The 288358-nt window shown below is 41.0% G+C and overlaps 4 protein-coding genes across 16 annotated transcripts; 2 read left to right on the top strand and 2 right to left on the bottom strand.

Annotated features, from left to right (window-relative positions):
• The first annotated feature begins 15634 nt into the window (after positions 1 to 15634).
• MRPS9 (mitochondrial ribosomal protein S9) lies at positions 15635 to 51597 on the top strand. Its single transcript, XM_065060333.1, has 11 exons — positions 15635 to 15798; positions 23732 to 23911; positions 32447 to 32509; positions 32600 to 32630; positions 34934 to 35013; positions 41199 to 41281; positions 43754 to 43829; positions 46529 to 46697; positions 48549 to 48657; positions 49530 to 49699; positions 51394 to 51597. The coding sequence occupies exons 1-11, from the start codon at positions 15667 to 15669 to the stop codon at positions 51483 to 51485; spliced, it is 1185 nt and encodes a 394-aa protein (XP_064916405.1). The 5' UTR covers positions 15635 to 15666; the 3' UTR covers positions 51486 to 51597.
• A 30029-nt stretch (positions 51598 to 81626) lies between these two features.
• TGFBRAP1 (transforming growth factor beta receptor associated protein 1) lies at positions 81627 to 121704 on the bottom strand. 2 transcript variants are annotated; one of them, XM_065060240.1, is made up of 12 exons: positions 121510 to 121704; positions 115534 to 116235; positions 108270 to 108464; positions 107152 to 107306; positions 101363 to 101445; positions 95243 to 95584; positions 93844 to 93901; positions 91734 to 91877; positions 90881 to 91027; positions 89189 to 89348; positions 87193 to 87626; positions 81627 to 86292 (listed from the first exon to the last, which is right to left on the bottom strand). In XM_065060240.1, exons 2-12 carry the CDS (start codon positions 116216 to 116218, stop codon positions 86104 to 86106), a joined length of 2592 nt encoding a protein of 863 aa, XP_064916312.1. In that variant the 5' UTR covers positions 116219 to 116235; positions 121510 to 121704; the 3' UTR covers positions 81627 to 86103. The 2 variants fall into 2 exon arrangements, with proteins under 2 accessions (XP_064916312.1, XP_064916302.1); XM_065060230.1 differs by lacking the exon at positions 121510 to 121704 and adding an exon at positions 118937 to 119200.
• A 46-nt stretch (positions 121705 to 121750) lies between these two features.
• On the top strand, positions 121751 to 134334 carry C1H2orf49 (chromosome 1 C2orf49 homolog). Its single transcript, XM_005505847.3, has 4 exons — positions 121751 to 121939; positions 123360 to 123526; positions 128469 to 128841; positions 132755 to 134334. The coding sequence occupies exons 1-4, from the start codon at positions 121811 to 121813 to the stop codon at positions 132809 to 132811; spliced, it is 726 nt and encodes a 241-aa protein (XP_005505904.2). The 5' UTR covers positions 121751 to 121810; the 3' UTR covers positions 132812 to 134334.
• A 1574-nt stretch (positions 134335 to 135908) lies between these two features.
• FHL2 (four and a half LIM domains 2) lies at positions 135909 to 219807 on the bottom strand. 12 transcript variants are annotated; one of them, XM_065060279.1, is made up of 7 exons: positions 179125 to 179276; positions 153894 to 154013; positions 150897 to 151076; positions 142199 to 142373; positions 139557 to 139726; positions 137670 to 137856; positions 135909 to 136779 (listed from the first exon to the last, which is right to left on the bottom strand). In XM_065060279.1, exons 3-7 carry the CDS (start codon positions 151050 to 151052, stop codon positions 136628 to 136630), a joined length of 840 nt encoding a protein of 279 aa, XP_064916351.1. In that variant the 5' UTR covers positions 151053 to 151076; positions 153894 to 154013; positions 179125 to 179276; the 3' UTR covers positions 135909 to 136627. The 12 variants fall into 12 exon arrangements, with proteins under 12 accessions (XP_064916351.1, XP_021147744.1, XP_021147747.1 ...); XM_021292069.2 differs by having other exon boundaries at positions 153915 to 154013; XM_021292072.2 differs by having other exon boundaries at positions 150897 to 151071; positions 153915 to 154013.
• Positions 219808 to 288358: the final 68551 nt, after the last annotated feature.

The following is a 288358-nucleotide window of genomic DNA, read 5'->3' as shown; positions in this document are numbered from 1 at the left end:
TAATTAAGAGAAGTTAATCTAAGCAGTTTGAACTGGATTCAAAGTGTCAGCCTCAGGGATTTTTTTTCTAGTTTACATAGATCAAATAAAATTAATCAATGTAAACTTTTGGAACTTTTCTATTCAGGACAAGATCAAGTGCAATAGAAAATATGAGCACAGACTGCAAAATACAGATGCCAGAGCTAACAGCACCTCTTTTTCTGATGTTTTATAGTTTTATATCATATGACCACCTGCAGCTAAGTGGAGCTGGCCATCCAACAAAGGGGCCAGTGAGGTCACTGAAATATGGAGTTGCCCTTTGCTTATATTTGGATAACTTTGACGGATAAAACATTGTTCAACATTATTCAGGAATGACATCAAACATTTTGCCTCCATACACACACAAAAAAAATGCAGTCTAGACTGAGAGGAGGCTTTCAGCATCATGGTATTCTTCTGAATTTTGCAAAAAAAATCTCTTTGAATTCATTATTAAATGAAGGCATTAAAAAATACTGAGCCAAAGCTGCACTTTAAACTCAAACAAGGATGAAGTGCCTGTGTACAGAGGAGGACATTTTCCTCCTTTTACCGCTGTACCTACAGTTTTTGAAGGCAATTAACTACTGTATGCTCTAACATCAAAAGGATTTTTAAAAGGCATTTTATTGGGAGGATTCCTGATTTAAAGAGGTGCTTCAGGAAGTAATCGGCTGTTTTACTATCCTGTTGAGATAGATACCTCTCTGCCACTGTAATGTCACGTAATATTCATATCAGTATAAGCAATGTTATGGCATACAATCTCAGAATAAACTGTGTGTAAAGTAGCTTCTAACACTATATCATCTACATAGAAAAAAAATATGCCACTAATAGAATATACTTACAAAGACAACAAACAAATATCATGGGTAGGCTGCCTGAGAGAAACAGGCTTTATTACTATGCCATCATCATATTCCTCTAAACCAATATAACTAAAATAACTCTGATGAGTCAGTTAAGAACATGATTTCAGAATAAAAAGTCTTGGGTCTTCTTTTTCAGTGTCAGTCTATGAACATCGGTTCAACAGCCTTAGCCTTTAAATGGCCTCATGTCACACTTGCACTGGCTGAAAGGAGCAGAGGGACTCACGCTAGAAGTCTCTTCTTTAAAAAAGAGGAGTCTGGTAGAGGGTGAATTTCAGAGGAGTTTCCTTGAGTTTGGATTGTATACTGATTGTATACCCTATACCGATTGTATTATCCAGGCTCTTTTTTGTTTGAGTCTGTTCTTATAGTTTTCAGAAGCTAGTTGTTCTACCAGCCCTGAAAACAAGGCTCTGAAAAAGCTGCTTTTCAACTCTAAACTTCATCAAATACATCCAGAACCTAAAAACTCTAGCAAGTCCTCAGTCCAAAGGTCATGAGGAAACCACTCTGACCTGCTTCCTAAGGTGGCTCAGCACCAATCAAAGCACCATCAGTTCCTGAGGAGAAACAGCTTAATTCATCTAACTCTAAATCTATAGCATTGTAGCTAAATATATGAATGGAAGGATCGGAGCCAAGGTGTCTAGCTGAGAAATAACTCAGATCTTGTCTGAATAGGATGAGCTTTGGAAGGGTGTGCTGCCAACAAGTTCCCAGGATCAGGGCAAATGTCACCTCACCTAGTGTTAATCAACTCTGTACCTCAAGGGAGACTCACCCCCTCCTAAGCCCAGGCCACCCAGCCTACAGCATGAGGAGAACATCTTCCAGCAGAGGCGATACCTGTGCAAAGGGACCCCAGTGTCATCATGAAAGGGAATCTTCAAAGTCAGTAGAGGTTTTCTCCTAAATATGCCTGAAGCCATGGTATAGAAGATCACACTCCTTGGCCTTTGTCTACTTCAGCAGAGGGCAGGAGAGAAGCAGGCAGAAAGCAAGGAAGGTGTGGACTGGGATGCAGAAGAAAGGAAAGAAGAGTGCCTGAGAGAACTAGAGAAGGAGGCACCACTCTTTGCCATGCAGACCACAGGATGGTGGGTTTGGTTCTGCCAGTACTCATCCTCTAGCAGAGCAATGGGCAACTTAAACCTCAGTTGCAGCTTGGGGCTGAAGCAATGTCAGGTTACACCATGGCGCCTTGTGACACTGCATGCAGTCCTGACAGAAGGGTTCACCCCAGACCTGCTGTGCCCTTCTGTAAGCTGCTACTGCCTTCAGGGGTGCAAGTGATCCTTGGAACTCCGTTATTGAGCCAGTCTCAGGGGCTATATACTAATCTATATCTAGTAAAACAGCAGGGGAAGTCCATCAGCTATACTGTAAAATTACACTATCAATTTAGTTCCTGGCACAGCTTTGGTCTGTGCCAAAGAGGACTTTGCCAAGCATAGTTCAAGAATTAGTGCAGTCCTGGCACCATTTCCAGCAGGTGGTTTGGATGTGGCTGCCCTTTGCTGAAGGGTAAGATCTTTATTAATAGAGTTGCAAGCCACTTTGTGACAGCTGGTCTCAGAGCCAGAACAGGGCTCCAGGATGTTTTGTCCCCCACCAAACATAGCCTAAGCACCTGCCAGCCAAAGATATACTTGGCCTCTGCAGAAATTCAGGACCAGTTCTGAGATGTTGTTCCCCAAAGGTCTGGAGACACTGAGAGGGTGGATGACGAGCCAGACCACTTCACTCACCCTCATAACTCCAGGGCACACTCTGACACATCTCTGGAGAGCAATACTCCATCCACATGTGCTGCTGTTAGCCTGAGTTACATTCGTTGATGAAAGTGAGAGTAATACTTCTGATGGCTACCAGAAATGGGAATGGAAGCACCACAGAGCATGGGACATTGCCTGTAACATTGCTCTGTTACAGGCAATGTGAAAATGAAAAGAATTATACATCGTCCCACTTAGGTGTTAATTTCCACAGTTGCAATATTCACATAAGAGGGTAGTATGTCCTGCTGCAGTCTTAACTTCCAGTAAACACAGATATGGTTTTTAAGAAAGATATACTGTGGCCCATAGAAAGTACAACAAATCATGTGCCTTACTACTATGCAATAAAACTACTGGATTGCTTTTATTTAATTAATTAATGCATAGGGAGATTTTTATTTTAACATCAAGTCACTCCTTAAATATTGTAGCTCGCTCCCTGGAGAGAAATGTCCCCAGTTATAATAATTATCATATAGTTCAGCTTCTGCAAATTTTATATTATGCATTTAACTTTTGGCATCATAAAGTGTGAAGTACAAAGCACACGATGTGCCTTCTTGCACAATTTAACAGTAGTATTACCTACCCCTTAGATTTGCACACTTTTTTTACTTCTGACATGGAATTATGCAAACACTAGACATCATTCTCTACTGCCAAAATAAGAGAAAGCATTTGTTTCCTTAAAAAAAACTTGCCATAAATAATCCCTTCGTTATGGTAACCATTCAAAACTGGTATACTCAATTTTTAGAAGGCTTCCCAAATAAATCCCTGATACCATCATAACAGGTTGTTTTGTGAACTCTTTTTTCAGGGCTGACATGTATAAAAACTCTTCACACAAAAGTCTTCTGTCCATAGATACATTAATTCAGCTTGTCATTTGTTTTAAAGCAGTAGGAGCTCTCTTTGTTACAATGGCACTGACATTCCAGGACTGCTCTCAGCAATGACAACGTATGAGGTGCTTTCACAGAAAGAATGGTTACTCTGCAGTTTATAAGTGGTAGCCTCTTGGCAGATGAGTTCTTCCAGAAATTAACTTTCTGAATATTCCTATTCTCCTCGGTTTTCTTCTGAAGTTTTTCTAGATATTTACTTGAATGAAGAGCAGAATAGGTCATTGCTGGAAATTTAAAGATAATCTTGCCACTTGAAACACTGGATTCTATTTTCAAAGTAAATATAATTAATCTATATTTTGTACTGTTGATAAAGAACCTAAGCATGTATTTAATAAATTATTTCTGTGTCTTTATGAAGAACAGCTTTTATTCTCAATCTGGTTTATTTAGGTGTTTTGGACACACCCTAGAGCTTCCTGTCAGCCACAGGCTTCTGTCCCACCACCATCTGTTTATTTTTACTCCTAAATGTGTATTTGGAATTCTCACTTAAAAGAAATCCTATTTTAACATCCTTCTCTGTTCTACTTCATTCAGATCTGTTTCTTTTATTTCTGTATCTTCACTATCATTTCTTTAAATATTGACTTAGAAATTCTTTAAATCTCAACTAAGAAAAAAGACAGACACTTTTATTGGTTTGTGTTAGAATTACTCATGATGTACTATATATGCTATTCAAATGGAAGAAATTTAAAAAACAGATTTTGATCTAAATCAAGAAAATCTACCAAAAATAGGACCATAACAGCTTGTTAGCAGAGAGTGAGAATATTGCTGTGGTACAAAGGTTTCTAGATGTTTCCAAAGACAAGTAAAACAATGACATAGTGGTACTAAAAGGAAGAATCTTCAGACATGGAATATGGAGGAGGTTCAAGAACGTGGACTCACTTGGAGCTACCCAAAATATTATCACATTCCAACACTAGTGTTTGTATAGATTAAGATCTTAAGTATAACTGGCAGTCTAAGAAGAAGTTGTTTAGAGAAGACGAACCATCTTCTTATAAATTGGTTTTGATTCTTTGAAAACATTTGGCTTCCATCTGCTCCAAATTATAAAACAAGCACAGAATAGGTACAAAAGAGAGAATATTAATTACTCTTTTTATCCTGTCTTTGCTGTAAGGATATGCTCTTATTTGTGTTAGCATAAACTAACCCTATATATGTTGGTGTAAACAGCATATTTTTAAGTAGAAAGAAGATAATCCCTCACCCACTCCCTATTGTGGTTTCTCTTTTGGTTCAGCTTGTTCAGACATCTTTAGTAGGGTTCAAAGAGGCTTCAAGTTGCATACATGCAACTTCAAAGTGTAAACCAACTATTTGTTGGCCAGCACCCACAAAAGGTAGCTAAGACTTAACATTTAAGCATGAGCGTGCTTGCCACCCTGCCAAGGCACCTGATGCCTCTCTGCTGGCCAGGCAGGCATCAGTGGCAGGGGGAAAGCCTGACCTCCAGGGCTGCTGAGGATGGTCCTTCAGTGGGGCAGAACTGCCATATTCCACCACAAGCTGAAAGGCCCTGGCCTGAAAAAATTCCACAAATTGATCCTGGAAATGCTTAGGACCCAGGTTTGAAATCCCTTCTTGGAGTCAATGGCATTTAATAATGTGCCATTAATGGCAGCAGCTTTGTTCACCAAGTAAGAAGCTCTTTGAATGAATATGGCAGCAGAATCTCAGCCTTGGTTCAGTTCTAAAAAGAATTTCAAGAGAACAGAAAGCCCTCATTTTTGCAAATATATTCAATTACTCTCTGCATTCATTGATGGCATCTGTTTTTCCCAGAGAGGATAACTGTTCTTCAGTTTCTCTTCAGAATTCAGATTCTTCAGGCTAAAAAATTTGCAACGCTATTTATATTCAATTTTGTTCTAATCTTCCACTCTACATTTCTGTTAATTTGTTTCGTTTACCTTAAACCTGACTTCAGAAGATTCCTTAATTTTACTTTTTTCCTGAATACCACATTCCCTACCGCTAACAGCAACGCAATTACTCAGTGATAGTGACAAACCGTTCTATGTATTCTAACAGCTAAAACACATATATTACCATCATCTAGAATTAAGCCTTAACTGAGTGATTTACCAAATATTGCAAAGAGGGTTTGAGAATCTGTGAGAGTCCTCTAGTATTTTAAAAGAGAAGACTCAGGTATGTTGATTCATTTTGCCACATTTGTTCTACTACTGGAGTGAAGAGCAAAATATTTATTATCTGATTTCCAGCATGAAGATGAGAAGAGGAAAATCTGCTTTCTCCTCCAAATTTCAAACAATTCCAATTTTGCACATCAAATATCTCCATTATTCTGAGAAAAAATCTGAAGACCAATGTATGTTTGTGAACATTCTCAAAATAATTAGCAGGTGCTTGACTATCATATGCTGGCAGAGCACAAGAACCTATTTCAATAAATCTGAATAAACAATTTAAAGTAACAATTGAACTATGTGTCATTTGCAGAAAAGTTAAAAAAAAAAAAGGCAAACCAAATTTTGTCTCCCCAAGCCTGGTCCTCATTGCGGGGCCAACTGTTTGCAGGGTCCAATCAGGTGTTTAAAAATTTACCTGAATGCTATCCTGAGTGTACTTTACCAAATAATTCCTCATTTAATTTCATGTTCTTCAGTGTATTGTTTGTTGGATGAAATGGAACTGGGATGAACTCCTCACCAGAAAGGTTTCTTATTTATGAGTAAAGTAGGAATATGTTTTTCTTAAAACACTATCACCTTGAACAAGATATATCATTATCAGGTCAAGATGAAGGAATAGCCTGACACGATGGCAGGGAAAATGTCCATATCAAGACAAGAATAATAGCCCTATTGAGAAAAGTGGTAGGAAAAAGATAGATCCAACATACAAGGAATATCTCTGCCAGCAGTATCTCGCAGTCCTTTAATTACTCAGACGTCAAGAGAAATCACTTCTAATACAGGAACAATAACCAAATACCCAACCATGAAAGAACCTTTTGAATATTATTCTCAAGAGTAGTTACTCATTTGTCTGAGCATTTTCAGAATCAGACCTTTTATGACAAATGCATCAAAAAGCAACATTTTTCCCCTGAAGAGCGACAACACCAGTAGTTTGTCAGGAAAGCACTTTTAAAAAACAAAGTAACCTTTCTTAATTATTCTGCTGTTTAGTCCTCACATACACAATGATATTTGCCTGTAGAGGGATTGAAGTCCTGCTCTTAATAGTTGCTGGTCCCAGAACTACTAAACACAGGATCATCTTTTATTATATTTTTTTAACGGAATGAAAATCCAAGGAAAATGAGCACATAAAAACTATCTGGACAGGATCTGATCTAGCAGACACAAGATCGCTGTCATCCCTTCGTCACAGGCAAATCAGATCAGTGAGGTCAAGTCTGTTCAGGCAGGATCAGTAAAGAATGGAGCTGTCCCTGAAGTGTGTGAAAGACCAAAATACCAAATTATGTCATCCATTGTGGACAAGTAAGTTAGACTTGCCTTCAAGTTCTGGTTCAGTGCTAGATTTATTGGAATGCAGAGGAAAGTGTGCTGATAGAAGAGTCGGAAATATGGAAGAGGCAAAGAGAAAAAATTGATCCCATTGAATTGATCCTATTGATCCCATTGAAGAGTTACAGGTGGGTGACTCCTCACCCCTTTTATTTTGAATGTTTGAAACTGTAGTTTTTTATTTTGAATTGTGTCACATTTTCCCTGACAACTCCACTCTGAAGTTCCTTGCATAAAAAAATGTATATTTCTTCCCATATTTGCTCAGAATCTCTAGATTGCAACAGAAACTCCTAATGAAGCTCCTGTTTGATTTTGGCTTTTTTTTTTTTTAATGTATCCAGAAGAGTGGAAAACTAGCAATCACATCCCAGGGGACAGTGAAGTCCTCTCCCAAGAGATATTTAGCAAGCTTTTCCATTTTGCTTTTCTTTTATTTATGTAAACTGAAATAATTTAATGTGATCTGTTTTAATCACATTGTATATCTAAGTACAGACTGACCTTTCCATGTAACTTTATAAATGACTGGAAAGGCTTGGTCAAAGAGACAAAAAGTCTGGCATCCTTTAAAATAAGCTGGAGCCTACTTACCTCCACAAGGTTCAGGATAATTTGCTTCCAGCCAGCCATGTTGAGCTGGATTGTGGCAGCACTTTATAAATGACACATGACTTGTGTCATCAACAAATAAGTAAATCAGTCAGTTTGTGACTATGTTCACAGAAGTTGGAGATTCCTTCTCTCTCTGCCTCGAAAACCCACAAACTCTCTTTTCCCTGTTTTGCCTCCTATTTTGAAACAGAACTAGCACAATCTGAGAAATACAGTCACTTGCTGCAGATGTTCGGATTTAGGCTGACATGCAGTATTAGATTCTCACATGTAAAGAGGTGATGATTCAGGCTGTTTCTACTGATATTTATAATTATTTTAATTATGCATGCTATTTCATGAGTTAGCTCCAGACTGCATCATTTGCCCTCTTAAGTGCTTTCTTTGATGGTTGAAGACGGCAGAGCAAGAGATGTCAAAACAGAGGCTGCCTTTCTACCTGCAGGTCAGACAGTTGAGAAGAGAAAGCATTCAATAGTGCTTCCTACTTTTTTCCTCACAATTATTTTCTATAGTTGGAACTTGGTCCAAAGGGGTCAATGACTGACAGGTTCTCCAGGCTGGCATAAAATGCCTGGAGGTGAAACTATTGTCCAGGTGCCAGTCCAGCTCTCGGAGAGCAGTGTACTACTTCTTCATTCAGGTTAGCTCTTGCACAGATGTTCAAATGCTAAAGAAGCTTCCCATGTTTACCGCTCCCTCCAAACGTATCCACACAGGATTATTGTGGACTAAGCCTCTTGTGCAGCAGAACGATGGAAGGGATCTTTCCCAGGTGAAGCGTTGACTGGCTCTTCAGGTACTGGCACCCAGAGGGTAGACTGTAGGTAGCACCTCACTGCTGCAAGAAAAGAGAAGACAAAAAGAATGCAGTTCTTTTATCAGAACATCTGGGGAAGACATCTATATTATGCTAGATACTTATTTTTTCTGGACACTTTATAGCCTTGACATCCTAACATAAAATACCTAGAAATTACAGCAGGTACAAAACCATTATATTTTTTTTTCAATTGTTTTAGCACAAAAGAAAGCGAATGCTCCCAAAATATTTTAAATAAATTCAATACAGGCACATGAATGGCTTGTTTCTACAGCAGAAAAATGCAGGTTATTTTCTTTATTAGTTGAATATAATAGTCAGAAAGTAACAGCAATTACTTTTTCTTCTTAATCCAAATAAAATTTATCATACTCTTTCCATGTTATTTCTGTGAAAGATGTACCGTATATATTTCTTCAGACTTTCTGTGGAAGCCCTGATGAATCAGAAGCCTCTGTTGCTATGGCTGTTTTAAAACCTGAAATCTTTAAGTCATACTTTCTTGTGCTTCATTACTTCAGAGACTGGTCCAAAGCCTGTTAAAATAAATTTTCAGCTCTGAACTGGCTGGTATTTTGGTCATGATTTTCATTTTGAAGGGAGAAGAAATTGAATTCTGAATAACCACTTGGTCCTCTTTAGAGCATGTCTAAGAAGCATGGAAAAGTGTTAGGTGCTGGATTTGCCATTCCAGGAGCTGCAGAGACACCAAGAGCACCACTTTTATTCTGTAACTTTTCAGCTCCAATTCGGCTTTCAGCAGGTGAACACAGTCTCCTGCCAGATTAGTCTGTGGCCAAGGTGACCATGTCCTCAACAACCCAGTCTCCTTGGCAGGAGTAACTTAGAGTCTAGGACTGCAGTACTCTATGGGATAACGCATAGTCATTAACCATCATGCACCCTGCATGAATTTTAATCCAGCAGGAAAGATGTGAGACCACAGGAAGGTGCATCCCAGCCTTAAAACCAAAACAGAGCTTGCAGTCTGACGAACATACAGATGGAGTTCACAACCTCCAACAGCATCCATAAACTGTACACCAGCAAATCCCTCAGGTTGTCCCAGGAGGGTACTCTCTGAGATGCATTTTCTGGTTCTCTGGTGAGGTAGACAGGATTTACAGTGAATACTATCTATCTATAAATGAATCTTAGGAAGTATACACAATCTGAAAAACTACTGTTTTCTTGTATTTATTCAGAATATATATACGTTTCCAGTATTCAGAAAAATCAATAATTAAAAGTTTATAAAGCTGAACAGGTTCAGTAATGGGAACTGCAGTAAATTTCCCTCTGTGTGATGAAGAGAAAAAACTACTACTGCTCTGTGTCTATGGATGGGGGACATTATTTGTATTTCTGGTTCTATTTTGGGTTGTTCCAAGCAGCTCTGCTGTACAAGAAAGGTGGCTCTCATCAGCACTAATGTGGCTCAATCAAGGTCACTTTGTCTCTAGGCCACTCCTTAGGCCTCATTTATTTATCAGTACAGGCACAACTTCTGCATCTAATGTCAGTTCTGACTCAAAGTTCCTGCTAGGATCAGTAATGACATTAGTCTAATTGTATAGAGACAAAAAAGTCTGATGCAAACCCTGGTCTAAAGAACAGCTTCAAATGATTCTAGTATTGAAATTCTGAATCAGCAATAGCAACACTGATAAATATGTGGAGGCAAAGTGTATGGTAGACAAATGACAAAGACACGTTACATAGTCTAAAAGCACTTGCCAACTAAAAATAAGCCCTGACATGGCATTTTGATCACTTTGGACTGACTCTGGCATCTATGTGGAATAAAACTATCTTCGAGTGCCTCCAAATTACATCCATACAAGTTCTCTTTCTTTTTGAGAACTGTTTGTAAATTCAATGGGTGCTACTCAAGTACAGAAATTATGGCAGACCTAGAACATAATACTGCAGAAAAAAATGCACCCCAAAATGCCTTGCAGTGCTCAGCGATACCCATAAGCTGTGCAAAAAAGCCCCAACCAACAACCCCTTGGACTGTGAAGACAAAACCAATGTGGGGCTGTGATCTAAAGTGCACTGAAGATTTGGATAACACCTTATTTCATGGAGAAGGAAAGCTGTAGGAAGGAACAAAACAGAAGGCACTGCTTTACAAACAAAGATCTCAGGCTATTTTTGATTCACCTTTACAGATTCTGTGCTCAATCCAAACCAATTTCACTATAAAATGAAATATGATCCCTCTGTATTTGGTGTTGTCATGTAAATTTATTTTATTTTTATATTTGATAAATACTGTTGGAATAATGATTCTTGAAATCTCTCTCACAACAGACTTGATTGACAGCCCCCTAAGTGCTTTGCCTTTTATAGAGTAACAAAATTGACAGCCCTTAGGTAGCTAGTGCATGTAGGCTACGAAGTGGAGCATTCTCATTGCGCATTTGAAGCAAAGTAAATGCAATTAAATAGTTGTTCTTATAATTAGCTTTTTAAAATAAATTTATGTGTTTGCATTTAAGAAAGCATGGCTTCTGGATACATCAGCCTCAAGCCTTTCAAGAGTGATGAAAAAGATCAATGCAAAACAATTTCTATGTCAAAAAGCACACATATACCATAAAATATGTAGAAATTATTTAATTGGAACAGAACTAAAATACTACTGAATTCTCAGTATTTTTAACATGCATTTTGTTTTTTCAAAACACATACTGATCAGCTTCTGGCTTTTGGTCAAGCTATCCTTCTCCAGTGCTCTCCCTAGCCAAACCCTCAAGTCTTTTGTTCAACACTGGACTTGGGCATTCCTAAACTTCCCTGGGTCTAACGAGAATCCAGCAAGTGCCCCTGGTTAGGCTCTGAGGAATATTCTCAATGTGTGGATGTTCTGCCTAGCATCCTCAGGCTCTGCCACCCAAATGCTCAGTCCCTGGATGAGTGCTGGTGATCACTGTCGCTTTTGGCACAGATGCCCCAGAACTTCAGCCACAATACTTACAGCCTAAGGAAGAAAAACACAGGGGAAATAGAACAGAAAATAGTTTATAAGAAGAATAACTTTAATTCAGAATTCAAACCTAAATCTACTATTTCATTTCTGTTTATGGAAAATTCTAAAAAAATTAGGCATCTCTTCAGAAGTGGATTTAGGTTATGGTATCCTGAGAAGTTTTAACTCTCCTACAACTATTTGTTTTGTCTTTTCATTCACGGAGTCTCACTACCTCTCCTGCAGATTAGCTTGTTGTATTGCCTGGCAGCAGGTCCTGCTATATTGTCCATGAAGTCCTGCTCTCTTCTCCTGCATAAGTTGCTTGTATGTCTAAGCCTAAGATACCACCTTCAGCTTACTGCAGGTCAGAAAACTTTATCAGGGACTTATCTCTGAATATTTGCCCTGTCTTTCTACTCTTCTATAAACATCTGCCATTGGCCACTGCTGGAATGAAACCCTCAGACTCAACAGACCTTTGGTCTTACCCAGTGCTGCCATCCTTGCTATCTTTTCATCTGCACCAGGGAGGCCGTGAGCTGGAGATCCATACATCTCCATCACTGCCACTGGGATACCTGTTCTTCCGGCAACCAATTTTCGCACTGTCCATACCAGTAAGCTAGACACATGTTATCTACAAATCCCATCTCTAATTACATAACGACACCCCAAATCTCACTGCAGGACTGCCTGCATGTAGGCTGGTAATGTAAGAAATCAGCAGATTTGGATGGAAGTTCATCCTTAGGTTTGTGCTCAAGAATTTGCATATACTGCAGATGTTCTCCTCAGGCTGTCCCCTGACCCATGCACATGGCAGGCTCAGCTTGGTTTCTCTATTTCGCATTCAAAGATTTTTCATTTAAGAAACCTCAAACCCCACACAAAAGCACTATTTTCTTAATGTCAGGCTGCCCCTGAAAGACAAGACTGCAAAGCTTTCACCATCCCAAATTATATGCTTACCCTCATTACCTAGTCTGAAACCAAAAGCAGGTAGTGCGCTGCAGGCAACAGTGCCCAGTTCTGTGATCACACAGAGCACGATCAGAGAGTGGCATGAGCATGTAGGTAATCAGGTTCACAATTTGAACAAGTTCCCAGAGTTGAACGCTGCCCAGTTGGCCTCAAAAAAGACATTCCTGCCACACAAGAGACTAAAGATCCACAGAGGATTTAGTGAAGCATCAGGGTAGTTTGCACGGATTAGGTAAGCATCTACAGTGTGTCAACTAAATGCAGAGGTCAAAAGAGAAGCCCTTTGGAGTTAATCTTGGGATAAGTACATTAAACATTATTTTCTGGCATTTACCTACACCTCTGTCTTAATAAACTGTTGACAGAGGGATGGGGATGCAGGGGGCTGAGCATGTAAATAACCTCTACTCATTTTTATCTTACTTTGGCTTGTGCTAAAATCTGATTTTGAACTGGCAAACCCAGCATCGTGCCGTTCCAGCAGAAGTGGCAATCCTTCCACTAGCAGGAAACCTTCTGGGGCACATTAGCCATGCCCACCACAGGTACCTTGTCTTCAAAGGATCCCAAGTAATAACTACATGCACTTGCACTTAGCTCTATGATCAGTCTAGAAACTGGCTGCCCAGGCATCTCTGTAGACATGTGTTCCAGGAACAAGCAAGCCCAGGCAAGCTCCTTGGCAGCAGGGTTGGTTGGGAAATATATCTGAATTCAAGGATTTCAAAGAAGTCTGTGAAATATCTTTCACCTTGAAGAGCAGCCATTTCTTCCTAAGGGCTGACCACTCTACAGATCCAAGAGAGACACAGCATGGCCCTTGTCATTAAATGTTGGTCTCCACATACACTGATGTCTGCATTCAGAAATTTTGTAACCTCAGACTTAAACTATGGACCATACATAGGCTTCCATGTCATTGAAAATATCTTCCAGGCTGCAAAAGCATGCAGTTTTATTTCACAGTGTGCACAGGAGTTGATAGACCTAAACAGCTGAGGGAGTTGGATTTACATCAACCAGTTTCCAAGTGGCTGATATTGTACAGGTAGCTCAGCTCCCTGAAATTAATTGATAATTAATTATATGTGGGCAATAAAAACAGTCCACTCCAGTGGGGCTTTGTTTTTGTGTGTCTGATGGGGTTGAGTGATAACAATTGCACAGCATGGTGTGAACTGATGAGCTCCTCTGCCACCAAACAAGCCAAGCTGCCGGGCTGCAGATGGCAGATGAGATTCACCATGGATCTCGAAGAGGCCAAACCACCTCTGGCTTTCTTCACCCCTTCAGCTCTGCTGTCTGCTCCAGGAGGTGAGTCAGTGGGACTGTGCCCCTAACCTAACCCTCTTTTTCTCTTTTGGAGCAACAACTGGTAATCAAATGCCATCCCTATGTACTCTATGAAGGAGAGTGTGGCTGCAGTTCCTAGTGCTTGGCCAGGTGTGCACAGCAGTGAGACACTCCACCACTCTCCTTTGGTGCAGTGTTCATAGCATTCACTCGCATGTACTCATGTCAACAAAACTACTGTTTTCGTTTTCACAGTCATTAACCACCATAATAAATGCACCTTTCCAGAAGGCTTCTCCTATACCTCCCCACATGGGTGACTTCCCCGCCCATGGCCAGTTTCCTTATACCCTCTTTTATATCCCAGGGAGGAAATAATTCTTAGATATGCATGGGGAGAAGCAAGAGTCACCTGCAAAAAGAAAAACAAACCTGGAAAAGCTAAGATTCAATTCCTGAATTTTCTCTCAAATAACAAGTGCTCATAAAGAGAAGGGTCCAGTAAGTCTAAAGTAGAAAGGTTTTTTAATTCAATTTTTAATTAATTTCCACTTCTCCTGTGGTACAAAACACCAATATCCAGTCATCTCTAAGGAGGTATACTATGTAACTTCGTGAAAATTATGAACCCTTTAAAGCCCTCAAGGTTCAACATCCAGGTTAATGTTGCCTTGGGAGGTGACAGTATTGATCCCAGATTCCCCCACAGCAAGACACAGGTATGTTATCTCTGAAAAATGGCATTTTTTTATGTGGATAAAATACAGAATCACAGAATGTTAGGGATTGGAAGGGATCTCAAAAGATCATCTAGTCCAATCCCCCTTCTGGAGCAGGAACACCCAGATGAGGTTACACAGGAATGTGTCCAGGGGGTTTTGAACATCTCCAGAGTAGGAGACTCCACAAGATCCCTGAGCAGCCTGTTCCAGTGCTCTGTTACTCACTGAGAAGTTGTTTCTTCTCATGTTTAAGTGGAACCTCTTATGTTCCAGCTTAAACCCATTACTCCTTGTCCTACCATCGGTTGTCACCGAGAAGAGCCTGGCTCCATCCTCATGACACACACCCTTTGTATATTTGTAAACATTAATAAGGTCACCCCTCAGTCTCCTCTTCTCCAAACTAAAGAAACCCAGCTCCCTCAGCCTTTCCTCATAAGGGAGATGCTCCACTCCCTTCATCATCTTTGTTGCCCTACGCTGGACTCTCTCCAGCAGTTCCCTGTCCTTCTTGAACTGAGGGGCCCAGAACTGGACACAATATTCCAGATGCGGTCTCACCAGGGCAGAGTAGAGGGGAAGGAGAACCTCTCTCGATCTACTAACCACTCCCCTTGTAATACACCCCAGGACGCCATTGGCCTTCCTGGCCACAAGGGCACAGTGCTGGTTCATGCTCATCCTGCTGTCCACCAGGACCACCAGGTCCTTTCTTCCTACGCTGCTCAAAAAACCCAAAAGCTAGGGTGAAATATGTTTGCTAAGAGTCTCCAGAGTAGCAGGGTTTCGCCTGACATGCTGCAATTTACAACGTTATCTGCTTCAGCAGCAGTCTTGATTTTAGCCTTTTCCTCCAGAGGGGGTTCAGGGGAGCAGAGCCTACCTCGGGTGACGGGCACAGCTCCAAAACCCGCGGCTGACCTCGCCCCCAGTGCGACCATAATGCAAGTTACAAACCACTATTTTAAAGATCGGTGTGAATTTTAATAACGCTGATGTGTTTTCTCTTTTCAGACACATTCTTACATCCCACCCGCGGCCCGACCGCCGGCTCCGCTCACACCCACTGCGGAGGGCACACTGCGGGCAGCGCGCAGGCGCGGCCCCACCCCCTACCCCAATCGCCAATCGGTGGCGCCGGAGCCTGTGATGGACGGGCCCCGTGCTTTGGCCTCCCCTTCCCTCTGCGGCCAGGGCACCGTTGCCGCGGGCATGGCGGTGGCCGTTGGGCGCGTGCTGCAGCTGGGCAGCCGTTGGGGTGCGGCGGCGCCGGGTGTCCAGGTGAGTGCTGGGCTGGGCCGGGCCCGGCCCTTTCCCCGCCGCCCGGCCTGTGGAGGCCGCCTGCTCCGTGCTTCGGTGTCCCGGGCCCTGCTTGGCGAGGGGCTCCGTGCTGTGACAGCGGGCGAGCACGAAGGCGGCGGGGTGAGGCTGGGGGGGCTTGGTGTGGGAAGCGGGCGGTAGTGGAGCGGGTTCGTGTCCGCGGCGCGGCTGCGGAGCGGGTGTGTCACTGCCGGGGTGACACCGCGGTCGCTTCGGAGGCCCCGGTTGGACCGGGGGGAGGGGCTGCGGCCTGCCGGGTGTGCAGGGCTGGCGCCGAGAGGAGGCAGCGTTGGGTCAGAGTGCGCGGCCGGCGCCACGGCCAGTTCAGCCCTGCAGTGCGCAGAGTTTATTTTTCTTAATATAAAGGAGAAAAAAAAGTAGTTAACCCCTGAATTTATATATATATATATGTGTATATAACTGGAATTAACAGAGCCACGTGTAGACCAAAGCTATATACAAAAGTGAAGTACTGTAAGATTCATGAATAAGTGGTAATTTTTTATATTGTTCATCTTGAATTATGTTTGGTCAGCAGGTAAGTAGATAAGGTAGTTTCCCAGTTCCTGCAAGGGAGAGAGAGGTGTGCTCCTTAAGTGCGGTAGCTGCTGATTAAACAGAATTACCTGTTTGTTTTGAGAGCTGCCGGTGTTCAGCTGATTGCTGTTTAATTAAAAAGCTTAGCTGCTGTCAGTGTTGAGGACAGGCACTGTGTTTGTGCAGTGGTATTTGATACACCTGTATATATATTTAATGAGTGACCAGCAAGTGAATAGAAAGGCATGCTGGTAACACAAGTTACAAAGTAATTTAGTATAATAAGGGATAAAGAACTGTTCAGTGACTGAACTGTACCATACCACGGGGTTACAGAAGTAAGATGCAGTGAGGAAATGAAAGGTAATACTAGAAGGAGCAATTTGAACTGTTTATATTAGTTACTCCTAGATTAACTTCACCCATTAAGTATAAAGACCTGTTGCCTGTGTGGGTGCTTCTTTATGCAGCGATTAGAAACACGTGCACTTAAATTGTGCAAGAAATGAGAAGGAGAATAAGGCTGAAAATATTCTGATGCTAGATTTTATTCTCAGTTGGAATTGATTGCATTGATTTGGTTATCCTGTGTCAAAGGTGTGATTAAGCCAGTAACTTAGTTTTCCTGGCCAGGCACCCGGTTGAGTTTGAGCCAAAAACTATTTGTGTCATAAATGAGGTAATTATTTCGAAGGAGGAGTCACTGTAGAAGGTAGGGCTGGAAGGGGCTTTGAGACATCATTTGTCTATTCTCCACCCAAGAGATGGAATCAGTACCTAAGCCTGGAGCTATGTACAGGTCATCTTACTGTCTGTGAACCAAAGGACCCAAATGGGAGGCAGGGCCCAGGAAACTTAAATAAACTTTTCCCATTAGGTGTAGTTGAGCTGTGGAACTGTTTGATGAGGGCATTCAGGATGCTAACCATTTATGTGAATACAAAAAACAACTTAAGAAACTCTAAAGAAAATTCCACTGAGGATTGCTAGAAACAATATATCAGCATGCCTTTGAACTGCAGATTGTTGAAAACAGGGGAAGTGTCCTGGGAAAATGATCCCTAGTTGTTCATCCTCTCCTTGTGCTTCTGATACTGGCGGGGTAATATGGTGATGCACTGTTGTTCTAACCTGCTATAACCATTCATTACATCAAGCACTTATCTGTCCTTACTGTTAGGGAACTTTTTTATTATGCCTGTCCTAAAAATCCCTTACTAGAGTTTAGTTCATTACTTCCTGTCTGTCTTAGTGGAGGAAACAGTGTAATTCTCTGGTTTTTAGTATTTGAAAGTATCTTGCACTGAGAGAGGAAATGGGAGAGAAACTTTGTAATTCTGGTTCCCTTGGCTTTGAATAACAGATTTAGTTTCCTGTTCTTCTAATAAGCAAAACACTGAGATTTAGCACAATTTATAAAGAAAAAAAAAAACTAGCTTGATTACTGTGAGTTGCTTCTGATGCAGTTGAATAGCTCAATTCTGAACAGAAGAGTTCAGAGTAGTGTAGGTGCTATTTCATTTGACTGGGTCTGCTATATTATCACCATGGGTAATATATGTACTAATATCAGAAAGAGATAATACTGCTTTGCTGACAGTCATTCAGAACTACACACTTGGAATGGAGTAGCTTTTTCAGCAGTGTTAACTAAGCTAAAGAGCCTGTTAGTATTTGATAACTTGTGCCTCAAAACAACCAGACTGTAATTCTGTTCCTCATAATGCATGCCTGACATTTTTAACATATCTATACATTTAGGGCTATCTTTTATTTCTATAGTATACAGTATAAGCCAAACTTATATGTAGATTGGGTCAAATATGCACAGAAAGTAGATTTTCTGGGTGGGGAGATGCAGTTCTACAATTACTTGTCAGTAGACTTTGTTTTGGGAAGAAATTTCTTCTGCTGAAATACTTTGTGAAATTAGGTATAAAAAGTAATATAAAATCACATATGCATATTTGCTGACACCTTGTGATATTTTCTGATGTGTTCTATAAAATGCTTATTAAAACATCAACCTGATACTGGTTCATCTAATTAGTTTGTGGGCCGACTGAAATCTGAGATTATGTAAATGTTGTTTAAGTAAATCAATTAAAATACATTTTTTAAAAGCAGCACGCTAGAAAGCCAGATCTCTTTAACAAAAATAATTCTTTAGAAACATGGAATGGGTCTGAGCATTTACATTCTGTATGATTGCTAGATAATGTATGTTCTTCTTGGACAAGTGACCCAAGGGCTACTGTTGGTATCTTGTATGTCTGTTGGGTTCAGTAGCACTAACTGTGCCAGTAATGGACACATGGCAGCTTTAGTCCTGCATGCTGATGTAGTTGTACAGCTCCAGCTTCATCTGTTGATGAAATTCTATCCCAACGATAACTTAGTGAGGTGGACTGCGAACTGGCTGAAGGAAAGAAGCCAGAGGCTTGTGGTCAATGGGGCAGAGTCTGGTTGGAGGCCTGTATCTAGTGGAGTGCCCCAAGGACCGGTGCTGGGGCTAGTACTGTTCAACATATTCATCAATGACTTGGATGAGGGACTAGAGTATACTATCAGCAAGTTTGCTGATGACACCAAGCTGGGAGGAGTGGTTGACACACCAGAAGGCTGTGCTGCCATCCGGTGTGACCTAGACAGGCTGGAGAGTTGGGCAGGGAAAAATGTAATGAAATATAACAAGGGCAAATGTAGAGTATTGCATCTGGGCAGGAACAACCCCAGGTTCCAGTATAAGTTGGGGAATGATCCATTAGAGAGCAGTGTAGGGGAGAGGGACCTGGGGATCCTGGTGGACAGCAGGATGACCATGAGCCAGCACTGTGCCCTTGTGGCCAAGAGGGCCAGTGGCATCCTGGAGTATATTAGAAGGAGGGTGCTTAGTAGGTCAAGAGAGGTTCTCCTTCCTCTCTACTCTGCCCTGGTGAGACCACATCTGGAATATTGTGTCCAGTTCTGGGCCCCTCAGTTCCAGAAGGACAGGGAACTGCTGGAGAGAGTGCAGCATAGGGCAACCAAGATGATGAAGGGAGTGGAGCACCTCCCTTATGAGGAAAGGCTGAGGGAGCTGGGTCTCTTTAGTTTGGAGAAGAGGAGACTGAGGGGGGACCTTATTAATGTTTACAAATATACAAAGGGTGTGTGTCATGAGGATGGAGCCAGGCTCTTCTTGGTGACAACCAATGGTAGGACAAGGAGTAATGGGTTTAAGCTGGAACATAAGAGGTTCCACTTAAACATGAGAAGAAACAACTTCTCAGTGAGTAACAGAGCACTGGAACAGGCTGCCCAGGGATGTTGTGGGGTCTCCTTTTCTGGAGACATTAAAAACCCGCCTGGGCACGTTCCTGTGTAGCCTCATCTAGATGTTCCTGCTCCAACAGGGGGATTGGACTAGATGATCTTTTGATGTCCCTTCCTATCCCTAGCATTCTATGATTTTTAGTACAAATTAGTTTGTGCACTTTTGGAAAGAAAATTGGTCAAGTCTGCCAGCTTAGAGCATGAAAGCAGCATGAAAATAGTGCAACTGCATGTGTACCACATCATTTGATATTGTCTTCTGTCTCTGTAACTGTGTCATGTGGTAAAATGGACAAGGTTTTTTCTTGAATACAGGCCTCCTACCTCTGATTCCCCTTTCCTCCTATTCCAAAAGTACAGGAAGCTTGATTCCTCTGCTAGCGATATGTGTTGATTTGATATCCATATAACTTCAGTGAAGCAAAATGAACAGGATGAGTAAACAGACAGGTCCTAGTTACTCTTTTTCTTGAAAAAATTAAGCCAGAGAAGTTGAAGTTGTCTGAAAATGCTGGGTTTTTTTTCTCTAAGGCAAATTTTACATATGCTTTGGCCCTTCTGATTTTCTCCCTGCGTAACTTCACAGCATCCTTGTAGTCTTCCTGAGTTGCCTGCCCCTTCTTCCAAAGGTTATAAATTCTCCTTTTCCTGAGTTCCAGCTGAAGCTCTCTGTTCAGCCAGACTGGTCTTCTTCCCTGCTGTCTTGTCTTTTGGCACCTGGGGGACAGCCTGCTCCTGTGCCTTTAAGATTTTCTTCTTGAAGAGAGACCAGCCTTCCTGGACTCCTTTGCCCTTCAGGACTGCCCCCCAAGGGACTCTGCCAACAAGCCTCCTGAACAGGTCAAAGTCTGCCCTAAGAAAGTGGGATCAAATGCACCCTCAGCAAGTTTGCGGATGACACCAAGCTGAGTCGTGCATTTGACACGCTGGAGGGACAGGGTGCCATCTGGAGAGACCTGAGCAAGCTCAAAGAGTGGGCCCATGTGAATCTCATGAGGTTAAACATGGCCAAGTGCAAGGTCCTGCACCTGGGCAGGGACAATCAACAGTATCAGTACAGGCTGGGGGATGAAGGGATTGAGAACAGCCCTGCAGAGAAGGCCTTGCAGGTACTGGTGGATGAAAAGTTGGACATGAGCCGGCAAGTTGTGCTAGCAGCCCAGAAAGCCTATCATGTCTTGGGCTGCATCAAAAGGAGCATGACCAGCAGGATGAGGGAGGTGATTATGCCCCTTTACTCCACTCTGATGAGACCCCACCTTGAATTCTGTGTCCAGCTGTGGAGCCCTCAGTGCAGGAAAGACATGGACCTGTTGGAGGGGGGCCAGAGGAGTCCACAAAAATGATCAGAGGGCTGGAACACCTCTGCTGTGAGGACAGGCTGAGAGAGTTGGGGTTGTCCAACCTGGAGAAGAGAAGGCCGTATTGTGGCCTTTCAGTACTTAGAAGGGGCCTATAAGAAAGATGGAGACAGACTTTTTGGCAGGGTCTGTTTCAATACGACGTGAGGTAATGGTTTTAAACTAAAGGAGAGGAGACTCGGGCTAGACATGAGGACGAAATTTTTTACAGTGAAGGTGGTGAAACACTGGCCCAGGTTGCCCAGAGAGGTGGGAGATGCCCCATCCCTGGAGGCATTCCAGGCCAGGCTGGATGTGGCTCTGAGCAACCTGACTGAGTTGAAGATGTCCCTGCTCATTGCAGGGCATTGGACCAGATGACCTTCGAAGGTCCCTTCCAACTCAAATCATTCTATGATTCTGTGAATGTAAAGCTCTGTGGTGTCCTCTAGAAAGTAAGGGAGCATGCTTTCTTGTTTGACTGAAGTGCCAGAAGTGTTTAGCTGTGCTTTACAATTCTTCCCTGTACCACCCATGAAATAGTACTCTTATCCCAGAAGAGGTATCCAATACAATAGATATTAATTTGCATAAGAGGCTGTTTTCTAATTATGAACAGTTTGTGTGTTCAGGGACTTTTGATTAGTGATGAATTGAAACTAGGGAAGACTATGAATAGCTTGAGGGAAGGAGGACAAAAATGAGAAAATTACAATAGAAATTGACAGGAATAAGATGAAAGCAATCTTTTTAAAGTATCCTGTTTAAAGCATAGCAGAGAGAAAGCAATTTTGGGCCGAGTAATAAAGAATCATATGTTCATTAACAAGAATTACAAATAATTAGTTACTGTTAAGACAAGAAATACAGAAGATGAATTGAATTCTTTCCCGAGGAGTGACTAGGAAAGAACAACAGGGAATGTGGAGAGATACCTCTTCTTTCTAAGGAAATCACCAGAGCCTTGCCTGTGGAAAATGTGTACATTTAAAATTTTGATTATTTTTCTTTTAATTCTGTATATGCTAATGTAACCTCACAGAAAACATTAATATAAAAAAAATAAAAAAGGCATACCAGGACTAGCATTGCATATGATACATATAAGCTGTGGAGAAAATGAAGCAAAATAGGCTCTTCAGCACCAAATTCTGCCTTGGACCTGTTTTTAAACCTTTTCCGTCAGAGGTTTTGGTTACTTTTCTGAGGTACATACCTTGGGGGGCATATCTTTATGTCAGGTTGTAAAAGTGTAGAGAGTCAGTTATTTCCATCTCATGTGACCTTGTCATTCAAAGATTACCTTCTGTGTCCAATCTTATTGAATTCATAGGACCTATCCTGCAACACAGGTATGTGCTATACATAGGTTTAAGGCAGGGTATTGTAGTCTTTATTCCAAATTGAAATTTTAGGCGGGGTTGTTAGGCTATATATATTGAAGCCTGAGACAGTCATCAGGTACATTGATCATTAATAGTTCTGCATAGATATAGCAAATTGGATGTGTTGGACTGGTCGATTGTTGCTTGGAGGATGTCCAGAATACCAACTGGGCTCTGTTAAAGTATAAGAAAAGCTGTGTTTTGTTTCCTATTCATGTAAGACTTGACCATGCAATACAGAACAGCCAAAGCTTCTAGTCTGTAGCTCCAGGAGCAGTAGAGGGAGTTTGATTTGTTCGAAGAAATGAAGGTAAAGAGGGAACGCCTCTTCTTCTTTCTTGCTCCCAGTTGCTTAGTTCAGCCACCTTCATGTGTCTGCTTTGGCTCTTCTCAGAGGCTTCTCTGAATCGCTTGGACATACCAGCTCAGCAGAGAGCTGCCCACTCATTAGGAGGAAGCAGAAGTTAATGTTCTGCCACTTTTAAGGAGCTGAGCTGGCTTGGAGAAGAGTCTGAGTGTCAGAGCTGGGAGTGGAAGATAGAATGCTGGCAGGGTTGACTGTGTGATGGGCTCACTCTGCCTTGTGAAGCTGCACCATGGCATGTGGAAGGAGCTGGAGAGAACTGTTTCAGGGTCCTATAGGGTGAACAGTACATTTTTCTGATTCAGAAGTGATTCTTTTTCTGTTTTTCTTTTCTGTCCCACATATCATTTTTCTTGTGATTCCCTCCCCCCAGCCACAGAAGACTACACAAATAATCAATTCTCATTCAGTTTGTGGAATAATTAAGCTGCAGAGGACTCTAATGCTAACATGGGCGAGACAAAATAGTGCATAACATAATAAGAAAGGAGCACTCCAGAGCCTTTAGCAGTGTTTGTGGAACCATGCGCTTTTGAAAGCCACTGGAGAGCCACCTCACAAATCCTTTTCATAGGTGAAGATTAAACCTGCTTATTTGCTGGTAGATTTTTTTCTTTTAAGACTACATCAGTTGATCAGTTCTGGGTTTTGCTTTTGCTGGATGTTCGTGACATGTGATGGTATGTTTCTTTCTGTCAGGAAAATCTTCTGAATTAATTGTAGTGTGTGAAAATGTTCAACTTTTAGAATGTGTCTGTTTATGGACATTAAACAATTGGAAGAAAATGGTTTCATGAGTAATATTGCCTTTTCTAACTTATTATAGTAATGTGTTGCATCTTGTTATAGGTATGAATGGCTTGTTATACTGTTCATTTCACTTAGAGCTCACTGTGCCAAAAATATAAAATAAACCTCTCACTTTTCTTTTTGTTCTTTTTTGTTTTTGTTAGACATTAAGGCTGATCTGTACCACTACAGCAAGGCAGAGGAAAAATGTAGGAGCCTCAGGACCTGAAAAGTACACAGAGGCATTTATTAAAAACCAGATTGAAGAGTTCAACCTAGGAAAGAGACATTTAGCCAACATGATGGGAGAAGATCCAGAAACTTTTACCCAAGAGGATATTGATGTAAGTACAGTTGCTCTGTTGGAGAAGTAATTTACTGTAGAGTTTCAGATATTGAAAGCACTTTACTTCAGCATGAACCCTTCAGCTCTCTGTGAATTTTAATCAAACTGTCAGAATAAGAAAGAATACTACTATACATTGCAAACATTGCAACTGTGACTGTGAATAGAGAATTCTACCTGTGCTACCGTGTGAGGTCAGACATCACAGTATAGAGCTCTATACTGTATCTCACTAAAGCACAGTAGGTTCTTTTTAAGAGTCGTAATGGATAATCCCCTTGATCTGAGCATGTAAGAGGCACTGTAAAGGTTTCTGTAGCACTTCGAAACGCTTACCCACAATTTGACCTGCTGTGTATATTTAGGTCATTTTTTTTTTCTATGATGTTGTGGTTGCTGGTAATGCAAATTAAATTGTGTAGGATGTTTTACAACTAACACTCTGGGTTAGCTTAGGGATTTTAATATAGACACGAATTTAAGCTCATATCAGTAGCTCCAAACATACTACTTTACTGCCATTGCCTCTGACAACTGACAGATGGGTGACCTCCTCTTGCTCATTGTCATTTATGCTCATGTATAGATATGCTGCCTTTCACTCAGAAAAATGTTTTGTTGCATGGATTTTTTTTTAATGTCCCACCTGGTCTTTGCTTCTGTCATTTCTGTCTTATTTTATCACACATCAGAAGTAGAGAGGAGAAATGTCATTTGGTGACATTCACTCTTAGGTGAAGCTGCGTGAAGTCTCATGGCTGAAGCTTTCTCTGTGCAGCAGCAACGCTATTACTATAGCCGTGGCAGCACAGTATATCAGCAGGGCCCTTAGGGTAAGCATAGTAATGCGTTATGTGCCAAAAGAGAGGTGTGCGTGGTTTAGTTTTTTAGGGGAGAAGACTGTTGCCTCAGTGGCAAAATTCTGTCAGCATAGCTGTGTCCATGTAAGGGGTCTTGACAGCGTGCTTATGCCAGAAAAGAGAACTACATCTGTAGGTGGCCATACAGGCTGATTTCAAACATGTTTGACAGGCTTCAAAATTAAGTTCTGAAAACTTCTCTGAAAATAGACAGCAAAGTAGAAAAGAGGCACAGAGTCAATGGTCTACTGAGAAAAAGGTTGAAATTAGACTTGATTCTTATCAGGTATCAGAAAATCGATAAGGCAAGCTTAGCTTCAAGTCACAGATCTGTAGGAAATCAAGTTTTATGAGTACGAAATTATGCACTGATACTGCAAGTACTTTCATTCAGAATCATAGATATTGCTTTGCTCTTCTACAGACACAAGTACCAGTGCAGAGATCCTTCCAGTCCCAGTGTAGAGTGGATAAGGTCCTGTCAAAGTATTCATAGAGGCATCTGGGTCAGCAGTAGTAGCAGCTTGTTTCTTTACGTTTGCCTTCTTATTTCTGTGCAGACTATAGAATTTCCTTTTCCTGTATTTTTCAGATTTTTTTCTTATGTTTAGTGACCTTTATTTTTTTTAGTTACTTTCTTGTGAAGTATTCATGCACAGACCTGCCACCAGAATACCTAACATGTTAGTATAGTATGATGATGATGCTAATAGTTCAGTTTGTTTGCCTGAAAGGTTAATGGTAGGACAATGCATTAATCTGCAGTCTGCTTTCCTTCCTTGATTGAGTCTAGGGGCAAGGCTTAGAGACAGTAAGACTGGAAGAAATGGAAGATGACTGTATCCAAGGAGTGGTTTCTTCTTTCTGAATCCACAGCACTATGAGTTTTTACACAAAATTAACTGAGCTCCATCATTAGTAAAAGCAGATTTATTCTGGAAATTAGCTTTTACAAATGCAGTGCAGGTGACAAGTATGGGACTGCTTTGCAGACTGTTTCTGAAAAGGTGGAGAATTGGAGCCAAAAGAGTAGTGCTTTGTTTGGTGATACCAAGTGTCTGTGGTACATGTTTGATATCTTCATATTCCATCAGGTGTTGGAGAATACTTAATGTGTGTAATAGTGTCTGCTATGCATAATTAAATTTCTGTTATAAAATGTAAAAGCTGCTTAAGCACTGGCAGGAGAATTATCAAGCTTTACATTTTGAACAGTAATAATTCTTTCTGATGAGTACTTATATACATCCATGTCTTCTGCTGTTAATCAGTTTGTGTGGTGTATTTCAAAAGTAGACATCACAGGATTCTGTCCTTCACTGGAGTTTTAGGTATAGTTAAATACAAGCTAAACCTTGTGAAGTTTTAAACAGGAAAATAAGTTGACTTATTTGCTAATCCTTCTGGATGTTGTGGAAGCAGAATTGCCTCTTACTGGTGCTTTTATTTAGGAATGAAAAGTTAAGCTGTGCATTACAACTGTATTTCTGGAGGAGAAAGAAAAAAATCCAGCAAATTGATATATAACTCTGCAGAAGTCTACCAATTGCTTTTTAATTGGTATTATAGACCTCACTCTGAAGCTAGGATGTTTTATTCTCCTATGTGTGAATATGTGCTATGAAGTTTCTCTAATTGATTTGCTTTGCCCATTCCATTTGATGTATCATTTTTCACAATATTTCATAATTTGTGCTTATTTCTAATGAACAGAGTCGTTAGGACAGGCATGTCTAACTACAACTGACAGCTAACATTAGGTGCCAGATGCAGTTTATAAAGCTGTGTAGAACTGCAGAGAACAGTTTAAATAAATTAGCACCTGTACATTAGTCTCACTTGCTGGTAATTTATAAGCGAATCAGTAGAGATGACATTTAGGTAAGTCATTGATCAAGTTAACAGCTGCATACCCACTGCCCAGCTGGGATACCTAATTAATAGAGATTGCAGTCCTGACCTAGTGCTTTTCCCCATTTGAGTCTGAAATCCTTTTATTTTGTGATTTAACTTTAACTTACGGTTGTAGTAAACAGCCCACCTTCATTTTCCACTGTCAGTTCTGTGATATTCTACTTTAAAGCCCAGAAATCTAAGTAAGATTAATACCAGAAAAGCGTCTTAATCTTCATGACCTATTTATATGCCAGTATTTTTATTATTCATTTTTATGCAGTCCCTAAATGTTCTCCCAGATATGAGCTCATCATAAAGCAATACTCCTTCCTCATAAGTCAGTGAAACTCAAAAGCTAGAGGTCTATGCTCATTTTCTCTTGTTGTCTGTCTTATGACCTAATAGATTGTTGCCAACCAGATGGAATAATTTGCATCTAAAATATACATTTATCTTCACTAGTATATATAATGGTGAAGAAGTACCAGTAAGGTTGTTAATTATGAAAATGTTAAATGTGGAAAAACTTCATTCCTTATAGGATATAGTTTCTTTAAATGAATTAACACTACTTAAATGAAAAATAGGTTGTATTCAGTTACTTATAAGTGACTCAGCACATCTGATTTCTAAATAACATTCAGATTTCAGCAGTGCGAAGTGTTAGAAATGAGTGAATAATGGCATATGTGAAATGTCAGAAACATTATTCAGAACAAAATGTATTTCTGAACTTTGTTATCTGCAACAAGAGTGTTTTGTCCAGCATTGTTCTTACAAGAAATATTATTTTTTTCTATTATTTTAAAATAGTTGAAGCTAGCATGCTTTTTTCAACCTTTTTTTTTTTTTTCCTGTTCTAGTGGAGCCAAACTCTGCATCAGTGTTTTCTTATTTCTGCATCAAGGTCCATCTGAACTGATGACTGGTGTGTTCTTCTTTACTTTTTTTAATACTGTTCAGTGTTGGAAAAAATTACCTTCTTTCAACAGCTTTTGGTTTGTGGGTTTTTTGTTTGTTTTTCCTGTGTGTTTTGTTTGTTTGTTTTTCCTCTGAAAACCCTGGACAGGACATTATTTTTTGTTTTGAAAATGATCAGTTAGTATAAATATAATGTAGTATTAAAAGATAGCTTCTTTTTTTATATAATGCAAGTGGGCTGGTTGGTTGTGTGGGCTGTGCTTTTGTTGTTATTTTTGGTTTTGTTTCATTTTTTTTTTTTTTTTCCAAGTTATGGTGTTAAAATGATGCATCAGTATTAACTTGAAATTTCTTTCTGCCCAAGCTAGAATTCAGCTTTAGATAAACAGTGACAAATAATTGGGGTGGTTTCAATAAATTTTAGTAGTTAGTTGTTAGAAGAGGATTTTGCTTTACAAGGTAAGCTTGGATGTGTCACTGGTTTTTGTTTTGTTTTTGTTACCCTTTTCTGTCTGGTTAAATGAAAAAGCTATTTCAGAATTAACATTTCAGTTTCCATTTTTGTTTCATTTATTCCTGGTTCTACCCCAAATATTCTGGATTTTGGATGCTGGAAACTTTTAAAGAATACTGCTAATGTGGTTAGAAGGAAAACCAGCAGTTCCAGCAAACATCTCAGTCTGAGAAATGCTGAAGAACAGTGGCTAAATGATGATTCAGGAGGCAAGGTGTAAGAAGGAAAGCAGCTTTCATGTGGTCACGTTGAGGAGAAGAAGCTGAAACAGATATCAGTCATTGAAACATTACAACATAAAGTGTCAGTTCTCACCTCAGTGTTTTGATGAGTAAAGTTTTGTGTGCATTTAAAAAGGAATGAGCTGGATTCTTAAGCCCTCTGCCAAAAAGACTCTTGCTGCAAGGTTGGAGGGGTGGAGGTTTTTTTTTTTTCTTTTTTCTTATTCTTTCCTTGTTTTCTACAGAATAATTTTCCTCACTGCATCTTTGCACATTATTTGAAAAATGAAAATTAGTGGAATGTTTTGTGTTTGAGCTGTGGATTCAACAAAAGTGTGGGAAGACACTTGGTCAAGATCAATTTGCCCTGCCAAACCTCTCCTACTTATGGCGGGTTATTTAAAGACTGAACTGTCTCAGTCTCCTTCCTCTATCCCAGTATGATTCAGTCAAGCCTATTTGAATTAAAGTATGGAATTCTTAATTTCTCAAGACATTGAAGAAAATAACCTTTAGTGACCCAGCTGAACTTGTTTAATTCAGAGTTAGTCTCTGATGTTTGAGAAAGTGAGTGAACAAATTTCTTGGCTTGTAGATTTGTAGGGAAGGGAAGGAGGATCAGAAGTCAGCATGTGCAACATGTACAGTAAAGAGGGAAAACGAGGGTGTGGCAGATATCCTGAATTTGCACAGCATACCACATGCAGTGCTGGACAGATTATTTAATGAATTGGTTTGCATGTTTGAAGCACTGCCAGATACTATATTTTTTTCCCAATTGGCTTGAATTCAAACTTAGAGCTACAAGTGGAAGACATTGTGGTCCTGTGGGCAGTATATTGAATCATCCAGTCCATCAACAAGTGAGGATATAACAGGATTCCTTTTAGTTTGTTATAGGAATGTTAAGTTTACTATTGCAGTTTAAGAAATGTCTGGTGTAAAGCATCGTGTTACTAACATGTATTCATTATGATCTGCTATTTTTAAAGGTGTGACTACTGGGTATTACTAGCTATTTTTTTTTCTGTGTAGATCAACAGTATAGTGTAAAAACAAGCACTTTAAGATCCTGAAAGGAAATAGCTAAAATTCTTTTTAGTGAGTTCTAGCAGAAGCAGGCTGTACCCTTTTCCACTTTTTTTTTTCTTTCTTTTTTTTTTTTTTTTTTTTTGGAAACACTGTTGTGTTACTAGGTACCAGGATTTGTAATTGTGTTTCTGCTGAAAATAATTGCAGGTGTTTCTTTTCTAGAAAGTTGTGTTTCACTTCCAAAGACAATGGTAACAGTGTGATTTAACAAATAGAAATAGCAGCCCAGAACCAGTGGAGGCTACGGTGGGTGAATTAATCTTGTGTAGTTGAAATGATGGCCTGAAGAAAGTAGTTCTTGGTTGTATTCAGCACAACATTTCCTTTCTCATCTAGAGTTCAAGTCAAGTTAAGCGCTTGAAGAAGGATATGGGCCATGATTCTTAAGCTGAAATCCACTCCTGGAATGGAAAACTGCAGCTAAATCTGAATGGTTTCTTGGGAACTTTACTGCTAGCATTTAGACCTTGATTATAACGTTTTAAGAGGGACATTGATCTGCTTTTTGTAAAGCAGAATGCAGAATGTGCTGTTAATTCTCTACAGAATTTTGACTCGAGACATGGAGATTCCTGAAAAGAAGCCTGTGTTCCATATCTGAAGACACTGTCAAAAGATTTCAGAAAAATATTTCATGGTTATTTATGTGCTCCAGCTGCAGTTTGGAGAGGCTAATTCTAATGTAATTCCTAAGGTTCATCCACCATCTTATTCTATGGCTAGTACACATGAGTATTGAGAATCTGAGAGTTTTTCTGAAATACCCCTTTTCTACAGAACCAAAACATTTGCATAGACAAAATTGGGTTCTGTAAATGAAGTTTCCAGGAGGCAGACTAACTTGCTAGGTAGTTGCTGAAAGCACAGCTTGAGGACACAGCTATTTAAAATTAAGAAAAAATTTCTGGATAAAGTTGAACTGCCGCCTGTTGGATCCCAGGGTAGCTCCTAATGGGATGTAAAGACAAATACTCTGTCCTTGATTACATTTCCGTAAAAAGGGAGAAGGCAGGAAGACTGTCTTTCCACTTTGGAACAACAAAAAAGTGAACTTGTAAAGTGAATTCTTATTCTTTGGCTAGTTTTGTATGGGGAGCTGAAAGCAGATGTTAGGATTTCTTAATGCAGAGTTTGTTTATGCTTTAGTGTGAAAGACGTGAATATACACTCAAGCAGTATCAAATAAACTTTCTAGAAGTAGGAAGTCTTAGATGCCAGTCACTCTCTTCATTATAAATGTTAAATTGTTATAGTTGGCATTTATTAAGGTGTCATAGGTACAGTAACTGTTTTGTTTGAGATTCTGGAAATGCTTGTATAAAGACTACGTCTTAAGTACACACACAGAATCCTGTAATAAATTCTTTTAATATATTATATAAGGTGTTTGTTTAACATCATTTGGCTCACAGCAGAGTTCTCTATTGTCATCATAATTAATCCCCATTTGTTCATAAATAGGTGTTCACCTACTGTGTGTATGCATAAAATGCCCATTGACTAACAAATGGGAATACAGTAGTCACTAAGAGAAACAAAATTACCATTTTATAACATCAAGTTAAGCCTTTTGTTTGCTTCAGAATTCTCAAAATTTCTGTTCAGAATGCCAGTAGGGGATTAATGGAAGTAATAGGTTAGGTCTTTTTTACACTCCATGCATATTAAATCGGTTGAAGCACTGTCAAACCACTCCATGTCCATGGAAAAAATTATCAGCAAGTAATAGCCTTCAGGTAGCCTAACCAACAAAGAGCCATTCTTCTTAAGAGGAGATTTGAAACTCTGATTTTATTGTAATTCTGCTTTTCCATACTGTCTAATGGAAATACAAATGAGACTGCTGCCAGAGGGGTTTATTCAGTTAGTCCATGTTACTGTACAAACACAAGATTTCTGTCTTGAGCTCCACTGCCTACTGTCTGAAGTTGGCTGCACTTGCCAGACCCCTACTTCTAGGGCTTTTTGGTGGCTAGCTTTTTGTTTTCTTTTTAAAAACAAATGGAAATAAACAACTTTCATAAATGCATCTTTTTGCTTTATTAAATTAAGTTTTAGTTACTTTGAAAAGGGGACAGTAAGATGATGTTGAACAGAAATGCATGTCATTGAGCTTAACCTTGTCAGGTGCTTTGCCTTACGTGTTGCCGGAATGATTCGGAATATCGCTATACCTGTTTTATTTATCAGAGGCAAATAATACCAACTTTATACGTCACATGAATAGTGGTAGATATTGGTGAAGTAAAAGCAAATGATGTACCTTGTACTTAGTGAAAAAAGTGGTAAAAATGAGTATGTAATGAATGTCATATGTTTTTCTAAATTGTTTCAGCAAACCCTAAGGAGAAGAAAGATGGCATTTAAGAATCTTCTCTGAGCAATTAGTTCAAGTTCAGCAAAGACTGTAGTGATTCACAGTTGTTTCCAAATGCAGTGATCAATGCAATGCTTATTTAGGCTATGTAAACTATCTTCTACTGCCACAACAAATGTTGCTTTTAGTCTTGAGGAAACTACATCTGTAGAAACTGGGATTCTAAATGTAGAAAACTTTGCTTTGTCCAGTTGCTTTAAATAAAATTTCTGTGCTTAGTCTGTCAGTAGGCACTGATAACAAGCAGTGATGTTTTCAGAAAGATAAATTAAATGTTGTGATTTCCTCTACAGTCACATCACTTGAAATTTTAGGGAAAAATCACTATGTATAAAGGCGGTCTTTGCACTTGAATAGTTCTGGTAAGTTACAATAAATGCTTACCATAAAAACTAAGCTTTACAGAAGAAAGTTCATTCATTCTGATATAGTAGAGTACAGCCTTCAGAGTGAGGTTTTACTTTTCCTGAAGATTTCTGAGGGAACAATCTGCTTTTCTTTCTAGTACAGCACACATGCGGCTCTCTTTCCTACTGTTTTGGTTACCTACTGTACGAAAGTTATGCTTTTTTTTCCTCTACAAGTGCTTAAGAAATGCTTCGATGATGCTTTTGTGGAAAAAATTACATATATGATCTCTCTTTCTTTTCAGAAAGCTATTGCCTATCTCTTTCCATCTGGCTTATTTGACAAAAAAGCCAGGCCCATGATGAAGGTAGGATTTTTTTGGTTGCATTTCTGAATAACTATAATGTGATATTTTAAGTCACTTTCTTTTTGCTGATATTTGTTTATTTATTTACAGCATCCTACTGAAATTTTTCCAGAGCAGAGGAGTAAGTGTTCATAGTTTTTTTTTTTTAACTATTTCTAAGTTCTAAGTTTCTAAGTTATTTCTAAGTATTAGAATTTTTGCATATATAGAATTCCTTATTTTCACAGGTATACTTTTTTTTTCCCCTGTGTTCCTAATAACTGCCAAGATGTGAGCAGTAAAAGCCTGACCTGATACTCTCTTTTTTAGGATAAAAAATACTGCTGGATTCTGGAAAACCAGTGGTCTTTTCAGACATCTTGTTAAGTGACTATAGATACATGTTTTTCATTGTTTAAAAATAAACAATGGGTAGGATGATGTGCAGAATCTGTCGAAGTCATGGGAAAACTTTCTGTTGAATTCAGTAGCTTTTTGTCAGAGTTGCCTTATCACAGCCATAAAATATTCATTAATACTATTTTAAACCAAAAGTTTTCCTGATAACTTCATTGCTCTAAAGCTTAGAAATTACAGCTTTGAAATTGCCAGTTGAGAGAAGAGGGAGAGTGGAAACTCTTCTAATAATGTTTTGATCTGGAAGTCCTAACTCTGCACTTATGTCTGTACTGTCTTTGGTCTTGCTCCTGAGACATTGTATGAAGTCCCAGTTGTCAGTGATATGCCAGCATGTTGGTCAGTTTGTCAGTGAGAACTTCACTAAAATTGCCAAATTAATTTTACATAGAATATTTAAAAGATAATGTCAAAACCTGCCATCCGCTTTTGACTCACATTTAGTATGAACTAGTAGCATTGGTGTGAAATTCTACATTCACTGAGCTATCAAGTCCCAGATGGACATTTCTGATCATCAGTGAAATCTTATCATTTTCCATCCTTCCTTTTCCCGTTCCTGGAATTGATACTTAATGTTTTGGGGGCTTAGTGTGGCTTTTAAAAAGCTGTCTAAATTATCTGAAGTTGTGTAATGCATTATTTTCAAACTTTACAGTATTGTGAAATAAAAAGTAGAAAGTGAAAGGCTAAGAGAGAGTTAATCATTGTGCAATTTTAAAATCCAAGGGCTATTTTATGGCAGAACTTAGCTACTATTCTGTATGCTTTTGGGACTAAAGGATTCTTTGAAATGCTAGCTGTGTCCTGAGGAGTGTAAGAACTCATTAGTATAAATGTATGTCTTTGTATTTACATCTAAAAATAACACTTTCAATAAGTATCTCTTTTAAGGCAGCCTTGTCTTGTCTGTGCATCATGTCTTTGAAAACTTTGAAGTACAGAAATGTAAATTTATACTTCAGAATGTTCCCTGAACAGTAATTTCAACAAAATATGCTTTCACAGCTGCATACATGGAAATTCACACATTCCACTAGTAGTATGTGTGGGTAAAAGCCCCCCTGTATTCCTTCTGTTCTAGTAAGTTTTGCATCTTTCCATTTGACTTCTGCGATATCATGTCCTAATGTTCCAATGCAATACATAGAGTGCTTATCAGACAGGTTTTTGGAGTCTTATATTTGTCTATAGCTTATAGATAGTTTTGTTTGAATTTCACTGGATAAAATGGCTGGGAGCTTCTCCACAGTTCAATTTGTGAAGAAGGTCTCAGGTTTTTATTTTTGTCAATTTATTTGAAGAAGATCTTTGTCATGTTATATTTAAGTTGATTTTTTTTTTTTTCCAAAGTTGAAATTTATTTGTCCTAAAATAACATTTGTTTAAATGAATAAAATACACTGGATGTGCTGAGTGATATGGAACATATGTTTTCTGCTGAACTAATTAGGTAAACTATAGCATAGGTCTTGATGTTTAAATATCCCAAATGTATCAACATGAACAAGGACTAAAGTCACCCAAGTGTTGAATACAGTTGTGTTATCCACAAAAAAATATATATATGAATGCTTACTTTAGTTTAGACATACCATACTAGTCATATATTTACTTTGGGTTTAAGACACTGTTTTCCAGAGCTGTTAATCTTTCACCTTTCATTATGTAGATTTCAGTTGTCTCTTAATTTGTAGTTCTTCCTATTCTAAAATGGATACTTCTATCTGCAATATCAACTATACAGTCTTTGAAACTTTAAGATGTACATGAGAGGATTCCCTCATGTTAAATGATATTTAGAAATACTGTATTAAATATTTGGTTATAATTGCAGATGGATTTTAGTTTTTAACAAGTCTAAATAATTAGATTCCAAATAGGCTGAATACCTATAAAATGTCTTTGTTCTCTAATATTTAAAAAGATAATCAGTATTATGAAAGAGGTTTGTAACTGCACTTAAATACAAGGGTTTTTCTTTGCCGAATGTATATTGCTTTCTTGTCTAATCTTGCTTTTCATTAGAAATCCAGTGGGGAGAAGATGGCCGACCATTTCACTTTCTTTTTTATACTGGCAAGCAGTCATATTATTCATTAATGCATGTAAGTATGTTATAATCTGTAATAAATAGTGTTAGCTCCAAGTCAAGTATGTGTTATTCTAGGGACGTTTATCAGGGGCTTCTGAGTTCACTCATGTTTTCACAATAGGCCATAACATCACCACCAAAGCCAAATGCAATGTATATTTTTTTTTTTTCTGTCACAATATCCATAATTAGGGGCATTTTTATGTCACAGTCAAGAGAACAGACTACATAATAGTTCTTGCTTTAATTTTTGGTTTATTTTACAGGTTTGGCTATGTACTGGGTTTGAATAGTCTTAATGCTTTCTTGTAGACTTTATAGTGGAGAATGCATATACAACAAAAATGGCTAGTTCTGGGAAAACTCATTGTAGAATAAAAAAATAGGGATTTTTTTTTTTTTCCCCTTGAAGGGCAAAGCTATAGGAAATGTTATTTGTGCTGACATTTAGTGTGAAGAAAATTTGCATTTAAACTGCTTAATTGATTTTTTTCTTCTTTTTTTTTTTTCTTCCCTAAGACTGTTCCATTCATGCAAACTTCAAGCTTTTTCTGAGTAGTATGGTTCCAGGAGTAAAGGATCTGCATCTTTTTACCTTTATGAAAGAAGCTGTATCTAATAGACCCTTAGTCTTAACATGGATTATGAACAGACATTTCATATTTATGACTATCCATGTCACAAGCATTATCTTCCTCTTTAGAAGAGTTTATAGAAAGGTGTATTTCCTATGTGCACTTAGGCAAGACAAAAGCATTAATAATGTATGCAGAAATAATTAATTGGACAATCATGTCAGATTTTGTTTCTTAATCGGGTAGTCTTAAAAAGTTAGTTCTATGGTTAGTCTGTTGTCAAAAAAAATAAATGTTATGTTACCAAATTCGGTGCACAGCTTTACTGAGCTTAGTGTTTTTATTAGAATTATCTGATATTTATTTGCGTGCTGCGTACCCAAAGGACAAAATCCCCACTTGTCAGGTACATTTATTTCCTTGGGAGAATAACAGCCCCCTCCCCCCCCTTTTTTTTTGGTTGACCTTGGGCAAATGAGCTTCTTGCCCTGGCAGAAATGAAATGAATGATAAATGTAGAGTGTGTCTTTGCTGAGTAATGGAGCTGCAGCACAGGCTTTCCACAGAGGTTTTCTGCTGCACAGCCTGAGGCAGCCCGAGGACCCCTGCTGTTCATTTAAATAGGTATGTCAAATCTGCCTCGAAACGCCGCTGGTTTGATCTGTGGTAATATTTGTGAAGGTTCCATATGGACTTGAGCCCCCTGCAGTGCTAAGAAATAATGTACAACGCTTCATGGTGCAGACGCAAATTTTCTCTGAAAAGGGATGCAATGCTGCGTTTTAGCTGTCGGAGAGGATGATGGAGCTGACGCGCTAGGCCTGTCAACTTGTTACACGGATGGGTTGCACGCAGCGAGGCTGTGGAAAATCTGTGCCTTTTAACTTTTCTACTTAATCACGGTTGTAGCATTGCCTTTAGACTGTATGCTACATTAATTCTCTTCCTGCCTTCTGCCTTTCATCCCAAGTTTCACGGAAAAAAGTAAAGCATGCAGGTCTTGTAGAGGAGCCTTATCAAACAGCTGTCATCTGACAAGCCATTTGCATTTGTTTTGGCTGAAACAGAGCAACCCAAGGGCAAGATGTTTTGTTGCATTCCATCATAATGAAGAAATTACAAATTTTACAAGGAGCACAAGTTTATTTTTAGCTCTTCCTAGGAGTTAGAAAGGGTATGTGAGCTTGCCTTGGAAATCTCTAAAAGAATAGTGTGCATCTTGTTTCTAACAGCATGGCAACCACCTTCAGACAAATTGGTTTGACAAATACTTGTTTCATCAGTATAAGATACTTGAATGTTCTTTGACTGTTTCTAAATATTTTCATGAAATAGGCTTCTCTAAGCCTAAATGCCTTAAGTGAAGCTTAACAGATTTTTTTTTTTTAATCAGCCAAATGAAAGCTGAAATATGCATGAAATTCCCAGCATTGTTTTAACCTCTTATTAGACTAATGTGTATTTAAGAAAAAGTATTTTTAAGTCTCAAAGCTAATTAATTCGGCTAGGGGGAAAAAAGGGTTGTGTGTTAATACAGTCTAGTGTAAGTAGTCAGCCCCATTTGAGGATGTCCTTTAAATTGCTACATTAGTCTAATAAATTGGATAAACATAATATTTAGCCTAAGCTTGTACACCACTAATTACTACATAGATTCATGTGGAACTTGGATTTTATTAATTGCTAGTAATATAACTGGTCACAGCATTATTTGTTTAGCTAATGCTAAGAAATATTATCCACTTTCTAAAATCGGACTGTATATATCCACATGTATTGTAACTGCCAATATATATGCTGTTATGACTTGAATATTGAATTAACTTTTATAAAGGATATTTGCTTAACACTCCATTGTTGTCTTTGTTTTGCCTGTTGATTAAAGTTTAGCTGTAGGGAAGGAAAATGACTTTTTTCTTATATACATAAAAGAATGTTTATTGCATGAAACACCATTTCACAAATACTTGATAGTATATTTGATCATTTCACTAAAGTGTTTTAGAGCAATGTCATATTTTTTGTAATGTGCAGAAAAAGACAAAATGGTCTCTTCATACCGTTCTTTCTAGCAAAATAGTAATTTTGTGCAATTGTGCTTCTTGTACTTTTTTAGCAATATCAGAGGTTGTAGATCAGAGGTAAATGGTCTAAACAATAGAGTGTTTTAAAAACCCCAAAAAACCCAAAGTAAACGCTGAAGTCAAAATCTCTTAAGAAGCAAAGAAAAATACAAACTGTGATATAAAATGATATGGACTCTGCAGCATATTTTAACCAAAATATTAACTTTTTTTTTCCAGAAAAATCTTCTAGGGTTCCATTTTCTAATTTTCTTACTTATTTTTCTATGCAGGGTAAAATAAGGATATTATTTTTTATTTTAAAAGAGAGCATCCTTGTAGAGCTCCGAAATTTGATCTATTAGAAAAGGAAGCAATTCAGAACGTAGCCAATCTTGTAACATCAGCTATTTTGACTGTGTAATAGCCGAGTTTACAAGTCACACAGATGTGTACATTCATGAATTGGACTATTGAATCCTGAAGTAATTAGTAAAATCTTCACCTGCCAGCTTTGAAAAAGCAAGTGTGTCTTTAGATTTCTTTAGCCTTTGGGGAGTGAAGATTTGTCAGATAAATTATTGGGCATTACATGCTATTCCTGAGTTTGCACATACTTTACTGCACACGTGAGTGGTTCTTTAGTCTGTTGACTTAATCTCCATATAGAAATTAAATACAGGCATTATTTTTCTTTAATACTTAAACCAAAATTTTATTTCATAAGAAATGCAAGTCCACTTTCAGAAATATGCAGGAAATGAGCATTTTTCTAACACTTAAAAGTATTTGAAATACTTTTTCATGTTGTTCAACTTCGTCTCCTATGTAATGGTTCTTTGTATGAATGGATATGAAAACTGTAATTTAACCAGACCAGTTTAAAAAAATCATTTTGATTTCTAGATGTGTACATTCTTAGAACTTAAACATGCTGTGGAGTCTTGGTGTTCTTTGGGAATACCTAGGGAGGGTCTTCAGGAAAATCTTACTGTCCTAGCTGTTGTAAAGCTTTCTTTCTAGTTGTAATAATGAATTTCTGAGGCTAAAAACTAAAACCCACATTCATTTTATTTTCCTGTGTACCTCAGTGGTTTCTGAATATCGTGACAAAATCCTTAAATCTGCCATCAACTTGTGTCATGTTACCTGAAAATATTTCAGTTGCTCTTTAGAAGCAATTCTGACTTTAGTCAGTCTGTCCTAAGCTAACAGCTGTGGTTCCCTCCCATTCTTCTTTATTTTTTAAAGAACTGTGATATGGTTTATTTTTTATTGGGCTCCTGGTTCAGGTATTTTTGTGGACCGTTCCAGTAGATAAATGTATCTTCCAGTGTGTACTGAAGATGATGGGTATTTGTGAGGAGGCTCTTGCCAGGTAGGAAGGTGATGCTTCATACACCTCAGGAAGGTGAAAGTTAAGCTGAGAGGCTCACAGTAAAGTGAAAAACCTCCTTAAACATTTATAAGACCAAGTGATCCAGTACCTCTTCTGATCATCTAACACCATAATATCTTCTTCATGCCTGGTTTTGGCATCTTCCAAATGCAAAAACTGGAGGAGCTCACAGGTATCTCCAGGCCTGTTCCAGCGAGCTCTCCCCAGAGAGCAGAGGGGCAGCCAGCGCCCTCTTTGCCCTTCGCTTCCCTCCCTCCACACTCCAGAGCAGAAGCTTATGTACTGATTCTTTTCCATGTCTAACTACAGATGCATAAAAATTTGTGTCAGGTCCATCTCATGCTCTCTAGCCCAAACCATGTCTGTGTTTTTAATAATTAGTCAATAATTTTTCGTGGCCTAATAGTCAGCTCTGAATGGAGCAGTTACGATTATTAGAGTGAAATGACATGAATCTTGCCCACAGTAGTGCTGCTGTATCTTGGTATTTGGTGAGGTTTGGAAATACTTGAAAAGATGATTTGTTGTGCTCTTTTATATTATGTATCTTCTGTTGGAAAATAAATAGATTATTTTTAAGCTGAAAAATTTTCCTAGTTCCTATCCAATACAGGCATGTTTATCAAAAATAAAGGATTTTTGAAAGGCATACTACTATATGGGTTCTTATGCTGTCTCAATGAAAAGTGGACAATTTTGAAATTCGGGATTCTATAGTGTGGAGTTATTAAAAAAATAATTTTGTTCCTCTGTGCTTTTAAAAGTGTCACCAATGACCTGAATCAAAGACTTCAGTGAATTGTCCCTATTTAAATGCTTTGAGTGCAGCTCAGATAACAATCTCTTCGTGGTTCGTATGCTTTAAGTACGAACATTTTTAGTGTATGTGTGGATGTATTTTTATATTAGTGGATAAATCAGCTTGAACAGTAGGTGTTTATAAGTAAGGAGTTTTTTTGATTGTTTGTTTTAAATGTAAACTATTGAAGAAATTTCACTACATCCTGTTGCAAATCCCAGTATTATTTTAAGAACTAGTATTTCATTGGTTAACTTCTGACAATACAGAGCTGTCTCACATTTCTTCTTTTACTATTTTTTTGTAAGTAATAGAAAGAAAAAATCCCCAATCGTTGTTCCTTATCCCTACTCATTCTAACACTGGAGTTTCTCTCTAGAATTTGCTAAAACTCATTATATTAATAAGGTATATGAAAGTGATTATAAACTTTCTATTTTTAGTTGATAATGGAATTAAGTTATTTGGCGTACACTTTGTTTTAGTACAACAATCCTGGTTTGTTTCAGTGTAATTTTTAATTATTTCTCCAAATACTCCTATTTAGATTGTGATTTGAATCACTGTTGTAATCCAGTGTGTTAGATGTTATAATTTTGAACCAAATAGCCTCCAAAAGTTTCTGAATGGATTAAAACTGAAAATACTTTTTAAAAAGTATGTTTCTTCTGTTATATTTTCAGTGTGACTTTTTTGATTGTTTTTTTTTTTTCTGAAGTGATGAATAACTGTCACAACCTTGTTTGAAAATAATAGCATACCTAAGAATTTAAAAAGAATACTGAAAATTCAGGGTAAATCTATCTGCAAAATTTGAAAGAAGTTCTGTTGATCGTAAATGTACAACTTAATACATGTCCCTGTGGACATGCCTGGTTAAGCGGGTGTTCTAACTCATATGGGCCACCAAAGCTGACACTTTAAATGTACAAAAATCTAACTAAATGAAATTATTTACAATCTTAAACCTTGTCAGTCAAATGAAAATGTGGATGCACTGGCCAAATAATGGTTCAGTATGTTTTGGAACTGTACCCATTGTACAAATGTAGTTGCTTTTCTGCATGCAGTTGAGCATGATTTTTTTGTTGTTGTTGTTTATAAACTTATTTAAAAAAGCAACAAACATCACTGAAGAAAAATAGTGGAATTCAAAATTAATTACTTTGACCTGCATATGAAAATAGTATATATGCTATCTAAACGTTGGTTGGTTTAGATTTAAATTACTGTATTTTTCTTGAATTGATAGAGCTCTACTTGTTTTCTGACCGCTTCTGACTGTTTGGAGTGTTTTAAATAACAAAATGTAAATATTAATGGACAAAATGCATTTAAATACATTTTCCATATGCATTTTAGGAAACATATGAAAAATTGCTAAATGCTCAGAAATACCAAGACCAACTGATAGCTCAAGACCTTCCTCCTCAGAAAAAAAAAAGGTAAGCTTCTGATTAGAATAAATATTGATACTGGTTATCTTAATGTTGTTTTGGCACTTCTTATAGTTCCCTACCCTACCTGCCTTTTATTCCACAAATATCTTTTCAGACATTTTTCCTGTTCCTTGTCTAATATTTGTATGGTAATTTGAGGTTGAAAAGTCTTATCTGTAATATGTATGTGTGGAGTGCTCCTTCCTCACTGCTATAATAGGCAAACCCCACCTGTTTCTCATGCTCTTTAATCTCTCCCTGCTCTTGTCAATATTCTCACTTATATAAAAATTCTGAAGTCCAATTTGAAAATAAGCAGAGAATATCCAGGATTCTGTGTTTCTGTATATGAAGTTTTCTAATAATTTCTTAATTAAAAATCTTCTTAAAAAGGAAGTAAACTCTTTATAAGAAAACAATGCATTTTAAAATACCAAATAAGTTGCTTATCTGTTGGAAAAATCCTAAGGCCTAAGCTGAGCTCTTTAGTAGCCTTTTATTAATTACAGTTCTTGAATATTTTTACTTAAAATATTTAACTTGAAGAGCATCAAAATACTTAATTTCACTATTTATCTTCTAATGGCCCTGTACAGCTAAATCATCAAAAACGACAGAAATTTTATAAAAATTTATTTGGTAGGATTTGTTTAAATATCACCATTATTAGCAGTTGAGTTTAGTTTCTCTTCTTTCTTGTGTTTAACTTCTGTGGTGTGCACAGCAAGCTCTTTGACTGGTTAGCCACTGGACAGCAAAGATACATGTCAACCAGAAGCTAATGGAGAAGCTACAGTTGTTCTTTTCATAGTGCATGCAGTCAGGATTGTCTCTGGGTTTATGCTTTAAGAACTTTTTACTTCCCTTAGGCTGTACTCTTGATCTTCTATTTTGAGATTTTTTGCTAGGATTGTATGATATATTAGTATACTAGATTAAGCAAGGCTTTAAAAGAGAAGGATGCAGCTCATAAGTTTTGATTTTGGCATTTACTGCTTTTCTGTATAGTTACTTTTTCGCTGTCCAGGTCGTTTTTATCTTTGTTTTTGCTGTGTGCTTTCTAGTCAGATTTATGTGCCGTTCTAGGTGCTCGTCATTTTGGTTTGTCATTCCTTAATTTTGGCCATTTGTTTTTTATTTTAGGAAGAGAAAGGAGTAATTTGCTGAGATTATTTCCATTTCTTAAATAACAGAAGTTCATGTTCCTTCGTTATATAAATAGTTTCCTGTGACCCACAGAATGTTTTGTCATAGGTTTGTGTTGGCTTCTGAGCAGACAAGAGAACAAACGAATTTAGGTTCTTGGTTTATGCTGCTGAAAAATAACCTGACTCCTTACAGAGCTCAGCCAGTGGATTTACTGATGTGAAAAATGACCTAAAGCTAGTCAGAGTTGAAAGGTTTTTTCACCTGTTAGGTTTGTAAAAGCTCAGAGAATGTGAAGGATTTTTGAGACTTATTGTCCACACTGGATATGGTACTTCCTCTCAGATTAGCCTTGGATAATTTATCCCCAAAATGTAGGTAGAGGGTAGGTGGATGGGAAGGACTGTTGCTGTATGGTGTTTGGTGTTGTCTGTTTTAGTTTGTTTTTTTTTGTTTCCCAGAAAATAAATCTGTGGTGGATTCATTCTGTAATATTAATTGTAGGGTTAGGACGTGATCTTGATCCGCTTTAAGTTTATAGCTTTTCACATGTAAATAATGTCATTGACTTCACTGGAAATAGCAATATGTAAGTGTAAGTATATAATTGAGTCTGTCAGGATTGAAAACTTTTTAGAATTACTGTTAGAATTGTTTCTAAATAAACATTTCTCATGCCTTGACTCAGAAAAGCATTAAAATACATACTCTATGAAGTACTACTTAAAATCACCTTCAGAAGGAGTGATTTTCTGAATCACAGCTTCCTTAAATCTGCTGAAAACTTTCATTAAAATTGTTTCTGAAAAAACCTAAAACTGCCTTAAATTTACTTGATAATGTTGGCATGTGTATTTATGATGGCATTCTATTTTGCTGGTCACTTCGTATCATTTGTATTTCAAAGATCTATTTTAAGCATTGTTTTTTCTTTGTGTTAGTATCTCTGTTTGAGCCTTCAATTTTGGTCTTTGTTTGTAAAGCAAATTTTCCAGCAGCAGGCTCTTAAAATTAAGTCTGAACTTGTGGAGACGCTTGCTCACTATTACAGCACTATGCTAGCTTAATCTTGGACTTCCATAATATGAATAATGTATAACTGATACTCATATTTTTTGTGTGATGATTCAATATATGAAGCTACCATCCCTTTCACAAGAACTTTAAAAATCAATGTAAGCCTTCTCATATTTACTATAGGAATGTGATCTGTATTGATTTATAATGGAAAATGTATTTCTAAACGAAGACTGACTGTATGTGTGGTCCTTTGTGATGTAACTCTAATTGCATGGTTAATTAAAGGGAGAATATATGTGATATTTTAAACAGAAACCTGGCTGGCAGCAGATGGCTGACTAAGATTGAATTGGAAGAAATGTTGTTAGAAAAACTGTCAGATAATGATGTAAGTAATTAATCTTTCTAATCTTGAGGAGGTTCATATCTTAAAAATACAGACTCTGGGTGCGATTTTGGGTACTGAAAAGGTACTACGTACAAGCAGGTGCTCTTTGAAAGAATTTTCTTTCTTCTCCTAAAATCTATATTTGCTCATTGCGCTATCACATTTGTGTTGTCTTGAAAAGTGACCAGTGTCACTTTTTGTTTAGCACACTACAGAATTATTAAGGATTTTCCATTGTTACTAATAGAGCATAGTTTTTCTCCTGGTAATATTGTGAGGGCTAGAGGACTTGTTCCTCGTAATCTAATTGTGTAGTCAGGAAGGGAGTATAGTAACGCTTTATAAGAGGAATAAATAGTCATTTATTCTAGTTAGAAATGAAAAACCAGTAGGGCTAGAACCTCTGCTTGTTGTAGAAAAGGGGTAAATGTTCAAGATGGAAAACACGATGGATTTGTGTAATGGTAAACCTCCATAGTGTTGCTGATTATTTGATCTTAAGGATGACATGATAATGATAGAAAAATCACAGAGAAGGCTGATCAGAAATATGGAGTCCTTTTTCTTAGTGATTTGCTACAGAATAAAATATCAGAAACAAGATACAAAGCTACATGGATATGTGGCCTGATGCAGATATCTCTTGTTATATTCTCCTTTGATATGAATATGGCGGGAGAGAGGAGGATTTTGCAGTGTCTTCAGTATCTACAAACTGTATCACTATCTAGATTTGGAGTCCTTCTTTACATATATCTCTGGGAATAAGACTGTTCATCCTGATAGTCGTACGCTTTCTTACTCAAAGCTTTTTCTTACGGTCTCCTAAGTAGCATTAGATTTTGTAACAGCACGTTCAGACTATGTGGCCAGCTTCAGTTTTCTTTTGAAAGTTTAAGCTTGAATATGGTAGTACCAGAGAATGAAACACAATTTGTCAGAGCATCCGAAGTGTTTCCTGTGGACAGCATCATTGCAAAAATAACATAGCAGGAGCAAACATGCCCTGTGCTCACTTGTCATCCAGAACAGTAAGATGTGATGGCTTCCCTGTCTAGGGGTGAAGTGAAAAGATCTCGAGCAGATTGTGGTCCTTAAGCATAAGTTAGAAATTGCTGTTGTAAATTCTCCATCTTGGTATAACCAGGAGACTTTCTCTATCTTGCCTGGAGTTATGACTTCAGTGTTTTCAGTAGCTCCTGCGTTTGGAATGGCTGTTCTTCCTCTCATAGTGCCAGGAACTGGTCTAGTTCTAAAACCAAACAGTTTGGTGTTCTTCACTGCTTGTTTTTTGGTACATTCTACATCTGTGAAAGGAGACTGTAGTAAACTAAAATCAATTAAAACAACAACAACCAAAACAAACAAACCAACCCCCAAAACCATTTACATACTGGACTCTTGCATGTAAAACCACAATGTCTCAAAGCCTCAGCGTATGAGAACAAACATTGTTAAAATGTATTTGGGATGTCTTGGTATGAGCTACCAGTCTTACCTGCTCAAATTCTTATATTTTGCCACTGCAACAAAATTTTTGTGGTGTTTGCGTTATTAAACAAAACCAGAGCTATTGATGTTTGGTTGATTGGTTGTTTGTTTTTTCCCTTTGCAATCTGGACATGAAAACTGTTGGAAGTTTTCTTCATCTGTAGCCTCTATCATTTTAAAATTTTTGTACTTTTGCTCTTCCAAGGCTTTACCACAGCTCTGTGTCACATAGTTAGTCTGAAGTAGCTTTCTAAGTGATGTCAGAACTCCAGAGGCTATTGCTGGGTTACAGGAAAAGTATTACATTTGTGCAAAAGACTCTGGTGACAGAGAAAAGAAAACATACATTTAACAACAGCTTGTAAGTAAAGTGAACTGCGTGGTATCTAGATGAAGATGGTATCTATATGAAAAATCCATTTTAGATGAAAGCGTACCTTTATATCCAGTGCCCAGCTGTCCAGTGCTCCTGGCAGTAACACTTCCTAACAGAACATCCCAGCTTTTAGCACAAATGGGTTAACACAGTGGTGTTTACTCTTTAATCACATGTTGAAGAACTTTGGAGGGGGGCGTGAGGGGGAAGGAGAACCACACAGTAGCAAAGGATAATTTATTTCAAGAGCTTGCCCTTTAAGTCAAGTATCTCTTGAATTTTTAAATAGCTTGATTGTTCGGTTCTAAAGGAAATCATAAACATAAAAGTAACTCAGCTTGAACATCCAAAGATAGACAGATAGGTATTTCCTGTATATATTATGAAATATAATCACTGAAGAGGTTCAGATTAGTGAAATAAAATTATTTCCAAGTCAATGAACATGCTGACTTACTGAAAATTAGGTGAAAATCTCTTCCTTTTGCCATTTTATAAAACAATAATAAAAGAATGAAGATCACCCTCCATATTTTCTTTTAAAAAGTGAGGTGAACTTCATTCTAATACAATAATCCTGTATTACAAAGGGGTTGGTTATGCTTTGAATTAAAGTTTCATTGTTGCCTGATGAAAGAACTAGGTATCTTTAGTCACACAGAAAATGATGCATCTGCATGCTGTTCTTAAATCAGCCATGTAGGTGCAAAAGTGTCATCTTGTCAGATACCATCAATAAAAGTGAAGTATGAAAGATCAATTATATAAAAATAGAAAGTTTTAGCAAATGCAATTACACTTGCATCCTTTAATGAAGTCTTGTTGTCTACAGTATTCAAGGTTTATTCTGCTCTTGGAAAAACTGATGACGTTGCCATGTGGTGACACTGAGGAGAAGTATGTCCAAAAGTTTTCCAAAGAAGTACCTGTGCAGTTACAAAAGGTGGTTATTGAGCCCTTGAAGTATGATGAGCGAGGAGTGGCCTTCAGCACTGGTGAAGGTAATAATTTCAAGTTGGTTGGTAATGATGCAGTGCTTTTACTCTTCGCTCTACTTTCTTTATAGTATGTATGTACAGCACGGCTGGATGTGTTGCTACTTCATTTTATATGCTTAAGTGTATATTGCATGTGTAATAGTTATTTATGTTATGTCACACTAAATTATGACATGGCCTGGTAACAAAGTGGAAGTTTTTGCCACGAAGTCTATCAACTGTTAGTTTATATCTACATTTCTATACAGTAGTACCTCTGTAGAGAAGACCTTGTTGTGCTGCATGTTGGAGGATACAAAAGGACTTTCATTGCTGGCAAGAGTTGACTGTTGAACGTGAATGGCATGTGACTGGGGGAACACAAACACATATGGAGAATTCCGTGGATGTGACAGTGTTATTGCTTACTCTAAAATTTTCATACCTCAACCACTAAATAACCTTTAGCATGACTTGCGTGGGCAGTCCAGCAAAGGAGACTTTTGAAGATGTGAAGAATAAATAGCAATGCATTTGGATATTTACAAACAGCCGGGGAAAATGCAAAGAGGGAATTCCTAAGTTTTTCAAACAAGTGGACATACCACAGATGGCCTTACGGGACAGAGATGGGAATCAGTCATTGGTACTGAGGCAAAGGAGATGTTAGGAGAAAAGCCATGAAGGTCTCTGTATGTTCTACACACAGGCTGCTTACGTTTTCGCTGTGGGACGTATTAGAAGAATGATATATGATATGAGTAATTGCCTAGAAAAAACAAGGTAGCAACAACATGGATAGGAAATTCTGACTTTCTGGACAAAGCAGATGTGCACGTACACTTTATGCTGTACATTTAGGAGGAATCTTAGTCAGATATGAAGTGTATTCTTGAACTGCAGGCAGCAGATGATAATAAGAACAAAGGTCACAGAGAATCACAGAATGTTAGGAATTGGAAGGGACCTCGAAAGATCATCTAGTCCAATCCCTCTGCCGGAGCAGAAACAATCTGAGGGGCAAAATGGCTGGAGAGCTCTGTTCTAGCTGGGTTGGCTTCAAGATGATGGGACAACAAGGAGATGTGAGAGTGCCAAACTGGGATTTAATCCATGCTGGTTTTCAGCAGTGTCTTCAGAAGAGTAGTTATTGAGGTTTGATGAACATGTAACACATGTTATTTAAGAAAAGCCAATAGATTTGGGAAGTTCAACAATAGTCTTGTTTATGTCCCATCACCCCCCTACATTAAGAAAAATGTCTAATTTGTTTCATAATTCCTATATCAGAATGGTAGCTTCTTTTGTGCTACAGAAGAGTGGTTCTAGGATTTAGCACAGAGTTTGTCATGTTTTAACATGAAGCTAATGCACTTAAAACTGACTAATTTCTGAGGAAACTGTGCTAAATGATGCATAGGCATTACTTATACCAGTATAATTAAAGTGTTAACCTTTTCCATGTGAATGTTCTTAAACTTCACCTTTTGTATGATTTTATAAAGTATTTTAATATTATTAGAAATTGTACTCATGATAATTGTTGGTGTTCAACAAACTGTTTATTTTCATATACTGTGACATCACAGGGTCTTGAAAGTGTCCTGAGCTACTGAAGTTATGGGAGGTAGGATGTTACCTCTACCTCCTTCCAACACACACTTGCCCCCCTTAATAGACATTGACTTAAAATATATTGATAATTAGCTGTTCATTGTTTGTATTTATTTCCTTCTCAATTTTATTGTTACCTCAGCCTCCAAAAAGAAACAGCTGGTACTGTATGAAAGTGTTGAGATTTGTTTAACTTATTGGGTACTTAAAGCTCTGTAGAATACTGAAGCCTCATAACAGATTGGTTTTAATTTCTTTAAGGTGGAAGAAAAACTGCAAGAGCTACTGCAGTAGTTTATGATAATGGGACTGGAAAAATTACAGTGAATGGAATAGATATTTTACATTACTTCCCAGTGCTGCAGGACAGGTGAGAGCACTATGACATGCTGTATTCGTACTGTACTTATTCTACCGCAAGTCATACCATGCAGTTGTATGTTGGTGCTGTGTTCCACAGAGTTGATGTTATATTCTTCTTTCTGTGTAACTGTTTTGTGAAAATTGGTCTTGCTTTTCCTCTTAGTTCTCAGGAGTTAGTGGTGTAAGAAGTGACAGGCAAGCCTTGTTCTGTGTTTCTTGTCTCTCCCGTTCTGAAGGGATGCAAAAATCAAGAGCACAGACTATTTGGATAGTTCGGATTTTGGTCCTCTTAGAAAGGGCTTATAGTTTATTTTATAAATAAATCAACAATAAACAGTATCTTTAAGTGTTTGCTGAGAGATTTGCAAATTGTATGCATGTGTAATTACTGTGGCATACGATAACATAGTGGAAGCAAACAAGATGAGATGCTTTGCATAAAGCTTCAGATTTTGGAGGATGTGTGTAGTCTGATACAGACACAGCTTCTTATAAAGCTAACATAGGAGGGTTTCTACCCCTTATGTGATTTTTATTTTATATTGTGGTTTCTGAGCTCAAGAATAGAGAGGTTGCTCGGTTTGAATATCTAGAGCTGATGGACCTTGGCATCTATAGATAATTAGCGAAACAAAACTAATTGTAAAACTGAACTTAAAATACTTACTGTTGGCAGTTTGAATATGCTCCTAACTGCTAGTCTCTCATTAATTTAGGTAATATCAGTGGAAAATTAGAGACATGACTGCCTTTTTGGATCTCTGCCGAAAAGTTAACTATATTTTTGTATATACTATTATAAGAAATGTATATAGTGCGTAACTTCATGTACATGCATATATTTAACTTTTATTATGCTTATTATTTTTTTATTTTTAGAGAACAGTTGTTGTTCCCTTTCCAGTTTCTTGATAGAGTTGGAAAACATGATATGGTTTGCACAGTCTCTGGTGGAGGAAGATCTGCACAGGCTGGAGCAATACGTTTAGCATCTGCAAAAGCCTTAAGAAGTTTTGTGACAGAAAAGGAAGTGGAATTCATGAGACAAGGTAGGAAAAGAAATTATTTCCATGTGTCTTAATGTGTTTCTGGTAATTAACGGAATTAATACTAGGATCTTTAAGGATCAGATAGTGCAAATTTGAGTAAGTAATCTCAGTGAAACCTTGTATATTTTGTGAAAGGTATCTGCATTTATTTATAAATTGTTTTCTCCTAGCATTCTTTGCTTGCATTTTGAATTACTTCATGAGCATTTTTCCATCTGTTCACGACCTTTCTTAGGTCTATTAACCAGCCGATATTGCCTCAACATAGAATCACAAAAGATTAATATATATTCACTAACAGATAAATCTGGATCAGGCATTAGGGGGCTGTAAGGTACTAAGATTGTATTTTGTTTCACTTGTTTAATCACATGTTGTTCATGTTTAAATTTTTTTTTCTCGAACTGAAACTCTAGAGGGTTGGCTTTGAAGGGATAGTAATTAGAAGAAACATATTACGTGCAGCTAGCTGGGCTGAAGGAGCTTCTTTCCTCTCTTGCTTTATTTGGATTTTACAAGTTACCTGGGATAAGATAGAATTTATTTGGATAACGTGCTTCTCAGTGATCAGATGCTATACCATTTCAGGAAATACAGAATTACAAACAGTGAGCTTTTAACTATGCCTTTTCTGGACTAGTAGGGGGAATACTTGTGTGTATTACTGGCACAACAGCCATGATTTTTTTTTCTCTCTGCCAGCCACAGAAGTAAAGCTGTCTTAATTGCAGCAAGTTTGATTATAGCTTTTCAGTACAGACAAATATGACTTGCTAGGAATACCCCTGTAAACTGACGTTCTAGTGAGTGGGTATCTGTAAAGAGATCAGCATAGTTCTGAACAGGTCTTGGGCATGACCAAATATACTCTGGAAACACTAAGTGTACTTTAAAGCAGTGGTCTCCAAAGTAGGGTAAATGCACCCCAGTGTTTCACAAGGTGATCCATTGGGGTGCAGGAAGAAAATCTTTAATTTCAGTAGTGTATATAATTTATAGATTAATAAATACGCATAATATGCACATATATATGTAGAGACTTCATTGCTCTCAACAACCACCTGAAAGGAGGTTGTAGCACGGAGGGTGTTGGTCTCTTCTCCCAAGTGACAGGACGAGAGGAAATGGCCTCAAGGTGCACCAGGGGAGGTTCAGAGTGGATATTAGGAAATTTTTTTTCCTGGGAAGGGTTGTCAGACATTGGAACAGGCTGCCCATGAAGTGGGAGGTGTTTAAAAGTTGTGTAGACTAAGTCCTTAGGGACATGGTTTAGTGACAGTGTTAGGTTAATGGTTAGACTTGATGATCTCGAGGGTCTCTTCCAACCAAAATTGTTCTATGATTCTTTATTGGAGCTGCACACTCAAAAATATTCTACTGCTAGGAGTGCACAATCAAAAAATGTTGGAGATCACTTCTCTGAAGGCTGAAGCTATATGGGTGTAAAACAATGTGGTGTTTTTTTTTCCCAGCTTTTAAACTAAAATGTGAAGAAAATTTAGTTACTAAAGAAAAGTTAACGTTAGAGGATCTGCCGAAACTTCCTTTCCGTATGTTTTGTACTGAACCCTTGTCCTTCTTGATGTTACAATTCATATGCAAAGTTATTGGCTGGCTTGTGCCCCTCACATGTAGTATATCTGCAATACTAACTTATAACAGTAAACAAATGGGTGCTTTTCTATGTTTTGTAGCTGGACTACTAACACCTGACCCACGTGTGAAGGAACGAAAAAAGCCTGGTCAAGAGGGAGCCAGGCGGAAATTCACCTGGAAAAAGCGATAAGTCTGAGCATTGAAAGAATGACAGAATGCTACCAGAATTTCAGAACATACTGAATTATGTTTTAAAACTATTGTATAAATATATTTAGTAATAAAGACTTTTCCTGTTATAACTACTGTGCTTTCTCTGTTTAAAAACCAACAAACCAACTTTATTTAAAATTGTGAAAAATTGTGGTGTGATTTGCCAATATGCGAAATTTAAAATAGTAGCTTGAATGCCAGCTTTGCAGCTTAGCTCCACTGAAGTCATTAACCATTTATGGAACTGTTGTGGATTGTAACTTTTAAAAATCAGTAGTATTTGTTTAGCAACTTGACTATCCAAATTCCTGAATTAAGAAGCTCCTAAACAGGTATTTGGACAACTTTGAGATGCCTCCCTTTTTGCCTCACAGGTATCAGAAGGTAAGTGACAGCTTTATACCTAGAGCTATGATGGAGTTGAGAAACTAGCAGAGTGGTACCGACAACTGAGGGGATGTTGAGAGAGGAGCTGTGACAGCGGATAAACCTTTGCCTGTGGAATCTGTTGTCTCCAGGATGCCTCCCTAGGTTAAGTAGGGAGTGATTCAGAGCAAGTTCCTAAGTTTAGGTGCTCTGAATCACCCTCTGGAGGAGTCACTTTTTCTTTTCTTCTCCCAAATGCAGAAAGAGCTGGAGGGATTAGGCTGAAGTTAATCTTTTAGAATGCTCTTCTCCACCCCTTAAATCTCAAGGGGCCTGATAAAGCAGGCGTGTTCCGAATATGGCTAATCACAAAGATAGCATTGGACTCTTTGCCAAATACAGTCATAACTTTTCTTTTTTAAAATCAGAAGCGGGAGGTGATGACAGTGCTGCCCACCTCTTGTCTATAATTGTAGCCTTCCAAAATAGATGGGTGGTTACAGCACTCACCCAAAAGTGCAAGGTTTTGGTTTATTGCCAGCTTCCTTCCTGCAACAGAGGTCAAATACGTAGAGCTTCCAAGGAAGAGCATATCCTTCATCTTTCCTGTAGGAACTGGGCTACAGCAAAAAAGCAGTATAAGGTTCATCTCACCAGGATAAAGCAGAAAAAAAAAATTCAACTGGGTAGTTCCAACAACAGTGCACCTTTCAACTTCTTTTAATTTAGAATATTTTGATACTTGGATTTCTTCCTCCCCAGACATACACTCTAAGTGCTAGAGTATCTGCCCTGCTTCTTATTTGCTGTAGTTGATACCAAAAATACTACCCTCAGAGGTAAGAAAAGGTGCTAGCACATCACCACAAGGTGATAAACACCTCTAAGTGACCTGTATGGGTCATTATTTTCCTGAGAACCATTCAAGAGGGAGCAGCAAGTAAATAAACCTCTTGAACTGAGTAAAGCAGAGAAGGTCAGAAACTGGTTATGCATCCTTGACTGATGTGTTTCTGATTCCTTACTCCCCAAAGTCACTCTGTGCTTTTTTTTTGAACTCTTGTTCCATGAGAATACTTGGTAAACTTGGGCAAGATTTCTCATTGCTACGGTAGTTTGTCTCAATCAAAATATGTGACTTGTTAAGTTGAATTCAACAGCTGAGGCAATTCACCTGACTCCTTGAAAATCATATGGGAGTTACATGAGGTGTGTTTTGCACTAAGGCAAATACAAAATGGCTTAATTAGCATTTCTGTAAATTTAACTCTGAATTATTTGGGCACCGCAAAATAACTGTATATCATGTTTCAGTAAAAACTGTGACTTTTAGTAAAAACATTCAGTAAATATCCATGCTGGGACAGGTACCTAAGGATTATTTTGACATGCTTATATAACAAAACGCACATAAGCACATGGACTTAAATGAAGGTGCAGAACCAGATATAGGAGGAGATTAAATAGCAGAATTTTTATCTTAAGACAAATGAAAAATTCATTAGTTTGGCCATATTAATTTTTCTACTTCAGTATTAGGCAATAAAGCTGTATCAGCATATCAGTACTTAAAATATACAAAGTCTTTTATTGTATTTTAAAGGTTTTCTTGATGTTTTACCTTCCCCCCAAAAAAAGTATGGGCACAGCTGTTGGTGTTTAGATCAAGTAAAAATGTTACATAGGTTAAAGCTTTAGAATTTGTCACAACTTTTTAGGGAAGTCCTCAATTATTTCTGTGCAACCAGGTCACTTGTTTCAGAGGTGCTTGCTCAGATATCCAACTGAATCTGAGCCAAAAAAGGGAAGCATTTTGAAAAGAAGAAAACAGAATTCTTTGAGTTGCTTTTGCATTTTTCACTTGTATGAAGTTCCTCTCAGTCATCTGCAATACATGTCCACACTTAAGAGTTAAGAGATTAAATAGTTGTATTAAAAAATACCATTTCTGTAGTGTTAAAGCTGATCAAAAGGTGAGTCTACAATTTATTTTCCACTCATTTTTACAGATTCATCAGAACAGAAGTATCTTATGGGAGAACTAAATAAGGAAATTTCGTCGGGGTGGTTAATTTTGGTTGGTGACAGCAGCTCAGTAGTAGAATCAGATTATCAGCTTGAATTGATCTGTTTTAACTTCCCGTTCCTCTCATTCGCTTGCATTCCCAAGCTGATTGAAAGCAGCGGTCCTGAACACCTACCTACTCACTGGCTCTGAGCCAGGCTTCTCAGGTCTCAATTTTGATCCATTTGCAATGTGGACCTTGCCACAAGATTTCAGGAAAGTGTCCTGAACGTGACAGGTGCTTTTACATCAAACATGACAATATACTCTGAGTGTGGACAAAAATATATAAGCTGCTTGTGGGTTCTGGTCAGGATATGTTGTGATTCATCTGGGCTCTTTTTTTGTTGTGTTGTTTGTTTGTTTGTTTTCTCCACCACATTGACGTTTTGCTTTCAGTTAAGATACCATAAGTGTCTCTAAGACATATGGAATGTATCTATGTCATCGGTTTCTGGTAACTGTCACATTTCTTTAGTGTGGAAGCCAGTTAATCAGAAAGTAAAACTGTAAAGACATTTCTGTTTTGTATTAATGCTGCTGTGTTACCACAAGATGGAGCAATTTGCAACCAAATGAAACAAGCTCTTTTCAGAGGTGGTATGTAGATATTTGGTAAAGAAATCATGATGAGTCCTCTTTATAAATAGATTTTATAGCAACAGATTAATATGAAAATAAATGTGTTTGGTTTCAAAGGCTAGATTGGGATTGTCTTTCCAGGATTTTTTTCTCCTGACAAGAGAAACAAATTTTAGTGAGAAATAATAAATGTCAGTTAAGGCTAGTTTTAAGCATTCTAATTTCAGTGCATAAGTAAGACCTTCAAATTAATATTACGATGTTATGCTAAGAAATGCCAGCTGATCTGTGAAGCTTAGAAATGCTACAGTTACATTGTGCCAGCCATCACTAAATCACAGAAAGGTTTGGGTTGGAATGGACCTTCAAAGGCCATCTAGTCCAAGTCCCTGCAATGAGCAGGGACATCTGCAACTAGATCAGGTTGCTCAGAGCCCCGTCCAGCCTGGCCTGGAATGTCTCCAGGGATGGGGCATCTCCCACCTCTCTGGGCAACCTGGGCCAGTGTCTCACTACCCTCATCGTAAAGTATTTTTGCCTCATGTCCAAACTAAACTTACCTTTAGCAATCTCATACTAGTTATATACATAACTGTAATTAATATAATTATTTAGATAAAATGCTAGAAATTGGTTTTGGCTAGAGGAGTAGGATCTGTTATGGAAACTGTATTTTATCTGTACAGTTTCATAAAATCATTCTGCATATAGAAATTAATCTTCACAGTATTCTGTGATATTTTGTCTATATAAGAATTCATGGCATGGAATCAGAAGCAAATGTATTATTTATGCTCTGCTAGCAGCTGCTGGGAATCAGTTGTAGTAGCTTACTACGTGTCCTGCAAACGTGTGAACACAAATCACTGCCTGTGTACCTGCCCATAGAACAGTGTGGGAGAAGAACAAAACATGGAAAAAAATGGGCAATAATGGTTTTAGACCTCATATTGCTTAACATCTACCCTCAACCGCTATGTCAGCAATCACCTTCATGGTTAGTTTTAACTATTAAATAACGGAAGGTTTGTACTTCACATTTTATCTTTAAAGGCATTTAAGATGTGTTCTGAGCATTTCTTCATGTTCAGATGCTAACAATACTAACATAATAAATAGTGTAAGCGGGGTGGTATGTGCTTGCCATGGGGTCATGAGCAGAATAGGATATCCCAGAAACAACTTCAGACAAAGAGGTGATTAGCAGGAGATAAATGATAATACACTAATACTTCCTTCTGAAAGTGCCATTTTCCCTGTAAGATCAACAAAAGCAAATTCCCTTCTGTTCCAGGACTGGTCCTCCATACCTTTCTGCTTGCCTGGTTACGTTTGCCCTTATTGACTCTTGTTTCTTGTAAGACACGATGATACCAAGATAAAGATGATTGCACCAGTGGTACCAGGGCAGAAATTATGCAAAAAAACTCCATCATGTCTCAGTACAGTCCTTATTTGGAGTACCAGAGCAGCCATGCAGGATTTGGGTTTGTGGCACCTCTAAAACTTTGACCTTATATACTTTGTACTTTGAGTGCTGTATTACATATAGGCAGTGGCAGCTGTAGGGCTTTTTAGCTGGTATAAACCGGACTTTTTGTCACAGAAGGATAGAATGTCCTGGGTTGGAAGGGACCCACAAGGATCATCGAGTCCAACTCCTGTCCCTGCATATGACAACCCCACAGTTCACACCATGTGTCTGAGGGTGTTGTCCAGTCTCTTCTTCAACACTGTCAGGACTGGGGCCGTGACACCTCCCTGGGGAGCCTGTTCCAGTGCTCCAGCACCCTCTGGGTGAAGAACCTTTTCCTAATGTCCAAACTAAGCCTTCCCTGGTACATCTTCCTGACATTCACTTGGGTCCTGTCATTTGTCACCAGAGAGAAGAGATCCACACCTGCCCCTTCTCCTCCCCTTGTGAGGAAGATGTAGCCACCATGAGGTCTCCCTTCAGTCTCCTCCAGGCTGAACAAACCTAGTTATGTTTAAGCTTGTGTTCGTGTAATGTAACAGAGATCTTAGAGGAAAATACTGTGCAAAGAAAGATCAGTATAATTATTCATTGTCAACAATAAAATGATAAGAATATTGTTATACGCTGCATAACAGAGGTCTTTGCTTCTAAAAGGACCTTGTGAGATTATCCTTTTCACACCTGGGCTGGGCACCGCATACCTGTCTCTGCAAGTGTGGGGTTAGCCAGCCAAATCCTCACTGAGGGCTCTAATGCAGGAACACCGATGCCTGAGAGGGCGATGATGTGCGGACTCAGCTCCCTGTGTGAGGCAAAACATCTACATGATTCCACTTCACTGCAAAAAGGAGAACACAAACACACTTACCTGATATCCCCCCTGCTTAGCTCATGTACAAAATCACAGGGCACTTGAGTTGTGAGAAATCTCCTGGCTTCCTGCCATGTGCCACCTTTCACACTCAACCCAAGTTGGACATCCTCATCTCGATAAGTGACTTTGGGGACAGCTGAGGAAATCCCCACCAGCAGCTGCTGTGGTGGTGCGTTGCAGCATCAGGCTTGGTGCTGGTGTGTGAGCTGCCTGATAGAAAGATGTCGCTGAGGCTGTAAAGTTCTGCTGGAGAGGGAGCCCAGCATTGCTGAAGCAAGGGCTGCCCCTTGTTACCTTTTCCCTGTTATTTAGTAAAAGTTCACCAAAAAGTTCATGGATTATTTCACCTGCAAGGTAAGGAGGAGTTTGGTTTTGTCCTCACCCAGCAGCAGTTAAATTCCTAAGAATTAAAACCTTGTTCTTTGGTGAGACCTTGATGTGAGTGCTGCCATCTCTTGGATGTTTATGAGCCAAGGCCGCAGGTGTCCCTCCTGTATCTTTCCCCCAAGACAGGCCTCTGGTATCTCTTGCTTCTGCTGGGAGAACTGATGAGACATACAGGTTTAACAGCTACCTTCCCTCATAGGGTTTCTTTCCCTGTGAAAAAGTCACTTTGAGACTTCTTCTAAATCTCCCTCCAACATTACCTCTGAACTCTGTTTAATTTCAAAGGTTAAGCAAACAGGCAGATTATTTTCTCCTTTAAGTGCATGCTTCCAAGCCTGAAGGACTCATTTGTACTCAGGCTGCTAAGAACACTTAGTGATTTTATTTTACTAAAGCAAAATAAAAAATGGAAAACCATATTTAGAAAATTTCATTAGTAAAACATGCATTGCTTTGTTTCTATAACAAAGAGATTACTGGCTAATCTCTGCCTTAACTTATCGGGGAGAGCTGGTCACGAGGTATGGAGCTGGTATTGGTGAGCTGAGGGTGCAAAGCATACGTATTACCCACTGGAAGAATCATAAAATGCCTCAGACATGCAAAACAGCTGCCTTGTATCCCAAGGTACAAACCAGAAACTATCCAGGAGGCAGAACAGCTCAGAGCAGAAGCAGAGGGTCAAGGGCAACTGAACTTTCTAGAGCACCAAGCCAGCTCTGCCAGCTGCTGAAGGCTGGGGAGGCCTTAGGAAGGAAGCCAACCCAGGCAGTTAATCGCTGCTCAGTCTGGAGGCTGCAGCACCGACTGATGCAGCAACGTTGTTTAGCACTTCAGCCACTTGGGATGTCACCCTTCATTCATGAGGGGTGGGGTCCTGGATGGCCCCCACTGACACCAGTGCCAGCAGGTGGGTAGGGGGCAGGCAGCTGGGCTGCCCCCGTGTAGGCAGGGTAGAGGTGGGAAAGGGCTTCACCAAGGGAAGGAGGAACCTCTGGCTGGAGCTCTCACACTTTGCCCCTTCCCCACAGCAATGCGGTCAATTCAAATTCTGTCATTTGCCAATAAAAAGCAGATGGCTGTGTTTCCGAATTCACTGTGAATTTGTTTTTCCCTTAAGGAGCTTTTCATTTACAAACATAATGCTTTACTTTAGCATAAAGTTATCAAACGTTTATCACCAAAAGTCAAGATGTCATCCACTGCCTGAATTTGGCATAAATCTGATTGGTTTCTTTTGTAGAAAGCCAACTTAGAAATCAATTATATATTTTGATTTGGCATGAAAACATCTCCTCTTTGGTCATTGTAGTAGATTACAGTTTGTAGTCTGACATCACTTAACTGTGTAGCAAATTGTTCAAAAATGAAAACTCCTATTAGGACACTTAAAAAATGTCTGTTTCAAAATGCCTACTTAACAACCATTAAAGCATGTTTATAGAAATGTCACTACCCTCGTTACATCTGTACCGTTAGTTAGTTTCTTTCCCGCTTTCCAATTTTCTCCCAGCATCTTGCAGATTGCCTATTATTTGGATGTATAATTAGAAATCCATTATTATGTTTCATGGAGATGTAAAGAGCATGAAGAAAGCTGCGTAACTACTTTTTACATGCAGCATGCAAATTATCCACCTTGTGTATTTTGGCTCTGAATGTTCCGCAGATGTAGTTTCATTTCCCTTGGATCTCCTTTTACCCATTTTTATTGCTAGTCATCAAGTTTAGCAGCAGAAAAATCAAAATAGGAAGGGGGAGGGACCTTCCCATAGAAGCAGCTTAGCGTGCCCTCATTGCAGAGTGGTCTCGACATTAATGTGCTTCACCTACACAGCACTGTGCATGGCCATTATTTATAATAGATGGCCATGGAAATGGTATGGGTAATCAGCATCACATGAGAAAATGGGCACTGTCAAAGATGAATAGTTGGGAAAGAGCTTTGAAGGATATGATTTAAAATGTTTTGTCCAGATACTACATATGCTGTGAAAGGATGCAGGATGGAGCTTCGACTGTACCTCACAGACCCAGCAAATCTCTTCAGCCTGACTCTTCCAGTTGACATTTGTTTTAGTCTTGCCTAAGGACAATATGCCGCTGTGTGACACACTCAGGATTTAATCTGAAGTCAGTGGAAAACTTACAGACTTCATGTCCCTGTACATCACGCCCTTATGTTCTTAAGGATTTAAGATCTGACTTTAATCCCCTGTGAAATTCCATCAGTGCCTATGACACAGTGCAGTTTATGGGTTGCACTCCTGCCATGGCTTCTTCAGATTTGACCATTCTGGGGAGAGTGAATGGAGTGGAGGTTTGTCCCTTCCCCCTCTCCTACCCATGAGATAGAAATGTCCCAAGTCAAGAGGCTCCTCCACACTCTGAAGTTGGTCACCAGCAAGGTGAGGTTCATGAACATGGCCAAGCCTCTGGAGCTGTGACCATCCTTTTCAGCGTGGCACTAGATACTGAAGGCTTGGGAGAACTGCAATCTTTACCATGCCTTTTGGAGGTCCCTTGCTGGACACCTACTGGTGTTTTTCCCCAGTGACAAGACAGCTCCAAGCAGGGAGAGGCCTCAGTACAATGGCCTGAAAGCAAATATTACTTTAAACTGGCTTTGGACCTTGAGTCTGATATAAGTATATGGAAGTTGCTCTAGGAGAGAGTATAAAAGCACATAATCTTTATTTTTAAGGGGGTAGGAGGAGAGTGACAGTGTCTGAGGAGGAGCTGGCTTCACAGGAATGAATAAGCCTCCTTAATGGGGGCCTGGAAGAGCTGTGTTATAGGAATTGTGATTGCACATAGCGTATGGTGGTGTTCTAAGGTTTAGTGGCTCAGTGTAACTTTCTGAATACAAAATTTTTAAAAGAAAAAAGGGCAAAGTGCACCTAGTAGACATGCATTTTAATTTTATTTTTTTTCCCTGAGTACTATTTTACGTAATTCCTTCAGCTGCTAACTGGAAAAAAACCTCACCCCTGGAGTTGTTTAAAAGGCGTTTAGATGAGGTTCCTAGGGACATGGTTTAGTGCTACATTTAGGTTATGGTTGGACTTGGTTATCCTCAGGGTTTCTTCCAACTGAAATGATTCTATGATTCTACAACATCTCTACAATACGCAGTCCCTTTTCCCATTCTGAATTGCTGCTGGTTTTTACTTAGCTTTTAATTTAATATAGCTGGCAAAATAATACATTGCCCAAGAGTGTTAGTATCTTTTAGTCATGCTAAAAGCAGGAAATATCCTGGTAAACCAGATATTGCCACTTAATAACAAAGCAGTATTTGAGCTGTGTTTTATATGCATATTTATATGTACACAAACACACAAGCATCCATAGATTATATGTATTAGAACTAGGAAAGATAGTTTATTTATTTATTGACCTAATTTGATAGTTATGATATAGTTATGACTTAGGGAAGTCATATAGCTATGACAACTGAAACAATTAAGGATAATATTGCAATTAAGAAGAAATTCTTCTGGTGCTGGGCTAGGACATGGGAAGTAGTTCAGCTCCTGCTCCTTTCCAGAGCTCATGTGTGACCACAGAGAAATTGCTTACTGCTTGAGCACGAGCTGCAGGAATTTGGTGACACTCGAGCGGTGGGAATGGGAGTGGATGTCTGTAGCTCTTCATCTTTCTGAGTGTCTGAGCTTTCAGTAAAGAATCCGAATAAGAGAGTGCTAATGCCTGGCATGCTGACCTTGTCCGTCCATCCTTAGGGCTGCCCTTGTGCTGTGTGCTGAGCCACGTCCTCATGTCTGCTGCACCCGAGATGCTGCACTCAGAGAACAGTGCTGCTTCCTTTTCTGCTCTGAGTTGGCCACCAGCTCTCCAAGGGCTCCGTTCAGCAGGCTTTTGTGACTTTTTGGGCTTAATACAGCCACACAACTTTTAGCCAGTGGTCAAAACTGGCCTTTGGCTTTTTGGCATTGTAGGTGAAACAGATCTGTGTTTCTAGGATAAGAGGCTGGGCTGTGCCATGGAAAGGAGGAAACGTGGTGCAGGACAGCAAATCAGACCTTTTGTTTCTGCTTTCATTAGCAATGCTGGAGAGGTATGATGAACGACCACTGCTTTGGGGTGGCAGCAGTCACAGAATCACAGAACCGCAGAATGTTTGGGGTCAGAAGTGACCTCTAGAGATCATCTAGTCCAAGCCACCTGCTAAAGCAGGTTCATCTAGAGTGGGTCACACAGGAATGTGTCCAGGCAGGTTTTGAATGTCTCCAGAAAAGGAGACTCCACAACCTCTCTGGGCAGCCTGTTCCAGTGCTCTGGTACCCTCAAGGTAAAGAAGTTTCTCCTCATGTTTAGATGGAACCTCCTGTGCTTCAGCCCGTGCCTGTTGCCCCTCATCCTAATGTTGGGCACCACTGAAAAGGGTCTGGTCCCATCCTCTTGACACCCACCCTTGAGATATTTATAAGCATAAATAAAATCCCCTCTTAGCCTTCTCCAAGCTGAACAGACCCAGATCTCTCAGTCTGTCCTCAAAAATGAGCAGCACTCTTTCTCTGTGTCTTCACCTCTCCTTCATGGCAGCAGCAGCCACGTCAGCTCTCAGGAGCCTCATGTGCATGAAAGAGGTGGCAACACTGCAGCCAGTTTGTTGCACCCAGAGTTTTCTCCCACAGGTGGTGTCCTCACTGTGCCTTAGTCCAAGTTGTCCTGCTCACCAGACGGGAGAGGGAGGCTTTGTGCCAACTGGAGGTCTGCCACAGTCATACCCAGGCAGCGACTAGGCTGCCTTTGTGCAAACCTACATATATTTTTCATTTTAGACAAGAAGGGTTGTTGTAACATTTTAGCCTTTAAGGAGAGGTGGGATGTGGAGACTTTGGGGTTGTTGCTTGTGTATCACCGTGGCTGACAACAGCTTTAGCCAAACCTGTGGCTGGGCACTGAGGTCAGTGCAGTGATGTGGTTTGGCCAGGTATGGACCAGAAAGTCTCCAGCTCAATCATCTCCCATTTATGGGCTGTGTCTTGCAGGTCCAACAGCTGTAGAAACTTTTTATAATCACTAGTTTAAGAAGACATATCTCTGGATACATTCAGGGAGCAGATCTGTTGAGGAAGCAGGTGCCAGTTTTCCATAGCTACTTTTAAGAGCCAAATTGTGCTTTAGTGCTGATTTTTAGTTTTAAGGCAATATTGAGAATTTAAAAACTCTTCTTTTTAATTTTTTTAATTTATTTTTTATTTGATCCAGCTGGAGCTTGTACTTCCTCTTTAACTTTTTCTTTTATTATTTAAAATCCTTAATTATCTGAGACAAAATTGGTAAGGAAATCTGCAGAATCTAGGGATTCCACAGAGCTCTCTCTATAAACACTCAGGCTATTCACTGTTGCCAAATAGACATGTGCCAACTCTGAAACACCCACCCACTCCCTCCTTCTGCCGCAGCAAACTAATAAGCACATTGATTACATTCATTTAAAGAAAAACACTGCTCTTTTAATCTTTGCATTCCGCGTGCTTTAGATTTCTGATTATGAGAGATATCCTGTTTATCACACATCATGTGGTGAAAAAGCTACTTGACACACCTCGACACATTAGATATTTTAAAAGAATATTTTATAGGGTACCAGCAAGTGGTAGTAAGAGATAATTATCATTTCCTGCAAGCTGTTGTTGTACTATTCGCAAGATGAACAAGAGGTCTCTTAAATGTGATTTTTGTAAAGGTCACTTAAATGCATTCAATCCCCCCAAATAAAAATGTTCACACGCAGTTTCTCTCTTCCTCCCCTCTCCTCTCCCTGATTTCCCCCCTGCCAAACCTGGGAGAACTTTGTTGTAATGATACGAGACAACAACATGATGCTTATTTTATTGCTCTACAGAAATCAGTCATTAAGAATGACAATTACATAGTTTTATATAGGTGCATATATATATATAAATGCAAATACAAAATCATATGTATGTGTTGAACATGCCTTGATAAAATACACAGTGCATATTTAAACCAAACCTGAAACCCACATTTTTTAAAGAGTTGAACAACTTTTTTGATTTGAAAACTGGCAGGAGTTAGGTGTGAAATCCTTTCCAAATGTCCCATACGTAGACACAGCTTGCTTTGTCTCTGTACATATGTACATATGTATATAGACCAGCTTGCTTTCCTCCAGCAGACAGCTGTGGAAGGCCCCCACCAAACCCTGTGGCCATGGCAGCAGTGCTCCCTGGGGTCTGCCCCAGCCAGGTCTCCCAGAGCTGCGTTTTCAAGGAGGGGAGGTGGGCATGTCCCCAGAGGGGCAGCTGATGCTGGATGACACCTCGAGCAGCTCAGAAATGAGCAACAGACTCATGTTGAAGATGAGGAAAACCTTGCTTAAAACTCTCCTCTGGGCTTGTTTGAGTTTGCCGCCATGGATTTTGGATCCTGGCTTTCCGCACACCTGAGCGGCAGTGACGTACTGGCCATGGCACTGCTGTACACCCAAAAGCAACCAGCAAGGACATTCCTGACTTTTAAAGGTGCTGAGGCTTCTAACCATGTGAAGAGGCTTTCACAGCCTCTTGAAAAACACCTCAAATCCAGTATCTTAGACCAGGTTTTTAAGGTATTTACTTATGGTGAGTACAGGCATCCAAGTATGACCCCTGTTTGGGATATAAGGCTTCACCTGTCCTTGCTTAGGGCCACTCTCAGGCCCAGTGGGAGCAATGCCTCACTCTGTCAGCATTCCCATCAGTCCCCAACTGAGACCACCCTGAGGAAAGAAGAGCCACAGGAGCTGGTTCTTGCCCCCGACTCAGTTTTGATGATAATGAATGCACAGCCTGTTCTTCTTCTGAAGAAGAAGCTGGCCTTGCTCTCCTAGCCCATCTCTCCTCCTTGTTTTGAAGCGTGCCATTCCCCACGGCAACGGTGATGTCATTATAACAGCAACAGTTAAAGCATCTACTGGTAATGATTGCCATAATCTAATGTCAACCTGCAGTTTTTAATAGGAATTTCAGAAAGGAGCCTGGAAGTGCTGGACTAAGAGTCCCCATGGAAATTCAGGCTGATGCACAAACTGGTTCCCAAGAACAACACATGGCTCAGTACGAGTGCCAAGTACAATGGGATGGGGAAACAGCACTGAGCTGTGGGTAAAGGGAGAATAGATAAAGGGAGACCTTTCTGCAACTATTATACATTACTACAAATTAATAACAGAAATTATGCTTTGCAAGTCAGTTGGAAAAGTAACCGTGCAGCTGGTAGTGGGCTTTAAAAAATTGATTTTGGAGGCTGTAAGGGAGACTCAGAGGGAGGGTGCTGTGGAACAAGGCAGAGTGTGAAGAGAAGAACCCTGGAGTTACAGTCTGTCTCTTGCTCTTGCATTAAACCAACAGGATTGGAGGGAACTGGGAAGGGTGTTGATTTGTTAAATGGGGAAAATACCCAAAACCTAAGTAATGCACCAGAATCCCGATTCATTCCCCTCACTTGAAACAACATACTTCTGAAGAGTTTCGATTCTAGGACACCAGCCACATTTGCTAACCAGCAACGTGCCCCAGCAGTGTTGGTAACAATGCCCCGGCCACAACAATGTTGTGTTTAATTTACAAGTCTGAGTACTTTGCACATCTGACCAGACCTTGACCTTTAAACTGGCAGTGTCCCCCAGGATCTTGCCAAGGGATTAAATAATTGATAAAGAGGCAGAGGGATGTTGTCTGTGGACTCCCTGGCATCAGTCTCTGCAGCACACCTGTGTGGAGGAACCATCCTGCACAGCTTTGTTTTTCTTTTTTTTTTTTTTTTTCAGAAAGGATAGGATATCTGCAGGTAGCAGAGAAATCTGTTGGCATCTGAGTTGTCTTTGCTACTGAAATTTTATATTTGGGATTCCAAACTCGATGTCATGTCCTACAGTGATAGAGCGCGGAGACCTGTGCATCTGTAAAACCAGCCACCATAACCCAAATAACTTGTGGGAACGAGGCGGTGCGAGTTCTTAAAACCTACTCTGCTCATTCCTCACCTGGAGTACCTGTAGGGTTAAAATTCGTTTGAGGTCAGAAGTCCTGTCCCTACATCACACATCTGCTCTGGATGCATTTGGGTTGATGTTTCCACAGCTTCTCATTGATCAGGCTGGTGCCTGCTCTTATTTCTCAGTATAAGCATGTACTCTCAGTTGCTGATTCATTTTGCTAGTTACCTTTAATACAAATATTTATTATTAGCTGAAAGCACGAATACATCTAAGAAAAAAATCTTTTTCCCCCATTTGCTCTGTTGTCCTATACATCACTAACATAGATTGAATCACTTACTTAAACCCAGCTAAAGACAGATATTAGAATAAAATTGTTTGATTTTTTTTTTGTTCCATATATGTACAATTTTCATAGCTGCTCTAGTAGACTTTTAAAGGCAGCACTTACTAAGAATTCTTCCTAATATTTTGACTGCTAACTGTGTTTTTCCACTAAGAATAGCTTTTCTAATGGAACAATTCAGAAAAGGCACTATCATCATATCAGAATGTACCACGACAAGAACAGTTCAGCTTTACATTTTGGCATTTAATGTATTCTCAGCTCTTCACCATGGCTGGCAAGGGAGACTTTAGCAACCAATATTGTAGAGAACTAGTTGAAAAAACTTTCTGTAGTAAGTGATCCAGGACAAATTATAACAAATCTTCTCCTGCTGTTTTTCAATTGTTTTTAACATGGATGTGTTTCTGCCTGACATCTTACAGCAAAACTACAATATGCCATCTGAAGACTCCTATGATTCCCCTCTGCAAAGTTCCTGTAGACTTTCCAAGATTTACTAAAGATCATCTCTGTCCTTGGAAAGAAGGGGCCAACTAGCTCACATAGAAAACCCAAATATTCAGAAATCATGGCTCACGGTAGAGGGATTTTGTTTGTAAAACCTAGTTTGCTTCCAGAAACTTAATTGAACTGTTGTCTGAATATGGATTGGTTCATTATGGGCCTGGATATATATATCTCAATATAATAAAAAGGAACTTACAAAGTTAAATAAAGAAATAAGGAACTTACAAAGCTAAAGAGTAGACTGAATTTTCAACTGCTGACAAAAAGCCTTCTGTAGGTCTCAGTAGAAGTTGTAAAAGCATTTGTCTGAGTCTAAAGGACTTGGAAACAGCTGAAAACATAAATTCATGCTGTAGAATCTTATTCGTATCCCCATGTATTTTTGTTGCTGTTCCTGTTGAGACTTTCTGCAGTAGTGATCCTTCCAGGGAGGATTCCCAGAAGGCCTGAAACATTTCAGATCATATTGCTCATATGTTTTCTTTTCTTGACAGAACAATATGAAATAGTTGACCTTGCCCACAGCAATATCACTAAAGCTAAACAAGGCGACACTTGTTCTGTGTCTTGGTCAGGATCTGTCTAAAACACTTTCTGAGCTCTTGTGGAACATGAGGAAAATTTTTAGGCAGTTGAAATACATGTGATTCTAGCCAAATGTTTCTTATTCGAACATGAATTTATGGGTATATTAATATGCATGTTTAAAAAGCAGAAATGGAGCGGTTTGTAGCTCAGAAGCTCATCCTGAATTTTTTATTTCTCATACAGTAAGTGAAATTCAGACTTAGATATCTATAACAGAAGAACCTTTGCTCTGAGCTAACATCTGTGCTTGTCAGGTGACCAGTGGAGGTCTGTCAGGATGCTTTGTCCCTCACATCAAATGTTGGAGAATAGATGGAGCCCCACTGACTTTAGGTACTGGCAATTGCACTTCAGTCAAGGTAAGCGGGGAGCCAGAGAGGACAAACAGAGGCCAGTGGGGAAGGGAAGTACACAGCAATTTTCTGGATTAAACACAAGAAGACAAAAATGAATTATTGACAGACAAAATATCTAGTCTTCCTTATTTTCCTTTACTTGGAAAGGAACTCAGCACATGTTACATGTAGGTCCCATTCATGCAGCCTTTGTGTCCATATGCTTAACCGGGCAAATATTTTAAAGTTCTAGGTCTCTTCACCTCCTTCTCCCCAGTGCCCCTGGGTCAATATCGCAGGGGTTTATGCCCACACCACTTCTGTTATGATGCTTGGGCCACCCAGTGGCCCGGGTGGCCAGCCTGGGACAGGCCAGGAAGTTGTAACTGTCCATTTGAGGAGCAAGATGCTGCAACCTGTTCATGAAAATGTAGAATCATAGAATCATTTTGCTTGGAACAGACCCTCAAGATCATCTAGTCCAACCAATAACCCAACTCTGGCACTAAACCGTGTCCCTGAGAACCTCATCTATGCATCTTTTAAAAACCTCCAGGTATGGTGGCTCAACCACTTTTCTGGGCAGCCTGTTCCCATGCCTGACAAGCCTTTCTGGGAAGAAATTTTCCCTAATATCCAACCTAAACCTCCCCTGGTGCAACTTGAGGCCATTTCCTTTTGTCCTGTCGCTTGTTTCTTGGGAGAAGAGACCAACCCCCTCCATGCTACAACCTCCTTTCAGGTGGTTGCGGAGAGCGATAAGGTCTCCCCTCAGCCTCCCCTCAGTTCCCTCAGCCGCTCCTCATCAGACTGGTGCTCCAGACCCCTCACCAGCTTCCTTGCCCTTCTCTGAACTCACTCCAGCACCTCAATGTCTTTCTTGTAGTGAGGGGCCCAAAAGCCAACATGCAGAGAGCATGAACAAAACCTTACTTTGAACAGAGTTTTCCTTACCTGTCTGCTAGCTAGGTGAAGCTCTTTTACTTCAGTTCTCCTCTGTGCTTGCACAGCATGGATAGCACTGAGAAGGGGAAATCACGGAATCATAGAATCACTTAGGTTGGAAAAAACCTTTAAGATCATCGAGTCCAACTGTTAACCTAACACTGCCAAGTTCACCTCTAAACCATGTCCCTAAGAACCTCATCTACGTGTCTTTTAATCACCTCTAGGAGTGGTGACTCAATCACTCCCCTGGGCAGCCTGTTCCAGAGCTTGATAACCCCTTTATTGAAGAGATAACCTCATAAATAAGAATATTTTCTCTCCTGGATCACCTTTTCTGATGATGTATTAGCTGTTGTGTATTTTTCCCCATACACCAGAGCCTTGCTAGGCTGGAGTGCCATTCACAGCACACTTCCCATCCTGGAGACTGTAGTCAACACAGATGGCTCTTTGTTGCTAAGTATATGTGAGTGCTAAATTGAATATGCGCTCTTGTCTAATATTTAACAAAGCACATTGAGTTAACGACTAATGTTTCAGTATTGCAGGAAGCTTTTAGTACCAAAAGGTTAAGTGCTTCATTTGAATATTGCCCAAGTATTTTTGCCCTGTCATTTTTTTTTTCTAAAGTTAATTTGCTATTGTTGTGATCAAGTCTGACAAGTGGTGGGTAAAAGCAGAGGCAGGTTATGTGGGTCTGTTTCTGTGACATAATTTTATTGGTATTTAGCAAATTGGATTTTACTCAGCTGAGTATCTAATTTGCATGGACCCTTATTCAGGGTTGAAAAGCCAGTTTTGAGCATAGGCTGTCTTCTTCTGGGAATTGTTTGCATGAGAGGCAAAGGACATGGGGGGCAGTGATAGAAAAGTGGGCAAAGTTAATACGGCTAGAAGAGGTTACCAGAACTACCAGAAGAGATTTGTTATGCATTCACTGAGGTAGAGAAGTAGGCTTAGGACTTATTGTTTGATGTAAAATTATAGTGGCTGAGTGCTAGTAAAGCACCATGGAAACACATTTTTGCTACACTGACATTAATGATATAAACTGCTTGTAACATGTGGTCATGAAAGTGGAAAAAAAATATTTATAAGAAGCAAAGCCTCCATGTTACTTTGGTTATCTTGAACTCTCAGTTCTTTGCATGACTTTTTTTCAATGGAAAGCAGATTTCTAGTAAACTAGTTCACCACATCTTTTTCTGTTTTGTCTGTTGAGAAGGGGAACACACAGGCACATCAAACCCATACAGTCCCACTTTGCTGCTTTCCTGTTTGCAAATTTGGCTTCTGAACCTCACAGGAAAAACATGGCTGTTGCAATTTATTAGTCTTTTAAAAGTTCTATAGTCACTGTAGTGAATTTGCCACCCTATGGCAGAATGTAATGCTAAATGATCACCTGTGGCTTTGTAGCACTGGCATTTTCAGCCTAACTGCTTCTCAGGTCTGTGTGCTCCAGTTGTCTTTTGAACAGATTTAGATACTTTTAATTCTGAATCTTCAGTTCAAAATCTTTTTTGTTTTTGATTAATGATAAACCCCTACAGCTTTACCCATCTGGAAAGGAGATCTCACTGAGCACAGCAACGCTAATACCAAGAAAAAAACAATCAGAGAGGCTTTGCTTTTGAGGTAGTGTGTGTGTTTGGGGTATTTTTTAACTAGTTCATTATTACAGTTTCTACATCAACTCTTTAAATTGGGAAAGCTTTTCAAGTAAGGCTTTGCATTGTTGCTGAGCCTTAAATGTTGATAAACTCATGTACCTCCTGGTTACATATTGTTATTTAATATGTAAGACAGAAATGAAGCTTCTTTATGTGCGCTAAAACTCTTCGAATTTTGTCTGTTTCCACACCTAAGATGTTGATATACTAAACTCCAAAAATTAAAAGAAAATTAAAAAGACTCATGTGCCAGTACAATTAGCTTTTAAAAGTAAACTAAATGGACTACTTTGGCTGAATAACTGTGACAGCAGAGGTTTCTAATGAAGAGTGTGAAAGGTGTTTAACAGTTTAATCCAGGCTAGAGACACATATATCACCTGTTCCAAGACAGCCAAAACATGGTCATCAGGAAACCCTTCAGCACGTAACAATCTGATCTGCCTTAAGCACTGATAGGGAGAGTATCCAGAAGCCAGACTGAGAACAACCATGTCTGTGCACTACTATGGGGGATCTAAATTAACTGTTATCAATTAATCTGACACACTTCCAGACCTCTTAGTCATAGCACCAAAAAGTTTAAAGTTCTTTTGAAGATACTTTTGTGGCCCTTTGAGTAGCCCTTTAAGTATTCCTGCGATGGAGTGATGCTTCTGCCCAGGAACATATCTCTGTAGTGCTAGAGTTAAGGGAGAACTACTAAACTACTTCCCCCAGAAATAAACCCGATTTTCTCTTTTTTTACTTTGTAGCTGGAAATATTCCCTCAAATGGTTCTCAATGGCTTCCTACGCGTCTTTGGAGCACAATAAACAGCTTAAAGATCAGCCTCACATTTTTCATGTTTCAGGAGTCCAGAGAATTTTGAGCTAAAAAACATTTTCTCTTGTGTCGCTCAAAGTACTCTCTACAGGAAAAAACACTGATGCTTTTTTTCCTAAGTTGATATATTTAACTCCCTTAAAGCAAAATCTCCACAACTGTTATCAAAGCACTGTAATATCATACTGATTTCTCTGTAAGTGCTTTGCTAAGTCAGGGTTATCTGTGCATCTCAGCATCGAGATCCTGCAAAGGGTGTTAGCCCTCCTATTACAAATTCAGATCAAAAATGGGCATGAGAAAGTATTTTTGTAAACGTACTGTAATTCATCAAAAGGTATTACTCTCTAAGACCTAGTGAACAAGATGTTATGGGAATAACCTTATTTCTCTCCTTCAATATCATCCTCCTTTTTTTTCTTCATAGCTTTTTTCCTGCCTTATTACATCAGTAGATCCCTGCTACTGGTGGTATTTGGTCACCTCTGACAGTAAAATTCAAAGCATGTGTTTTAGCAAGCTTCCTCAAAACAAAGTTAGGCTGCCAGCTAAAACACGGGTACAAACTGCAGTCTGTATCAAGCATCATTGCAAGTGCATATCCTGAGCCAAGACACTGCGTCCTATTTAAGTGACCAAGGAACAACCATTTGTTCACACTCTCAGGGCCACTTCAGGAGGGACACCAAGGAAGGGGTGACCCAAAGATATGCCTACACTGGAGCACACGCATCCTCTGATACAGAGCAACGTAAAATAAAAATTTACATCTAAAGCCAACACTTCAATGCCTCCACAGGTTCTTGTGTTCTTGTGATGTTTAACTCCATGTACCCCATAGAAAAAAATTTCTGTGCTGTGTTGCATCCTCTGAAACAGATTTCCTCAGAAGATGAGTGCTTTTTTTTTACCTTTTCATGTTTATTTGACTATGAAAAGCCAAAAAGGTTGAGAGAGACCTCAGAAGCCACTAATGTTTCCCTTATGTGACAGTAGACTCTCGCCATGCAATGTGATCTAGCCCTTGACTTTACTCTCACTGAAAATAGGGAACTTTGCAGTGTTGAGTAGCTGTGTATAGTTACTTATTCTAATGTATTTTCATAAGTTTACCTCTCTGGGCTTTGAATCAATGTAATGCTCTTCCCACAGTCCTTCTGATTTGAAAGTTCTCTACTTATGTATTACTCTAGATGTTGTTTTCTGCCACTCCTGAATGTATCTGCAGTTCACTAAATCTCTTTGAATTTTGGCTGTTTCCATACCTAAGATGTTGATATACTAAACTCTAAAATTTTAAAAGAAAATTAAAAAAACTCATGTGCCAGTACAATTAGCTTTTAAAAATAAACTAAATGGACAACTTTGGCTGAATAACTGTGACAGCAGAGGTTTCTAATTAAGAGTGTGAAAGGTGTTTAACAGTTTAATCCAGGCTAGAGACACATATATCACCTATTCCAAGACAGCCAAAACATGGTCATCAGGAAACCCTTCAGCACATAAGTAACCATCACAGAACAGCAGGGAATGTATCCTAATATGAGTTATTATCAGGGCAAAAGTGGTCTAAAGACAATAGTGGTTAACGTATGGAAATCAAAGTAGGCTTCAGAGGTAGCCTGGGATGGATTTTGGTTTCTCTAGTGCTATAAGAAAAAAAATTGTGTGGCCTCAACTCTTCTGCCAGCAAGGTGCTGCAGCTCCAGGTCCACTCAAGTTTTCTTTCTCTTTTCACCCAGAGGGTGGTGGAGCACTGGAACAGGCTCCCCAGGGAGGTGTCACGGCCCCAACCCTGACAGTGTTCAAGAAGAGACTGGACACCACCCTCAGACACATGGTGTGAACTGTGGGGTTGTCCTGTGCAGGGACAGAAGTTGGACTCGATGATCCTTGTGGGTCCCTTTCAACTCAGGACATTTTATGGTTCTATGATTCTTTCTCACTAAGCCAAAGGCCTTGCACATGCTGAGCCCCCATCTCTCAGGATGATACACTGGCTCAAACTGCACACTCACGGCAGGTCAAGGCTCAGCAACATTCTGAAGGACTAAAAGCATTTTGGTCATTAGTCATCTGTATAGACATAAAAGACAAACTTATTCAAAGTAAATGCAGGAAGCTGCCTTAGGCTGCTTACCTCAACATGAAGACAATATCCTTATTTTTCATGCATGTCAGGACCCTGCCAATTGTTTTTGCTAGAAGGAAACTGAAAAGGGTCAGCAAGGAAGTGAGGCAGCTGTGTCAAGAGCTTACAAAGCTGGCTAACAAACACCCTTTGCCTACAGAGTTTTCACCACTGCAGTTGTGCTTGGTTTTCCACAAGCTTCTGTCTAGCTGTAACCTGCTGAGCTTTGTCTGTTACCATATGCTTAGAATCATAGAATAGAATCATAGAATAGTTTTGGCTGGAAGAGACCCTCAAGATCATTGAGTCCAACCATTAACCTAACACTGTCACTAGACCATGTCCCTAAGGACTTCATCTACACAACTTTTAAACCCCTCCAGGGATGATGACTCCCATCACCGCCCTGGGCAGCCTGTTCCAACGCCTGACAGCCCTTTCTGGGAAGAAATTCTTCCTCATATCTAATCTAAACCTCCCCCGGTGCAACTTGAGGCCATTTCCTCTTGTCCTGTCACTTGCTGCTTGGGAGAGGACACCAACCCCCTCCATGCTACAACCTCCTTTCAAACACAGCATTTCTGATAGGAATTGTGCCTAACCACTCTAGTTCAGTGGTCTTTTCAGGCAGCGGGTGATGGACCAGGCTGCTGCAGGTGAAGGTGCTGCCCAGCACCCATGGGGCAGGGCTGGCTGTGCCGGCTGCTCCCAGGTATCGCCCGCACTGCTCTGCCGCCAGATGAACATCCTGCTCGCTCAGTCACTTCAGCAGATGTGCATGATTAATGGGTTATTTACCTTTTGCTGCCTGATTATTATTTTTTCTGCCTCTAACCTTTTCACTTTTACAAATTTATTTTGACTTTGAAATTCTGGGGATTCCACTTATAACCTTTATGTTTATTGGTGAATTAGCTATTATTAGGCTCCCCCCCTCTTTCTAATTCTGGAGTTTAATTATATTTTTCCTTGTGCCTCTTGGTACAGGTGCAGTAATTAAATGGCATTAAGTCTGTTTCATCATCATTAAGTAGGCTTGTTATTGTCCTTTTTGTATGTATTTGAAGCTGCAAATAAGTCACCTTTCTAATGAATCCACCTGGTAAAACTTCGACACATCACCAAGATAGTGCTGCTGTGTCTGCATGAAGAAATGTCTGGAATTAGGTAGAGTCCCTGGTCCTTTCCAGCAACCGGCACAGAGAGGTCAGGGTAAAAAGGGACTGCTGCATTTGAGAGTATAGTGTACAACTTGCAGGTGGGATGAAGCCAAATGGAGAAGGGGAGGCAAAGAGGAGAGCAGCAGGACAGAGATGTCACTTAACTCTCAGGGGCAACATTTTCAAAGCTCCAAGGCCATGTGTGGGTGTCTCCAGCTGGAAAGGTGATCCAAAGAGCTGAGTGGGCACTGAGGGATACTTGCATAATCTGATTTTTCCCCTGCCTTTCCTTTTTCTTCGCCTTGGCTTTTGTTCTTTTCCCCATCCTGCCAGCCCCGTCCAACCTTATCTCTGGATTTTTCATGACATTTCTATACTTTATCTGCTATGACACATTGTACTGAGTCCTTCCTCAGATTTCCTTCGGAGTGTTTCTCCCTCTCACTGCCTTTCTGATTGTGTGTGCACTGACCAGGCACAGACACTCCAGGATCCCTTGCTGTGTTGTAGCTTTTCTCATGCATTCTCTCTAAAATCCAGTCTGAATTGTGTTGAATCTTAAATAATAAATTCTTAAACCACTGGAATTATTCAAGGATGAGTTTGTTTTTAAACTCAGGCTTGTGAGCTCAGGCCACTTGGATGAGATCCCTGACATTTTCTGTGGCTGTGGGTTATTTTCAGTGTTTCTAAAGTGCTGTTAATGGGAGAGTGTAATGTGAGATTTTTTAAAACACTGTTTAAGGTGTGAAACAATACATATCATATCGACACAGTGTGCATAATTTCAGAAAGGGTGAAATAATCAGCTTTATGTGATAGTTGTGCAGAAATGGAGCTTCCATTAATACAGACCACACACTTTAAAATACTGTAATGGAAGACAGCAAATGTAATAGAAATGTCCCAAAGGTGAACAAGGGTGAGGAGCAGGGAGGAAAAAGAGAGTCTTCTTTGTAGCATAACTCCACAGTATTAGTGCTCTTTCCTGTGCCAGCTGAGGCTGGAACTTGGATCTCCATGATTACATTAGAAGAAAAATGTACCCATTTTTTGGAAGGCACATACACAGATTTTAAAATTTTCTTGTAACAAAGCACATAGAATTAAAAGCATGGACCTGAATAACCATTGCCTCCATGTGGTACATACCTCTTCATGCCACAAAAGATGTAACTGTCAGTCTCTTTTGGATTGTGTGGATCTGTTTCATGACCTTTACCGGTACCATTAGAACAAGGGGAAGTACGTTGTTTCTGAGGCCAGGCTGGGTAATTCAACGGAGCAAACAGCTCAAGTGCAAGAGCAGTTGGCTGGGGGCATCACCAAGTAGGCTGGATGCTGCCAGTCAATTTTTTTTGTAATACCATTGTTATTGTTCAGCTGCAGGGCCCATGGGACTCTAAAGTTTGTGTTGGTCTTTGGTGCATCTCTTCGGTCAGTGTGTTTTAAGAAGAACAGTGGATTTGTTGTATGGGTCTTTCCTTGGGTTCCTCCCACCAGCTGTTGGACTTGGTTGAAAGAAAACCTCCACAGGAGAAGGCCGAGTGAAGGATGGCCTTGCAAACAGCACGTTTTGCTGCACAGCTGAGGACACATACAATCATAGGATCATTTCACTTGGAAGAGACCCTAACATTAACCTAACACTGGCGCTAAACACTGTGCCTAAGAACCTCGTCTAAACACCTTTTAAACACCTCCAGGGATGGTGACTCAACCACTTCCCTGGGCAGCCTCTTCCAATGCCTGACAACCCTTTCCATGAAGAAATTTTTCCTAATATTCAATCTAAACCTCTCCTGGCACAACTTGAGGCCATTTCCTCTCATCCTGTCACTTGCTACTTGGGAGAAGAGACCAGCCCCCTCCATACTACAACCTCCTTTCAGGTGGTTGCAGAGAGCGATAAGGTCTCCCCTCAGCCTCCTCTTCTCCAGGCTAAACAGTCCCAGTTCCCTCAGCCGCTTCTCGTCAGACTTGTGCTCCAGACCCCTCACCAGCTTCATCACCCTCCTCTGCACTCTTTCTAATACCTCAATGTCTTTCTTATGATGAGGAGCCCAAAACTGAACACAGGATTCAAGGTGGGTTGACCCTGACTTACATGTCTGCCTCTTGTGTCGGAGCTGGTTCTCTCTCTCTCCACAGCACCGGGGACCTGCAGTGGGCAAGGTTATACAGGTGAGGACTTGCCCTTGTCCTGATGCCACCTGCTTTCACTACAGCCTGGTTATATCACCCATTGGAAAGTACAGTCAATAGAAGACAGTTTTAGCACCACAACCATCACTTCATCGATAGACCATGGCAGTATTCAAGGAGAAATGAGGTCCTCTTCTACTTCAGTTTCAGTTTTCTTCCCCTCAAATATTACAAAGAACAGGAAAAAAGTTCTTTATATGTCAGAGCATTCCCAGTGCTCCAACAGCAGAACAGTTGTGTAAAGCAATGGCAGATAACGACATACAAAATTAGCATATCCAAGTTGGTGGGATTTTTTTATGATTTCCTTTTCCGAAACAATGTGAAAAAGACAATTTATAAATTTTCTGTGGTGGGTCTGACCCCATACTGCAGGGAGCACACAACACTGAGGTGCCATGTTATACCAGAATTGGAGTATCTCAATAAGATGTGATAACATGATGAAAAAATATGTAGAGCATTTAGCTTGTCCTCACCTCCCTCAGCTTACCTCCACCAGAGATAGAGGACAGCCCAAATATGCTGAAAAACCCACAGAACACAAAGCTTGTTGCCTGAAACCAGCATTAACTTCAGGCTCAAAATAATAGGCTAAAAAGAGAGGTTTTCTTCTTTAGGAAAATGCCATGAAATGATGAGAACTGGCCAAATGGGCTGGGTAGCTTTTGCATTTTGATGTTATGCTGATGTCATGAAAGAAAGTTCAGACATATTATTTGTCACCTCTGTTGCCAAATGTTACTGCCTACTCTGTCACCCCAGGGCCAGGGTCTCAGGCTAGATCCAGAAAGGCTTGGCCATGAAAAATGAGGAACAGCCCAGGTCCCTGCACATTTGCCAAATATCCGTCATGCTCTGGTGGGGAGAAATCATTGTTTTGGGGTTTTGGAGACGAGGAAAAATGAAAATGAAGTTGAAGGTATCTCACAAATATTATTCCCGTAAAAAGTGACCAGTAATTAAGCACTGGTAGTCCTCACCCCATTCCTTTTAGCCCAAGTCTTGCTACTAAAGAGTAAAATGAAACAAAACTTATGGCAGGTTCATCTCCATTTCCTTCAGTTCAGAAGATGAGGATGTCTTTCAGATTCGTGGCTTCAGGACTGACAATTTTTTATTCAGGAGACCTCGTCTAAAACTTTTATTTTGCATGAAATCAGCACTTGCTATTTATTGTATGGTGCAAGTCCAAATGCAGGCGAGCTGCCCCTTGGCTTCCTCAGACTTCTGCAGACAGAGCTGGACAGAATTTGGCAGGACTGCTTACGAAAGCCTTCAGACTACTTCCAGTATTAAAACAGTAAGTTGATTTGTTAACCACTGTTTTCCCAGTAAAACCACTAAAGATGACATTTTACCATAGAGACTCCATTAAAATAGTGAGTGTATAGAAATGTTTCAACACAAAAGAAAAAATATTGCTGCCAAATTAAGATACCTTGAATTCCTGTGTTAGAGCACAGCTTTGCTCTTTATTTAATTCAACACTCATTAATAAAGTCAGGAATCTCAATCTAGTTTTTAATTTTATTTTATAGCATTTTACTAAAGCTTAATATCACACCATTTGAAGTTTTGATACAACTCTGGATGGGAAAGCGCTCAAACCCAGGCAGAGGGAGCCCCTATGGGCTGGGCAGAGCCTGCATCGCCCCGAGAGCCATGCAGCCCTTCAGCCAGAGATGATGCCCAGAGAACCAGGTGCAGCCAAGCAAGAGAAGCAAGTGAGGAAGTGGCCAGGGACCGATGGGAACCTGTGGGCACAGCTGGGTCTGGCAGCTCCTGAGAGCTGGACTCCATGAAAGATCTGGACCTGTTGGAGAGGGGCCAGAGGAGGCCACAAAAATGACCAGAGGGCTGGAACAGCTCTGCTGTGAGGACAGGCTGAGAGAGTTGGGGTTGTTCAGCCTGGAGAAGAGAAGGCTCTGGGGAGACCTTATTGTGGCCTTTCAGTACTTAGAAGGGGCCTAGAAGAAAGATGGAGACAGACTTTTTGGCAGGGTCTGTTTCGATATGACATGAGGTAATGGTTTTAAACTAAAGGAGAGGAGACTCGGACTAGACATGAGGACGAAATTTTTTACAGTGAAGGTGGTGAAACACTGGCCCAGGTTGCCCAGAGAGGTGGTAGATGCCCCATCCCTGGAGACAATCCAGGCCAGGCTGGATGGGGCTCTGAGCAACCTGATCTAGTTGCAGATGTCCCTGCTCATTGCAGGGGGTTGGACTAGGTGGCCTTTGAAGGTCCCTTCCAACCCAAACCATTCTATGATCCTGTGAGAGCTTGAGCAGCAGGGTTTATCCCCAAGGGAGGAAGAAGGGGCTGGGTGGAGGGGGCTTTGCAATTTAGGAAGCCACCAAAGTCTGTTCTGAAGCGTAACATGAAGTTAAAACCTGATCTGGCAAGACCCAACATGGTGTGGGGAGGTAGAATTTGCTTGCAAAAGTCATCCTCCCTGCCTGAATCATGAGCTTTTTTCCATTTTGAAATTGTTCTAGCTCATGATTTCCCAAAGCCCGGTTTTTGCATTCAGAACTCTCTTGGTGCTTTGGAGAGTAGTCACTTTGAAAAAAGGCCCTGGAAGGTCTTTTTGGCTTCCTTTGCATCCTGTCATGCCGTGGCTTCAGTCAAGAAACTCTTTCCCTTTCTCCTCACACAGGGAGGTAAGTTGTCAGCACATGTGATTATCTGTACTAAACACTACACACACTTGTAAGAGACTTGGTATCAGGCAGGTGGGAAAACCCAAAACACAGGATGTCAATGTATCAATAACAAATTCCAGCTTAGCAAGAGAATTCCTCCCTCCTCCAGTACTGAGGTTCCTTCAGTTTGTAGTTTTTAGTTTTGACCATCATATTTCTATGGCCATTCAGCATTACGGAATGAGCAACTGCTGATAGAAAGATTTCTACTCCTGACATGACCACTGGAGTATCTAGGGGTCATGTACTGAGTGGCTGCTATCCAGAACAAGAGCTTCCAGGAAGCCTTAGAAGGAGGGACACTAAATCTTCTGCTTAACAAGCGAGTGTGTCACAACAGGCTGCAGAGATGCTTTGAAATAAGATATGACAAGTTAAAACCTAAAGATGGATTAAATATGTACAGAAATGAAAACCTTCTTTCCTCTTTGCAAATATAAATCCCCAGTGCATAATGTTTTTTTAAGAAGCAGATACAAATCCATCCTGTGCTCCTCCCTCCCCATCTTCAACTGCTTGTGGTTCAAGTAGAAAAAAAACCCAAAACATACCTGTCAAACTCTGGCAGCTTTCTGGCATGACACTGAAGAGTAACCTTTTATGTTACAGTTTGTGACTTTCAAACAGATATAAAGAACTTGCATTTTATCTGAATATATTTCTCCAGGTCAGAGAAGTGCCAAGAAGACATTATTGAATCTGTCATCAGTAGCTTGTTATTTTACAGGAATTGTCTGTTCAATCGGTTGTTCTGTAATATCTGAAAGAAAGAAATCCAAACAAGTCCTCCAAGACAACGTACCTTTTAGCCATTTATCCACCACAGGGTCTTGTGGATGCTTAAGCAATACATCACTCTGGCAAAGAGCTGACCAGGAGATATTTGGACCCTTCCCAATCTGGTTTCAAGCTTGTCAGTACTCATTTAAAACAACACAAACAACCTGACACAGGCTGACCCTGTTTTGAGTTGGGCTTGGACAACACCGTCTCCGGAGAACCCAGACAGCCTAAATTTTTTGAGGATTTTGACACCCATCAGGGTGGTTGGGTCCCACCCATGCAAGTACCACGTTGACAAAGGCAGTATCTTCAGGGGCTTACTGGCAATTATAGGCAATGGTAGTGTTGTTCATGATTGCTATTGGATTTTTAGGCACAATTATTATCAGCCTCATTACCTACTGAAAACCTGCTGTGTGTTCAGCTATCAGCTTTCTGTTGGCAGCCTTGGCCTCTGACCCTATGTTGTCCTGCAGCTATGGTTGTTGCACTGAACTGGACTTTTGGGGCTCATTTCTGCCAAAACTCAGGCACGCTCTATTGATTATTTGTCTTGGAAGAAGTTGCCATCTGGATGATTAGCGTGGACCATTGTCTGACCACTGTCTAGAGGCAAAATTAGCTGAACTCCCACCATGCCAAAGCCACAACTGCTTTTTTTTTGATGTTTTCTGTGTTGCCTTACCCTCCACTGCCTTCAGCACCCAGTAGATGCCTGCAGCGTTACTGGCACCTGCATTGCCTGGCTGAGGGCTTAGCCTTGTCCTCTACTGCCTGAGCACCAAGATACTTCAGGATGTTTGAGCTGAGCTCAGGCATAAGACACCCAGGATTCTCCCCAAAGTGCCTGAATGAGGAAAAATAATACAGACTATGCTTCTGATGAGAGCCACTCAACTGTCTAAGCAGTGGTTTCAGAGAAGTAGCAGAAAATCAGGGAAGAACTAACCTAACTGCGCAAACTTTGCTTCCGCATCTTTCTTTCTGACCACCCCATGAGTTTTTAATGCACAAACCAAACTGAAGAATCAGCACGTTCACATTTGTTATTTGGCTTTGAGACATCAAATAAAACCACAACAGTGCAATACTGTGAAAGCCAAACTTGCAACTAAGCCCAGGTTCACTGAATGGCTTCTGCTCAGCAGTCTTTACAGTATTATTTCTTTACATAAACTAATTTTTGGCTAAAATTGCAGCAACAAAAAGGTGAAAATACTGTGTCTGTAAACATGAAACAAGCAGCATGTCCTGATGATGAAAAAGCACACTCAAAGAGCCAAGTGATTGGCCTGGATGGCTGTTTTCTTCACTGGGTGAGAACTGGCTGGATGGCTGGGCCCAAAGAGTTCTGGTGAATGGAGCCAAATCCAGTTGGCAGCCAGTCACGAGTGGTGTTCCCCAGGGCTCGGTATTGGGGCCAGTTCTGTTTAATCTCTTTATCAATTATTTGGATGAGGGGATTGAGTGCACCCTCAATAAGTTTGTAGATGACACCAAATTGGGTGGGAGTGTTGATCTGCTGGAGGGTAGGAAGGCCATACAGAGGGATCTGGACCTGCTGGATCATTGGGCTGAGGTCAGTTGTAGGAGGTTTAACAAGAAAAGTGCCGGGTCCTGCACTTGGGTCACAACAACCCCAGGCAGCGCTACAGGCTCGGGGAAGAGTGGCTGGAAAGCTGTCTGGGGGAAAAGGATCTGGGGGTGTTGATTGACAGCTGGCTGAACATGAGCCAGCAGTGTGCCCAGGTGGCCAAGAAGGCCAACAGCATCCTGGCTTGTAACAGGAATAGTGTGGCCGGTAGGACTAGGGCAGTGATCGTGCCACTGTACTCAGTGCTGGTGAGGCCACACCTTGAATCCTGTGTTCAGTTTTGGGCCCCTCACTACAAGAAAGACACTGAGGTGCTGGAGCGAGTTCAGAGAAGGGCAACGAAGCTGGTGAGGGGTCTGGAGCACAAGTCTGATGAGGAGCGGCTGAGGGAACTGGGGCTGTTCAGCCTGGAGAAAAGGAGGCTGAGGGGAGATCTTATCACTCTCTGCAACCACCTGAAAGGAGGTTGTAGCATGGAGGGGGTTGGTCTCTTATCAAGTGACAAGACAAGGGGAAATGGCCTCAAGTTGCACCAGGAGAGGTTTAGATTGAATATTAGGAAAAATTTAGGAATGAATGACAGAAACCTACTTAAAAGATTTTTTATTAAAAATCAATGTATTTATACATTTGTACATTCCACATAATGCTGTAGATATTCACCAACATAACCTTAAAGTCAGAAAGCATTAACAGTACAGATTTCCATCTGAACAAATTGACTGCAGGGGAAACTTCAGTTTTGTAATCAATCAGACTTTACAGAATGTCATTAATTTATCTTCTTCTTTTTCTTTTAAAAGTAGCAGCACATTTAATTATCAGTGTTCACAAGGCATAAGCCCCAAAGTGTTGTACAGCAAGAGAAAAATTAATTAGTAAATAGAGGCAATAGGAGAAGAGCTCACAATGAAAATGTATTAGTTGCCGTCTATCATAAACAGCAGGATGTTAATAAAACACTTCAAGCTATGCTGAATAGAGACTGCAGCGAAGTGTGAAGAGCAATAAAATAAAAAGTTTCTTCTTGATACAATTGTATAAAACAAAATATTTTTAAATGTAATTCAGAACAGAAGTTCTGCGAAGAACAGACATTACTATAGAGATTCAGCAGAATCAGGATAATGCTTGTGTTTTCGAATATGTTATAAAGGTCTCGGAAAACACATGCATACTCCATCCCTACCACCACCTTCCCACACCTGATGCTATTATATGAACTATATGAAAACCTAATAAAGTGACATTTTATTGAACAAAGACAGATGTGCTCAGGAGTCCACCCAGACTTCTCAAGATTTACGCCCATGCCAATTAAGTGGCAGAAGAGCGACAATGATCAGGCAACAACGGTTGTAAAGATTTTGGAGACTGTGAGTTGGGGGGAGCAAAGAGAGAAGTTGTTGTTGGTCTCCTGTGCACACCTGAGCCACCACCACACCGTGGGCTGCCTGAAAACGTCACTTCACAGGTACCTGTGGTGAGCTCTGTGTAACAAAAACCCATTGCTTATTTTCTCCAGACTTTGAAATCAGTATTCCTGTAATATTATCAATGTGATACCTTATTCCCTTTAAATCATAGAAACTAACTGAATTCTTTCTCATAAATGTACAGCCATTAACCTTATTTCTAGCAGAGTGCCAGACTCTGGGCATTTTTTTCTCATTAGTATTTTTCTTCTCTCTTTGACTTGGAGGAAAAAGCAGCATATGATGATGTATACACATCATAGGTAATTTTTATGTGAGGAAGCATGAAGATATAAAAGAGCAGAAAAGGGTTTAATGAATGTTTTTTGCTTGTATCGGTGACTGTAACAGAGGATGGCTAAAAAATAAAGTCAGAGCTGCAATATTTCTGTCATTAGAAGCTACATGTTAAGCAAATGTGACTCAATATCTGCAAAAGCATCGGTGTGAGAGACTAATCTAATTTATTCTGTCCTGAATCACAGACACGCTGTCACATAACAAAACAAAATCTGCAGTATTGTTTCGGTTTTCACACACACAAAGTTGGAGGAGACTCAGCAGGGAAAAAATAAAAAGGTGAGAGAGATTAATTACAAACACAAATAATTTAGCAAGAACTAAATTATGAAGAAATATTTTGACAGAATCTCCTCTCTCTATGGGGAGGTCTAAGACATCACATTCCCTAACTGTAGAGAAGAAGATTGCATCAAGCTTAAACTCCCAGAACCCATTTAATTTCCAAACTAGAAGGATGGCCAAAGAAATATTCCTCTTTCCTGTCTCTCCTCCTTCATGCATCCAGTTGGCAATTAATAGCCAGATTAATCATTCATTCCCTCCTTGCTGCTGCAGCCACACCGGAACTTACCACAGCGGCGATGCTTTCCTGGGGCTTCAGGTACATAAATGAAAAATGAGCAAACTGAGAGTGCCAACATAAAAGGTGGAATGAACTCCTCCAATGTGAAGTTCTCCTACCCAAGGTTGTCCTACTTAGGGAAAACCGAACGCAGATCCTTCATAAATCTCCTGGCGATAAAGTACAGAATATCACGCACTGCTGTGACGTTGGCTGTCATCTCCTCTGGTCAAGTATCACTCGAACTGGTCAAGCGCTCTGTGCGTGTACAGGAAGAGCATCCTCCACCTGCCCCCTCCCTGCTGAGCTCTGGCTCTACCTCAGCCTCACGTTGTTTTTTTCTTTGCTTTTTCTTTCTGTTACCATTTGACTTCCATATTAATTGATTCAAATGAGCTCTGGTGTAAGATTTAACTAAGAAACAGGTAACAATGTATGAATCGAATGTCAATATTTTTCCATTCCACATTTCTGAGGGGTTAGAAAAATTAGATTCCCCAACTTCAATATTGATCACCCTTCTTCATCATCTACGATTGCAAATATGCTACCCCTGCATTACTCCGATTTCTGTATTTGTTCTGTATGTACAACTATTGTTACTGATGCATTTTAGCCAAAGTACAAATCTGAAAAAATACTGAATATGAATAAAGAATTGTTTAATCTTTTACGACCATACCTTTTCATGCAATAACAATTAAGAACTTTCTCGTGGTCTGGAATGATATGATGGCTATTCCATTGCAACACTAGTTGACAAGACTAAGTTCATGACTACCTAGTGGCTAGAATTAGTCTTAATCAGGGAGAGTGGTCGTCATTTTAGTACCTCCTTATGAGATATGAACAATGAGCACACTAAGGATGCTTGCAGCAAAAGAAACTATTTCTTCTGAATTGCATGCTACTGTATGCACAAGGCTTATCACATCTTTGTAAAACTGCTTCCTCTCTATCAGCAAGTATTTTGAGGACAGGGGACTACAAATTTGTCTATGTCATCATTGCCAGTTGTATGCACAATGTTTGAAAACCCTGAATACAATACAGAAGAGTCTGCTCATGCCAGAATTAAGTCAGAAATGACCACACTTGTCTTTTCCAAAGGTGCCTTTCACTGAATGTGACTTGCATGTCTTTGTAGAAAGAGCTATAGAATTTCTTAATGGGATTTTATTTATTTCTTAAAACCCAAACTGCTACACTTTTTAAAATTTTAAACTCTAGCAAGAGAAAGATCCAAAGGTCTTTGGTTCAAAGACAAAGAAATTGATATCTTTTTTCCCCTGGACATAGTGTGGTTGCCCCTTCCTGGAGGCAGTACCGTGCTTACAAGGCTGTTTCATAAGCCAAGCCTCTTCGGAGGCTGCAGCTCATGTAGATATCCTGTTTTGCTGAAAGTCTCCACTCTGATTTAGAACACAGAAACAGGGAGCGGTTGTTCTAACTCGACTGCATGCTGGTCAGTAAGCTTGGTATTTATTAGAGCTTTACAGAATTGGAAGAAATGCTTTGATTTGGAAATACTTCACTTCTATTTATAGTTGTCATTTTTGAATCTCTCTTGTGGGAATCTGCTTCTTTAAAATGATTAAGTAGCAATACAAATACTTATGAGGGAAGTTAAGTAAAGGGTTTTTGCTGTTATTTGAAAAACTTTATTTTACAGAATGTTTTGTAAAATACAACAAATCCATTACCCCTGTAGTGCACCTTTGTAGATCTTTTTTCCCCAATTACACCTTCTTTACATGATTTTGATTGCACAAAGTCATCCACAAGTATTAAAGCCTATTCTTGTGGAGTTCCAATCTGCCAAAGTTACAGCAAACATTTAGTACATAACCTGTACACTTATGTATCAGCTACATCTTTATTCTCCAAAGAAACTCTAGAATGATACAAGATCAATTTATTCAATTGTATGTACAGTGTATTTGCATATTAATAAATAAATCAATATTAAAGTTAAGGTCTCTTCCCCCATATAAAAGTGACTACAGTCTGACCAGATAAGCTTTTTTTTCTTCTAAGCACAGCTGTGTGACTGAGGCTGTTTCCACTCGCTTTATTACAGTAACTGTAGGAGTAGAAACCTAACAGATCAGTGCTTACATGTAAATTCTACACAGCAGAGGGGGCAAAATGTGTTAAAAAAAGTGCATCAAAAGCCAGTAATTTGTAGAGCAAAACCAAGTTAATAGTGTGATCCTGGGGAAGAGAATCCAGCCCAAAAGAAGACATGCTGCAGCAACCATTACAACCAACACACATTTTTGTCTTGATAGTAAGTTGCGTGAAGCCAGTCTTGTCACATAATGTTCCAAGAACTCCAATAGATGCCATCTCCACCTCTACAAATTTATCAACACCACATTCAGTGCAAAGTGACATTTCTTAAAATAACTGTTTGCCTTGTCTCCATAACATTCATCCTTAAGCTGAAGAAAAGGCTCATTTTCTTTTAATGTTTATTAGTATATACAGAAGAGCCTATATGTGCACCTCTCCATTTCTGGTAGTGAATTTTCTTTTCTATCTACATTCATTAGAAATCAAAAAGATGAGTGGTGATATTTCATATTTACTGGAAGTCTTCCCATTAACCCGAAGACCAGCTGTTCATCTTGATTTATACCTAAAGTAGCTGCACTTTGTTCTTTTCTCCAGCCTACTTTCAATGGGGTACAAGTCACGGGAATCTGTGGGACCAGAACACATTTCAAGTCTGATTGCTGGAGCTGGAAGAGTGATGAGTCACGTCTGAATTCAGTTGTTTGTTTGCAGCACAGTGTGTGTGGACCACACCTCCATTTGGGTACCTTACAAATACAGGCTCACAGAAAGGATTTTGGCACACTTGACAAACCTTTTTGTCTGAGAGAAGAATTGGATTTCCTTTTTGTTTAACCTAAAGAGAGGGGGGAAAAAAAAATCCAACCATGAATCAAGCAAGAAAGGAAGAAAAATTATGAGGCATATAATTTCAACTGTACCAAATGGATAAACCTAGCCAACAAAAACGTAGTAGGAAAAAACAGCCTCAAATATTAAACTTGAATTCAATTTCCAAATTCATACTCATCCTATTTTATGTTTCCTCTTAAGTACTGCTTTTTTCTTTTCTTCTTTCTCTTTCTTTAATAAAAAGAAAGCACTCACACATTTAATGCAACTGAAAACCTGATGCAGCTTCCTAAACAAGGTCACAGGACAACTCCACAGGAAACTGAGCACTGATGCTTTTTTATTCCAGACAGATTCTACTGGATATACTCTCATTAGTACTAAACATTAAGAATCTGCTGGAAGCTTTAAGCAACACAGCTCTAGCTAGGAATAGAAGAAAACTTCACAAGTGAATTTACCCCTAACTAAAGCTTCTAACAAGCTTCAATTAATACTAAAGTGCTGTATAAACTTTTATGCAAATTCTGACAGGTCTCAATCCTAGTGAAAAAACCCTAACTCACATTTGTTAAAGTTCCTGCAAAAACTTCATTAATCTGTAAATCCCAGATTCACTTTCATTCAGCCCAGAGTTCAAAGTTATTACTATTTCAAGGCCCCCCACCTTCCCTTTTGTTCTACAAAGAAAGCATAAAATTAAGTTTAAATCTAGCAGTCACAGAAAAAACTAATAAATGCAACAAGTAAAATGGCCAAGGACAGGAAGACACTTTGTCCTAATTGCACAAACTTCTTCTGATTATCATGTATCAAAAGACTTAAGTGTAAAGCTTCAAAGTGCATCTACTAAAAAACCAAAACAAAACCACAAAAGCCAAAAAACAAAGCAAACAACAACTACCTTCTCGTATTTGTAGATTAAGTTTTCAGCTTGTGCTAACCCAAGTGCAGCCTGAGTCATTCTTTTTGTATGAACGCTTTGCCTCACTGCTCCAGCCAGGAACGGAGAGAGGAGCTGCACTGACCAGCTGTCAGGCACCAGCTGCAAAACTAGAGCCGCATCGAATTGGGCAGCGTGGTTATTCAAGAGATCCACAGCAGGCGTGACCAGTGCACAGTGTGACGTGCCTGGGTCTAGGTACACTGACAGCAGCAGATGGAAAAGCCTCCGTCTGTACTGCACATCTCTGTTCTCGGAGTTCCACCTACAGTATTCTTCAGCAGCGTGGAAGTCCTTTAACTTGTGGACAAGGATATGCAAAGCCTTCTCATGTTCTTCTAGTTTTCCGTATAAAATTGCACTTTCCATGTGAAGGTCTGTGCCCTGGATTTTGTCTGTTAAATGAGAAACAAGGCAAAATTTGCTCAGTGGAGAAGACAACTACTCCCTCTTCCAGAATCAATGCAAATTAGCCCAAAGAACTCAACCCCTGCTAATATTGCAGGTGTGATGGCTGTTATAAAGAGGACAGATGTTTATAAGTATGACAATGCCTAGATGCATGGAAACACAGCTCTAACAAGAGAGAACCCAAAACACAAGAAAAAGAAATTACTAAATATCAGGTGATAAAAGGTGTCACTGACATCTTTTACATTCTAGCATGTCAGCCTTGCACATTTCTGCACACACTGCTATGAGGTATGATCAACTGTAAGATGAAGCTGTAATATTCTTAACCTCTGCTTCTCTCAATATTATAGAAGATTACAGAATAGTTTAAAGTCCATTAAAGACAAAGATTGATAGTACCTCCCTTTAAGAAAAGGACACTACAAACCCTTAATCCTGTCTGTCAGTTTAAAGTTAAAGCGTCAGCAACAGGCAGGGGGAATGGCAAGTTCATGTGGCATTTCAAGATAAAATAGAAAATACTCTACTTCTTGTAAAGGTGATAAAGGTTTGGCATAGGCCTCTGTTTTTCTCCCCAGAATATTTTGGTAATTGAGGAAGAACACACTAGCATGCATTGATCTCACCTCACTTAAGAATTGTCATGTAAGAAATCCTGTGTTTTGAAGTACATGCATTTAAAAAGAATAATCCATCTTGTAACTCCTGCTCTTAAAAATTTGGTTAAAAATTAAAAGATGACAAAGAGCAAGAGTTTCAATGACTGTGTTATATTTGTACATTATCTATCACACAATGTTTTGTTGACTGGAAATGTAAGCGGACATTGAACACTAGTAAATTATTTTAGTTGCTACTCCGCTATTTTTATTTCTACATCCACTGGATTTTTTCACTGAATTTCAAAAAAACATATCACACCTTTCAGTACAATGGCAAGTCATTTCCTTTTCATTCACTGCACGGTACATTAAGAAAAGAGCCATGAAAAAAATTTAGCTTATCTGTTGCTTGCCTTATACCAACAGCAAGATGCAGTTTTCACTCAGAGATGCTCATATTTTTGGTTAGCATGAACCCCAGCTTTTGGGCTGAGAACGGGTTATGGACAAACAAGTCCTTGGTACTCAGATTCCTCAAAGCTTTGTTTCAGTTCCCTGAGAAACAGACTGCTTAACAAATAAACCTGTAACTCTTCAGTTTGCAAAAAGGTTGTCACAAGTTACATGCTCATCATTAAAAAGAAACTGACTATAAATTAAGAAGATAATTGTATGAAGATATTTTTTCTAGCTAGTTACGGTATTCTGTCTTTGGTGCAGTGGCAAACATACCATTGTATCTCATGAGCTATAGAAGATCAAAGACAATACTAATAGATATGCTTTCTAAATTAACTTGTGTCTGTGAGAAACAGAGATGGGCAAGCCTATCAAGCAAAAGAAACCTCAGATCTTTTAGTTTTCTAACCTTAAGAGGATTATTTTTTAGCTTCCTTATGGAACTGACATAGAGTATCTACAATAAACAACATGCATCTTACCCAAAATGAAGTGAATTCTATAAAGATCAGATTTCTGAAGAAAACTGCGTAGTTTAAACAGCAGCTCAGTTGTTTCTGTACAATTATCTGTGCTCATAGATTTTAGCTGAAATATTGCCTCCAAGTATAAGACAGCTAGATGAGTATGGTACTTTTCTTTCTACAGATGAAAAGAACAATGTTAGCTCAGTTTACAAAGAAAACCCCTTCTTCCCACCCATAACAGTGATGAATATTTACATAATTACATGGACATGTGTTTTAGGACATCTATTTAATTCCAATTAGTCATAAAGTCTTTTGTTCATGAAGATAGACAACTTATTCAGACAAGCTCCACAAGATATAATATGGGATTTGCTTTCATTAATATGGCTATTTCTGAAATGCAGATATGGAACATCTTATTTCTAAACCTCATTTCACCTTAAGTCAACAAGATCTATAAACAGTTTTCTTGTGCAAAAATTACTTCATTTCAAAAGTTCATTTAATGAAAGACAACACAGTAAAGCTCATCTCCCTCCTTTGGAGCACAAGTATGATCTCCACTGTGTCTTCTCCTTTTGTTTCCCTTGTAAAATGAGTAATTTTTATCTAATTCATTCTTCTTCATATTCAGGTATGTTCTTTGACCTTTTCTATTTCTGCAATAGAATTTGAGAAAACCACCAGAGGCAGACAGGTATTCTGAAGGCACAGTGCTTTTTGTGTTATCCACTACCCAACATTCATCAAAACAAGTTGATGATTTGACTGCTTGAAACATTCTCACTAAAGCATTTACAATAACCTAGTACTTTCCAAGAAGCAAATAACTTATAACCCAGCCTTTATGAGCAGGTAGAGTAGATGAAATTATAAATTATTTTTGTTACAAATATTCTACAAGGCACAACGTTTACCTCAATAAGCTTGTTTGAAAATATTCATGACATCAGAAACTAGAACATTAATCTGTCATGTTGTCACACACCCTGACATACTTGCAGTAGTGACAGAGGGAAATCATGGATCTAATATGTGTATTTGAAGAATGTAAATTGGTGAACTGGTCATCAGATCTCCAGAGTTCTTTCAGTGTTAATTTTTTTGCTTTATTTGCAGGTTAAAGTAATGTCTCCTGTGCTCGAAATGTTTCGTAACCAAGTACCATAATGTTTGGCTGCTTCTGTATTCTGCTTGATAGGTCAAGGGTAGAATACAGTCATCTATGACTTGTGAACCCATCTGGGCATTCAGCATCTACAGTGATTTGGAATCTACAGTGAGAGGTGCATGGTTTATTTCTATCACTAATTGCTCAAATCTCTCCAGAAGGACAGAATAAAACATATCTACTTGAAAAACACTAAATTAGCAGTTTTAATGTATTGCTGCCACACTCCAGTAGAATTAGCAGTTGCTCAACTGTGTTTCTGTTATCTTATCAGAGAGAGGTTTGAGCCTTATCAGTGAAACAGAAAAGTACACAATAAGCAGATGTTGAAAAAAAACAGGAGTTGAAAACTTATAAATAATGCAGATATCTGCTCATCTTCTACTTTAATCTTAAAGTCATGCCTTCCCTACTCAGAGTACATCTGAAAGCCTTCAAATTATGCTTATTTCTCCTAGACTTTGACTTTTTCAGTTGTACATCACAGTCTGCATTCTGAATCCTATGCTATTTTTAATATTTGTAGCACTCACCTCTATTTTTCTTTCCAATACTAGATGTTCTAGATATTTAACACGTGCCTTAGGGTATTTGTTAAGGCAACTGATTATATCATCTGGATTAATGTTGTTTCTCTCCTGTTCTTCCAAAGGTCTTTTAGTGAAAATCTGTACGCCAACCTACAAAGAGTTAATTGCATTTAGGAATGCAGTGACAATAATTTTATTACCTTTTAATTTTGAATATTTATCTAATAGTACTATCAGATTAATTAGTACGTTATTCAGCAAGATAAACAACAGAAAACCCTGCTCAACACCACCAAGATTACACTACTCTGTGCTTACCATGATCTCACTTCGCTCCTGTCTCCATTACCTCAATTTGTAGTCTACATGTTATCCAGCCTATAAGCCTCACGTTGGGCACATCCTCCACAAATAGTAATACAAGAAGTATTGAACAGATCTGAATAGTGGCCGAACAAGAGACTTCAGCTCTTTGAAGTGAGAAAGTGTAAGTTAGAGGCCAGAATGTTTACAGCCTCATCACTGTGTATATCATCATATTTAAGACACTTCTAAAATAACCAAAACAAAAGCTTAGATAACATGCTGTATCTTTCATTGCACAGAATGACCTAAACTTTGTTTTCAGAAGAAAAAGAAACAATTATCACCAGCACTTGCTAACAGAGGGTCTTAGAAGAGTTTAGAAAAATGGAAGTTTTCTTCCAATGATCACTATTTAACTGGAACAAAAACATTCTGTAAAAATGGTACAGTTAGCTATCAAGATGGAACAATGTTAATGAACACCTGAACACCATTACAGGAAGCATTTCATATTTATGATGTTCTGGGAAAAGTATACCAAATCACAAACCTCTTCATTTTTTTGTAAAACCCATTCAGAGTATTTCCACACTAGGTCTTGGTCTGAGCAGAACGTAAGGAAGTCTACTATATATTCATAGAGATCTGATCGTGTAGAATCTTGAATGTCTCCATCAACTATTTTCACCCATAACTGCAACAAAAGCACACAAAGATTAAAGTGCTTAAAACATGTACTAACTCCTCCAACTCAAAATTTACGTTGAACTACTACAACACTTAGTATTAGCCATTGGTACCTGTGGAATTACAAATGGCTCCTAGCAAAAACAACTGGAAGGGCCTTAGGGGTCACTAAATTCATGCCTCCTCTCCATTGCAGGCTTTTCTTACACTTGCCATATTCAACTAATTCAGACATGGGTTCTTACATTCTGAGAGTGACTGGCTGAATACTTCAGGAACAGGTACAGTAATCACAAAGAAAGCTTTTGATGAAAGTCATTTTCTCCAATGCATAGTATAATTTTCATGTGTTCCGTGTGTGCAAAATTAAAAGCAAACAACATAAACAATTCAGAATAAAATCTGATTTTTTGCTCATTTAATTTTAACTGAAAAACTTTAATTACCATGTGACATTATTTTTATCTAAATTATAACTGGAATTAAAAGGTGCTATATCTAACAGACCAGTTTAGCAATAAACCTTGTTCCTTGAAACAAACAGGTACATAATGGTTTTGTTGTCCTTGCTGGTTTTCTGCTGGGGGTGCTGACTGACAACTGGCTGAACATGAGCCAGCAGTGTGCCCAGGTGGCCAAGAAGGCCAACAGCTCCTGGCTTGTAACAGGAATAGTGTGGCCAGCAGGACTAGGGCAGTGGTCATACCACTGTACTCAGTGCTGGTGAGGCCCCACCTTGAATCCTGTGCTCAGTTTTGGGCCCCGCACTACAAGACAGACACTGAGGTGCTGGAGCGAGTTCAGAGAAAGGCAACGAAGCTGGTGAGGGGTCTGGAGCACAAGTCTGATGAGGAGCGGCTGAGGGAGCTGGGGCGTTTAGCCTGGAGAAAAGGAAGCTGAGGGGAGACCTTATTGCTCCCTGCAACCACCCGAAAAGAGGTTGTAGCATGGAGGGTGTTGGTCTCTTATCCCAAGTAGCAAGTGACAGGATGAGAGGAGATGGTCTCAAGTTGCACTAGGGGAGGTTTAGATTGGATATAAGGAAAAAATTCTTCATGGAAAGGGTTGTCAGGCATTGGAACAGGTTGCCCATGAAGTGGTGGAGTCTCCATCCCTGGAGGTGTTTAAAAGGTGTTTAGACGAGTTTCTTAGGGACACCATTTAGTGTCAGCGTCAGGTTATGGCTGGACAAGATGATCCTGAGGGTCTCTTCCAACGAAAGCAATTCTATGATTCTGTCCTATGAAATTACTACTTACATAACTGATTTGAATGCATTCAACAGTGTTACTGTGATTCACAAACTCAAAAAGTCACACAGTAAGACAAACTACTTAAGTTACTGGATATGGTCTGAGACAAATATGTTATCTATTCATCAAGAACATATTAATTTTTTCTAGAGGAAGTTTTGCAGACAGGAATAACAAAATTATATAGTCTACAGACCACTGCTGGTCCTAGTGACATGAGAAGGGGGATGTTCAAAGAGGTTACTAATGCAGCTGAAACCCACACATCTTGCGGACTGTGTTCACTGTCCATTATCAGATAAGGAAATAAACACCCAGTTGCTGTCAGTGTCTGTAATGAGATTAAAATACTGCTTCGCTGCGTGTATAGGCTAATCAGCACAGGATATGTTCTTGAAGTCCCTCAAACACCTTTTTAAGTGATCTAATTATTTTAGTGCTTCTGACCATCTTTTAGAGCACAAACACATGTTCTGGTATGCCCAGTTCTGCCAAAAAAATAGCATACAAGCATCTAAACAGCCATAATCTTCAGTAAGCTCTTCATGTTTTTCCACATGTAGCATACTGATTTATTCAAGGAAGTCTTAGCATGAGCTTCTCTTATATATACACATCACTAATTTTCAAGCAGGTAAACTAGCACTGCAGATTTTATCTCAGAGGTACACTGGTATTTTTGGAATGGTATACAGACTACATTAAAACCTTTATTCTAACCTGAAGTGCTGCAGCATCCTGAGCATTGTAGTGATACAGGAGACCAAGGGCAAAATACCTTTAAAGAAAGAGAAAACAATATTAAAATTGCTAGATCTTCCAACAAATTTCATTATAGTTTGATTAACACAGAATAACAAATAAGTGCTTTGAATGGGATTTTTAGGTGACATGTACACAGCCATGTCTACACTTGAACAAGTGTCCGTAGGCTCTTTTTCAGAATCAGAGAAATTCTGTCCTAGAAATGTCTGTGTCTCTCCTGTTTCTGAGGCTCCAAGTCAAAGTGTGCATCAAATTAGAGATGATTCCCACACCACTCTTTGAATTTTATATACAGACTTAACACATAGCTCCAAATAATAAATCCTCCTCCAATAATTAATCAGGTGTCATTAAATCCAATTTTTATGATGCTTTTACTCAGAAATCTGTTTTAGTGTCAGAAACATGTTTTCTTTACTGCAGCATGAAATCAAGTCAGGCAAGAAAGCTTTGTACAGGGCCATTACAGAGGTGTTTTTGTGTACCGGAATAAAGGTAAAGTTCTATAATGGCTGTTTTCATGGAATGATATTCTACCCTTCACATTTGTAAAACTTTGCCACGCAAACCATACTTACCAAGAAGATTTAACAAAAACACCTGAAATAAATGAAATTACCCTAAATCTAACCACAATTAAAGACTTTGCCACCATTGTAGTTGCTGCTACCACACGACACAGTTTAAAGATTAAAGAAATTAAATCCAAGACAGAGACACTACCTATGACTAGAGTTTGTAGTTTACACATTTACTATCTAGTGTTTCCTGCTTAATGAGTAAGGGCCTATTTTCCACCTGCTGGCATTTCCAATTTGAAGTCTTTTGCAGTCATCTTAAGCAACCTCCTTTTGGTCAATCAGCAGGAGCACAGAGTGTGCTGTTCAAAAGTAAGATCTCTTTCCCTGACTAAAGCAACTACAATTTTAAAGCCACTACCTGGTTAATAGCTTCTACCTGAGGTAGTGCATGCTTTAAGGCATATTTTTATTCTGTCCCTGTGCTACTACTGCATCCATTCGACTCACATATTGTCACAAGGGCAAACGAATCAGACTTTTTTCTTTTTTTCAGATTTGTACCAACCCCTTATTTTTCTGTTAAGAGACAGAAACTTTCAGAGAGAACTCTGTATTTATCAGCATAAGACAGAAGGCATTTCCTTTACCTCAAACTGTCAATTAATACCTTTTCACTAACATTTTTAAATGCTGACAAGCCAGGCTAAATTGCCTTTTTGAGCTGAAAGCACAGAAACTATGAAGATTTCAATGTGTTACTCTAGAAGCCAACAGCATTTAAGATAACTTTCCCTCTGATCTCAAAGGTGCAATACTCAAAAAAATCCACTCACTTTTTGTGTTTTTCCAGCCAGGCAGCACTATCTGTCAAAAGACAGAAGTTCTCCGAAACGAGCAGATCCAGTAGGCTTTCATGATTTGCCTCCGCGTACAGTTTGAGTAAAGCTGTGTCAATATCTTCCTTGTAGCCATTTGCAACCTCAGTGCTGCGGACTTCGTTCAAGTAACTCATGAGGAAACGTTTGCATTTTGTCATCTTCTCCTGGTCCCCTTGGGTCAGCTGGTTTAGGTCCGCGTACTCATGCAGAGGGGGATGAGACCGTATAAATGAAGAGGAAGTAGGCAACAGGAAGGGGTAGAGAGAGATCAGCTCCCGGACATCAAGCTGGCCGCTTCTGCAATTACAGTGTCAAACTAGATGAAGCAAAAAGAAAGAAAAAGTATACATAGGCACAAAAAAATAACATACTGGGAATGTGTGCACACATATGCTTTGAGTCAGGACACTAACAGGTTGTCAGTTTCTGAAGTTGTTGCCTTCTATGCTGGAGAAAATATACTCAGAACAAATTTGGAATTGTTTTTGCTATTTCTATCCAGGCTTGTTTATCATTCCTTTTCCTCCTTTAGACATTAAGAGCTCTGAGAATTCAGAGACTGGCCAGCCTTTTGCTTTTGACATCCCACAGCTGTTCTGTGGCATATACAAACACCACCTGAACAGCCACAGTGCAGTTCCTAGGCCTGTCCTAGACTTCATCTGTACACTATGGGAGCTAGCCCTCCGATGGAGGTAAAAAATATGGAGACAGCAAATACTTTCATGCAAGCCACACTGTGCAAGTGTAATTCTACAGAAAACAGAAACTTCTTGTAGAAAACTGAAGTTATTGGAACAGGTACTTTGATGATGAAAACATTTTCCCTAACACTGAAAAGCACCAGATTCTTCTTTAACCAACTTCTTAAGGAGGTTCTGAAAACAAACAGTGAATACTGATCACACACCCATCTAGCCAACAAGCACTAGTCTATTCTATAGGCACAGGTCTTGGATGGACATCAATGGCAGCTGCTACGGTGGTGTTTCCATTTTGCATGTGAAGGGCATTTATACTTTACCCAGGAGCAAGTTGTAACATAGATCTCCTACACAAAATTATTTCCTTTCAGCCTAGATTGAAGAAATTCCTCAAGCATTTGGAAAGTGCATCTTGCGACAGAAGAATAAAATGAGAAGTTTTGTCACACATGGGAAATAACTGCCCAAGTTCCACAGCTAGAATGAGTCCTCCTCCCAGGCCTTGCTTTGGATGAATAGCAAGAAATCAGGATTTATATTTTATTTCCCTGTCAATTTCATTACTCAGAATTCATCTTTAAAGATGAACAGATGATAATGTTGCTGAAAAAAACAAAATCAAAATGAATGGAAAATTCTCTAGAAAAACGCTGGTTAGTTACTACTTTGTTGCAAATTTTTAAAAATTGTTCTTATCTATCCAGTGATCAGCAACCTCAAAAAGATTTCCCTTTCACAACCTTGATTTGAAAGAAATCCCAAAAGATACAAGTTGTAACAACAGAAGCAGATGAAGCAGCGATTTCTGCAAGTAATACAGTGTGAAAGATCCTCACCATCAGGCTCAGCCCTTCCCTGCTGTTGTAAAGTAACTGTGACACTGGGGCATGTCCCGAGTTGTTCACTTCTTGCCAGAGAAACAGTTCCAAAACCATCCAGGAAATATGAACTAGTAGGAAGCATTGCCACAACAACACATACTTAGAACTTTAAAAAAATTTAAGACAGTAAATGCTGTCCTTTGGCTACAAAATCTATACGAGAAGAATGAAATTCTGGGAGACAGCAGCAACTGCCAATTTAAAAGCAGCAAGTACACCATTTGAGAACCTAGCAAGTGCAAAGCACGGGAACAGCAGCACAATCAATACGGGGAACCACAACAGAGAAAAAAACGAATGTGGAAAGCCTCCCTGTGAGAAGAGGTTTGAATAGCAAGCTTTTCTGATTCGTTCACACAGAGCTCCTACTGCCTAAAAAACACCTCTACACTATAAAGGCCAGCCTCTGACCGAGAGTGAAGTGTTCATGTCTAGATTTCTGCCATTGAAATTTCCTTTTGGTCCCTCTTTTCAGACTTGATATTTGGTTTTGAAATTCTTACATCTACATTATGACAGAACTCACAAGTTGATGAGGACTTTTTTTTTTTTTTAAGAGGCAGAATAACCAAGAAGGAGCAAGTTCTGTCAGTGGTTCAAAAATGAGTTCAAAGATGGTTCAAAGAGCGTTTGGGCTTTCAGTATGAAGTAATCTAACTGCAGCTTTGGCTAGTCTGACTACTCGTGAAAGTTTAAGACTTGTGGACCACCAGAAAAAATATATTACATGAGATGTATTACACTAGAAAATTAACCCCATTTAAAGAGATTTCCCCATAACCCAAGGTTCTTCGCTGATTTCTTTTATAACAAAAGCTAGCCCATAACTTCAACAACATCAACAGTCTACTCAAAATTAGTGCAGAAGCAAGGAGTCTTGATAAATCTGGAGAAATTCAAGTATAAACATAGGATCTATGCTGGCTGTGCTGTCAAGTATTTGGAGATGGCCTAAGGTGAGACGAAGACTATGACCACAGAGACAGAAGAAGTTGTTAAAAATGCTATATTTAAGATGACACTTTTAATAAGTTTTAAAACATTTTCTAGCTTCTGTGTCCTTTAGTTCTACCAACCAGCCTTTCCTAGATGAGGAAGCAGACAGCTGCGTCACTTCTGAACTTCGTGAATTCTGGCCTTAAGGACCATCTGTTTCCAAAGGAGGAAGAAAAACCAGCTTCCAACTCAGGGTAGCCCAAGCCCTGGGCTGTGAATCACCAGTGCTTCTCTCAGGAGGTCTGACTCAAGCTCATGTTGTACTGTTTTGCCCTCCCCACAGCAAAGATAATCAGCAATCAAGCAGCCCCCTTAAAATCACAGTATCATGCAGAACAAACTTGTCCAGAAAAATATTAAATACCAAATACTAAACAACGACCCCACCTGCATGGATGGTTCACATTTATCTCAAGGCTTATGGCTCCTGGGATCTATGGATGCCTTCTTGCTTTGGCTCCTTCCACCACATTTGGAGGAAATGGATTAGGAGAAGTCTATGCAATTTAGGTGCTTTGCCTAGATCCCACTGGCTGTAATAAAAGCTTATATTCTTGAATCAATTTTGAGATGCACATCTTGCACTGAGTTCTATTTCTTATTTCTGGTATTTATGCCATGAGACATTTTTTAACCTTTCCAGTACAGGAGTGACTGTAGCTATAAGTCTCTCTATAGCCTTTCCCAGGTGAGATAACACTGGGAATAGTTAACATTTTGTTTTTAGAAAAGTTCTAGTATCTGGTGTGTCAGATGTAAGCAACACCTAACCAGTGAAAGCAAATCAAACACACTGGAGAGGAATGGTTTCACTGTGACAGCTACCAACATCTCAGCGAGACATCTAAAATACAGTAAATAACCTGCTTGGTCTAACTGCATGCAAGCCTCCAATAATATAACAAACATATATAAATCACAACTATATAACACAATCAGAATTCTGTTATTGCTTATAACAGAACTTGTCAGATAAAAGAAGTCCCTGTGACAGCTCACTGAGTTTAATGTTAACGTATCCAACTAAAGAAAGTTCTGCTCCCTTTGTTGAACTATTTGAGTTTCAATAAATCTATCACTTCCTTCCTTTTTGTCAGCCTTCTTCAGTATTCAGAAGTATCAGCATAACCAAAAGGAACTCAGTATTCCTCTTAGAAGTTTCAGTATTTAAGAACTATGAAGTTAGGCATAAGATACAACTGCATCTTGACAAGGCTATCCACAAAACGTTACTGATGCAAGAAAAAGAAACCTTCAGCCCAACATAATTTCCCTCGCAAGCCTGTAACTGACAGATATTTTCTGAGGAGTGAGGCAATCTCACTTCATATTTGGCCAGAAGGCCCATGTCTCACCAAGTTCTTGGAGGTACTGCTGCCATTCTGTTCCACTGCTCAATCCATCTTTTCTCAGATAGGTACCAAGTTTCCCCTTGGCATTTTAAGGCTGAAAGTATTTCTGACTAACGCTTGCTTGAAACACTTGCGGAGCAACACATGGGGATGGGAGGAAGTGGTTGCACAGACTGCCATTATCTTGCCCATCTGAGCAGCAGTAAGTCTGAAATGAACAAGACTGAATGTCTATCAGGGCATAACCTTGTACTTGACCTGGGTGATCACCAGGGCTGCAAATCAGAGGACCTGGATCCCATAAGGATTTTTTCAGAGTCACCAAAACATTCTGATTAGCTCACATATGACTGCCCAGAAGAAAAGCACAGAAAACTTATCTGTGTTTTCTCCCCCTAGAAGACTTCACCAATTAATGAACTGTTGTTCTGCTTTGGAGTTGCAGCTTTTAGAGGAAGGGAACTCCCTCAGATGCTGACACAGACCCAAAATTCATGCCCGGACAGCACGTTTTCTTGTGAAACATGTTTCTTTCTATAGAGGAGCTCCCACAACCCTGTTCATTAACGCTTATTTGTCAGATGAACCACTAGCTGGATGGAGACTGTACAACTGATCTTGGTTCCTTCCACAAGGTGCTGGAGGCTCCCCACAGGACATATTTCCCCCTTTTTACTGCTTTTAAAAGAACCTCAAGCCACACCGAGCAAGGCAGAGTCCCCAGATTAGAAGCCAAAGGGAATTATTGCCAGGCAGGGTGGAATAAAGCAACAGAAAAGAAGCTGAGGTTGAAGTGTCAGCCATAGTCAAGAGAGCTGCAGAGCTACACAGTTCTGGCCACCTAACCACAGCTAGACAACAAAGACACTTTATAGCCAGTACAACCTCAACAACCTATTTTACCAAAGCTGGCCACACTGGAAAAACTGAAAAAAGCTCATGGGAAAGCCACACAGGAGGGCTTTGTGGGAATTTCGTAAAGGATTCCTAATGATGTCCAGCTTGTAATTCTTCAGATGTATAACACAGCACTGATTCAGCCAGGAGGATTACAGGGAGGAGGAAGACTACAAGATGCTCACTAATGCCAACAATTACAACGAGATACAGAAAGTGGTTGTGGTCAAAACAAATTGTCACTAAATGCTGTTCAGGCTTTTCCTGTCACTTCCTAATTTTCACTGAGTGCTCATTCAAGACCAGTGTCTCCCATTATCCTTGTGAGCAGGAGGCAAAATGGAGAAGTCCCTCATCAGCAGTAACATTCCCCAAAGCTTTACTTTCCTTGTTACATTTCCATAAACCCAAGGACACCTTTTTTCCTATACTGTACAAACATACAACATACAGCAAATTGTCTAACCTTCATCCTATTCCATAGACTCTAAACTGATTTAAAGTGAATTTCAGCAGATAACAAGGAGAGTTATTTTATGTGGTCAGCATGGATTATACTGTGGACAGGGCCATATCACAGAATGAGGCAGGTCTAGCAGAAATTAAGTTATCAGGGAAAACAAAGATAATGAGCAGCACTTTTTAAATAAAAGTGGAGTACCAAGGTCAATTTGTAAACAAGTGGCTGCTGAAACAGCTAAATCAGGAAGGTTACTACAGACTTCAAGAACAAATAATCTGTGTTCTGGAAAAAGCCTAGAAGAACAAGTGTTAAAACAAATTCAGTATCAGCATCCTCAAAAAAATAGTGCAATTGTGTCGAAAATACTTAAATTTTAACTAATATTTAAATTGTATTTTTTTTCCTTAAAAAAAAAAAAGAAAAAAGAAAAAAAGCACCAGGCTATGTTCATGCTGTAAATCGCAGCACAGGCTCAATAATAAAGCCTTGACCTTCATGGGCATAAAGTAAAAAACAAATTTCCATACAACATTCCGATTACACAATTACAGCACTAATGCTACTGTATGTTAGCATACCAAAAAAATCAGTTGCATTAACTCTTCAGTTATAAAGTTGTTTCAATGTTACTCTGTTTTTACACCCAACAAAAACATCTGAACACAGGTAACTCTCATCTGCACAAAAGAAAATAAAAATCAAGCTAATAAGTTTCTAAAACCAAGAACACCAACTCCTTATTTAAAGAAGATAAATTAATACATTTCTTGTCATACAATTACCTGAAAAGTTCTTTTGCTTCAAGGAACTGAAGCTGTGCAAACTGTATAAAACCTGCTTGCTGCAGGATTCGTTTGTACATTACCTATGAAAGACAAGGGGGGAAAAAAGATTTATTATATTTGTAAGGAGATATTTATGTAGTGCAAGTCACTACTGCAATAACCACCTGCCAGAAACACTGAACACATTATCTTCAACCAGACCTTGTTACATGCAACATAAAGCCTTAATCTTCTACATTTTATATTGCATGTACCTGAATATACCGAATCAATTACTGAGACTCAGTTTCTTACACAAAAGTGTGTGAACACAGCACTGTACCTGAGTACTTATTAAAAGCGCAGTCAACAAACAGCCAGCTTAAGTTTTCATATTCAAATAATGACTCATCTGACATCAGTCTGACTCGCCTCAAGTTTTTGTTCATGGTATTTACAAAAGGTAAAAGCCAATGGTCATCTCTGAATTTCCCCATAATTCAGCAGACACATAAAAAGACATCTAAACTCAAGGGTGGTTCTACCTGATCACAAAGCCAACTTTCTCCCTGTTTCACCTCAATTTTGCAGCAACCTTGCTGGTGATTTTCATATTTTCATCCCCAGCTGACGACCAACCATACTTTTGACTTTTTGCCAGTTTGCATTTGTGTGGGGTTTTTTTTTTTTGGTAATAAAAGTTCTTCCAAAGAAGTTCAGCATATCCACTATGAAGTACATTATGCAATGTACATAAAAATATGGTTAAAAAGACAAGCACAAGTAAACCATATGAAAAGCTATGTGTTACGAAGTTTTACTGTTAAGATCGTGCCTAGACAGGAAAAGGTTTACAAAGCGTTCACTCGAAAAAGAACACAAAATTACTTTAAATGCTAGGTATTTATTTAATCTGAATGGTCTGTTAATTACCACCAGATTAAATAAAGTCTTCATGCTCAGAATATTTCCAACAGCAAAGTGAGGAACCTAAATGGTGCTCTGCAAAGTATCCACCTTTTGTGACAACACTGGTATTTTGCAAATACACCCAGCTACATCCACATGCCCTCAGTTTTTCCCTTCAATTTTTAATAAACATAGAGCCATCTAATATTTAACAGTGGACATGAATGCTGCTATTAAAAACAGACACCCATTTTCAATGAAAATAACCAGAAAAACTACAATACATTCAGCAATGTATTCCAGGAAGGAATTGCTGAAGAGGGTCAGGCTTCAAGTAGGGTGGACTGATACTATAATCAGTGATTTTTCACCTTGATTAAAGTTTGTGGATTTAGGAAGGGAAGAGCTTCTCTTAAGTCCATTTAGTCTGTGCATGCTTTACTAATGGATTATTTTAATGAAATAATCTCAAACATTAGCAAGCTATTAAAGCTTATTGATTTGTAAGGCTGTGGGACTTTTCTTGCCTCCCAGTGTGGGAAAGAGAAGGGAAAACAGAAGGAAATATCTGGCACACCTTTTCAGACAAATGTAACAATATGAAAAGAAAATAAAAATACTTCATGATATCTTAATATTAATGTTACTATGCTTTACATCCAAGTGTACTAACTCAAAATACAGCTACCTAAAGCTAAAAGGAAATTTAACTATGGTAATAAGGTAAAGCTATCTCAGGTGAATAACTTAGAAAATATCCAAAATATCTTATTGATGTAAGAATACAGCTGTAAATCCAAATGTTAATCTGAACTGATGAATACTTGTCTGGTCACATTCTTAAGGATGCTGGTAAAGGATTTCAACCTGCAATTAAATGCATCTTGTGGCATCAGAAAAACTACAGTCTTTCCTGAAAAGTCTGATGCCAGATTTTGAAATAAAAACATTTTTCACCCTGCTACAGAGAAGTATCAAAAGTAGAGTGGGTTTTGGTGGTGGTGGTTGTTGTTTAAGTCTGTTTTCAGTCTTTACAATGGAGTGACCACTAATATTTACATATTTAGTGAATTAGGATATTGGAATTAAGTTTGACTTCACCTAAGACACTGAAAATACTGCTTTAATTGTGGAGCTTAGTCTGTACAACAATCTTTTCAACTATAAGGTAAGAAGAGCTTGTTGATACTGTAAGTATAGGTCCAAGGAATCAGTTTTAAATTTGAACTGATTAAGTGGTATTCGCTTTCATTTCATTCATATCTCTACTTGTCCCTTAAGGCCATGACACAAAAAAAGCTGTAGAATGTCTACAGACTGACACTTCCTCAACCTTTTGAAGACATAGTAATGGGACAGGGAGCATTCAGGTTGATTTTTATCTGACGAGATAAACACTAGACATTAAGACGTCCTGTGATAAAGATTATGGAAGTAACAGACCAGACTGTAGAAAACTCAATATTCTCTCCTTCTCACAGGGTTTTAAAAATAGGCTAGACCTATATGCCAACCACATACAGTTAACTTTTGTTTACGATAGAAAAAAAGCACCTTGAGTTCTTCTAGACCCGTTTGCCAGAATAGCACAGTAATCAAAATTCAACACATTGTTTATTCCCCTATCATTTTTGAAGAACCACAATAGGACTTGACGTGCTTTAGGCAAATTCCATATTGTTGACTGAACCCACATTAAAAAACTAGCTACAAAAACATGAAATAAGACCTGTATTAATTTGTATTTGAAAAAGTGCTAGAAAACATAATGATGACTGCTGAAGCTGTGATAGCTATAATGAAGCCTTAATTCTCTCAACTGCTAAAAAAAATCCTTTCTAAAATGTTCAGAATTACCAACTAGATTGCCAATAAGACTTTTTCTAGAAAGTCATTTCAGCTTTTGGTGAGGTTTGGGTGCAGTCAATGTATTTTTTTGAAACTAAAAAGAAATGAGAAGAAAAAAAAAATTAAAAAGAAATACCTATGTAAGATGTGTGTCAATCTAACCAAGGTCTTCACTACCATCAACCATGATTTCTGCAAACTTCAGCTGTCCTGAAAAATTAATAAGTAGTATTCAGTCATTTCATGGTAGCATGGTAGAAAGCCCTTTGTACTCTTCTATCAAAAATGATATCCAGCAAAGCCATCTCCTAGCAACATTTCTGCTAAGCACTTGGTACCTAACAGTAACTCTCAGTGTTCAAAGATAAAGGAATTTTCATCTAATGTGGCACAGATAAATATGCCATCTGCAAAAACCATGGGTTAAATAACAGGTTAGAGCTACTAATGCAAAATGTGCTTCTTTCCAATAGCTACATATTGGCTGTGCAAAATAACACCAGGAGTACAGCACTTTACTGCTTCAATTCTGCCATTATTCTGAATTACAAGCATATATATATATATATATCTTTATGCTGATGTAATACTGCTGATATAAAGAGAGCGCATGCACCTGTGTACACGTGCAATGACAACGCAGTATTGAACTGTAGGAAAAAACAAACAAAGAAAACGTCCTCAAGAGCCATCCTACAATGCCATGGCTGAGGTCAAGTCATACGTAAGATGGCAACAGCCACTGCAAACTGCAGAAATTAAAGCAGCATGTGGAAAAGGAGGCACTATACTACACGTACCAGACAATTACTACCACTTTTCTGTATGGATAAGTCACAGTGGCTGGTCCAAGTGATTTAATGCCAAACCTCTGCCTTCCTGCCCCTGCTTGTATAAAATGTCAAAATAAGGCCTTGAAGGTGTCAAGTACTCAGGAATCAGTAAAGCTTGCAAAACAGGTATCCAAGGATATCTATTGGAAGGTATCTACTACTTACCTAATATCTATTATCTGAAAATATCTATTAGATAGAAGTTAGAAAAGGAGTGACTATGTGATCACTTAAAGCATGACAAAGAAATGTTGCAAAAGATATATAAGGCATGTATTTTGATTGAACTCTATTAGATTTATATTATGCAAGCCTACAGTAAAAGAAAGTCTGATGTCCTTGTAACAAATCTGTAGTGACAGCATTAAGTATCAGAGGCGCATCAGAAAGCCAGCTCAACATGTTATATTTCCCACTACAGATACACTCTGCAAAACTGGACTGTCTCAACAACTAAGCCAACTTGAGTCATTTTAACATGAGTTCAGTGGGAGATTCCATCAATTTAAGCTGATTAATGTCAGTCTGCAAATACAGCCCAGAACTAGAACAGGCTGTTTTGCTTGTAAGCAATGTTTTCTGTATTTCAGCTGTAGCATTGACTCAAAGCAACACCCCTGAAAGCAGGTTAAGTTAGAAAGAATTTACAATGTTACTGGAAACAGTAAATTCAGGAAGAGAGACATTCAGTGAACGAGATACATGTGAACAGAAATTAACTTATCCTTAAGACAGAAAAATCCTAAATGCAAGAAAACTTAGGAGGAATGAGATTCTACATCACATTTTTAGATAATGAATTGCAGTTCATCCTGCGGCAAAACATAGCAAGACATATCCCCTGCTAAATCTACATAAACTGTAAAGAAGTATTTGAAGAACTAGAGGTCATCATACATAGAAGACATTGATTAGATCCCACATCCTGTCCTCACAGCAGGATTTTAGTTTGCTTCTTTAAACAGACTGCAAAGGAAAATTTGAAAGTGAAGATGTACAGCAAAACATGCTGGAAACTGAACTCTGTATTTGCTTAAATACTTTTCAACCTCAAGTACTTCCAGATAGCTGTACCTTGGGAAAAGAATGGAAACACTTTTCTGGTCAAGTTTTTTACTTCCAGCAGCCTCCCACCCCTTCATTCAATGAGGAGTTAAGGATCAAAATGAAAGCTGACACAAACTTCACATAATTTAATGACTGCTATGGCCTTTGCCAAAATTTAAATGACAAGGAATCAGAAACTTCCTGAAATTAAACAAATTAAAAAAAAAAAAAAGCAACTCGTGAGAGACTGAATCATTTTCTGCTGCTGCAATTCTGTAATTTCAACAGTCATGTTCCAAAATTTACATCTTCCTAAGCAAACTGAAAGTAATGCAACAGGTACTATTTTAATGGCAACAAAATGCTCCAAAGTATATTAAAAAACAAACTAGATTTTCTGCAGGCTACAAATCAAATTTTGCTTTTACAAAAGAAAAGAAACTAAGTCAAATATTTATTCACCTACTTGGTGAGTAGAGATTTCATGCTACTTTTTCCATGTTTCAGTCTCTAAATGACAAATAGGAATAAATACAGCAGAATATGTATCGTAATATAAACCAGAGGTAGAAGGAAATGAGCACAAATCTCTAATCAACACTCTAATCACAGAATAACTAAGATACTTTGCCACACAAAAACCTGAAATATTCAGTTACACACCAGTACAAGTACTACTTGTATGAGTTCAGAAGTAGGATGCATTTGCTTTAGATTTCCCATCGCTGAACTTCGAAGTTGTACTACTGTGGAGTTTAGGATATGGTGAGGATATGGTGAGCATATCCAATAAAAAAAGTAAAACCTAAAAACTCTAATTTGAAATCAAGCATAATTTTTAAAAAGCAATAGCAAATAATAACTGAACCTAGTACTAAGGAAGCATTGCAGTGGATTTTCTATCACTAATTTTTCAGTTTTGTTTTCAATTTTTCAAGTTATACACTTGAAAAAACACAACTCCAGAAAAGCAGTAGAACAGCATTCATCCCTGCCAACATCACAGCATTTACAAGTACAAGTCAATTCAGCAGCACACTTATTTCCTCAGGCTGAAAACTTAAAAAGTATTCTATTTCTCTTCAACGTAAACTCCTCTCCCACTCTCTTTAGTCACTTGACCACTGGTATACATGGCCCCACTGTGAAATTTATAAAGGAAGGACAAACCTGAAATTTCTCTTTTGGAATATTTCTTCGAGCTCCTTTTGCTAGAACAAGGGCTTCTTCCACTCTGTGGCTAGCTAGAAGGTCCTGAATCTGTTTTTCCAAAGGTAGTGGCACCAAGATATACACACCCTTATTAGTAGCAACAATCACCTTTCCTGGACAGAGCAAACAGATAAATTCAGTTTATTTTCTCTACAGAAAAAAAACACATTTCAGAAATAAGCTTTAAGATTTACTACTTAAGATACCAGAACCTAAAGAGCGTGAAAATTCCAAAACTCTTCTTTGTTGTTATCATATTAATTAGATAGCTTAGTTTACCTGTAAATTGCACCTCAGAAATACAGAGGTAATGGTAAATTTATTTACAGCAGATTTTGTTCCACGCTGAATAAATGAAACTGGCTATAATCTCTCATGATGAACTAAGCTATAAAGGCTACCACTGAAACTACTGCCCAGATTCCAGACAATAGGGGCTTTTAACTGACAGGTATTTCCACAGGCTTACATTAGAAAATTGTAACCTGTACCAAGGCAGCAAATAACACACAACTCATAGTGCTAGAGTTGGCAGCTCTCCTGGAAAAAAATTAGCAATACAATGTATTCCAACTTAAGAGTTCTTAATTGAAGAATAGATCAGAATGAATTTTTGCATTTCTCGTTTAACAATTCTTTATGAAATATCCTCTTTTAAACCTCTTACACAGATATTTTAGAAAGGAATACAAAAGAACAGTTTAAAATATTACAACTTTGTCAGGATAGCCAATGGACAAATACCTGTAGCTCACAATTATTGACTCATAGCATGAAATTAATATTGCTCCTTGAAATAAATAATCGAGTTACAGGAAAAAGCTCTAAACCCACAAACTCCTACCTGACAATTAGAGCACATTTAATGAGCATACATTCTGTTAGAAACATGGAGTTTTGGATGACTAAAGTTTTCCTGTCATAGTCTGCAGGAATCCATTCAGGAAAGCATTAACTGTTGAAACTAATTGCAAATGTGCTTCTAAGGTATTCTGTTTACAAAACAAACTGAAACGACTGACCACAGTGGCGGTTGTTCCAGAATTACTGATGCAAAAAAGCGTCCTTTCTAATACCTTCGAAGTCCTGTAGAATGTGACCTTCTTTGAAAGGCAGGGTTTGCTTCTGCTGCTGGTCCAGCATGCTGTGCACTGTAATGAACTCATCATCGAGAGCAACCACATAAGGGAAGCACAGAGCCGCTCCAATCACGTTCTCTGACCAGTGCACTGGGGCGCGCTGTGAAATGCCATCTACAGTTGCAAACATGCCTACAAAAAAGGGAAAAAACAAAGCCTGAGGCTTGTGCTGGTTGAAGACTGTTGTTTTCCCAACGTGAAGTGTAGGTACCAAGGTAGAGAAATAAAGAACAGATGCAGTACCAGCTGGCATGACGACAGCAAATCACACCTCCTTGTATCCTACAGACCTGTTGGTTAATTCGGTTAAATTTTTTTTCATTTCTCATTCACTACAGAAACAGACAACACCAAAGACTGAAAAAAGAGGGAACAATGAAAAAAAACTAACAAGAATTACTCAAGTTCAATAAGTTTCGAATTTCTTTTTTTTAAGTAAGAATTACTCCATGTTGTTTGAATTCATTTCAGAACACAAATATTTAGTGAGAGCCAACATTCAAACAGTACAGCTTTAGTAAGAGTTGTAGATCTGCACTGTCTGACAATACAGGGATGTTTGTTCCTTATAGTATCAAATATGGGAAGAGCATTTTAGTAGAAAATCATGTTTACTTCTTCACTTTTGCTTTGGCAACATTTCCACAGAACAAGGGCTCAGCTCTTTGGGCCAAGTCACTTCCTGTGAGGCATCTGTGTTTTCAATCATTTAAAAAAAATGCAGAGGCATGTTTTCCCAAAAGCCAAGCACAAAGACTTCTAAAATATCCCAGCAATACCTCCTATGCTGTATTAAAAAGAATCATATTAAATCTTCACGTAACTTATGTTTGCCTTTGCCACTATCATTACTCGTCTATTCTGTCCTTCCTTCTCCTAGCTTAATAGAAGTTTGACTTGTTTTTGGACCACACACCACTGGTTCTATTTATGCTACTTCACATTCCCCAATTCTTCCCAAGACATTGATTGAAGAAAAACTCTAGTCAAACTTTTCAGACCTAGTTCAGTAACCCTTTGCCAGCTGAGCCATACTAAAGCTCAATGTAAACTCCTGCTCTAAACATGAAAGCATACCCCTTAAAAACAGTATTCTCATTCCATTAAAAAGACATGCCCATGAAAATCGTTATTGGGCAGGAATGAGCCACTTGACAGTTGTTAGAATGAGTCTGAGCTCTAAAGGACAGAGGAGATTAAAAGATTATGTTATTCAATTTACAAAATCTCTTCCAAACAGAGGATAATAAGGTAAAGATAGCTGGGTAGGAGGACCATCTCGGGGGGGAAGTAGATTTTTTTTTTATACAATTACAGTATAGAGACTAAGCTTCTGGATTCTGTGTAGCAGCTTTGAAATCAGCCCTTTCCCTTGACTAAGGGTGCAACACAAAATTAAAATTCCACATCTAACCATTAGCAAGTAATGCTATTTGCTTTTTCAGTATAATGATCAGCTTTTCAATCAGAGCGCCTTACAGATTTTCTTTTTCCATAATATAGAATCCCCAATTTCCTTTATAGATCTTGATATTCTTATGGATCAGAAGTGGAATTTCATGCCAGGCAGACCGCACTATCCATTTTAATGCCTTCTTGTTATTATTCTGTCCTAGAATCCCATTTCAAAAAGCGAGATAAAACCTGAGTTAAATACATACTAATCAGTAGAAAACTCAGGGCTAATTATATTTGATAAACTAATTATGAGAATTTCCGATTTCTGTAACATTCCCAAAAATTATTATAAATCCTGATTTAAAAAACTTTTATTTTAAGTGACAGAGCTCTTTTTGAGGTAATTAAAAAAATCCGTTATGGAAGTAAGAGGGTATGCAGAGCAATGTACAGTACTTTTCCAAGTCAATGTCTCTCTATACCCCTCTGTCCTCAATAGCTAGGGCTTCTGTGGTAGAATAATGCATTTTCCGTCTTCATCCAGCTCTCATCTAAGTATAACAATAAATATGAAAACTACAATCAGAAACCGTGGCCTTTTTATAGCACAGGAATGTGTTTGATGAAACTGAGATGAAGACAGTAATCAATTCCATATTAAAAATGCATATGCTATCCAAAGGCCACAAGAGTTACCCAAAACACAGCTACACTGTTTTTAGCACTAAGAGATCTATAAATTTATAGAATCATAGAATAATTCAAGTCAGAAGAGGTTTCTGAAGGACATCCAGTCCAGTCAGCCCCCTGCTCAAAGCACGATCAACTTATACCAGGTTACTCGGACTTCGTGCAATAGAGTGTAGTAGTTTTTTTTTTTTTTTTTAAACAAAAAGCTTCTCAGTGAAAACTTATGTTAAAAATTGCAATAAAATTTCTTTGCTGTTATTACTACTTGTTTAAAAAGAAATATGAAAACTTTCAGTTATTGTAAAAGTCGACAGCATGTGGAACACTATGAGTGGGTCAAAACCAGAAGGAACACGTTGGTTACTGTTGACCACCGTGCTTTATGCAGTGTCATCAGCTATGAGGAAAGGCACTGCATAATCTTCTGTGAATCATTCTGCTTAGTACCTCTGTGTCTGTTGTCAGTTATAAGGCTCATTTCTCCAACTCCATTTGTAGTTTACTCAGGCACTATGCAACTGTTCATTTCCTTCACTGAACTTCATGAAGTTCCTGTCAGCTCCTTTCTCCAGCCTGTCAAGGTCCCTCTGAATGGCAACACAATCCCCTAGTGTATCAGCCACTCATCCCACTTTTGTATCATCGGCAAACTTGCTGAAGGTGCACTCTGCCCCACCACCCATGTTGTTAATGAAAATGTCAGTATTGACCTCAGTACTGGTGCCCTGGGATACACAACTACTGACTGGCCTCCAGCTGGAGTTTGTGCTGCTGACTATAAACCTTTGAGCCAGGCTTTCAATCCACCTCACTGTTTGTCTAGTTCATTCTTCACCTGTTTGTCTACAAGGATGCTGTGGGAGATGGCATGAAAAGCCTTGGTGAAATTCACAGTATCGCTGCCCTCCCCTCATTCACCAAGCTAGCCATCTCATCACAGAAAACTATCAGGCTGGCCAGACAATTTTCCTTTCATGAATCCATGCTGATTACTCCAAGTCACATTCTCGTCCTCTGTGTTTTTAGAAATAGCTTCCAGGATTTTCTCCATCACCTTTCTGGGGAGCAAGGTAAGGCTGGTCAGCGCATAGTTCTGTGGATTCTTTCTCTTGCGCATCTAAGACAGGAGCGAAGACATTTGTTTTCTTCCAGACCTGAGGAACTTCCTCTGATCATCATGACCTTTCAAAGATAAGAGTGGCCTCACAATGACATCGACCACCACCCTCATGCATTCATGGGTGCATCCCCATCAAGTCCCATGGTTTTGTCTGTCCAGTTTATTTAAATGTTCCATTACTTGATCCTTGTCTACTGAGGGCAGGTTTTTGTTGCTCCAGATTTTCCCACTGGTCCTAGGGGGCAGAGGAGTCCTGAAGGGAGTTCATACCAGTAACAACTGAAGTAAAGGTGGTATAACAGCTTAGTGTTTTCCACGTCCTTTGGCACCAGGTCCCCCATCTCATTCAGCAACGGATACATCTTAGTCTTCCCTTGCTGCTGATACGCTTGTAGAGGCTCTTTCTGTTGCCCTTCATGGTGTTCAACAGAGTCACTGTCAGATGACGTTTGGCCTCCCTAGCCCCATCCCCACATGCTTGGACAGTGTCTCTATATTCCTCCCAGGTCACCTGGTCCGGCTTTCACCTCATTTGCTTCCCTTTAACATCTGAGTTTAGTCAAGAGCTGCTTGTTCATTAATGCAGGTCTCCTGCCACCTTTGCTTATTTTCCTGCTCACTGAGATGGATCACCCTTGAACATGGAGGAGGTAGTCCTTCTGTCCAGAACCATATTTCATGGGATTCTTTTAAGCAGGATCCTGAACAAACCAAAGTCTGCTGTCCAGGCTTATGGTCTTTTTGCCTTGTTCACTTCTCTCGGGATCCTGAACTTCACCACTTCATGGACACTGCAGCAAGGCTGCTCCCCTGACATTTGCATGCCTAACCAGGTTCAAGAGAGCACATCCCCTTATCAGCTCCTCAGTCACCTATGTCAAGAAGTTAACACCAATGCACTCCAGAAATCTCCTGCGCTGCTTGTGTCATGACTTGCTGCCCCTCTAGCAGGCATAGGAGTGGTTCAAGTGCCCCCTAAGAACCAGGGCCTGCAAATGTAGGTTTATTCCTGTTATCTGAGGAAGGCCTTACCTACATCTTCTTCCTGATAAGGTGGTCTGCAGCACACACTCGCCACAATGTCACCCATATTAGCCTGCCCTCTAACCCTAATCCATAAACTATCAGCTGCCTCATCCTTTGTTACAAGGCACAACAGTACACCTTCCTGCTGCTCTCATGTAATGGGTAACCCCCACCTCAGCTGCTAGCACACAGCTGTGTTGATGTCTCAGTAAAAGTGAGAGAGCTTTCATCATCATGTTGTTTTGTACACACTTCTTTGTGTGCATATGCCTGAAGCAGAGCCTCTTCAGCCCTGTTTGTCAATTATGAAGTCAACCATCCATATCATCCTGTACCTTTTGTTTGCCATGTCAGCCTACAACCACCATTCCTGGTTTAAATCCTCCTCACCAGGTTGGTTGGCTTGTTGGCAAAAATACTTTTGTCTCACATGGCCTGGTGGATCCCATATCTTCCTTAAATAGGGATCCATAAAAATATAAGCCAAATCTCTCATCACCACAAGCTGTGCAACCAGTTGGTGACCTGCACAGTCCACCCACTCCTACTCAAGCTGTTCTTCCTCATCAGCAGGATTGATGAGAAAAATCTTCATTTCCAATGTGAGGGAGTCTCATACTATTATTATTCACTAATCCTGGTGCTACTGCATGGTACAGGCTCAGATGATTTGTTAGAAAGAGCTGCCTCCTTCTCACCTGCTACCAGAACACTGAACATATTCTATAAATGCAGATCTACAGGCAGAGTAGGAGAGCTCTTCCTTTTACAAGAAGTCACAAGTTTCCAGCCTTTGCCATCATAGAGCAAGCCTGCCCTTTCCTCAGTACAGTCTGGGGTTCAGGCTCATGCCTGGGTCCTGGAGAAGATTTCATTTTCTTTTTGTTATCTCTGATGCCACACACTCCGCTGACCTCTTCCCACATCTCCTTTCCTTGGTAACACAAACACTCAAATATATTAATGCAGAATACATCCACCTCAGTAAAAGAAACTGAATGTAGCACTGATGCTCTACCAATTACCAAACAAACATGATAAGATGTACAAAAGCAAACCAAGATTAGAACTGAAAATTTACATCAAGTCTTTTCAAGTTCATTCACTTTATAGCAGAGGCCTACGTCAAATGCCAAGATATATGATGCTTAGATGTTATAAAGTTGCACAACTACCTTCACAACTTCAAAGACACAAGTATTAAAGACACTAAAAATTTTACCAAGGAAGAAGAGTAAGGTGGATAATACTAATCAAAGCAACAGTGGGGAAGGAAAAAAAAGAGATGATTAAAACCAAGCAAACAAAACCAACCCATAAGCTGAATCAGGCAAGGAAAAACTATACAATCCACAGCAAGCAGTCTTTGTAAGGTATCTGAGCTAGTACAAGGTACACTTTGCCTGTATTATGGGAAAAAGGGAAGTTTATGGCATGTTTAGAGCTACAGAAGGACATTCACCTAAGATATCATGTATCTGGTATTTTAATCCCAGAACGATCTCCTTATACAAGGATGTTGAATTTTATGAGTAAACATCTTCTTGTATAGCTCCCTTCCAGGATACCAGATAAAAGCAAAAGTTAGACGAAATAAAATTCTGCTTTCTGACTAAAAACAACTATGCTTTTGAAAATATATCTATTTTACTTAAAAAAAAGAAATTAATCACTTGAACAGAATCTGAGATTTCCTTAGAAACATTCCAAAGGGGAATACTTTCAGTCAGTCAATTCACAAATTCTAAGTTTCACAGCACTACTAAAATGGTTAATGTCCACATTTAAAGCAACTAATAGTTTTAATAAGTGGGCAACCAAAAAAACCAAGTGGGCAACCAAGACTAAGAAAAACCCAATATCTGAAAAAAAAACACAAATTAATCTTGGAACATCCTTAATTTGCATAAACTGATATTCTAAGGAATGCCTACTTCTAAGAAAACCTAATGAGTTGATGTACATCTCACATTCTGGTCACAGGACAAAACTTCAATATACACAACGGATTGCATGCTTGCTTTTCTTTGGAATTTATACTAAAAAACCAAAACCTATGCAGACTCCTGAATTAAGGACCTAAATATTTTTGATTTTTGTGTTATGCTATTCCTAAGGTGTCAGGGAAGACACGAATTGCATGTCCTAAATGAAGAGTCATATGGCAAACAGCATGAAACCATTCTGCCTACGGTCTGTCAGCTCTGCAATACTGCATTTTTTTGTTGTTTTAGATAGATTACAACAGCAGTAGTCCTTACATTCATCTATTAGACAAGAGCACTTCACATCATCTAACTTTGGTTACCTAAAGTATCATTTTCTGTAATATGGAGCTGAAAAACACTATTGAAAATTAAGCAAATAAGAGAATAAAAACTGGGTAGTATCCGACAACATCTAGAGTTAGGACAGAGTTTGCTTCTACAGCAATTAGGATACAGATTGCTTCCATTAACATTTCTTACTAGTACTGTAGTACAACATACCTATTTGCAAATCTGTTACAATCTATAAAATGGACTTGATATGAGCTCCTCTGAATAGCAGCTGAGGGAAAAATTGACTCATCTACAACAATGTAACAAATTTATAGCAACATGGGGCTCCTCAAACCCAGTCCGGCTAGTCACTACAGAGACGCTATCAGCCTCTGAAATTTCACTTGGTAACAACCAAGTTTTTAACTCCTGGTTGCAAGATACTACTACTGAAGTGATGCTTTCTATAGACATGATTAAAATACAAATAATCAGACTTTTGTGAATTAAGGAAGCATGAAAATTATAATAATACTTAGTACCAAAAATCTACCTTTTTATAGCAACGTTCCAGTATAGCCCTGTGAACAAAGTTATCATTATTGTGCACACCATGTAATTAATGAAGCTTTGTTTCCCATATTGAGAGAAATTAAGAGAGAGAAGGTAAAAAAATTGCAAAAAAAATTACAATCCTTAGTCTCACCTAGGCCTCCGGGGCCAGCCAACAGAAACTCTTGTCTGCCTATCCTTTTCACAATTGGCCGTTTCTCATCACTGCAATAAGGAAACAGATCCTGGGAGACGCCAGTATTATAATTCAAAATGATATACTGTGTAGTAAGAGCAAGACACAAGTAATAACCATCTACAGCCACAGCACAGGGTTGCTCTGGAGTAAACACTTCCTTCACTATCTGGACTCTGTCTTCAAACACCATGAACATTTGAATGGTCCGCCGCTTGACCGAGATAATGCAGACTTCAACACAGAATGGATCCCCACTCACAGGGTTTTCATTTAACGTGAATGTCACAGCTCCTTTGATTCTGGCACCAGTGGGGACAGGTTCCAAGTTCATCATGTTAACTAGGGCTATTGTGTTGTCGCAAAGCACAAGAAGCCTGGTGAGGGCAGAGGCTGCTTTCAGCTCATTCACAGGCTTCTTCAAGCCCAGGTATTTATGTAGTTGCTTGGTGGCAGCAAAAGTTATTTTCCCAGCTGTTGATATCTTTTCATCCAACAGAAAGTGATAGATAAAGCAGTCATTGGTTCCAATATAGAGGTTCTTTCCACAACACTCAATGCATTCGATGTTGATGTAATTCTTGTCTCCCATTAACATCTCCCGCTCAACAGCAGAAACGAGCTTGAAAGCTTTAACGCTCATTGTGTCTTCTGGGTGATCTGATTAAAGAGAAAAAACACTATTTACCTCCACACACATAATGAAATTCGAGGGATAACAATTTAACACTCACAAATATAAAAATTTCATTGTTACATTTTTTAATAGTCTATACTCCATTTCTAACCTGATTACACAAGTGAGGATGAGTACATAAACAACCACAGGAATTAGTAGAATTGTATGCTTCCACTTCAAGTCTATTCTGAAGCAGATCCACAACAGCACTCAGCTATTTTGAAGTGATGCTTTCTCCACAAGTAACCAGCTTATTACTGGTTCTCTCAGGCACTCTGGTGTTCCAAGTAGTTCCTGCCAGTACTTTTGTGATTTATAAACCTGTCATTCACAGACTTACACCAGCTGTACATGCAAATATACAATCTCAGATTTCTAGGAAAGCCATGAGGCATTTAGTACCATAAGTTAACATCTCAGGTGGATTTACACTCAATTTGGGCCTATTAGTGTCTGTTTTATTCAGTGCTACTTAAACGTTCTCTGTATTAGACTATTTGCACCAGCAATTATAAAGCACTTTCACACAGCAAATTTGGAAGCATGGTCCATAAAGCATTCATTAAGTTCAAAATGCAATATCACAGAAATTAAAAGAGTTTCTGTTCTCTACTATCACAGCCAATCCAAAAGTCTATCTTTAAGGGCTGAGCAGAACTTCTATATTAATTCTACAAACTATACCTACCCTTTGGCAATCAGGCACTGTCAAGAGATAGATGCAATTTATGAAGCAATTATTACCATTTTAAAAACACTCCATGTAATTTTACTATACTCCAGACTTGTGTTATTTTTATGAGAAACCAGCAGACACTTGTGCTCAACACTCCGAAGAAGAGCGGATGAGAAATTGCTAACCTTGTTTATTCACCTTTTAATTTGTCATGACTCGCCTGTAATGACCACTTAGCCAATACAGGGGAAGACAGCAAACACCTTGAATGGATTTAAGAAATAACATATACAACTACTTCTAGTCCACATGTACAACGGAGGTATAAAAGATCAAATTTCTACGGACCAACAGAGAGACCAACATCAACAAGACGCTATTGTGAACAATCCTGAAACTAAACATAGTCCAAATGAATTTAGTTTTAAATTATTATGTCTAAAAAGACCCTTTGCTTTTGCAAGAGAACAATGAAAACCACGACAAAAATTTCCAAAACTGAATGAGAAAAGGAACACAACTCACAAGCAACCTCTAAATAAATTCATACCAAACTAAGGATATCACCAGAAGCAAATCATGTTTCAAAGAGACAGCAGTGATCTTTTTTGCCAATAATTTTTTTTTTTTTTTTTAAAGTTAAAAATATTTTACTTTGGGTTTCCATGACATTTTCCAACTGCATTCTCACCTGGGGTGCACATTAGTGTTCAGACCTTGAATAAAAAAAACCCAAACCAAAACAAACACAAACAAACATAAACCCAGGAAGTACTAGTGAAACAGCTTAACATAAAATGATAATGCAAGTCTCTGCCAACATGGCTGTGTTATCCTCCAACATCATCAAAAGACACATAGCACATCAAGTTAGAGAGAGCTGCCCAGCTGTTGACTGTCAAAAAAACCCCAACCATTTTTGAGAGCCTGTGTGTAGCCTAAAGTGATAAACTACCTTCTCGAGAGATTAGGCAGCTTTCATACCTGAAGCTGTCAACAACTTCCCATTCCTGTAACCCAATGTAAAATGTTAATATATGCCATTGGGAGAACTACAGAATTTTGCTCTTGACCAAGATGTATTAAAAACCTCCAAAAGGCTTATTAAATGAAATTAGATGAAAAGTAAAAGAGAAATCAAAATAGATGCACAATCCCTGAGCAGAACAAAAAATAACATAGTTCTACATAACTCTGGTCAGAAAAAAAATTAAAAATTCATACTAGAAAAAAAAGCTGTGAAAAAAATGCTTTTAAGAACAATAAATCTCAACACACATAATCTGCATGTGACTATTTTTCTTTTTTACATTTATTTTCTTCTCATTTATAAGATCTGAAGGGCCTATGTGCACTGCAAATTATCAAGGTTCTGCAGAACACGCTGTTCCTTTAAAGAGCAAGAGGCCGTCCCAGAGTTACAAATAGAAGTCAGTGTGCCACTTTTTAGAGGTTCACAACTCTGGAAAACAACACAATGCGGATGTTTACTGTTAAAAAATAATCAACAGGCAGATTATCAGTCCACTAAGCTGTATTTTCTTAAATGCATGAATAACCCTGCACACACTCACTTCCGCTAAGAACTGGAAAGCAGCACTCCCCCGCTTCCCACTTCAGTAACACCTCGCTTTGCACTTAAATTTTGTTTGCTGCTGCCCTGAAAGCCAGCACCGTGCCCGCCGCTCTCTCACGTACACATACTCCTACACCCTGTGCAATTAACTGCGTGCAAACCCTAATTAACCTTCGGGCACGATCCCACAGACCCCAGGTGCAGCCCAGGGGGCGGGCGCGCTCGCCCCGGGCAGCGCGCGCACCCTGCGCCGCGCGGGGGCACGAGCGGCGCCGCTCGCTTCACCCCTGTCCCCTCACACGCCCGCAGCTCGAGCGGGCGGCGCAAACCAGGCCCCGCAGCGACCGGCGACGCGGCCCCCGCACCACCCCGGCACCCACCAACCCGGCAGGAGACGAAACCTCCCCACCCGCTCGCCTTCCCCCAGCACCTGCCAGCGCCAGGCGCCGCCGCGGCCACACCGAGAACGGGGCCCGCCGCTTCGAGGCCTTGCGGTGCACTGCCGGCGGCTGGGCCGGGCGCCGCCTCAGGCCGCGCTGTCAGCACCCAGGCCTCGCGGCGCGCGGGGGTCCGCCGGTGGGCGGGGGAGACGCGCCGCTTCCGGTGGGAGACAAGCCCCGCCCTGCGCCAGCGTCGCCTCAACAGAGAGGGGCCAGGGCTCTTCCGGTCACGTGGGGGAGTGGCGCCCGTAGTCCCAGTGTCAACGGCCTGGGCGGGGAGGCTCCCCGAAGCCCGCGCGTTGGGGGTGGGGCGGGAGGTGGGCGGGGCGGGCGCGCGCTGGAGGCGGGCTTGCGGCGGCGGCCGGCGGTGGGCGGGGCGGCTCCGGGCTCCGCCTCCACGAAGTGGGAGAAACGGAGGTGAGTAAGGGAGTGGAGCATCTCCCTTATGAGGAAAGGCTGAGGGAGCTGGGTCTCTTTAGCTTGGAGGAGACTGAGAGGTGACCTCATTACTGTTTATAAATATGTAAAGGGTGAGAGTCACAAGGATGGAGCCAGGCTCTTCTTGGTGACAACTGATGGTAGGACAAGGGGCAATGGGTGCAAACTGGAACACAAGAGGTTCCACTTAAATATGAGAAGAAACTTCTCAGTGAGGGTGACAGACACTGGAACAGGCTGCCCAGGGAGGTTGTGGAGTCTCCTCTGGAGACATTCAAAACCCCCTGGACACATTCCTGTGTAACCTCATCTAGGTGCTCCTGCTCCAGCAGGGGGATTGGACTAGATGCCCTTTTGAGATCCTTTCCAATCCCTGGCATTCTGTGATTCTATGAGGGGTAATCAGGGCCTTGTGCTGCCCTGGGAGCCACTGGGCTCTCACTGACCCAGTGCTGCTGCCAGACAAGCAGGCTGAACATCGTGGGGTGCATCCAACCCGTACCCCTGCAGAGAGGAGGGTCCGGCCCCGCAGTGCACACAACATCCACTGCGTGTGACCCCAGCAGGACCAAAGAGAGCCGTTAATTATTTCTAACTGGTGCGGCAGTGTTACAGATGGTAGTTACAGAGCAGGTCTGACCCTGAGGTACAGAGGATAAACACAGGCGGGAAAAGCGGCTCTTTCAAGAGAAATCCAGAAATAACAGCAGCTGTGGGTGGCTGGGGAGGAGGGGAAGGGAGGGAACATAAGGAAACAAATGGCATACTCTGCCGGAGGGCAGGTGTGAGGACACCATAGGAAATACTGTTGGGGAAACCATATGGGGAGCAGCTAAAGCCATTAGGTTTGTTCAGCCTGGAGGAGACTGAAGGGAGACTTCATGGCAGCTACAGCTTCCTCACAAGGGGAGGAGGAGGGGCAGGTGTGGATCTCTTCTCTCTGGTGACCAGTGACAGAACCCAAGGGAATAGCAATAAGACGTGTCAGGCAGGTTTAGGTTGGACAATAGGAAAATGTTCTTCCCCCAGAGGGTGGTGGAGCACTGGAACAGGCTCCCCAGGGAGGTGTCACGGCCCCAAGCCTGACAGTGTTCAAGCAACAATTGGTCAATGCTCTCAGATGCATGGTGTTGATAAGAGGAACAAAAAATATTTTAGAAACCCCTAGGCCTAATGTAGCAAGACTAGGCATAATGTAACCAAAACCTAATAGAGAAACAATAGCTCTATCGAGACTGGACATGATGCAAAGCAGGATGTTCTTGGCTTGCAAGCTGGGAAAGCGGAATGTTCCACTAAATGAAGAAAGAGCTACATGACTTTTGCTGAGCAGTAGCACAAAACGGCAATATGCATGCTCAAGAAATTAGGTCAAGAAGCCAACACCAGGGTGGCTACCAGGCTGCAAGGACCACTGGGGACCACTAGAGACCCGGATGAAGACTGGAATACCAAAGACAGACTGCTGGCAAAGGGCAGGCTTATGTAAATAATGTTTAATGAATTAACTAAGCAGTAGAAACAAATTAATATGCAATAGGTATATGTAATCAATACCAAGAAGTGCAAATCACATGCACACTTGATTACAGGAATGATCCTCCAAGCATCCAGCATGCTGCAATAAAAGTGCCTGCTCTTTAACAGTTTTGAAACAGTGTTAAGGAGTCTTTTTGCTGACTTTTTGGTATCAGTGTGACCTGTGGGGTTGTCATATGCAGGAACAGGAGTTGGACTCAATGATCCTTGTGGGTCACTTCCAACTCAGGACATTCTATGATGAGATGAAATGTTATTATGTTGCTTACTTATACACTTAAATTATTTTTAAATACTCAAAATTTGAATACATATTCTTAGAAGTGCTATATATATATATAGCAGTAATGGTACATAGGCATATATATGCGACTTGTTCTGTGCGCGTGTATTTTTGTTACATCACTCGTGTTACATTGCTGCCTGCGCCTCTTGATTGTGTAAAATGCACCGGGCGCTTCAAATTACAATTTTACGTTCTAAGGACAACATGTTTAATTTACTAACATAATCATTTGTAATTCCTTATCCTGCTTTTAAACACGTAAGCAGATTACTAACTCAAACGAGCAGGAAGTCACTTTACCTTGGAATTATAAAGCAACTTCCGTTATTGCAGATCATGGGGCGTCATTTGGCTTTTCAGGGTCGAAACTTTAGACCCCGTTCGGTGAGGTGGCGAAGCTCCCCGCGCGTAGCAGCACAAGGGCTCTGTGCTTCCATACGATACCTGGCGGAGCTGCAGCAAAACACCATAAAATAGGTTTCGCTTTTCCCCTTGGACAGCGTGACGTCACGCGCTTTGCGTCACTTCCCGCGCGAGCCCCGCCTCCCCCCGCTCCGCGTGGCATTGTGGGAGGCCGGAAAGCGGCCGCTGGGGGTCGAAGATGGCGGCGCGGGGAAGGGGTGGGGTTTGCGGCAGCGCGGAGGAGCGCGGGTCCGGACGCCCCGATTCGGAGCTGCTGCTGCACCCGGAGCTGCTCTCGGAGGAGTTCCTGTTGCTCACCCTGGAGCAGGTGTGGCCCGGGAAGCCAGCTCGGCCCTGGGGCGGTGGGCCCTGAGGTGGGGCTGGGGGGAGGTGCGGGGCCTGCCCTGCTCGGCGGGAAAGGACGTTGTCCCGGGCCTGCGGCCCTGCTGCTTCGGTGTGGGTCCCCTGTGCCTTAGACCTCCCGTGCTTGTTTCTCCGCTTATTTTTTACCCCTCAGTTCAGGAAGGACGGAACTGCTTGAGAGAGTCCAGCACAGACACACGAAGATGATTAAGGGAGGAAAGATGATTACGAGAAAAGGCTGAGGGAGCTGGGTCTCTTTAGCTTGGACAAGAGGAGACTGAGGGGTGACCTCATTAATGTTTATAAATATGTAAAGGGTGAGTGTTACGAGGGTGGAGCCAGGCTCTTGGTGGCAGCCCATAATAAGACAAGGGGTAGTGGGTGCAAACTGGAAGACAGGAGGTTCCACTTAAATTTGAGAAGAAACTTCTTCTCACTGAGGGTGCCAGAGCACTGGAACAGCCTACCTGAGGAGGTTGTGGAGTTTCTTTCTCTGGAGACATTCAAAACCTGCCTGTACACCTTCCTCTCTAACCTCATCTGGGTGTTCCTGCTCTGGCAGGGGGATTGGACTAGATGATCTTTTGCGGTCCCATCCAATCCCTAACATTCTGTGAATCTGATTAAACCGCAGGGAAACTCTTATCTCCAGGTGCCTACACAGACTGTTTTTTCACAGCCCTCTTGCAGTTTCCAGTGATTGTATTGCCCTTAACAGGTACTTAGGAAGCCTTTATAAAAATTTAGGGAAATGTGTTTAAGATTGCATGAAAACATCAGTCATCAACAGTTTGTCTGTCTAACTTTTTCCTTTTTTTTGCTACTATTTTAATTGGGAAAAATTGCAGGGCTTTGGATGGCGGCCTGCAGAGTTGATCTGTGCAGGCAAAGGTGATGAAGTGCCCAGTACTGGTTGCAGCTGGATCCAGCTGTTTCTGACACTGATGTAAACAGCCCTTCACACACCACAATTTAAAACAGAGGAGCTCATGGCACCTGTGCTCAAGTGTAGTTAGCCAAGAGCAGCAGTCATTAGGGGCAGGAGATATGTGAAGAGATGGCGCTTATAGGTGGTGGAAAAAGAAACCATTGCAGTGACCCAAACATCCCGCATTTCCCTTTGCCTCACTGAAGGGAGAGACTGAGTCTAGTCCACACAGAAAACAACCAAAGTTGACAGTAGGAAGGCAGGAGACCAAGCTGTCATTGGCAGAGGGCAGCTCATGGCCTCTCCATACCAGTCACCCCTGCAGCCCCCTCACTTCTGAAACCCTGTCATTTATGCCCAGTACACTAAAGTAGCTTTTGAAAAAAGGAACTATGCCACTAAGATGTTTGTGCATTGAATTTGTCATAATAATAACTTTTTTCTCTGTTCCCCACAGAAAAATATAGTAGTAGAAAATGATGTGAAGATGGACAAAGATGGTCTCACTGATCTCTATATTCAACATGCCATTCCCCTGCCTCAGCGTGACTTACCAAAAAGTAGATGGGGGAAAATGATGGAAAAGAAAAGACAGCAAAATGAGTTGAAAAGTGATAATGAAAGGTAATTTAGCTTTTATTGCACTAGGCTTGGAGAATTTAGGATGATGCATTTAGTTTAATCTTTGTTTGCCTGATTAATGAAACTTCTACAGCTTTTGGACATGGTAACAGTTTACAGAGAATGCTTTGTCCTGCATTAGAAGCAAGAATAGGAAAAAGGGGAAGATAGTATTTTTTTGTCATCCAAATGTTAATGGTATCTAGCTTATAGTGCTGCTTTTAATAGAATAGCAGGATGGTTTGGGTTGGAAGGGACCTTCAAAGGTCATCTGGTCCAACCCCCCTGCACTGAGCAGGGACATCTACCACCTCTCTGGGCAAACTGTTCCAAGTGTTTCTCCACCCTCACTGTAAAAAAGTTCTTCCTTGTATCTAGTCTGAATCTCCCCTCTTCAAGTTTAAAACTGTTAACCCTTGTCCTATCACTACAGTCTTAGCTAAAAACTCTGTCCCCATCTTTTCTTAGAAGCTCCCTTTCAGTAGTTAAAGACCACAATAAGGTCTCCCTGGAACCTTCTCCAGGCTGAACAAACCCAGCTCTCTCAGCCTGCCCCCACAGCAGAGGGGTTTCAGCCCCCTGATCATTTCTGACTTGGAAGAGCTAAACAAATTCTGTACTTTATTCTTTCTTTTTTGGTTGTAAATTTTTAAAATTTTTAGCAGTGACCAGGACACTGAATTGTCTTATGTCATTTACTTTTTTTTTTTTTCCCTGTGCATAAAAGGTTATAATACCTCAGTTTATTTACAACTTGCAACTTCAAGATGAAAGCATGAGGTTAGTGTTTGAATAACAAACTGTTGGTGTGCTGAAATATGTGCAAACATTTTTTTTTATCAAAGAAAAAAAGATAGCAGGGTGAATGTTTCTGAGAGGAGGTGGCAATGTTAATTTTTAGGTAGCAGAATGGCTTCATCCAAAGTGTATATGTAGAATAAGTCTAGGGGCTCTTATTTTGGTATACTAAAATTCAATAATGGTTAAAACTATCTAGTATTTGCTGGCAAAATAGTAAGTACGAGGAAATATATTTAATCTGCCAATCTGCTTTTCTTTACTGGTTGCTCTTACAATCTAGCATGCTGGGCTTAGTCTTTTGCTCTGTTGCTGACAGTTTTAAGGTTTTCCAGCAGTTACTGCTTTTACTGGTATTACATCTTTTATACTTAACAAATATGCTGGCAAAATGCTGTCTAGAAAAGTTAATCTTTTACTGCTAGTATTACTGACCCTAGAGAAATGGGAGAAAAAGACTTGCAGTACTTTCAGTAAGTAGAAGTTGCACAGAGAAATCTTCTAGTTTTAGTATATTGATGGGAAGAGTCAAGGAAGATCAATCATCTTTTGGGGTGTTAAAATATTACACTTTTCCTCATACTTGCGTGTACCACTTAAGAACTGGCATAATGCCTTTGTACAGATGAGGAGGGATAACTTGGCCTTATTGTTTTTAAAAACAAAACAAAATTCCTAGGTATTGTGAGACGGCGAGTTATGTGCGAGTCAGAGATGGGATCTAAGTGTGCTGTTAGTTTGGTTTATAACTCAGATAAACTGATGCATTGAATGGACAACAAGAGTCTTCTGATGAGTTCCTCTGTGGAAAGCATGGCTTTTACAGTGTGCACTGAAATTAATATGGGGCTTGGAGACTTGATCAGCACAGCTCGGTGTGTGTTTGCATCCTGCTAGTAGTTACAGATAGGAGGTAAAAACACATTGAAATTTAAAAGTCAGTGTTGAATATCATATTTAGTTTTACCATTGGTGTTTGATGGTGTACCCTAAAGAACTTGCTGGATATCAGCTGAGCTGCAGTAATGTGTTAAACCTCAATAATACAAGCAAATATCTGAGATCACAGATTACGGTTTATACACTCTTATTGTTGAATATTTGAGCTTGCAGATAATCGTACCAAATAAAAACAAATGCAGTCTATCCAACCTTAAACATTTCAGAAAATATTTGTCCTCAGGGACAGTTAATTTTGTAGATCTGTAAGATTGTCATGCCCACTGAAAGAAAGAGGATGATATGTATCTCAGAACATATATGTAGTTTCTGAAGTGCCATGCTGTCTGAAGACTCTCACCTGCAGACTCTCAGTCTCCAGGAGCACTGTGGCTGTGTGTGCTCAGAGCTGTGGCCTTGGTAGAGTTCATTGTTTCTCCGCAGTCACCCAAGAGGCTGCTTCGGCATCCCCTGAAAACTGTGAATGTGCTGATAATATTGAGGTCAGGGGAAAACATGGTACTTCCGACCAGTTTCAGACATTCACAGAAGAGGTGGTCACCTGTCTGTTTTAATAAAACATGGTACTTCCGACCAGTTTCAGACATTCACAGAAGAGGTGGTCACCTGTCTGTTTTAATAACAGGCAAATATTAAGGATAATCAAGGGGTAGGAGCTAAAATCTGCATTTCTTTCTGGTTTTAGGGTGCTACCTAAGTACCAGCTAAGCTAGACAAGAATGGGAGCACTTTTAATTAAATTGGCCTCATAATTGGGAGTTGCTCAAAGGCCATCCTGACTGAGTAATCACGTGAAACAGTAGAAACCTGGATTGCTGGTGTAGAGAAGGTTTTGCTTCCTCTAGTAAATCTCGCATTCTTTATCATGCTCTACAAAGTAAACAGCACGATTAGAGCATGCCTTCTGTCCAGCCCAGCCCAAAGTGTGGCTAGAATGAAGGAGATGTGCATGGAAATCTAGGTTTCACAGAGTGCTCCACAGGAGGGGTCATGATCCCAGAATGGGATAACAACCGCCTTAAAGAGAGGACAAGTGGTCTGTTTTCTGTAGTAGGGAAGAAAAGAATTGAATGATAGCATTTGTTACAGTCACACTTGGGTGGTTGAGTAGGACAAGCTTTCATTTGTCAAAATGAAGGAAGGGATGTTACAGGAACTGAAAAGAGACACTGAGAACTGTAGAATGATCCAGAATGGGATCATGTCGGTGTCCTCCCTTAGAAGAGTGCTGGCTAACATGGGTCCTACTCTGAAGCTTTTAACCTGCCTGTACTTTATATATAAAGAAAGTGAATGTTACACCCGAGGTTCTGTGTTCTTCTGTGAGCCATGTATGTAAAAATTAGATTAATTCTTGATGGTACAGCATCCAAATGTCTTTTGGATCTTTCCCAAAGATTTCTCTGGGAATATTATCTGTATTGTAGCCTGTAGTCATTTGTACAAGTGGTATAATTCTAAAATTCAGTTTATAATAGATAACAATCCTCCTAGGATTGCAGTTAGTTCCAGACTTGCTAGTCTTCACAAAGCTGAATTTTAAAAACAAAACCAACCAAACAAAACAACAACAACAAACCAAAATAACAACAACAAAAAACAACCAACAACAACGAATCAGCTAACTCCATAGGAAAATCTGACTAATTATGTTAAAGAAGGTAACTGAAAATAGGTATACAATCTTTTCTTTCTCATAGTTTGTAAACTATCTTTTCAAAAAGGGGACCGTGTTCCTTGTTGGGAGTTCCTTGTTGGGAGTGTTGAATAAATTATTGGATAAAGCCAAAGTGATCAAAAAGTATCATGTTTTAATTTTGAAGTGTGTCAGTTTTTTAGGCTTTTTGAGTGTAATTATACTTAATTGAATGGATGTGTTAAAAACTACTGTTGTTTCAATAGTATTTAGCTGAAACAGTGTGTGTGGCTGAACACTCCTGGAACCTAGTCTCAGTTTGTAGAATTTCTCCTCCAAACTGCATCTACTGTAGATATGAGCCAAAGGGTTGTGTCCGATCTCTTGACAAACAAGTCCCAAATGAATTGAAGGTCTCTCTTTGTCTCTATCTATTCTGGGAACCCAATGAATAGAAAAAGAGGAGGATTATGTGACATATGTTGTTGTGAGCAGATAGTAATGTCAAAGCAAATCTGAGTAAGAGCTGAACTTTCTCTTGCTGTATGAGCTCTTAAATTGTGACTCCTTTAATTTTTATTGAGGAAACCCATCTTGAGAGAAATTGTGTAAGCAATGTGTAATTTCTTAATACGTTTATCAACCACTAGTAACCTAATGTTTTTCCAAGTCAAATGAATCAAGTCTCTGCTTGTGGCTTACATTGAAGAGTGTTGAGATATGCAACGTGAATATTAGCCAATTTGTTAATTGCAAATTAATTACTATATTTCATTGTTGAAAACACTATAGTTCAACTTTTATTCCTCTTTTTAGTATGAGATGATTAAATAGTCTGTACTGAAAACTGGTTTCTAAGCAAGAATATTGTATAAATTAATGGTGGGGTCTTTTTGTTTGTGTTTTTTTTGGGGTTTTTTTTTTGGTTAAATATGATCTTTTCAAGCACCTTCTCTTTGTCATTCTTGAGCAGTGCTTTTCTAAAACTCTAATGTACAGTGAGCTATGGTAACTTTGTGCTTTGTTTTTTGGGAGTCAGGATGTTTTCTGATAATACTGTAGCTTGATTGTATTCCTTTTTCATGATTCAGCTGTTACTAAATTGGCCAGTTTTGACTGCACATAGGCTTAAAGGCACAAACTATTAAAAATATAGTCATTAAATCAACTTGGGATTCCTGTTCAAGGACAGCTTATTTCAAAAACAGGTGTGCTTTTTTTGCTTAATGGTTTTGTTCCTTGTCTAATAGTCTTTTAGACTATCTTAACATGATTGAAAGCATCAGCATGTTAGATTCTGTTCTTGTAGGTAAGGTGGCACACACTTTCTCAAATATTTTCTTTTTGAGATACTTAACAGCTATTATCTTTTTAGTTAATCTGAAATAGCTACAATGGTATAAGCATACAGTCCGTGATCATACAACTGTCATTGTCTGCCTAGAAAGTTCTTCACACAACCCTCTTTGCTGAGAAACAGTGTGTTTTGGATATACTGGTTTTGGATCATTTAGCTTATGTTTCTGAGAATCTTACGATTTGTATTTTCAGTGTTACAACAGCAGAAGGCTTAAGGAAACGGCCATTAATTGTGTTTGATGGCAATTCAACAAGTACGAGCATAAAGGTGAAGAAGACAGAGAATGGAGCTGCTGATCGCCTAAAACCTCCTCCAGCTGGAAGCACCACCAACACTGTTAGAAGATTGTCAGTTCCTTCAAATGCATCAACATATATTTCAGCCTCCACTTTATCAGAGGACGCTAAGCTGGGTATGAGGAATAACGAGGCTAAGCAGAACAATATTTCAAAGACTAACAGCAGTATGTTGTCTAGTCTGAAGGTGTACCCTTTGTCTCCAGTAGCGGGAACTACTGTTGTGAAGTTAAAGAGAGCTGTTCCAAAAGAAGAATCTGATTTGCCGGTATGTACATTCAGCATCTTGTTTTGCAGGTTATATTTTAATCGAAAGTTGCAGGAGCCAAAGGTAGACCCCATAAGGGTTTTCAGGATTATTTCGGAATAATAATAGAGTCTTAATTTAGAAACAAGCAAAAGAGTAGCTGGTTTGAGAAAGATCAGAAGGGAAGAAATGAAGTACTTTGTACTTGTCCATGGGAAATTTGTGTATGAGAGAGGCAGCTTTGTAGAAAACACGCAGGTAATTTTAAAATGAGTAGGGAGGTAATACTTAAGGTGGTGCTGGTAGTAGTCAAATAAAACACAAACAAAATAGTCCTACTGGTAGGTCTGAAAGAGAGAGAACAGGCATTATAGAACAACACAAACCGCCTTAAAGAGAGGACAAGTGGTCTGTTTTCTGTAGTAGGGAAGAAAAGAATTGAATGATAGCATTTGTTACAGTCACACTTGAATGGTTGAGTAGGACAAGCTTTCATTTGTCAAAATGAAGGAAGAGATGTTACAGGAACTGAAAAGAGACACTGAGAACTGTAGAATATATCCTTATAGGAGGAACACCATCTGTTTTAAATCTCATACAGGAGTTGGCAAGCTAGAGGAAGGAACTGGATGTGAAAATCTGGAGAGCTGCCTAGGTTGTGGGTCTGAATGAGAAACCATAACAAACCATGCTAGTTGAAGTGAGAGACCAAAGGTCAAGTGCTCATTTTGAGCCATGGTGACCTTAATCAGGTACCTGGGCTTCTGTAAGACTATGAGTGACATGCTGAGATCTTGAACAAAAGGGCACTCCTCTGAAGTAGAAGAGCTGTTAACCATCAAGGTAAATAGTCAGCTTCTTTCTGCAAGTTAGATTCAACAGAAAGCTAATTTTCTGTAGAGAACTAGGCTACAGGTGGGGGCAGAATGAGGCTGATGAGAGTGATGAGAGAAGAGCTAAGGCAGGATATATGATTTCAATAGGGCATATATTTGAAAATGTAGGTAACAGTGCTGAATGTAGGTGGCAGCTGGAGAAAAAGGTAGAACAGTGGTTATTTTTGATGAAGGTGCGATTAGCCTTTAAGGGCTTGTCAGTAAGTGAAGAGCAATGGGCCATCTCTTTAAAATGTGTTGCGAGGTAGGGATAAGTCTTATTTATGTTGTATTACCTCATGATACAGATTAAGGAATTGTCATGTTTCCACTGGAATGTCCACTGGAATATAATTCCACAGCATCCTTGCAGCTAAACTGAGGAAGTGTGGACTGGACGATTGGGTAGTGAGGTGGACTGGGAACTGGCTGAAGGAAAGAAGCCAGAGGGTCGTGGTCAATGGGACAGAGTCTAGTTGGAGGCCTGTATCTGGTGGAGTCTCTCAGGCATCGGTACTGGGACCAGTACTATTCAATATATTCATCAACAGCTGTGCTGCCATTCAGTGAGACCTGGAGAGGCTGGAGAGTTGCGCAGGGAAAAATGTAATGAAATATAACAAGGGCAAGTGCAGAGTCTTGAATCTGGACAGGAACAACCCCAGGTTCCAGTATAAGTTGGGGAATGACCTGTTAGAGAGCAGCGTAGCAGAAAGGGACCTGGGGTCCTGGTGGACAGCAGGTTGACTGTGAACCAGCACTGTGTCCCTGTGGCCAGGAAGGCCAATGGCATCCTGGGGTGTATTAGAAGTGGGGTGGTTAGTAGGTCGAGAGAGGTTCTCCTCCCATTCTACTCTGCCCTGGTGATACCGCATCTGGAATATTGTGTCCAGTTCTGGGCCCCTCAGTTCAAGAAGGACAGGGAACTGCACAGCACAGAGCTACAAAGATGATCAAGGGAGTGGAGCACCTCCCTTATGAGGAGAGGCTGAGGGAGCTGGGTCTCTTTAGTTTGGAGAAGAGGAGACTGAGGGGTGACCTCATTAATGTTTATAAATACGTAAAGGTTGAGTGTCATGAGGATGAAGCCAGGCTCTTTTTGGTGACAACCAATGATAGGTCAGGGGGCAAACTGGAACACAGGAGGTTCCACTTAAATCTGAGAAGGAACTTCTTCTCAGTGAGGGTGCCAGAGCACTGGAACAGGCTGCCCAGGGAGGTTGTGGAGTCTCCTTCTCTGGAGACATTCAAAACCCACCTGGACACACTCTTGTGTAACCTCATCTAGGTGTTCCTGCTCCAGCTGTGAGGTTGGACTAGATGATCTTTTGAGGTCCCTCCCAATCCCTAACATTCTGTGATCTGAAATAAGTCTGGGCTTCAAATGAAGAAATGGAAATATCTGTTCTCAGTTGAACTGCAGGGGGAGCTTTAGATATGCAGTGTACAATTACATTGATTAAAGTTTTCCTAACTTTCATTTTCTCAAGATTACCTCATGAAATGCTTTCTATTAATCTCTTTTTTAAAAAAAAAAAAACATTTCATGAAAGAGTGCAGGTGATATCCTTGCTCTTCCATCAGACTTCTTTTAAATATGAGCACCTAAACACGTGGCTGTTCTGAAAGACAGCTTTAGCAGCTTTTACAAGAATCATGGCTGAGGCCCTGAATCAGATTTATGCTGCGGAGATATATTTCCTACTGCCAGTATTATGAACTCCAGTAATTTAGAGCTCTTCAATGTATTAGTCAGATCTGAACCTATAGAGCTTTTGAAACTTGTTAAGTATACATCTCACAGCTTCTTTATATTTAATTTAAATGTTTTGTAGACACAGTGATGAACACTTCTAAGTGACACTGTATCACTGACACTCAGAAGCTGTGACCTCTGGCATTTGACTTTCTACCTTAGCCACAGTTTTTGTTCATTAATACCAGTAAGTTCAGTTAAAGTTCATCAGACATGTTTGAAGTTAAGCAAGTGTGATGTATGGGTGTTACTGTCTGAAATTAAAAAGTGTGTTGAATAGTAAATGACGCAGCCAGGAAGAATCAATATACTTGGCAGGTGGCTGTAGAGTGTAAAGCCTGATATTAGTATAAGGACAGTAATGACAATTGCCTTTTCAAGCAAGTGGCTGTTCTCTGACTTCCAAGAAAAACTGAAGTTCTCATGCTGAATAGCACAGAACTATCCCTCTGATCTTTGGGTCTAGTTCCCTTAAACCTTTCAGTGGTTGCAGTCTACAGTATTGCTGCAGATAACACTGAAACTCTTCTCTGGATTGTGCTCCCCAAACCAGCGTGTTGCAGAATGTTCTTGGAAATGTTTATACCTGTCTTTATTCTGCTTGTGTGAACTATTAAAGCTCTAATTTCTCAGTTTGTTTATTTTTTTTTTCTTATTTTAGATAATGAAAGGTAATTATTTCACCACTTCAATCTGCCTTTGTTTTACTTCGGGCTTGCTTGATTTCCACCCCCCTACTCCTCCCCGGTTTCTTGGGGTGGGGCTTGAAAGATAAGTTCATCTGAGGTTTTGACAGTTATTTCACTTTTTTGTACAGGTTACTACAAAGAAAGACCAACTTTTTCTTCCGTTTTTCTAAGATTTTTACCATTTTACAGAAGTAAATTAGTATCCTAGATGTTTGTTTGGGTTTTTTTTTTCTTATACAATGCTGTTTCAGATTGCCTCCTTAAAATAGTTGTTGAAATAACTTTAGAAGTACATTTTGAAATTTCTGTATGTACCTGTTTCTAAGTTGCATAATTGAAAGTTGTTTTTGCATAACTAATTTTAGGATTAAGAAAAAACAAAAGGCTTACATGTGATTTGTAGGTATTTAAATTCATTTGCTGTATTTTTTATCTTCTCTAGGGAAGTTCTGTTATGTTTAGCTTTTTCCACAAGATGGCAATAGAAAGCTGTTGTAATAGCATACAGCTGAGTACAACAGTAGGCAATACTATATTTTACTCTGGCAGGTTAATTACAAGCTTCTATTTGTGCAGTATATCTAAGAATACTTATATATTTTTGTGTGTTCCAGAATGACCTAAAGCCTACAGAAGCAAAGAAGAAGATCCAGCATGTTACATGGCCATGAAGTAGCTAATGGTGCTTAAAACGTAAATGTTACTTCCATATTTTCAAACAGATAAGTCATATTTAAACTGTTTTAAGTACAATTCTTTTTAAACCTTACAGGGATTCAGATTGCTGTGAAGTTTTAACAAGTTTAAAAGTTCTCTGTTGTAAAGCTGGAGTCATTACCACCAGTCACCTTAAGAGTGTCCACTCTTGAACACCAAGTAGTTCATTACTTCTTTTAAAGGTGGTAATATTGCGATCTACTAAACCCCCCACTTTCAGTTTTCAAGATTATTATAGTTCATCTCCTGCATGTCACTGCAATTCACACATATATAATTTTTTTGTTTCAAGTAAGATTCAGTTTTGTTCCACTTCTGGTTAAATAGTTAAAATAGCTATTGAGATTCAGAGTGATCCCAAGAGCTTTCTTGGCTTTAAAAAGATAATTCATTTAGATGAGAAAACTGACCATTCTGCTGATAAGCTAGCCTGATACAAATTTTTTTCCTTTTCATTGTGCGGAACAGGAGTGTGGAATTCACAGTGCCAGTTAGGTTGGTAATAAGAGATGAACTAGTTTAACAGCATTACTTCAAATTGAAGTTTCTCTTATTGAAATGTGAAAGAAGAAATGCACAGATGGAAGTATGTTTTTAGACTGATGTGAATCTTTGAGAGGAAGTAGTGAATGGATTAGTGCCATGTTCTCCTAAATACACAGGCATATTTTATACATGCGTAAGTGTAAAAATATGCCGATGCAGCGAAATTTTTTGTTTTCCTGGTTACAATCATGCTATAAAATATCAGGAAAACCTGTGGAATGCAGGTCAGTGCTTTCTCAACTTACTAACAGTTGAAGAGGGACAGGGATAGGAAGACAAAGTAGTACCTTGGGAGCATTAGCATATGTGATTGCACTCTTTTTTTTATTAAAAAAAAAAAGAGGCAAAACCCCACCTGTTTTCCCTTCCTTCTACAGTTTAAGACAGATGTTAGTTTTCTGTGAAACTTGGTGTTTCATCTGGATTATTGGTGGTGCCTTATAAGGCAGAAATCCAGTTAAGTTGTTGGAACCTTTATTAAATCTCAGTGGCTCAGAGTGGAGCCGATTTAGATCCATTTTGGATATGGATAGTACATAATAATAATGCTTCCAAAGTTAGTAAAACAAAAAAAGAATCAACTTCTGAATCCACTTAGTTAACCCACTGAAAGAAGCTGTCAGTAGACATCTGAAAGCTTGTTTAAATTTTTAACATTAGTTAATATTGAAAACAAAAGCTGTAGCTTCATTTATTACTGACAGAAGTTCTCCATTCACAGTTAGGAAATAAAAGGCACTTCTCAAATGCTGTAAAATGGTAAGAATGTGTGTTTTGAAATATTGTGTGCGGTTTCCCTTTTACTAAACACTTGTGCAGTTTTTTGTACTTGAGTACAGCAAACTTTAACGTAATGTACATTTTGTATGTAAAGAGTTGTCTTTTAAGTAGCCTTATCCTATTTAAATAAATTCAATTAAAAGCAAACAAAGTAGCACTGACTTGTTTTTGTGATTTAATTAAACTTGTTCATTTTATACAGTTATGTTTTAGCAGACTTGAAGTGATTAGAACTTAAGAAAAAGTTTACAGGGTAAAAAAACTCAGTAGCTACTTTGGAGTTTTAGCAGCAGTTAGTACCATGTGAAGTGCTGGTCCTTGCACTAGCATAACAGTGTGGTAGGAGTCTGTTTTGTGGGTGGCTTCTGGGCAGTGGTTTGGAGTCTAGGCTGTATTTTGTTGTAGTTACAGTTGCTAGGAGCATGTATGTGTTAAGGGGTGTTCTGCAGAACTGTAGTGGAATAATAGCATGGTGCTATTGCATGGTAACAGGCTTGTTTTCAGGCTGGTGTGCTTTCCAACCTTGTCACATTTCGCCTACCTTTCCCCAAAGCTGGGACTGTTTCGCTGTGTGTTGTAGCACTTGGGGGGACAAGGCACAAGCTGTGCTGCCCTTACTACCTTACTCTTACCCTTCTTCTCTCAGCAACATACTAGAGCAGAGCTGCAGTGTGCTGGGGGATTGCCAGACCTCGGAGAGAGTGAGGTGCTTACCCTCTTATGGGAGGTGTGCATATGAGAGGGATTTTTATGGCTATTCTTTACTACAGTCTTCAACACAGAATGAAGTCACCAAAGGATAGAGTTTAGTCATTCAGTGAGATCAGATTAGTGTGGTGTGTACTTAAAAATGTCAGCTGGCCAACTTCCTCAAATGGTGTGTAGAGTAAACCAAATCTGATCTGATGCATCTATTCGGCTGGTTGAATTACGAAGAGAGGAGTGAGCTGTGAGCATTTACACTTGGCACAAAAGGAGACAAATTCAAGAGTGGTGGCGGGAACTAGGAGCAAACTTTCCCTACCCAGTTACACACAGAATAATTGTGTTCCTAATTAGTCTTTCCACATCTGAAGATTCCTGTTGGAAGTGTGACATACTACTTTCCTCCTTTTGCTAGATACAACCCATATGGAGGGTGTACCAGGATCATACATTGTATAACATGGCCATATTTCTTGAAGTTTGCTTTGGGAAGAGAGTTATCTTCCTTTGGATTGTTTCGTCTTGGTTTCATTGTCCTGCCCGTGTGTTGTTGTTGACAGTTGCCTTTGCAGGAAACATAGCAGAAATGGTGCTAGAGCAGAAGGTATTACATATTGCAATACAGAACAAAATTAAAGCATGCCCTTGTATAAAACTTGAGCTTCAGACTTTTGCAAAGATAAATGTCTTAGTTGTCTTGATCTCTGTGCTTGCTGTGAAGAACAATATTTTGGTTTTGAGTTTAGAACCTATGAACACATTTTTATCAGCTGCACTCAATTCAGTATTTTCACATAGTTGTTTGGTTTTGCTGATTATTTTCCCACTGATTTCAGTTAGTAGAAGACTATGTTATATCAGCAGGGACCATCTGAGGATTGTCTGAACTCCATAGTTTCATAATGACTGGGTGCGAAAAGGATTGTGTTTGTATGGCTCTTCTGTCATGTTTCTTCAGACTGTGAAAGCATTTTATTTGTAAATATCTACTATGTAAATACAATTAAACCACAACCACAATTTTGTTTTAAATGGTTTTATTTTGAAAAATACAATGTGCAGTGTAATGTCGACTAATACTGACACTGTCAATCAGAACTTGAACTTCACACAATGATCAGCTAGTCATGCAATAAAATATGTGCCTGTTACGAAGTGCTCCCACTTCAGCTGTTTTGTCATTATCTCTGTATGGCGTGGCACAAATCCTTGTACATTGAAACACCCTCTACATTCGCAGTCTTTCTACACACTTGACAGCACACGAGGCATGTAGCTCAAGAACACTGAGGCGAGACCACAGCCTTATTGAAATCAAATGGGGTTTGCCATTTATTTCAGTGGGCTGAGGGTTTCACTATGAGTATCCATCTATGAATGTCTTTTGCATGGCCATTGTAATCCTTGAACTATATCACTTGCTTGTAACTGGAATATTTAGTGGAAGGAAAAAAAAAAAAAGAGTATGTTATGGCAATAACACCCAAATGGTTTTATATCTCAGGTTTTGCATTAGTTTTGGTTAGCTTGTAGAAGTCTTAAATGCCAACACTGCTTCTAGAGATTTTGGAATTGTTTTCCCCAAAGGTTTGGAGAGTTTGAAGAAGAAGGTTAAATAATGTTAATAGTACAGCTAAAGAGAGAGTGGCAAAGCTGGTTCCAAACAGCCGTGGATTTCAGACTCTATACTGCAAGCGCGGCTGGCTTTCTTCTCCTCTCCCTACCTTTAATTTTGAGCTTTAAATATCCTTTCCACATTCAGGGCAAAGGATGTCATCCCTTTCCGTGAGGAAGCCACGACCCACTAATGAGAGAGAGCACTTCTTACAGTTAAAGCAATCATTGTGCCACTGCCGTTCTTCAAAGGAGATGTACTTGGTTCCTCCGAGTCCTGTTTGAAAACCAGAAGCATTCTGTTACAAGAAAAGAATAGCATATCAGCCATCAAGTCATGCTACTTCACATTCCACTCATGGATTGCTATGGAGTTCAAACATACACTAGTGAAAAAATGCCTCTTATGTCTCTTAGAAGTGATTATCTCTTGCTTAACCTACGAATCACAAGCAATTTTTAATATGATGCATTGGAATGACTAGCTGGAAGTCAGTGAAAATATTTGACTGGGCATATCTCTTACATGATGAGATGGGTATTTGTTTTGTTTTGCTTTCAGTAGCAACGTTTTGAGGAAAAAAAGCCAAAAGACATAATAGAAAGGGCTGCAATATTCAGAAGAGAAATGTCTCTGTCATGTGAGCAGAAAACAGAACCTGTGGTGTTACATGCTGACTTTTCTAGAAGTTAAGCAATCAAGCACGTGTTAGTGAGGTATATGCACAAGGGCAGAGCAATAGCGAGAGAGAAAATGGTCCAGATATAACCCAGATTTGCTGTCTTGGACTGTATGTATCATGTTGTTAAATGCAGTATTTAAAAGCCTTGTGGTTTCTCACTTGCTATGCTGAGAAGTCAGCGAATTTGACACTTTCTGCTGGCGGAGAGTCTGTTGTAACTGAGATCACTGGTCCCACACAAGTGGAATGATGCACAGAGCATGCATATCCCACTACAAGCTTAGTGCTGTTACTGCATATCTACCTGTTCCATGAAAATCAGGTGAAAAGCAGGACTGAGGATCCCTTCCACTTCGTTTTGTTAGGCACTTGAAAGGTATTGTAAGTATTTAATGTCACACATCTTGAATTATATAGTGTCTCGAGTCTTTCAAGTTATTGGAATGAATTATTGAATTTTTAATATTAGAAGAAGCTGACCTACCACTGATTGGGTTTGTGCATCCAGCACACTTTTTAGCATAGAGGTTGCAGAAGCAGCTCAGGCAATATGCGAACTCATCCCTGGAGGTAAAGCGTTGTCCAGACAACTGCTTCTTGCATCCAGTACAGACAAAGCACTCCTTATGCCACGGCTGCTCCCGGTAAGTGACACCTCCTGTAGTGATCGCCTGTTTCATGGAAAGACAGAAAGAAGGTGTTTCCTTGAGGGTCGCAGGTTTGTATCTTGATTTGGTAGAGAGGAAGGGTGGTGAGGTTCTTGTGGGTGGGAGGAGGGAATGGTGGCTTAACAGCAGCAAAATCATTATTTTCACTAGAGCTGACCTTGAGAAAATCAGACAAGTGATTTATTATAATTTCCTGATTTATACAAAGAAGCCCCATACTAAAAGTACTTCATTCTCCATGTATGGTATAGTCGTACTCTTAATTGTCCACTGTTTTTAAACCTAATCTTTGTATGTCGCTTTTCATATGTGTGTGCTAGGATTTGTCCATCTCTGTTCCTTTGCCTGTCCCGTTCTTCATGGTGAAGGAACTACCTCATGTGTTTCAATTTCCCTGTTACTTTCCTTGGCAAAGACTGTTATTTCAAATTTTAGCTGAAGTCTTTGCTTTCTGCTTCTCTGGGCTTTGGTGTTTTATAACAAGTTGTTGCCTACAAAAACAGCTCCCCAGATGTTAGACAAACTAAGCTTTTTGGACCCTTTGACTATTCCTAAGAAGGCTGTAAAATCAGACAGTTTAATTTTTCTTCTTTTCTTTCCTTAACAGAGATTCCCTGGGAATCAGACTTGTATGTGGTCATGCTACCTAATACGTGTATTCATTTGTGTCTTTGCCTCTTTCCCAAGTGTTTTTGAGCCTGTTCTCAAATGTGGTTAAAATTGGATGCTAGACAGATTTTTTTAAGATACAAAACTCCTAGAAGCTTCAGAAAATTGATGGATGGGTGCGGGTAGTAAAGGTAGCTAGATATACTTTAGGTCAAAGGCTAAAAGAAAAATTTAGCTTTTACCTGTTTGGTTTTGCCTGTGCAACAGCAAAGATGGAGGCGTTTCTGGCCAGCTGGGATGTCTGACCAGACTGCAGCTTTGCCTGACTGGAAGGGCAAATGAGCAGGTAGCACCCATGGGAGAAATCAGTGTATTGTGGGCACAGGTGGTGGTTGGAGGTATGCAGGGGGTCAAGGGACACAAAGAGTGGCAGTGGGAAAGGGAGTTCAGTGTAGATGTAGCTGTAGTTTTGATTGGTTTTGCCTATGCATATATCCGTAGGAAACAGATGTGCTAGTTCCTTAACAAAGGAGACAGTTTTTTTGTTTGTGTTTTGTTTAGTTTGTTTTTAAATATTTTTTTTTTTTTTTAATCTGTGTAAAGACTTTAGGAGATTCACAAATAAAAGGTCCTTGGCCTAGAAAGTCATACTCTGAGCACATTGAGTTTACCAGTGTTTATTTTAGGAATGATGTTTGCTCTGTGTAAAGCTTATCTCTCTTGAATGTCATTAGAATATTTAAATATGATCAGCATTAGCTCATCTTCCAGTTGGAATTTTTGGTGTATGATATATGATGTGTTATACCGGAATGAGGTTATTCCAATGCAGAGTTTGGCCTCTTTTTTGTTTTCAAAAATGTGTTCTCTATATGCTTTCAATACTAAGAGATCTTTAACCTTGAGAAAGGATTCTCACTGTAGTAAGTGCTGTTCCTGGTGCAGGATGGGAGGTGAAATCATATCATTCTTAAAATCAGCTGATGCTGAATTTTCTGACACATATAGAAAAACAAGATATTCTACCTACTTGGATATAAAATGAGGTGGGCTTCAGTCCCTTAGGTTTCAGGTAAGTAAAATAAGAGCACTACCTTCTTGCACTGGACGCACTGCATGGCAAACTGCTTTTCGTAGCAGGGTACGCAGAAGTTTTGATTGTCCTTAGGGATGAAGCTCTTTGTCCCAATAGGCTGTTGGCAGCGGTAGCAGATAAAGCAGGTCTCATGCCAGCTGTTGCCCTTGTACTCCATCTTCCGAGTACCTGTAATGAGACCAGAGCATCGACTGAACTTCTTCTGGCTGAGGCTGACATGATTTGTAGCTCTTGTTTGCCTGACAGCTGGCTGTCAGCCAGTAAGCAGCGCAGCTGTGAGCAGGGGGCTATTTCATGTTACCACCAGCTCTGCATGGTATTGAGTATCATTGTAAGTTTTGGAGAGTGAGCGGTTCTCCTATAAAAAAGAGAAACATTTACTGCCAATAATGAAGGCTTAGGATGCCTTTTAGAGTTAATGATGAATTCCAATGCACAGGAAGATTCTGGGGAATTGGTGAGACACCAATAAAATCTGCTGATAGTGCTGAGTGAAGGTAAGGCCATTTCTCATTGAAGTTTGACTTCATTCATTCCAGGTCCCTTTTGTTTCTTTTTCAGACAACTGCAAGATACCTGCTCCTTGCCTCCCTTTCCAATGAAGTATATCACTGCCTGAGAAAAAGAACTATTTCATATTAGCTCTGTGTCCCTATTCCTATCCTCGTTGAAGTCCACTATAAATTTGCAATGTTTTCCAGCTCTCCATCACCTATCCTAAATGTCTTTCTGTCTCTTGAAACCTTGAGTAAGAGAGAACCTTTTTCTCCATCTTCTGTTGTATTTAAACTGTAGTTGCAAAACTCTTTAATCACTCCTTTACTGAAAAGCAGAACGGCAGTTAGGAGCTAAACATGCTTCTCTAGAATGAAGTTTTAGGGTACAGATACTGCACTTGACAGGTTCAACACACTGTATGATGCCTTCTTGCATGGACAAATTTCTTTGCATGTTCTTGCACACCAGTCCGAAAAAGGAGAAGTGGAGGTTTGTTTTCTTTTTTTTGAATACTCTAGAATTTTATTTTCAAATTTTTAGCTGTTCTGTCTTTGGGGTTGTGTTGTCATTGAAACACAAGGCAGGGGGAGCCTTGTTTGTTCACTGCAGGGCTGAAGTCAGTGGGAGTTTAGTTTGCAGAAGGACTACAAGATCAAGCTTGTAATTACTATAGTATTTAATGGGCTTGTCATGGTAATGCTTTATTAAATCTAAATTGTGCATTTAGTGGAGCAAAGGGCAAGTGTAGCATCAACAGTTACCATAAAGGGTATCCAGCCACTTGCTGGTTCTTTCAAAATGAATTATGCTTCAGTTGGTGATCATAGTGCTCTGATGTAGCTCCTCTACTAATATGGTGTGCTGGGTAAGTAGAAAATACATGCTGGCTGTACTGCTTTCTGAATGTGGTGACATCATGGCTATCTTGAGTAAGCAGCTAAAGACCACTTGGTGGTTGTAAAGTTTCATAAAAATTGATTTCTTCTGTTTCAGATTATAATAGAAGAAGGTATTCTCTGGGTCGCTGAATCCAGCCTCCATTAGTACCTATCAATCCGTAGCTGGCATAATAGGTAAAGAGAGATCCACTGGGTAAATAAGCTCACTGATCATGAGGATGAATTTGATGAGCAATCTTAAAAATACATACATATATGTAGTTTCAGCTTTAAAACTACCACTGGCTATTACCAAACATGCTAGTTGTTAGTGCTGTATTGGTAAAAACGGGTGCACATGGAATGATAGAAGGAGGTGCATAAACTCAATCATGAATTAATAGGGCTATATGCTTTTAAATATGGTCAGGCCCTCATTTTTGCACCTTAGGTGCACAGCATTGAGGTTTTCAGCTTTTGTCTAAGACAACTAATGTCAGAACCAGCCAAGGAAAAAATTTACTGAAAAAAGTAACTAGTAATCATTATGGAGCACGCATGTAGATTCTTCAAATTGCCTTTTAATATTTTATGTCTGGACCAATATTCCTTCCACTTTAAGCCCTCAAATCATCACAGAATGCTATACTGTTGACAAGAGCAGATGAAGTTTTAGCAATCTATTACTATAAACTCGTGTTTCATGTTGAAAAAGAAAATAGCTCTTTCCTGTTTCTTCATATCTTCACACTCAAGAAAGACCTTAGAGGCACTTTGACCAATTTTTCATTTTTATTGGAGGAGCTAAATTTAGAGTAAATACATAAAAAGGAAAATCATGAATTAAGTAAGCTGTTAAATTTGCAAGCTGCCTCTGATCTTCAAGCAGTGGAAGCCACTCAAGACAGAGTACAAAGTTGGGATTGGACATAAAAATCAGTTTTGGTTGTCCAGCCATCAAAAGCCTTTTAACAAATACTGCAATAGCATATTATAAATCCCATTAATAAAAATGCTAAATGAAGTAATTACTAATTTTCAAGAGTAATCCACTTCATACAAACAACACTTTTATCATTATCCATTATGAAAATTATGTGTTCAGGTCATGGAAATGACTTAGAATGCACCATAAACTGCATTTTCCAGAGTTCACTTGGATTTATCAGAGGTAGTGAAGGAAAAACTTTGTCACAAACGTTGCTGATTTTGGACTTGATATTTGGCCTTATCTTTTCTTAGTCCAAAAAGTGAGCATCCTTACCTGGCATAATAGTCTTCTTGCACTCATTGCATTTGGAAGAGTATTCGTTGGAGTAGCAATCAGTACAAAGTAGATGTTCTTCTTTTGCAGCAAAAGGTTTGTCCACCAATGAATTCTTGCACTGGAAGCAGTGGAAGCAGGTTTCGTGCCAGTGACGGTCCTTGTAAGACAGATCCTGTAGGAATCCAAAACCACAGAGTAAGCAGAATAAACAATTTGCACAACTGAAGCTCAGAGAATGTAAAGCACATCCAAATCTGAACCACGGCCAGGAGCTGATTTGCACAGCTTAAGAAAACAAGACGTTCTGATGGAGGTGAACTTATTTTGCTGTGATTACCGAGAAGAGCTCATGACAACTATTGACGCTTTTTCAGTTCAAAGTAACCTTAATTTTTTGTATGCGGCAGAGGAACAGCTAATTTCATTTAGGTATTTCCTTTGAGAATAAAGTCACATTTCCGAGTTAGATTAAAAGCTGTTAACCTTATAGATATAATAGACTTTCCTTATTTGTCTTGGCTATTGTTGATTTCTAGGCCACTTCGAAACTCTTCATTCGTGCACAAAAATCCTTTTCCCAATTACTTTCTGGTATTTATTCAGTTCAACAGATTTACACCAAAGGCAGAATTGGTCTGATCTCTGTTCCTTTTTTTTCCCCACTGTGACTTAATTTTACTGACTCTTGTGTTTTTATTTACTGATGTTTCAAATGTGGATCAGACAGAAAGATGAGACCACATTGAACCTGCAGCTGGTGATCCAGAACACGCTAGCCAATGGATTACCATGGGCATCAGACTATTTAAAATAATCTCTGCATTGCTATTTTTATTATTAAAAAACAAAACAAAAGAGAGTCCTAAAAATTGTGACCTAAGGGGATGGCTTGTGCCTTTTAAGATTTTAATTAAGGTGGCCTAATTATGTAACACTTGAACACTTGTCTTTGGACTTCCAAGAAAACAAAGCTTAGGTCATTACAAGAAAGGGTGTCTACCCCTTTGGTTTGAGGTGGGAGGATGATGGGCTAGTATTGTCATGAATGGGGAGTATAAAAATTCAGCAGAAATAATGTATCAGGTTTTAGCTCAAGTTCCACTATGTGATAATTACAAGCACTGAATTAAGCTGGTTATCTGAAGAAAAAGAATGGGTTGTAGAATATCAGATTTTTTTTAATTGTGTAAATTGAAGCATCACAAAGTGTTTAAACAACCTGGCCTAATATTCTGTGTGTCAGTACAATCATAGGTAACTCCACATGTGCAGTCGTAGCCCAGAGCAATCAAAAGATTCTGTGTATTTAGGTTAGCCTAAAATAAATATGCTTTATGTCTGCAGGAGCCTTGTTGTCGTAAATAGCTAACAGGAAACACTGAAATAATTTTGCCTAGCTCAGCTGATATGTGGTAACTTCTTAAATTATAGTAACTTCAGTCAGAATTTGACTGTGCAACAAAGAATTTTGTTTGGACATCTGTGCTACTCACCTACAATTCTTCAGTCTCCATGAGTAACAGTTGGTACCCAACGTGTCCTTCACCTGGGTGACTGCGCTCTGAGACAGAACATCTATGCTTCCTACTTCACAGCTTTCAGACAGGTGTGTATTCAGTTTGTCTGTTCATTTCAGCTAACTCTTTTTGAAACAACCCAGACTTCTGACTTCAACATTTTCATCTTTTCTAAGAGTAAGATGATGAAAAAAAAAAAACAACAAACCCCACCTTCTTTGGAAGTTATTTAATTTTTTTTCCTTTTATTTAAATGATGCTGAATAATGTAAATCTGATCTCAGAGGGGAATAGAATTTTCGGCAGCAAAATACAACATACCGCCCAAAATGTGAAATTTTCCTGCTAGAAAATAGAATGACAACAGATCTGGTGTCTTTTCCACTCGCTGCCTTTCTCCTCCTTTGGCAATACTCTGTAAGCTATTTTTTTAATCTCCAAAATTCATACGCTGATACTTGCATGTGTTCTGCCTTGTGTTATCAATAAAATTATATCCTGGAGAAAGTGTGCGCCTTTTAGAAGAGGAGTATTTAAGACAAGGATTGTCAATGATGAAAGGTTTAATTCTTGAGTCAGTTATGATGGCAAGCTTGCATAGACACTAGCTGTGGTGAAAGCAGCAGATATTTCATCATGGCACAACCCAAAGTACCTAAGATACAGACTGACTTGAATGACCTTTAGCTGCGTTAGGTGATTATAACAGACATTGTCATGAAATGTAGAGGGAGTCTAAGATGTCTGGCTTTGACATGCCTGCAGCGGATTATTAGACTGATGAAATGGATATTTTCTTCTCTCTCTGAATAGGTCACATCTGAAGCAAGGAAGTCCAGGGTACTGATCAAACAGTTTCTGCATCATGGTTGTTCTTAGATCAGTGTAATAAAGTCACCAGAGATCAGCTTCGGTCTGCTTTGGTGTGTTGTGTATCTAACTTTAGCCCTTGGCTTGTACATAGGCTGTGGCTGTATTGATCTGGAACAGATTCTAAGCTGGAGAAGTTGTATGTGCAAAGCTGACTTCAGGCTTGTCTGACCATTAGGCTGGTCCTCAGTTAAACTAGAAGAGCATTAAGTTTACTCTGTCTGTGAGCTCTAGGTTACACTAGCTAATTGTAACCTGAATAAATCTGTTCTATCAAAGAATGTCAGGGATTGGGAAGGACCTTGAAAGATCATCTAGTCCAATACCCCTGCTGGAGCAGGAACACCTAGATGAGCCTACACAGGAATGTGTCCATGGGGGTTTTGAATGTCTCCAGAGAAGGAGACTCCACAACCCGCCCTGGGCAGCATGTTCCAGTGTTCTGTTACCCTCACTGGGAAGTTTCTTCTCAAATTTAAGTGGAACCTCTTGTGTTCCAGTTTGTACCCATTACCCCTTGTCCTATCATTGGTTGTCACTGAGAAGAGCCTGGCTCTGTCCTCGTGACACTCACCCATCAGAAGGTACAAGTGATATACAACTAATTCCCATTTATTGCGTAGATTTCCAGGAAGAACTAATAGAGAAAATTACCATTATGGACTCAGAACTGGAGTGTAACATTAAAATATCGATAAGCATGACTTCCCAGCCACTTTATGCAGCCTGAGGGAAATCAGTCCCCAGTGCTATATATTTTAACTATAGTTTTAAATGCAGCTTCTGATGTTGCCTAAAAGAATTTTGGAGAATGACTCTTTTTGCAATTGATCTGTGCATCCGTCTATGAAAGCTAACAGCCACGTGCTCTTGTTAGATAAAGCACACAGAAGAACAGATAAGAGACTGAAGAACTACCATGGATTGACGTTTAATAAGTGGAACAGTGTTTACATCTATAGAGATGCATGCCCACAGGTGCTCATGGACACAGTCTGTGCTGCACTCAATTTTGCAGCTGAAGTGCAGAGAGCTCCAGACCAGTTCCAGATGTTCTGCTAGTGAAAAGAGAAGAAAGGCAATGCCTCTCTGCAGAGCTGCAATAAATTCTGCAGCAGAATTTGTAGGGAGAAATATTTAACACTTTATTTCGTTGCATTTCTTTTCAGCATGGAAAATAATCCTTCCCTTGCCTGGTTTCATTTGAAGATAAAAACTAACCAGATTAGCAGTCTCTGAAATGACTCAAATTTGAATGGGTGCTTTTCTCAGCCTGATCTGAGAATCAATCTCAGCTGAAAATTCCTGCTCAGCGTGCTTTGGGACAAGCAAACGAGCAGTGAATCCTGGGATGTTTCTCAGATGTCAGCGAGTTGGCCAAGTGGAGGTGCTTTGCACACAGATAACTGACTGTGAGAATATGATGCAAGCAAAACTTAATGCAGATCCTATTTGTATCCAAAACACTTGTATCCAAAAGATTATCCCTTGCGAAATGGGTTTGAAATTTATGGTTTGAAAAGCCATTATGTGCTTTTCAAGCAATTTCATTTTCACTTATTTTCCTTATTTCCTTCCCAAAGAAAACTTTGTCAAGATAACTGTTTTTGACATTGGCACAATCGCGTTTGATAGTTCCTCCATAGTTCTGTATAGTTTTGAACCAGCATTGGCCTCTAGGATGGGACTGCTGATGACTACTTTATTTTTTTTAAACTAATAGAGCACCAAGACTAGAGTTACCAGGTAACTGGGTTAAGCACAGACTCCTCATATCCTGCAACTGTATTGTCTTCTACTCTGGCTTTATAAATCTATGTAAACTTAAGCCATTTTGTATTACCTTTTCTTCTGAATTGGCTTTCAGCAGGGACCCAACAGGAAGGAGATTAGAGAGATTATTACCAGGAGAGTAACTTTATATGCTTGCCACAATGCTCTTTTCAGAAGGCTGAGCAGAGGAAATGGGGTATGACAACAAAATGCTGTGCAGATTTTAGCCGTACACACACTGTAGCAAAATGTTTAAATATGCTAGACTAATACTTCCCTATGGAAAGTATGTTTAGAAAGGGTGAAAATATGTGATATAATGTACTGAAGCCAGAACCTTAATCATGTGGGAAGAGATGGAGGTGTCTGTTTCTTTTACCATTCCACTTCACAACAACTAGTCTGATGTTCAGTAATGCACTGAAAAAGTGCTGCCTCTCAGGAAAGGGTTTAAATATTAAAAATTCGGAAAACAACCATTTTTCCCTTACCCACATTACTAGAGGCTTTATTTTTTTGTTTAGTTTGAGTGCAAGACCAACCCTTTTGATTCATGTTTGGCCTGTGTGCTGACATTGTAGATTTATCTCACAATCTCCTTTTCATTTCATTCTCACATTTTGCAGAGAGTTTGCACCCCGTCCTGCTTGCCAAGGCCAACTTGTGGACTGCATTAAACACTGGATTACTGTAGGTATTTCCTGTATTTGTGATGGTTTCTGTGCCATAGGCCCTGCAAGGAAACTATTAAAAAAGCCAAAATCAACCAAAAGTCATACTTCAACAGTTAAGCAAATGAGAACATGATGGATGGATTTCCAGAAAGAAGCGTGAAACTGTAGGTCTGGTGAGAGTTCAACTGGGATGTAGTCAAAGAAATGCCAGTTCTTTTTAGAAGGAGCAAATTTTGTTCAGAACCTGTTGGCAAATGGATAATGTGTCATAGCTGTGAGAGAAATAGCATTGCGTTTTTCTACTGCCTGCCAGTGCCCCCTGCCACTCAATTTATGACACTTTTAATCTGCCTGTGAAAGTTTCATAAACATCAGCTAGAATTGTTTACAGTTAATGAAATGGCCTAAGTCCAAAGGTGTCATTCAGGCACATGTTGTCATTCTTTAAAATAGATTGGTTATTACTCAGTTACATTTGCAGTTACCCATCAATTACCATAGGAAGATTGAAAGCTAGTGAAGCAAATTATCTCCTGATTTTAATTCAAAGAAAGCTTGTTTTCAGGACAGTTTGTCTTATGGGATCTTTGTGCTGTAGCTAAAACAGAAAGTGAAAATCTGGCATCAGTTTGACCCTCTCAGAGCCTAGTGCTGTCAAAATTGGAGTATTACCAGAGTCTGAGCAGGCTTAAGTTCAACTTGGGTGAGAGTTGAGAGAGCTTACAGCAGCCTTCTAGTACCTAAAGTGATGCCTACAAAAAAGTTGGAGAGGAACTTTTTACAAAGGCATGTAGTAACAGGACAAGGGGTAATGGCTTTAAACTGAAGGAGGGTAGATTTAGATTAAATATAAGGAAGAAATGCTTCGCTAGGAAGGTGGTGAAGCACAGGAATGGGCTGCCCAGAGAAGCTGTAGAATACCCATCCTTGGGAGTATTCAAGGTCAGATTGGATGAGGCATTGGAAACCTGGTGCAGTGGAAGCTGTTGGCATGGGAGCGGGATTGGAACTAGACGATCTTTAAGGTCCCAACCCAAACCATTCTATGATGCTGTGCACCAGTGCTGATACACTACAGTAGTGTCAGAGAGGGAGAGCTGTCTGTCTTCCTGTTAACACCTGTCTTACTTTGGTGTAACCCTTTCAGCTATGGGAGGGCTGCTTTTAACTGGGACGGCTGGTAGGAGAGTTGTTTTTGACCAATAAGAGAAGAGTCTTCTTGCTTGTTTGGTTGGTTGGTTTTGTACAGTAATTTTCACCCAGACCAATAAGTATGTGAGTTGCTATCAGAGCTAATTCTTGTTTTGCACTCTTTTAAGAATCAGGAGCTCCAAATTTAATCCTAGTTGTTAATCTCATATTTTGCAAGTCCTAAGAAACATCCATAGGCTATATAGCCATCTTCAAGAAGGAAATTCTTCGCAGGGTGAAAATAGAAACATCTCAACTGCAGCTGGGTTCTCAGTTCAGCACTCTGTGCAGAAGGTGGCTGAGAAGGGACTTGCAAAGGAGGATCTGAGGTGACAGCTAGGTGGAGCTTTTCAGGTTATAATGTGGATGTGAATATGGGTGTCTCTGCAAGATGCAGAGGCCTGGATGTGACCCTTTCTGTTAACACTGTCACTCCATTAGGTTTTAGTTCCAAATTTTACAGCTGTGTGAAGGCTATGTCAGAACATACAAATAAATATGGAGTCTATTTTGTACATGCAGTAAACATACTGGCTTTATTCCTAAACACAGTACCTTTCGTCTTCTTTTGTTCAGGGGAAAACAGAAGCGCAATGTGTACAAAGATAGATATATATATATATAAATACATATGTGTCTGTGTATGTATATATGTGTATTTTTATTATATGTTTATGTACTTATGAGCATATATGGTTTAATGAGGAGCAGAAGCATAATTTCTTGTGACTTTGTGTTTCAGGGTTGAATTATGCTCAGCCACCCTGTGCACAAGCTTTGACTGAAACTTATCTTGTGGCTGAGGCACTTACAAGGACTCTCTCAAATGTATTCTCTGGTGTCTATTTCTGTCGTTGAAAAATTACTCTAGTTTTCCTCTCAGTGGGACATTAATAGGATCTCTTTTTCTACTCAACCACATTTTTTTTCCAGAGAGTCTGTAGGAATGTAAGTTCACAGCTTTTGTCCATCCGTCAGAATTTGGTTAAAATTGGTCAACACATTCAAAAGCTGCAGCATAAAGTATAGACAGGCACAAACAGCACTCACAGAAACAAAAAAGGACACATTTGTTTCTGGCACACTTTATAGCTCTTTAAGAAATCTTTGTTTACTATTTATAGTTGTGTTTTCCACATATAGTTCTGGTCCTTTACATATATAAAATATTCCTATATTGCAGACAATTAGGGGGTTTTGTTTCTATCTACTATTAGAGTGTGTATTGCCTAAAAGTACAGAAAAGCAGTATATCGAATAACACCCACACTCCCTAAATCCATAAATCTGAGTTGAAAAGTTCAGCTTGATTAATTCCTGAATACTTTGTCCAGGATTTGTTGAAGCTGGTCCAAGTTTTTAAATTCTTGAATATCAACACATGGAAATATCTTCTCAGGGGATTAGAAAGAGACCTTAAAACAAAAGCCCATTCTGGAATGGGGCAGAAGTATTTTGCTTTTTCAGGTCAGACCAGCTGTATCTCTTCTCTAATCTGAATATTTATGAGCTGTAGGAAAGCTGGCAGTTTTATACCCTCTTACAGATTATTGCCAGTTCCCTGTCATGATGGTGAAACATTCTCACCTTTTTAATGCTTCTGAAAGTGGCTTTGCTAATGATTTGCCATGAGGGTGAGATAGATCAGTTTGGAAGACATGAGACATTAATTTTTCCCAATCTGAGTCAGCATATATTTTTATATATCTGAACTAGTGATAGGGTGGTAGTATCAATAATAGTGACTAATTGTTTTTTCCAGAGGTTTGGATGAGCAATGCAGCAAATCAAACATCAGACCTCATACCAGTCAAGAATCCCATGGCCATGCAATGCAGATTGCTGCTCTAGTGCAAACTCAATTTCCCAGTGAAACTCTTGGTCAGCTTCAAACAGGTCAGTTTTGTGCAAGGAGAACGCATATTGGATGAAGTCTTATCTGTAGCAGCCCACCAAACCCTTCACTGAATGGCTCAAATATCATCTATATTCATTCAGTCAGAGTAAAACTGGTATGAACTCCAGTTGTTTTGGTTAGTTTAAAAGAAATGCAGGTGGTCACATTTGTATCATGTAGATGTTTCCATGTGGTGCAGTCATAAAATAGCTCAAGCATGCAAGGCCTCTGCACTCTCGTTTGCAATCTGTAGTTAGACCACACTATCATTCTGTATTTAAAAGGCTAATTATTCTGTGTTCTGACTTATTATGTGGGTCAACTTTTGTCAGACTTTTGTGGTCCAGGAGTTGGCAGTTTTTCTTTAGCATGTCTTGTCTCTCGATGACAACTGAGTTGTGGTCACTGCAAAGCCAGCAGTGGCTTAGTTCCCCCTGACCCTAAGGTAGACAAAACCATCTGCCACCTTTCCAGATCTCAGCTGGTCTCTCCTAATGAGTTAGAGATACTTTACAATGTCAGGTGATCAGATCATTCTATGCCTTACAGGAAGAGAGGGGTGTTCTTCCACTTCTGTTATTATAACATGCTTGATAAAAAGGATTTTCCAAGTGAAGTGGTGAAAAGCAGATACGGGGGTAAAGAAAAGATGCTCTCCCACCAAACTAAATCCCTAAGTAGCTGTAAAACTGGATTCTTCCAGGTGATGGCACCATGTCTCAGATCTATCCAGGCTACTCTTTCAAGATCTTTGTAACAAGACATTGGCATACCTTGCAGTCAGCACCTATAGGTTTCTTGCATTCCTCGCACGTGTTGGAATAAAGGTTCTCATAGCATTTCACGCAGTAGGGGCTGTCCTCCTTGAGGATGTACTTCTTACCAAACAGGGACTCTTTGCAGTGGTGGCAGTCAAAGCGTTCAGTCATGTTGTTGTCTGGAGTCCAGCTATCCTGTCACAAAGACAGAAATAGGCACATGTCAGATTGAGCTACACATGACCCGGTCCCCAAGAAAGGTTTATCAGTTCTGGTTTATCACACTGTACCTCAATTTTAATTCAACTTTCAGTCAGATAAATCAACAGCATAGGAAGAAACTGGATGATAAATTTTGCAGTGCTGGGTAATGACAGTAGCCCATCTACTTTAGCCTTCCACTGACCTGTCTTTGACCAGAGCTGATGTTAGAGATGAGAAAGAGGAATGGGGTTTCACCAGTAGGTCCAAAGCAAGAAGCCGTCTTTGTAGGGGATGGAGGAAGCCAAGTACATTAAAAGAATGAGCCACCTTATCTTCAAAAGGAGCAACATGTCTTCCACAAAGAAGGAGAAAAGTTAGCATTGCGTAGTCATGCACAGCTTATTGGGCATCACTGTTAGGTGCTTCTGCTCCTCCCTTTTCTACATTCTCTATGAGCCGATGTCTGGCAATCATTGCATTGCAGTGAGACACCAACCCTCCATCTCTGCTTGTGCATGGGACTGTTAATAGCAGGAGATGTGGGGTTGTCGATTGTATGTCTGATTCTTCCCTGGGACAGCTGAATGAGTTATCCAGCAGCTGTGGTGTACTGCGACTCAAACAAGATCTAGCTACCCTGGTTCAGGCAAATGTTGAACAATGATTAACCAATGGGGAAAAGCAAGTGGAAGGAACTGCAAATAATATGTCAGCTTGTCTGAATTAGAGATAACTGCGTTTTGCTCCTCAGGCCTTGTAATGTCTTCAGCATTTTCTGGATGCACACACAAACAAGGACACAAATGCATTTGATTGCTTGCACGAATGTTCATTATCACCTGGGACAATTGATTTGGGGTTTCATTGGAGACATTGGCTTCTTTCTTAACCTGAGGCTTGCAGTGAGTCTTACACTTGAAATCTGTTTGGACATTACAGCTGGAGCAGGGCATAGCTGCCTGCTTAGAAGGGGAATTTCCCAGGCAGAAAGCACGTTCCACCTGGACTGCATGATCTTCACTGCCTGCCAGATCTAATCCCTTCTTTAAGCTGCATTTGATCTATAAAGCCTTAAATGCTTTGGGTACTAATGGCGTAACTGGCTACCTCTGTCTTTCACACACAAGTGACATTTACAGCAGCTACAGTCCTTTTGCCAACTTCAGCTCTCAGTTTTAAACAAAAAATTGTTACTTGTTTAGTGTTCTTGGCACAGGGTGCTCGATTCTGGAGTTTGTCCTCTCCTGGCAGTGGGAGTCACCATTAGGACATTCTGAAATCCTGTGTTCTCCTCCAGGATTTCAGTTTTTGTCGTTATCTTGTATTCCCTGTATTTGGGTTTTGATTAACGTTTTAGGGCAGTCTGAGTGGGCAAAGTTTGTTTTCATGTCTAGAAAACTTTTTTAAAAAATTTATTTTATTTTTAATGCTCTGTCAACTGCTGAATTGTATGGTGACTAGCACAGACTAAGGGTAAAAGGTGTCTCAGCTCCTGGAAGGTCTTTTGAACTCCAGGTAACTACTAAAGAAGAAAGTGAGACAAACTACCAACCCCCAAAACGTGCTTGGAAGAATAATGCCTACAACTGGTCATCTGTGCCATGACCAACCCAAAATGGGTAGCAGTCCAGCTGTTTTGACCCTACAGATGATGTAGAGATGAACTGACTTGTTTTCTTATACCAAAGGGAAGTTGGGAGTATGTTAGGTGCTCCTGGTCCTTAAGGAGTAGACAGGATCAAAGGGACTGATAACAAAAAGATGAAAAGTAAGAAGAATTACGCTGAAGAGAGAAGTGCAATGACTACCCGAAGGTCCCCTCTATCCTATCTCCAACAGCAGTGCCTCACAATGAAAGTGTAAGGGAAGAAACAGGGCTTGTACAGCATGAACTTTCCGTAATATCTGCGTCCAGCAAGCTGGTCTCCTCTTGAGGCAGATATGCAGTATTTATTTACCACAACATTAAGAAGATGATGGTGCATTTATTTTCCCCTCTGTTCTGAAGCCATTTACAACCCCAGCCTACATAACACATTTGTACTGCCCATGAAAGAACTACAGAGGACTTAATTTCCTTCCAGGAGATATTTCAGCAAATTAATGGAATCAGACCAATATAAACTGATGTGTATATGTATGACTGAGTCTGAGAGGACCAAAAGCTTTGTCCAAATAGTCTGTGTTTAGGACAGAAATCTGCACTTTTTACCAGACTGTGTTAGATATTTTTACCAAATGATACAATTTAGTTGCACAGTAAATTTGCATTATTACTAAGTTAAATTGTGAGAGAAAACCATTTCTTAACTTGCATTTTTCACCTCTCTTCAGAATTAGTTCTTTCCAGCCCTGAATTAGAAGTAGATGTGTGATACCAAAGAGTAAAAAATTTCTCTGCAGTCAAGATGTGCAAAAGCAAAAAACCACAGACTGTGATTCCTTTACAGGTTTCTACCAGTTCTGTTCTTCATCCAAAGCTGCTAAATGTATAATATAGAAGTGGTTTGTGACTGGAGGCAGGACTTTTCCCTTAGAAGTAGATGTCTCTTGGTCACAGAAGGTTTCTTATTGAGTGCTGTGTTATTTTCCGGGTGCTTTCCACAAGGGCAGAGGCAAGCATTTCTTAATAGATTTATTAAATGATTTATTTAACTTTTTGATAATTTTTAATAATCTATTTAATAATTATTTAATAGTCACTGCCACTGTTTTAGAAAATAGCCAGGCACTTGCCTCACTATGCTGGAAGGGATCTATTTTTGTTAAATGTACTCCAAGTTTGTTACAGTGGATTGTCCCCCTCACCCTGAGGAAGGAGAGGCAGACCTGATTTCTATGTCCCAAACAGCCTGAGGGGTGAACTCCGCTCTGTTAAGACACTGAAGGTGCAGCTCTGGGTGGGTTTTGAGGCACAACTGCAGAGACCTGGGAAATCAAAAGACAAGAAAGGAACGTTTGCATTTTGGTTTTAGTTGAGTGAATCTTTTATTAGATCTGGGACCAGTTTCATATTCAATATCTCTTAAAGTTAGGAAAGTTCATGTGGTTTCATTCAGAAAGCTGGAATTTGGGGTGAAGCATCCCAGATTCCAGGCTGTTTAGATCTGGGGCTTGGATTGGATCCCATGATCTATTATGTAGCATTCTGAGGATATTTTGCAGTTGTTTTTCTCCTCTGGAGAAAATGAAATCTAAAGTAATTATGGGTCCTGTTTACAGAAAAATTAGCAGGAATGTCAAACAAATAATTTCACTGTTGTCTTACAAACAAGATACATGAAATCATACTGAGCAATGTTTTATGGTTTTGCTTGTCACATTCTACACGTGGTACTTTACATCACCAGTCCGTTTGTTTCTGTCACATAAAAAAATCATGCATAGCTCAGTGTAGGCTTTATGCACTGTTTAATGCTTAAATCACAGAATCACAGAATGGTTGGGGTTGGAAGAGACCTCTGGAAGTCATCTAGTCCAACCCACCTGCTAAAGCAGGTTCACCCAGAGCAGATCACACAGAAATATGTCCAGGCAGGTTTTGAATGTCTCCAGAGAAGGAGACTCCACAACCTCTCTGGGCAGCCTGTTCCAGTGCTCTGGCACCCTCAAAGTAAAGAAGTTTCTCCTCATATCCAGATGGAACCTCCAGTGCTTCAACCCGTGCCCATTGCCCCTCATCTTGTCGTTGGGCATCACTGAAAGGAGTCTTATTTCTTCCTCTTGTGTTTGATACTTGTTGACTGCAAAGCTTTGTGGGCCAGAGGCTTTACTTTATTACACCTCTTTCTGGTACAGAAAGGTCCTAAGATTTTATCACAGTAGTCATCTTACGCTTTTTCAGATTGCTCCCAACACTATCATGAAAGACAAATTTATTTTTCTACCATACAGTCTCCCTCCTACAACATTAGACATAACAAGTACATTTCTGAAAGGAAAAGAGCTTTCCATTTCCAAAATGATTCTATGCCCAGAAGTTACAGCTTATGCCAAATGTTACCACTACCCACATAGTGTCTCCCAGGATGTAAGAACTGTTATGAAAATTACTTTAAAGTTAGCAGGATGCCTTAAAAACTATGCTTTTTTCCTCTTGTTCCCCTGTTTGCTCAGTCTCATCTTACTAGCAGTCGTTGTTAAAGTTATCATATTACCTCCTAAAAATTAGGGCTCATAATGTCATTAAAAAATTATCCGGTGTTCTCCCATCCCATGATACTATTGACTCCTGGAAAATAGGGCTAGGTCTCTCAGATCTTGCCTGCTTTTTCAACTATGTCTGCAAGCCTAATACAAGATGTCCTGTGCATCTCTGGTTTCAGCCGCTCTTGGGGGGTGTTGAACACCAAGAGGTGCAGATGTACACGCGCAAGAGAGAGAAAGAAGCCAAGGGGAAACTGTCTAAAAAATGTAGGAGTTGTTTAGTTTATTCAGCAAAGTGAAGCTCTGATCTCTTGCTGTAATGGTATGTAGAGACATGGCATTAAGCCCCTGTAGATGCCAAAGGGGGCCCTGCTAGTGACCCCAGCTGAGTCAATAGGGCTGGGGCTCTACCTGTGGCCCTGGAGCAGGATGTTCTGTTCACCAACTGCACAGGAAATAAAAGGTCTTCGGAGACACCCATCTTCCTCCATGGTGTACACACATTTCTCCCACCAGACTTTTTTCAAGAAGAACTGCGCACATGGAGAATTTTCTATCTGTTTATTTTCCTTCCCTTGAGAAAGGAAGATTTGTGTCTGGCAAACCCAGTGACATAAGCCATGCAGGTCTAGAGCATTTGGAAACAATTTATGTTAATGTTCCAAAGGCTAAAATGCAAAGATTTATGATATCCTTTGCAACTATGAACTAGCAGTTCAAACTGTGCTTGTCTTTCTGGCAAGAAGCGATTATTTTCCTGTAACTTAGCAGCTATTGCCACATTTGTTATCTATCATCTCGTTGCAGCAACTGCAAGCCACTCTTCTAAGAGCTAATCATTTTTCCAAATCAGGTTGTGATGCCATGCAAGGGGAGAGGGGGGAAAGCTAATTTTATTTATTTTTCATTTACTTTAGGAAAATAAAACAATGGCCAGTAGCACTGACAAGAATAAAGAAAAGAAGCAACATACAGTCAGAGTCCACCTGAACTTCAGGAGTTAGCTGGAGTAGATGTGCATCACAAACATCCAAAACATGCACCCTGTGTGTTTAGGCTTAATAAATCACATCAAGAGGCAGTAGCCTTCTTTCTTTGTCTGGGCAGGTATAGCTTATGTTTTTATTCATGGGCTGAGTGCCCGCAGATACCATGGTGACAGAGGGAGAGCAACAGGAACCTGGGTGCTTGGAGGTCTAGCTGGCCATGGGGCAGGTGTTCCTTGGATCCCTGATCCTCCAGCAGCAGGCTCCTGGCCATGGGGAGCCAAGCCAGCTGATGCAGAACAGCCATGTCTTCTTCCATGGGTCAAAGAAGGACATTTGTTCCCATATGCTAAAGAAGGTCAATGCAAAAGCTAACCAAGTGATTAGAAGTGTGTGATACACAGCTTATCCTGTAGGAACTCCAACCAGCTGCTCTTCTCCATCCACAGGCCCTCTGTCCCTGACAGTGGTGGAGTCACCATCCCTGGAGGTGTTTAAAAGATATGTAGATGAGGTTCTTAGGGACGTGGTTTAGCGGTGGACTTGGCAGTGTTAGGTTGACGGTTGGACTCAGTGATCTTAAAGGTCTTTTCCAATCAAAATTATTCTATGATTCTAATGGATTACCACTGGCTGAAGGTGCATTTCTTGACTAAAGAGAAGGAAAATACTTTTGCAAGGTTATTGAAACACTGAAGATTTTTACACGACTGTTGTTCTTACCATCGTCTTTGTGTAGGTCCTTAAAAAGTGTAGTCATGATTACAGTAGGGGACAAGTTGTTGCGCTTCCTTGTATCCCATGATCTGGGGTTTATGTGAAGCTTGTAAATAACACAAGGATGCTTAGACAAATGTGGCTGTACTCTTTAATTTTTTAGGCTGAAAAGAAAGTAGAAGCCTTTTTCTCTTGCTGATGCTATGGAAGAACAATCCTGTAGTAAGCCCATCGAAAGAATTTGGCACCCTGTCTTCAAGAAATCAAGGCCTTATAATGTCATATGTCATTGCTTTATTGGAAGAGCCCTGTTAACAAGCACAGACTTCTTTACCAATGTCCACATTAAGGTTAGGATATCAGAAGCATCTAATTACGGAGGTGATCATTGCTGCTTCTGAAGGTTTTAAGCTCAGAGTAGATATTCACAGATGTCCTAGAAGTTCCCCAGCAAAAGCCAGGAAAACTTCATTTGATATTTGAACATAACACTAATAATAACACTAATAAAAATCAAAGCCAAGTAAAGAATTCTCTTCCTAATTATCCCATTCAGGCCTTTCTATATATATGCTAAATATTAAAAGTTATTTACAAATGTTTAGTTTTGAATGGACTTTTTAAAGTTACCTTAAAACATCCTTCAAAATCACAGGTTTTTCCAGCAACTCAGCTTCCTTGCACATGGCTGACTTATTTTGCCTATGGTACAACATTCTGATGTCTCTTTTTAAGTACTTCAGAGCAATTTTCTGAGCAGACAGACTGCATTAACATGTGCAGATAACCAAAGCATACCTGGTTCCTGTCTGGATTGCACAGTCAGCCTACCATGAATAGGAAAGTGGATAGTCTGCTATTTAAGATTGTTTTTCTTAACATCATATTAATAGTAATAATAAACCACCAGAAAATGTTTCTTGTGTGGTAAGGCTCCTCATGCACCCGGCTAAAGTAATTGTAGTTATAGTAGTGGAGAAGGAACACTCCAGTTGTGGTTTCAGTGTGGTTTGTTGTGTTTGGCAGTCAAAAAGGTTCTGCTCAGTTTAGAGCCACTCCAGCAGAGGTAGAGCAAACACCAGTGGTAGTAACTCCAGAGGCCACAGAAGAACTGAGCACTGACACTTTGAAAGTCTACGCCACGCAATTGACACTAGGATTGTCTGAGGTTGATATTGAAATGACTGGAGGATGTATGGTCTTACCAGCATTCCTGCATACATTTCAATTACAAAAGGAGCCTATTGAAATAACATGGAGCATGACTCCTAAATCTACCAGAGAAAGGAAGAGCACAGTTCGAGCGGAAAGGCTTGCTCTTCTATTTTAAAGCCTTTTGAAACTGCTGTCTTCCTTCTTTCTCTTGCAGAATAAGCAAAGGCTTACTCAAAGAGAAAGATCTAATACTTGATATTACTTAAGCATAGAAATTCATATTTCTAATAAAACCATTTAAACCCATAAAGGAAAATGATAAAGGAGAAAAATAGTGTAGGATTAATAAAACCGATTGTTGTCTCTGGCCCTACCCTACAGAAATAATGTATAAGCTAAGTGAATGCGGACACTAAACACTAATGGAGGTTTGTTTTTTCCAGAAAACATTTGCTTTCTGTCATTGACAGGAATGCTGCTAATCCCAAAGAAATTAGACACTAAAATAAAAATACCCAGAAAATGCCATGTTCTACCATGCAGAGACATTTCTGAATTCTCCTATATTTTTAAAATCCTGTATAATACAATCCAGAGCACAAAAACAGAACAATGTCCCACATATCCTATTCGTCTTCCTTTCTAGAAAGGACAGAAGCAAAACTGGGAGGAACCTATGGAGAAGAAGTGCTTTGTTATTTGTCCTGGCCTCTAGCAGAAGAGTTCTGAGTCTCTCTGTCTGGTTCTGCTTACAGAGGCAAGACCACAAAGCCCCTTTCCATCTCAGATGATTGGCATGTGTGGTGATTCGGAGGATCAGTTAATGTACCTCTTTCGGCTACTGTATAAAACTGCTGTAGCAGTGACGGCCCCAGGGCTGTGAGGCATCCACACTTCTCTGCTCTGCTGCTGTGACATTGACTTTCTAAAACATGGCAGAGGAGGCTACATGAACTGTAGAGGTGCCTGCTCAGCTGGGCACATCATAGCAGAATAGGTTGATTACACCTGAGTGAAACCAGTTTGGTCCAATTTGTTTGCTGGGCCTTGGGGCTGGAGAATGGACACAGAGAGCGGAGACCAGCTATTGAAGTTGAGTCAGAGTACCTGTGGTGCATGAGAGATGCAGGAGCAAGCTTGGAAAGACACAGAGAGTCAGGGGACAAGGACACAGGCCATCTTTGTGTGGGTGAGATCCTTTCTAATGGAAGAAGGAAGAAGTTGGGTCCACCATGGAGAAATGCACAGCAGAGTATGGAGGGAGAGAATTCATCAGAGGTGGGATCCTGGTCTCTGAAGATACTTTTGTTCTAAATCTCAAGAGTGCTTCAGAGCAACGACAAAATAGAGCTAGGTAAATATTTACAGGTATTTTATTGTTTCTTGCAACTTGTTACTTTTATTATGCAAGATGAATTAAAGAGTGGTGGGTTTTGAGCCCTTGTGCCTGTGCTTGCCAAGGGTTTAGAAATATCTGCCACCACCAAAAGTGCAACCTTAGGCTTTACTCTGCTGTGGTTGATATATTTGCAACTTTAAAGTAGAAAATTTGCTGTGAAAGTGAGAGATGAATACTCCTATGTCAGTGTTATGATCACCCATGTTTCTCTTACAGCATCTTACTATATGTACAGTAGCCATTTAGTAGCCTAGTTAGGATTATCCAATATAATATAGAAGGGTATGTGTAAAGGAACAAAATTAGGACTGTACATTTTTCACCTGGCATGAGTGTTTTGATATTCAGCCTTAAAAGAAGCCTCCAGTGGTTTTTAATCAAACTCTCTCTGTATATATAGCTAATTAGTGTTGCTGGAATGTTAATGCTTCAGTGACTGTCAGTGTATCCAAGATTTATTTCCATGAAACCTGTCATTACCCTGCCATTTCACACCCTCACTTGGGGTGAATCTGCATCACAAATAACTGTGCATATGTAAATGAAACATCAAAACTACACAATTAGAATTAATCAGTCTAAAAATGCAAATTATGAGATCCCTGATCTCTGAAGCAGTACCCAAGTGAGGGACTGTGACTGCCTACAACACTACACCATCCAGAGTTTCTCTGAAGATGCTCAAGACTGAGGTATCTATCAAAGAAATATGAATGAGCCTCAGACCTGCGCATAATTGGTCTGTGAAGACCCTGAAAGTGTGGCAGTGTGCTGGCCAGGAGCAACAGGCATTACTTCAGTTTTCAGCCTGATTTTCATGGAGAGGAAGCCATTTCTTCTGACTGATGGTGTTAACATTTATCTGACCCTCCCTTAGTTCTGAATGACCTGACCCTTGTGAGGTGAGGACAACAGCAGGTCCGATATTGCTTGGCTCTCAGGCTCAAGGCTCAATACCTTGGAGAACTGATCCAAGAGTCACGCAAGTGAATATAGGTCTTTAGAACCCTCCTCATCCTTTTGTTTTGCATAAAAACTTGAATTTGCAGTGCAATGCAGCACGAACTGCACCAACCTTTTCAATTGCAGGAGTTTTACTTTGTCACCAACTTCTTTATTTTTTTTTGGCTCCTGATGTTTGAAGTGTGATGGGATTCTGGAGGACAGTGTTGTGTGTGATTGAAGGAGTTATCTGATTTTTTTCTAATGCAAAGTGTGCCATCTGGGAGTGCTGATATCTGTACAAATAGGCTTCCCTCAGCATCTTTAAGAAACTGTTCAATTGTTGGTAGGAAATGGGGCCTTATCTGTACCTGCATACTTTAGTTGGGTATCACCATTACATCCATGCTCTTCATGGCAGGACCTTGGCATATACAAACAATATCTGACACAGTATAGCCACTGCTATGACATAACAGTGATCTCACAAAAATTAGTAATATTTTGCTATAAAACCCAACCACCTGGAAATGACTACATGCTACCTGCATGTGTACCACTGTCTGCAGAATGGTGAGAACCAAAAATAAGTAGATTCTACCTCAGCCCTCCTGCTATCTTGAGATCTCCTAAGCTTTCTGAAAAGACCTCAAGAACTGGTCCATTCCCAGCCTCAGGCTTGCTAGGCAGGTAGAGAAGTCAGGTGGGAACTCCAGGTGACTTTTTGCTCTCAGCAATAGTGGTTTGTGAACTTTCAGTTGCCCTGCTCACCTCAACCCCGTGTTGGCTTGGAAGCCAAAGATGATTATCTATGCTATGGGTAGGATAAAAGACTATTATTGGTGCTCTGGTCAGATTTTGGATACAGTAGTGCCACTATGACAGTGTTAGGAACTGAGTTTTCAATAAATATAGTACTTTATAACCATATTTTCTTTTTCTCCAAATGTGGTCAAGAATGTACACAGGTTCTATTAACAGAGCAGCCTTTGGAGTGCATCCTTTCCCAGTTACATGTACAGGGGCAGAAAATAGATATTTTTAGAATTTTTTTTTAAATGTAAGATTTTTCTGCTTTCCAAATTCAAATGCCTGAAGCAATAATTTTTGAAGTTTACCATCTGGCTGATAAAAGGCACAAAATATTTTAGCCAGAAAGCAGGGAGTCCTGTAAATTTATGAACTGGTGAAAATAAAGTTCATAGCAGGAAACAACTGGCAACCTTAGGCATAACATCCTTTCACATTCGAATGTGTGTGAGTATCTAATAACACACAGCCCTTCTGGGACAATTCCTGTTGAAGACAGTGTACAAATATGTACAGCCAACAATAAATGTTATAACCACTGACTGTGGCAATCTCAGTGTCAATCAGCAATCGGCGTTCTTATTAATATACCTCTAAATAGGGGTCAGGGGAGTAACAATAACAATAAATGACTGACTGCTGCTATATAGATTTTATAAGGTTTGCTTTCTTGTGACTATGTGTGTGTCTCTGTACACAACAAAGCTGAAATATGCAGGTGTCTGGTGAACTAATAAAAGCTGTATCACTTTAGCGAAGTAGAAACTTTACAACAGCCATTAATGAAAACAATGAAAGTTAGTATTTCCTTTATTATGTACACAGAGAAGTCCATGTTAGGCAGCATACATTAAGGACCTGGGTTATTGTGGCTGCACACACATGCATGCAGGGAGAAGCACGGAAAGAAGAAATTCAAAGCTATTAATTGGGATTTGCCTTCTAATTTATTCTCTCCATATAGAAAAAGAATAAATACGATGCTGATGGCTCCCTCTTTTCTCCATACACAATCTATACACAGCGTTTGCCTGCAAAGAGGAAAGGCTACCTTTGTTTCATGTGCATCTGTTCTTGCTACGGTGCAAAAATGCTCCTTTGTTGAGCTCGGCAGCAGGAGTGTGCACATAGGTGTGAGGAATCTAAGACCCCAGCTTTTACTTTTTGTCACCTCTCTAGTGGATTACACACACAGCATAATACAGTCATTAAATATAGTTACACGTGAAATGACCCAGAGCTTCATCAGCTCGCTGATGTGTCATTTTACGGACAGACATGCAGCAGTAATTGCTCTGATTACAAATTTGTCTTTTTTCGCCTCTTTGCACCCCTCACTATGTGCTCAGGAGAAAGGGGGACCGGCAGTCTCTGTCCTCGCATCCTTACCCAACAACCCACTGGGGCATTAAACAACCCTCTCCTCCTCTCTGCACCCATTGTTTAAAGCGACACCTTCAAAGATACAGTCTGTGGGCAGCGGGGAGAGAGGGGAAAAAAAGGGATATTTACTTACAGAGCAGTAGCGGGCAGTTAATGTCACCTCCTGGACCAGGGACAGGGGGTCACATCCATTAACGAATGTGTAAAGAGCAAGACCGGCCTGCTTGCAGAGGAGAGCTGTACAGAGAGCCGGGGCTTTCCACTGCCTGCCAAGAGCAGCTCTTCCGATTTCAGCTCTGCAGTCAGTGTTGTGTGGAAAGAGGCTGCTGCCTTCCCCAGCCCAGTGAAACCCCTCTCTATCATTTTACCATATAAGGAGACAAAAGCATCGGAGACACTCATTCTTTTAGGCTCTCTGCAGCTGGCATTCGACACTTTCTCTATTCCAAGGGTGTCGATACTTCCCCCTCCTAAACATCTTGTCTTTCTTGGCCCCTTTCCTAAAATAAGGCTCCCCCTCCCCTCCTCCAGCCTTTTGTTTCTCTAAACCCCTGATGCTTATTAATAATGTAGCTTTGCTAAATCCGAGGGATCACACTTTACAGAAGGGAAGGTTTTACAGGAGCTCAAACCTAAACATTTGTAAAGCTGTTCACCCAGCTGAGTGAAGTGTCTGGTTAAAATTGGTGTGAGGCTTTATTCCCTTTGGCTGTTTTGCCTTCTGCAACTTAGTGCCTTGCCCAGAGAAGGGTGAAACAAGCTATCTCTCTTCTCCGTCGTGGAGAGGTGCACATTTTTATGAGGAGCAAGTACACAGACGTTTCTTTATGAGCGTTCAGAGCTCATTCTTGTCTCTCTCCACCCTTCTTTCTTTGCAAGTTCCCCCATAGTGAGCAGGGAAAAGAAGAAAAGCAGGGGATATTAATGAAACAACCAAAAAAAACACCCCTTGTGTAAGAGAAAGCCAAAGGAACAGATTGTCTCAGCACATGCTCAGGACCCAGCAGAGAGCCCTGCCAGTGGGCACATGCTAAAGAGATGGGGAACCATTAATCCTGCTATAAACAGGAACTAATTTTTCTGCTACAAAATCGAATTTCATCTATCAACCATTCTAGCAGAAACACATTTTGTTAATAAAAACAGTGAGCGCCCTGGGAAACCCCCCAGAGGGAAGAATTTGAATCAGAAACACACAGAAGTCTGGTCTCTAGCATTTGAGGGGTAGGGTGGGGAGGCATTTCAGGGTAATACTGGAGTAATGACTGGTGCTTGTCAAAGAGAGGTGCTTTGATTTGAATGCTTTCAACTTTAAGAGAAACCAGTAGGATAAAAATGTAAAGCCCATTATCTCGAGATAGTGTTGCTGTTGTTCTGTGTCCAGATGATGCAAAGTAGCCCCGTTTTTTGTGTTTCACACTGGGTGGTAGTACTTGGGCGGTGGCACAGGTGTGCATATGAGCTGGTTAAGGGTTTCTCCTGAGAAACAAACCTATGCCAGAACCCTGACCTGTATTTACTGTCCTTTTATGCACCTGAATTCTAGTCAGATTTGGAATGGGAATGAAATACGTTAGTCTCAGTGCTACTGAAAATCTACAAAAGCACAGACAGAATAAAATGGTGGGAAAGGACCATTCCTAGTTCTCCTATAAGGAATAAAACCTCCTTTACCGACACAAGTTGTTTTGATGACCAGCAATGCCTGTGGATTGCTCTGTCTGTCGCTGCAGTCGTAGTTGCATTTTCAAAACACAGGCGTTGTGCCCTGGATGGCCGACCATGGGCATATGGGATTAAGCAGTTTGATTCTATGGCAATTAAAGCTTATTTAAATCAAAGCTGCCTCACTCCCCAGCCGCATGTCCCTGGCTCCTCCCTTGCATTTGCACTGTCAGTGGAAGATGAGTTAAACCAAAGAGTGAACAATTTTTCAGTGAGCCCTTGAACTACTATGGAGCTGCACCTGTGTCTTGGGGGAGCACTGGTTGGGTTTCCAGCCTCATCACTGACTTCTTGGATGCCTTTGGACAAGACATTGCATCTTTCTGGTCTTTAGTTTCACTGTCTGTAAATACAGAGCTTAGGATGGCCAAAATCTTGTATGAGTTGTTAGCAAATTTACAAGGGACTAGTTAGTACAGAATAATAATTGTTTCTTTTAAACTATTGCACAACAGCAACAATAATAATTAATTTCCATTTTGGTTACAGTTCTTACCTCAGCTCTGATTTAGACATGCATGTAAAGAAGAAAAGTAGAATCTTAAGGTGATTAGATTTTGGCTAGTTGAGTCAGTTTATTTCCAAACCTTTCTAAAACAAATCAAATATTCCAAACATATTATTTGATTTTTTTCTTCAATTTCCATGATATTTTCATTTCCCTTTCTGTCCATTGACAGCCACTGCAGCAACTCTGCCAGAGATTTTTTGATGTGATGTGCTGGAATACAAGTACTTTCCCCACTTAGAAGTTAAACTACATACTGGCTCTGGCTGAAATGGTTTACTTTAACTCCTGCAGGTCATGGGTTGGCTTTAGGAAGATAATATCACTTCTGTCTGATTTAATCTAACATCTCTGAGTCCCTGAAGGCAGAAGAATCTCTTCCAATTTAAAACCTGATGATCTGTGGGGCCGTGGGCTCATTATGAAACCTGATGCTCAGCAGCCACATCAGGACTGTTTGGAGCTGTGAAAGGGATGAGGGAGAGTTACCAGGCAGCTCCTTCCCTCATCCCATGGGCTCCATCAAACACTACTCGGCATGGCAGGGGGAACATCTGAGCCCTTGTCCTTCAGTTGGTCCGCCCCTGCTCACTTCAACTTTTTATCTGACAATTAAATATTCATCAGTAACTGGCAAAAAGCCCCACACTCCCTTTCCCACCAGCATCAAATCCACCAGAGGAAGAAAAACAAATTTCCTTAGTGATAATTAAGGAAGGAAAGATGGGGAGGAAAGAGCAGAGGCTTTTATTTTTTTCCTGACAAATTTAATGTTTAAGTGACGCACTTTTCATTATTGTATTTTTTTTACTTCATTGGTTCTCTGATTAGCTCAACACAGATCACTCATCTTCAGGTCTTCAGAGGAGACGTTGCAATGAAAACAGGGGGCTATGTTTCTAAAAGGGTGCCTAAATTTAAGGTTGAAAATGAAAGTACCATTCAGTGCCATCCTGTGGTTTAGAAACTTACCCCACGGCTTATATGTTTGACATATGTGTAATGTTTCTGTAGCATATATTGCTTGTTCTTCAGTGGTCTCTGCTTTACCAGGTTTAATTCTATGTGGAGAAGGCCATACCTCACACATAGGAAACAAAATGGAAAAAGTATTATTTTAATAGCAGGATCTCTCAGTCATCTTAGTAATCCTTCAGAAATCTCACTTTGGCTACTGGGTTGATGCGGGTATAACTATCACTGCCGCACTCATCTCCTTCTCTGGCTGAAAAGAATGAACAAATTAAAATAATGGAAAGATACAGCTGGAATTGGAATATTTATTTTTTCACCAGTTTAAGTCACAGAGAAATTTAATGTCTCTGAGAGGGCAGGGAGTGTGGAAAGCTACACTTTTAGGTTTGAAAATGGCTAAACTACTGATTGATTCACTCCACCACTATTTTACCCTAGAAACTAAGTTATTTTATCAGAATTCAGCAAATCCCTTTTTAATGCTGGAACCTGTGTAACACCAGCTTCAAATGAATATGAGAGGTTCCATTTAAGAGAACTGCTATTTTTGGCACTGCTGCTTAGGAAGTAGTATAAGCTCATGCAGACGTTGCATTTTTGTTCATTAAACCTAAAACAACAGCCAAGACGAAATCTTCCTGAAATTTCATTCTCATAAGATATTCTCAAATATGTAGTTTTCCCCAGGCATATGAGGAATATGCAAAGGGTAAATACAGATTTTTTTAGTGTATATTTTCTCTCCCCATTCAGTCTCTCTGTCACAGGGCTTTTTGCAATATTCTGATATTTTCTCCCCCTAGATGACTTGATCCTCAAGTAGAAATACACAGCAAGTAAGAAGTATCAGAGTTTTGCAGACTCTGAGGAAGAAATTATGGATACCTTTGGACAATCTGTTAAAACCACTGCAGCCAAGGCAGATAGGGAACTTTATGTGAAATGGAAGTCTGTTTCCCTTGGGTTGATGCAAGACTTCTTTTAATTTTGGGAGGGTGTTTAGCTTAAATCAATGTTTAAAGCTTCGTATTTTAAAAGATCCAGTCTAATTTGTGAAAATAAAAATCCTTGTTTGCTTTCTTAATGTGTTTGAATAGTTTTCACATACCATCTTTAACAATTTTCTTCAGTGAATTTAGAGAAAGGTACCAGTAGCACTGAAGAGCTTTTGGTTTTCTATAGAAAAAGTTATATTTAAAAGGATAGTATATTGCTAGGTGATAAGATAGATGATACTGACTCAAATTCAAGGCTGGTTCTGTGATATTAATATAATGGTCTGGGATGGATCTGAAAGCACTTCAGATCATTGTGGTTCAGCTGGACAATGATTTTGTTCCATTTTCAAAGTTAATCAAGACCTTCTTTTCTATCCAGTTATCCCCAGTTTCATTCAGAGAAATCTATCTCCTGAAAATAATGTTTCAAAGTGAATGTGGCAGTGTGACACCAGTTAACATGTGGTCTGCCACTGTCTAAGTAATTGCACCTCTGCTCCTTTCTCCATGGACAGTTGAGATGAAGAGGTGGTTTATGAAGGATGACACAGGCAGAAGGACAGCTATGTCCCTGCTGCTGCTGCTTTCCTCTGTCCCAGCTGTAGTGACAAACAGCTCTTGACACAGATGAGGGGTGGGACATGAATGGAGCGGGTGACAGGGTGAAGAGCAGAGGTGCTTGAGGAAGGAGGGGGACAGACCACACCAGAGGAAGTTTCTAGGAGAAAGACAGGGTTTTAGGGAACTGGTATCTGCCAAGGAAAATCCCCCTTGGTGATGGTTGAGCTTTCAACAGCTTGGAAAGCTGAGTTACCACATTACAGGACTGACAGGTCCCTCTTTGGGCAAACAGCATTGTCAGAAGAGACATCCCATGTCTTCATGGGTTAAAAGAAGTCATAAAAGTCTTCACAGGATAAAGGAAGCCAGTCAAACAGCTCCCCAAGCAGCAGGTATCTGTGCCATGTGGGCCAGACATCCTCGACAGCCCTCACCAGGCTGCTGACCAAGTGAAGAAGAAATCATGAAGACTTTTAACAAAGCAAGTGGAAAGCAATGATAGTCTTCTCCTTCTCTACATTCCCAGCCGTTCTTTTGCTTGCTTTCTTTGTCTTTCTTTCTTTCGTTCTTTCTTTCTTTCTTTTTCTCTCTTTCTCTTTCTCTCTCTCTTTCTCTTTCTCTCTCTCTTTCTCTCTCTCTTTCTTTCTCTCTCTTTCTCTCTTTCTTTCTCTCTCTTTCTCTCTTTCTTTCCCTTTCTTTCTCTCTTTCTCTGTTTTTCTTTTTCTTTTTCTTTTTCTTTTTCTTTTTCTTTTTCTTTTTCTTTTTCTTTTTCTTTTTCTTTTTCTTTTTCTTTTTCTTTTTCTTTTTCTTTTTCTTTTTCTTTTTCTTTTTCTTTTTCTTTTTCTTTTTCTTTTTCTTTTTCCTTTTCTTTTTCTTTTTCTTTTTTTCTCTCACTAGAGAACAGATGTTGTCTCTACTTTTAAGGAAACAGAAGTGAAACATTTTCATCTGTGCCATCCTTACACCTCTTTAGACTCTAAACATTCCTTGAACCCCTCAACTCCATAGTTTGTTCATACATAAACAGAGATAGGAAGCCTGGTGACATGTCTTTGGGAGCACTTTGGGATTTAAAGACAACCTCTGAGAAGAGGTGAGTGGTCTTTAGGAACAATGACTCTAAAAGATTATAATACAGAGACCTATGCAGAGGAGATGTTGCTTCTTTCCTTTCTTCTGGATTCAGCTTGATTGCCATGTGGGGCCCTGAGTATGACAAATTGGAAGAGGCTTTTGGGGTTTCTACCCCTGCGGGTGGAATCCAGGATGTCAAATTACTACAGAGTTTGCAGTAATTGCTGGTCTTCTGAATTGGCAAATACTACTCCTTAATTTAGGATTTATTCATTTTAGTATAATCATGATTTATGGTTCCCTGTTTCAGACGCATGAAACAAGCACCCTATGATTGTTCCAAAAACTAATTGCTCAGTGTTTTTGATAACACAAGAGGCATGCAATTCTGTACAAAATAGCTCACATACCTAGTATTCCCTGCAGTGCTTCCAGCAGCTCCAGTGTTTTTAGGCAAAGCACCCTTTCCAGAATCCTCCCCCTCCCACTGCTCCACTGCTCATGGCTTCTTCTCCAAAATCTGACTTCTGTGTGAACGATTTCCTTCTGGTCCCCCTCATGCTTTTTCTGCCTGCATCTCTGACATCTTTTATGACCCTCTAGAAATAGTCAACAGTGATGTTTGCAACTGCCATTTCTCCTTATCAGCCAGCCAGAGGCCCTGGGAGCTTATGAGCAAAGAGAGGTTTGTAAAACCGAGCAGCTGGCAGGCAACTCAAGAACTTATCAAATTCATTCCCAAGGCAGGAGTGACAACATCTAACTCATTCCTGGCAGATCTTTGTCTAATCTGCCCTTAAGGAATAACGTTAGGACTCTACAACCTCCTAAATCAAATGAGTGTAAGTTTTGTCAGTCCAACACAGAGGGAAGAAAGAAAAAAAAACATTCAGACCAGAGTTTTCAGTCTAACATGAGTGGTTGTAAATGATGACTAGTTTCAGGCAGAACCTGTAACTTGTAGGTATTCAGATCGTGCCTCAGCAGTATGAGAACTGTTGAACAGAAGGGTTACTCTAACTTGTTATCTTGTTCTTAGGATCTAAGAAATGACTGGGGAAAAAGGGAAAATAGCTGGTAATGCTGTCTCCTCATAATATTCTTTCAGCCTCCCACAGCTTTTGACTCAGGTATTTCTCAGCCTGGAGGCAGTATCCATACTGAATATCACTTCAATGAACCTGCACAGTTCCCTCTTGATTCCCTGGAAGGAAATCCACAGATTCCTTTGACAGTTAGCTCTACTCTACATTGTTGAAGAACTGTCTCCTTGTGTTCATTTTGGACATATCACCCACTATCTTCATCTGATGTCTCCAAGGTCTTACATTTGGAGACATAACGAGCAAGTGATCTTTATTCACATGCTACAGGCTACTCATGTCTTTGTCAATCTTTATCATATCTCCCCTCAGCCACCTATCTTCTAGACTGGAGAGTCCCAGCCTACCTAGTCGCTCCATATGAAAGCTTCTGCCTGAGTATTATCATTCCTCTCAATTTTTTTTTCCAATATGACAATTTACTTGTTCAGATGAAGTGGCCAGAACTTTTATATTCAATTTGCTCTTTGGCTGTTTTTGAGCACTGAGCAATTATTTTTGTAAACCTATATAACCACCATATTTCACAACTAGGTGGTCAGGTCAGAACCATTACTTCATAGCTAGAGTTACATTTTTCCCCATGTGCACTGCTTTGTCTTGTCTACATTCAATCTGAGATGCTCTTCCAATGCCCACTCATCCTGTTGCCTAAGATCCCTCTGCTTCTCAGTCTTAGCAGAATTCCACTATTCATCTCATATTAATCTCCCTTTACTGCAAGAACTACCTGTTTATCTTTCAACTGATTTTATGCAATACATGCAAAGATCGTCCCTCTTATCCTGTGGCTTCTTACAAGTTTTTAAGGGTATTTGGTGAGGACCTTTGTTGAATACATGCAAAAGTGCAAGTAAATAGATGCTGCCAATCAAAGATCTCCTGTAACTGCATTCTTATTAGCATCTTACAGAAACCTGATGGATTTGTAGGGCATGATTTGCCTTTATAAAGCTGTATTGAATTTCTCCCAATGTATCACATTTATCCATCTTCTCTATCCTGCATAGTAATTTCTACCAAACTTATCAAACCTACCAGTCTCTAATTCCCCCAGTTTCTCTTGGAACCATTTAAAAAGGCTGGCACCCTACTAGCTAGTTTCAGGTGCTCAGTTCTAAGCCTGTTTTAAATAAAAGGCCATGCACTATTATTATTCCAGCTAATTCATCCTTGAGTCCCTTTAGATCTCTTGGTTTAACACCATCTGGTTCTAACATTTTCTTCCTGTTAATTTTGTTTATTTGTTCCATACCTCTTCTACAGACACTTCAGCTTGAAATAGATCCTCTGATGTTCCCCATAAGGAAGTGTTCTGATGTGGGAAGCTCTCCAAGTTCCTCACAGTGAATATAGGAGTAAAAAGAATTCATTTAGTTTTTTTCAGCTACATCCATCTCTTTCGTGGGGACTTCTTTTATACCCTGGTTATGTATTGGCCCTATAGTTCCCCAAACCATTCAGCTTGCCTTGAGTTCAAAAGAAGCATATGGTTGCAAATCACTTCCTTGATAACTTCAGACTCCTAATATTTTGAAGTAAGTAGAAACAGTTGCCCTCTCTGATCTGGGTGTAACTGGGGGCATCCAGTTTTTCAGAAAGATCCTTCTGTATGGCAACAGTTATTTTTCTGCTCAACCACTGTTTGTGTATACCACCTATAAACTGAGAGGATCTGAGACGTAGGCTCAGACATCTATTATGACTGAAAATATGAGCTTAGATTCTGCACTTTGAAGTAGAGTCCTTGCTGTTGATCCTCTTAGGCCTGTGCTTACTTTGAACTCTGTAAGTGCACAGGCCCTTTAAATAATAGGATTAAAGCAATCTTCTAGTTGCTGATGTGAATTTCATGTACAACACTTCACATGGAGCTGAAAAAATATACCATCTATTGTCAGCATGATAGACATATGGATTGTGTTTGTCCCTGCCAAGTTTATATTCACACAGTTGTCTAGCGGAGTTGCTGTCTTAATATGAATGAAATTAAAATGTTGTGAGTAAAACTAAATAAAGGCTTGTAATAATGCCTTGTCTTGAAGATAATGTGTCTCATGCTGGAAGAGAAGTAATTTTTTTGAGTCATTAGGGAGGAGTCAGAAATCATATAATGAAGCAGCGCTAGTCCTTTCATTTATCCTTAGTGGCTAACCACAAAGTCTAGCAAGTCCTGGCTGGGTTACCACAATACAAATGCCTTACACAACTGAGCACTGCCTGCCTGGCTGGCTGCTCCTGAAGAGCTGGTCCACAGTCATGTTGACTCTTCCTTATACCCAGAGGGTTTTCCAGGAATCCAGACTCCTCATTTGAAAGGAAAAGTTCTTAACACTTGGGTGCCCCCCCAAAAAAAGAGGGGAAGGGACTGACTTCTCTGGCAGCAGACACAGATGAGTGGTAGATTCCAGTAGGAAGCAATGATAACAGCACTACAACAAAGGGAAAGCTATGCATGGACCCACGTGATCCCCAGCACGCAAGCTGGGTGCTCCTGCTCGTGGGAGAGGGTGGCCTGGCCACCCCACTCCTGTGTGTACATTTTGCCAGTGGAAGCAAACCAAGGGCTGCTGAGGAGAAAAGCATGGATGGACAAACTGCCCTCATGTACTGCAACCTCCTTGCAACCTCCTTGTGCCAATGACACAGAGACCTTCTGAGGGCGACTGCATCGCCCATTCCTCTGTCCCCTCTGCCTTTCCTGCCTGCATCTGTACCAGTAGCTTGTGTTGGCCCAAACACAGCAGAGGATGGTCCACACTGTCCAACTGTAAATGCAGCCCTGGGATTGGTTGAACCCAAAGCCGCCATTGCTCTCCCAAGGGGTCTCTGTCATGGTCCAAGAGCTGGCCTGCTCAAAGGATTGCTCCTAAGAGGAGAGTGTATGTGTCCATCTCATTTTTCATGGTAAGATAGTATAATTCTATGGACATCATCTGTGCCAGTTGGACTCATGGCAAATGTTTTGTTATAAACCCAAAATGTTTCCAACTGCGACAAAATTAGCTAACATAGAAACATGACAGTAAATTAGATCTACCTATTTTCCACAAGAATGTCTTTAGATAAACTGTTCCTGTGATTTCTATGGTTCGGTTGATGTAGACTGTTCCTCTACCTCATGCACCATTTGTTCTTCAGGGTCAGGACAAAACAGCTTTGGCCTGCTTCAGTCTCTTTGTCTTGAATCTTTTGCTGCTTGTAGTTTTGTGGTCACCTGGTCTTCAGACTTAGTGGAGCACGGATGTAAGATCCTTGAAACAGACATGTTTGCTGATTGTTTTTCAATAATGTGCTGGGGTGCCAGCATCTGCAACCACTGTCTTCCTCACTTCTGTCTGCCTAAAGGTCTTCTTAAGCAGATCAGTGGCTTTTTACTATGCACATCATATACTATGTTTGTGTAATCAAGTTCATATAATTATATCCTCTGCTTGGCCACCAATATTCAGCAGCAACAAATAATTGTAGCCTAAGACACAAATTGCTCTAATAAATCTAGATCCTCCTTAAGTTATGGATTTGCAAGTTATTGAACTGTGAGATTTAAGTAAGATGACACTACAGATAACACCATGGCTTTATTTATAGTTGTGGTATACAAAGAAATGTGAATATTATTACAATGAAGCTCAGAAATGCTTCTACAGCCAATCTTGGAGGCCTCAGAGTAAAACTGTTATTGAATTTGATGAGATGGGATGAGGGTGAAACAGTTTACAAATGAATGACCTTGGTATTAGTCCTGATAAGAAGTGTCAATTGTCTTTTATAAGAGGTTATTTATAATGATTGAATATTTTCCCATCAATTGCCTTACTAACAAACTTACATATATACCTTCCATTAGTAATCCAAGTTCTGGTATTTTTCTCATTTTAAATAGTCATTCTAAAATGGGAGACACCAGTGTCCTAGCTGTCTGATTGTCATTGTTACCACAGTCACACTGATGTTTTTCAAAAGCAGTTCAGTAAAAATAATTAGGTATACAAGTCCAATTCACAACATCAGATCGAGAAAGTACTAATCACCTGCAAAACTTCTTATTTCCATTTAAGATTTCTACAAAATACTGTTAACTTTTCCATCACAATCTTCAGTTTTTCAGAGAGCTTCAACTTTGAACAAAAACGTGCATTGGATTGAAACTTTTTCAGGTAGTCTTGGCTGAAAAGAGTATTGCCATTACACATATTCAAACAGGTTTGTGTCATTTTCTCCCTGCAGATGAGAATGGATGATCTAGAAAAACATCACTGTACAGTCTCTCCTCCTAAGTTTCTACAGTCTTCCATAATCCTTTATTCCTAAACAAACTATTTCACACCCCTTTGTTTTCAGAGGCAAAGTAACTTCTGCAGACTATTGCTCACTGTTACAGCCTCACCAAGCGAGGAAGAAGTCCTAACAAAATATTTTCACTTCCTACATGGGTTCTTGTTTCTACCATGAGCAATTTGCATTCATCTGATGTGCTCCTTCTCCCACTTTGCACCTGGAAGTAGTATTTCAAGTGTTCCTACAGTACCAGTATAGCCTTGGTTCATGTCATGAATCTCCAAAGAAAGCCGCAGAACACTTCAATATACAGGAAAACCAACAAAAGAAGTAAAAATGACCATGGAGAAAGATGAGAAGTAAGCACAACCCAGTTCTTGTTACAAAGAGTCTACATTATCAAAGCTCATAAAATTAGAAAGGGGGGAAAAGTTTCTAGGTAGTAGTCAAGGACCTGTGATGACACAGTCTGTTCCTCATCACCAAAATGCTTTGTGTAATCTGGGCAAATAATCCATGGTGCAATCCATTTCACCTCCTTTTAACTGACCATATGTCAGCTGATCCAAACAAGCCATCTACTATCCTACTATAGCAGATGGAGAAGCAGAATCACTTGTGAGGGATGTTTTGTTAGACACCTATTGCGGATGAAATGGACCACCCTATAGATGTGCTTTTCTTTCCCCTTTGAATCTAGAGTTAAATCCAGTTGTCTAGTTCAGTTGGACACCTGATCTTGGATAGCTAAAGCATGGCAGATGTGTACAGGCAGAATTCACACTCCTGTAATCAGGCACTACATACATCCCTGTTTAATTGAGCAGAACTGGACACAACATCACTCATGTTGGCTTAGAGGATTTTTAAGGCAGATGAAAGGAAGAGAGGGGAAAGCCCTGGGTCACTGCAGCTGCCAGTCCTCACTGCACTTCTGTGCTTGAGTCTGCCATCAGATCTAGCCCTTATTGCTGTTTTCTGACTTAGGAAAAAGTGCTACTCTTCTCCCCTAAGAGGATGTTGAGACAAGAAACACTCAACAATATGAAATATGGGCCATAAGAGTACGTAATAAACAAAGTGTTTAACCTGTGCTCATGCGAATTCCCAAGCCAGGGCTCACACCCAGAAGTTGAAAACTTCCACAGATAAGGTTTATTCTGACAGTTTCCTCTCTTATATTGTTCTGTGCTATGCAGCACTGGCACATCTCTCTCTTTGTATTATAAAATGTGACCTAACCCCTTGAGTGTCCCGCTGCCTTCTGCACCCAGCACTAGAGGCTGTGGGGCGTGTTGCAGTCAATGGACTTCACGCATAGGAAATTAGGATACTGAGCATTCAAAAAACGAGATAAATGACAGAATAATGAGCTTCTGTGTAGTGGTATCTGTGGATTGTAGGTATTCCTCTTTTCGTATGGTAATCTCCAGGCATGCCAGGCTTGCTTCCCTAGCTGCAGACTACCAAAAAGGAGCACAAGTCAGTGTTACCTACTTCCTTCCAACAGTAAGCATGCAAATTTCTAGTGAGACTTTGGTGGAAATCCGTTAAGCTTGACAGGGAATATGCTGATCTGAAAGCCCACTGGCTTTGTTTGTGAAGTGTGTGAGACAATTTCTGTCCCCATGTCTGTGCCCATTCTACTCCCACGACAATGTGGTTTGATGGTATTTTCCTTTTTTCTTAAGGAGAGTTTTCCTCTCATTTGTTGTGATATGGAAGTTTCACAGAGACAGCAGGAAAAAAAATTACAGAAAAGAATGCGTACAACTGGCTTCACACAAAATTTTACTGAAAATATAAAGTGAAATTGGGGGAAAATATTTTTTCTTCAGTTTCACTGCTTATTGGTGGCACGTGTAATGGTAGCCAGTAAATCAACCTAAAGCAGAAATGTTTTGAGTTTTATGAAGTTGATGGATCCCTTTTAAAAGAGTATGGTAGTGCTCCTTCCATGTCTGTGTCAGAGTGAGCTGAGCAAAACCAGGCAGAATCGCTCCATCTGCTTTCAGAAAAACTAGGACTCTGTGTAATATGACCTGTGCTTCTCAAAGCTAATCAGTGTTAGATGATGAACATTGTTGAAACAGACTGAGATTTATCAGCATGAAACTGTACTCACTGTGATGTAAAGCCAAAGATAAAATATTGCAGCCAGTAATAATTCATCTCGCTGAAAAACAACTGAGTCAGAGTGCCTGTGCTCTGGTTAGACAATAGACAGCTACAAAAAAGGAAAACTGGTGAGGAAAAATGTGAAAACATGCTTTGGAGGTGAAAATCTACACAAGTTTGGCACTAATAAAACCAGAAGGAAAAGGAGGAGATCTGAGCTTTGCTAAAATCAGTGGGTGTTTTTGAGAAAACTCCCATTGATTTCAGTGGGGCCAGGATTTCACCCCCAAGACAGTCTTCACATTCACTTCTTTCTCTGGTTTTCTTCCTTGTAAAATGGCCTTTTACATTTTCTGTATTAAAGAAGTGGTTGAATGTATCTGCCCCCCCCCCCACCAGCCTCTTGCCAGCTGCAATGAAAGGTCTGCCTTGTTCTGATAGCTTGCTATTTGGAAGGGAAAAAGTAAAGTTATTCATCCATTAATCATATTTCAAATGCTAGGTAAGAACAAAGTATTATTGTTGGAAACACTGTCTTTAGAATGGGTTCACTTTGGGAACAGGCTTTGGGTCTTTTTGTTTTATTTCACTTTAAAATTCAAATCCAGTAAAAAGTCACTGCATTAGTATGTATGTTCCTGCATTTTTTCAAGCTAAAGGCCTTTGGCCAACATGCTTTTTAAAAAAAATCATAAAAATTTCCTAATGTTTTGCTGCACATGATTGGAATGCTGCTTCTGTTTCTTCTTTTTAAGAGGGAATACTGTCGATAGACCAGTGGTGATACCTTAACACTATGTGCCCAATGAGAACAATTTTGTTATTTTTACTGTTTTAGCCTGTGGCTTGGATGATAGACAAAGAATTTGAGGACATGAGAATATTTCTAGTATGGGAGAAGTGAGACTATTCCATAAAAAAATATTAGTTTTGTACATGATTTCTTTATTGCACAATTTACTGCAGAGGCACATCAGTTTAGCTTAGTAGCAAGATCTTGGAAAAAAGAGACCAAGTGGAGCAGCAGGACTGGCTAAGGCAGCTGCCAGCTCCTGCTAGTGGCTCACTAAGAGCCAACGCTGAGCTCTCTGGTGGGACACTTTATGTTTGGGCTCCAGCCAACTTGCAAAACTCATCTCACCCGTGCTGGAGGGCAGAAGATTGGAGCCCTGTGCAGATCTGAACAGAACAGACTATGGTCTAGCAGTGAGATCATTGCTTCTAGAGAACAGAAGGATGTGCAGAGACACGAGCTGTGGTGTTGGAAGATGTTAAGCTTTCCAAGGTATCTGTTCAGGGACAGTAAACCCTGAGAGAAGATATGCTTGTGTGAAGACAATTTGATATTTTACATTGTTTTTTTCTTTTGCTTAAGTTGTCTGCTGTTCTTCACATAAAACGTGGAGCAAGCTTGATTCTAGGCCATTTACACTGACAGTCATGGCCCCCTGCCAGCTTAAGTCTGGAGAGCTTGGATGGATGGGACAGGTTAACCGAGAACAATCACCATGGGAGTGGGTCTCCATCACAGCTGAGGTTGAACACATGGGGTTCAGAGGCTATGTTCAGCCTCAGGGGCTATGTCTGTGCTCATAAATTGAACAGGACCACAGGACATTCCCAGGCATTGAAACACAGTCAATCACACTGGTTAGGTGTACACGTACCAGCCAGGGCTCTGCCACCTGGGTATGGCTTGGGAGCAAACTGTTCCTAGGATGTGATTTTGGATGTGGTCACTTGGTTTCAGAGGCCAGGAGTGTGTAATGGCCTGGATACAAACCCACGGCTGCATCTCCTGCGGGAGCATGGCCAGAGATATTGTGCACACTGTCATGACAGAGCCTGAGAGACAGTCCTGGGACCAGATCCAACTTCTTCATGTCCACCTGTCCAATCAGCACCTGGTGTAAACACCCACCTCTCAGCTAAAGTCAGGGCATCTCCAACAGCTTTGGACCAACTAAGGACCTACCCTTTCACCTTTGAAATCCTCACTTAGGGGCTGAGCCCAACCCCAAACACTTTGAAGTGGGCTGACCGTTCCTACAAGTCTTGCTCCCCAGGGGTGCCAGGAATCTATGATCCTCTCAAAGCCCATGAAGCAAAGGTCTCTCAGCATTTTGAAAAAAAGCCTTTTAAAATTTAATTTCATAAATAACGGAATAGTAAACAAACACTTTCATGCAAAATGTGATAACTTTACTTCTTGGGCTTAAAGTAAATTAATATTTCATAACTTTGTGTCATACTTTGTGATCCTTGGATTAAAGAGACTTTCATTACAAACTGTTTATATTAAAAATACATGTGTAAATGCATCCAAACAAATGTACACACATGCACAAACAATCTTATTTTTCCAAAGAGGTCTTCTTTGATTGGCTTCATTTGAAAATTAATGCTCTCATGTGATGAGGTTAAAAGTAATTTAATGTAACAATAGCCTGGTAATTGGCATTTGGCAGTTATTGCTAATGCTATTTTACAGGCTAGTTCTGATGAATTCCTGCTTTGACAGTCAGTTATGTTTCAATGCTTTGCTTTCTTTTCCCTTTTTACGCAGCTGCTGTAATCCATACCAAGTGATTGTTTCAACATAAAACCAGCAGGCATCGCCTGTAATTTGCATTTCTTTCACAGCCATTAGGAGATGGTCTGAAGGAGGGGGTAAAAGTAAAATGTTCCTTCTGTCCTTTTTTTTCCCACTATTTATTCATTTCTCAGATATTCATCATAAAGAAGAAATTGCTGATAGAAGGAAAAAAACCCAACAAACTAATGAAAAGCTGTCTGCCCAAAGTCATTCTGTTTGCTATTCAAACCAGGAAAGTGTCTATAGTTAGGCGTGGTTGTGTTCCTTGAGAACATGAAAACATGACAGCATATTATTAGTGCAGAAACTAAAGAACAGCTGTTAGTTAGCACCTGGTTCCCAAAAGCAGACAGGAAATACGAAGAGAGATGCTCTGTATGTGCCCTGGCAGCAAGAAGGGAACAAACATCTTAAAATTCACTCTTCCCCTAAGAAGCAAGCACTCACCTCATGATATCTACACAGGGCCCTGAGAAATTGCTAACCCCCTTCACAAAGGCAAGGTGAGAAGGAGAAAAGGGGCGCAAAGGACAGTGAAAACCAAAATAAGTCACTGTCTTACCTCGCTGCAGCTTGGTGCTGCCTCTGCTTGTGGGTCTGCAAACAAGAGAGGACAGGGACAGACTTGCTGCTTTATTGGATTGCCCAAACGATGTGTTTAGTAGTTAGACAGTCAGGCATTTGTGCTTTGGATGAGCTATAAATATAATATCTCCAAAGTACCAGCCACCAGCAGGAGATAAGGACCGCAGCACCTCTGTGCTACCAGCCTTTTAAGGCATCATAGCTGGAGTGGCACGAGTGCCCTGATGGAAAGGGCTGCCCAGATCCTAAGTGGCCCTGGCCCTTTGCTCTGCTCTGTTTGGTGGTGCCTGATCTTAAAATATACTCACCTGCTGTTCGGAGGTCCTCCGAGGGACCCCAAGGAGCCAGTGATATTTCGGGGTGTGATATCTCAATCAGATTATCTGTTAGGATTTTGGGACTGACAGAAACACCTTAGAAATGCTGACTGCTCTTCAGATGTAGCAACCTCCAACTCCCCTTTTTCTGTCTGTCTGACCATCCCAAGTGTGCAGCCTTGCTGCATGGGAGTCTTGTGCCTCATGTTTAGTCTCGTTTTACTCCTGCACCGCCTCATGTTGGGGAAGGTAGTGCCAGTGATACCACTTCACAGCAAAAAAGACAGCAACTTTAGAGATTAGCTTGAGGTCACGAAATAAATTCACGGGGGCAGCGGGGTCGTAGCTGAGGAGCGAGATCTCTGCTCGGGGTTCCCTTCCCACTGCAATGCAGGTGGGATGCTGGGTGACAGGGACATTCGTATATGGAAGGAGCAAGAGATTAGAGGTGGAAAAAAAAAAGCTCTTCCAGCAGGCCCCATGGGCAGCATCTCACTGGCTCTGAAGGAAACCTGTCAAAGCAAGGCTCAGTGCAGAGCTGGGGTTACAACCTACCCACCTCCTTGCCAGTGCCATGTCCAGCTCTGCATTTCAATGTACTTCTGCAGAGAAAGTTGAAGCAGAGGCATGGCCCTTGATACAAAGCTAAACTACTTTAAGGTTTCTTTATTTTTTTTTTCTAAGGGAGGAAAAGAGAAATATCTAAGACAGGAAGGTGAAGAAATAGCACTGAGAAGCATCCACGTGCAGGCAAATGACTTTCCTTTACGCAGCAGCATACTTCTCTGAAGAAGTGCTGTGCTGTTGAACTGAGATTGCCTGTTTTCTTCCTTCTGGATAAAGCAGGAGTATTTGCTGAGGGATTTGATTTCTCTGCTGGATTTATTTATTACTTCCACAGTCCTGAAGAATCTCCCATTCCCTTCATATCCCTCTTCTCTGATCTTCAGACTGCTGGTGGAACAATAGTCTTTAGGAGATAGTGTCATGTCTTAGCTTGTCTCTGAGCAGTTTGTTTGGATAGCAAGCATGGGTCAAGCTGTGGAGACTAAATACTAACAGAAACTGTGTGCCAGGTTTTCTGACATGACAAACTGATTTATTGTTTGACATGAAGCCCAGTCAGGTTTATGTTTTTTGACTCCAAACCAATGAGAAGCTGGCATCTGGAGGATTCATCCTAACATAAAAAAGCTCATAACGACACATCCTCAGCCCTTGCCAAGCGACATGATTTGACAGCCTGATTCAAGTCTCCTGGAACAAATGACTTTCACCCATCTCCTTTTGCCTATGCAAAAACGCCCAGGTTCCAAGTGCTGTGCACAAGGAGCATGGCCTAGACTAGAGACGCAGGTTGAGGAGATATGAGAAATGTCCCACAGATTCCTGATGAAAACATTGTTCATCCAAGAGTTAGCTGTTTTTGCCACATGTTCCTTTAGTTACCATGTGAACCGCTCTTTCTCATTTCCCAGAACAATAAACAGTTATGAAAAGCTGTATAAGCAGCACGAATGTGGTAGTTAGGACATATGTTTGGACAGCTCTGGAAAGCCTCAACCTTTTCATGTTAGCCAATTTTTTTGTTTGTTTGCATGATCCAAAGGTCCAGGTGACATTGCAGAAACAACCTGGATAAAAGATGGTCGTCTCCAGCCACAGCCCAGGCTGTGCTGGACAACAATGACATGTTTAATCCCCAGGTGTCAGCCCAATTACAGAGCACACTTGGATCTGGTATAAACATTGAACAAACAGGGACCAGCTTGGGATAAATGTGGCCACCTAACATACTTCATCTAAATACTTCAGAAGGTGGATTACAGATTGGTTAATACAAACATAACTGCTTTTCTCTCTGAAAAAAAGCAAAAGTTCTGTAAGGCTGGTTCCCTCATGCTGTCCCTCTAATTAAACTGTTCCAATTTCATTTCGGGTATTGCTTTATTATTTGATGAGGCTCACCGGGGAAAGCATGACTCTCTATAAAGGATGCTGCCAGAAGGCTAAAGCATTGGCAACAAGTCAGGTTGCCGGGCCTGATCCTGTGCTCCTCGCAGCAGGTAACATCTGAGTCGCTCCCCGAGATAGGCAGCGAAGTTCTCCCATACTCAGGGTGCCAGCACTTCTGAGACACAGAAGGATGGCAGGCTAATCACAGAATCATAGAATCATTTTGGTTGGAAGAGACCCTCAAGGTCATCAAGTACAAACATTGACATAACTCTGGCACTAAACCATGTCCCTAGAACCTCATCTATGCATCTTCTAAACACCTCCAGGGATAGTGAATCCACCACTTCCCTGGGCAGCCTGTTCCAATGCCTGACAACCCTTTTGGTGAAGAAGTTTTTCTTAATATCCAATCTAAACCTCCCCTGCTGCAACTTGAGGTCATTTCCTCTCATCCCATCGCTTGTTACTTGGGAGAAGAGACCAACCCCTCCGTGCTACGACTTCCTTTCAGGTAGTTGCAGAGAGTGACAAGGTCTCCCCTCAGCCTCCTTTTCTCCAGGCTAAACAGCCCCAGTTCCCTCAGCTGCTCCTCGTCAGACTTGTGCTCCAGACCCCTCACCAGCTTCGTTGCCCTTTTCTGGAGAAGATGTGGGTGTTGTCAGCCTTCTTACTTTTATAGCAGAACGGAAATTTAGCTCTTTAAAAAGAGGGTTGGGGGCTGAAACTCTGTGCAGCCCAAAGCAGCAGTGGCACACTAGGCTCCTTTGCCAACTCCATGTGTCTGTGACATTGGAGCCAGCCCTGCTGATCCCACAACTAAGGCATGGGAGAAAGCAAAGCAAGAATTTCAGCCAATTCTCTCTTCCAAGGTGATGGGAAGTGTGTGTGCTAGAAGAACTGCTTTAGAATCATAGAAACATTTAGGTTGGAAAATACCTTTAAGATCATAAAGTCCAACTGTGCTTTTGAAATGCAAGGGAAATACTGCAAGCTTTAAAGCACAGCTCCCTGTGGAAACCACACCAAGGTCCTGTTACCCATTAGTTACACTGAGATTAGAAGTTTTACCACTGATCACTCACAATTACGATTTGCCCCACCATTCTCTGCAAGTCACAGAAGATGCCAGAGTGTCGGCATCCAAGAAGGATGTAAATCTTCAGGATAGTTTTAATAAACAAATCTCACCAGCTTGCACTGGTACTGCCTTTCCTAAAAGAAGAGCTCTACTGACAGATATTCATGGTAATCTGAACTTGCTGTCCTGACATTTGTGTTCATGGCAGGTAGCACAGAGATTAAAAATGCGTTACAATGTTGTTGAGCCTTTAATCTAATTTGGGGGATTTAGAGGTAGGTTCTGTACATATGATATTGACTGCCAAAGACTTAGCAGTAGAGTCAAAGTGTAAGAGAGAGCCTGTGGAGATTTTGCTGGTAGCCAGTTTTTTTGCAAATGCTTTATAATCAGGCCCTTGTAGTGAGGAAGATGGGATTAGCATTTGCCTCTCTGAACTGGGGATTTGGCTGTGCAAAGGCAAGCCATCAGCCTGCCTGCTTCTTCTCACCCTTCTCAATCACAGGCCACACCAGTACCTTCCAAATAAGGCATTTAAACATAAAACCCCAAACCCAGCTGCCCTGCCCATGGAGGAAGAGCATGCACCAACACTGACTCCCATGCAAACCTGCAGGCATGCAACCCTTTGCCAGGAGGCACACAGGGTGTCAGGAACATTGCACGTCTTCAGGCCTCCCCATGCCTGTGAAAATGCTTGTGACAGGCAGTGTTTGGGCTTCAGCAGCTGTGGCCTCATGGACTCTGGTGACCTCCAGGCCCCTGGGGACAGAGGAGCACCAGGAGGACCCCAGAACCCGTTTCCTCCTGGTGGGCAGCCATCCTTGCTGCCAACACCGTGCCCAGGCACTGGAGCACAGGTGAGGTGGAGGTGCCTTCATATGAAGCAGCAAAGGGTGTGTGATTTCCAAGGGCCTTGTCTCTGTCCAGCTTACCCCACGTTTCCAAGAAGATGTCATCATTGCAAAGCTACATGCAGGCTAGAAGGCAGGCTGAAACACACGGAGCTCTGTGACCTCTGTTTTCCATGGATGCTATCATCAGCAGTTCACCTCACCTACTTTTTGCCATCAAAAGCTGGCGTCTAGCATAAGCCAGTTATCTGCATGCTGTTAGTGAGTGGAGGTGCCTATCTCCTGGTGCTGACTGCAGGGGGACAAGAGATGACCCACAGCAGACAGCTAACTTCTGGTCACTCAAGTTATGTGAAATGTGCCTCACTCATGGAGGGGCCCTTGCTGTGTGAAGCGTGCTGCAAAAACGCCCATCTTGAGCCAGATGTAAGTTAACCTAGCCCATTTTCTTGCCTACAGTGACGGCCAATAGCTCATGGTCGGAGATTCCCCAGAACAATTTCCTGAATTCCCACGGGTTTTGGTTTGGGGACCCTCTGAGACAGAACCAAACTATATAGAATGACCTTGATGGATTTTTTTTTTCATTTTCTTTCTGTGAATTTCTCTGTCTGTTTCTGAACTCAAATGCTCAGGGCATTTGGTCCCCTCCAGTCCTGGGGGCTGGCAGAGGCTTAGTGCACAGACGAGAGCTCTCCCTCCATCACAAACAATACCATATTCGGGTAAATGGGGCAGATAAGCCTTACTTTGAAAATTCAGACACCCAACTCTCCAATACCTCTAGAAACAAACCGTGCATGGAGCAAGTAGGGAGCTTCCCCCTTTCTCTGCCTCTCCATCCCCTGCCCCACTCACCCAGAGGGAAGTCCCTATATCTGAGGATTCACTTTGCAGATCTAGTGACAACGGCACTGGCAAATGCCCTGAGTAAAGAGAGAACTGAATGGTACCTTTTTAGCCAGAGGGAGCTCTGGATAAATTTTCAGAGTACAAATAAGGTTGGAAAAGGAGGAATCATTTCTACTTCACTCCTCCATTTATCTGCCCAGCAAATGTTACAGCTCACAAAAGGCCACTGCTCTTAGCAGCTGTTTCATGATCCCACCTCTGCCCTTTCCCATTTTGGCTGAAATACTCGTTTACTGCACTGTAGCTGCTGTTTTTGGATCATGCTGACTTCTTCAGTACAGAACTAAATCTGCCCTCATAATCCACCAAACTAAGTCCTGATAAATCTAAGTAGGCTTCACTTAAAAACAAGCTGAGATATAACCATTTGTGGGTTGCAGTGACAAAGGCATCCAAGTAATTGCCTGAGTTGAAAGCAGATGGGAGAAGCAATCCCAGTAACACTGAATTTCAGTGACCCATTTGCACACTTACCTGCCTGTTTGAATCAATGTCCTTTCTACACTGTACCTAACTCCACCAGTGAGTATATGTGCAGAAGAAACTTTCAGGACTCCTTTTCAGAGAGAGGTATTTTCTCAGGAGATGTGTCACCTGAGACAACTGCAGTGCTGTGAACCCAGCAATGAGAGTTGGGAATTGCCACCAGCAAAACTAAGCAAGCAGCAACCCAGTCTCCTCTGCCTGCCCCCAAGTACAAGGGTGTTTGTGTGGATGAGGAATTTCAGCCTAAGTAGTTTTATTTTGGCATGCATAGAAATCAAAGAAAACTTTTGTAATAGAAACTGTAGATTGCCTTAAGCATAGGTGTAGTCACCAACCTGTCCATAATAAGTAATAATAATCCCAGTTCTGGCATCAGTTCATTGTGTGACCTTGGACATGACACTCACATCCACATTATCAAACCTGGCAAGTGTGTGCAAGTCCCAATGAAGGACAGAGGAGCTGCAAGTGCCAAGCACTTAAAAAAAAAAAAAAAAAAAAAAAAAAAAAAAAAATTAAGCTCCCTGGGGCTCAGGTTTCCCACTTGTAGGGGAAACCATGACAGAGATTGTTGCTGGGAACAAGACCCAAAAAGTTTACTGAGATCATAAAAAAAACCCAGCCCTCAGAGAACTAAGAATTTCCCAGACCTCCACAGCCATTAGAAGGATCTTTCTGGCAGGAGCACATTTCCCAGCAAAAAGTCCCAAGATTGGCTGTGAGAGACCTTTCCCTACATCTTCTGCTGTAGGGTTCATGCTGAGTAGGGGGCACATTGTCTCAAGAACCCCAGAATTGTCCTATATGCATGCACTATATTGCAATCTATAGGCTGTTAGAACATATTAAGTAGGACGTTAGTCTTTCCTTGCAAAACTGGTATGACATTGTACTGCCTTCAGAGGCACTTCCCAAAACAGAACAGAAATAGAAACTGGAACAATGCAGCTGGCAGTGGTGATAAATCTAATATCTGCCACAAAATGCTTAAGCCTTCATCATCTCTGCACACCTTGAAATAGGGCAGTGTCCCCCCATCTTGGTATTGCCTTGGTGTAAGCCTGGTGGCTTAGGTTAGTCTGCTGAAGGTCACTGTGTTCAATTCGAAACAAGCTCAGCAATATTAAAAAGTTGTGTTTATAGAGAGCAGCTACTGGTGTTGTAGTGTATATCTTTCCCCTGGAGACATAGTCAGCTGCATAACCGGTAACTCGATCTTCGCTCACAATTTGTTGTGTTGCTGCTAGAAGTGCAGCCCAGGGCTACCATGTACCTCTTAGGCCGTTTAGCACAATCTGAAAAATTTCACTGGAGAGCCTAGATTAGCCTGGATGCAAGTGTCAAAATTGATGTCAAACCTGACACCTACCATTTCCCTTTACCCAGATTCTGTGCATGACTATGATGATCCTCAAATGCTTGTTTTTTCTCTTTGTTGAGTCACTGATTTGCCTCTTTTCCTATCCATAATGTAAAAAGTCTTCCGCTGATTGTATTACTATTTCATCTGTTTCAGTGATGCTTTTTGTGAGAGCTCACAGTGATTTTACTTGTGGCTGAAAAAAATCTATGTGCATTAAAACTGGCACCCTTATTTTATGGCCAAGTTCAACCAAAACCATGACATTTACTGGAAGGACAGCTCTTTCTGGTATCACACAGTATCACAGTATGTTTGGGATTGGAAGGGACCTCAGAAGATCATCTAGTCCAATCCCGCTGCCAGAGCAGGAACACCTAGGTGAGGTCACACAGGAACATGCCCAGGTGGGTTTTGAATGTCTCCAGAGAAGGAGACTCCACAACCTCCCTGGGCAGCCTGTTCCAGTGCTCTGTCACCCTCACTGAGAAGAAGTTTCTTCTCAAATTTAAGTGGAACCTCTTGTGTTCCAGCTTGGTCCCATTACCCCTTGTCCTATCATTGTTTGCCACTGAGAAGAGCCTGGCTTCATCCTCATGGCACTCACATTTTATATATTTATAGACATTAATAAGGTGCCCCCTTAGCCTCTTCTTCTCCAAACTAAAGAGACCCAGCTCCCTCAGCCTTTCTTCATAAGGGAGATGCTCCACTCCCTTAACCATCTTTGTTGCCCTACACTGGACCCTCTCCAGCAGTTCCCTGTCCTTGAACTGAGGGGCCCAGAACTGGACACAATTCTCCAGTTGGGGTCTCACCAGGGCAGAGTAGAGGGGAAGGAGAACCTCTCTCTCACCCCCCTTCTAATACACCCCAGGATGCCACTGGCCTTCCTGGCCACAAGGGCACAGTTAAACAACAGAACTACTGCTGTGACCATCAGAGATGCTCAGGTTTTTCAAAAACAGTTTAAAGAAAAATAGTTCTATGGCCATGCATTAATTTGAAAGTCTTGACAGACATGTTTAGTCATTAAGTTGCCGGAGTACAGAAACCAAAACCAAAGCATGCTGAACAAGGAAGTGACAGGTCTTTCCTATGTATGTCTTGTCAGCTGAGACTAGCTAAATTGTTAGTTACACTCTGATCAAAATACACAGAGCTCTCTGATTTTCAGATTGTTGAGAAAAAAAACCCACAGCATCTTTTTTCATGCTTTAAAAAGACACACTTACATACAATATAACAGAAGGATAGTGAAGTTAGTCTTTTTCATGCAAAATCTGCGTTCTGTTTTTGTACATATCCTGCCTATGAATTTGCAGACCTTTTTCTAGTTGCCACCTGTATGCCTCATAAAACCATCATCCAACGTAATGAAGCACTACCTTAGCATTCCCATCATTTTCTTTGCATTTTTTCCCATGTTCCACCATCTCTTCTCCTATCGGCTGTTATGGCTGGCACACCACATCCCTCCCCTGCTTCATTTCTGCCCTGGGCACCTGCTCTGTCAGCAGTGTGGTCTGACAACCTCCTCTCACCACCTCAAGCCATGAAACCTGCAAGCTAATCTTCTCCTCCTTAGCATAGAATCATAGAACAGTTTGGGTTGGAAAGGACCTTCAAAGGTCATCTAGTCCAACCCCCTGCAATGAGCAGGGACATCTGCAACTAGATCAGGTTGCTCAGAGCCCCATCCAGCCTGGCCTGGAATGTCTCCAGGGATGGGGCATCTACCACCTCTCTGGGCAACCTGGGCCAGTGTCTCGCCACCCTCAGCGTAAAAATTTCTTCCTCATGTCTAGCCTGAATGTCCCCTCTTTTAGTTTAAAACCGTTACTCCTTGTCCTATCATATCAGGCCCTGGCAAAAAGTCTGTCCTAAACTTTTTTTACAGATCCCTTTTAAGTACTGAGAGGCCACAATAAGGTCTCCCTAGAGCTTTCATCTTGTCACCACTTCTTTTCCCCCTAGCTATAACAGGTGGTTCCTCAGAACACCTGCTGTTTTCCCCCTTCACCTCATTCCCCACATCTCCCTGTTTAACTTTATCTCCTGACAGCACGTTATTCCTCTTCATTTGCAGTTGACAAATGTTCATCAAGTCCTGCAGAAATGTGTGTGTCTGGCACCCTTTTGGCAGGGCACACTGAACCAAGACAAGAGCTGGAGCCATCTGTTGCAGCTGTTGTTTTAGGGCTCCTCTGCCGTGCTGGAGCACACCCCTGCCTCGCAAGCAGGACTCTTGCGGAAAGCAGTTCAAAACCATAAATCACCCAGACACGCAAGGTATGCCCAGCACCAGTGATAAGGGCAGTTGCCAAGCACAGCCCAAGCATGTCTTGGAAAACACTTGTGTAAACAAATCTTGTCATTTAATTTTTGGGCACCAGCATTAAGTATTCTGGAGAGTGCCCTGCCAAGATGGGGACAAGAGGTTCATACCCCTCTTTGATGGCACTAGACTTGGATTCCTGCTCAGCAGGCAGCAGTACTTTTTCTGTCTTTTAGGAAGAATGTTCTCCTTTGCAAGAGTGTATTGAGGTGTTTTTCGGAGCCCCAGCATGAGCCATGGGCATCACCCACAGTTTGCAGTTGAGTATTGGCCTAAAGAGGGTCAATAGCTGCCAAACCTAAAGGAGTTTAAAAAGAAAGGCCTCCCCTGGCAATAGAGTCTAGAACAAAGGGAGGTGAATAAGCAGAAAGAAAGAGTTGTTACCTCTGCCTTGCACACTGAAATGCTTTCAAGGCATTCAATTCTGTGCATCATCACAACAGATCCTAAAATGACACCAGATCACAGAGCTGTGGGCCCTCTGGCCGTGATCCTGCTTTGGTCATGATCTATTATTGTGTACAGAAAGGGCTCCAGAGACAGCTTTGCCCTCTAGAGATCAGATTTTTAGGAAAACAAATATTGAATTGTATAGAAATACAATAATTTCATTAATAGAATCTAATAGGCTGGGGGAGTTTATATCTTAAAAAAACACCCAATCAACTAACCAAACGTAATAAAACAACAACAACAAAAACACAACAAAAATTTGAGTGCTACAGAAGAGGTGTGAATCTCCATTTACTTTACAGTTGGGCAACAAAACAGCCCACACAGAGAGTGCTTGCTCCCCTACAAAGCTACAGGATGTTTCCAGGATGGCTTGTGCAGAGCCATGGAAGAGCATTGGCAGGAGTTCACCTGGGCAGCTAAAGGGTTCAGCGGTTCTTTTCATTCCCCTGGTTTATGGCATTAAGATTAAGGACCTAAAGCTGAGGTCTGTGATGGGGACCCCTAGATGTCCTTCCTATGGGGCCTCCCACTGTCTCAGCCCTGGCACATTCCCTGAATTCTGCTGCAGCTTCACCCCAAGGCCAGGTCCAGCACCCACGAGGCTGCTGCAAGCCCAGGAGGAGCTACTGTGCACCTGCCATCAAACATGATGTGAAGTCACTTCCCTGTCTATGAAAGAGGGTTACACCACCTCCATTACACATGTTGCATGGCAACATGGCTTGGGGGAGGAGGAGGAGAAGGAGGAAGGTGTGGTAGGGGAGGCCCAGAAACACAGCTCCCAAAGTCCCCTTTCTGGCTCAGTTGTGTTAAAGGAATGAATAGAGAAGCCTTTCAAATGTGTGACCTATCGCTGCTATGACAGAAAATTATTTGTATCATCTCTCAATGTGACGGTGAGCAACAGAGCATTCCTGCTCCTTTTCAAACATGGTATGATGCTAACAGCTCAAGTTGCTCACCTTTTTCTTGGTATCTTGATAGATTTGAATGCCAGAATCTTATCAAGGACAACCTCCCTGCATAACACCTGTCAGCCAGCAGTGCTTGTGCAAACCAAAATAACCTGTAGGTCAAAAATCATTATTCACAGGGGTGAGATCAAACCCAAATCAACCCAAAACCATTCCTCTTTATGTTAATGTGACAGTGGTAAGTATGTTTCCAGCCCTTACAAAAGAAGCAAAAACTTTTGCCATCAGTGCCAGTTTTGAAATTTTGCAGGTGAGTATGGTCACTAGTGTAACATGAGACCTAAATACAGGGACTGCTTGATGCAAGGCATTGGCCAACATGGTGCCTGGATTTGGGAGAACAGATGGCAAATGAAACTGTGTTAATAGAATATGGTGTATAATAGGTGACTTTTGGTTTTAATGTTTTCAAAAAATCTTTAATCCAGTATTTCCATTCCTTCGAAGGAATATAATGCACTCATGGGGTATTGCAGGGGCTTTGTTCATGCCAAGCATGGTCATGTCATTGTAATCCTGAAATAATTTGGTTACTGTTAATTCCTGTCTTGATGCAGATGAGATCTACCTAAATACATGCATTATTACTGTTTATATGTTTATATATACTATGATTGTTAGCTTATGCTTATATATGAAATGGTGTTTTGAGTGCATTAAGAATTAATGCAAGGAGGCTTGAATTCTGTTATGCCTTTGGTGAGAAGCTTTCTTTCACAGTCAGTATGCATTAAGGTGGAGCACCAGGATGGTGATATTTTTTTCCCTGCCCGGGTAGGAGATCCCACCTATGCATCAGGAACCAGCACTTCTCAGGTCAGGTGACGACATGAAAGGGAGAGATATGAGGGGGACTTGAAACATCCCAAGGGAGAAAAGAGATGTGCGAGGACACACATATCCCTAAATCAAGATCACTTAACAAAATATATGCTCTGAACCAGGTCTTTCTTAAAGACAAGTTTCCAGCTGAAAGATATGTAAGCATGCTGAGAGCTTTTCAACTGGATAAAACAGAAGACAGAGTTAAAACAAGCAGTCTGCAGCTGCAAGTTTTGTTTCATTTCTGCACAGCTGCCTCTAAATAAGGAGATCATACTGCTGATCTTTGGATTCCTGAATAAATTCATTCCTTACTTTATCTTCAAGCCTGTCTGTGGTAGAAGTGATTTAAGGATAACTGGCAAACCACCATCATTCCATTCCCAAAGAAGCGACGATTCAGTAACTGGGAGTGTTGGCCTGTTCTCCTAGAAAAGATACAAACCCAGAGGTAGCCAGATGTTTCTCCCTGAGATGCATGGGACATTTTCAAAGTTGATAATGAGACTTGAAAAGGAAGTCTTCCCGGGACAGTCTTTCTCTGGAAAGCTAGGAAAGTGCCTCAACATGGAGTCTCCAGCAAGTTCTTAGTGTTAGGGGTGGCTAAATCTGGTGAGCTTCAGGATGTAGGTGAGACTGCTGCAGCTCCGTGTTCATGGATCCAGGCTGTAGTGAGGCTGAGCATGTATGCCTGATAGGCAAACACACACAGACACAATATACACATGGCCAGTCACACGGACCAGAGTGAAGAGGAATCAGTGCCTTTATTGGCACAGACAGCACAACACAAACATGAACAACACAATCAGCCCAACTCTGTTCCCCCTCTCTGAAGGATCAGGGTTGAAGTCCAGTACTTCAGTGTGGGGACACCTTATTGTGGCCTTTCAGTACTTAAAAGGGATCTAGAAGAATGATGGGGACAGACAGGACAGGATAAGGGGTGACAGTTTTAAGCTAAAGGGTGGGGAAATTCAGGCCAGACATGACAAAGGAATTTTTTACACTGAGGGTGGTGAAACACTGGCCCAGGTTGCCCGGAGAGGTGGTAGATGCCCCATCCCTGGAGACATTCCAGGCCAGGCTGGATGTGGCTCTGAGCAACCTGATCTAGTTGCAGATGTCCCTGCTCATTGCAGGGGGTTGGACTAGATGACCTTTGAAGGTCCCTTCCAACCCAAACTATTCTATGATTCTTTGATACTGGGATATACACACAATGCATGGGTCACTCATGGATACTGTGTCCTCTAGTTGCCATCTAGCTCCCGGTCTCCTCCAGCTGCTGCCACTTCGATTTCTGAGCCTCACAGGTTCATGGTCCCCCTCTGGGTGCTAGTACTCTCTAATCCTACTAAGTTGGTGTGAAGCTTGGTAGCACTCACACAAAATAACTCAGGACAGAAAGTGCATTCTCACAGAAGCCAGTTTAGTGACAATATGGGATAGATGGTGGTGATGAAGTACACAGTTCAGTCAAGCAAGTGTACAATGAACTGGGCCCTTTTATCTCCTTTTTCCCTGCATTTCCTCTTGTTGATTATTCCCAAAATTCACTCTGATGACTCAATTTTTCCACCTCTGGTCCTTCCCATAAACATCCCTTACTGAGACCCTGAAAAATTCCTGTAAAAAAATTATACAATCCTCAAATTTTCCTTCCTGTACATATTGTGCTAAATCCTGCATCCTTTTAGGCAGTATCTCCCTTTCCTGTGTGTGTCTGTCTGGCCCATTTGACTGTCCCATCATGGAGTGTTTCACACCAGTAATGGTCTGATCCTTTCTCTTTGACGGTTGGAGGGAATTGCCAATTCAGTGGGTCCTGTTTTCACTGCTCAGGTCACTATGCCGCCTCCGTCTGCCATTGATCCTTGCTGATCTTACTGTTTGCTGTCGTTGTCCTTTAGTCACATAACTTAACACACAGAAACCTAACATTGCTCTTTGTATGGCTAGTAAAACCAGAGGCCAAGCAGAGGTTCCCACAGGGAGCCATGCTGTCTTGGCATGCCTGGCTACACAGAGAATGTAAAAACCACTTAAAAGTACTTCTCTAGCATGGAGTAATAGGTGAATCTCCAGCTCTCCTTGCATACATAAGACAAAATTTCCACAAATAAGCTTGATGGCTTCCATCTTGGAGCATGCAACCTGAAATGCATGAAAGAAGCAAGATTTCTAGAGGATTCAGATGCTAATTAAACTCCTCCGAAAGCTTCGTCCTCACACAGAACAGTGTCTATCCCCTTCTCTGAAAGCACAAGTGCCACATTTATCCTTAGCATCTCTGCCTCAGATACTCCTGGAACTGAAAAACCCTGTTTGCCACAATTTAATGAAAGGATGGGTTTGAAATGTCTGAATTTTTTATTGAGACTGTGTGGAAAATATGAGCACAGATAATTATGTTAGTTAGGAATAATGAGACAGCTTGCTGTGCAAGATTAGAAAGGCCAATGTTCGGTGCGATCCAAGATGAGAAATCCTGAGGTTATGGAATTAGGCTGGTCCTGTTTTCAGCTGCTGAAGAACTGAGACTCTAAATGTTTATTTTAAAATGGGCATCCAAAGGCATGTTCTAGATCATTTGTTAGTCCATAGTGTAATTGTGCTTATTCCCTTAATATCCACTACTGACATTAGCCAGTGCTTGATACTGCTTGAGCAAGAGTGCAAGACCTGGACTTAAATGTTGGCAACATCTAGATCATGGAGATGCTTAGACACTGACCACAGCTAAGGAGGCTTTGGCCCCTTTTATTTATACTCAGATGGCTTTTTTCTTTACTGACATCATGTTTATTTGCACATTGCTCAAACTGAAGAGCTCTCCCGTGAGAAAGAGGAGAGCTGTAAGGGAGCATCACAGCAGCTGCAAAACACTCTCTGCCTCAGAAAAAGCCACTGCGTTTATCAATCCTCTGTATCCTGGGTGGGCAGCTTTGCTGTGTGGCTTCCTCTGGGCTTTGCACTTGGCTTTAGCAGCAGAAAAACCTGTGATGGGGCTGTAGCTGTAGCTTTCTGCTCCATCCTCCTGGCCACTTCAGCCCTGTTGAGGGATCTCCCCAACCTCAGCCCCTCCTGACAACTCCTGCCCAGGCAGGTGGGTGCTGCAGCAGGTCTGATATTTGCAGGGACACAGCTGGAGGTGGCCATTAGTGGGGAGAAAGCAGCACCGTTATGCTTCCTTATCTTTCATGAACATACTTTGAATAAAAGACCATAATGCTTGTTGGTTTTATTGACATACATTAAAAAGAGCCTCTGCAATTGACTGGGAAGTTATGGCAGCTAATTAGTAGAAAAGCCATTAAAAGGCTTTCTATCTTAAAAGTAGCAAAGTGTGAAAACCGGTTTTGTTTGTAAGGCTGATCTGCTATGCAATGTCAGTTCCAAGGCCAGATCATAAAGCAGGGCTGCTTAAGGTAATAATTAAAAAGTAAAAATCTTGATTTTCTGACTCTTCCAAAGATGTTATTTTTAGGGTGTGTGTTCCTGCTAAATGTATCTATGGGCTCCTAAACCAAAAGGGTGTGAAAAGAAACAAATGTGAGACTTTTGTTTCACATCAGCAGTCTGGCTGATAGGGCTTTCACACTGGGAGCCTGCTTTCTGGGCTCTCTCAAAAATGGAAAAGCAAAGCCTATTTCAGCCAGGACGCAAACCAGAACATTAAGACTGACTTTGGGCCAGGCCCAGACTAGACAAGAACATGGCTCATGTTAGCCCAAATCAAACCTCTGTCTTTTCTGGAGCTTGCTCACGAGCCTCCTGGGGTAGTCACAAGGACTGCGATGGGTTTGTAGGCTCTGCTGTTGAATCTATGGGCTCAGGGGTCACCCCATTACCTGGTGCAGCTGCACCCGCTGCTGGTCACCTACTTCCACAGCAGCATCTGCCTAGCACAGCTCTGGGGAAAGGACATCCGAGTGTGGCCCTGCAACCTTGTCCTGCCCTGGTAACCCCCTTTTCCCCAGCCTTTTGGGAGCCCAGCTGCTATCTGGGTCATGGACCGTGTTTCTCTGCAGCAGCTCCTGCTGCTCTGGTTCAGCTGCCTGCTGGGCTCTGTGGCCAAAGGCCCTGTGGGCTGTTCTCCTTAGAAGTCACAACAACAAGAAGAATGTATCATTAAAAATAATCCTGGCATTAGATTATGAGCTGCTGTGGGGAAGAAAAACCCAAACAGCCAACAACAAAAATCACCAACAAACCCCCAAACATTACGGTATCCTACTTCTCTCTTACTGGACTATTTTCCTGCATCTTTCCAGGGGAAAAAAAGTCAGTTTATCTTTTCCTCTTTTCAGACTGAAGTCAACCAAAAGTTTTCAACATGTCTGAATCAAGCCCTGAATGCAGTGTGGCAAAAAAAAAGTGTATCACTCAGGGTGAAACATACACATCCTACAAGTGTTGCACCTTAGTGCTCTGTAAGTAGCTCTCTCCCTTTCCCTGTTTCTCCAGCACATAAACAGGTCTCTCTGGTGATACTGTAGCTGAGCCTCTCCTCAGAAAGGAAAACGAGTCTGGCTACCTTCTAGCAATGAAGTCGTTGTTAGCAATGGGATTGCACATAACATGAGTGGTTCTCCTCCTGGTTCTTGGCTGCGTAATATCACAGAGCCCTGTGGCTGTGCCTCTGTAACCATATGATACTTTACTTGGTAACACCTGGGTCTCTGTACAACGCACCATCTGCTTTGGGTCAGGCTGAAGAGCTTTACATGATCTCTGTGAATAGTCACCAAACCATCCACTTGGCCCAGGCCATCTGTGTTTTAAACTGTCAGCCTTTAAATTTTGTTCTCTGATATGAAAGCAACCTTATATATTAAATTTTCAGAGTCAGCCTAATAGATGAGACATTGGCTGTTGCCACAGACAGATAAACTTCTGCAGACTTGAGTGCTTACTGATGTGAGCCCTTGCACCAAGGCTGTTAAAGAGGCCAGATGAGGATTTGGCCATAGAAACAGTCCCACATGCAGACAGACAGAGTGGCAGAGGATGCAATGACAAGAACTGTTCTAAATCCTCTGATTTATCTGAACTACTGTGAACCAGCTTTGCTTCCCAGACCTTACTGTACAAATAGCTGAGGTGAAGGCTAAAAGCTCACTGGTGACTTTATAAGCTTTGTTCGGTACCATTTGGGCCAGGCACAGCTCAGGACAAGGTTTGCCAAAGCCTATCACCAGGGTCTTTCATAAATGTATGAGGTCATGAGGTCCCTTCCAATCCCTGTCATTCTGTGTGTAAGTGTGTGTGTGAATCTTGTAGCAAAAACCATGCACTCCCCTCCTTGCTCTGCATTGTAATGTAGTGAAAATGAAGGAGGTGCCCGTGACCTAGGTGGGTTAGGGTGGGCAGCATGAACACCCTGCTGTGTGTGTTTCTGCATTGCACCAGATTGATTTGGAACAAAACTCTTCTAAGGTTCTTCTCCCAACTCTCACTGCCTGGCATGGTAAAGGCAAAAGGGGTGAAGCACATCTGGCCAGCTTTGCCGTAGGTGCTCAAAGAGGGTGACCAGTGGTGACACCACAGGTGGAGACATGTAAAGATAAGCAAGAAGAGTTGTTTGTGTGGGACTTGTTTGTTTGTTTTGTTGTCTTGTTTGTTTGTTTTCCATGAAAACTATTTGCTGAAATTCCTCTTCTTGGTACTAGTTATTATGAAAGCTGTCCATACATGTACAGCACAGAACCCAAGAAAACAAGAGTCTGATCCAGGTTCTCAGTCGCCTTGCAGCTTCCCTTCCCTGCTATCAGAAACTGGGTCATTGTGACCTCTACATCACATGGCAGAAGAATCGCCCTTTTCTCGCTACACTGTTAACTATTGATCTTTGTGAATGGGTTATATACACCTACCTCACTATGGCAGAAGTAAAAACCAAAAAATTTCCTAAGCAAAGATTTTGTTTCCTGGGGTACTATGATTTCCCAACCGGCTGGCAACATTATACAAGACCACACTGAGACAAATATTGCACAATATGTCTAATAATTTTGGATGCCTAAACAAACTTTAGAATGAGAACATTTTGTTAGCCTGTATGTATAGCCAGACAAGTGAGATATCTGTGGAAAATGTGTCAGTCCCTTGGGAAATGATCTGTTCCTCCATAGTGCCATGGCACAAAAATCCTCTGCCCTAAGGAGTGTCCCTGGCTTTGTTTAGGATCATTGCTGTGTACTCAAGGAAAGGCTCTTGGTTTGGATTGTCTGAGGGGGGTTATTTTTCTCAATTATTATTTTGCTGCTTAGACTGCACATGTTTTCATAACCCACACAGACTGTGCAGCGGATCTTAAAAATATGCAGAGCTGTTGCTTTTTTTTCCCTTTTCTTTAATATGCAGCGACTTTTAGGGATCATGCACTGTACAGCATGGCAAACAAACAACTAAGGCTGTGGGGCAGTCAGACCACTGTGGGCAGCTCATCCTGTATTGTTTAGTTATAATTATTGTTGTTATTAGTATCGAAACTGCCAACAGTGGTAAAAATACAGCAGCTGGTTTAGGTTAGCTTCTATCAGCATCTCCCTTTCTAGTAAAGCAAGGTCCTTGCTGAAAATGCTTCCTGCTGCAAAAGATTATTCTGAACCACTTCTTCCATCACGCTTGCAACAGACACTTTCCAGATATTCTAGCTCACCAAACACTCCTTGGAAATGTCAGATATGTCTTTTGTGAAGAGCTCCTGTTTTTAACAATATATTAATATTTCAAGCAAATACTTGGCAAGTTTTCAGGTTTTGCCAGTGGGTCTTAGGATCTTTGGAAAAAAGGAGATTTATGGGCAGTGCTGGTGGGTGGAGGGGTGTACATCAGGCGTGTAAAAAGCATACTTTGTGGTTTTAGTGACGCATGAATTATAATCACAGATGGTAGTGGGGTGCATTCCAGTCACTGTGACAGGGATAAAAGGCAAGGCAAAGATTTGCGATACTAATTATTTATGGGAGCCTGATGTTCAACTATGCAATGCTACCGTGGGTAGTTTGCTTTTCAGAAAGGTACCATAACATTAGTTCTCCCCCAAAACATTCCTGCTGTTATTTATGCATAGACGAGCAGTGGCATGGCAGGAGTGGTACTTGTCATGCAGGTGTGACTAGAGTGCAGGACACTTGGGGGTTGCTCAGTCATGTTTTACTGAAGAGCCTGAATGGAGCAAGGACGTGCAGCTGCCCTGAAGAGCTGGTCTCACTCATCCTACTCCACCCAGGATGAAACTCCAGATGGGTACAAGTTCTCTCCTTCCTGACCTTTCTTTTGCCCATTCTCTCCTCCCTTTCCCTTCACTCCAGATTAGTCTGGCCCATTTTAATATGTCATCTGCTAGGCACCTTTTAGCTTACTATTATCAGATGGCCTAGACAAATATTGCCTTCCCCTCATCTTGGCTGCTCATTCTTACTCACACATTACCTCCTACTCTAAGCTGAAATAAGGTGAGGTTTTTTTTTCAAAATTTTGTCCTTTTTGTTTTTCGTTTGATTGTTTTGTTTTGTTTTCATCCTGACCAAGGTTGGTTGCTAGATCAGTCATGGCAGCAGGAGCAGAGCTGTGGGAACAGGGAGAGGAGGTGACCTTATAAGTCAGGTCCTGCAGCAGGGGCTGCCATGTGTGGAAAACAGAGCCCTGGTCAGCAATGAGATGGACCGAGAAGAGCCCTTCGCCCATCCCACTCTGCTGAGTGAGTGTAGAAGCAGTGTCCCACCTAAGTATTTCAAATACAAAGGGAGTCTCTGGCTTCAACTTGAGGTCATTCTTGAGTTGCCAGGCACAAAGGTAGGTTTTTCATAGTGTAAGTTTAGTTGTGTAACACAGTAGTTTTATTTCCTGCAATGTATAGTCAAATATACACAAATACAGAAGGAATGGTACCAGCTGAGGGCACATAGAATCATAGAATGTCCTGAGTTGGAAGGGACAAATGAGGGTCATTGAGTCCAACTCCTGTCCTTGCATATGACAACCCCGAAACTCATACCATGTGTCTGAGGGTGCTGTCCAGTCTCTTCCTGAACACTGTCAGGCTTGGGGCCGTGACACCTCCCTGAGGAGCCTGTTCCAGTGCTCCACCACCCTCTGAGGGAAGAACCTTTTCCTAATGTCCAACCTAAACCTCCCCTGGCACATCTTCCTGACATTCCCTCAGATCCTACCACGGGTTACCACAGAGAAGAGATCAGCATCTGCCCCTCCTCCTCCCCTTGTGAGGAAGCTGTAGCCCCATGAGGTCTCCCCTTAGTCTCCTCTTCCCCAGGCTGAACAAATCAAGTGACTTTAGTTACTCCTCATACAGTGTCCCCTCCAAACCCTTCACCAACTTTGTGTCCTTCTGGACACTCTCCAGTAGCTTTACATCCTTTTTATCCTGTGTTGCCCAGAACTGCACACAGTGCTCCGGGTGAGGCTGCACCAGTGCAGAGCAGAGCAGGACAATCACCTCCCTTGCCTGACTGGCAATGCTGTGCTTGATGCACTCCAGGACACGGATGGACCTCTTGGCTGTCAGGGCACACTTGCACTATTGGCTACAGTTTAAATATCTACATCTGAGTGAGTCACTTCAGGCACCAGGTACAGCCTGTGGAGCCCAGAGCACCATTCAGCTTTCCCGAAAGTATGAGGACATCCACACTTGTCTAAACATCCACACTTGTTTAAACATCCTCACTTGTTTAAACAGTGAGCACTGCTATAACAAAACAAGACAAAAAAACCCAGCTATTAGCTGTAAAGAGTAGTTTAGGAAAAGAGCTGCTGCAAGTCAACCTCCAGTCAGAAATAAACTCCTGGTGTTCTGAGTTAGCAGAACCCTCCTGTGATCCACAAATACCTTTTTTTCAGTGTATCCCTTTTGCCACTCAGTGTTTTTCAGACAGCTGTGGCAGCTGCAGCAGCACAGCACCAAAGGAACGACACCACCACCTCTTGAAATGAAGCTAATCCATGTACACACTGGGCTGGGCTGGGCTGGGCTGACAAAGGCTTGCAGAAGGAGGTTTTAAAGCAGAAAGCTGCTTAAAGCGTGCTAGAGGATGGCAGGTTATTTGCATGTCAGAAAACTCTCCTCCTGGAAACATGCATCCGTAAACACCGACCCTTTAGAAGCCTGGTTTCATGCTCAAAGAAACCTGATGATCAGCCATGTGGAGGAATCATTTCTTTCCTCTCCATAGCAGAAAGTTCACTGAAATGAAAAGCAGCTCTTACAGCTGAGTGCTTCAACTGGAATTATTAACTATATTTTAATAGCTGGCAAAGTGATGTATTAATTTTATCTGTTATCATGTAAATAGTTGGTACTAAATGCACTAAACCATCTTTTGCAAGATTAGTTTGGATTAGACACATACTATAAAAATTACTCTTAATGAAAATGTTTAGATGTGAAAGAGGATTTAAATACTATTTTCTATCACTTTAGGGCCTTTGTATAAAGGAGAATCTGGTTCTTTATGTTTAAATAGTTTAAAGCATCCAGCTTAAACTGCATTACTCAGGATTTTCCCTGTTGCCATTAATAGGCCACACTTAATTTGAAGCACAGAGGAAGAATACTAATCAAAACCTGAATTTCCAGGCATTTTCTAATTCAAACTTATCTCACTTCCCTATATTAAAAGATTCTCTAAGTTAACAAACTCTTAAAATAAGGCACTAAAAACAGAGGTTATAAAGCATACAGTTTACCTGAGCTGCCTTGAGAGTCCTTGTATATCACACACTTGCCTGGGCTGAGATGTTAAGGCTGAGTTAATCAGGATTTAACAGGAAAGCACTGTCACGAGCTTAGCAGACCAGCAGGCACAGCTCCCTGCAAGGACACCCTCCTTCTCCACCTGCGTCACTGCTGTCCCTGCAGACAGCAGTGGCCTCCTTCCCCAAGTCAGGCTCACCAAGTTCCAGCCAGCTGTCCTGTGGCTCCCTCACGCTTTCTCCTTCTGCAAGGGCATCCAAGCCCACTCTCTGGGGCAGGAGAAGGCTCTGGCTTTGGGGATGGCAGCTGTCGAAGCCAGGTCTGGGTGGAAATAGGGTGCATCGCCCTCAGGAGCACCAGTGAGGCTGCTGCAGGTGCTGTCCTGCCCAGGGACCTCCATGAGTGCTGCCTTCTTCCTCAGCTCATCTTCCCTGACCTTGACCTGGGTTTCATGTAATGCTACCACATACAGTGGGAGTTTGGGATATAGCAATGTAGCTATCAGATGAACTGACAGCACTGGGAGCAGACATTTCCTCACAGAGACCATTGCTCTCATGTGTCTTCTCCTTCACCCTTCCAAGATTAAACTTTCATCTTTCCCCCATTGCAATGGGCAAGAGGTGCCAGAGGTTGGTCCAGTGAGGTGAGGGAGGTGGGAGAAAACATCTACAGCTTACACAACAAGATACCCACTACATTCTTGGTACCTGGATCCATCTCCACCTCACTCCCCCTCTGGGATCAGCTCCCAACCTCTGGTTTTGAGCCTGTGATACCACAGCCTGAGGAAGACATCTCAATCTGTGCTAGCTCTAAGAGCTGTACATACTCTTGATGTGCCTCAGGCACATATTTAAATCTTTTCCTAACCCAGGAGTTTTAAGCACATGCTCACAGTTTAGGGATTGGTTCCAGTGAAATCAGTTTCGTAATCTGGAAGCTACTTCCCAGCACAACTCAGACATTAGCTCTACTTGAGTTATTGATACTCAGCCTGATGAAGACTCTTGGGTACAAGTTTGGGGAGATCTGAAAGATGCAATTGGAAAGAATATCTGAGGTGTCCACCTTTGGCTGCAGCCCTTTTCACTTCAGAGCAGAGGGAGATGGCTCTCTGCATTGAGGCAACACTCTCAGCAGGAGCTCTGCAGCCTGGCTCAGGAGGGCACGATCCTGCTTCTGCTGTGTCTCCCCCTCACCCACGGGCACACATCATGATTAAAGATGATTTAACAACCCTCAGGCCTCTACTGGGATTTTTTTAGCTTTTACGGGGGAATCTTGGCACCCTTCAGTACATTTTATTTTGGAACAAATTAAATCACTTCCACCTATATGCTTAGGTGGTTTAAAAATGTGTTTTTACATTACACGAATGGTGAGTTAATACTGTACAAGATTTCATATTCCGGAAAAAAGGCCTGCATTTTTAACCACCTGTTAAACCCCAGAATGACTAGCTCCCCCAGAGCTGTGAGACCATTTAATAAGCACATAGCAAGATGACAAGCCTGGTTGATTCTGAGGGAGCAGCCTGCACCTTTCTCCTCTCTAACCCCCTTACGGCATGACAGCATGTAGTTAGGGAACAAGGGTTATGTCTTGGGCTGTCCCTGGCAGGTTTGAGTGAAGTGATCCCAGTGTTCACACGGCTGATCACACTGCCTGGTTTGCTTGGCAGAAAGAGAAGAGGGAGCAGCAGGATTTTCACCGACACAGAATCAGTCACAGAATGGTTGAGGTTGGAAGGGACCTCTGGAGATCATCTAGTCCAACCCACCTGCTAAAGCAGGTTCACCCAGAGCAGATCACACAGGAATGTGTTTTGAACGTCTCCAGAGAAGGAGACTCCCCAACCTCTCTGGGCAGCCTGTTCCAGTGGTCTGCCACACACAAAGTAAAGAAGTTTCTCCTCATACTTAGATGGAACCTACTAAAACACTTGCAAAAAGGCCGGTGTTCCCCACTTGCTTGTTCACTAGTGAAACATGGGTTTTCTTGGTGAATTTCAGCTGTGAGGAAACCTGTCTTTGAAGAATTATGTTGGCTTTCTTGTTTCAGCCTTCTGTATTCTTTTTTTTTTGCCTTTCTTCGTTTCACAGAAGGTCACTGAGAATACTGGAGTACCTGAAGGAGATTTTGAGCTGGTTTTGGAGGGGTTTTCTGCCTCTTTTGATCCAGAGACATGATGTCCATATCATCAGTCCAAAACAGTGATTCAAAAAGACCTCAGAGCTTCTGCTTAGGGGCTGCCTTACTTACCTCTTCTTGATCTACTCATTTGCTATGTGTTGTTCAGCTCTGCTCCTGCCTGCCTGCAAAGACCTCTCCTTTCTCAGGGCTGAAGTCTGGGCATTAGGGTCAGCCACCTACTGCCAATGGCTGAGTGCCTGCCCTTACAAATCTCTGTCCCATATGAGTGCTAACCCTCTGCTTGCAGTTTTCCCCCACTGGAGAAGCTAATTTTGGTCCCAGCAGCTTATGTCTTCTGTTAAGGGGCAGCATAAGACAGCAGAAAACCCAAGCTGCGAGAGCTAGGCATGGGTCACAATGGTCACAAATGTGATGGGGAAATGGCTGTTTTAGATATAGGAGCTGAGCATGTCTAGTAGCCTATAAATAAACAACTTTGGGGCCCAGGCTTTCAGACACATGTATATGTCACAGAAATGCCTGTTACAACTCTTCAGCACTTTAAAACTCAAGCTGTAACTACAGACATGTGACAGGGAGCAAGAGTGTGAGGAGATACCAGACATATAGCAGGTTACATACAGCATTTTTGAATATGGTAGAGCAATTTCACCCCTACAGACAAATGAAAGAGCTCACAGGAGGCTACCTGTGACCCTGGCTATATCCATCTTTTTTTGGGCCAACAATACTGCCTCTTAAGGTGGCAGCTATAACCTAATCTATCTGCAGTAATCTCATAGTCTCTAGCTTCCTCAGTTGCCTTGCCTTCTGCATCCAGAAACGCAGCCTTGAGCACTCCCAGTGACCACTTGTCTGAGGGATCAATCACTTTCCATTACTATGAAATAAAGCAAAAGGTATAGGTTAAATTACAAGGAAAAAATGCAGTGAAGGTATGATTGCAGCACTTGTCAGCTCAGTATGTCTCACGTGGAGATAAGCAGTGTAGGTACAAGGTAGCCTGAAGGTTAGGCAGACTGTCGATGCTTAATTTCTCGGGGGAAGTGCTCTAGATGAAGTGTACTCTAAATCAGAGTCTCCCTTGCCTCTATATAAGAAGCTGGATGGATTAAGGAAGCACAGATATGCAGTCTCATAGAATCATAGAATAGTTTGGGTGGGAAGGGACCTTCAAAGGTCATCTAGTCAACCCCCTGCAATGAGCAAGGGCATCTTCAACTAAATCAGGTTGCTCAGGGCCCTGTCCAGCCTGGCCTGGAATGTCTCCAGGGATGGGGCATCTACCACCTCTCTGGGCAACCTGTGCTAGTGTTTCACCACCCTCATTGTAACAGATTTCTTCCTCATATCTAGCCTTATACAAGTATCACACCTTCCCCTTGCATGAAGACATACTTCTAGGTCTCACTACTTCAAAAGCTTGTATATCTTACTTCTGCAAGCCCAGATAGCCCTATATGGTATATCTAGACTTCCCAAAGCTTTGAGAAGGTTTTCCTGAGGTAATTCATTTGCCTTTCTCCAGTCTTCTAAATCCACTCCTCTGCTCATTTAGAGGCTCACTTCCTTTCACAAGGTAACATTCGCAGATGGTAAATCCAGCCAATCTCGCCAGTGTGGTACATATTTCCATGGATAAGTCTCCCCATGTCCATGCTGCTGTCAGCAAACCCCACTCTGTCTCTTCTCCTGCCCAAGCCCTCAAAAGTTCACCCCTGCTACTGCACTACTGCAACACAGAGCATGGCTGACTCAGCTGTGCTGATACAGCTCTGTGTAAGCCTGTACTGAGACAGCTGAGCCACCTAAAAATATCCTTTAATAAAAAGTAACCCAACAAATTCCCCTGCTTGGCTTAAGTGTGTGCTCCCCACAAGCAAATGTAGCAGCACAAGAGGGAACATGGCGTTGGAAACTACTGGTGAAGGTGGGGAGCTTGGCAGAGGATCTCCTTGCTGGAGTGGCCACAGAAGGAAAATCTGTGGTATCACAGAAATCTGCCCACACCACAGGAAGCTGCCATGCTCAGAAAGTTTCAGGCTAAGTCTCTGTTTTTGCAGCCATCCACTCCCAAAAGATCAGAGGAAAAAAAGGGGTACAGCAGGTTAATGGAGGTAGCCAGAGAATTTTGAGCATGACTCATGTCTGTGGGTTTTTCCTCAAAATGTTTGTTGTCTAACATATTTCTAACAGCACAAAGGCCACAACTTACACCTCAGATCAGCATTATCTGGTGTGGGAAGGCGACCAAATCACTAAAATAAGCAGGAGAGCTCAACAGAATCTTCTGCTATATTTGGGTTGTAACATGATACTCGTTTCACCTTTTTTGTCTTGATAAGAGGGCACACAATCTGCCTTAGAGACTCAAGTAACAATGAGAGTTCAGTCTTATGATTATGGGGAACAAAGTACTGGGGATAACCTGTGTATGGGGAGCAACAGTATTTTGAGGACAGCTGGGGAGGGTACTTTTTCAGCTGAGCAGATAAGCTAGTCAATGTATGAGCTCTCAGAGGAAGTTGTGATTTGTTCTCCAAAAGAGAAAGAGAAGGTGCATATGGAAGGAGAAAACCACACACCCCGGAAAAGAATACAGGAGACTCTTCTCTGAAGTTGTTGCCTCATAATTTTAACCAAGGCACATAACAGGAGACATTTTTCAAATGAACGCAAACCACAGGATTACTACAGAGAGGTGGTTATCCCCAGCTTAAAATGTGGAGCAGGCTGGCATTTAATAGTGTGGTGAGATTCTGAGTGCTTCTTTGTACTTTGTTTTTGCACAGCACCCAGCACAACTGAGCCATTGACCTGGCCAGCTCCTGAGTGTTGCAGTAATTAAAAATATTTGCTTAAAAGTAAATGTGGCTATTGTTTTTAAGAGTATCCAAGTTAGCATAGCTTATGTCAGCAAAATCTCACGTACCGTGGAAAAGCGTCTGAAATATGTTTTTTTTATGCTGAAGAATAATTATGAGACTTATTAATGAACATGTATCCTTGCCTAAAATTTTCCCTTTTGGCCAGTTAAAGGATGTTAACACTCTCTATTTACACCTCCAGTATCTCATGCTTTCATACACAGGCAAATCTAAAGGTCTACCATTAAACTATGCAATGGATTTATGCAGACCAGGGTCTCTTATCAAGGGGTCAGTATCCACTTTCATGTCCTGACCAGTTCAGTCCAGGAAAGTACACCACTTTAGGCCCAGCCGATTCTTCTTGTTAGCATAATGATTTCTGAACAGCTGGCTGTTACTTATCCTGGTGGTAAAGTATTTCGAAGCTCTTCAAAGAGTCAAGAAGTCAGGCACTGGAACAGGCTGCCCAGGGAAGTGATTGAGTCGCCATCCCTGGAGGGGTTTAAAAGATGTGTAGATGAGGTTCTTAGAGTCATGGTCTAGTACCAGAGTTAGGTTAATGGTTGGACTCGATGATCTTGATGATGTCTTCCCAAAAAACGATCCTATGATTCTATGACTCCTGGTTGTTAAATGTGAAACAACAAAAAGGTGAATCCAGAATGCTGAACATCTTTCCAAAGTGCCCGCAATCCTGTGTGACAGAGCAGGAAGTAAAGTGGTCCCTTTTCACTGAGTTCATCCTGGAGACAAGATCTGCTGTGCTGTTCATCCTGATCTCACAGCAGCTCCCTCAGCATGACAGCAGGCGACCTTGGCCCCTGAAATGCCTTCCTGGCTCCTGCTGCTGACCTCAGGGCCTCTCCTGCAGAGCCAAACTTTGCCGTCCTTCCCCAGCGGTTGACTTTCTGAGAACGCTCTCTGATGCGTATCAGCCCCTCTTCAGAGGTGATGAATTGCTGCTGATAGTCCTCTTCAAGTGAGCCAAACAAACTAGGAGAAGCTGTGTACGGTTTTGACACTGATTAAGGCGCACTATAGTTATCCACTGTCATGTGTCTGTCATTACCTATTAATTAAGCTAAGTAAAAGATAAACATTAGCTTTAGGAGTCATCCCCAGGCATTAAGAATTTGCTCTTAGTGTATATCCATACTCTAGCATCTGCAGAAAGCAAGTTAAGTAGCTCTTAATTTCTCTGGCTATGTCTGTCAAACAGTATTTGTTCTTAATTTTAGAGAATGTCATCTTGCTTCTGGCATGGCCGAAATTTTATGCCATGTTCAATTTTTAACAACCTGCTTACTGTCAGTCTACACCAAAGAGGGCAACTAAAGCTGTCTGGGAGTTGTCTGGGAATCTGAAAAGGATTTCCAGGAAAACTCTTGGTAGGATGATACATTGCATTATTTGAGTCAGTGCTGGCCAATCTTCTTGGCTCTGAAGTCAAATGCATATTTTAGCTGGCATGGGCTTCCCCAACAGCTGCTGCTCCTCACCCCTCCTGCAGTGCCTATGATGGCTCCCAGTGGTCCCCAGGCTGTAGGAAGCTGTTGGGAAGAGGCTGGACACACAGGGGTGCCCACATGAGCACCTTCCAGCCCAGCTGCCTGTTACTTTGATCCTTACCCATTGTCTTCAGTCCCCAAGCACAGAGGTGCCTGTGGTGTCAGAGACCTGAGTCAAGACATGTGGTTGACAGTGCTCAGCACCACATGGACTTGCACATCAGCCTGGTGGGTCTCGCTCAGACCTCTGCTCATATGCCAGTGCCTCTGCCCATCCAGCCCAGGGCTCAGAGAGAGGCTGAGTCATTTTTGCAGGTGAACTATGACCACATTATCCATTTACTTGTGTCCAACCATGAAGATGTATCCCCAGTCAGTTCCTAGCAAAGGGACCGGCTTTCTCAGGCTTTCTGCTGCTATGCTGGTGGGAAGGCTCTCTTCTCTTATCACTGACCATTACTTTAATGCTTATCAGTCAAGAGTCTCTTTTTGGGCCATTCTCTTCCTCTTCACTGAGACATCAACATCAAAGGCAGGCAGGGAGGAGAGGGATCTTGGCCCCAGAAGCAAAAACATGCCCCATTGTCTGCCATTCAGACAGCAGTCTCATAAAGAGTTGGGTTTAGTGTGCATTTTTGATATAGGCATTCTTGGAAACCTCTAAATCTGCAAAATTTGCAGAAAGCATTTCATGGAAAGGAAATAGCTGCTGATTCAAAATCATAGTGTGTAATTCAATGGAGCTTCACTTCTCAGGAGCCAACAGAGGATAATGACATTGCCTTAAACCTCAGTAAAACGGAAAGAGGACACAATAAGATACACCTTTAACTGAATATAGTCACAAACCATATCATAGTGATGCCTCAAAGGAAAATTTAATCTGTGCCTTCCTTATTCTCATGTTCTTTCCATACTAATTACTTAATGTTCCTGGAAGTCTGAAAAGACATTGCATCTTCTAGACATCTTGATTTCTATTATGATCATAGATTGAAGATACCAGATTTTGTAAGATAGTAGGTTTTGAAAACTCCATTCTCTGAAGATCCTTGAGTCCAGGATATGAAACAAGTGAAGCTACAGCTTTCATCTCATAGGGATTTAGCATAAATAAAGTTCAGAGCTGAGATTTCTCAGGCTGTGCCTTCTCACCTCAAAGACTGAGAGGTATTTTCTATCTTTGTCCACCATGAAAGAAATTCAAGATGCAACCTAAATGAGCATTATGTCTTTGTGAATATCCCATCTAAGACTCAACAGCTGAAACAGTGGTCTCTCAAGTCTAGCAAAGGTTCAGCAGTAGCTACAAACCATTTCACAACACAGGTTCTGCATTAGAAGTGAAGGAATGAACTTTAAGCTTTGGGGGTACATCACACATCTCCTCTGCCACTTTGCTAACAGTGACCTGGAAAGCAATAGAGATGGAAGGGTTTTCAAAATCAAAAGTAGCTTTTTCTGTTTTACTGGGTAAATACATGAGGCTTTGATTTAATGTATTTATGCCTGCCTCAACATATGGTATCTAACTACCTTTTTTCTTCCTAGCTTTGCATAGACACTCCCTCCAAAACAATTCCTTTTTAGAGTGTCTTGCTTTGCGCCACGCACTTTGTTTGCCATCCACCCTCGCAGATGGAAATATGCATGCTTCTAACAAATGTGACCTTGTTAGGCTGCTCATCATCCACATCTGAGTGAGAGATGTAAAATGTTACACCCACCATCCTCCAGAGGGTGAAGAGACTCCAATAGCATGTGCCTGCCATGCTGTGAGATGTCTCCTGGTAACGTTGCCATGATATGATCAACATTGCATCTACCGCTCTTCAGCATCTCAGTATTGTTATAAAGTGCATGCTCGCCTGCTCACACCTGCACCAATGCTTGCTTTCTCTTCACCTCCTGGAAATCACACCTGGGGGCTAAATGTGGTGCCACTGGGAAGCAGCTGTGGCACAGTGCATGATAGCAGTAGCTGTCCTGTTGGCAGCCGTTAAAAAGGGAACTTGAGAGATAAGTACAAAAATAGAAAGGTTGTGTGTGATTGGAAAAAAAAAAAAAAGAAAGAAAAGAAGATAAATGGAGGTTTGTAAATTGTTTTGATCTGTGACTTGACCCTAAAAGAAAGTTCTAAAAAATGTCTGCATCACGTTTTACTGCAGTGTAAGTGGGATTTGTCTCATTTCATACAAGACACAAGAAAGTCATAAGTCTAAAGTCTGTGGGCATGACTAAAGAAGTGAAACATTAACCTCCAGAAGGCAATTCATCTGGCTTCCTTTAGATGCTTAATTGCCCTCTGGAGAAGCCTACTCATTCCTAGAAAAAGAGACTATGTTAGTCTTGGCCCTCAAGGGCTCCAGGCAGTTGCTCACAGGGAGCTGCCTAATGCCACTGGGTGTACCCTGGGGTCTCCAAGACACCTATATGGGGCAGGAGGGAGGACACAGGACCTAGAAGTGACCTGTGCAGTTCTGGCTGCCTGGATGCCCAGGACACCTCACAGCACATGAGCCACCTCTGTGTGGGCAGCTGAATGAACTTCTTAACTTGCAGTTCCCTGTACCAAGGATGGTGAATCTTCCCATAAATACTCTAAATAACCACACTGAGCTCATGGCCTTAATGAGAATAAAAAGTGTTCCTATTATAGCTCGATGAACTCCAGGCAGCCAAGCCCCACCCTTGTTCCTCTGTCAAAATGTGCTGTAGGGCCAAATGCAAGGGCCAAGGACTGTTCCCAGCATGAATCACTGCTGAGGGCAACATTTCAGTGCCTTACAAGTTCCCTTCTCACCTTAAGTATCTTAGTGGAAAAGAGTTGCAAAGTGCTGAAGGTATCCAGGGGACAGGCTGCAGAGACATGAGACTGGGGAGTGTCAGCAGTGAGCAAGGAAGGGCGTGCAATTCCCTTCAGTCCATCCTAAGCCTTCTCTCCCCTTCTCTATACACCTATGTAAACTTCCAAACCCTCTTCATCTTCTCCTGGCATCTCTGTCTGAATTCTGTAGCTGCTGCACAGAAGGGAAGGAAAAATATGCAATTAGAATATTCTAAGATACCATTAAGAATAAATAGGAAATTTTGTCTTCATATTCACATAAGATGCAGCTGGTGCTACGATCATTTCAAATGAAATAAATCTAGGCCCTTTCAGTACCTTTAAGATGGCTGAAGCCTGACCAAGGGCAGCAGAATGAGCTGGCTTTAATCTTCCACCCTTCATCATCAGTGGCAGGATCCCATCGATGTGGTGGGATAAGGATTGAGCTACCAGAAACTTCATGTCTGTTTCCCAGACCAGGCAGTGTGGGTGACTGATAGCAGCTCTTAAGAAGTATTAGCTCACTGAGCAGTTGTTAGCACTAGACAAGCAAGACTTAAAAGACAGACAGCCTAAAAATCAAAAACAAGTTAGCACTCAGGACAACTTAAAAGCAGCTACCGATACCCTGTATCTCTCCTTTGTTTGGGGTGGCGAGGAGGCTGCCAACTAAAAGCGTGTTCTCTCCTTTTAGGGTCTAGGTCCCTGCTGTTGGCAAATCGTTTTCATGTTTGGTAAACCAGCCAACTTGTGACCTATTAGTCACTGACAAGTGAAGAGGGTACTCTTCTATCCTTAGGACAATAATAAAAAAAATAATAGGCCAGATTTTCAAATCTGATGTAGCATTTCTGTGGTGTTCAGGAGGTGAAAAGGAGCTGGCAAACATCCAGCCGCAAATGGCCAGCCAAAAATGGCTCTCCTGGTCACTCCATCTCACAGGGAGAGCAAAAATTCAGAAGAAACAAGTGGAGATCTGCCCCATGTAAAGCTAAACTTAACCCACATCACAGTGTCGGTGTAAGTCAAGAGTCTTAACCCACAGCCTGTGTATGGACTGCTGAGATAACGCAGCTGGCCTCATCCTGATAGCTGTAATTTTGTGGATCAATTTAGAGCAGGCTGTGGGTCAATTAACAGAATCATAGAATCACAGAATAATTTTGTTTGGAAGAGACCCTCAAAATCATTGAGTTCAGCCATTACCGTAAGACTGTCACTAAACAATGTCCCTAAGAACCTCATCCAGTGATGGTGACTCAGCCACGTCCCTGGGCAGCCTGTTCCAATGCCTGACAACCCTTTCCATGAAGAAATTTTTCTTAATATCCAACCTAAGCCTCCCCCGATGCAACTTGAGGCCATTTTCTCTCATCCTGTCACTTGCTACTTGGGAGAAGAGACCAGCCCCCTCCATGCTACAACCTCCTTTCAGGTGATTGCAGGGAGTGATAAGGTCTCCCCTCAGCCTCCTTTTCTCCAGGCTAAACAGCCCCAGTTCCCTCAACCGCTCCTCATCAAACTTGTGCTCCAGACCCCTCACCAGCTTCGTTGCCCTTCTCTGAACTTGCTCCAGCACCTCAATGTCTTTCTTGAAGTGAGGGGCCCAAAACTGAATACAGGATTCAAGGTGTGGCCTCACCAGCAACAAGTACAGTGGGACGATCACTGCCCTAGTCCTGCTGGCCACACTATTCCTGATACAAGCCAGGATGCTGTTGGCCTTTTTGGCCACCTGGGCACACTGGTAGCTCATGTTCAGCCAGTTGTTGACCAACACCCCCAGATCCTTTTCCACCAAGCAGCTTTCCAGCCACTCTTCCCCGAGCCTGTAGTGCTGCCTGGGGTTGTTGTGACCCAAGTGCAGGACCCGGCACTTGGCCTTGTTAAACCTCCTACAACTGACCTCAGCCCAATGATCCAGCAGGTCCAGATCCCTCTGTAAAGCCTTCCTACCCTCAAGCATCAACCCTCAATTCAATTACTCTGATTATAGCTTTCTGCCAAGCAGCATTTCTTGGGTCAATCTCTGGGCATATAGTGCTGTGCCTGAGGAGGGGAGAAGGGAGCTTATCTATGCCTCCTGATCTACATTTCAGCAGGAGTGGAAAAGAAAGGGAAAAAATGTTTGGAACTCCTGGATGTTTTTCCCATTGCTTTTGATTCACAAGAGAACTGTAAACTGCTGCTTTTTCTTCCTTCCTGCTTGGAAATGCCTCTCCTGAATGAGGCATGAGATTTCCATCCTGCTCTTTAGCTGCTCTCCCTGTAGGTAAGGGAGCAAAGGAAGACCCAGAATTTGAGGTGTCTCTGGGCTTTGCTGGCAATCCAGAGAGGAAAGAAACATCTTTCCTGGCAAGGAAAATGTTGGCAGCATTAATCATTACCAATGCCAAGTGCTAAGAAAAAGACAAACAATGAGGCAGATTTCAACAAACCAGAGATTTAAAACAGTGCCTCTGGCTTGTGTTAATGACCTCCTGATACTTGAGATTGTGGAGTAAGGGGAGGTTGAATGTGCATAGAAAGGGAAGGATTAGACGTTACCTTTACAGGCTTTCTGTATCTCTCACAAGGCTTCAAGGTGTAGTTTTAAAAAATGAAATCTGACATTCTTACTCAGTTCTGTGTCTTCAGGATCTGGAGCTTGAAGTAAAAGATCAAATATTATTTAACCATTGCACAAAATGATAAATAGGCATGATGATCAAAGCTCAAGACATTCTGGCCACTTTCTCTGAAAGACATGGGAGTTTCTAATGAAAGCATCATACAATAATCCTCTGCCACAACTAAGACCTAGGAGAAGCATGCAGTCTTGCAGCAGTAAATATCTCAGCTTTAGATTTTGTGTAGACTCTTGCTTCCTTTGGCCAGATACTGGGAATCGCAAAGCATCCCTATAGGATTGATATACTTTACTTATTGATTGGGTTAGTGCAAAATTTTCCTTCAAAATTATTATTGGTGAAAACCAATGTAGCATTTATTTTTCCAATTAAATATTTGCTTTCTGAAATGAATGTTTAATCTATTGAGAAAGCAATTTAAATTAATTGAAACCTTGCCCCTAGGACCTTATGGAAGTTGTGGTTCAGTGGTTTTCCTCCCTGAGCTTGATTCCTGCTCTGCCCCACCGTTTACTCCAGGGAATGTGGCTCCTCAGCAGCCAAGCCGCATGGGCCGCTACAGGCAGCGCTTGCCCAGTGATCCTGCTGTGTGTGGAATGGATGGGGATGTGAGAGAGCTAATAAACATCTCTCAGCACTCACTGCAGAGTACATTTGTTCTTGGTAGTGTTTTTTGTTTGTTCATTTGTTTTAAACAAAAAATGATAAACTAGACGTTTCTGTTATTTTTTTCAGAAAATAAAATTTTCCTTGCAAAGCAAAAGTGAAGTGTCCGTTTTCTACTCAGCTGGTACAAACTATTTTTACACCCGTGCCATTTGGCACTAGATGCAATTATTATTTATCTGTATTGCCATAGTGCATAGGAACCCTGATAGAGACCAGAAACTCATACAAACCAGAACAACATTACCTGAGGTAGTCAAGTTTTTAGCTGACAAATAGCGAATCCACACCTTTGTTTACCAAAACCCTTAGTATCTTTCACACCATAATGAGAATTTAGAATACAGACAAATTAAAATAAGGATGTATTGAGGTTTCCTATCTCTAAGATAATAAATCTGAAAAAATGCCAGTATGCATGCAACATGTACACCAGATACAACTGGAAGCAGAGACTTTTTGGTAATTCAAACCAACAGCAAGGTCTTACTGCTCTATGCAAACAGAAAATGGAAAAAGTAGGGATTTTATGTCTTTGTGTTAGATTCAGCATTATCAAACAAAGCATAAGCTCAGACTGAAACCTCTCCTTGTTTCGGGGCCTTCAATGTGGATTGTCTGATGGCTAATGGGGAGACCGCCTCAACTCTACATGCTTCTTGGGTTTTGTTTCTTTAGTTAGCTCCTTGGTTTTGTTAATCTTGCAGAAAAACAAACGAATAAATAAATAAATAAATAAATTTGAGAGTACTAACAATGAGAGTACCTAACAATGGGAGTACTAAATTTGAGAGTACCTAACAATGTATATGGAAATTATCAAGGAGTATCGGTGGTTGTTGGGTGATACACACAAATGCACACACATATACACAGAATAAGACTGGAAAGAAAGACATCTGAATGTGCCTAACAAGCTGCTCTCCCATAAAAATCAGAGATTTTCAGAGTCCAGCAGCCTGAAAACCTTACCTGTCAGGCTCCTCTATATCAATCAGATTATTTAGGAAGAGCATTTGGAAGGCTATTTTTGCCTTCATGTTGACATTTCAAAACTTTCCCCAGAACCAGCTCAAGAGTTTTAAAGAAAGTAAGTGCCATGTGGGGGGTGGGAGAAATATTGCTGAGCAAGAGCAGGAACAGCACGGGAAGGCTGTCTGCCAGGTTTTGCCTCGTCATCTTGAAATTCAGTTTTAAGTGAGTCATGAGTCACTTTCATGGATATAAAAGTAGGAATTTGTGCAAACCTAAGTAGAGCTATGGGCTTTTATTTCCAGCTCCCTGCTGGCTGCTCAGATCTAGCTTTTTTTGACTGCTTCTCCATCTCACTCTTCGATTTTCTCAGCTCTCATCTGCTCAGTAATTTTCTGTTTTATCTCCACAGCCTTGCTAGTTTTGTCACTCAGATGCTGCAGGCAAAACAAATGCACTGATGTCCAGAGGAGAAAAGGCAGGATGGGTAGATCAGATTAAGATCATACCTCTGTTAAGTTCATACCTGAGCCCTGGCTGACCTACTGAATTGACTGGGGGTATCTCACCCCTGGGTGTCCCAGCCAGTCCCAACCACCCCAGAGGTGAGGCTGTTGTCTCTCTGACAGTGTTCAGGAGGGAGGTGAGAAGGAAAGGGAGGGGTGTATTCACGCAGGACATAAAATTAGATGGGAGATTCCCTGTCTCTGGGATTAATGGCCTTCACCAATAAATGCTAAGGCAAGTTCAGACAGGAATCCTATCTCATTCAAGTGTTGAGAGAGAAAGAGGAAAGAGAGACAGAATTAATTTTATATGATTGTTTCTGATCCTTGTGTAAGGAACAGTCAATAGTTCCCAGAGCAGAAGCAGATGGGTCAGGCAGCAGTGTTGGCAGTGTTGGTCAAAAACTCATCAGACATGAACAGACCTCAAATCCCTTCTCTGATCAAACTGTGGCCAGGGCAAAACACACATCTATCCCCAAATTCAGTTCTCTTCTACTAGTGCACATGACACCAGCTCCCGGCCTGTTAGACTTAGGAAAAAAAGGCCTTGACCCTTACTCATTGCCCTTTCAGATAACAGTGTAAAGGTCTCCTCTGGTCTTGATAGCTATTAAAAAGAAATAAATTTAAAAAATCACATAGACTGTGATTTATGGTAAAACTGTGAACACTGTGTAGAGCTTTGCTGTGTCATGGAAGAGAATGAGGAAAGTGCTTTTGGCATTTTCTTTAAATACATATGGGTGGATATGTAGGTTTTTTCTTCTTGTACAGAACTGATTTAAATTAGTACACTGGGAAAAAAAACATTCCACATAAAGATAGTTTTACAGAACTAGTGGATCATAGGATTTGTTTTCTTCTTTTACTGTGTTTTCTTTCAGGTTACAAAGCACAGTAACTGAGTCTTTTTGTTTCTTACAGTTCTACTAATTTATCTTTTCCTTCTTGCTTCTTCCACAAAGTTTGCAAAACAGTGAACTGTACCCCCTCAGCTAATTATATGATAATGCCTTAAGACTTTTCATGGGAGAAAAAAAGTGTGGTTAGGGTGTTCTGCTTAGCTATTTCAGAAGCTCACTTTTATATCTTCAGACAAATTAGAGAGAACGTACATAAAGGGTCAACATACAGACCAGAAGTAAATTGAACAGTGAACAATGCATTTAAGGTTTTCAAGTGGTCCATAGGAGTGAATTTTAGTCAGCAATTTCACTTAAGAAATGGTAGCTGATTGTAGATTAAACTAAGTGGAGGTCATAAAAATATGTGCCATACTATAGTTGCTTATTAGCCATTGTGAAACAGAAATAATGTGATCCACCCACATTACCTCAGGTTATCCACCTGGGAAAGGTACCCGGGGAATAAGGCTTCTGTACTACTGATGTAAATTGTCAAAGCTACATCTGCTTTGGAGTACAGTGTTACAAAACTACTCATGATCAGGATCTGTCCATGTATGTTGTTATCTAGAAAACAGCTTTCTCTTTGGGGAGGAAACAATAACGACATATAACCAAAAGTCCAATCATCTTGGTAACCTGTCTCCAAAAGTGGCTGAACTCAGATAAGTAGACATGAGTACAGGAACATGAATACTCCAGCACGGTATACCCTCACTATCCAAAAATGACTATCACATTGAACTTAAGAAAGAAAGGTATGGTATGTCTAAACAATAAATTAAATTATAGGAGGTTACAGTTAGCTAAGTTTAGATGTGCTGCAATGTAGGAGTAGCAGCAGGAACAACAATTTAGCAGGAAATACTGCTTTGATCTGCAACTCTGTGTACTTCTGACTACAAATTGTGAGAAGCAAAAAAAAAGAAGACTATATTTGAGGAAGCCTTCTTGGGATTAAGCACTTATAACATTTCCACAGGCACATCTTCCTTACTTTCACCTCATCCTATAGCTCATTTCAACAGCCAGAAAGTAATATGCAAGCACCTGCTGGATGATTAACAGTGAGCATCATCCCCACATGCCTGCAGAGAGGCCACTTTCAAGTTAGCAAGTAAATCTCCAGGACAAACATCTTTATTTTTATTTGTGTAACCACCGCCCTGTGGCCGCTTTTTTGAAGCTTGTTGCTAAGTCTTTCAACAGCTGTAAACATCCAGATGTCTCTCTTCTCAATTGAGAGAGCTTTCTGAACAGTTCTCCTAGCCTGCACTTCCGCAGTTCATAACATGAACCATCTTTTCATGGGGTAGAAAGTTATTTCATGTAATCAGCAGGTCAATATTTTGTGGATCATTATGCAGGATTTTTTTGAGGAGCACAGGGCATAAGGAGGGTACAGGGATGGATATTTTTAATCTAGTATATCCTAAATCCTGAATGCTTGAATAATTTATGCTCATTTACAGATTCCTTGGTAAAAGGACAAAACTAAATCTGATGATGTTTCTTTTAAGCAAGTCTCAACAAAATCACAGTTCTTGCTTGCCAAATAATGAGGCTACTGTTTTTCCTTCTTTTTTAAGGCATTGTATGAATTTTTATAGTATTGGGTTATTGCCTTGGGGAATGGCCTGTAATTTGAGTGACTGAACATACTGTCTTTGTTTTGACTTTGAATGGGGTTGGTTTTAAACAAATTACAAATAACAAGAAAAACACAGCAAACAAATACGGAAGTATCCATGTGACCAGCCCAGAGAAGACTAGCCTTTTGTATCCAAGGAAATCATATGGTGGGAGGTGGATCTGCTCACATTGCAAATGTCAATTAAAAATCCGGGTGATGACCACAAATTTCACATGCTTATCATGCCTATGATTTTTGTGCTTCTTTACACTTTTCACTGTGAGTTTCCTCAAGCTGCAGAGAAGGCCTTGTCTGCAGTAGGAAGGTTATACAAAGTCAGATGAGGAAGACACGTGAGGCCTTCAGCATGGGTGAACCATTGGAGCCACCTACACAAAAGAGCAGGGGGCCCATGAAGGGTAATAGGGTGTTTAGGCCACCGCAGGCACATTGCCCTACTCAAGGAGTGGGGAGGAAGATTAATACCCAGGGCTAAAGGACAAACTTCTTCTGGTAGAGAATCTGCAACAGGGTCTCTGACAGCTACATGGGCACGGGGTTGCCCGTTCCATGAGACATTCACTTTTCCTGGTTGGCACATGCGGATAATTTGTGGTTGTCAGCTGGACTGTCTTGGTCCAACTCTCTCCTCAACTGGCAGGGGGATGGAGGGGGGCTGCACAGAGAGGGGCTCCTTTTGGGCAATGCAGAACCTACTCCCTGCCCTAATGGTGTGTGTACCCACAAAATATGGTATGCAAGCTGTGCGTGTCCTCCAGGAAGGGACAAAGAAACCATTCCATAATCATCATGGCCACCTTAAGGGAGAGTTTTCTGGATTTCCTCCTCCAATTTCATACCAAGCCTTGTAGTTGCAGACTGATCAGCTCCAGCAGTCCCCAGGAGATGCTTTTGGAACTGATGACTGGTATGAACAAATATTTAGGGGATTAAAAAACCAACTCTGGTATCAAAACAAATATTTCTTTATTAACTTAGGTCAAGGCCCACAAACTTCAAATTAACAAGAGTTTTATCCCTGTTTTCTGTTTTAGAACTGATCCAATTAGGGTTCAGTCCTTTTGTGGTTTAAACAAAATCCTGTGCTGTAAATCGTATAATAAAATGTAGGTGATTTAGGGATGTGTGCAAATGAAAGGATGGGCTAGCATTATAAATGCACTGAAGGGAATTAGAAATACAAGATTAAATTATCATTTAAATGACAAAAAATAAGCAGCGGTTTGGTTCACATAAAGTAAGGAAAATATATAATTTTTATCTTTGCTATATCTCTTTGAAAACTATGAAATTGTTTGTAACTGGCTGAAGATCCTGTGGGAAAACATCTACATTTTAGCAGCATTATCTTCTCAGTCTGTTCCTATGCCTTCTGTGTACTGCTGTTGTGACAGCAGATCAGTTACAGCTATTCCAGTTTCCAATTGAATTTGGATTAATGGGTCATTTTAAGGTCTTCTCTAAATCAGCTCTGTGCTCCTCATAAATTATATTTGAGTCACGGTATTTTGGAAGTAAAGAAAATGTTTTCTAAAGCACATACATTGCTATAGAATTTTTATAGCCTTGTGGTGCCTTTATCCTTTTTCCAATGGAAAATGGAGAAAAAATGTAGTCCAGGATACTGTACACACTTTCTCTGTTTAGCTGTATGGTGTTAATATTTCATTCCGGTTCTTCACAGCATATAAACTTGAAGTTTAGTGAAGTAAATGGGGTAGCTGGAATTCACAAACATAGCTGCAAATCCTATTAGCAGTTAAACACAGCAGGTCTGAAATGGTCCCTAGTGTGTATGAAATCTACCACACGAACACAAAGTAGTCACTTTGGGTTGAATGACATTTGCAACTTACAGGTAAAATAACTTTGAGAAATTATTCTATTTAAGCAAGTCTACTTTTTCCAGAAAGAGCCTACTAAGTCGCTTGAAACTTGACACTCAATAGATGAGAGACAAAAACAGCCAAGAGTGGTTCAAAACAGCCAAGATGTCTTGCTCACAGGCTAGAGTCGGGTTGTGACAACAGACGGGTTGGTTACGTGGCAACTGGAGAGAAGCAGGAGTGTGTTTAGCTTTCAGCAGCACTAAAGTAAACAGGTAAGAGCGTGAGGCTGGATGGGGATGTATATCTATTTTGTGCTGGAAAGTGCTATTTGGGGTATCTAAACATATTCCCAGCGTATGCTCTTCCATCCAACACCTGCCTCTCACGTCCATGCCCAGATCTAATTCAGTCATATAAGCAACCTTATTCTAGCTGCTATAACACAACCACTATGCAGGAAGAAATCCAGTACTTTTTTTTTTAACTATCAGTACCAGAGGCTCAGCAATAGACACTGCAGCAATTTCGCTATATGGCTGTGATCTGCACTGTCTTAGTAGGACCATGTCCCTTATTCCATCCTGATGTGTTGAGCAAACTTCTTGTTAATAATGCACAGATTTTAAAATCTGACCACCTCTCTCATCTGCTTCACAACAAAGGCCACAATGTTGTCTCTTTCTAGACAAAAAGGGAACAAAATAAAATAAAAAAGGAGCTTACCTAGAAGGATTTGCCCTTACTTAGAGACACATAGTGATGACAAATGCAGCATTTTCCTTTGTAACGTGTTCCAACAACTAACAGCCTCACAGTTGAAAATGTCTGTCACTGTTTCTGGTTTGAATGCAGTTGGATTTAATGTCCAGATATAAAGACTCTCCTTTTTTTTTTTTTTTCTTCCCCCCCCCCCCCCTCACACAGGAAATTACACACAGAAACTCAATCTCCCTTCAGTCTGTTTTTGAAGAATTAACAGATTCTTCCTGTCTCTGAGTACACAGCGGTTTTTCCAGCCTCCAACTCATGTTGGCAGCTGTTTGCTGCAGTCTCTGCAGCCTTACAAGTCCCTCTGAAAATGGAGACACCAGAATTACCTGCTAGTATCTGTGTTGACAACAGAGCTAAATTTACCTCTGATTGTACACTCAGGATCTTGGCTACTGGTGCTGCCCTGGGCGACTGTGCTGATCTTTGTACACTGTCACCTTTCCAGCCGCTGTAGGGTGCTGATATTTCTAAGGATACGGCTCCCTACCCTGTGGGGATGGTCTGGCTCTTTTCCAGCTCTGGTCCTTTGAGGTGTGATCCCCACTTGGCAGCGGTATAAAAGCACATTTTGATTGAGACACCACACCTGATCGAAGGTACAACCAGAAGTGCTCGTGGATGCCCCAGGTTGGAGGTAGACATTGAAGCCCAGCTTCCTTGAGTGATGAAGGTTATTCTGTACCACCACCCTTCCCTCACTCCTCTGCCTTTCTTCATCATCTTCACCTATTACTAGTAATATTTTAATGTATGCTTCTCAATTTGAAGTGATGTGCAGAGTTCAACTCTAACACAGATATCTGTGGAACCTCACTAGAAATGACCATTTATGAAAACCCCTGGACAGACAATTTTTTTTATCTGTCATATAGGCAGTTTAGGCTGTTTAATGTGTTGTACTGATAGCACTAGGCCATGTGTCATGCAGGATTTCTTTAAGGAGAATCGAAGTATTTTTATTCTGCTGTCAAGCTCCTTTATCACACAAACTTGTAGTCTCATCAAAAAAAGGAAATTAGACTTTCTTTATAAACTGATCAATTTTCCATAAGGCTACATGGATCTACATTAATCAAATTCCTGCCTTTGCTCCATCTTTCAAGTCATTTTATTATTTTCTATCTGCTAATGTCTAGTATTAGGCTCAAAAGCCAGAGCTAGTCTGCTGCTGACACAGGATCAGCATGTTCCCACACTTCTGAAATTTCCATGGTGCTCCAAGACCTTTACAAAATTAGTATCAGAATGGACCATCTTGGTTTATCTACTACCACTGATTACAAATTCCCACTAAACGATCATCTTAAATAGTTTGCCATCTCCCTCTAGCAACTGACTGGTATCACAGCAAGTATTTTGCTTCTGGTAGAATGAAAATTCCTCTAACAGTCTGTGACCCTGGTAGAAGACAGGCTGCACTGCTGCTGAGCAAAGAGGCAGCTAGCACAGCAGCAGCACCACACACAAGCAAACGCTGAGGAGAACTGATAAGAACAGGTAAATAGCCCCAAGTCCTCTTCCAGCAGCCAGTGTACTCATATTTTCTTGTTTTGCTGCACAGTATGTTTTCTAATTTGTATTAATTGTCTTTACATTCCCTACATTTACTTCTATGCATATATACACACACATAGGTGTATAGACTCACACATATATGCTCCCACTTTCCTATTAACAAGCATGTCCTTTAGGCAAAGCTCTGTTGATAGCACTTCTTAGCTATGGCTGAGAAAACCTTTGGATATGCCACTTCTGTACCTGTTGATACGTCTTCCCTGTACTGACTTAGCTAAGGCAATGCAAGCCTCAATTTACAACTGATTAGCTGTCTTCCACTGCTGGCTCATTCAGGGAACACATTCAAACAATCCTCCTTTTTTCCTCCCCATTGAATGGCTGCAAGTCCTTAGAACAATTTTCCAGCAGCACTGTGGGATATATTGACAAAGTAGATCCATCTTGACTGTTGCGAGATCTCTGTAAAAGGAAAAAGATAACCAGTAGATGATAGGAATGCTACTTACTTTATGCATTGCAATAATCTAATTAAGAGCATATATTATTATGCATGTGTAGGCGAAACAGGCATACCATAAAGAGCAAGAGAGAGTATCTAAGATGGGCTTGCCACTTGGTGAGTGCACTGTACAAGAGCATGTGTCATTCTTTTAAATTAATATATGATTAAAAACCCCTTAACATGATTAGCACTTCTGTAATTGTGACTGTAGAAAGAAATAGTTCACTAGTCTTTCCACAAGCACAGATACATTGATTGCTAAAATGGAGAAGCAAATATGTTTGATTGTCAGTGACCCAGTGTTTTGGAAATTTCCAGAGACTCTTCCAGCAACATCCCAGTAAATCTCTAATTATGTCTGACATGAGTGGCTTTAACCATATCCCTGTTTTTTCCAAAGCTGGCATTCAGCTCTGTTCTCCAACAGGTGGCCTTTAGCTGGACGGTTACCAAGTGACACTGCTGACAGCAATATTTTGCCTCTGTACATAAAATATAAGGGATTTGACAGAATCAGGAGACACCATAAAGTACAAGGGAAAAACATCTAGATAAACTGTGCCCAGTTTTATTTTTTTCTTTGTTTGCTTTTTCAGAGATGAGCTTTTCTGACCTTTGCTCTTCTCTTAAAAAGCCTGGGTTTGCTCGCCTATTCACTTGCCTCAGCCTTTCTCCAGGGCACCTGGAAGGAAAACATCGTATTCATTTCTCCTCCCTCCTCCCAAAGAGTCTAGGTGGTACAAGAAAAATGTTTGATATAGAGTGCCTTTTCTGATTTAAAAAATAATCCTTTCAGTGCTCTTCAAAATCTACAACTTCATTTTTTTTTTTTTAATTTATGGATGGCTTAGTGTAGACAATGTAATCGTGTGACTTTGTATCATTGTACAAGGCCTTGATTTTTTTAGTTTCTTTAAGCTGAATCAAGACTTTATGGGAGAAGGACCACGCTTCATCCCCCTCTGCTGGGTTGCTTATACCCCTCAGGAGTGTTTTACAGAAATTGTGTTGGCTCCTCCATCAGCATTGTGACCAGAAAATCAGGTGGCGTTTTATGAGCCAAATGAAGGGGCACGGTCCTGCCCTGGGGAAGGAAGAGGCAGTGTTCGGCTCTCCTGGGAAGCACAGCACTGGCCAAGAAATAACTCTGGGAATCTGGGGAAGTCCCTCCTCTTCTGTGGTGTGGAAATCTTCTCTTTGAGTGAAACCCACATCATGGGTCTCCTGGGGTGGCTGCTCACTGTTTCGGTACCCAGAACAAGCCCACAAAGGGTCTATTAAATGCACTGGTTTCTGATATGCTGTCCTTTCCTCTCAGGGAGGTAAAATTCAGGTTTAAACCATAGCTCCCTTACAGCACCAAGCGAGGGGTCCCCGGGGAAGCAGGGCTGAGGGGACAGCAAGTCACTCTTGACAGGGTTTCAGTTCCATGTCAAGCAAGATACTGGATCCACAGAGCCCCAGCCTGCCTTCAGGTGACGGGTATTTCCTCCTTGTCAAAAGGTTTTGAAATGAAATCTTCATACACAGCCACCTGAGAGGGGTGGAAACAGGTACCTGGGGTCTGAGCTTCTAAAAATGTGCTGGGGAAAAGGGAGGAAAGAGTGTGGGGAATAGGTTGAAAAAGCCAGGTATGAACCCTGCCTCTTCAGGCCTGAAAGTCTATTTATTTCAGGCTTGCAAAAAGAAAGTTAGGTTGAGTAACCTCAGTGATAATAATATAAAGGAGCATTTATAACTGTGTATAGTATGTGTAACTGTCTATAACATGGGTATTGCCTTAGCAGCATAAAAAGCTTTTAAACCATCCCTAGATGGTTTTGTCGATTCAGACTAAGACTCTGCCTTACAGCCATACTTTTTTTTTTGTGACATCCAGTCCCATATGGCTGGCTGAAAGCAGAAGATATTGGTGAGCAAAGTAGCATAGGGAATTGCTGTTGACGAAAGGAGAAGCAGATCTGCCCTCTTGTGTACAAGGCATCTACTGCATCTTTTTCTAAATTACTCTGAAATTAATTTTTCATTTGTAATGATAAAAGAGGAGAAGAAAGGATGAAGGATGAGGTGATTTCTTCTCAGTAATTTTTCTGTAGACCCAAAGGTGAGCAGCTTGGTCAGGAGAAGCTGCTCTGAACTCTTCAGCTATCAAACCAGAGACTATGAAAATATGAGTAGCACAAAAACCCTAAGGAGAATAGATCTAACTGCCAGAGAAACTCAACCGGCTGCAAAATTATTACCCATTAAAAGCAACCTTTTTTTTAATGAGGGAACAAAATAACTTGAGTGTTTTCATTGCACTCATCATAGCAGTAAGGACCAAGAGAGCAGATTTGGGCTGAGGCAAGCATATTTTTGCCAGCCTTAATTAAACCAGAGGGGGACACAGGGCAGCTGACTTCACAGGGTTGCAAAGGTCAGGCTGAGCTTCCATGGCCTCCTCCTTCCAGCACTTTTCTTCTGAAACTTCACGGCCAATTCCCTGAGTCCCTCATCTTCCCAAATCGCATGTATTAGACCTGTCACTTTTAAGAGGTTATTACCTGGGCAGCTTCTCTGGACACCAAGGTCAAAAGATCAGATCCTTGGCAAATAAAAAATGCAGGACAGTGTTTCCAGTGCAAAGTTGAGTTTTGTCTCGCCATGGCAGTAGTGGGACCAGTTGCCAGTTGATAACCTGCTGCTTATTTTCTCCTTGCAAACAATTTAGTAATGTCTGTTCAGGGGTGGAGAGAGCCCTAGAGGAGCCTTGTTCCGGATTGGCCTTCTAGGAACAGATTTTTTTTTTCCTATTTCCACCCCCCCCTTAATTCCTATTTTTTATTTGCTTGTTTTATTTTATTTTTATTTGTTTTTTAAATTTCAACAGGAAAAAATACCAAAAAAACCCAACCAGACAACAAAACAACCTACACTCACCCTGCACGAACACCCTGGCCATAAAAAAGGGCAGTGCTACAGAGGAACCTGTCAGTGGACCATGGGTTTAGAGCTGAATAGGCCAATTTGGTGTGAAATCTGGATGCAGTTTAAACATGGGCCACAGCAAAAAGTGTATTTACAATTTCTCACAACTGCTGCAACACTACACTAGCTCTGATGCCATCAGTTTGTCTTTTCTTTACAATGAAAAAGCAACTATACTTTGGGCCTGAGGATACTGCAATGTACAAAAAAATGAATAAACTCTGCAGCACATAATTCCATCCACCATAGAAGTGGTGGATTCTGTTTAGGTGTATTTTCCTACAGTTTTCGCACTCTTGATTCTCTCCAGAGTGTCTTTGTAAGCGTCCCAGTGAGATAAGCAATAGAGCCATCTCACATGAATTAGACTGCTTTTGTCTGCAGCAAAATTACACCAGCCACAAATGTGACTCAGTAGACCATATCTAATATAACTTCATTATTAAAAAAACTCTGATTATCCCCATTACCACAGGATGAACAAGAATAAAAAAGTGAAAAAAAAAAAAAAAATTTCCACTGAAATAAAGACAATTATTATTCTGGTTCCCTCTCTGCTAATGGTCAACTGACCCATCCCTTTACTCACTTCAGACTGATGATTGTTGCAGATTTGGGTGTCTGTGGCTTTTTATGCTTTTTTGTGCTATAAAACTGCATAATTAGTCTCCGTCTAACACTTGGGGTTGCAGTTTGAAATGGTGATGGAGACAAGACTATTCCAATGCATCTTGAAACTCTGTTTCATCTTTCTTCTGACCATAACCTCTGTACTGTGTGACCAGCCTAGAGACACTTTAGCTGGCTGCAAAGGGAAGACTCTGGGCAGAGGGGGAGAAAGGCAGGTCAGGTATTTAATGCTAACCAGTTCTCATTAAAAGAAAGGCCTAAATAAATAAATATATTTTACAAGTACTCTTTACTAAAAAATATTCAAACGCTTTGTTTTTTTGATGTCGGATAAATTCTTTCATATATGTATGCATACAATATACATACATATATAAACCTCCCAAGTATCTTCCTTCCTTCCTTCCTTCCTTCCAAGTATCTTCCTTCCTTCCTTCCTTCCTTCCTTCCTTCCTTCCTTCCTTCCTTCCTTCCTTCCTTCCTTCCTTCCTTTCTTCCTTCCTTCCTTCCTTCCTTCCTTCCTTCTCTCTTTCTCTTTTTTCTTTTTTCTTTCTTTCTTTCTTTCTTTCTTTCTTTCTTTCTTTTTCTTTCTTTCTTTCTTTCTTTCTTTCTTTCTTTCTTTCTTTCTTTCTTTCTTTCTTTCTTTCTTTCTTTCTTCTTTCTTTCTTTCTTTCTTTCTTTCTTTCTTTCTTTCTTTCTTTCTTTCTTTCTTTCTTTCTTTCTTTCTTTCTTTCTTTCTTTCTTTCTTTCTCTCTTTCTTTCTTTCTCTCTTTCTTTCTTTCTCTCTTTCTCTCTCTCTTTCTTTGTCTCTTTCTCTCTTTCTTTCTCTCCTTCTCTCTCTCTTGCTGTCTTTCTCCCTTCCTTCCCTCTCTTTCTCTCTCTCTCTCTCTCTGCTTTCCTGCCTTCCTGTCAATTCTTCTCAGCCTCAGGACTTAAACAGAACTCAAGGCATCCTCAAGAGGTCTTTGGGCCATCACAGCTCTGACCCTGCTATTTTTGCAGAGATGTCTGGCTCACAGTCATTATACCACAGATGCTTTTAGTGTAACTTTTAACATCTATATTTTTTAAATGAGAGGAAACTGCAATAGAGTCAGCACATGGCAATATCTGGATGACTAATAGCCAGCAGAGGTTAATGTCCCTTAGCTTCCTCACAGGCCATCAACCCCTGGAGCTGATCATTAATTGCCTGAAATAGCCTATACCATGGTCATTACTGCTTAATTATTCAGATGGAATGAATAATATCAATTCTAGGACTTCAGTTTTCATAAATGGAGAGCTCTGTCTTTTTTTCCCAGACACATTCCACATCCAATCTAACATTTTTTCCTCTCTGCTTTAATGAATGTTGCTTCGTGCCTACTAAGCTTTCATAAAAGTAAAGACATTTCTTACATACTGAAGAGCATACAAAACAGACAAATAACCAGCTTATATTCAGTTATTGTTGCATGACTGAGCAAATAACCACAAAAATCAATCATGGCAAGTAATAAATGAACAAACTGTAAATTACAGGAAAAGCTGCATGCAAACTGCAGAGCAGATGCAGTGTGTGACCTGGTCCTATCTTCTGTTCTGAGGAACTCTTTGAGCTCAGACTCTTGAGCTTCCTTTCACAGAAACCAGAAAGCAGGGGGAAGCTTTGTTTCATTAAGGTACCGGACTCGTATAGAGTAACCCACCAAAACCTTCAATACCCAAGTCTCCTCGATTACACTGCAACATGTTGCATAAGTGCAAATTACTTTAGTTTTGTCTTGATTAGGAAGTCTTGTAGATGGTCTCAAACCTGTATGTCCTCATTTACACCCAGAAGTCCACTAACCCCACCAGTATTTTCCACAACAGGAAATGTGTGTGTGTGCAAGACTGTGGTGATCTCCAGTTGCTCCCTGCCATGGATGTGGTAGGTACCAGGTATCACAGGTATTTTTTCCTTCCCAGAAGAAGGGTTTACACACAGTCTTTGTGAATCCAAAGCTAAATGCATGTGTTCTTGTTGTTAGGACTCAGGAAAGGCATTTAACCTCAAAACTATGGAGGTACAAAGTCTCAAATTATTTTCAACCCAGATGAAACTTTGTACAAGAAATGACACATGGGATCTTCCCTGCATGGATACCTACAAACAGCAACACAGAATTACCTCCTGGGCATGTTTTATGTGGTGAAATTCTGTGGCCAGCAGGGTAGAAGAGGTGACACTTGTCAGTCATAGCAGTTTCTTCTGCTCTGAAGATCTGTGAATTCACCAGTTGTAGAGTCAGGAAAAAACCGGCACCAGAATCCAGCCTGAGCACCACAGTTCAGAGTCAAGGACTCAAAGGGGTTTGGATCCAAGGTTTTGAATACACTTCATCAGAGTTCACTTTCCAGGTATTCATTTTCCTACCCCAACGCATGCCCAGATTGTCTGCCTGAAGCTTGTTCTGACCATGTATAGTTCAGAGTGTCAAAATTATTTTCAACCTGATTGTCCATTATAAAGTACCGTTGTTATCATGCTTACATTCACTGGAAAGGGAAAGCACAGGACAGTTCTGTGTGCCTCACATCTCACAGGTCTTTTGCCCAGGGCAGGTTAACAGACCAGCACCCTGGCTTAGGAATGCATGTGAGGAAGAACAATGGGCATCATCTCTTCAGCCACTTCTATTGTGAGCAACATTTTGAGAATGTGCCCCTGTTTCTGTTTGTGCCTATGTGCATACGAGTCATTTCACAGATGCTGTGTCTCAAAGATGGTGTTCAAAGGATGCTGCTGTTGAGTCTTTTGGGGAAATCAGCCTGACATACATGAGACCACCTTGTCAGTCAGTCTGGAGAAGCAAAGATGGAGCTGGTGTGCAAGTAGCATCCTGTAGGTCTTCATGTTGCACAGATCTGCTTCTCAATATAGTGCTTTCTGGAGGCTCCGCTGAGCAGAGTGAGACATGAGCCTCTCACATTCAATACAAAACTAAATGATATATGAGATTGTCAAGCAAAAGTAAGGACAAGAAAAAGCATCTGCTGGGCCACAGGTGCAATAAGGGCATGTTTGCACTGATAAATTAAACAGGGCCGGGCCATGAGTTTGAGCACTATTCCTCCATATGTCCATGCAGCTTATCAGTAGCATTTTCCTTAGGCGGGTTTGGTCAAGTCAACCAGCAGTCCCTGACAGTGCCTGGGTGCAGCTCGGAGGTTAGGATGTGAAGGAACCAGCCCAGCACAAGTTTGGAAGGGCCACACTGGGAATTTTTGGAAGGGGGAAGGAGAGGCCATGGAACTTAGCTGATTGGATATGAGTTGTGCCCTGCCCCTTGGCTTCCAAGCTGGAGTCAGTCCCTTTTCCATTTTGCATTAACTATAGACACAGCTTATGGGCCTAAAAACTGTGAGATTTGTATGCCCAGCCCTTCAGGAGATCTATTGTATTATATCTGGATCATTGTTGGGTTTGGACTAATTGAGATCCTTGTTTGCAGAAAGTTGTCTTCTATTAGATTAGTATCCCAGGAGAATCGTGTATGTGTAAATGCACTGAAAACTATAAGAAAAATACACAAAAAGCTAGCTTGCTCTTCTGGTCTTAAAAATGTTATAATAAAAGCAAGTCTGAAAGCTGTACATATAGCATTTTATCTTACTCGATAATAAAAGTAACAGTTTTGTGTGGGGTCCACTAGTAGCCCACTGTGAGAGACAAGAATTGGAAGAGGTTGCAGTGAAGATCTTTTCTGGGGAGGGCCCAAAGCAGAGATGGGGTTTAAGATCCAACTGCTGTACTTCTCTGCTCCCTCCCTGCCATCAAAGACATCACAGCTGTAGACAAACCTTGCTTTCACTCCACATCCCAGCCTCTCACCAGTTACTCAATAACATCTGCAGTAACAGGAGGAAAGAGCAAATCTTGATACTTCTCCTTGTTTACTTTTTGGTCTGTTATTATTTTCATTTTTAGTACTCTCCAGTGACAGAAATAGAGTCCCTGGTTAAAAGAGTTCCCTGCCAGATTAAGAGGCAATGCAGAAACCAGGGGGAAATGGATAAAAAAAGGAGGAAGAAAAATGTCCTGCATCGTTTTGGTTATCTCCCCTTGACAGCTCTCCTGCACTTATACATATATATATATATATATATATATATATATATATATATATATATTCATCACGAACATCTTGAAGATCTAGTGTATTATTAGTACAGTATTACTGCACTACTTGTCAGGTCCATGACAGAACTGAGCTTCCTGATAGGAGAGGATGAGCATGCAAAAAGCTTTCTCTGCAGGCTATTTCATGCATGGAGAGCTGCAAAAGGGATGGGAGCAGAATGAGGGTGGGAAATGGAGAGTGAAAGGATGCCAGGGGTTTTATGGGGATAAGGGGATAGGAAGGGAAGATCAGAAGGGTATTTGCAAGGGCAGGGCTACACAGGGTCTTCACAGTGAAAAGGAGATGTCTGTATCTTTTAAGTTGTGTAATGAAAGAAAGACTAGATGGGAAATAAATGGGACAGATAGGTGTTACATCCAGTGTGATGGAGATTAATCTGTTCCCAAAAGCAGGTCAGCAACTAAGAAATTGTTTTGGTCCAAATATGTAGGTTCCCTCCTTTTTAACAAATGATGTTTTTGAGAAATCCCACAGATGAGGATCTTAGGGACATGGATTAGAGGTAAACTTGACAGTGTTAGGTTAATGGTTGGACTCAATGATCTTAAAGGTCTCTTCCAACCAAAACAATTCTATGATTCTTAAGATTTGCTTCTTGCAACTTCACTTACATTTGCTATAATTCTCCATCCTTGTTCACACAGTCAGGTCTCACACAGCTCATCTCTGTGCTGCTCCAAAGAGAGAGGTAAAGCCATGAATTTGGAGATGAGGAGCCAGGCTACCTCCTCCTATTGGAGATGGTTCCCGTCTGTTCAGCCAAAAGACTGTGTTCAACATCACCTAACATGCCATGTTACAGGGTGGGACAGTGGTGTGATGTGTCGTGCACATACATGTCACCCATGCTCAAGTAGGTCCTGATTGGTGGCATGCTGCCCTACAACAGCCCGGTACTCCAGTGTCTCTCTCGGACCTCTCATTTCAGACATCTGTCCTAATCAAGTGTTGTCTCTTGTGTAAAATAAAAAGAAACTTGACAGTACAAAGGAAACAGAAAAAACTTTTAGGCTTCCGCTTTCTCCACTGAATTAATCCTCTCTGGCAGATTTGCGGCTTCCTGTGACCCTCAAGTTTTACTGTATGCTAGCACATCAGGCACTGATTTTCTTCTCTCTTTCCCCTACAGCAAGCATTACAGTGATCTTCCTCAGCACTGACAGGGGCAGGGCTTATTTCCAGTAAAAGGGCACCATACTCTGCTGTGCAGGGTAAGTGAGGTGTGCGTGGGAATAATGAGAGCACAGAGGGCAGCAGACTTTCAATATGTTTATGCAGTTAAATGTAACAAGCTCAGACACTGTCATATATTTTTTTCCATTCTTTACAAAAAAATCCACCTCTCTATTTGTGCTGTTTTCTCTCTTGTGAGCGCTTTCCTATTTTTCTTCACCTCTGTGTTGCAGTGCAGCCAGACTGTGTACATGAAGATATACTCCCTGCCCTGGGGAGAATCCAAGATAAGCAGAGAAGTGACATACCAATGGCAAGGAGGAGAGGGCGATCTAATCGACTGGCCTCAAGCTTTGTACATTAAGATAGGAAAAGCATACAGAGAAGAGGGAAGCCGTGTTCTGCTGGGAAAGGCACTCTGCTCTCCCCCTTCTTTTCTTTGTCCTTGTGTTTTGGCTCTTGTCTCCCTCGTGCCCTTTTTTGTGCTTCCCATGCTGAGATGGTGTTAGACTTGGGGGAGGCACTGCGAGGGCTGTAGCATGGTCTGTGCACACATACTGGCCGCTTGGTTTGTTTTCTAATTTAGTTTGCTGCCTGTGTCTGTCTCCCCTCATGGCCTTCAGCCTGGTACAGGGGTGTCAGCTTCTCCTTGTTAAAATTGGCTCCATTCCTGTCACTGTCTGGTGAATACCTAACACCTGATTATGATCTTTGGATTTTAGTGTTTTCTTGTGCCTCCCACATTGCACGTAAAAATGGAAAACAGGGTTTTTTCCCCTCCTCCTTTCCTTTCCTCACCCCTAAAACTCTTTTCAAGTGTCAAATCTGAACTCAGCAATACCAAAGGATTTCCTGCACTTTCATTTCACTGTATTGTTCATCTTTGGGTGGAGTTTTTGAAACTCTCCTCTTCAAAACATCTTCAATGTTTGCAGTTCAAGAAGGAAGCAGAATGCTTTTGTTTCAGAATAAAATAAGTATTTAATATTATGAAACATTAATTCTTTCTCCGACCCTTCTGTCCAGCTGACAAATGGTTTGGAGGTGTCTGAGCAACCACAGGGCTTATTGCCTTTTTCTGCTGCTCCCAGGTAGCCATAAACCAAAGAATTGAAACCAAACCCTCCTCATGGCACAGCATCGTCATGGTGTTGATGGAACCACGTGGCAAATGCCACTGCAGTGACTCTGCCACCCTGCCTGATCCTCCTTGCTGCCCATGCGAGGGCAGCTGCAGAAGGAGCAGGAGCACAGCAGCAGCAGCCGGACTCTGTGGCACTGTGTAGAAGAGCCTTCACACTATCAGCACTGGGAAGGGGCAGGAATAGATGAGTTCTCTCTGACCAGAGTCTGGTCTCTGATCTCCCAAGCCTCCCCTCTTCAGACATTTCAGCCTTTGTAAACGCCCCATCAGGGAGGGACTTTTGTTCATGGGTGGTCTGAGTCACCGGGTTTGTGACAATTGCCTACTGTGTGGGCCATGGTCCCACAGAGGACATTGCAAAGGGCTCCCATTGGTGTTGCAACACACTTGGGCTACTGTGCAACGTGCCCGTGGAGCTGAGGTAACGAACCTTGGTCCTGTGCTTTGCAGGATGTTGTGACGTGTGCCCAGGAGGAAGAAGGACCAACCTTCCATCTCATTGCAGAGTCATGGTTAATACTTTAGACATACGAAGCCTGTGAAGCCCATGGCGCAAAACTCTTGCAGGATAATGACATAGAAGGAGATCTCAGAGGTGTGACACAAAGGAAATAAACTTCCTCTACCATTAATATCTTGGCTTTAGAAGTGCTAGTCAGCGGAAAGATGGACGCTTGGCCAGATATCACTGCTTCTCTGATGTCTTTTTTCATCCTTCCTTGTCACAACTAGTCCTGGGAAGAGCTGTCACACTCCAGAGACCCATTTCACACCTCTCTGAGACAGCTAGGACAAGTGAACTGGAGACGTTTGTTCAACCCTGGCTCTCACCCAGACTGCCTGTGTGCACTTGGACAAGTACCCAAATCCTCCAGCACCGCTCCCCACCATCCCATGTTTAACAATGTTCATTTCTTAGCTCTCCAGGACCCTCCTGCTTTGCAACCACCGTAGACTCTTCAGTCTGTATCCATCCTTCTTAACACCTTCTTTATAACTGAAGTACTTGGTAAACATCTCATTCCCATCATAATCTCTGTCCATGGTCACTGGAAATCCAGACACTGGTCTGGCATTAATCAAGTCTGCAACTCCCTATCTCTGAGTCCATGGTATGTAGCATAAAAATGCTGAAGCTGGGACATGTATGGTACACCAAAGTGATGTCAGAATTGGTCTGTCTTCAAACAAATGTCTGAAATGTGGTGACTTTACAACCATCTGTTGAAAGGACTTTGCTAGCTATAATGAAACTCTTCCCAAATGCAATTTAATTGCTCTCCTTGTAATAAATTGTACATTCCCTGACTTCTCAGAGAAGAAAGCATCTCTCTTCCTGTGGCTGCCACTGTGCAGACAACTCTTTTGATACCAGATTGCACTAAAAGCGAAGTTGCCTTTCTCAGAGCACAGATAATAAAAGATAAAGATTTGCAAAGTAATCTTTGAAAAGGCTACTTCAAAAACATCTAGCCTCATTAATACAAAATGCTTTGTTGACCTAGCTCAGAGAAAAAACAAGATTTAAGCAAAGGTTCAAGTGAAGTGAGTGGGCTTGAAACTGAGGACAGACTAGCGGGACCTACACATACACAGGGCTAAAAGTAGGCTGACATGCTTTGGCAGGGTGAAGCCCTGCTGTCAGACTCACCGCGGTGACCCAGTTTTTTTGCAGGACTCTGCAGGGTAAATGCACATTCCTGTGGTACGTCTCCTTCCTTCAGTGTCATTAGTTCTGTTCGAACTTCACAAGGGAAGGATTTTGCTGGACTGCCGAGGGTCTGGGAAACGATGCCTCATTTTTGCTGTGCAGTTTAGGAGAGAGGTGTTTGATTCTAGCAAAAACCTGCCCCGTGATTCTCCATGCAGCTTGTGGACTGGAAGGGAGATGGAGCCTCAGTTCATCCTCTTCTCTGTCAAGGAGCAACATTATTGCCCTTGGCTACAGGATAACTGCTCCATGGGCAGGGGGCAGCTTGAGCAGGGGTAAAACATTCCCTTTCTGGGCCCTCAGGTAAAGCTTGAGACTTAATCCACTGGACAACAAAGACACAATGACCCGTCAGCAGAGGCTAGGCAGGAGATGGGGGCAGCAGCCAGGGCTGGTACAAAAGAGGAAAGCAGTTTTGTTGTTGCTTTAACCTGACAGCTGAAGACAGGAGTAGGTTGCAGGTATCTTGTCCTGTACCAAGCACCGCCTTTCTTATGCAGATTTTGTGTATGTTACTTTATTTCCATTTTCCATAACTTCCTCCTCAGTAATATGTAGTTAATATTTACATATACTTAGTTAGTGCATAGTTTGTATGTACACACTTCACTGTGGTTCTGTCAATTAGTTAACCAAAATCTGGCTGGATTCTGCACTGCCTCTGGATTTTTACAGGTGTAAACAGGATCATAACTTGCCTGGTGCAAAGTGCTCCAGAAATGAGAAATAAATTAAATCTTATAAAAGAAATCTGCAATGCTAAAAAAAAGTGCATGATTTTGAATACATTATTTTAAAGCAGGAGGTGTAGTAAAAGAAAACATTGTGGTGAAACAGAGGGCAAGGACACTCCTGGAAAACAAGCACTCAAGACACTCAAGAAGTAGGAAAGCACAGCTCCTTACAGCCCCCGAAGTGTCTCTGCCAATGATACTGTCTGTATGACTACAATCATTCAGCAGGATCAATATCATGTATGGATTTATGTAAAGGAAGTTCGTTGTTTGGTTAAAAAAAAAAAAAAAAAGAAAGAAAGAAAAAGAAAGAAAAAAGAACAACATCCTCAGGTGAGCTACTGCCCAATTCTGGACAGGAAACAAGTCTGCCTGCTTTTTTCGTGGTCATTTTTGATGCAAATAGTGGGTTTGCAGAGCCCCCCTTTTACCACCAGAGGTCATAAGCAAAACATCTCAGCCCTGCCACAGAGCCCTTATTTCTTCAGTCATTATCCTGGAGGGAGGGGAGCGGAGGAGTCAGCAGAAATAATGCTTCACTCACGGTAAGTAAAATGAAGGCCATAACCGAAAGGATCCCCAGCAATTTGCGAAGGAAGGTGGCAAGGTTAGCGATGCAACCATCAGTTTGCCAGCGTGGGAGCTGGAGGCCAGCAGTGGGAAGAGGCTCTGCTCGTACACTGCTGGATGTAACACAGATGTGTTGACATTTGTGTCCCTTTCTTTGTATTTGCTTGTTCATGAACACTAATGCAGGAAACTTTCTGTGTTTTGCAAGAGGCACACAGAATCTAAAAGCCCTGTCAAAATCTGCGTGAATATTCAAGAAAGGCAACTGCAGCTTTCCTCAAAATGGGATTTTACTATTTGCAGAGGCACTTCTGGAATACTGAAAAAGCAACTGAGCATAATCACCAACCAAGAGAGAGAATTTTCCTGGCTGTAAAGCCTGGATCAGCTCATGGACAAGAAACGAGAGCACGTGATTTCTCTGACCAGCCATAAGACACGAAAATTGGAAAGGCAGCAGAAAGCTTAGGATGAAAATCGGCTCAAGTATATCCACACTGTAAAATTTTAAACAGTTATTGAAGTCGTGGACTGTAAACTGTGTGCAGATCATTTGCAAAAGGAAATGTGTTTTCAGACAAATTATTTATGGCAAATAACTTCATCTTTTTTCCCTCCCCCTTTGAGCTCAGTTGTGGGAAATGTATGCTGGAAAGTAAAGGACTGAGGGTGTCATATCAACAGTGCCATTTTTTAATTCATAAAATGCCAAGCCAAGCAACTGTGCTCTGCTGTAAAGCACCATCATGTCTTGGCCAGCACTCTGTGCATTCCCAGTTGTGGTGGCCAGGACTAGTTGTATTCCCATGAGGAGCACACACAAGGAGAGAGAAAAGGCATCAGGCAGAAAGAATGGCACTGATGAGCCAGAGTTTCCCAATTCCTTCCCCCATTTTAAAACTCTATAGCACACATACATTCACTATAAGTAAAAAGGAGTAATTATATTCCTATTTTGAAAAAAAAAAAAAAACAAAAGTGAAAACAAAAAACAACCAAAACCCGAAACACCCAGTTGCTCTGAGAAAGTCCCAGTCTGTTCTTACTGAGAGATGAGGCTCTTTAAAAAGATGAGGTTTATTTCTCAAAATTGGTAAAACGCATTTCTGAGCAATGACTAAAATTACGCTTCATCTTGCAGTGAGTTATTACTTACCACTCTGAACGAGAAGTTTATTACAGAAATCCTGACAGCTCATTAACTACCATACTAAAGAACAGTTGTGCTATAATAAAACTCCCATCACTCCACCTTCACAGAAAAAAAAAGAAAAAAGATTACATGAACAGACTGTTTGCATCTTGTGTTTGATCAACAGCCACAGAAACACAAGCCCTCAAGCCAGTGCCATGTTGGGGTTGTGGTGGGCCCTGGGAAATAACTGCCTCCTGCAGAGAAAGGCCACCAGACCAGGGCTCCTCCTTGCCTGCCCCTCAGCCACCTCTTCCAAGTGCTTCTCAGTCACCTCCATCAATGAGGGTTTCTCTCTGCTTCCCCATAACAGGAGGCTGCTGGGGTGGGCAGTGGTTTTTAAACACTTTAGACATTTCTAGCAGCTCACCACAGAAAAGCTGCTTCTGTCGCTCTGGAGCAGCATTAACCTTCCCTTTTGTTGAACCTGTTCCCAAAAAGCTCCCATAAAAGAGGTTCCTGGATTTGGACTTAAATACATCTCACTGATGCAAATCAGGCCAGTTATCTTGTGTCCTGCCATTAGCAGACAGAGGAAGCTTGGACTCGCTCCTTTTTCTTATAACCTCTGGCAAGGTGGTATGGGTTCCTGCCCTCCCCTCACCCCGATCCCCAAGCACTGTAAGCCACAGCAAAATTCCTGAATTCACATATAAATAATATTTTGTAACTCTCCTGTCATCCTTATTTTTCTCCTCTAGTCTCTCTGCAGCTTGTCATATCTTTCTTCAAAGTGTGGTTATTGGCCCTGGAGAGAATAACACTCTAGCGGGGACCTTATCATTACAGATCAGAGCATGTTAAATACTTCTGGTGTCTTGCACATGACATTCCTGCCAGTAAATCCAAGAATGGGAGTTGTCTTTTCTGCAGCACCATCACACACACATTTTTAGCTTGTGAATCACAGTAATTGTCGAATTATTTTCCACTCTACTGGTGACTTACTATTAGTTCTCCACTGTGTATTTCTGTATTCACATCTTATGACTAAAGGAAGCTTTTTGCATTTGTTTTTGCTGAACACCCTGCAGACCTTGGCTCACTCCTCCAGCTTGTCAAAATCATTTAAAATGTTATCCCTGTCCTCCAAAGTACTTGCATCCCTTCCCAGCTTGCCGTCAGCTATGAAAAAATGTTTCCTGTTCCATTCTACAAGTTGCTTAACATGACCAATCCTAAGGTAAATCCCCACTGAACACTACTTGAAATACATGCCAGGTTGACAAAAAAATAAAATTCTAAGCATGTTTTTGCCTCAGTGTATGTGTTCGCCTATGGGCTAGGTGTCTGAGCTGCTGTTATAGTGGATGGAGGCTGGAGAGCTATCCAGCTCATCCTCGGGTGGGCAATGAGTGGTAAGGTGAACTTGTCTTCTGGACTTCACAGTGATGCCCCCAAGGCAGCTCTATGGGGCTGGCAGATCTGACACAGGACCTATGGAGATCTACTCCCCTTTGAAGTGGTAGCTGAAGGTCAGCCAGGAGGCATCTCAGATGGTACTAGATGTGGGAAACTGCACTGAGCCCTTGATATCCTCCCTACAAAGGAAGCTTAGCTGGCTAGGTTACATGTAGACACCTACATGGTAAACAAGAGACATTTCTATGCATGAATCTGAAGCTGAATCTTGTCCTACCTATCTCCACTTTTGCTTAGGCGAATACCACATAGAGCAGTGTGAAATGCCGCATGAAAGTCAAAGGCAACTGTGTTTGTTGTTATCCCCTAGGCCAATCATTTAGTCAAAGACTGAAAATAAGTTGGTTTGACAAAATTCTTCTTGATAACACCACGATGGCTGGTTTTCAATCACTGTATTACCATTTAGATACTTTGGTGATGTTTGTTTAACAATTTGTTCTAAGCACCAAAGTTACATTCCTTGAGCTCTGTTTCCTCGGACACTTCCTCATTTTTTAAAAATGTGCCATGTTTGCCACTCTACACTATTCTGAGACATCTCACAAGCTCTTGAAGATAATTGTTAGAGAATAAGAAATTGCTTCAGCAAGGTCTGCGAGTTCTTCGGTGTGTGTTTCACTGGGTGTTACCAATTTGAATAATTATACTTAACTAAATGTTGTTTACCCTCTTCTTTTCCAAGTTCATCCTGCAATTCTATTCCCTTATTAAAACTGTGGTAACTCATTTTGCAATGGCTGAGGCTGTTGAATACTTCTGGCCATTGTTGCCCTTCTCCCTTGTAAGCTGCTGAACCTGTACTTTCCTCTTGCTTTCCCTGTCTTCCTCAGAATTCTCCGTGTCCCTTGCTGTTTGTAACACTTGGTCATTCTGAATTTAATATTACACACTGTGGACATGAGGACTAGTGGAAAAAGATTGTTTTGCCTTCCTGAGGACCAGATGCTGGAGTCAGTTACTATTAATATTATCTGACAACAGTATTGAAAACCAATGATGTCAAGTTTTGGCTTTAGAGTACCAGTGCTATATTGCTGCTTGATTACTTCAGCCATATATATGAAATGGAGTATGATTGCCTTTTTGCAGGATGTTTTGAAATAATTTTTATGTAACAATGGACTAAATGAGGCAAAATTGAAGGATACAGGCAATACTCCTGGTATAATCATCTTTAGTCTTGCATCTTTGCTTCCAGCATCTGCTTTCAGGTCATTGAGATTGTTTTGCTACAATGTTTTTCCCTTGTACTCACCTCAAATAGCAACCTATACATTAAGGATAGCTATTAAACAAGATCAGGTTGGAAAAAAAGATTTTTTTTTAATTTTTTTTTTTTTAATTCTGGTCAGTTCCAAACATTTATTCAAATTACAGTGTTTCTAGACTCGTTGAGGGCATCCAGCAGCAAAGGGCAAACGTATTTGCTGACGGCAAGTAGCCCATCATTCAGCATGGTTGTGATTAAAGCTTAAAATGGTCTTGCGTGCAATCTTTTGAACTCCAAATTATGGCTCACATGATAGATGGATGCAGAATATGTTTACACTTCATTATGCTGTAAGATGATGGATAAGCTTGTAACTGCATTTGATCAGTGAAGTGTAAGAACAGGTCAGATGAAGTAGCAGACAGAGCAGGTTGAGAAATGAGGATAGAAAGTTAATTGTGGCTGAGACTAATTTCCTTTATTTGACTATGTGGGAGAAAAGTTTGAAATTGTTTGGAAGTTGTTTCTAATTTCAGAAGACAATAATATTATTTAGCACTGCACATGACTTCAGGCACATTAGTTTAATCTATAGATCTCAAAGCACTTCACAAACACAGTTGTTAATCTTTCTGCTTGTCTTTGGAAGCACTGACAATGTACTGAATTGTTACTTTGCCCCAACTTTTTCCATGAGTCTGCTGCAGGTCTGACACGGTCCTGCTGCCCCTGGTTAGCACATGATTAGACTTCAGACACAGAAAGCCCACTCTCCTCTTTCTGTCACTGGAGAAGATTGTAAATGTCATCTGTTCTTCCTGAAGAACCCTTGGAGTCCCAGGTGAATGAGCAGGACTGCAACCTGTCTCGGGGGAGCATCAGTTAATTGGTAACTATTGTTAACAGCAGCACTCATACAACCATAGAATCATTTTGTTTGGAAGAGACCCTCAAGATCATTGAATCCAGCCATTAGCCTAACACTGGCACTAAACCATGTCCCTAAGAACCTTATCTACACATCTTTTAAACACCTCCAGGGATGGTGACTCAACCACTTCCCCGGGCAGCCTGTTCCAATGCCTGACAACCCTTTCCATTAAGAAATTTTTCCTAATATCCAATCTAAACCTCCCCTGGTGCAACTTGCAGCCATTTCCTCTCATCCTATCACTTGCTACTTGGGAGAAGAGACCAACACCCTCCATGCTACAACCTCCTCTCAGGTGGTTGCAGGAAGCGATAAGGTCTCCCTTCAGTCTCCTTTTCTCCAGGATAAATAACTCTCCACAAACTGATGAAAGAGTGAAATCTGGCTGCATCCAAATGGAGGGACACAGAAGAGCCTTTGACAACACCTTGGTGCTGTGTCAGGATGAGACCTGGGCACCTAATACCTAAATAGGCCTGATGGCACCTTCCAGCCAGGTCCCCAGTTTGGACATCTGATGAGTCAGGACCTTGGAGTCATACACATACCTCTGGATTGCAATTGCCTTTGTGTATCTGCTGTGTGCAGAACATACAGGCATTTGCACAAAAACACAGTGAAAAAAACCAAAACAAAACCAGAATAAAATTATTTTCCATCAGCTACATGGCAAATGGATAATTTGTGTGCTTTTTTTTGCTCAGTGATGTATTGTTGCCTTTGTGCTCTTAAACCTTGGAAAGGTTCCCATGCATCACTGAACTTCTTCATGCTCTGTTCCAGCAGCACACATGCGATGTCTGGTCATCCCGAGCATAGTTTCCACTCCTCTGTAGCCTGTGATCCTCTATGACCCTTAGAAATCACTGATTGATTTCTCACCCATTGAAATCAAAGGACAAAATCCTGTAAGATTCAATGAGGCCAATAGTTTCTTTCTGTATCTCTGCCATCGTTAAGCAGAAGCCATTTGGCTTTAGATACTGAATGTCTCATCATTCTGAATAAGCTGTCAAAAAAAAAAATTTAAAAGAACACTTTTTCAAACCTTTTAGTTCTTCAGGAAATCTGGAGTTGTAGAGAGACCTTTCAGTTTTCTCTGTACGTGTCCTGTCAGTTTGTTTCCTCTGAGAGAGTCTAATTACGTACGTGCTGCAGTCATATTATAAAACAGCCATTTCACAAAATAACTGATTTCACAATGTGATTGCAACATATTAAAAATGCCATTTGCAGCATTTAAAAATACCGACTGTTAACAAGGGCATTCATAGAGCAGATGGACATCTTTTCAACTAGCGTTTACCAGTTTGGGGTACTTCACTGGAGATGAGATTTTTGTGAAAGGATGGTTAGCTGTGTGCCGATGTTAAGTAAGAGGATGGCTTTTCTTGACTAATTTAGTCAGATGTAGCCCTAATAATGAAAATTAAATAGCACATCTCCTGGCACATCATAGCATGGCAAAAGTTGCAGATAATATTCATCACATCAAAGTAACTGGAACTGGTGTGGGGCACAGGTCCTGCACATGTTGCACAGGCAAAATGGCAATGAAGTAAACAGGAATTTTGGCTGAACTGTGACTCCTGTCATCACACAGCTTTGAAATCTGAAAATCTAAGGCTAGAATCCAATTATTCACACTCATGCTCTGAATGGGAAACTAAATGAACATGTAAATAGTGGCATCTTCCCATACAAACCTGGCTTCTCTGCATACTTCAGGTTCTGTGCCTTTAAACAAAAGAAATGCAAAAAATATTCAGAGTACTACGGTAGCTAAGAAGCCCAAATTTTGAAAAATTATTGAAATAAGGTATTGTTATTGTTGTAATAACATCATATAACAACAGTGTTATAACATCATAGAACAACATAGTAACCTATTGATGCAATATATATGATTTAACTATATATTATCTACCTCTTCTATGGCACTTTTCACCCAAAGATATCAGCATCCTTTATGGAGAAGAGCTGTGTAAGTATTGCCATTATAATTACTATTATCATTAACCAACAAAAAATGTGCACATCTGCACAGTGCAGATGAACCCAATCAATGTATGTGTACAGAACCGAAATATATATAAATATTCATCTGAAAAATTATTTCAATAGTACGTCACACATCAACAAAATTGAAGTGATTTTTATAAGGAGCGAGGGGAAATTATTTTCTACCAGTTTATTCACTTATTATAGATGACTCTGGAGAAAAGGACAATGACCATGAAACTAGCATTAATCTTCACATATGATTGATCATTTAATTGTAGTAGCCTTTCTTGAAGCTAAATAATTGCTAGTTGATGCAGAATTGTACTGATGATTTACAGGGTAAACACCCATCACATTTTAGACATCACACAATAGCCCAAGATATAATTATCAGTTCATCATTAGTATTGTTAAACACATCACGTAGACACTGGAAATAAATCCCAAAATACCAAAACCTCAGGCAGCATCCTAATTGAAATAAAGCAACTTTCATATTCAGGTTATTGAGTAATTTAAAATTAGTATATTTAGCTGCAACTCTTGTTCTGCATTTAAAATAGCAGCATGATCTGATGTTTTGGGGTAAACTATTATGTTGCTGTGAAGAAAAGTTGTCAAGATAATAAGACACGGGAAGCAACAAAGAGGCAAACTCCAGCAGTGGTATTGCTAGACTATGTTATTAATTTTGGATTAAGTGTAACTGATGGGTTTAACACTTACACTAGAGATCAGGGTGGAAGGGTTCTATTCAATTCTTCTTTATCAAAAAATGGTCCCCTTTATGACCTCTCTAAAGAGCTATATGTGAACAATTTAAAGCTAAATTATATGATGCTGCTGGAGCTCTGGCAAATAACAAAGGTTGTTGGCAATGATAAGTTGCAGCACACAATACAGCAATCTTCCTTGTCCAGATTTTACCACCATTTTTTTTTTTCTAAATGGTGGAAAAAAAAAACTTCAGAGAAATGGGGAATATGTTTGAGAGCAGAGCAAGTGATTACCTTGTTCAGCCAAAATCTTGCCCAGAATGCAGTCGGGAACCATCTGCCTTGGTACGATTTGTCTGTGGCTCTGGCTGCGCCTGACCTACATGTGACACTTCCGAGCAGATGTGTATTAGGATACAACAGACGAGAGAACGTCAGCCACTGCCAAAAGGACTCCACACATATTGGGAAGGATGAATACCAATAAATCAGGATGAGATGGGATGTGTTGTACGTCTTTTTCAGAGTTGAGAAACAGCTGAATTGTTTTATCTATTAAATGAATCAATAAAGGATTTAATAGTAATATGTCTTCCTGCTGTATTTGTCTTAAGCAGTAATATAACATTTGTGTCCACTCAGGACCTCTTTTTTTTTCCAAGGCATTAGGGACTGAAACACAGGTTTGATGCCTGGAAATTGAGATCCACCAAAACGACATTAATTCCATCCTATTACCTCCCACTTACCTTCTATTCATACTTCATTTAACTTGTATAAGTGAGTGATTGAGGAATAATATCAGAGTTCACAGGCTCAGAGTATATATATGAGATATTTCAGGAAGTCGATAAGGGAGGGTGAGGAGGACACGTGGAAGGATTAAACACAGATGAGTTGAATGCATTTATGTTGGAAGGGGGGGCTCAACATACATGGAACCTGTGCAACAGCCCGGACAGGAGAAGTGCTGGGCTGTCAACAAGCATTACGTAGAAATAGAGATAACTGGGTGCTCAGGTAGTATCCCATATCTGCCTGATACAAAGCAGCCTGTACCTCTTCATTTAAATTGCAGGAGATGGCATTTTGTGGTAGGCACATGTCATTTGGAAGAGGTGTCACATTTGGTTGACCAAGGAGGGTTCATCAGGGGCAGTTTTCAAGGAACAGGCTCTCTGGTGTTAAGAATAACAGTTAGGGCTATGTATGGCACTGAAACTTCAATTTCACTGTCTTTACACTATCAGCTTCACAATTCTACAAAGTTTTTCTTAATGTAGCAGGGTCTTTAATTGTTACACTGTCTTTTAATGAAGCTTTATCCAAGGATCTGTTTACAGCTGGACAATGACTCATTAAAAATACTTTTTATGGGTGCTTTTTAATACAAAGAATGAAAATAATTTTCTATTGTCCCTACATCATCAGTGAATTTATCACAGGCGATTCATAAGCATTTGTATCAGGTGGATACACAGTGCAGTTAGCTACATGATTTTAAATAGGAATGCCAGAATTTTTCTTAAAGAAAACAAGCAGACAAAAAGCAGAAGCAAAATTGATGCAAAAATTGAATATATTTGATTTAATAAGGGTCCACACATCTTTTCAAAGACAGCTGAATAAATTTAGAACAGAGGGATTTGTCTCCTTTTTTGTATTATTAGGATTACTAATGCCAATAGTATTAATTTAGCTCAATGTTATTTTAATTCCAATATGTTTTCCGAACCAGAGATAAGTCTTTGATATCCTTGAATGCACATGAAAGCTGTACATTTAGAAATAACATATTTTCCCTAGTCCTGACTACCCCACTGCATGAATATGCTCTCGCACATTCCTGCATTTCCTACTCCTGGTTCAGTATTTCACCAATTGCAGAATTTACCAAGAGCCACAAATCTAAGTTCTCTGCTCCAAATGGTGACTACTTCAGTAAATTATATTACATTACAGTAAAACGAATTAAGACCCTTTCCCTGGAGCAAAGACTTTCCAGGGCCACCAGGTTTACGTGCGTCTCGCAGTTCTTCCCCAGTGAGGTATGGGAACCCAGGAGTGATGCTTCGCTCTGTGCACACGTTCAAAGAGCAGAAAAGAGTTTTTTCAATCATGCCATTTGGATCACATCCTCTTGATCTCTCAGCGCTGGCTGGTCACTGGGTTCTGGTTTATCCTTTTTGTTGATCAGTGGTTAATACACAGCTAATAGTTGAATAACACCGATACCTGCCCCCAGTTGGTCAAGCAGCCATTTCCCAGAGGCCTAGCTGCTATAAGAGGTGAGGCAGAAGGAATTACTGCGTTTCATCCAAAATTCCAAGGCATATTTCAGCTGAGACGGGACCTCCAGCAATATTTTAATCCTGCATTTTTCAAGAAAGTTACAAGGCCTTCTAGTTAACTTGATACTTAAAGTAAGTAGCAGCAATTTGTAGAACACAGTAATAAAACTACACCAAAATCACAGTCTTTAAGACAGACCAAGGAAAAATTTTAACACTTTCTTCTGCACTAATGATTCAAAAGGTATACCTAGACTTTCAGGAATAAGGCTATATAATTTTGTGTGTGTGTGTGTGTGTTTTTATTGGTTTGATCTTCTTGTAGGTTTCCATTGTAGCATTGAAGGTTCCTTAAAATCACAAAACAGCAGATTAACCTCAGCACTAAAGAAATAACCCTTTTTTTCCTGGAAGTTTGTTTAGTAGGCTAACTCTTCTGTTCAGAGAAATACAGAGAAAGCAGAGCCTTACCTTTCTAGAAAATTTTTGGCAGAACACCATCAAACACTACTAAACCACCTTAATAGTATGTCGTCCTTGATATTTTATGGAATTAGTGCCAGACAGTAATTCCTGATCTTTCTGATTCAGAAGGTGTGATTCACCTCACCTAAACACAGGCATCTACAAAGGACATGTCTCCATCAGAGCTATTCTCCCACCCACTTCTTTCTTATCAGCAGAGAGAAATGAGCCCTTCTCCCTTGTGATTCATCTTGTCCTAAGGTAATCATCCAAACCAGATCAGATGACTCATGAACTAGAAAGGCATGTTGCTATCCATTAGCCTAGGAAGAGAACTCCGGTCTAGCTCAGGTGGAGACAACTACCTAGCAGATGCCTCAGGTTAGGGGAGATGAATGCTATCAAGTGCCACTTCAGTGTTACTGTGACCTTGGTAGAGTAGACAGGAATGATTTGTCATAAAAGAGGAAGTCTGCATTCAAAACAGGTTCTTCCCATGTAATAGTTTGCTACAGGGCATGGTGTCTTTCCTTCTGGAAGGAAGAACTGAAATAGGGCAGCTTCTCCCGCAGAGATAAAATGTAAAAAGACAGAAGTGGTCTCTATAAAAATTTAGGGATGCAGTGAAGTTTCACATTGCTGCTCTAACAAAGGTTTCTTCTTTCTGCATTCTAGGAAGAAAGAAAAGGAAACCATTGCAGCACCATTCAAAACAAAGACCCTCCATACCCCTCTCAATACCCTGCTTATTTGGGGGTGGGGGTGTCAGTGATTTGTGTTACCTGAGTGGGAGAAAAAGAAACAACAACAAGACATTTAATACTGGCTAATAAATTTCAGGTGTGTCTTTGAAGAATACTAAAATACTCAATTTCTTTTTGTTTACAGTATATATCCTACCCTAAAATAGAGCTGATGGGAAAAACAGAGTGTACCTCCATATTTATTGCATTTCTGGAAGTGCGTCTGTATTTATTACTGGCATCTGCTGGTGGTGACAGATCTTGAGTAGAATCCAAAAGTCCTGAAAAACACTTGGCTTTTTTATTATGGTAAAAAAAATTGCTTTTGCAGGCTCACAGCAATTAGCAGAAAGATTGTATTTTGTTCTGCATGCCCTTTACTAGCAGTAATCCAATATTGAATTGCCTCAGAGGGTCTCAGCAATAACTGGGTCAAACTCTCTCATAACTCTTTCTGCTTGACCTGGAAAATTGACACTACCATAGGAGTGAACAGTATATATGTGTACTGTTGAAACACCGTGTGTATTTCAATCTTGCACTCAGTTCTCCATTTATTCACCTTCCTTTTATGATTTATTTGAAGTTTGTCCATACCTCAATTTTTTTTCAACCTATTTAGCCTCTAGATAAAGACCACTTAGCTGCTAGCAGAAGCAAAATTCATCTTCACGCAGCATTTATACTGAGCATGTTCTAATTAAGTCAAAGTAGCTATCTGCAATTCAGCATGTCTGAACAGCTCTCCATTCATCAGTGATCTCCTGTAAACATTCAGGACATCTTGACCTTGACTAGATGTGAGTGCAGAAAATGCAACACGACTGAGATTCAGACTGCTTCTCGGCAGTAGGGTGGCAGCATTTTAAGCTGCTACTCCGAGTCATTCCTGGTCATGAGTGCTGAGAGCCAAGAGGAACGGCAGCAGCTCATGGAGACCACACTGAGGTCCCACAGTGTGGGAACAGGGCATCAGGAATTTCTTGGTAGGGTTAGAGATGTGATGCAATGTAGAGTCTCCCTCTAATACTCAGGTAGGAAACTAGGTAAACCATATTTCTCTACCGCATGAATGAAACATTTTCTCACTTTGTTTTGCAGAAATCCAATATTTTAAATGTAGACCCAAATACAACTGGCATAATCTTCCCCCACCTACGACCTTTTAGCTGATTCTCAGAAACTGGTGTGCATAACATCAAGATTTCTTCATTATCACAGTCTGGATGTGTCACTACTTCTATCTAAAACACCCAGAAATTTTTTCCATTTTGGAGAGTCCATACATAAAGTTAACATTTTAGTAAATGTTAATATCTAGGCTTTTGAACTAGTAGAGCAGGTTATACTGAAAAATAGGTGGTTTGCATACATGAAACCGTGACAGAGAAAAAAAGTATCGCTGATCATGTTCCCATGTTTTGCCCAAAGTCCAGAGATTAAAGCAATCCCTAGAATATGTGAAACCCAGTTCTTATTCCTGTCATAACCAGAGCAGATCTGAACCTACATTTCTTACCTCCTTGGAGTGCCTAAACACCAGGCTGTGTAATATAAGGATGCTCCTGTCAATGCCACTCCTCTTCATACCTAAAAGGTTATTAAGGTAGGAATTGGTGCCCTGGTATTGCAAGTTCCAGATTAATGCCCTGACCTCTGCTTCATCCATCTTTCTCTCCTTGTCTGCCTCTGGCTCAATTTATATTTAACCACTGAGCCTTTGTATAAAACAAGCACTACGTTCTTTACTTCCTTCCCTGCATTTTGAAGGATGTCTGTACTTTGCACTTCATTTCATAAGGGATTAAAAGCTTGAAATAGATTTGATTTGTCTTCCTTCAGCTTAAAGTGATAATTGTTGTCATTTGCTTCTATAAGAGAAATTTTTTAATGTTTTCATTTTGGTTCAAGTTTCATAGGTGCTGTTTCTAAATTTTTCAGTTTGAGAGATGAATTGAAGATTTTAAAAAACAAAACCAACAAAAACAAACAAAAAAACAAACAAACAAACACCACTAATTTATCTTTGTTCTGTTCATTATACTATCTGCTGTTGATTGCCTTCAGGTTTGGTAAGTTTTCAGACAATGAATGTCCTTGCCAGTTGAGACTAAGCTTAACAATTTAACAGCATTTTCAGTGTTCAAAGCCAGCAGAGTCTGAGCTGTGAAGGCCACTAGTTGTAGTTGTACAAAGTCCTATTACACAGTATAAAGTGCTCATAATTTCCAATTTATTAAAGCAATCTCTTTGCATTCTGCTCTTATTCCCATTTAAAGAAAATGCTAATTAAGCAAAATGAGTTCAACTACAGTTTTATTTAAGAGAATTTTGCTTAAATTTATCAAAAACTACCCCAGACAGAAACTTTGTAGATGAGGTAAAGTAAGATAGATTTTAACTCTCGAGGAATGGATAGAGATATAATCAGGAGCTTATTATGACCTAGATATTTTTGGCATTCATATATAGATAGCAGATAGGTTTTCTGTATGTCATCCCTCTAGCAAAAGAGCCTTGAAGACAGGTGGATTTTATAATCCTATCCTTACTCTTCTCCATGAAAGTTAAGGATCACAGTGAACGAAACATATTTTTCATGCAGAGAAATCACAGTAAGAGACTTCCTCTAGCAGCATGCATTCCCCCTCATCAATTGGCTAAGGATACATCTCCCCCTGAAGGGGTGAAGTTAGGAAACAATGGGGATCCAGAGAGAGGTAGCAGCTTCAGGCTCTTCTACAAAGAAGCCCTGATGAACATCCTGTGCTTTGCCTATTTTTATCTCCATTGTGCTCAAAAATTTCATAAAAGCCCCTATTAAACTCCAGTATAGGTGCAGATAGAGGCAGGAAATGAAGGTTTGATGACACTGGGCTAAAGTTATGACCAGCCTTATGAGGTCTGGTGACCTGGGATGAAAAGTGAGCCTTATATGCACTTATAAAATAAATATGCATACATACGAAGCAAACAAAAACCTCACTGACAACTATTTGCACAAGTAAATGTGAAAGAAGTGATGTGATTATGTTTTTGATCTCACTGACAAATAAAGGCTCTGGATAGCATCTCCTAAATGCAGTAAGAAAATAGAAAACAAAACAAAACAAAACAAAACAGAGGATGAAGACCTGAATGAGGAAGACATGGTGCTGCCTAGAAGCCTGTCATTGATGAAGGTGGCATTTTCTGTTGCCCAGCTGGCTGAGACCTCATCCAGGGCATGACCAATTGGCTACTATGGAATCAGTGTCCTGGCACACACCTCAGAGTCTCATGCCATTTGAGAAGCCCTGGGGTCGCCCAGCATCTCCACCTGCTGCTCCAAAAGAGCACAGATCTTCAGCGGCCCTGTGTGGTATCTCCCAGACCCACATTTTCTATCCATCCACCTGCTTCTAACAGCATCAGACATTTGTATTTAGTAATAGACTTCTGGAGGGGCCTAGACTGCCACTGACGGCAATGGTACCTGCATATAACCAGCCACCTACACGGAGACCCCAAAACATAGGGGTTCTCACCAGGAGTCCAAACCTACACCAACCCCTAAGCAATTTTGATGAAGAACAGCAAGATGTTAAGGAAGCTAATACTGATGATAAATTAAAGGGAATCCTATTTGACAACTAAATCCTATTAAAGTAAGCAAGTGGATTACAAACAGCATGGCTGATAACAAAATGGGCATGTGGAAAAATGATCTGTAGGCCAAAAATAAGTGAACGTAGAACAAGTCTTAACACAGGATGAGTGTTAAGGCTTATTAACAGTTCAGTTCAGTTATTGTGGTGGCTGGTGCCACACATGATCATACTGGAAAAATGACATGTCAGAGAAAGCAACTACCCCTTGTACATGGCCTATTTGCTTTGCTTTGCCTGCCCATTAGTCACCAAAGGCAGCATTCATCAAATGTCCTTACTACAGACATCTGTATGCCATCTGGTCACCGAGTTACAAACAGATACATCAAGGACATGAGTCCCCTCACTTGTTTTAGATATTCCCTTCAGGGTGGGATGAAAGAGACCTGATGAGTGTCTGTTCCCCTTCGGCAGCTACAGCAGATGGTCTGCTGAGGTGGGCAGCCACCGAGTATAGACTTGGCACCCTCTTACACTGGCAAACACCAATTCAAACAGGACTGTAAAAAATGCAGCTGAAGAATTCAATCTTTGCACTAAAAAGGGGGATCTTATAAAGCGCTGAGGTTATTGCCTGTGTATTTTAGGCTCCTGACTCTCAAGAACTGTCTATGCAGATCTGTAAGGAGATCTGTTGAAGAGTTCACAGAAACTGTATTGACCCAACAAGCTTGAGCCGTGAGCACACAGCTGTGGTTTAGTGTGATACCAGGACCATCATATTTCACGTTGTTGTGGGGAGACCATCCTCACTTAGGTGCTGTGCTATGCAGCGCTGGCTGTCCTGTACTGAGGGCTTGAACCTGGGCTATCACCCAGGGCTGCAGGGCGCAGTGAGGGGACACTGGTTTGCTTGGTGGTACCACACTCTCACAAGCTTTACAGACGCCATCTGTCACAAGCTATGTTCCACCCTTGAGTAGAAACCAAATGCCACTTCCAAGTCACCAGAAGAAATAAAAAAGCAAACCCAAACCCCAGCACTCTGACATTTTTACAGCACCCCCACTTAAGTGTGTGCAGCAGTTGACGAAAGGCAGGCTCAGCAACTGGTATTCAAGCAAAGGGACACTTGCAAGGCTGTGGGAAAGGAAGACAGATGGGATGTCTCACTATGAAAGTGCCCTGCTATGACAGCACACAGCCATTGCACCCAGACAGCCGCAGACATCAAATGCTGAGGTGGAGTTACAGTCAGCGAAAGGGGAGTTGCTCAGCATGCTGGAAGATATTTGTTATATTATTTTCTCACTCTGTATGCACAAAAAGCAATGTTATGGGAGAAATTAATTCCTGCAGATTACCTACTTTGCAAACCACAGCGATGCAACAAAGACCGAAATAAATCCATAATATGTGTACTATCTATCTACGTTCCAAATCAATATTGGAGATGGGCTACTAGTGTGAAAAGCTGGAGATCCAGGCCAGAGATGCATGCAGTATTACAGGGATGGAGAGAAATCTATATGCTCAGTGTATTTATTTACATTCTAAGGCAATATTAAAGCTAGTTTACTCATGTGAAAAATAAGTGGTACATAGTTCAGAGGGGGAGAAAACATCAATAGCTGTACTGTGGAGACGTGTGCTAAATAACAAAGACCGCCTTCATGACATGCCTATCTAGTGCATCTGTATTGTGCAGAGAAATTCTACAGTCCCCCAAAACACTCAAGCTAAAGCAGGCTTTTTGAAAGAAGAATATTTATGCTTCCCATTCTTTTCCTTCCAAACTTCATCAGGAGCTGCTGAAAGTTATAATCTCAGTGCCCTTTCTCCACTGTGATGTTCTCTGCAGGCCCCATGGCGGTGGCGGGTGGCCTCACCAAGGCTGAGGAGAGCAGCGTTGCTGTGTCTCCACAGGGACGGGCCCTTCCCTCCCTTCCTCACTTCCTTCCCCTGGGACCAGCAGTGGCTTCCTCTCTGCACACTTCACTACTTGCCCCGTCTTCATGTTACTTGTCCCTGCTGAGCTTGACCGTTTTGCAGCACATGAAAAGGAGAGGCTGGTGAAGTCTGATCGATTCTTTTGGATTTGCTTGTTTAATGGCAACACCTGCTCCTTTTGCCAGCAGTCACTTTGCCAGAAGCAGGGCTAGCACAGCGTAGCCATAGAGGAAAAAAAAGTCTCCTTACACAATTCTTGCCCAGTCCCAGGTTTCCCTATCGCTGGCCCTCACACACATACCATTTTATTGTCTGCACACACAAAGGCTGCCTCCCGCTTGCCTACAAGCACCAGGCTTGCACAAGCTGCCCTGCCCTGCTGTTCCCTTTATTCTTCCTCTGCCTTTGCAGGCGTTTTTTCCTTTCAGCTTATCAACACCAGGAGGGGCCGGCTGAGCCCTTACTCTTTTCTATGACTGTGGTCTCACCCCCATCAACATCTGTCTCTTTCATAAATTAATCCAAAATCAATCAATAAGCCAATCAGATAAGTCATGTCCCTTGCTTTGCACACACATTTATCTTGCTCTGATTAATATCCCAACAATGAGTCACCAGCCGTTTAGCCTAATTTTGGGAACTCTCACAATAGACCAGCCTGTTCTGGAGCTCACCGTTTATTTTCCATGTCAACAAAAGAGCCCTTTCTTTAGAAAAAGAAAATGCCTCACTCAATATGTTCAGGTGCTGATGAATAATTATCCCCAAATAAGGCCCCTCTTATCAAAATAGTGTTTAATATGAACATCTGAGGGCTGCTTGTAAGAGTAACTGGCAATCTTGTGCAATATCAGTAAAGCGCAACAAACCTGTAAGGGAAAGGCGTATTCCAGCAGCCCTGGGAACTTTGTATATGAACTTCGGTGGGTATCTGATCTGGGCTTAGTCCCAAACTTGAACTTGATAAAACAGGCACTTGCTAAAGATTCAGGTACAGCTCTCCCTTCTTTACCTCTAGAAAAGTTCTATGGTAGATATGCAAGTGAAGGTAATCAAAACCCACTGCCTGCATGGCTTCTCTAAATCGTTCTTTTTTACAATTAATTTCTTCCTGAGAAACTGTCAAATCTATTGGCTGGTTATGTTGCAGCTGTAAAGCCAGCAAAACTGATTTCAAAATTTCAGGAGAACAGACTCTTGGTTTTCATAAGTGTGGGGAGATGCGGTGATTTTTATCAAGAGCTATATCTAACACACAGGTGGCAGTTCATGTTTTCTGCCGTAGGCACTGCAGGTAACAACAGAGAGAAGTGACATTTTGAAAGATGCCAGACTCGTGCATCACACCACTGGAAATGTGGTAGTGAAGGAGATGCACCATTTACGTGTGGGCAACACCTTCTGGTTCCAAGTACATTTTCTCATATCTACCTTATTTGAGTGAATATTTCCCAAGATAACTAATTTTTAGAGTCTTTTAGAGGTAATGATGGCTACATGTGCTGAACTGAGATTTGAGCTCCTGGAGAACAACTTCATGTCAGGTTCTCCTACTTGATGCCTCTGTGGCTTTGGGTGCATCTGATCCTACAAGGTGCTCGGCATTGTGTAAGACCCGGGTCCCAGTCCACTGAAGCTCTTAAACATATGATTAATTTTCAGTCCCTTTAACTTCAGTGACTAAACTGCTTAGCTGGATTCACTCCTGGGCACTTAATCTTCCTGCCTGAATTTCAGCATTAGCAAAATGAGGATAATTCTTTCTTTAATATAGAGGGATATGAAGAGCATTAATTAGTTAATATATGTGGAGCGCTTTGGAGATATAAAGGCTATCTAGATGTTAATTTATGCAGATAGTGGAAGAAACAGAGAGAAATATTTGCTGTCTCTCTCACCTGTGCAGGGTTTCAGTACAGCATTCATTCCCTCACCCGCTGAAGAACAGAAACTAAGCACTGAGACAAGCCCATGCTTAGGAGACACCCAGAGCACGCTTATCAGATTTAACACACTTTCCCATTTAAGGAAATGTAATCAGTTCTGTATTTGCATTGCCCTTGCAAATGAGCTTCACTGCCTCCTTAAGCTTGGCTTTGCACTCATGTCTTTTCTCATGTCTCTATGCCGTGCTAGCAAACTGTCTCAGCACTGTAGCATGCTTTCATCTACCATGTATCTACACTTAATTATGAACCTGGCAAGGAGACTCCAGTGCTGGTGACTGGCGGGTTCTCACTCGCTCCTGTTTTGAGATGCTGAATTTGGGGCTGTGCAAGATCTTGTTTTGGCCAAGTGCTTATCTTGGATCTATAGATAAATAAATAAGACACATAAAAGGGACTAGTTTATCTCACTTCATTTTAAGCTGTTCATGCAAGGTTTGTGTTCTAACAAGTACTGTAAAGTGGCTTTGGTGAAGATGCCCTTGCTATTGGCTCTGGAGGCCTGCAAATAGTATTGTTATCTCTGCAAAACTGGAAAGCCACAGCAGCCCCTAGATCCCTTTCCCACCTGACAGAAGTAATAAAACACTGTAAACCCTCTTATCAGCCAGAGAAAAGCTGAACAGCAAAGTCTCCAGAGTTTCCCTCAGGTCATGCTCCTGGGATTTCTGCCTGGCGTTTCAAGCCCACCCGCTCCAGCTGCACCACGGTCTGCTCGTTCTCCTGCTGCGAAGCCATTTCCCCAGCTGAAAATGGAGAGTAAGTGTAAACGTGAAGCTTTATACTCAGCTCTTCACCTGCCTGTGGACCTAAGGAAAGGAGGGAGAGACCTAAATAGGGCTAAATAAAGAATAAGAGAAATAAGACTCTAATCCTGGTAGAGGTAAGCCTGAAAGTACCTGCTGCCAGTCAGCTGGGAAACAGTTTGAATTATGAGGCTGGGGGATCAATCCACCCCATTTATCCAGGAAGATCCCATTGCTGCACAGGGGTGAGTGGCAATGGGTGTAGACGGGGATCCTGGCACCTTCCTGGGGAAACCCAGGGGTACCACAGGTGCCAGAGGGGTCTGGCTGCGGGGGGGCACAGGCTACAGTGAGAGCTCTGCGTACATCTCTGGGCAATGTGACAGCTCTACTGAGTTGCAAAGATGATTATACAGTTCACCTGAAATAAAGTTGCTACTGCCTGGAAAATGTTCCTTGTATATCAGAACAATAGTGTATAAAAAATCAACTACAACCTTATGCACCCATACACTCCGATTTACATCGTCTCTTTCCCCAATGAAACATCATCAAGTTTTATTGCTAGTGAGCTTGTTGATAATGGAAAACAAACACTCTGGATGAAAATTCAGAGAATAAGATTTTCTTCTAATTTTTGTCTACCTTGTTTACCAATGCACATTAGGTTCTGAATTAATTTGTATTTGTTCCTAAGGTGAATGCCAGCTATCCAAAATTACATCATTAATGCAGAGAATGTATGAATCTTCTGACTGATACATTGTGACTTTATGGAAATTTGCATCTTGCCAGGAAGAAGGCTATCACCAGTGAGGTAATTGGCATCCAGTTCATGGAGATAACAGCCATATGTCAAGGATTACTGCTTACACCAGAATTTCACCTGCAGACGGCTCTGCTGCCTGTTGGCAAAATCAAGTTTACAAACCCTGAGCACAGGTTTTTGTGCAAATATTTAAATGCAGCAGACAGAGCGTACAACTTTTAAAACATTATGTAAAAATCCATATAGTAACACCATAGGAACCTGCCAATTAGTGTTTACATTACAGCAAACCTATTACACTCTTACAATAAACCAGTCTTTCTTAAAATTTACTACTGGCTCATAAGAAGGAAAATATTTCAGAGTTGATTTTTTTTTTTTTAAAACAGAAGCTTTAAATAACTCAGTTGTGTATTTTGGTTGTGTTGTGGTATCACCCATAGGCTCTGCTTGAGGTTGCTGGATCCAGTACAAACAGAAACAAATCAAATCAGAGACAATCAAGTCCAAACAAAGTGAGATCAGAAATCAGAGGCAGTCTGTACCTCGCAGAGCTTACAGTCTCAGCAGGTGAGGCAGACAGAGGAGAGACAGAGGGAGAGAGGGTTAGTGCTGTAGAAGGGGAATCCATTTGACAGTAGAGGATTGGTGGCACAGGGACATGAAATGACTTTGGACAAGGTTATACAAAAAGCCTGAGCAGAGCCAGGAAATGAGGCCAGAGCTCCTGAGACCCTCAATCACACAGAAATCCTTCCCACTCTCTGCATCTTCTCTCTCTTTCTCTTCCTCTCTTTTTAAGGCAGAAAATGTTTTGGCTGAACATCTGCAGTTCCCCACATTCCTTCTCTTGTTTCCCATTCTGGGATGTTGAGGCCAAACCATCCCCTGCTCATCTGGGCTCACCCTCACGTAGTCTGCCTGTGTTCAACAGGTTTATTTTCAGGCACTGTCCAGATGATAATCACAGAGAGTTTCTCAGAGTAGGGATGAGACAGTGACAACTTACTTGGCTCTGTTTCTCTGCCTGAGAAAGTAAATAAGTACTGTCATTGAGTAGGAAGTGGGTAGTCTCCTGTTAGGTAGCATGCAAGTTCCCATCATGGAGTCATAGCTTTTACAGCCTTCATGATTTCTAAAATCCAATTTAAACATCCATCACTGGGACAGGTGACTGGGAAAAGCAGCCAGTACTTTGGAAAATGGGGAAATGCACCATCCAGCATGAGAGGAACATTCCCAGCCCTGCTCATGCCTACGGCCTTGCTCTGCTCTGTGAGCCACAGACTGGGCACAGACAGGCAGCTTGTGGCAGAGCAAAGGCAACCAGTCTTGATTGACAAGCCGAGCAGTGCCCATGTTGCGGTGCAAATGAAGGAGGTGCAGCAGCCACAGCTGGGGAGCTGGAAACTTGGGCCAGCTGAATGAGGCTTGACAGGTCTTGAGCTGGCTGGGAGCAAGCCTGCACTACCACCTGATGCACAGCGGTGATACGGGAGCAAAATGTCACCCAACCCAAGCCATCTCGCAGATGGCTTCTTGGCTTAGCTAAGCAGTTCGGTGGGAGCAATAGGGTAACATAATTACAGTGATTCTGGGATCAAAGCTGCGTTGCACCACTGAGACATCCTGGACTGTAGACTGGAGAGCTCCAGTATGGCACGGCACGCACTAGATAAAGCAATCCCTGTCTTGCAGAAATGCATATGTATGCATGTATAGTAGATGGAGTTAAGCCTTGTGAAGACCATACAAGCAGCCAGCACAGCTCTGGATCCCAAGAAATGCAGGTGGAGCGATCATGTTGCAACATTCACTTTGGGGATAATTAAAGGCACAAAACATTTCAGCAACTTGCAAGTGACTGCAGAGAAAGCCTTTAGGATTCACATTACTCATCTGTTCTAAATGCTGAGGGTTGTGGAGGATCAGCTCAACTAGAAAAGCAAGGTGTTTCCAAGTAGGGGGAAAAGAGGCATTGCTAATAGGGCTAGATAATATATAAGCATAGAAAAATTATGTTTACATGAATTAACAACCTAAAATCATGTTAAGGAGGGAGACAGTAAAAGGAGTTTACTTCTGAATGCCACATTAGCAAAACTCTGTGAGGAGTGTTGTGTGCACGTTTGTTATTAATGTTTGCAGTGGAGATACTGAGGGATGTCAAAGCAAGGATGCCGATTGATTCAAGATTGAAAACCAGTGGAAATGAGGACAAAGGGAGAGACCACAGTGCTCGGCTACAATGACTTTTGTATTTCAATGTCTGCCAGCTAGTCACTGAGGGGATTTAGTGACATCTTGGCCAGCCTGTGGAAGTACTCAGGGATGGAAAAGGTACCTCATGGAGGACGCATTCAGTATTGCCAATAAAAGATTTGTGACAGTGCAGCTGAACAAACTCATCCTGAAAGAAGCACGTAACTTTTTAGATGTGTAGATGTACATTTGACTCGTCAGAGTGTAGATGTGTCTTTATCAAGACATTTTGGTTTAGTGAACACGATGACTGGGATCCCACTTTGTCCATAACACTCTTGATAGAAAGCTGAAATCACTGGGGTCTGATGCCATCAAAAGAAGTCGTTGACAGTCAACCAGGGGAAGAAGGGAACACAAACATGAGTTGAACAAGGTTGTTTGTGCCCCCTTGGTGCATTGCCTGAGCATCTGCAGCTCTGCACAAATACAGTAATTCTACCAACATCTCACACCTCAGAAGTTCACAGGCAGCCCCTGTAGATCATGATTAATTAATGCATTACTGTCAGCATTACTATCAATTTGACTTCCTCTAAAATATAAGAAGCTGACTTGCTAAGATCATGGCCATAGGACGACTAATGAGACCACTGAGCCACACACAGGCAGCAGCTGTAACTCTGCAGCCTGTTCCACAAGGGCTGTCACATGCTGCCTGGCTTTCAGAATCACTCTTTTGCAAACAAACTGTATGCAACTTTGCAAGCACCTGCTCCGCACAGAAAGGATGTGTCTGCACAAACAGGTGCGGATGAGTGCGTTTGCTTTGCATATTCTCAAATGCAGGTGGAAGGGGAGCACACCTGCCTGCACCCAGCTGGGCTACATATTCTTAGGTGTGTTCAAACCATTGCCTTTCTCCCTTTCCCTCCAAAGAAGGCTGACCAGACTACACGGTGAATGCTAGGGAGTGATCTTCTCAGTTTATTTATTCTTTCACCCTCTTTTACCTCAAAAATAGCAAAATAATTGTGGTGCGTTTTTTTTTTCCTAAAACCTCCCACAAACCAAAATTCTTTCTCAGATGAATTTTATGCCTTGAAGGGAATATAGCTGCAGGTGTGTGTTACATGTGCAAAGAGGGGAAGTTGTCTGGCAATTTTTTGGTAGCCTTTTTTGTTGTAAAACAGAGTAAATACTGAGACAGCTGGTGCACTGTGGGGAATCTGTGTCTGATAAAACTTCAGTGTAAGAAGGCTGATTAAGTGATACTCACAGTACTTCTAATCTTGATGGTGGCTGAAGCACAGCAGCAGGCGAGAGCCTCCCATCAGTGGTGACAGATTATCCCTTTCTGGACTGGTTATTGTCCTGTATCACATGAGTAATATAGCTGGGGAAATGTGAAAGGGACTACTTGGTTTCCTTGGTCAGGTAAATTTGCAAGGAAATTATGATCATTTTCAATTAGATAGGTATGAGGAGTGCAGTGTCATGTGCTAACTAGACTTATTCTGTCTTTCAGGCAAAGAAATTTCATGTTAATGCTTAACAGCTCTATTAACAAACCCCAGTGCCAGAGAGGAAAGAAAGGGAAAGGTGGATAAAGGCAAGAGAGTGTCACATTTCAGACCAGTGCAATAGATTGTGCTTTCCAACAGCCTGCAGCTTTGGAGCAGGCTGTATTTCAGGGTCTTTGGTCCAGACTACCTATAAATATGGAAGACTAAAAAGCATGACCTGCTTTATACAGCAGTGAAAATCCCATGAGCAAGGCATGATTTTGCTTCTGGGCTGCTTTTACTCTGCCATTTCTCTAAAACAAGGGCAGGGCACTGCAGTGCAGTTCTGCTCTTCGTGAACTCACAACTTGGTGCACATACACAACACTCAGACACATAACTCAGTGCACAAAGCAGTGGGTTCTCCCACTGTCCTAACCCTATATGGGTGACAGCCTCCTTGGCTTGAAAAGTTCTGTTTTGAAATGGGAACATGGCTTGGATGAGAGACGTAGGATCTAATCCAGAGGAATTAATTTCTTACCTTCTTACTCTGTTCCCGAACACCTAAAAGCAGACAGGGTTATGCAACCTCCTCTCTCAATGAGCCATCACTTCAAGGGGCCAGACGGGCTCTTCTTGAGTCCTACCTGAAATCCTACTCAGTCTCAGTAAACGTGCAGATTTTACACTGCCTCTTTGGGTGCTGGAAAGTTTGGTACTCTCTCGAAAGGTATGAAAAGTATAAAATCAACCTGATTTCATTATGAAAAGGGTTATTAATTTAACAGACTATGGTTGAAAACTTTCCAGACTAATGTAATATCTCCTCCTTGCCAAATCCATAAATGTGTAAGAGCAGTGACTTAGAAATAAATTAATTTATCCAGCAAGAGTGCAATCTACTGTGCTTCCAATTAGTAAAGGTAGGGGAAACACGGAAACCTTGTGAGAAAGCACCGCCTAACAAAACTATGACCAGAGAAATGTTTGTCTAGATGTGAAACGAAGCTGAGAGCCTGGAGCCAGAAAATGGAGGACAAATATGAGGCAATTACCAGGCACCAACTGCCCATCTGCACCATTCCGCCACTTCTGGAATCACGGCAGAGTCCTTGGGGGTTAAACCAACAAATACGGCTATGTGCTTGTGAGTTCAGCTGGCATTTTAGAGTGCCTCTGCAAGCTTGCTTCCAACCCAAACTCATAGATACTGGATGCTAAAGCCTGTCACATTAAATGTGTCTCTGGATGTTCTGCCCACAATATGACCCGAAGCATTTTCTTCAGAGAGGCTGATACATTTCAACTAGACACTGCAGCACGGAGTGCCATGCTTGATTGAATAACTTGTCTCCACTATTAAAATGCAGAAAGAACTTAGACAAGCATTTAGAAGCTTTGTCATTGAATAGTTTTCTTGTCAATTGATCTATGTTGCACAGAGAAGACAACTGCTAGATCCATCAATTGCCAGTGAAAAACTTAGGAACAGGTCTTAATCAGTTAAGTGGGCAAGTATTGCCTGACAGCTCCCTTTGGGATGCGGCTCATTCGGGGTCTGACTATTCAGCAGGATTAGCAACTTCAAGCACTGGAAAGTTGACCTTAAATGAAGGTGAGCTCACGTCTGCAACGTGTCAGTGGAGCAGCACCGTGTGAAGGAGCAGCACAAACCTCTCTGCGCTCCCCTGCTGAGGACTGTAAGACTTTCTTTTTCTTTTTTTCCCCTACGAGAGTCTCACACAGCTTTTAAGTGCCTAATTGTTTCTGAAGCCTCAGCCTTTTCTCTTTCCGTTGATTTTTTGCTGTCACGCATTTCGTGACTTGTGCTGTTCAGCTGAAGCCCCAGTAGCTGTTGCTGCTCCGCGGGTGCCTTGAAGGAGCAGCAGTGCCTGTGGTTGGGGGGTTGTGCTGAGATGGAGTCGGACACCGACAGCTCACTGAGTCGAAATGACGACTCTTCGGGATCAACGACCAAAAATGCCCACGCACACAGTGCAAAGGGAACGCCTGCTGAGCTACAGCTGTGGCACACAGGGGCATCTCATCCAGCCAGTGTTTCTGCCATTCCCATTCCTGATATGAGTTTTAAGTCTTCACTGTATTTCTTTTTTTCCCAGACTGCCAGGTGTTACAGATGTCTCAGGACACCCCTGTGTCAGACAAGCTTGGCAGGGCTGTCACAGGCACGTCCCTGCTGCTGAAGCACCCTGCCATTTGGGAAGCTGTTTCCATGTCCCCTCAGCTTTACAAATGGCTTCTCCTAATCCTTTCTAAGGGTTGCTGCTGGCACTGCTGTTCACAACCCGTCCTCAGCAAAGCCTCGTATCTAGGTGTCCTGGCTTTCTTAAAAAACAAGTTTATCTTTTAGTGAATTTGCCTGTCAGCTAAAGCCTTCATATTAACTGCATTTTCCTGGGGAACCAGATACATGTTTTGGTAAACATAGCAATGGAATGCAAAGTTATTGATAAGCATGGATGGACATTTGGTGAGAGAGGCGACGAGAAACAGGTGACCAAGAAACTGACCAACTGTGTATAATGTTCCATTCACGTGAATACTTCATATAAAAGTGGGAGATCACGAGGATCTCGTCCCTTTTTCTCCTTTTGCCTTTGCTTTTCCCTTTTTCCTTATGGCCGACATTAGGAGAGGACCTTGCTAGTCGTCCCTGTGAACTGAGGCCTAGTGAGAGACTGAATCCAGCTCCGATTGGCTGCAGAGTCCAATCCAGGACCTCGGGTGCCTGCTCTGCAGTTGCTGAGACTTTCAAGATTGGTTTTGTATATTTGTATTATTTTCTCTATTCTTTTTAGTAGCATTAGGAAAACATTGTTAATTTTTCCAACTCTTCTCTCTGTCCTTCTTTGCCTCCCGATTGCCTGTCCTTAGTGGGAAGCGGGGAGAGGGAGGGGCAAAAGGGGGAAGGGGGAGAAGAGGAGGTTAACAATACATCTGCCAGGGTTTTATTGTCACCCAAAAATCTAAACCCTCGACACCAGGGAAAGAGGCAAATGTCTTTCTTTCGTTTTACATATAAAGCTCCCTAAAATTTTCTCTGTCTCTTCACTACTGCTTACCAGTTTCTTTGTGGGAATAGCTTGTGCAGGTGTGTGCAGAACGTGCTCAGAAAAAGCCAAGTACTGAGCAGGACTTCTTGTGGTAACGTTGCCAACCCTGTCACTTTGCAGGGTTTGCCAAATCTGTTTTGTTTCTACTTTCTCTCAGTCCACCCCCAAACTATGCCACAAGTGCTCTTAATACACCACAAAGACTAATTATTACACTTAAAACTAAGGTAGCAGTCAGTCAGATGCTGTACTTTAGGTAAAAAATCTAAGTTGAGATTCAGCTACTGCATTGGAACATAGAGAAAATTAAAACATTTCCAGTTTTTCAAAGCTACAAATTAATATGAAAACTCAAATGAAGATTATGGCTCTTCAGAGATGTTAAAGATTGATAAATCATATTTGTCACCCTCACAATCAGTTTGAGTTTCAATTAAGTAGAACTGAATCACACAAGTATTTGTATCAATTACAGATGAGTGGATTCAGGCCACAGAGTTTACATGTCCAGCTTTATTTTTCTCAAGTTCTGCGCTGATTCATTCTCCAGAACAACAAAAATTACAGAAAATAATATTCACAACTGGTGTGCTCCAGTAAATTTGAAGTTCTGATGCTCATAAATATAAGCAGCTAGTTTGGAAAACAAATTTTCTGTGTCCTAAATTCAAACTAGATTGGTGACGAAAGTTCAGTTGTCTCTCACTTAATGATGTTGTCATTGATACCAAGGGATGTGCTTGGCCACTAATTACAACATCAAGTTTACAAGGAGCCTGTGTGGAGCTGAGAAATACAATGGAAAATCACCACTCTTGCTTGTCCCATTGCATTTATAGAAACTGATGCTAATAAACTAGGGGGGCTACTGGGGGGCTCCTTCCAATCCCCTGGTGCCAGGCGACCTCTGTCCAGTATGGAAAGTTCTGATGCATCTCTGCTGAGGACTGTGCTTTTCAGAAAAGCTTTGGTTTTAGGCTTCTTGGCTTTCCTAAGGGTAGGAGTTTATATATTTATGCATAAATATATATTGTTTTGTGGTTTTTTTTTTTTTTTACATTTTAAAGGTATTTTGTTTTTAATAGAGAAGGAAAGGCTGGTGGCACAGCAATCAACGGGCAGGAACTCTGCAGGATGCAATTGCATGCCCTGCCCAGGTTTTGGGGGTGGCTGGCCCAGAAATCCAGCCACTGGACCCTGTGGGAGGGAGGAGGTGGCCAGGTTGGGCTCAGGGTCTGAAATACAGCTGCTGGTGCCCCAGTTTCTTCCGCCCTGGGGCTGGCATGTGGATGAAGGGTGGCTTGTCGCCTTTCCACCCGTGGGAAGGGAGATGTCCCCAGGGTGAAGCTGGAGGAGGCAGCACCCTGGCGAGACACCGGCTGCCGAAACCACGTTCAGCTCCCAGCTGAAACCACGAAGCTGCAGATTGGGGCTGTTGGCAGCAAAAGACCCCCAGGGAGGCTCAGTCGCAGAAGCAGAAATGTTTCTGTTCCTCATTCAATGTGAAATAATTGCCTGAATCCACGTGAGGAAATCCTCTCCCCGGAGCAGCTTTGGGGATATGACAGAAAGCCTGCTCCACTTCTGCCAAAGATAAAGCAATTTATCCTCCTTTTTGCTATTTCTTACAGTAGAAAGCCCTGAATTTCTTCCAAGACATGACAGCGGTGTACATTAGGACATGATGAGGAAAGAAATTGGCTGAGGTGGTTTGGGTGGGTTTTTTTTTTTTGGGCCACTGCAGGCCTTTTTCTATCAGAGGAGTTGTGTCAGCGATTTCAGTGACTTTATCCTTGCTCTGTTGTTGTTGATGTTGGTGGTGCTGTAAATCTGCCTGTAAGGTGCTGCTTGCAGAAGCGCCACGAAAAGCAGAAATTTGTATTTTGAGCAAACTGGAGACAGAAATGACATAAACTGGCTCCCCAGCTCTGTCAGACAGTCAGGAATCTGCTTTGCTGGTCTCTTCCCCTTGCAAAGGTTTTGGGGTTGGCTTGGTATTTATATACCGCATATATACATATGCATATAGATACAAGCATCTCTGAAAATATTAATATGTTCATATATGTGTGTAAATATATATGAGACAGAGGTTTCAGATATAGGACAGTGTACCTATAATTATCACAGACTTCTTCAGTAAAAGCGGTTGTGCACATCGTAATCCTTATTATGGAGAGACTGACTGAAAATACATTTGACTTTTTTTTTCCTCTTTAATTTCTCTCTTGTTTAATTTTTGTGGGTTTGTTCTTTCTTTACCCCTATTATTTTTTCCCATTCCTGTTCAAATGTACTGGAAAATAAATAGAGACTAAAAATGCCTTGGAAGCAACTGTTTTGTGAGATATACTTAGGAAAGAAAAAAGTCTTTTGAATGTTAGTATGTAATGGAGATTACATATAAACTCCATATGAATATGTACTCTGTATCTCTCACCAGCAATTTTCATCTATCCCGTGTCTGCAGTTTAATGTATGGATACCACTGTGCTTAAATAACATGTTATGGCGGCATGGTATGTAAGCACATACAGAAACATGCAGTTGAAAAGAATGCTGAAAATAAAGTAAATATTTGTTAGCATGTTTAAAACTAATGTATACACCTCAACACAAGCATGTTTTCACATGGGTACACGTCTTATTTCTGTGTGTATTAGGCAGCCTTCCTATGAGCGCATGTGTGTGGGAGGAAAGGATATTACTATGGATTTGCATAACATCCTGCTTGAAAGTCGACTGAAACTGAAAACATGGAGGGAATTATACAATCTATTTTTAAAGTCTACATTACTGCAAATGTTGCTTCATCAAGCTCTTATCGTAGCTGATTAATTATGTAGAATGAATGATGATGAGTTCTCGCCTTATCTTCCATCTCTGTAGAAGAAATTTAAGCAGGCTGTTTTGGGACACTTGCAAAGAGGCTTTTAGACAGATAATGCAGTGAGTACCACAACCTTATTATTTTTATCCTCTGGATATCCTACAGATACCAGTATCTCTCCTCATGCATGAGATTATTGATCTCCGTGGCAGTAATGAAAGATGAAAAGGTCAATTTTTAAATGTGAACAGTAGGGACCACTTGCTATGACAACAGCTATCATAGGAAATGGGTGCCCTTGCCTTTTGCAAAAATCTTACATTAACTATATTGATCTACTCTAGGAAGATCTTGCCCTATGTTTTTGCCTTCATACCACTTCTGCCTAGTGCTTCCAGAACAAACCTGCTATTAGTTTTGATAGCTCCACACCTCTTAATTTTCTTCTTTTCCATCATGTGAGACACTTGTATCAGGCCACCTGAAGCCCGGTCCCTGGCCTTGCTGGAAGTGCATGCTTTCCAGCACAGGTCCTGGTGGTGGGAGCCTGGCTGGGGGGCACCCTCCCCACTGCAGCACCCCAACCTCCCCTTGCAGCCCCTAGACACTGCAGGTGTGCAGGGTAATTGCTGGCAGTGCAGGTCCAGGTTTGGCTGCAAGAGACGGAGATGGGACAGGGGACACTAATGCAGTTGGGTGCAATCAGATGAGGAAAGGCAGCAGCATTATGTGGAGAGTTAAATTATTTTTATCAGGGAAAAGGAAGAATGGGTGTGCAGCATGAGAGCCTGGCAAAAAGGGAATCTAAGCAATCCCAGGACTGAGGGCCCCAGAGCTTAAGAATACAGGGACTGGGGACCACCCCACCCCACCCCACCCTGACATCCATGGTATGACAATTACAGCTACTGCAGACACAGCTGCATGGTGATTCAGACAATAGAGTGCCTCAGTGCCAGCCCTTTTAAATTTCAAAGGAACTTCCTAATAGCTGTCTTAAAACCTCACTTTTTGGACTTATCCTGTAGCACAAAAATTCCTTCCTTCCTTCCTTCCTTCCTTCCTTCCTTCCTTCCTTCCTTCCTGCCTGCCTGCCTGCCTTCCTTCCTTCCTGCCTTCCTTCCTGCCTTCCTTCCTGCCTTCCTGCCTGCCTGCCTGCCTGCCTGCCTGCCTTCCTTCCTTCCTGCCTGCCTGCCTGCCTTCCTTCCTTCCTTCCTTCCTGCCTTCCTGCCTGCCTTCCTGCCTTCCTTCCTTCCTTCCTGCCTTCCTTCCTGCCTTCCTTCCTGCCTTCCTTCCTTCCTGCCTTCCTTCCTTCCTTCCTGCCTTCCTGCCTGCCTTCCTGCCTGCCTGCCTGCCTTCCTTCCTTCCTTCCTTCCTGCCTGCCTGCCTGCCTGCCTTCCTTCCTTCCTTCCTGCCTGCCTGCCTGCCTGCCTGCCTTCCTTCCTTCCTTCCTTCCTGCCTGCCTGCCTGCCTGCCTGCCTTCCTTCCTTCCTTCCTTCCTGCCTTCCTGCCTTCCTGCCTGCCTGCCTGCCTTCCTTCCTTCCTTCCTTCCTTCCTGCCGGCCTTCCTTCCTTCCTTCCTTCCTGCCTGCCTGCCTTCCTTCCTTCCTTCCTTCCTTCCTTCCTTCCTGCCTGCCTGCCTTCCTTCCTTCCTTCCTTCCTGCCTGCCTGCCTGCCTGCCTTCCTTCCTTCCTTCCTGCCTGCCTTCCTTCCTTCCTGCCTTCCTTCCTTCCTTCCTTCCTTCCTGCCTTCCTTCCTTCCTTCCTTCCTTCCTGCCTTCCTTCCTTCCTTCCTTCCTGCCTTCCTTCCTGCCTTCCTGCCTTCCTGCCTGCCTTCCTGCCTTCCTTCCTTCCTTCCTGCCTTCCTTCCTGCCTTCCTGCCTGCCTTCCTGCCTTCCTTCCTTCCTGCCTGCCTTCCTTCCTTCCTTCCTTCCTGCCTGCCTTCCTTCCTTCCTTCCTTCCTGCCTTCCTGCCTCCCTCCCTCCCTCCCTCCCTCCCTTCCTCCCTCCCTTCCTCCCTTCCTCCCTTCCTCCCTTCCTTTTTCTCTTACTCTCCCTCTCCCCTTCTCATTTCTCTCTCTCTTTTTCGCTCTACTGCAATGAAAAGTGTAAAAGGATGCTCTCACATGCTGAAAGGACCAAAACACAGACAAAAGCTTCCTTCCATGTTTTCTTGACCTCCCATGCTCCTTTTTTATTTTTTCTTTTTTAACAGTATCACATGGTTGTAGATGGGAAGGCTGAACTATATTTTCTGATTTTGAGGGGTTTGGTGCAGCTGGAATTCAGTCAAGGAATATGTTAGCCTGGAGTTATTTCTGTCCATCAAGGGGTGAGGGGATTAGGTATGTAACAGGAAAGTTTGATGGTGGTACTCACAGTGATTCAAGTTCAAGTAAGTACATGCCAAAAAGGCTTTGTGCAGGAGACTGCTGCTGATAACCAGAAGTTTTGGATTAGTTGTTTGGCACAGGAGATGAGAGGCATGGAAGGAAATTTGAAAGGTTATAAGAAAACCAGTTGCTATGACGCAATGGCATCCGCCAATGAACAAACAAACCAACAGCAGTTTCTAAGAAGGTTGGAGAACTCTAAAAACCCCACAGTTGCAGCATGTCTGCCTACAGCCCCCCCAAAAGAGAAAATGAAGTGGAGGCAGAAGCAGTGTGCCTTTAGAAAGCCTCCTTGTCAGGCTCCACTCAAGTCTCCAGGAAAAGATAAAACCAGCAAGAACGTAGAATGAGTGAAGGGTGGCCAAACGGGTGTCAGATAGGAGGAGTGCTTTGCTAAAGAGAAAGCTGATCCTCTTTTAAAGAGAGAAGTGAAATAAATTGTTACAAAATGGGAACGATGCATAACTATTTTCAAACATAGTTTTATAGAAAGAAAAATGAAGACAGTGTTGGCTATTGAGAAGTATCAGCAACAATTTATCTGTTGATAAAAAAGCACATGAGAAAATATTTGGTAAATTAACTGCCCTGACTAAATTAATCCATAATATTGAAGGTATTATTATTGAATTGCATATCATTTCTTATGTCTCGGAGAAATGTAAAAATACATTAAGATGGGGGAAATTATAGAGGGGAAGGCTCAACTTGCTAATTTAAGATGCCCATAAACAGGGAGGCATCTACAGAGGCATCAAATGTCCCATTATAATCAGCAGCAATTTAGAGCTTTGCTCAGTTGCTCACACACAGGCATGTCCTGATGGCCCCAGGGGACAGCAGACATGCACTGGGTACTAACAGATGTATCACAGGAACCACAGGAAACCCACATCCTTCTGGAGCACAGAGCTGGAGGCCAGGCAGGATGGGACAGGCCTTGGGCATCTCAAAATGCACCGGGCACCTGTGGTTAACCAGACAAATTGAGAGCTGGGAGAGGGAGGTAGCTCCAAATTAAGAGTCCAAATGCTCATCTCCACACATAAGCTAGACATTTAAGTTCCTACTATATTCCCCCAGTGGACCAATAATTCAGCATAGTTATTGGCATCTAAACATCATGCCTAAAGATCACATTGGCTAATCTTAGTATGGGCACCTACAGCACCTACAGCAACAGGTGCAGCAGAGATCTTCAGCTGAGTAAGACACAGGGAGGTCTCCTCCCAGTTACCTTCAGTATCTTGCTCTAACTTCAGACTTTTCCTTTAGAGAGGTTTACACTGGAGCAAGCTACCCCCTCCACAGCCGACAGAGAGATAGACACGGAAGTGCAATCCCTCTCACTCCAAAGCAGAATGCTAAAATAGAAGGGATTCCCTTGCTCAAGTGCTTGTTGCTCCTGCAGAGTGTGATTTTTCTCAGCATTCAGAGTGATGAAGCCAGCTTTCTGCTGGTGCATGCAAAAGAAAAGCAGCTCTTTTGTTTTCCTCCAGGGTTTGGAAGTGATTTCTCCTGAAGAAATACTAGGAAGGCTAATTGCAGCAAAAAGAAAGAAGAACTGTAACGCACTCCGGTTTCCTCCCTGGCACGCTGGCAACCGCGCCAGGTGATGAGCAGAGGCCTCGGCTCCCCTCTCATCAGAGATTTGTCTCCCCCAGGTCTGGCTCACCCTGACACTCGGGGTCCCATGGGAATAGGCCATCCCCAGCAAGGATGCGACACCCAGGGTGAGACTCGCCACCCTGAGTCATAGCAACAGGGACCAGGCTCAGGAACTGAGTCAATCGCTTGCCTTCATCCTCCATGGCCTGTGTGGGGCTTGTTAGGTAGAAGTTTGTTTATTTAAAAACAAACCCCGCAATGGTCTGTAAATGCATCATCACTTAAAATGATGTAACAGCAGCCCTGGCATGTGGCTTCCTCTGTTCAGTGTCTTCTTGGGGTGAAACAAATTCCAGCTCCTTCTGAGAGATGGCGGTGGGAAGCGTGCCCACACCTACACAGTCAGATTGGTCAGTGAGCTGGGAAAATGTGGGGTGATTTTTTGGCAGAAGGGAGAGTGAAGAATACTTCCTGCTGGCAGATCCGTGCCTTGATGAAATACGGTATTGCCTCTCTACCACTCCCACCTCCATGGAGGGCAAATAGGAGAGGGAGGGGATTCCTCCAAGAGATATACCTCATGCAACTAGAAGAGATTCCATTTGCAGAGATTAAGGTGAACATTAGAGCAGAAATTCCATACAGATGACGTCTACAAAATTACAGAGAGGAATCTGGAAAACTGTGCTTCTTAAGCACTGAGGAGAACAACAGTACATTGTAAGGCACAGGATCTCTCATAGGTAATAGCTGTATTACAGTGATGTAGTGTTCACACTATAGTTTAACATGAGTCACAGCACTGACTGAAGCATAAATACCATATGATTTTATATAGGATATATTATGCACCTTGTTTATGATGTTATTTTCATCTGTCCCTATAATGCAAGTTTAAAACTTCTCTGGCTTAGTCACTAGGAACTATGTGTAGTACTTGGTAAAAATCTTATGAACTTTAATTTAACCAGTTCTCGGGGAATGTATTAATTTTTTTTTTTTTTTTTTTTTTTTTTTGCATTACTGAGTAAATAAAATTCAGGAGGACTCCCCTTCACAGTGAGCATAACTTTATTTTCAAGAGTTTTTGGAATACAATGCAGTACTTGTAAATGTGACTTGGGAATTCCAGTGGTTATCTGACAAGTGACACAGACTAGGGTTAAGAATGTGACCATCCACTATGAATAGTTCCCACTTACAGCTTCAATACATATATTTATAGAACTACTTATTTTAGGCTTATTGCATTTAGTGGTGGGGTAACTGGAATTTTTTCTTCCTGGGTGCACTTTCCTTTCAAAAAGCAGGATGGACTGCTGTCTGCTTGGGGTCTGGCAAGAGAATGTATTTAACATTTATCTTGTTTACACCTAAAAATCAGGAAGCAGTGAGTTTGGTGTCTATAGATCTAAGCATTTGTGTGTTTATTTGCTAGCTGAACATTCAATTGCAGAAGTTGCACAAACAAATTAGGCAAACAGCTACACAAACCTAGTTTAAAAAATTGGGCCATGCGTGGGTGTGCGCATCTAAATATTTTACAAGCTGAACAATCACCCTGGAGTATTTTAGGTTAGAGACAGATAAATTATATGTCCATCTGAATTTTCACGTAAGCAAAGATTCAGAGACTAATTTGCATAAAATCTTTCAATTATCCTGGGTAATGGGTTCAAACTGGAACGCAAGAGGTTCCACTTAAATTTGAGAAGAAATTTCTTCTCAGTAAGGGTGTCAGAGCACTGGAACAGGCTGTCCAGGGGGTTTGTGGAGTCTCCGTCTCTGGAGACATTCAAAGCCCGCCTGGACACATTCCTGTGTAACCTCATCTAGGTGTTCCTGCTCCGGCAGGACTAGATGATCTTTAGAGGTCCCTTCCAAACCTAACATTCTGTGATTCTGTGATCATCAGGTTTGCAGTGTTCTGGGTGTCCTTCCTGCAGGGCTGTGCTAGGCAGAGCTCCACGCTTTTGCAGTTTGGTCCTGTGACACAAAAGCAGCAATAAGCTTACTACCAGAGTCTGGGTTACCTAAGAACATTTCTACTCATCTATTTCATAGCTGCAGTACATCAAATGTTAACATTGACACAGCACTTGATGAGCTAAGTCAATGGAGTGACTGGGACAGGGCGATGTCGAGCCCTGCTGCAGTCAGCTGCGATGGGTAAGGTTCACCACCAGGCTCAGGAGCTTCAGTGGGTTTTGCTGTCCCCCAGGAACACCAGTTCAGTTCAGCCCACAGGTCCCTGTGCAATGGCCAGTGACGTGGGTCTCCAGTCGGTGGGGCAGTCTGGAGCCTTAACACTCAAACTGAAGATGCATCATCCGCCTGGGAGCAGGCAGCAACAACTCCTCCGTGCAGCCATCTGCATCCCAGCATGGCTGGACTCTGTGTTCACTCCACAGGCTCTTGCTCCAGCAAGAGGGGTGACTAGCTGCAACCTTTCCTTCCTGAAGCCACCCCGCCAAACTATTATTTTTCTGAATCCAGGGTTTTCTTTTTAGGTTGGATGTTGTAATTACAGAAAATGAGCTACAGGCCCACGAAGTGGACTGTCACAGGCAAGGCTACGGCTAAGCCACCTGCAGAATTTGTGGACTTGGGAACAGGCAGTGATTTAGACTGAAGGACATAATTTGTTTTCCAGGTGCAGACAGGTAGCTTAGTCTCGCTCTTCGAGAGCTCTCTCAGGATTTCCCAGATGACTAATGTTACCTCCTGGCATTAAAGGCTTCCCTGCTGTAGCCAGTCAGGCTAAAAGGCTCGTATCCTGTAGCCGCTTAAGATAATTATTGCTCATATTGGAACACTCCCTTTTAATTAATGGGAAGGTTGATGATCTCATATGTTTATCTGTTAGCAGTTTTGTTACTTTTTAGTAACAAGAAACCTGGAATGATGCAAACCCACCACATTAAACAACAGCAGCTGTCCATCACCTCAAATGGTAGAGAGGTCTGTGGTTTGGGGAAAGGCATTGGGGTTTGGGGAAAGCTCTGCTGTTTGGGGCCATGTTCTTCCACATGGTGAAGGGTGTACACTGCCAGCTAACCACCGCTCTGAGAGGTCCTGTATGTCTCTCTGAAGGACAGGCAATGAAAGAGGAAGAAGAAAATCACCAACAATAAAGTATTAATAGTAGCCTTTTACATGATGCACCTACAGGACAGTAGTCCTCATTCCTAAAATGCTGGCAGATTACCACAGCAGTTCTTACAGTTGGCCGGCTTTGTCAAACATGATGTATTTCTCTTCTTCAATGGAGATCTTTTTCATCTGCTGACTTGAAGAAGCATCTCAGAAATATCTTTTAATTTCAGTTTCTGCTCATTTTTATCAGTAAGGGGATGTGAGGGGAGAGGAAGGAAAAGGTACAGCAAACATCTTGAATGTATATTTCCTGGTAGCACTGCCTCAGCTGGTATATATTAGGCCCAGAATACAACAGAAAGAGCACACCAGATCTGGCTCTGAACTACCGGCCTTACAGCTCTCCAAAGTCCCCAAACCACCATGGCTGAGGAACCCTGTGGGGAAAGCCAAGCAAGCACAAGTTGCCTTATCTGCCCAAAGTGGTCCCTATGGGTAGCACCTGTGTGGGCACATCCCCTCCACCTCTCCCTGAGCTGAAGGTTCATGTGGCTACGGGGAGGTTCGGAATGGGCGCTGCAGAGGAGGCTCAGCCCATTTTAGGGCGTGGGAGGAATGCAGACTGTCCGGACAAGATCCCTCCATGTACAGATTTCAGAAACTATGTTTTCTTCATCAGTAAACAAACGATGAGTCACTGGCTGTCGCATGGGAGAAAATGAGATTACAAAGAATGTACAAGTAAATAAATTAGTTCCCTTTAGTCATGGCAACAACTCAGTGTTTCCACCCAAATGTTTTATTCCAATTCATCTTTCTTCCTTTATTTGTGTAACATTGATTCTCTTGTACTTTGGGGAAACAAAATTCTAATAGGGTTCACTTGGAAATATAGTTTTTCAAAACACCGTACATGTATTAGACTGCATTTGAAGATACAGTCTGTATTTTTTTGACATTTATGTCCATTGATGGATCTGTGAGGGAAGGAACAGAGCTGTAATTCTCTCTGTCCTGATGGTGCTTCAGGTCTGGCATGTGGCATTTGTCACTGGACCCGGGAAAGGAGCTTTTACCATACAGACATCTCTTGCTCGGCCCCTGTCCCAAAGGCAGGTGCATTACGCTTTATCTTTTTTTATAGATGCCATCCATAATTCTTTGGAGGTTTGCTGACCTCTGTCCCCAAGCACCAATGCCAGAATATTGCGGTCCAAAGAACCATGTCTCCCTGGGGATATCTCTATTTAAAAATATGCCTCTGCTCCAGTCCTTTCCATTACATCTGCACCTTAGAACAGCCAATGCAAAATTGAAGGAAATCTTGCAGGAGAGTTGTGTTTCACTCCTTGGTTTAAATTCTGTTCTTTCAGAGGCCATGTTCTGCTAATAGATAGCAAAAATAGTCTAAAAATTATGTAAGTGTTTTAAAATTGTATATTTATTACAACTCCTACAACTTCAGTCCATGCCAAAAGAGTGCCCTCCAAAGTAAGAGAAGCCAGAAACTGTTGGAATCACATCTTGATTTAAATAGCTCTTAATACAGTCCTCATCTACAGGCTGCCACAAGTGGATGTTATGTTTTCACTAAGATGGGAAAAAAACTTCAGAGAGTATACCAGAGAACTGAATTATTTAAATATTGCACTTACTTGTAGATTTCCACATACCTATTTTCCCATCGGTTTTGTCCCTTAAAATATGAGATGGAAGGAATTTAGATAGATGGCACAAGCACCTTTTCTGGTACACTCTTCCATGTTTACAACAGAGGAAATGACTTCTTTTAAAATAATATTAAAATGCATTTCTTCCCTGACTACAGCTGAATTTATATCTGAGTGAAATTGCTGCATGAATCTGTTCTAATTGTAAAATTCACTTAAGCTACTCCAAGCTACAAAGGTGACATCATTTTCTTGGTCAGGAGGACTACAGAAGTACACACGCAGCCAGCAGCAGCAGCAATATAAATCTCTTCATGCTATAAACGAATCAGTTTGATTTGGTTTGAATTTTCAGGTCAGTGGACCAAAAATGTACTTTGACCTTTTGTTCTGCTGTATTTCCTGTATCTTCAACGAAAACATTTTATTGAGAACATTGTTTTTAGCCACCCAGCAGAGATGGTGATTGAGGGGAAGAGAGGGAGAAAAGCGGCATGGAAGGGGCTTTATCCCCCGTGTGCACCATCAGCTGCTGCAGGGTTTGCAAGTGGGCCTGGAGCCATCTCTTCCCTGCCACTTAGACAAAGACTCTTCTTATTCCTGGTCTTGCAGGAATCTTTAGGCTGCAATAAACTGAAACTGCCCTGTCAAATTCTCAAGGCTCTCAAAACTTGGAGACAACATAGAGATTTAAAATAGGAGACATCAGAGATTATTCATGCAGGCAACTTAAAAGGCTGTGGGATTTGTTCCAGTATGGCAGCGAACTTTTTTATTGTCGGTGGTAGAAATAATCATAAGCTGAGGTCTGTGATTCAGTTTATGGTGGTCTTAATTTATGATGAATGACTTCACTTTTAACAATAAAAGTGAGAGGATAGCAAAATTCTGCTAAAGGTAATTAACTCCAGGGATGCAGGGCTAAAGGTTGGTCTGAAGAGTGCAAAAAATATATATAAATCTATAAGGGTGATGGCTTTTATCCTCTTTCTTTCTATCATATTAACTTTAAGGTATCTTTTTTTCATTGACACTCGTGACGAAACAATTTAAATACTACAAACCTATATTTGCTTCCTGTTGTTATTGATGACAAGGAGATTTCTATATGAAATTTGAACAAGAACAGGCCAGGCAGAGCAACGTGTGGGTGTGGGTGAAAGCACTTCCTCTACACAAGTATAGTAAGACAGACTGCATGTAAACAAGTATTGATTCATAGTCTTGTCTTTGCGTGAAAGGAACAAATTTGGTTCTAAATTCTCCATCTTAACTTCTGAGTGAAAAACTGATTCTCCAGTGCTGGACTAAATAAATCACAGCTCATGCTCTGCTATTTGTTTTTTGCTTCTATTTAGATGGATTTTTTACATTCAAGGATGGAAAGTAGATCTTTATGAGAGTCTCCTGGAGAAAAAATAAATTAATCCCTTTCAAGGCAATCCATCTGATTTGAGTTGTTCATTTAACAGAGAGAAAAGTGAGATTAGAAACAAACTCTCCAAAGGCCAGCTCTGGTAGTACATAAAGGTAAGACTTTACTCATCTCCACCTGTCAAGAGTTGATGCTATTAGTCCCTATGCTGCTGTATAACATATATACAGGGTTAGAGGTTAAGGGATGCTTTTTTTTTTTTTTTTTCATTCATTTAGATTATAGGCTAAGGTAAAAATGGAGGGTTGGGTTTATTTTTCTATATACTTTAAAGATGTCAAAAGCACTTGAAAGAAAAGAATTTTAATTCCTATTTTATGAATGTAAAAATATTTATCTTCCTGTTGAGACAGTGGGGGGGAGCAGTGGAATCAGGAGCTTTGTGTTGAATTTCATCTCTGATAATGAATTGCGTTTTGATCAAAGGCAAGTCTCCTAACTGCTGTGCGCTGTAATTTCTTTGTCCTAAATGAAGCCGTATATAAAGTATACCTGCCTCATGGGATACTCCAGCAATGAATAGAACTGTATATATTGAAAGTGCTACACAGTGCAACTACAGCTGATATTTAGGTTGATATTTTACAGCCTAAGTGTCTAAAACAATTTTCTCATTACCTCATTATTTTCTTTTCTGCTTATATGTGGCCTGCTCAGGCAGAATCAGTTAAGCACTGACAAGGAAAAGGCAGAGGTGTTTACAGTCAAGTCACCAAAAAGACCAGAGATTTTTTTCTTTATATATATTTATACATTTAATATCAATTTTAAAATAATATTTTGGTGGGGGCTGGGAGGGTTTAAGACTCCAGTATTTTCGACTGTTTGCAAGTGTTTTGTGGTTCCCAACTATTCTCTAGCTCAAGACAGTCTATAACATGTAAACACACCAGCTATTTTCTGAGATTTTTGACAGGCGCAACATGGGCAAAGCTTACTATGATAGCCACACTGGAAATGTAAAAACTTCTGTGCCCCAGAGTATTTATTTAGGTAAGGAAAGTTTATGCAGCATATGGAAGAATTACTCTGTGAGGAAATTCAATTTCTGTGGCTTTTTTATCTCATTTCCTCAGTTCCCCTGCCATTGCCCAAGCTCTACCCTTTCTTTAGGAACCCAAAGCGAGCAGGGAAAAATGTATTGCATTTAATGCTTGGCTTGGGAAAGTCTACCCCAAAGGACTGTTTGTCCATTATAACTGGCTGTCTGCTGCATTTATTTTATTTTGTTTTACCAGCTGTAAGGACATGAGTACTTACATTTACTCTCTTTCTCAAAATATTGTGGTTTGGCTGAGTGGTTTAGACTAAACTGAAGAGTTATATCCTCGCTAGAGAGGATGGTTTATTTGGATCTTTTTACCTGTATGTTTTCAGACTCCATCTGTACCGTGAGCATTGGGCAGAACATGGGAGCCATGCTGGGGTGAAAGAACAAGCAGGAGCCCTCATCACCCACTCCTCCGCACACACAGAAGTGCTTTCTGCAACTGCTCTTTAAACCCCGTTGTAGAGGGAAATCTGGAGATGGAGGTCAGGGACCTCTGTGCAGAGGGCTCCGTGTGTTGGAGAAAGGCGTATTTCACAGGGACTTACCACCGTATCCCTCGCAAGCACTGTGCAATTTAGCTGTAGGCAAGGCAGGGTTGACCGCACTGTGATTTTGTGTTAATTGCGCTGTGCAGACTGAGCCAGAGGACAGACTCTTGGCAAGGTCAATAGGGGCTGTCCTTGCAGTCAACCTGGCCTCACCCGTGGTGCAGAGGACCTACAGAAGCGCCTCACCACCTCTCCAGCTCAACTAGGGTGCACCACTGTTCCCCAAGTACCCCACAGTGTTTCAGCTGCAATCCCTGGCTGTGCTGCCGTTCTGCTGAAGAAGGGGACACCCATGTGTCATCAGCATCCAGACACTTCATAAAATGCTTTTTCAGAGGGACAGTCTAGACCTCTGAGCCCTTACAGCTTCCCCTGCAGTTTGGCTTCCATCTCCAGGATGTGCACCCCATCACCCCATCTCCCGTGGCCCCAGTGAGGTGACACCCGCTCGCCTGTGGACAGCTGGGAGTGGGACAGGCAGCAGGGTTTGTCACTCAAAAAAACCTGTTTGCTGGCCAGCGGCAATGAGTCCGGCAGCCTTTTGCTTGCTCCTTCTCTGGGAAACACTACACTTAAGAGCCTGGCAAAGCAGCCCCAAGCTTGCTCTGGTCACATGCAGAGAGGATTCTGATGACAAATCTCCAGCTGCATGGACAGCCCAAGTGTCCAGGCTTTGTTCAAATGCAATGGATTTTGCCTAGTGATCTACACTTTCCCTACAAGAGGGCTTTCATACGAGGAGACAGTTGTTCAGAAATTAATTCTATACTAGTAATTGCTCCCATGTACACTAGTATACTAATTACTAGTATTATTGCTCCCACACTGCTGTGGATATAGATGACAATTTACAGGAAATCTCTAATTTAAAGTTATCCAGACAACACAACCCATGCTCGTATCCTTACCTCTATAACACTGCAGTGGTACAGCGCCAGCCTAGTCTAGCTGAACTTCTGACCAACACCGACATTTTCAAACATAGGTTTAACATATTAGACCTAGTTCATTATCCTGATATCTGAACTAGTAAGCACTTAACACTGACACAAATTTTTCCTGTGTATGAACGAGATGCATGCTTCCAGTATATATCCTTGGTGTGGAGATGACTTCTCTCTTTACCTGCCTGAGTGGTATGAGATGTATCTGCAGTTCATGGTTCTGTTTTATAGAAGGTATATTTTATTTCCTCAGACTTAATTAAAATGAAGAAATCAGCAATCATATCTGATTAGTCATTTACATTCTAAATGGCATCACTGCATCACTTGTAATAGGAGGCAAAATACCTAAAAATGTTCTAAAGTAAAATGTTTCTTGTATACATACTATTTCTTCCAAGTCTGTCCTAGTGCAAACGTCCCCCTTGAACACTCCTTTATTGAATATACTGATTACGCTGTTCATTTAGCAAACAGTAAATTAAGGGAAGTGTTATTAAAACTCTTTTTCACACAAAAGCATTTGGATCAGAATACATCCACTTCCCTGAAAAACAAAGGCTGGGATGAGCATGTAGGAATAACAGCAAACATATAAACTCAGGAGGAGCAGTTCTGTCAGGGAGCCAAAGGTGGAGGTGATGCTCCTGCTCCTGGCACAGCTGGGGCTGGCAGTGGCACCAGGACAGGACAAGCTGGGACTTCTGTTCTCTGTGGATGTGGGGTGTTACTGGGAGCAAAGGGAGCGTAACAGAGCGGGTAGGGTTACTGCCTTCTGCCTCTCCCTGCCAGAATTAGGGTCATCCACGTTCCACTGATTTATTTGTGGGAGAGGACTTAAGGGAATTCATTTGCTAGTTCTACATCCATCTATGTCCTCTTCCTTGGCTGCGATCTTCTAATAATTTCCCAATATAGACTCTACCTCCCTCTCTGCAGCTGTTTGTTATTTGTTATTTTTAATAACAAAATGCTATTGCCTAAGACTGATGCTTGGAGGCTTTTGTTTCTTCATCAAATCCACTTCCACCTAAAGTACATAAAGGATTTGTTCCTAATATACAAAAATATGTAAAATAAGACACTTGTACTAGATCTTTTTTTTTGTCTATAAAACAACTATCAATTTTATCTGAAGAAATTAAACAGCTGCTCAAACAGTAAACCAAATGTTCAAGAAGATTAGAGAGAACTGGAAGGCTGATTCTCCAACCACTCGAAAATTATGAGCACGCAGCTTACTTCTGGGTGGCCATGAAATAGTTCACAGGAATCATTTTTAGGTGGCTAAGGACAGCTCACCACACTCCTGCAGTTGTTCACCAGGGACAACGTGAGGACAGTGGCTCTGTGTGACACCACTTTGGCTTCCTGATTGTATGACTGTAACTTAATGAGCTGCTTAGGGCTTGACCCAATGAAAGGTTTAAGTGACTAACAAAAGACATGTATTATTATGATGCCTGCGTTCAACACCGCAAACACATAACCTTCCTGTTTGACTTCACAAGTCTCTAAACACTGACAGTTCTGCTTCTACTTGTGCCTGAGACCATCTTGTCATGTCTGAGCTTGATTGCAACCCAAAAATACAGAGCTCGTTTGCCTTGAGGGCCTGCCACAGCGGGCTTCCTTGGCACAGGCACAGAGCCGGGGGATGGATCCACAATGGTCATGCAGCAGCTTGGACTGCAAATACCCTCCAGCTCTGCTGCTGAAGGGAAAGGCAAGAAAAAGGGTTAGAAAAGGGTGTGTAATGTCACTGCTTAACATGTTAGGAGTCACTAAAATGTATATGAAAACAGAGACTGGATGCCCAGCAAAGGAGGTCTGGGCTCCCTTTGTCCTGGGCAAAAGAGCAGGGGTGGGATCTCTAAGAGATCCTCATGCACCATGTTTCCCGGTGCCAGGCTGCAGGAGCTCCCTGCAGAAGGTGCTGGCTGAGTGGGGTGTTTTTCTGATCCCTTTGCCACAAGGATTTGGTTTCACAAGTCCTGGGGAGTCAAATAACTGCTTTGTGACCCCAAAGCTGGAGGTCCCAGCCATCCATCACGCCCTTTGCCAGCGCACAGTCCCACTCTGTATCTCAGGGTGACATTGGCACTCACACTTTGGCTTCATACTTGAACCACTTCAGTTCAACAACCCAGAAGCAAACAACAGGGTCTTTTCCAACCCAGTCGATTCTGTGATTCTGTGAACAGCAAAACCTACATAGCTTTATACCGCACTAGTGAGTCAAAGGGGAGGGTCCAGTCAGTGCCACAGCTGGCATACCTGGGACGCAGAATTTGGAAAGGAGAAGAGAGACGTGCACCCTTTCCCCTTCCTGCCCAGCTGAGCATCTCTGGGGCTGCATCCAGAACCTCCGTGTGTGTGCTCCAGGGACCACCATGCCTCGGGTCCTGCTTGCATGTTAATGAACACCTCTGATGGTGAAAGATCTGAGGAGTGAGGAATATCGGTAAAACCTCAGTAGGAAAAGATTAATGAGTATTTTCCTGAACATGGGCAGCTGTCCAAATAGTCACACACAGCCTAGACAGTTGCTGCTGAGGCTATGTTCGTATTAGATACATGTTCTCCCAGCTTCGAATAAACGTTTTCTCCCAGAGTATAAACATTTCTGATTTAATCTAGGAATTAGCCTTAGGGAAACCACAAATGTCTAGAGTAATATTTATGTTTATTTCAGATAATCAATTGTTGCCGGTCAGCAAATAATTAATCTGAATTAAAGAGGACTCAAGCAATATGGGACAAACACACACACTTCTGCATTGTTATAGGAAAAGAACTGGGCCTAAAATGTAGCTCTGAATGGGAGAGGTTTGCTTCCTTCCTGATGTCAGCTCAGCTGATACATGCAGGCAGCAAAGACCAAGCAGATTTATAGCTTACCAAGAACATTCTGCCCTTCAGAAGGCAAGGAACTGCCCAGTGAGGGGACATAAGCAGATCACAGTTTGACCCAGAGATACATAAAAACAGTAGAGCATTCATCTAGCTGAGAGAAATTCATTGGCCTACATATTCCCCAACCTGCTTTATTCTGCTTATGCAGAACGTTACCTTAAATTCCATGCCCACAAGTCTATTTTTCCAATATTTAACCAGCACTGATAACCGACCTAAGCAGGAAGTGCCTGGCAAATTACAACTGAAAAGTAAAGTGAATTTGCTATAGGTTTAAATCTTAAATTACAGCAAAAAAGATGTACAGGCCTATATGCTATGTTTCTATATTAAGAAGAAAGAAAAAGAGAAAGAGAAAGGAAAAGAGAAAGAATGAAAAAGAAAAAAAGAGAGAAAAAGGAAAAGAAAAACGTATTTTGAGAGTTGATTCTTCATCCATTTTCCTCTCTTTTTGTGCTGCGCTCCCTGACAACATTTCCATTATGTGCCGTCTCTGGTGTATTGCTGTCAAAGCACACAGAATTTTTTCACTGAGTGGAAAATTGGCGAGGCTTTTTTGTTTACAACTGCAAAGGTAACAACTCTAATAAAGTAATGGACATAATTATGCCACTTATAGCCAAACTGTGTGAAAAATAACTTTCTGTTCCGTTAGCCTGGCTGGTGCACCTGAATGTGTTATTCTTAAAACCAACACCGATGTTGCTGGTTAGCAGCAGCTCTGCTTGGAGAGGGCTGCACTCAGCGAATTCTTGGCTTCAGCAAATTATAAAAGCAAAAGGCCTCTCCTCACAAGTGTAGTTTAAGGATTTGCACTGTAATCGGTGCTCTCAATAGGCTCAGGTTTGGTAGAAGAGTGTGAAACTGACTTTATTGCTATTCCACATGTTGGCGGCATCAAGCAAAGCTCTGGGTTCGAAGGCGAGTAGGCGGCTGTCCCCATCTCAGCAGATTCCTGCTGCTGCCCTGCTGGGCTTCGCCGTGTGCTGCTGCTTCTCATCAACCGTCCTTGAAAGATCAGTCAAGTCTAAAACTGAAATATAAATGGGTAGATGCTGCACTGCTGTGGTGATCATGCCATCCCCATGATAAAGATTTACAGGTAAAAGCATTGTAGTGCACACCTGATTAAGAAAAAAACTCTGAATGCAGCTTAAAGTAGACCTAGGCTATTTAGAAGCACTTGGAAAAACACAGGACTACTGTTCTTTCAGTGCTTTCCCTTTGTGGATCTCCAAGTGCTTTGTGAACATTCATCAAGCCTCACCACTGCCCTGTGAGGTGTTAAAACATCGCTACTTTCCCAAGGGTGGGTAATGCAATTTCTGGGCGCCCACATGGAGACAGATATGTGGAAGTTTCAGAGATACCAAACACGAGAACTGCCAGCCACTGGTATGCATAACTCATGACCCCAAATAAGCACTATTGAAAATGGAAGGGTGGGCTTATTTTTATTTAACACCTCGTAAAGAAGAGCTTAGGAGAGCACATTTTCAAATGTGCTTCCACAACTTTGAGAGCAAGAAACTTTTAATTTGCCTTTTTTTTTTTTTTTTCCTAGAGAAAGCTGACAGTAGACTACCTAAGTAAAGATGCGATTCAGGCAGTTTGGTCTGTAAGCAAAACAAAGTACAGACCATACTGGATGACTCATGGTGAAATTGCAAGAGCGGATTAAATCAGTGGGAGCCATCAGCTTTTCTGCAAACAATTTCAAAGTTACAGACAGCAAAGCACAAGCCAGCGCAGTATTAGGCACTTGTTAGGGGAAGGTACCATTAAAAAAACCCACACGGCGATGTGATACGCTGCACCAGGCAAAGAACCGTGTGGGGACCAGCACAAAGCCTGGTTCACAAAATCTTTAGACCTACATGAACACTAACACAATTAATTCCCTCTAGCTCGGATACCTCCCAGGAATTCCCCTCCTGGGGGTATTTTGGTGGAGAGGGCTCCATGGCTAGGAGGTTTGGGACAGGAATGGGGAGAATGCAACCACTCCCCGCTATAATTTTTCCCACCCACCCTCCCACAGCGCAGAGCTTTTCTCCTGCCCCAACACTTTCACAGGGGCTCCAAAATCAGCAGCTGGCAAATGGAGGCGAGACAGCACCAGCCATGCCAGTGGGGGCTTTGAGGGGGCTGCAGAGGCACTAGACCTTGAGCCTTGACCCTCCGCAGGTTTCCATGTGGTCTCCTGGGAAACTCCTGCGGTAAATGAACCTGTTCCGTAGGGTGCGGGCAGAGGAAACAGTCTGGGCAGAGGAAACGGTCTTTGTCCTGATTGATCTGTGAAAGGACCGTCAGGACGTACAAGTATCAACACAAAGTAAATAAGCTGCAATTAAGGTTGCTTACACAATGTGCCCTGTCAGTGAGGGATCTCACCCACCAAATTTAAAATCCCCGGAGAGAAGGAGGATGCTGCAGTGGCAAGCTCAGCAGAAAACCCTCCAGCAGACAAGGAGGAAAACACCATGTAAAAGTTTGCAAGAATTAACTCATTTTACATACATTTAAACATCAATGTGCAGGTAATTTCAAACCTAGATCAGACCTGGTTGTTACTATTAGGTCAATTAATTCTTTATTGCATTGGACTGCTGCATTTTGGCACGGCAGCAGAGCAGCATGTGACCCACTCCCCATGACTCCTGCACGGCAGCAGAGCCAGCCCTCGTGGCTGCGATGGCTGCTCTCTGCACAAGGGAGGTTTGGCCTTGAAAGAGCTGCGATATTTCACATCAGGAATTTGAGAAAATATGGAGATCCTTGGCCCGGAACACCCTGTTTCTTCCCAGGAGTAGGAATTGCCCTTACTTTTGGTTGATTGGACCAGCTCAGACACCTCCTCTTCTTCCTATGCTCATGTATGTTTGCAGATTACAGATAATTGTGTCTCGACTTACATTAATATGACAAAGGCTAATGAGTGTCAAAACTATAAGTACAATGGATCCACCCCAAATTTGTTGAAGGAATAACAGCACCTTATACATTTCAGCTGAGCGCTGGATTTTTTAGCTAAATCAGATCTGACTTCGCTGCTGCAAGTCATAACACTAAAATATACCACCTGTATATGATGCCCTCTGTGCTTTACATCTACAAATTAGTCCTCCATCATCCCAGTGAACTATTACTGTAATCGTATAAAAGATAGGAATGCTAAACTGCCCAAGCTTTACCGACTAAGCTACAGCACTTGGGTGACAGTGACAGATATAAAACAAAGGCTGGGAACACTGATTTCTGAATTACTTCTCTTGTCTCTAGACAATACCTGTATGTAATAGGAATCAGCTAAAAGAATGGTACTGGAGCAGATCTGAGGTTAGATATGCTCAGCCATTTGCTACTGCCAGGTTGCTGCATTTGCAACAGCTCCTTAAAAATGTCTTGCTTTAAAGCTGAAAAAAACCCCATGAACTCAAGAAATCTGTAACTGTATTTTGCAAACTGATTATTTTTTCCAGCTCTTTTCTCACAGCTAAAAAGTAAGTTTGTTCCTTAAAATAATTAAATGTGCAGAACATAAGTTCTGCTTAAAATACAATCGATATCTAAAATAAGTTTGACTTCATATTGATGTCAGTTAACAACCCATTTTATAATTTTGTATAATTAATTTTTTCTCTATTTTTAACAGTTCTGTGTTTCCAGATTTTTTTGTGTAATATTTTTATTCGACTAGTGACTTTTATATTGCTGTCTTGTATTCAGTTTTTCTGTTATGTATGATCATTCAGCAATTCCAGTTATAACTCATGGAGTCACAAGACAATTTCTCTTTCAATCATGTTAGTTCTTTATACTATTTTTCTTTCAGCTAATTCTAATTTTAATTAGTTAGAGCAGCAATTGATTGTACTGATGTACTATTCAATTAATTCCACAGTGGTGACTGAGGTTATTTGCTGAGTGACAGCAAAATACCAGAGTACACCGTATTTCACAATAATTATGTAGCAGTTCTACTGGAACCAGTGGTCCATCATCTTGTATATCTACATGCTGATTTTAAAGTCACACCTATTTACACATTTCTTTTTTAACATATTTCTCATTAGAAAACAACGATGGCTTCACTTGTTTGAAGTAGAGATCATAAAAGCTCTGTAACTTTAAGGAGGAATTTTAAAAACTGACCATATGAAACATCTTGACGTTAAGTTTTTCATCAGAATCAGGTAGAGTCTTGGTTTGTTATCATATGTCCATTGTGTTTTAGCCCTGCTATTGTAGATCATGTAGATATGGGGAAAATAACCTACTGATCGCTCTACTGCTATGGTCTTTTTTGTCCTTTAGTTCCAGATTGAAAGGTAAAATACAGACTACACTTTCATATTTTCTAAACCAGACAAAGCAGATTTGGCTATGGTCTGTGTATATTGCAGACAATGCTTGTTCTGTGTGGGTTGTACATCTGTGTAGACTGTAGACTAAAATCTTGTGTACTGATCAGTGACAGTCTGCATTACCTATTCAAACGGGAAATGCTGCATGAAGGCAAACTTCGTGCCAGCATATAATACCAGAAAACTCCTCACAGTGTCTGACCTAATTCATAATTGCCAACCTCAAACATTCAAAAATTCAATCAGGACACCAATCATGAAACTAATGTAAAATGCTGATTTAAAAGCACACTGATTTTTCTCTTATCTACAGGTTTCTAAGTTCACAGGGATCAGACTTCCGGAATTTCCCTGGTAGTCATGAAGGATGAAAACATTGTTTGAAGGTTAAGCTTCTTGCATAGCCTTACACTTCTTGGAATCGGTGCTCTGAGAGGTACCAAATATTTTGTAAAACAATAACAACACTGTAATAACTGGCAATACAGTTTTCAAAGGCATGACTAGTCATCAGCTATTATAAAAGAAATGGGAAGGCTAATAAGGAGCATTTGTTTACTTCTCTGCAGTCAACTACAGTATTGTTAGCTTGTGAAACTCTGACATCAGCTAGAGCTCTTAAGGGTGAAGTCACCTCTTGCGTGTTAAGTTGGTAATTAAGGCTGCAGATACATAGCACGGAGCTGACTGGGAACTTAAACCCAAGTCAGTGTCTTGTTACAGGATAGTTGTGTTGCCTTCACTCTCAACCTGCAGCTGTTTTTCCAGCCTCTTGTTCCAAATCAGTGCCACCATCCTTCTGCTCCCTCTGCCCAAGGTCTTAGGTTGACAGGATCCATCAATGTAACTATGGATCTTTAGCAAGTGCCTTTGCCCACCTCCCCTGACCGTGGCTGCCATGCCAAGCTGCGATGAGCCAAAGAAGTCCTGCCCATGCACACAGATGCTGCAAGGTTGTGTCTGGTGGGTCCCCAAGGAAGCTGCCATGGAGTTTGGCCCAGTTGGGGGCCCACCAGGTTGAGCTTCCCTTTATCAGCAGGGATAAACAACAACATGCACTTGAAAAAAGCTCCTTCCAAGCAAAGAAAGCACTGGCCTTTGGGCTCATGCAAGCCATAAAGTGGTCACGCAGCCTATTGGATCTCCAAGTAAGAGACAAGCTCCTCTGTTTCTCTTCTGTTGCCTCTCCCTGCGTGTTTTTCTCCATGAGAAGGGAGCATCCACTTGCAGTCCTGAGCAAAGTCCAGTGCAGGTAATTACATTTTGCTAAGATAACCTACCTTGGTAGCAGGTCGCTATATCCTGCACCACTCGCTCTGAACTCTTGCCCAGCCCTGCCACGTGTCAGGGGGTTGTGCTCCTCCTTCGAGACAGCTGCACCTCATGGCTGGAAGATGCAATGCCTGGGTCTCTGCAGTGTGCAGAACAGCCAGCTCTGGACAGAATTTGGTATTTAAATGCAAAATGGAGATTATGCTGCAGAGTCGAGCCATTTAGCAGCAATATTGTGAATTTCAAGACTGTATGAAATATTGGTTTTAACCTTTGAAGAGAGTTCAAAAGATGTCCCTCAGCACACTTTCACTTTTAAATAAACAGGACAATCAAGGGCCCTGACATTTCCAAAGCCCAGAACACCGTTTTGTTTTCCTTACATAAATACTATGAATCTTAGCAACTGTCTACAAAAGATAATGACAGAATTTGTCATAACAAAATGTGATCTGCTGGTAGATTTAGCTTTCAGTTTTACAGCACCTTTGGGTAGCTTTGGTCCGTTGAAGAGAAGAATTTGGATGCATTTTGAGCTCTGAGGACACGTTCTTCCCCCTCAATGTTTTTCGTAAATGTCATTGAAGATGCAGCAGCCATGCAGCAAGTAAGAAAACCAGCTGTGTTACCGTCAGGCTGAATTAGAATCATTGTGCAAATATACTTAAGTGACTCAGCAGTAACTAACTGAGTATTTTGGATCTATTCTCCCCGGGTAGTGGTCATGTAATTCCCCTTCATCTACATGGGAATCCAGCATATGCTTTAATCAGAAACTAGATGATATGTACAGATGTAAACCCTTTACAAAGGAGGGTGGTGGGGTTTTATTTGAGGGAGGAAAGGCACTTTCAACATTTTAAAATGAACTGAACCCTAAGCTGGGAAGTTTTCTGAAAGGAGTTATTAAAATGAACATTTTTTCAGATTGGAGAGAATTAAAAATAAGCTTGTTTTTTGTTGTTGTTGGCTTTGTTTGTGTTTTTTTTTTTTTTTTTCACAATACCCAGTGTTTCTTTACCTCTCCATCTGTTAGTGACACAGTATTACAACCCCCTATGTATAGATGGAGTTTACTACTATATCAATGCCTTTAAAAGGCAGTTTTGAACAGCAGGAGTAGATATTTTTAAAACAGGTTTATTTAGATTTAGCTATATTTTCTCCCCAATAGACTAAGAATGAACAAAGATCTTTGGTCTTCACCTCTGAACCAGGCAATGCCATTTTCCAGATTTTCAAACAACTTTCGAGACCCTCCTTCTCACCTCCCTGCTAAAATGTCTCCCACTGGCCGGCAGGAGTGGGTATTAGCTTGTACTCTAGACAGAGCAGCTGGTGAAAAAACCTCATGCACCTGGAAAAAGGAGAAGGTATTTGCACAGAAAGTGGAATGAGCCCGTCTGGGAGGTGGCAGTTGTGTCCTTGCCACACTGAGGTGTAAATACATTAGTGTGGTGTGTATCTGTATGGCTGGAATCTGTGGCGGAGATTACAGCCATGCACCCATCCTGAGGAATCCATCGCTCTGCTGGGTGGGTGGCAAAGTACAGGCAGCATCCTATAGGGGAGAGAAAATGAGTAGTCTCAAAAAAAAAAGAAAGGTAAAGAAAAACAAAGAAATGCAAACCAAAAGACACAATATGATTTTTTAGCCTCTTGTGAAAGACAAATTGTCTTGACAAATTGACAGCCGTTATGTAATTGTGAAATAAATCTGTCACACAAGCTCTGGTTTTGTTGATCATATGCAACCCTGTTCGAAGCAGGAGCAAGAGGCAGGCTGTTTCTTTACCAAAGACAAGGAGGCATCTTTCTATTGCTTAACCATGTTTTTCTTTTATTTTTACTATACAGTCACAGCCTCAGGCTGAGAGAAATATTCATGCTCTTCCCTCCTGTGTACATATTTTCGAAGGACTGCACCACTCTTATACATATGCAAAAGTACATGCTTTGCATATTTACTTTCTTTATACAAAATAGTATGCCCGCCACATCATACACCACTTTCACTTCTGTGCAGATTCCCCCAAATTTATCATCTTCTCAGATTTAGAATGTAATTCTCACTCAAATCACAAGCAGCCAGCTCTTCTTAATAACAGTTATCCCAGAGATAACAGCTAATTATGACACTTCAAAAGGCGCACATTAATATTTCAGTAGGCAACATTTTGGTCTTTTTTGCTGGTGAAACCTAAGAATGCATTCAGTAGACAGTTAAAAGGCGCTTCCACACATCCTTGCAAAGCCTTTCTACGCTGTCTTCTGTTCGTCACAAGCCACAGTTCGCAAAAAAACAGCTTTAATGGATCGTTTCTTAATGTAATTAAATATATTTAACAACAGTATGCTTCAGAGTCCTTAAATTAGTCCTTTGCCTGAAGACAATGTATTCTTCCAAATCCCTCCTTAAAACATTCTTCCTTGGTAAATCCTATTAGCATTAATCTGCTAAGGCTAGGTGTGCTTTATCATTTTTTTTCAGGTATCTGGAAAGCTTTGACATCTACTGCTCATTTGGTTTCTTACAGTGCCAAACACTTTTGGAGGTCTAATTTAGCCTGGAAACCCTGTGTGGTCGTGTCAGCTTCTCCTGGACATTCTCAGCTCAACG

Source organism: Columba livia, chromosome 1 (assembly GCF_036013475.1).
Source record: "Columba livia isolate bColLiv1 breed racing homer chromosome 1, bColLiv1.pat.W.v2, whole genome shotgun sequence".
Taxonomy (NCBI): domain Eukaryota; kingdom Metazoa; phylum Chordata; class Aves; order Columbiformes; family Columbidae; genus Columba; species Columba livia.
The sequence above is the reverse complement of the archived record's forward strand: the minus strand, read 5'-3'. Positions and strand labels throughout refer to the sequence as shown.

Coding starts and splice junctions, on each gene's coding strand:
- C1H2orf49 (XM_005505847.3), top strand. CDS start 121,811: ATGGCGGCGCGGGGAAGGGGTGGGGTTTGCGGCAGCGCGGAGGAGCGC. Junction 121,940..123,359: donor TGTTGCTCACCCTGGAGCAG/GTGTGGCCCGGG, acceptor TGTTCCCCACAG/AAAAATATAGTAGTAGAAAA. Junction 128,842..132,754: donor AAGAAGAATCTGATTTGCCG/GTATGTACATTC, acceptor TGTGTGTTCCAG/AATGACCTAAAGCCTACAGA.
- MRPS9 (XM_065060333.1), top strand. CDS start 15,667: ATGGACGGGCCCCGTGCTTTGGCCTCCCCTTCCCTCTGCGGCCAGGGC. Junction 32,631..34,933: donor AATTTTTCCAGAGCAGAGGA/GTAAGTGTTCAT, acceptor GCTTTTCATTAG/AAATCCAGTGGGGAGAAGAT. Junction 35,014..41,198: donor CATATTATTCATTAATGCAT/GTAAGTATGTTA, acceptor TATGCATTTTAG/GAAACATATGAAAAATTGCT.
- TGFBRAP1 (XM_065060240.1), bottom strand. CDS start 116,218: ATGAGCGTTAAAGCTTTCAAGCTCGTTTCTGCTGTTGAGCGGGAGATG. Junction 95,585..101,362: donor GAAGCAAAAGAACTTTTCAG/GTAATTGTATGA, acceptor CTGTAATTGCAG/AAGCGGCCAGCTTGATGTCC. Junction 89,349..90,880: donor TATTGGAAAGAAAAATAGAG/GTGAGTGCTACA, acceptor TTTCATCTGTAG/AAAGAAAAGTACCATACTCA.
- FHL2 (XM_021292074.2), bottom strand. CDS start 151,052: ATGACTGAACGCTTTGACTGCCACCACTGCAAAGAGTCCCTGTTTGGT. Junction 142,374..150,896: donor CTATAGGTGCTGACTGCAAG/GTATGCCAATGT, acceptor GGATTCCTACAG/GATCTGTCTTACAAGGACCG. Junction 137,857..139,556: donor AGTGCGTCCAGTGCAAGAAG/GTAGTGCTCTTA, acceptor TCCATGAAACAG/GCGATCACTACAGGAGGTGT.